The 288,358-nt window shown below is 45.9% G+C and overlaps 3 protein-coding genes across 6 annotated transcripts; 1 reads left to right on the top strand and 2 right to left on the bottom strand.

Moving 5' to 3' along the window:
• Positions 1-4,426: 4,426 nt before the first annotated feature.
• Positions 4,427-41,598, top strand: DGLUCY (D-glutamate cyclase). The gene is made up of 13 exons (XM_038750781.1): positions 4,427-4,466; positions 6,506-6,617; positions 8,865-9,018; positions 11,384-11,582; positions 15,614-15,764; positions 18,545-18,667; positions 19,903-20,100; positions 21,311-21,571; positions 22,750-22,849; positions 23,643-23,791; positions 30,203-30,322; positions 33,136-33,287; positions 40,837-41,598. Exons 1-13 carry the CDS (start codon positions 4,431-4,433, stop codon positions 41,014-41,016), a joined length of 1,935 nt encoding a protein of 644 aa, XP_038606709.1. The 5' UTR covers positions 4,427-4,430; the 3' UTR covers positions 41,017-41,598.
• A 4,196-nt stretch (positions 41,599-45,794) lies between these two features.
• Positions 45,795-88,918, bottom strand: GPR68 (G protein-coupled receptor 68). The gene is made up of 2 exons (XM_038748747.1): positions 88,675-88,918; positions 45,795-47,200 (listed from the first exon to the last, which is right to left on the bottom strand). Exon 2 carries the CDS (start codon positions 47,035-47,037, stop codon positions 45,898-45,900), a length of 1,140 nt encoding a protein of 379 aa, XP_038604675.1. The 5' UTR covers positions 47,038-47,200; positions 88,675-88,918; the 3' UTR covers positions 45,795-45,897.
• Positions 88,919-95,662: 6,744 nt separating this feature from the next.
• CCDC88C (coiled-coil domain containing 88C) lies at positions 95,663-273,192 on the bottom strand. 4 transcript variants are annotated; one of them, XR_005452540.1, is made up of 31 exons: positions 273,133-273,192; positions 270,575-270,675; positions 259,847-259,955; positions 189,836-189,905; positions 176,702-176,760; positions 175,250-175,333; positions 173,162-173,302; positions 170,696-170,880; positions 169,824-169,905; positions 168,906-169,064; positions 152,149-152,295; positions 151,280-151,424; positions 147,833-148,017; positions 142,505-142,642; positions 139,233-140,303; positions 137,816-137,943; positions 137,071-137,212; positions 135,566-135,739; positions 132,156-132,317; positions 131,241-131,518; positions 128,165-128,308; positions 126,015-126,201; positions 125,530-125,675; positions 118,352-118,441; positions 116,803-117,041; positions 109,606-109,794; positions 104,552-104,620; positions 102,535-102,603; positions 101,054-101,355; positions 99,654-99,734; positions 98,320-98,393 (listed from the first exon to the last, which is right to left on the bottom strand). XR_005452540.1 is itself a non-coding variant. In XM_038752863.1 (30 exons), the coding sequence occupies exons 1-30, from the start codon at positions 273,190-273,192 to the stop codon at positions 97,374-97,376; spliced, it is 6,075 nt and encodes a 2,024-aa protein (XP_038608791.1). In that variant the 3' UTR covers positions 95,663-97,373. The 4 variants fall into 4 exon arrangements, 3 of the variants coding, with proteins under 3 accessions (XP_038608791.1, XP_038608801.1, XP_038608808.1); XM_038752863.1 differs by lacking the exon at positions 99,654-99,734 and having other exon boundaries at positions 95,663-98,393; XM_038752880.1 differs by having other exon boundaries at positions 98,334-99,734.
• Positions 273,193-288,358: the final 15,166 nt, after the last annotated feature.

The following is a 288,358-nucleotide window of genomic DNA, read 5'->3' as shown; positions in this document are numbered from 1 at the left end:
CTGGGAAGAGAGATGTTAAAATAAATTGTTGCAAGGGGGAAGCAACTGATGATTAAACTATATACTTAAGTGCTGAGAGGGTGGGATAAGTACCTAATTAGGTAGTGAGGGCTGAGCATAGATGACACAGGCCTGTTGAAGTGGCAGAAAAGTGGGTGGGGAGATGAGAGATGAGACAGGGAGAGCCTCCTGGAGGAGATGTGATTTTAGACAGGCTTTGAAGATGGGGAGAGCAGTGATCTGCCAGATATATAAGTGAGCAAGAAGTAAGGCGAGTGACACAGTCAGGGAGGTGAACAAAGAGGCTGATGCAGAAGTCGAATCTGAAGCTGACCCTGCCCAAAGGGCAGAGGTGAAAATAGTTCCAGGCGTGGCAGGTGACCAATGCAACAGCACAAGAGACATTCTCCTATGGATGAGCTAGAAAAGGGGAATGTTGGTCACACCCATCCCCAAAGATAAATTCCCAGCATTAGTAGTGTCCTCATTGAAGGATAGCAATTCCATATACTCAGTTCTGCCAGAATGTGGGTCTTCACGCCACATCCAGGTAGACCACAAAAGTAGAATTCAGGAATGTTCGCCAACAGCACACATCTCTCTGGATCCAGCATGAGGTAGAGGAAGAAGCAGCAGTGGGGAAGCAACATGGTCTAGTAGAAAAACATGGGCTTGGGAGTCAGGAGACCTGGATTCTAAACCTGGCTCCACCACTTACTTGCTGTGTGACCTTGGGCAAGTCACTTAACTTCTCTGTGCCTCAGTAAAATGGGGATTAAGACTGTGAACCCCATGTAGGATGTGGACTGTGTCCAACCTGATTGGCATTTAGAACATTGCCTGGCACATAGAAAATGCTTATCAAATGCCATTAAAAGAAAATAAAATTTGTCTATAATTCAGTTCCCTGTCTCCAAAATGAAGATTCAATACCTGCTCTCCTTCCTACTTAGACTCTGAGCCCAGTGGAGTATCTGATTATTTTGAATCAATCTTAGCACTTAATTTGGTGCTTGGCATATAGTAAGCACCTAACAAATACTGTAACTATTGTTGCGTGCAAGTGCACAGCAGTAGACAGGGGTTGAATGTTAACAGTAGGAGTTTTTTGTAATCTAGGGTTCAGAAATAGCACCATTGCTCCATTTTAGGAGAATTGGGTGTAGTAAAAACTTTTGATTGGTTAAGATATCCCAATCTGTGAAAATATTAGTTTAACAAATACACAGTTGCATCACAGCCTTTTGCATTCATTCAAGGCTGCCCTAAACAGTCACCAATGACCACCTGGTCAGAATGGCTTTCTCTTCCCTGAAGTGAAAGGCAGAGGTGGTCAGGTGGTTATATTTAAGGGTGTCAATGCTGGGAGTTTACAATACCCTGCATAGTTTACATACAGTTCTGCAGAAACTGAAGCAGCCCAATTTGTCTGTTGGATCCACAGCACTCCGGAAAATATTTGTAATAAATTAAAACTAAATTTACTTTCAAGGCTAGGACTTAAAATGGAAAATCCTATAAAGCAATATGAAAATGTTGTTTCCTTTTTGTCATGCAGGAATGATTTTATTATGCTCATTTTAAAATTGAGTGGTTCAAATGGAAGGTGGAATTCCAAATACTTTGGTACAGAGACAGTCTCACACATAATTTATTTTATATTAGATATAGTAGCTTCCATAGCAGTTAAACACTCATAACCAGCTGGCTGTGTTATACTGCTTCACTCCTTCTTGGTATTATAGTTTAGAGTAAGTGCTTAATATATGATGATGATAAAAGCAGAAAGGCCAGCTTAAGTGGTCAGGGAAATGGGAACAGGGTGATGCCCAAAAGCAGGAGAGAAGGGGTGGACTATCAAATGCCATTTTTTAAAAAAAAAACAAACAAACTTCAGGTGGTGTTCTCCCGCAGAATTGTAGGTGGGATTATTTAGTGCTCCAGTACACAGTTTCACCACAGAGTGGGGCCAGATACTCCAGGAAAAAGAAATCTTTCTTTAGAATAATCAGCCCAGTCTTCCCAGTCATAGAACCTGGCGCAATGGAATCACATTCAGATCGTTGGCCTTTAAGAGGATGTGGCTGAGAGGAAGGTCGAAGGTGGTTTGGGGTGAGGAGGAAGAGGGCGTTGGTCCCGGAGGAAAGAGATAAAGATCTAGTTCCTTTACCTCTCTCAACCTGTCACCCCTGTGTCAGCAAACTGCTTTGTCAGAAGGCTGAGTTAATGCAAAGGCTTCAGCCCAAGCTCCCAGATTTATAGGGGAACATGCCTTGCTAAAGATAGGTCAGTGATGATAACAATAATAGTGATATTTGTTAAGCGCTTAAGCTAAGCACTCTGTAATCAGATCAAGCCATTTTTCTAATGGTATTTATTAAGGGCTTTCTACGTGACAGGCAGTGTACTAAACCCTGGAGTAGATACAAGTTAATCAGGTTGGACATAGTTGGACACAATTCCCTGTCCCACATGGAACTCACAGTCTAAGAGAGAGAGTTGGTCTTTAATTCCATTTTACAACGGAGGAAACTGAGGCTTAATAGGCTTTAACCTGTAATTAGTTCTACAACCAATAGAAATTGGAGGTGGTATAAAGGAAGGAAAAAGGTAGAATTTGGTGGCAGCTCTGGGTTCCATTGTGCAGACTTGGGGTAGAGATTTAATGTATAAACAGACCAATCTTTCACAAGAAGCATAATTTCTATGGTGTCTGTACAGCAACAGGGTGTAGTGAAGAGTGTATGGGTCTGGGATTCGTAGGACCTGAGTTCTTCTAATCTCTGTTCTGCCACGGTTTTGCTGTGTGACTTTGGGCAAGTCACTTTACTAGTCACTTAACTAGACTTTATGGGCAGGGAATGTGTCTGACATACGGTTATATTATACTCTCCCAACTACTTAGTACAGTGCTCTGCACACAGCACTCAGTAAGTATGATTGCCTGACTGACTTTACTTCTTGGTGCCTCAGTTGCTTCATTTGTAAAATGGGGAATAAATGCTACTCCCTCCTACTTAGACCATGAGCCCCAGAGACTATGTCCTACCTGACTTGCTTATAGTTACCTTACCTGTAGAACCCCCTGTCAAGGTCACATCTGGAGAGTTTCCAGTACTCTACCAGGCTTGACTACGGGAGGGAGAGTCAAGCAGGGCCTACACTTTCCATTCCAACTTGGGCAGCAGCTAGCGAGGGGAAGGCAGTCTGCTACAAGCCAAACTCACCTTTGCTGGGCAGCAGCGGCATGGGAGAGTCGAGGGTGGAGACTCAAGTTTACTGTGTGGAAGAAGGCAGTGGCAAACCACTTCCGTATTTTTACCGCAAAAACTCTATGGATACACTACCAGAACAATTGCAGATGGAGGTGGGGCCTTCTGGGAGAGATGTGTCCATAGCATCTCTATGGGTCAGAGACGACTTAACAGCATAAACCAAGACTTGTAGAACAGTGCTTGGCACATAGCAAGCATTTAACAAGTATCATAATCACGCTAATTATTATCTTGTGGCCTCAGCAGAAGGCACAGGTTAGAGGATTGTTTCCTAGTCCAAGAGGTTAGAGGATTGTTTCTTAGTCCAAGTACTGCAGAACTGCTCAGATTCCTAAAGGCTTTCTTAGTGGCCAGGCCAACATAGGGAAAAAGAAGAGATTCCTGAACCCACATGTATCTTAAGGGAGAAAACAGAAGCAATCAAATGCAAGGGAATATGCAGCTACTGAGATTTTTGGTTGCTGTTTTTGCTTAAATGACTAAGGCCTCAACCAGCCCTGCCAACAACCTGGGGATGCTGTGGAGCCAGCCGTTCTATGCTCCATTCTTTAGCAGAGAGGATCCCTTTTCCAGATGGAGAAACTGAGGCCACCTGGGATGAAAAGAAGCAGGTGTGGCAAATGAGACTAATCCAACTCCAGCGCTATTTAGTTCCAAATTGTTCTTTCAGTGCTTCTGACATACCAGTGAAGCTTGGTTGCACTTGCTACAAGCATTGTTTCTTACATAGAAATATAAAGCTCATTTTGGGCAGGGAATGTGTCTGTTTATTATTGTATTGTACTCTCCCAAGAGCATAGTACATTGCTCTGCACACATTAAGTGCTCAATAAATATGATTGAACGAATGAAGTAAATAACACATGAACAGATCTTGCATATTGCCTGAGTCTCCAGGGTCCCTGTAGACTTGTGATTAGAACACTGACTCCAGTAAACAAGTGTTAATATATCAGACAATATATGTGTAACCTTTTAACAGGATTGAGAATAAGAAATAGGAAAATATAATCATTTTTTAACTGGATTTAACTCTGAATAGAAACCTGTAGCCAGGGAAAGGTAGACTATTAACTCAGGAACCTTTATAAGGTGATCCGACAAGGGCTATACGTTTGACTCAACCCCACCTCTTTAGGACCTGTGTTAGCAGCCATGGATTTGCACTGTGAGGCAGCCCCAGAGGCTGAGGTAACCTGCTCCTTCCCTGACATGCCTTGCTCCTGAGACTGCAGAAACCCCATTTTCCCCTTTCAATTTCCTTTTATTTTCTGCCTTTTTCTGAGATAGAGTTAGGTCAGTTGGAACAGGGAAAGCAGAAAGGCTGCTCTGGGAATCTAGGAGCTTTCCCACAGTGGCAATTGTAAGACTTTCAGGATCCGTATTTGACTTACATTAACAGTTTCTGCCCTGTTTGCCCTGAGACACTCTCCCTGTCAAACAGTCCCGTGACTGTTGGATGGTCACAGGCAGCCAAAGCCATTGGCTATCAGTAAATGCAGCATGGAATTCATTTGGGTGATCAGTTTATCCAGCGATAGGTTCAAAGCAAGATTTATATCGAACAGCAAGACCAGATGGAGGAGAGGAAGTAGTAGTTCAAAGAGGAGTGGTTCGTCATGGCAGCCGAGAGAAATAGGGGAATGGGAAATACTGGGCTCAGGCAGCTCTCAACAAGGGCCAAGAAGGAAATGAGAAGAAAAATGTATTTAGGAGTTTAAGGGATTTGATCTGAAGTTGCCGGAAAGCCTGGACATGAACCAAAGGCTCCATACATTAGCTTGGCATTGTTAGTTTCTGTATTAAGTACTTACTCTCTGCCGAGTACTGGGACAAAGTGCTAGGGGAGATTCCTAATAATCAGGTCGGATATAGAATCTCTGCTTCTGTTTTCCAACGCTTGTTGATGTTTCTTTTAGGAGATTATGAGTGGGAATATTATTGGGTGGCTTGAGCTACATTTGATTCTTCTCTTTAGGCAAAGCTCTTCCAGCGTGCTGTGATTAGAAGCTCTGCCCTGGAACAGATGAATCTTGTTGTTCTAGGAGAATGCCTGTCACAATCCTAATTCTAAACTGCCTCCACCCCAGGCTTTCAGAGGGCTTGGATGATGACAAAGTGGAGTCTTTGGGGCTAATATACTTATAATCTGAGCTCCCTGTGGGACTGGAACTATGTCTCACCTGATTACCTTGTATCTTCCTCAGTGGTTAGTGCAGTGCTTGGCATATAGTGTCTAATAATTATAGTTCTGGGTGAGAACTCATAGATCCACCTAGAGGACTAGGACCAGGAAACTGGGCCTAACTGTCCCCTCAGTGATGGTGTATGGAGGGAGTGGCAGGACAGGGTGGAGCCATGGTGGCCACAGTGACAGCCTCTGCAGGGGCAGTGACCCGAAAGCTGGCTCTCGGGAGCTCAGTCAATCAATTAATAATCAATAATAATAATAATTGTGATTTTTTTAGCTCTTACTATGTGCCAAGCGTTGTACTTAGCATTGGGGTAGATACAAGATAATCAGGTTCTAGTTGGGCTCACAGTTTTAAATCCCCATTTTGTAGATGAGGGAACTAAGTCACAGAGAAATGAAGTGATTTGCCCAATTTCACACTGCAGGCAAGTAGCAGAGTCGGAATTAGAACCCAGGTCCTCTGACTCCCAGACCCAATGATCTTTCCACTAGACCACCAATGTTATTTTTTTCAGCACATACGTGCAAAGCACTGTACTAAGAGCTTGGGAGAGTTCCTAGGGAAGCCTAGCTCCTCTGACTCTCCCTTGCCTCTCCCCCTGACCTTCCACCTGAGTCTCTTTCTGGTCCACTACTCCCTGAAGTGTCCTTGAACCAACTATCTTTGGTTCAGCTTAGCCCTGCTGGCCTAGACCTGCTCAGGTGCTTGGCTTAGACCTGCTCAGGTGCCAGTGGTGCTTCCTGGTGAATCTTGTCACAGGGAATGGCATCAACTTTTTAAAAAAATTCTTCCTTGTAAGAGCAGGAATTCCTGATAACCAACCACCATCTTTATCTTGTTAGAAGATGACTGCAAGCTTAAAAAATTCCTACAGTGGTAGAGTTAGGAGTAGAAAGGATAAAATACTTCATTCAGAACCTGTGGTCTTGATTGTGAAGTTAAGGATGGGTAATCTTTTGCCCAGGTATACTTCAGGAACCAATTGTTTCTAACCTCTGTGTACATTGTTTATCTCAGTTCTCTGTCTTTTTTCAGAAGGAGGAGATGCTTTTCACAAGGCATCTAAGGTCCTTACTTCCTTCTGCTGTCAGAGGTTTGATTCGACAGAAGAAGTTCAACATTAGAAATACTTCCGGTATGGCAGAAGGTAGGTTGACACTGTTGATTACCATAAGACTTCTTTGTATCCCACAGAGAATCCCATAATCTTAATGAGTGAATAGAACTAGCGAAGATGAAGGAGAAAGTAAGGTGGGAACTGAGCCTAAGATTGAGCAAACTGACACCTTGAGATAAGGAAAGAGAATTGCAGTCCACATGACATGAAGCAGCCAGATGCAGCCACATTAAATTCTGCTTGGTGCATAGCAGCTAGGTAAAGTTCATTAGGTCAAAATAATCCTACTCATTGTGCCCACAACTAGGACCCATCCAGAACTGGGCCAGATTATGCTGAAAGTTTTTTCTCTCATTCATCTCTAATTAATATGGATCATCTCTCATGTGTGAAGAGTAAATTTTGGTCAATAATAATAATAGTAGTTGTTAAGCACTACTATGTGCCAGACACGATTATAAGCACTGTAGTGGATACAAGCAAATTGGGTTGGACACATTTTCTGTACCATGTGGGGCTTACTCTCTCAATCCCCATTTTGCAGATGAGGTAATTGAGGCACAGAGAAGTGAAATGATTTGCCCAAGGTCACACAGCAGACAAGTGGTGGATCTGAGATTAGAACCCATGCCTTCTGACTCCCGGGCCCGTGTTCTATCTACTATGCCAATGACAGATTTTTGACATTTATTTAAATTCCAGTTATTTCAGGCCACTGGGACACCAGGCAAATTGTGCACTAAAGGCCTTAAAGAGTCCTGAGAGAGCTAGTACTTGCCAGGATGTTGTTTATGTATTAGGAAGATCTAGCTTTAACAGATCTATTCCACCCTCCTTTCCCTGCCCATTCCTTACCAGATAGGTGCCTGGGTGCTCTGAGCTCTTCCATGTGAGAATGGGTTTTCTTGTCCCACAGCAGGCAACATGGCTCAGTGGAAAGAGTCAGGAGACCTAGGTTCTAGTCCTGTTTCTGACACTGTCTTGCTTAGTGACCTTGGGTAAGTCACTTAACATCTCTGGGATAGTCACTTTGTAAGCGCTTAATAACTTTAAAATAGCTATCAGGCTGCACTGAGGGCTAAAAAGAAGCAGCATGGCCTAGTGGATAAAGCATGGGCTGGGAACCAGAGGACTTGGGTTCTAATCCTAGCTTTTCCATTTGCCTACTGTGTGACCTTGGGCAAGTCACTTGACTTCTCTGAGCTTCAGTTTCCTTAACAGTAAAATGGGGATTTAATACCTGTTTTCCCACCTACTTGACTGTGAGCCCCATGTGGGCCACTCACTGGATCCCACTTGATTAACTTGTAGCTATCTCAGTGCTTAGCACAGTGCTTAACATGTAGTAGGCACTTAACAAATAGCATAAAAAAGGCATCCTGGCTCCTGGCTGCCAAAACTCCCTGAAAAAAGTATATCCGGGAAGGGCAGTAGCTCCTCTCCCCTCTACTTTTAGATGGGTCCTTCACCGGTGTCCCGCTGGAGTCAAATCAGAGTGGAGAGTCGCTTGTCTTTTCGGCTACTTCTCTGCCCGGATTCCTTTTTGCACTTACGTAGGCTGACTCTGGAACACAGATAATGGATGGGTCTAAGGCTCTTGCAATGTTTATGGGAAAAAATAAAATCATTTACAGAATACGAGAAAGTACCTGCATTTCTTGGCTCTGGGACGTTATGCTGCTTATCCATTATCCGTTAATGTGGAAACCACATTTCACGGTACACTGCAACCCTGTGGCCCCAATCTCTGTCTAATAGCAACACTTTGAGGCCTTTGTTCAGTTCCTTATCGACATTGAGAAGCCACAGATCAAAGGCTTTGATGCTCTTTTCCCCTTCTAGATACATTTCCAGAAAATATAACCAACATATTTCAAACGCATTTTAGTTTTAAAGTAGCTTTTCTAAAACCACAGTCTTAGGTTTCAGTGGGAGCCATCCCAGATAGATGGACGGAAGTGTAGTGAATACCAAGGAAGGCAATGCCACCACCTCACTTGACCTATTCTATGATCTTATTCCATCTTTGGAAGCCTAATGGTCCAATTATCTTTTGTAGTAGTGGATTGGTCAGATCCAGTTTGGGGAGAGGTCACTAGGGCAGTTTGGGTTGCAATGAAATATTCTTCTTTTTCCCCTCACATTGCATTCAAGACAGGAAGACAGTTCCCTTTAGTGCTGGTAAGAAGGGCACAGAGAGTGCCCCTACAAGTCAGGTGCTTACCTCCACTAACCCTCTGAGTTTTCTAATCATTCTTTCTGCACCTTAAAACCCAGGGCATAAACAGGCAAACGTGGTGATTCTGCACAAGTCCCTTGCTGACGACTTTGAGAAATTCTGTCGGGCAAACAGAGGGCCTTTGCCCCTGTTGTATAGGAGCCAACCAGGAGAACGGACGTGCCCTGCCTTGAGTGCTGATTCAGACATCAGGTAGGTCTTCTTTGGGCTTGCTCACGGGAGTGGTTGGCTTTCCTGGAGTCCATGATTAAGATTAAGCGGGTCCATTCAAAGGTCATAGGGATTCTGGTTTCTCCAAAGTGGTTCTGCCTGGGGAGATATGGTACTTTTAGAGCTGTTGCCAACACACTCAGGTGCTGAAGACTGTCACACTTCCATTTTGGGGGCTTGGGTGGACAGATATCACCAAGTGCATGTGCTCTATCCCAGGAGTTACAAGTCTCTATAGGTACTAACACAAACTGTCACACCTCCACCTCTGAATCCTTGCCTTCCCACCACCCCACTAAGCCCCACTTGCCCTCTCAAAACCCTCTGGCATCTCGTTTATCTCACTGCTGACCTCTCACCCACCTTCTGTCTCTTGCCTGGAGCACCCTCCCTCTTCATATTTATTAATTCAATCGTATTTATTAAGCATTTACTATGTGCAGACCACTGTACTAAGCACTTGAGAAGTACAAATCAACAACATATAGAGATGTTCCCTACCCAACAACGGGTTCACAGTCTAGAATGGGGAGACAGACAACAAAACATGTAGACAGGTGTCATATCCAACAGACAATTACTCTCCCCACCTTCAAATCCTTATTGAAGGCACATCTCCTCCAAGAGTCCTTCCCTGACAAAGCCCCCCTTTCCCTCATCTCCCACTCCTTTCTGCATTGCTTTGACTTGCTCATATTACTTACATATTTATTACATATTTATTTATTTATTTATTTACATATTTATTTATTTATTTATTACTTACATATTTATTACATATTTACAAACTTACATATTTATTACTCTATTTATTTTACTTGTACATTTCTATCCTACTTATTTTATTTTGTTGGTATGTTTGGTTCTGTTCTCTGTCTCCCCCTTTTAGACTGTGAGCCCACTGTTGGGTAGGGACTGTCTCTATGTGATGCCAATTTGTACTTCCCAAGCGCTTAGTACAGTGCTCTGCACATAGTAAGCGCTCAATAAATACGATTGATTGATTGATTGATTGCTCCCTTAAATCATCCCCCATCCCGACCCTGCAGCACTTATGTACATATCTGTAATTTTATTTATTTATGTTAATGCCTGTCCCCCCATTTAGACTGAAAGCTTGTTTTAGACAGGGAATGTGCCAGTTTTATTGTTATATTGTACTCGCCCAAGTGCTTTAAACACAGTAAGCGCTCAAGAAATACAATTGACTGACTGACTTACCTGTGTTCCAGGCTTCCCCACAGACTGTTCTCCTCAGTTCCCCCTCCTCCCTCCTTAAACTCCACTGTGGTCTGCAAACATTATGAGCAAACTTCCCACCACCCTTGACATGTTCCTGGCCACTCAATCCTGGCCATCTCCAAGATTTGACTCCCTCCCAATGACACTGACTCCGCTGCTTCTCTTTCTTGAGGGGGGCCTCCTTTTTGCCCACCCTTCCCTTCCCATAGGCATTGGGGCTTTCACCCTTTTCCCTCCCTCCTTTCCTCTCTTCTTCCTTTGACTACCACATCCTCCATCTACCAGTATCTAGTAGCAGTAATAACAGTTTTAAGAATAAAAGGGGAAATGAGACTGGGGACCAATGCTTAAGGAAAGAGTCAGAAAATGAAAACAAGGTGAAAGATAGGGACAGAGATGAATATAAAAATAAAGCTAAAAAGGCAAGAAGCAATGAGGGCTAGAAGAGGAGAGTTTAGGGCTTTGCTTTGTTCAGAGTCCAACGGTCACAGCCTCAGCTACAGTAACCACAGCTGTGGCCTTCCCAGCCATCTACGCTTTACTGCTTCCTCTCCTATCTGACGGGTTGGAACAAGGCAGGTCGGGATGGAGGGCCAAGGGTGGAGTGGTCACTGGGGACAGCCCAGTTACGGAGAGCAAGTGTAGAAAAATAACCAAACCACAAGCAGAGAAACTAGATATAATTAACAGAGGCAGCACAGCCTAGTGGAAAAAGCACAGGACTGAAGGTCAGGAGATCTGGCTCAAACCTGCCACCGGTCTGCCGCCTGTCCTGGCTCAAGTTGCTTAACCTCTCTGGGCCTTGGTTTCCTCGTTTGTAAAATGGGGACAACCAATGGTGCTTATTGAGTGCTTATTGTGTGCAAAGCATTCAACTAAGAAAACTGTACAGAAAACTAGTCACCTCTCCTTGCCATGGTGGGTAGACATACAACATAGTGGGTAGATGTGTTCCCTGTCCACAAGGAACTTACAGTCTACAAGGGGAGACAGACATTAAAATGGATTGTGAACCCAGTGTGAGATAGGGACTGTGTCATCAGAAAACGTCAGAATTTTCCACATAGGAACCTCTTGATAGATACCACTGTCATTATTCTACCAGAACTGACTGCCCGCAGTACAGGAAATATGAGTTTGGAGTCTGTACTGGCCATCTGGCGAGCCTGGAGGAATATGCCGAGCAGCTCAAAGACATGGTGACCTTCTATTTGGGCTGTAGCTTCTCATTCGAAAAGGCCATCCAGGAGGCTGGGATACCCATTAGAAATGTGGAACAGCAGTGCAACGTGAGCATGTACAAGGTAGGAAAAGAACATTTAGGTGGATGGATAGACCCCCTCTCTCCCCCCACCCGCCAGCATTTACCTTCCTTTCCCATTTAATTTTGAATACAGAATTGAGGACAGGGTTAGTTTAGACATTTTCTGCTCCTTTCAGTGATTCTGTAAAAAAGATTCAGCCCAGCGAAAGCATGGCGGCATGAAGAACCAAGGGTTTAATGGTAGTAAAATTGCCAGGCTGTTGTCTGCTGCATTTCATCTCTGCCAGGAAGGGAGGGCTGCAAGGTGGGTCGAATGCACTCTGGAATGATTGCCACCGTTGGTAACATTTGGGTAACTTTTAAATTACCAAGTTTTTAGAATTGTAAATATCCAGAGTCCCCGGGGATTTACCTTCGAGTAAGACAATTTCATTTTCTGGATATTCAGAAGACAAGGAGAGGTAAACAGTTTTCTCCTGAGAAATGACTCAGAGCAGTTATTTCCATCTGATTACACAAATAAAGAAATCCCCCAGCACACTCTCAAGAGCCTTTGATAAAAATGCTCCTATCTTGGGCTCACCCGCTGGCATCTCTGCTGTATTCATTTAGAGCCATTGCTTTGTAATTAAACATTAGAACAAGCTGCCAAGGAAGATCATAAAATCTTCATCCCTGGAAATAAAAAAAAATGGCATAGGCAGACTGTCCATCTTGCTTGAGCATTTATTTACTTGGAGGCAGAGCATTGCACCAAATGACATTTTGAGACCCCCACTTCCAGACCAATTCTGCTATTTCCAAATCAGCATCCACTAACGATGACAATAATAATAATTATGTTATTGGTTAAGACAGTTACTATGTGCCAGGCAAGGACCCCTGTAGACTGTAAGCTCATTGTGGGCAGGGAAGGTGTCTACCAACTCTGTTATATTGTACTCTCCGAAAGGCGTAGTATAGTGCCCTGCACAGAGTAACAACTCAATAAGTACGATTGATTGACCTGAACAAGAAAGTTCACAACAACAAAACTTTCGAATAGGATGCAGAGCTTTTAAATAAAACATCTTGGAAATAGTGTTTATTAAACATTTTTAATGCTAGACCTTGTGATAAGCACTAAGGTATAGGATTCCAGGTATAAAACTCCCCTTTTAGCTCTCTTTAGCAATAGCGCTATTAGCATGGTAAATAGCAGCTCTCTAGTGCGTGAGCACAAGTTGTCCTTTTGTTGAGTAGTAATAATAATAATAATGTTGGTATTTGTTAAGCGCTTACTAAGTGCCAAGCACTGTTCTAAGCGCTGGGGTAGATACAAGATAATCAGATGGTCCCACATCGGTCTCACAGTCTTCAATGAGGGAATTGAGGCCCAGAGAAGTTAAGTGACTTGCCCAAGATCACACAGCTGACAAGTGGTGGAGTCAGAATTAGAACCCATAACTTCTGACTCCCAAGCCCGTGCTCTTTCCCCTAAGCCACACTGCTTCTAAGGCTAACACTTTGGAAATTAAGCATTTATCTTTGCACACACAGAAAAATCAGTTTCATAGTTTAAAGTGTTCTGATTGATACAAATTTACATTGATATTTAATCTTGTAACAATTTGTGATTTTTATCACAACATATAGTATTTTGGTCAATATTTGGATCTTTGGGAATGCATTAATGCACTTCACAGTATTTCTTATGGGATACTATACTTCATTTAGCCCTGTTTCACCAAAATTCTATTTTAGTGAAACCAACACCAGTCACTAACTGGGTTATCGCTGTAAAAGATTATTAGATTAAGCATTGTCCTTGTCGGGGGAAGGCAGATGCAGAAATAATGAGGGCTCAGTTAAAACTAAACAATCCAAGATAACATTGTTGCTATCCTGGGAGACATCTCACTGCTCCTGACAACAATCCTTAGTTACAATCAGGGCAGCCTCTAAAAGATCCAGGTCACTTTCTAGAAGGAGTAACTGGATGGATACTGGATGGATGGTAAAGGCTGAGGTCTTACTTGTACTTTTATAGATAAGACAGGAAAACTTTAGAAAGATTAATTTAGTGTCTCCTAGATCCAGGGCCCTTAAAATGGTGCTGAAAATAATAATGATAATCATGGTATTTGTTAAGCGCTTACTATGTACCAAGCACTGTTCTAAGCACTGGTTTAGATACAAGGTAATCAAATCATCCCATGTGGGGCTCACAGTCTTAATCCCTGTTTTACAAATGAGATAACTAAGGCACAGAGAAGTTAAGTGGCTTGCCCAAGGTCACACAGCAGACAAGTGGCGGAGCTGGGACTAGAATCCACATCCTTTGGCTCCCAACCCCATGTTCTTTCCACTAAACCATGCTGCTGCTCTGTTCAATCAAGCAATGAGTGAACACTGTATTAAGCACTTAGGAGATGACAGTACAGCACCGTTAGCAGATACATTACATACCCACAAGAAGCTTACAGTCTAGAGGGGGAGAATTGGTTAACAACCAGTGAGCAGAAGCACTTTGCTTTCTGCAGGTGAGTTAGGGGGAGTGGGTTACCTTCATTTCATGTGCAGATTAAAGCCAGTTCTTCCCTCAAGTTCCCTTCACATCTAGTTCATCCCTCTGTTAATTTTATGTCAGTATTTTCCTCTGTCCTCCAAAATAGTAAATTGTCAAGACTTGGTTTGTGCTGGATCTGGGTGAAGTTTGCCACCCTGGCATGTACCAATGTACTCTCTGTCATTCAACCCACATATTCAGTCCATCGCTAAATCCTATCGGTCCCACCTTCACAATATCGCTAAAATCTGCCCTTTGCTCTCCATCCAAACTGGTACCATATTAATAAAATCACTCATCCTATCCTGCCTGGATTACTACATCAGCCTTCTTGCTGACCTCCTAGCCTTCTGTCTCTCCCCACTCCAGTCCATACTTCACTCTGCTGCCCAGATCATTTTTCTACAAAAAGGTTAAAGACCTGTCACCCTGCTCTTCTAAAAACTCCAGTGGTTGCTCATCCACCTTCACATCAAACAAAAACTCCTCACCTTTGGCTTTAAAGCACTCATTCACCTTGCCCCCTCCTACCTCACCTCACTTCTTTCCTTCTACAACTCAGCCCACACACTTCACTCCTCTAGTGCTAGCCTTCTCACTATGCCCCAGTCTTGCTTGTCTCACTTCCGACCCCAAGCCTATGTCCTGCTTCTGGCCAGGAACGCCCTCCTTCCTCAAATCTGACAGACAATGACTGTCCCCTCCTTCAATGCCTCCAAGACATCTCCTCCAAGAGGCCTTCCCAGACTATGCCCCACTTTTCCTCATCTCCCACTCCCTTCTGTGTCACCCTGACTTGCTCCCTTTGCTTCCCCTCCCCCAAGCCCTACAGCACTTATGTCTATATCTGTATTTTTATTTATTTGTATTGATGTCTATGTCCCCTTTTAGACTTCAAGCTCATTGTGGACAAGGAATGTCACTGTTTATTGTTGTGGTATACTTTACCAAGTATATAGTGCAGTGCACACAGTAAGTGCTCAATAAGTATGATTGAATGAATGAATAAATGTCAGGGTAGAGCCTCAGCACTGCTGCATGGAACCATCAGTCCCTCTCAGATGAAGGGGACACAGTTGTGCAGGGAGCTTGAGGGCCCACTCAGGTCAGAGGGAATTTTTCTGCACATACTGCTCGGCCACAGAAGTATAGGTGCTTCTGCTGCAGTGTGGCCTAATGGACAGAGCGTGGGCCTGAGATGGTCATGGTTTCTAATCCCGACTCCGCCACTTGTCTGCTCGTGACCCTGGACATGTCGCTTCACTTCCCTGTTCCTCAGTTATCGCATGTGTAATATGGGGGTTAAGACTGTGAACCCCATGTGGGGCAGGGACTGTGTCCAACCTGACTAGCTTGTATCTACCCCAGCCCTTAGAACAGTGACTGGGACACAGTAAGCGCTGAACAAATGCCATTTAAAAAAGCAAAACCTCCAACCCCAACTTCCTCTCCCCTGCTGCCCCCATCCACAGTGCAATTATACATGTATGTGAGTGCATGTTTCTCTGTATGTGTTCTTGCAGACAACTGTGCCATGCTCCGCTGTTGCCAGCTTTTGCTGTCCTCTGGTGGTGACGATGAGACCTATTCCAAAGGAAAAATTGGAGGCAGTTGTGCAGGCCACGTTTCTGATGAGAGACTCCCATGGAGAGCCTATTCACATTGGGAACCCTGGTCAGTAATCAATCAATCAGTGGTATTTATTGAGCACTTACTCTGTACAGAGCGCTGTACTGAGCACTTGGGAGGGTACAATGCAATGAAGTTGGTAGACATGATTGATCCTTGCCATCAAGAAGCTTATTGCAGTCTAGAGGGGGAGATGGATATTCAAATAAATTACAGATAGGGAAAGTAGCAGAGTATAAGTCTATGTACATAAGTGATGGGAGGCTGGGGGTGGAATGAGTATCAGAGCGCTTAAGAGGTACAGCCCCAAGTGTATAGGCAATGCAGAAGGAAGGGTAAATAGAGTAGGGAGGTGAGGGAAAACCTCTCGGAAGCGATGTGGTTTTAGGATGGCTTTGAAGTGACAGGGAGAGGGGTGGACTGTCAGATATGAAGGGGGAGGGAGTTCCAGGCCCGAGGGAGGAGGTGGGTGAGGGGTCTGTGGCGAGAGAGACAACCTCGAGGTACAATGAGTAGTTTGGTTTTAGAGGAGTGAAGTGTGATGGCTGAATTGTGGAGATTAGTGAGGTGAAGGGGGTCAGGGGGAGGACTGACCAGTTAAAAGTCATGGGTAGGAGTTTCTGTTTGATGCAAAACTGGATGGACAACCATTGGAGGTTTTTGAGGAGTGGCAAAGACGTAGGCAGACTTTTTTTTAGAAAAGCGATCTGGGCAGTAGCATGAAGTATGGACTAGAGTTGGGGGAGACTGGAGACAGGAAGATCAATGGGAAGGCTGATGCAGTACTCAAAACAGACTATGATAGTGCTTGGAGCCAGTGTGGTAGCAGTTTGGATGGAGAGGAACAGGTGGATTCTAGAGATGTTATAAAGATAGAAATATCAAGATTGGATATCAAACGGAATATATGGATTGAATGAGAGAGGTGAGTCAAGAATGATGCCAATAATGCCAAGACAGGGAAGAAGATAGTGTCTTGAATAGCGATGGGTAAGAGAGGGTTTGGGTGGGAAGAGGAGGAGTTCTATTTTGTACATATTAAGTTTGAGATGTTAGTGGGACATCCCAGCAGAGATATCCATGGCCTGGTGGATAGAGCACAGGCCTGGGAGTCTGAAGTGCCAGGGTTCTAATCCCAGCTCTGCAACTTGTCTGCTGTGTGACCTTGGGCAAGTCACTTCACTTCTCTATGCCTCAGTTCCCTCATTTGTAAAATGGGGTTTAAGACTGTGAGCCCCATATGAGACAGGGACTGTGTCCACCCCGATTTGCTTGTATTTACCTCAGCTCTTGCCCAAGTTTCATTCAATCATATTTATTGAGCACTTACTGTGTGCAGAGCACTGTACTAAGCATTTGGAAAGTACAGTACAGAAATAGAGACAATCCCTGCCAACAACAATCTCGCAGACGGGGTGGGGGGTGGGAAGGGAGACAGATTTCACTACTCAGAGTGAGAAAAAAGCATTGAAATTTCAGTCTGCCTGTTTATACTCTGATGTGCCTCTCCCCAAACACCCACCCCTGTCAGACTAATTCTGTTCCTATTCCATGGGGCAAACGTAAATAAATAGATAAACAAAGCCGAACAATGATAAGATTTGTCACAATGATCTAAGATTCAACCGTTTCCAAGAGCAGCAGCTTGAGGGAGTAGGGTTTTCTTTTTTTTTTTTTTCCAGAAAGAGCTTTTTCCCCTCATGTAAAGCTGAGTAGGTGGCTTAATGGAACGAGCATGGGCTTGGGAGCCAGAGGTCATGGGTTCTAATCCTGGCTCCTCCACTTGTCAGCTGTGTGACTTTGGGCAAGTCACTTAACCTCTCTGTGCCTCAGTTACCTCATCTGTAAAACGGGGATGAAGATTGTGAGCCCCACGTGGGACAACCTGATAACCTTGTAGCTCCCCAGCAGACAAGTGGTGGAGCTAGAGTTAGAACCCAGATCCTTGGGTTCTTCTGTATTTGCAGGGTGTTGGTTAGAGAAACACCCAGAAATGAGGTGGAACTGCAAATATCGTATGAAACCAGGGGCAAAAGCTTATCCACCAATTCCCAGCTGCCTGGACTCTCCGGGGGAGGAGGGAGAGAGCTAGCCCACCACTGATGAGGGGGGGCTCACAGCAGACAGTAGGGGTCGTGGGCGGGGCCGAGGTTCATGGAGGCAGCCATGAGCATGGGTCCAGTCAATGGCAAAGAGGCAGTGCCACAAACAAAAAAATCCACAAATGCTAAGTGACGTCTGCATGTAGAAAACCACACAGGCCCAGAATTGCCACATCTGTCACCACTGTGACATCTGCTGCATATCAACATCTCAGATAACAGATTTTCCCCTTACATGAGTGGAGAGTTATATCAGCCTCTAAGCAAATAAGTGGATTTTTTTTATATAGTTTACGCACTAAGTAATCATGAGGGAAAATTAGATCATAAGCTCCCTCTCCCTTTCATATCAGACAAAAAAGTAAAAAAAAAAGCATTGCTTGGAGGAAGTGTGGCAAGGAGACTGTCCAAGTGCCACAATTGATCTGTGAACCTGGGCAATGTTCTAACCTATAAAAGGAGACCCAGTTGTCTCATTTGACTCACACAAATACATTGTAACACACTTCCTGGCGAGCAGCTTTCTTTCCACTGTGTTTCAATGGCACCAGAGCCGAGGACTCCATTCCCTGCTTAGGACAGCAGCTACATTCTAAGACCAATTAGGTGCTGTGGGGGAAGGAGCTAGAATGGTCCCGTGCTTCCCCGCAAATAGTGCTGAGTTTCTTTTATACCTGCCCTTTTCTGTCTAATGATTGTGTTAACTGTCTCTGCTGTTTGTAGCCATGTTAGGGATCCGTGATCTTTCCCATCCTGACTACGGGGACCTGGTCGTGTCCCAGCCAGAGGACGTTCCAGTGTTCTGGGCTTGCGGGGTGACAGGCCTGGAAGCCGTCAGCAGCTGCAGTATGTATGGTCTTTCGATTTCCCATTTTCCTCATAGTTTGAGATGCAAAACCATCCTAGAGAATGAGTCGAGGCATAGAGTCCAGGGCAGGGCAGGGCTTGTACTGTGAAAAGGACAGTAGCCCAGTGGAGTAGCTGCCTTCCCTGCAGCCATCAAGCAATGCTTGCCAAAGCACTGAGCATCTCCCACCCAATTTGTTTCCTTCCCATGCAACTTTAGAGTCTATACTTAAATGTCACTTACTTTTGGCCATGTTTGATTACAGAAGTGATCCCAGGATCACCTGGGCTTGCAGTTGGTCCAAGGGCCCAGGGTAGGACCAAGAACCCTGCAGGTGATTAGTAGATACTTGCAGGCTGACTGAAGTGGGGCAGTGAGTACAGGACAAGTGTGCCCCTGTTCAAGTGTGCGAAGTAATAATAGCGTTTAATAAGCGCACACTGTGTGCAGAGCACTGAACTAGGCACTGGGAAAGAATGCACAGAGGAGAATTAGACAAAGTCTTTGGCCCTCATGGGGCTCTCAATCTGATAATATAAATTGGGGAGGTGGAGCTGGAGACAGACATCAAGAGTGATGAAACAATAAAACAACATCAAAGACCAGGACAGATATGCAAAAATACAAAGAAAAGTCAGTTGGGTGCTGTGGCTGGGGAGAATAATTTCAGGCTCCCCAATGGCTCAGAGTCCTAAGGCACCCCCATACCCATAGCTACAGCGACTGCTATAAAAGCCAGCAGTCTTCCCAAGGTTTTGTTGAGGCCTCGTGCTACAGGTGCTGTTCTCTTACCAGCCAGGGTGGTGGAGGGCAGGATGGGATGGAGTCTCCTCAGTGATGTGGAAGAGAGTCAGTGTGGGGCAGAGATGAGGAGGAGAGCTGCCATTAGAAAACTGGCTCCATTTGCTGTAACTGGTTCTTGCAGATAGAACAGCCAATTGAAATGGCTGCATAGAGAAGCAGCGTGGCTCAGTGGAAAGAGCCCGGGCTTTGGAGTCAGAGGTCATGGGTTCCAATTCTGACTCCACCAATTGTCAGCTGTGTGACTTTGGGCAAGTCACTTCACTTCTCTGGGCCTCAGTTACCTCATCTGTAAAATGGGGATGAAGACTGTGAGCCCCACATGAGACAACCTGATCACCTTGTAACCTCCCCAGCGCTTACAACAGTGTTTTGCACGTAGTAAGCGCTTAATAAATGCCATTAAAAAAATGCTGATTGCTTCCTGTTTCAGTGTCTCCACTGGCTTTTACTCATTCTCCGGGCTGTATGTTTGTGACTGACCTGAAGGATAAAGAGGTTTCAGTGAGTCCTCCCAGGGAAATTCCAGAGGTCCACTGCATTTCTCAGAACGCCTTGCACTACAGCATCGCTTCAGCATCAGCCGTATGGAAGATTAGGAAACTGGAGAGCATTATCGCCATAGATCCTGGTAAGGAAAAAACCCCAATTGACACGCCCTTCCCTACTGTGCACACACCTTACTCTGGGGCCAAGCAGAACTCTAGGACCTCACCAGGTCTCTAGCGTGGCTTAGTGGAAAGATCGTGGGGGATCAGAGGACATGGATTCTAATCCTGCCTCTGCCACTTAATGATGGCATTTATTAAGCGCTTACTATGTGCAAAACACCGTTCTAAGCGCTGGGGAGGTTACAAGGTGATCAGGTTGCCCCACGGGGGGCTCATAGTCTTAATCCCCATTTTACAGATGAGGCACTGAGGCACAGAGACGTTAAGTGACTTGCCCAAAGTCACACAGCTGACAGTTGACAGAGCCGGGACTTGAACCCCTGACCTGACTCCAAAGCCCGTGCTCTTTCTACTGAGCCATGCTGCTTCTCGCTTGTCTGCTGTGTGGCCTTGGGCAAGTCACTTAATTTCTCTGTGCCTCAGTTACCTCATCTATAAAATGGGGATTAAAAGTGTGAGCCCCACATGGGACAACCTGATTACCCTGTATCTACCCCAGCACTTAGAACAGTGCTTGGCCCATAAAAAGCGCTAAACAAATACCATAATTATTATTATTATTAGTCAAGCCAGCCCCAGGAGCAGACCAAGCCTAAATGAGCACAGAGGGAAGAGATGTGGCCAGGGCTGCCGGTTCCAGCACTCAGGCAGACTCCTCTGGCTGTCTGAGGGCCACAGGATCTTAGAGGATGATGACAACTTCTACTGCTGGATTAGGGATTGGGTCCACATCCCCCCTGGCTTTGTCCACGGTCATCCCTCACATGATCGTGACCTCTCTGGACTGCCCAGGGCTATTGGGAGCCTCCTATCCGTCAAAGATGGCCCTCAAGATTGATTTCTGACAGCAGAATGCTCCATTTCCATGCCCTTGCCCTACAGTGCCATTTTCAGGATGGTTTGGAAAGGAATGCCCACATTCCTACTTCCTGGCTCATGGTCTACCTGCTGTTGTGCAGGAATCAGTCCCGGCTCCTTGCCACCTTCATCATTTTTGCATGCTCCTCGTAGGCTCACACAGGGTTATTCCTTCCAACAAGATGACTTTAAAGATTACATTAATGGTTATAGCATAGAATATTTATTATATGGGATACTTTGGAAAAACATTGCATGGTTTGCTTTTCTCCCCTTTTAACAAAGACATTAATGAATCCCACTGAATTTTAGGAAACCGTGGGATGAAACATCTATGCTGCAGGGATGAGTTACTGAAGACCTCGCTGTCAATGTCGCATGCCCGCTCGGTGCTGATCACTACTGGATTCCCGACGCATTTCAAACATGACCCCCCGGAAGAGACAGATGGCCCTCCAGGAGCCATCGCGATGGCTGCTATCCTGCAGGCTTTGGAGAAGGAGGTGGCGCTGGTTGTTGACCAGAGGGCCCTGGACCTGCACAGGAAGATCATTGAAGATGCTGTTCAGCAAGGTCAGTTGGGGCAACACTGGGCAGAGCTGCTGCCTCTCCCTTCTCTGGCTATGGCAATTCAGTCCTCGCTTCAGTGCCCTTCCTCCCCTTCCAGCTTTTGGTTTCACACTCATGGCTGGAAAGAAGTCCTCTCAAAACCCACAGATTCTTTCCACTTGTGCCATCTTGGGGGGACTGGCCTATAGGTCACTAGCAATGTCTCCTAGGCCTCTGAAACTTTTGTGGGTGCAGAGTCAGACTTGGGGAAGATGGCTGCTTAAAATGAATGTTTCCACTCTTCCTTGTGAGAAGTAGCATGGCCTAGCGAATAGAGCACAGGCCTGGGAGTCAGCAGGACCTGGGTTCTAATCCCGGCTCCACCACTTGTCTGCTGTGTGACCTTTGGCAAGTCACTTCACTTCTCCGTGCCTCAGTGACCTCATCTGTAAAATGGGGATTAAGACTGTGAGCCCTGTGTGGAACAGGGACTGTGTTCAACCCAGTTACCTTTTATGTACCCCAGTGCTTAGTACAGTGCCTGGCACATAGCAAGCACTTAACAAACGCCTCAATTATTAATTATTATTATTATTCCTTGGGCTGCACGTGGGATGAACATCTTTGGTTTGTACCTTCTGAGCCAACAAAAGATCCTTTCATGCCTGGAGGAGCTAGTCAAAAGTTTGTAGTATTGGAAAGGGCTGGGTATGCATCTGGTGGAGGAAGAAGGTGCAAGGCCGACAGCCTTGAGCAGGGGCAGTGGAGCAGAAACACAGCCTTTCATGCTGTCTGTCTCCTCTCCCCCTCTGATGGCACCCTTCCTATCTCCAGGTTCTGGAAAGCCTGAGAATGAGAACGTACTGTGTGTTGTGTCCAATATTCTAAATGCTTGGGAAAGTACAGCACATTCCATGCCCACAACAAGCTTACAGCCTAGAGCGTAACCACAATCACATCTTTTAGGGCAGTGTTGAAAGATCAGCTCCTTAGATAATGCACCACTGGCATCTGGCATCCCTTTCTCCCCATCTTCTGGCCCTACCCACCTCTTCTTTTTCTTCCTTACTTCCTACTAGGCTTAGAAGGTAAAATAGATGCCCTCAGCATTGTGTTCCTCTGTTCTAGCCTAAAATCCTCTCCGGGTGAGCAGCTGTCACCCTTTCTGGAATGACCTGGACTTTGTGGGGTCTTTTTTTTAGGTGTACTGAAGACTCCAGTTCCACTGATGAGTTACAAGGGTGGGGATGCAGAGTCAGCCCGGATGTTTCTATGCAAAGATGGGGATTGTGGTTCTCCCAGGTAGGTCTGAGCCCCAGAAATAGGGTGCAACACATGGCAGGTGACACAGAACCCAAGGGCTGTAAGTAAAGCATAGGTGACCAGCTCTTAGCACTGAGAAGGTAGGGGCAGTGCTCAGTAAGAACCCAGACCATAACTTGGGGAGATCAGAAGGGGACCTGTTAGTGACTGCTGTCTTTCAGGGTGTTGAAGATCCCCTCAGGACTGGAAAACTAATACCCCCTCCTCATAGTCAGGAGTTTTTAACTTCTTTCACCTGGCATGAGTCATGCCCAATGTGTACCCCTTCCCAAGCAGAAAGATTCCTTGCTCTGAATTTTTTTTCACTTAATGCTGGTATTAAATACTCACTATCTACCAAGCACTGTACTAAACACTGGGGTGGATTATTAGGTCAGATACAGTCCTTGCCCTCTATGGGGCTCACGGTCTAAGCAGGAGGGAAAAGGTTTCATAGATGAGGAAATTGAGGTACAGGGAAGTTGTAACTTACCCTCAGTCATGCAACAGGCAAGTTATGGAGCTGGGAGTAGAAGCCAGGTCCCCTGATTCCCACGCCTGGGCTCTTTCCACTAGGCCACATTTTTGAAGGTGCAAAAACAATCCAGGGGTGTTAAAAAAAGTGTAGAACATTTAGCATGGTAATTTATGAATATCATTTTATAGCTATTAGCAATGTTACCTTCATCATTTATCTTACAGTTTTTGTGGGTGGATGCATGTTGGTCTGGAGATATATCTGCTTCATGTATTCTGAATGACATGTAAGTTGATTGTAGCTGTCGTCCTGCAGATTCGATCATTTGGTGGCAATAGAACGTTCAGGAAGGGCTGCCGATGGCAACTATTACAACGCAAGGAAGATAAATATTAAGCATCTGGTCGATCCTATCGATGATCTCTTTCTTGCTGCACAAGAGATTCCTGGAATCACAACATCAGGTGAGACCTGGGCTTAAAAAGTTGAACTTTATAGCAAAGACTAAATGAGTAATGTACAAGCCTCAGTGTCTATCTGACTTTGAGGAAATGTCTTAGGTGCTAGGAGAATTGGATTCATCATTTGATAGTCTTAAAGCATCAGTGTCTGAAAAATTCCAAGTGCTTTATAAGCTAATCAGCACTCTCAGAATGGCTGCCATTTGGATTCGACTACTCTGAATGGACTGGGCAATGATGGTGCAGTGCTTCGTGTTTCCCAGAAAAAGTATTACCACTTGCAGGGTGTCATAGTACATTTGCTCTTGCTTCTAAAGCTGTTTTGAAGGGGACCTGCATTTCCAGAGAAGGAAGAAAAGTCTATTTTGGTTACGCAAAATAATTGGTAATGATCAGTAAGTCAACAACATCTGTCGAGCAGTCATAGTGAGGGGAGTAGAGTACTAAAAGTTGGGGTTGTTTCAAAGAAAGAGCAAGACACAGTCTGTCTCTTCCAGGATAATGTCATCTAATACAGCATTAGACAACCATAAACTTGTCTAATCAATCAATCGTATTGTCTAATCAATCAATCGTCTAAGAAACCCCAAGTGCTCTGGTAGAGTCCCAGAAATTTTACACCAGCTCTAGGAGTAGCTGGACATTTATCTGGGGAGCAAGCTAGCAGCCATCAGAAATTAGAGTGAGCCGTGAGGAGTAGGAGGAGAGGAACCCTTACATTGTGAGTGTGTCAATGCACCCATTAACTTCAGTGCTGACCCAGGAATAAGGCCGTTTGAACACGGTCCTTCAGGCTCCAGCTTTTTTTAGTGGGGAACAGTTTAAGGGCAGAAAGTGGAGTTGTGTAGGGGGACTGAAATACAAATCCTGTACTATATGAGTGCAGGAGCCCTCAGCACTGGGGAACACTGAATGCCAAGGGGGGCACCTGGAAGGGAGCCAATAAGTGACCTTTTGCCCTGGCTAGCTGTAGGCTTCCCAGATGGTGCTGCCCTGGGCCCATCCAATCAAATGGCTAGCAAAGAAGGGAGAAGTTACTTCCTGACTTTTTCCAGCTCTTCCAGTGTCTACATAGGGGAGACTTCAGTGCTTGTTTTAAACCAACTGCTGGATTACTGTGGGTTTTGCTCCTTGATGAGTAATCTACCTTCCCTTTGGCCAGATCTTGTCAGGGTGAATGGCTTTCCTGGGGACAGCATCAGCTACATTAACTATTTTTTACCAATGAATCAATCAGTAGTATTAAAAGCCTCCTAAATGCTTAAGAAAACTATAGACATGATCCTTAAGGATTTAAAATCTAGAAAGGAGACAGATGATAAAATAAATTACAGAGAGGAGGAAGTAATGGAGCATGAAGACATGTACATAAGTGCTACAGTGAAGTATGAGTATCCAAGTGGATTTGGACAGAGGTGCTTAAGTGGAAGTTGGAGGGGAGAAAAGAGACTAATCAGGGAAGACCTCCTGAGAGAAATGAAATTTCAGAAGGGCTTTGAAGATGGGGAGAGCAGTGAGTTTACTGCTCAGTGTGAAAGGGGAGGGGGAAGAGGGTGTGAATAAGAGGTTGTTGGTGGGAGAGTGGAAAACAAGGTATAATAAGTAAGTTGGTATGAGAGAGATGAAGCATGCAGTTGAGATGTCATGGCAGGATAGAGATAAGGAGTAGGAAGAGAGCTGATTGAGTTCCTGAAAGCTGATGGTCAGGAGTTCAGCTTGAAGAGGAGGGGTAAACTGTCTAGGCTTTAGATGATAAGTTCGTTGTGAGCAAGTAACATGTCTACCAACTCTAGGTTGTACTCTCCCAAGCACTTAGTGCAGTGCCCTGCAGACAGTAAGCCCTAAAATACAATTGATTGACAACCCCCCCCCACACACATTGACGGTTGTCATAGGGTGGGGATACATGCACAGGACCATGTTATAGAAAAATGATCCAGTCACCAGAGTGAAATATGGACCAGAGAGGGGCGGGATTAGAGGCAGGGAAATCAGTGAGGAGGCTGCTTCAGTATTCAAGTTGGGATATGACAAGCTCTGGACTAGCGTGGTGATGGTGTGGATGGAGGAAGGGGTAAATTCCAGAAATGTTGTGGAGGAAGACTGGACAGGATTTGATGATGGACTTAATATGGGATTGAATGAGAGGGAGGAATCAAGGGTAATGCCAAAGTTACAGGAGGTGGTTGTGTTAACCATAATGGAAAAGTTAGTTAGACTAGCAGATTTGGGAGGGAAGATGAGGAATTCAGATTTAGACATTTTGATCTTGAGGTGCTGATGGGAAATCTATGTAGAAATTGTGCTGAAAGTAGTCTGAAATGAGAGTGCGTGAGGAAAGATATTATAGGAGTTCAGTAACAGCAAGGTAGATCTGGGAATCAGCCATGTAGCGGTGGTAGTTGAATCAATCAATCAATTGTATTTATTGAGCCCTTACTGTGAGCAGAGCACTGTACTAAGCAATTGGGAGAATACAGTGAAGCAGAGTTGGTAGACACGCTCCCTGCCCACAATGAGCTTACATCCTTTCTGGCTTCAGGTTCTGCTCTAGTGTTTGGATTGTCTGATGGAGTCAGAGACGGGAGACCTCTCCATGATGGGCATGGAGGTGGAAGTTATGTCAGGGATGGTGAGAACAGTGATTGGGTATGGTCTGGAATAACTTGCTAGCCCCATCGGGATCTCTCCCAGAAACCCTTACTGGCCCTCCTTGAAGCACCCTTATTTGTGTATGTGAGGGCATCTGTGTACAGGCATGCAAATAGAGGCCTGTTGTCCAGGGATTTCAAAGAATTTCACAATTTATTTTATTGCTCCTCATAATATGCTCTACTGGGTGGCAGTGTATTATCACCCTTGTGTTACACATTGAGAAACGAAACAGTGAGAGGTTTAGTGCTGCTTTGCAGGTCAACACCTGTGCACTCCCATGCACCTGAGTAGAAAATATCACTGGGGCAAGAGAGATAGTAAGACATTTTTCTGGAGGGTGAAATGATCTGTCCTTGTTAATGAGGCTCTTTAGTCATTTGTCCACTAACCCTCCAAAAAGAGTTTTACACTTGAATCTCACTCTATTCTCTGTCCCCTTCAGCCCTCCAGTTAGAGAGGAGGGCATGCACTTTACATGCTTAGAGAGCTCTGCCTGGATATAATGTTATCCAGGTAACTTAGATAAGCCATTTAGAACTACTCTGATTCTCAGTTTCTTCATCTATTTACAAACCCTGTAACACTGAATTAATGTCCCGGAGGCAGGTGGAGATTGATGGATAAAAGCAACCCTAGTTACACATGGCACTTTTCTTACTTGATTAAGAAATATCAGAGACATATGTTAAGATAAACTGGATAGAATTAAGGTATTATTTGTAGAGTGAAAAACACCACAAAAACAAATGTACTAGCATTTCACATCCAACAGAAGAATCTAAAAGACCCAAATTCAGAACTAGGTTTCATTTTTGTTTCTGATCTTACTGGGAGAAAAAGTTGACTGAGAAGAGAGTTCTGATTACAAAAGACCCTGGAGGAGATGGCAGCCACACAGTTAAAGATAAAATCACACTAACAATTACCAGGTAATTGCTAATTTAAAGCATCAGTCTGCAGTACATTCTCACAGATTTTTTCCATTGCAACTGTCAAGAAAACTGCAAACTGCCTTTAAAGGGCTGATGATGCTGCCATTGAAAAGCTTCTATTTGCATTGCCCTGATGTTATTACTTTTGGGAGCAGACAAATTCCTACAAGGACTGAGTGTAGATGGGGAAGAGAAGGAGACTCCAAACTGAGCCCTGAGGGCTGCTCACAGTTAGGAGGGTGAAGCAGAATCAGCAAAATACACTAAACAGGATTGGCCAGAGCAGTAGGAGAATGAGAGAACTGTGTCAGAAAAAAATCATTGTTAATGTTTCCAAGAGAAGGGAGTGGTCCACAGTGTCAGAGGCAGCCAAGATATCAAGGAGGATCAGGAAGGAATAGAGTCCATTGGGTTTGGCAAAAAGGTCAGTGACACTGACTGGAGAGAGCTGTTTCAGTGGAACGATAGCTGATGGTTCTGTGGTATCAAGAGACTTTCGTAAAGGTAGGGCAGCTGTGGGTGTGTCTGAAGGCATAGTGGATAGAGGGAAGAAGAGTGGGCATTTAGTACCATTTAGTAAACATTTCAGGGCACTATTCATTCATTCAATCGTATTTATTGAGTACTTACTGTGTGCAGAGCACTGTACTAAGTGTTTGGGAAGTACAAATCAGCAACATATAGAGACGGTCCCTAGCCAACAACAGGCTCACAGTCTAGAAGGGGGAGACAGACAATAAAACAAAACAAGTAGGTGTCAATACCATCAGAATAAATAGAATTATAGCTATATACGCATCATTAATAAAATAGAGTAATAAATATGTCCAAATATATACAAGTGCAGTGGGGAGGGGAAGAGGGTAGGGCAGAGGGAGGGAGGGGGTGGGGAGGGCGATGGGGAGGGGAGGAAGAGGAGGAGAGGAAAAAGGGGGAGCTCAATCTGGGAAGTCCTCCTGGAGGAGGTAGGGCTTGGAAGGGAGGAAGAGAGCTAGTTTGGTGGATGTGTGGAGGGAGGGCATTCCAGGCCAGAGGTAGGACGAGGGCCAGGGGTCGACGGCAAGACAGGTGAGAACGAGGCACAGTGAGGAGGATAGCGGCAGAGGAGCGGAGTGTGTGGGCTGGGCTGTAGAAGGGGAGAAGGGAGGTGAAGTAGGAAGGGGCAAGGTGATGGAGAGCCTTGAAGCTGAGAGTGAGGAGTTTTTGCTTGATTCAAAGGTTGATAGGCAACCACTGGAGATTTTTGAGGAGGGGAGTGACATGCCCAGAGTGTTTCTGTTCAAAGATAATCTGGGAAGCAGAGTGAAGTATAGACTGAAGCGGGGAGAGACAGGAGGATGGGAGATCAAAAAGGAGGCTGATGCATTAATCCATTCGGGATAGGATGAGAGATTGAACCAGCAAGGTAGTGATTTTGATGGAGAGGAAAGGGCAGATCTTGGTGATTTTGTGGAGGTGAGAACGGCAGGTTTTGGTGACAGATTGGATGTGTGGGGTAAATGAGACAGCGGAGTCGAGGATGACACCAAGGTTGCGGGCTTGTGAGATTGAAAGGTTGGTAATGCCGGTCTACAGTGACGGGAAAGTCAGGGAGAGGACAGGGTTTGGGAGGGAAGATAAGCTCAGTCTTGGACATGTTGAGTTTTAGATGGTGGGCAGACATCCAGATGGAAATGTCCTGAAGGCAGGGAGAGATTCAAGCCTGGAGGGAGGGAGAGATGTAGATTTGGGTGTCATCAGCATAGAGATGACAGTTGAAGCCGTGAGTGCGAATGAGTTCACCAAGGGAGTGAGTATAGATGGAGAACAGAAGGGGACCAAGAACCGACCCTTGAGGACCCCCTACAGTAAGGGGATGGGAGGGGGAGGAGGAGCCTGCGAAGGAGACTGAAATGATAGAAGTGCCTATAACCTGGCTAGTGGATAGACTACAGGAATTGGAGCCAGAAGGACCTGGATTCTAATCCTGGCTCCGCCACTTGTCTGCTGTGTGACTTTGGGCAATCACTTAACTCCTCTGTTGCCTCAGTTCCCTCATCTGTAAAGTAGGGATTAAGACTGAGCCTCTTGTGTGTCCAAGCTGATTAGCTTGTATCTACCCCAGCACTTGGAACAGTGCTTGACCCATAGTGAGCACTTAACACATACCATCATCATCATTTCAGCTAAGGAGTAGCTGACTTCCCAGCCAGAGCTGGCTGCCTGTTTTGTACACTAGTCTCAGTTGGGTTTTTGGGGGGCGGGGGGTGGCAGTTTAATGGTATTTGAGGGTTTTCTATGTGCCAGGCACTATATTAAGCACTAGAGTAGATATAAAATAATCATATTGGACACAGTCCACATCCCACATAGGGCTGAGTCTCAATTCCCATTTTACAGATGAGGTAACTGAGGCACAGGGAAGTTAAGTGGTTTGCTCAAGGTCACTTAGCAGATATGTGGCAGAGCCAGGATTAGAACTCAGGTCCTCTGACTCCCAGGCCCCTGCTCTTTCCACTAGACTTCACTGCTTCTCGGTTACCTTTTTAGAGAGGGGACCAGGTGGACTTCTGGGATTCTGGAGAAGCAGAACTTCTTGTGGCTTGGAAGGTAGTTCTGCTCTCACAGAAACTTCTATTTGGGGAGAAACTTTAAGCAGGCCTTTAAACTTTACAGAGAATTTAAGCTGGGACACTTGCTTTTGGACAGGGTTTGGATGTTTTACAGAGGGCAGTGTCACCTCTGAGTAAATGTCTGGACCCAAGAATCGGTAACTAGCTGTAGGCCAATTTAGGTTTGCCATCATCCTCTCCTCTAATAGTTTTTGCCTTTTTTCTTTCCAATTAAGGTATCGGAGATGGAGGGAATGAACTAGGCATGGGGAAAGTTAAAGAAGCAGTGAAGAAGCACATAAAGAATGGTGATGTCATAGCGTGCGATATTGAAGCTGATTTTGCCATTACAGCTGGTAAGAGAAAACAAAAATAAATCCTCCTCCCTCTCTGGTTTTGTGTCCTAAACCACTTCCTTGCAACTGCAGCATGTTCAGGGGGGCTTCTGTAAGAGGCCCACAGCTCACTTCCCAAATGCAGCTCTTCCTCTGAGTGGGGCTCTCAGGCCCGCTGAACCTATCCTTTGTCTGTCTAGTCAGTCCCCGGCCCTGTCTTGTCTTTAAATGCTTCACTGTTCCCTTGATTAACATCACACATCTACTTATTCAGTTCAGTGACCAAAGCAAGTATGGTTACCTCACCTACTAGGCCAGACACACCAGTGAAAATCTCCCTCTCCTGAAAAAAGGGCAGGGAGAGATGGGGATGATGGACTGGGACTGTGTCCCAAGTTCAGGAGCTTCATCATGTTGTGATTCACATGGACCTCTCCATCAGGAACCTTTAACCTTTTATCAAACTGAGCCTCTTTAAACTTACCTCTGGTCGCTTCTCAAGCAAACATACCACTAACAGAACATTGTAGGGCATTGCTGTTCTCCACTGTCCCACTTTCCCCAAATATGTTTTGAAGGAGGGATTGAGGAAGGCACTATATTTGTCATGAAAAACTGGAATCCTTCAGGTATGTGTTCTTTCTATGTCTGAGGTTGTTCTGGTGCCAGGGAGCAGTGAACTGTTCCTCTTTTGCTCATTCCAGTAGAGTAGTTAACTGAAAACTCATTCTCCCTGAGCTCCTTTGAGGGACCTTGGGGATCAAAGCCCCTTGATTTAGCTGCTTCAGAACTCATAAATTCTGCTTTAGGGTGAGGGTTCTTCTGCCCACTAGAAGGCACCATGTAAATTTGCATTGGCCCCAGGACAGAAAGGAACTAATCTGGGAATAAAGGAAGTTGGAAAATGGGCAAGAATGTCAATAAAATTGCAACCCTCTCCCACAGTTCTGCCAGCCAGAGTCATTGTTGCTGTAATGCTAGGAAGAGGGAGGAAGAATGACAAAAAGAATAATTGGATTTGACCATTCCATTAAAAAAAATCTATCTTCAAGGCTGAATTGATGTACCAGGTTGTAATCCCAATGATTTAACCATCTTATACTCTATGCTATAGACTTTTGCAGAGGGAAGAGTACCCAGGCTGGAGTAGGGGAGCTTAAAGGTGGGGTGGCCTTGGTATTGGCTGAGGGCCTCGCTCACATCAGGAAATAACACAGACTGAGACAATGAGCGTGTTTTATGTAACAGGAGCCTGGACAACGACAGAATCCCTTTCCTCTCCATCCAAACTGCTACCCTGCTCATTCAAGCTCTCATCCTATCCTGTCTGGACTACTGCGTCAGCCTTCTCTCTGATCTCCCTTCCTCGTGTCTCTCCCCACTTCAATCCGTACTTCATGCTGCTGCCCGGATCGTCTTTGTCCAGAAATGCTCTGGGCATGTTACTCCCCTCCTCAAAAATCTCCAGTGGCTACCAATCAATCTGCGCATCAGGCAGAAACTCCTCACCTTCGGCTTCAGGGCTCTCCATCACCTCGCCCCCTCCTACCTCACCTCCCTTCTCTCCTTCTATGGCCTGGCCCGCACCCTCCACTCATCTGCCGCTGATCTCCTCGCCGTGCCTCATTCTTGCCTGTCCCGCCGTCGACCCCCGGCCCACGTCATCCCCCTGGCCTGGAATGCCCTCCCTCCCCACATCCGCCAAGCTAGCTCTCTTGCTCCCTTCAAGGCCCTACTGAGAGCTCACCTCCTCCAGGAGGCCTCCCCAGACTGAGCCCCCTCCTTCCTCTCCCCCTCGTCCCCCTCTTCATCCCCCGTCCTACCTCCTTCCCTTCCCCAGAGCACCTGTATATATGTATATATGTTTGTACATATTTATTACTCTATTTATTTTACTTGTACATATCTATTCTATTTATTTTATTTTGATAATATGTTTGGTTTTGTTCTCTGTCTCCCCCTTCTAGACTGTGAGCCCACTGTTGGGTAGGGACTGTCTATATGTGTTGCCAACTTGTACTTCCCAAGTGCTTAGTACAGTTCTCTGCACACAGTAAGCACTCAATAAATGCGATTGATTGATTGATTGAATCCCTCAATCATTCCAGTCATGTAGGGCAAGTGAATCCTGATGCTTACTTACCTAGGTGCCAGCTCCAGAGGTCACTGCTCTCCTCTTTCCAGCCCAAGAGGCAACATTATTGGTTTGGATCCCATAGCTCTTTGAACTGGACACCACCACCTCACAGGGCCTAAACAGCTGAGAAGGGGCTGGCAGAGTTAAGACTCATTAAGCTCTTCCAAATTTGCTTGTTCTGTCCCATATGCCTCCCTCAAAGCCTTAACCCTTCAAAGGTAAAGGTTGGCAGTAATGGATATTCACTTAATTGTGAACTCTTCATGTAGAGAGATTCTTAGGGAAAATGGAGGGAGTTAAAAGAAGAGCCAGAGATAGTTCAAAATAGTGGAAGCAAAATGAAAGGTCCTGGAATTGATCAGTCTATAGAAGAGAAAGATGAGGGGCAGTCTAACAGGCTGTCATAGAGGGAAGTCAACTGACTGTTCTCCCTCTCTTCTGAGGAAGGGAAACAAGAGGGCCCAGGCTTAAACTGCAGTACAAGAGATGGGTATAGGGAATAACTTCCTGATGGGCAGGGTTATTCAATAAAGGGGAAGGTGGATGTAGAAACTCCTTGGGAAGTCTTTGAAGATGGGGGAGAGTTTCATCCTCCAGGGATGATATAGTTGTGGCTTCACTGACAGGGTGAACAGACTCAATCCCTAAGTCCTCATACAGTCGAGGGAGTCCTTGAGTTTGCCTGTTTTTGTGCCAGGTGTGTCCAACTGGGGAGGCTATGCAGTCGCCTGTTCCCTGTATATCCTGAACATGGACGAGATACATGAGCGCTACCTGAGGAAAGCTATCGGGCAGCCCAGTTTCTGCAAAGCTCCCGCCTGGACTCTGGCCCTGCCTTCCGTCTCAAAGGTAACCATTGGACTCTGTGTGATTCTCCCTGTGCTTGGGCTCTTGGCAGCCCACTGTCCTCCAGGTTGATGTATGGACTCCCGTGTCTGGACCTTAAAATCCAGTGACTTCCCGTGCTTGCCCCCAGCGAGCCACATGGGTCAAACAATCCTCCCAAACACTCTAGTTATTTCCTTTCCTTAAGCACTTGGACGAGCTGAGTATAAACAATTTTATGGGGTCATGTATCCCACTAGGGTTTTATTGATTTTTCAATTTGCAGCAACACTTCGCCATCCTCTCTCCAGGCAGTGTGCCAAGTGGCCGATCTAACCTTTATGAGAGCAGTGCCAACTGGGTCCAATTCTGTTCTATTAAAGATTTGGCAGGAGCAGACTTGTAAACAGTGCATTTGTACAGGGAGGAAAGGCTACCTCCATCCTCAAAAATATGCTGAAGATGGAATCTCAGAATCCAGCACTCACAAATTTGGCTGTTGGCCTTTTTTTTTCCAAAATACCAGAGACCCCACCATCCCAAATTGTCCAGAAGGAAGTCTCATTGGCAAAAAACTGAACTCTCAGCCAGAGCAAGGCTGTGGTGGGTCCAGGAAGGTTGGGGATCTGGGGGAGGAAGCTCAGTCTGCCCTCCCCACTGCCTCACCACAGTACTGCTGAGGTGAATTTTATTCCTGAAACTTTGGCTCCTGCAGCGATGAGAACAAAAGGTAGGAGAACTGTTGGAAAAGCAACAGCCGTGATGCTGCCCCTTTAGCTGCATTGTCTCTCTCATTTGTCGCTAGCCCTCCCGTCTTCATTCGCAGACTGAGAGCCCCTTGAAGGCTAGGAACTGTCCCTAATTCTCATCCATGTACTTTTTCCCAGCACTTAGCGCACAGTTGGCATTTAACATATAATGTTACTACATCTCTCGGTAGTGTGACTGCTGTCCTCTGCCTAGAAAGTAAAACAGCTCCCAGTCGACCCATGCCTCATTCACTTTCACTGAACTCATGGAGTCAAAACTGGAGAAAGGGGACCAGAGATGACCTGATTAGCTCTACCTATTCTGCTCAGTTGGTCTTGGGATTTTTTTGCAGTGAATGTCTCTATTCAATCTCATTTTAGTCCACAAGAGCTAGAACTTTCCTGTTAAAGTTGCCTTCAACCAGTTCTGTTTCCTTGGAGGAGAGGGTGGGAACCTCAATATACCACCACACCACCTTATGTGGCGCTAGTGAATGATTTCCTCCATAGGACAGGAAACTATGGTGAACCAATTTTTCTCCCTGGCTCCACTTTACTTGCCAAATTCTTAGTTTCGGGAAAGATAATCAATCATCTGCAGGGGGAGAGAGGAATACCAAGCTGGAGGGAGTGGTATTTCTCCTTATTTTGTCAGTTCCTCCTCACGTCTCTGCATTCGTTCTTCACAAGTTATAGGGCCGACCTGCTTGAGCTCCACAACCTTGGAATAAGCCGTTGTACCATAGTAAGGGGAGAGAAGGGAAGAGAGGAGGGAGGAGAGAAAACAGTTTTCTCACCCTGATCAGATTCTGCCCTGCCCCAAGCAGCATTCATGGGTAGAAGTAGATCATCTCCTAGTTGTGCTGAAGAAAATCTATTCCACAGAAATAGAGGGAAGAGGGACAGCATGGCCTAATGGAAAGAGGATAGGCCTGGGAGTCGGAGGACCTGGGTTCTAATTGTAGCTCTGCTTGTCTTCTGTGTGACTTTTGGCAAGTACTTAACTTCTCTACACCTCAGTTTCCTCAACTGTAAATAAGAATTCCATTCCAGTTTTTCCTCCTACTTAGACTGTGAGCCTCATGTGGGACAGGGACTGGATCTGACCTAATTGACTTGTACCTACCCCAGTGTTAGAATAGTTCTAGACTCTAGTCAGCACTTACATACCATAATGATTAAAAGAGAAGGAAAAGCAGTGTTGTCTAATGGATAAAGCACAGGCCTGGAAGTCAGGAGGACCCGGGTTCTAATCCCTGCTCTAGCACTTATCTGCTGTGTAACCTTGGGTAAGTCACTTTAGCTTCAGTTCCTCATCTGGAAAATGGGGAATAATACTGTGAGCCCCATGTGGGACATAAAATAATAATAATGATGCATTTATTAAGTGCTTACTATGTGTAAAGCACTGTTCTAAGCACTGGGGAGATTACAAGATGATCAGGTTGTCCCACAGGGGGCTCACAGTCTTAATCCCCATTTTACAAATGAGGTAACTGGGGCCCAGAGAAGTTAAGTGACTTGCCCAAAGTCACACAGCTGACAATTCAGCTAGACTAGAAGACTAGACTAGATGACTAGTCAGTCTTCTAGACTGTGAGCCCGCTGTTGGGTAGGGGCCGTCTCTATATGTTGCCAACTTGTACTTCCCAAGCGCTTATTACAGTGCTCTGCCCACAGTAAGCGCTCAATATGATTGAATGAATGAATGAATGAATGACGATTGGTGGAGCCGGGATTTGAACCCATGACCTCTGACTCCAAAGCCCGTGCTCTTTCTACTGAGCCATGCTGCTTGCAACCTGATTAACTTGTATCTACCCTCTTGCTAGTACAGTGCCTGGCACTTAGTGAGTGCTGAGCAAATGCCAATAAAAAAAGAGACAGACAAGCTGGAAACAAAGCTTTCAGTTCAGTTAAACACTGCAATTGATTTTCTGAGTTTTACCATCATTAGCTTAATAAAACCAAAGATGATCTTGTTCTGTTTGGATTGTCCATATGGGAGGAGCAGTGCTTTGCACATAGTAAGTGCTTAATAAATGCCATCATTATTATTATATGGGCTGTAGTCATCCTGGTTCATGCTGCATGAGGAGCCCCAGGAGAGAATTTGGGAATTCTCAAGTCTTCCTTTCCATTCTAATGGGAAGAAATGGGATTTGAGTGTGGTATGTAAGGTGTATTTTTTTCTTCTTTGACTTTATCCTCTGCTTGAAATAGGGTGAAGGAGAGCCTTCCCCCATGAGAGCTGGCATAGCCTAGAGGAAAGGTAATGGCCCCGAGAGGCTGGAGGCCTGGGTTCTACTCCTGTCTCTATTTTAGGATCTTAAAAAGATTCTTGTATCCCAAGTGGGATTAGAACTCACAACCTTGAGATCTTGAGGCAAAATCCTTAGCCCTGTTCAATAAATGACCTCCATAATTTTGTAAAGTTTTGTTTTAACTTGTCTGTTTGAGGTAATAAGGCTAATTAAGAACAGCTGAAATCCTTCCATCCTCTCACACACACTTGCACCTACATACCAACACCAAGCCTAGAACCACCAACCTCACCACACAAAGGCTGAACACTTACCTCTACTCCACTTACCTCTCCATACCACCTCTGAGAATCACTAGCACCCTGTAACCTTTCCAATTGAATAAAACTTCAAAAAACCCCCAAACTGCCACAGGTACAGACCATCTTCTAGTAAACATCTAAGCCTCCCTTGTCTCATAGGAACAATGTTATAAATGGGGGATTGGTTCTCAAACCAAAGATAGATACCTTATTTTTTTTAACGAATGTTTCCCATAATTGTGTACTCAAACACAATATATAAATATAAACACACAAGTGTCTGCAAAGTGAGTCAGAGAAGCTCCATGGTAGGGTAGCCAACTTTTACTTCATCGGAAATGAAAAGGACATGACTCCCCTCCCTGGTGATCAGGCAGCCCCAACCTGTCCGCTCCCTCTCTGCTTCCCCCTACCCTCTTTAAAAGGCTTACATGCACCTACTGCTCAGACCTAGTCCCATTAACTCTAAACCAATCCATTGCAAAACAGAAACAAGATGTACACTTGGAAATGAAAATGCTGGTCATCTTAACTTGAATCATCCTAGGACGAGGACTTCCTGTACACTTAATTTGGCAAGGGCTCCCCTTTTCAGAGCACTGCCAATCATGTGAAATACCTCCCAAACTCTGCCCTCTCCTTGACTTTCCCTGACTCCCTGACTTTCCCATCTCTGTTGACGGCATTACCATCCTTCCCGTCTCACAAGCCCGCAAACTTGGTGTCATCCTCGACTCCGCTTTCTCATTCACCCCTCACATCCAAGCCGTCACCAAAACCTGCCGGTCTCAGCTCCGCAACATTGCCAAGATCTGCCCTTTCCTCTCCATCCAAACTGCTACCCTGCTCATTCAAGCTCTCATCCTATCCCGTCTGGACTACTGAATCAGTCTTCTCTCTGATCTCCCATCCTCGTGTCTCTCCCCACTTCAATCCATACTTCATGCTGCTGCCCGGATTGTCTTTGTCCAGAAACACTCTGGGCATGTTACTCCCCTCCTCAAAAATCTCCAGTGGCTACCAATCAATCTGCACATCAGGCAGAAACTCCTCACCCTCGGCTTTAAGGCTCTCCATCACCTCGCCCCCTCCTACCTCACCTCCCTTCTCTCCTTCTACAGCCCAGCCCACACCCTCTGCTCCTCTGCCGCTAATCTCCTCACCGTGCCTCGTTCTCGCCTGTCCCACCATCGACCCCCGGCCCACGTCATCCCCCTGGCCTGGAATGCCCTCCCTCTGCCCATCCGCCAAGCTAGCTCTCTTCCTCCCTTCAAGGCCCTACTGAGAGCTCACCTCCTCCAGGAGGCCTTCCCAAACTGAGCCCCTTCCTTCCTCTCCCCCTCGTCCCCCTCTCCATCCCCCTGTCTTACCTCCTTCTCTTCCCCACAGCACCTGTATATATGTATATATGTTTGTACATATTTATTACTCTATTTTACTTGTGCATATCTATTCTATTTATTTTATTTTGTTAGTATGTTTGGTTTTGTTCTCTGTCTCCCCCTTCTAGACTGTGAGCCCACTGTTGGGTAGGGACTGTCTCTATATGTTGCCAACTTGTACTTCCCAAGTGCTTAGTACAGTGCTCTGCACACAGTATGTGCTCAATAAATACGATTGATTGAAATACCTTCCAGCTCAACCCCGAGTCAGGCAGCAATCTGAAGAGGGGCTGCTGCCCTTGGGCAGAAACTTCGGAAAGATAGGGAGACCAAGAGGAACATTAGAAAACAAAGGAAACTTTTTACCTGCACATTATCTCACACAAGCCTTTCTGTATGGAAGGCAGGCAGTGCAGGGAAGACATCAAAGAATCCTACCTGCAGCATGTTCTCCATTTGTCTTCCCTGAAAGTTATGCCATTTGTGTCCCCAAGGGGACAGAGCCACTCCTGCTGAAAATATTTCCTCAGAGAGTTTAGGGCTTTCCTTCTTTGAGAGGATTGCTTTTCACATGGAGTGTTTATAGCTAGTCACCAAATTGCCGTGCCACTGTAAGCAACACTAACAGAATGGGGCAGGCGCCAGGGTCCCCAGGAGTCCTGTTAAGGGAAACAAGCTCACTGGTAAGGAAATTATAAAAATAGGATATGACACAAATGAAAAGATGAAGGAAGACTACAGCCAGAACAAAGAGAAGAAAATGCTTTTCAACACAAAAGAGCCCCCGACAAAGGAAATTGCCTTCAAAATTTCCAAAAGCTTTGCCAAAATGCCAAGATGTCCTGGAACACCAGTTTCCCATGTGAAACCAGCCATGTTTGTGTTCCATGATTCTGAAAGCTTTTTCTGATTCTCACCTTTCCAGCTACAGCCCCTCTCTGCCTGTTTTCATTTGTGGGGGGTCTCTTGAGCAGAAGGCCGTGTCCCCAAGGAGAGAATGGGTCTCACTGTTGCCCTGCCCTGGCTCATCTAGCCAACATGCTATCCTCAATATGCTATCCAACCTAGGCTTCACAGACTCCGTCCTGTCCTGGTTCTCCTCTTATCTCTCCGGTCGTTCATTCTCAGTCTCTTTCGCAGGCTCCTCCTCCCCCTCCCATCCCCTTACTGTGGGGGTTCCCCAAGGTTCAGTTCTTGGTCCACTTCTGTTTTCGATCTACACTCACTCCCTTGGTGACCTCATTCACTCCCAAGGCTTCAACTATCGTCTCTATGCTGATGACACCCAGATCTACATCTCTGCCCCTGCTCTCTCTCCCTCCCTCCAGGCTCGCATCTCCTCCTGCCTTCAGGACATCTCCATCTGGATGTCTGCCCGCCACCGAAAACTCAACATGTCCAAGACTGAACTTCTTGTCTTCCCTCCCAAACCTTGCCCTCTCCCTGACTTTCCCATCACTGTTGACGGCACTACCATCCTTCCCATCTCACAAGTCCGCAACCTTGGTGTCATCCTCGACTCGGCTCTCTCATTCACCCCTCACATCCAAGCCGTCACCAAAACCTGCCGGTCTCAGCTCTGCAACATTGCCAAGATCCGCCCTTTCCTCTCCATCCAAACTGCTACCCTGCTCATTCAAGCTCGCATCCTATCCCATCTGTACTACTGCATCAGCCTTCTCTCTGTTCTCCCATCCTCGTGTCTCTCCCCACTTCAATCCATACTTCATGCTGCTGCCCAGATTGTCTTTGTCCAGAAATGCTCTGGGCATGTTACTCTCCTCCTCAAAAATCTCCAGTGGCTACCAATCAATCTGCGCATCAGGCAGAAACTCCTCACCCTCAGCTTCAAGGCTGTCCATCACCTCTCCCCCTCCTACCTCACCTCCCTTCTCTCCTTCTACAGCCCAGCCCGCACCCTCTGCTCCTCTGCTGCTAATCTCCTCACCGTGTCTCGTTCTCGCCTGTCCCACCGTCGACCCCCGGCCCACGTCATCCCCCTGGCCTGGAATGCCCTCCCTCTGCCCATCTGCCAAGGTAGCTCTCTTCCTCCCTTCAAGGCCCTACTGAGAGCTCACCTCCTCCAGGAGGCCTTCCCAGACTGAGCCTTCCTTCCTCTCCCCCTCGTCCCCCTCTCCATCCCCCCGTCTTACCTCCTTCACTTCCCCCAGCACCTGTATATATGTATATATGTTTGTACATATTTATTACTCTATTTATTTATTTTACTTGTACATATCTATTCTATTTATTTTATTTTGTTAATATGTTTGGTTTTGTTCTCTGTCTCCCCCTTCTAGACTGTGAGCCCACTGTTGGGTAGGGACTGTCTCTATATGTTGCCAACTTGTATTTCCCAAGCGCTTAGTACAGTGCTCTGCACACAGTAAGTGCTCAATAAATACGATTGATTGATTGACCTAGCCTGACTCCTTGTTCAGGATGACTTGCGCTGCTCAGTTAAGGCATCTAGACTATAAACTCATTGTAGGCACAGGACACGCCTACCAACTCTGTTATATTGTACTCTCCCAAGCATTTAGTACAGTGCTCTGCACACAGTAAGCACTCAGATTCCATTGATTGATTGTGGTCAGCCAGTTGACTGTTTGAGAATTTACCCTCCTAAGAAGAGCTTTCCCAGCCCAGAAGGAAGTGTTGGTGCCTCCGAGCCAATCTTGGTGACTTAGCTTTGGAATTTCCCCAAGACTGAACACGTCTTCCTCGGTCCTTTGAGAGTTGCAACTGCTTTGAAAAGTGTGCCTGCAGGATCTGTGGGGCTAACAGCATCAGTGGCGGAGAGAGAATAGGGCTGAAAACCATTTTGTCCCTTTCACTAATGAATAGTGACTCCTTCCCCCTTGCCTCCTTTTCAGGAAGAAAAGCTGCTGAATATCCTGGTCCAATATAAGGTGCGGAGCGGAGTAACAGGCAACTTGGGCCTGGAGGTGGATGGGCTTCCCTTCTACAATGCCCATTCTGAGATGATTCAGAAGCTGGTGGACACCACTACTTTGACACTCAGCCCGGGGCACCCTTCAGGCAGCATGACCTGAGCCCTCTCTCCCCTCCGCCCCCCTGGGCTGTGGCGGCTGGCTGTCAGAAGTCTTGTACCAAGGCTCATGTTGTTAGACAGGGCAGTGGTCCTAAAGCCAGTCTCAGTGCCAGCTGTGCCGGAGGAGGGGATGAAAACGGGAATTTCCAGGGAATGTCAAACTTCCCCTCAGCCTAGAACAAAGCCACCTAGTCAGTAGCATGAAGAGTGATGACTTGGCTTGTTTTCCTACCAGAGGTTCCTCCTGCAGGAAGTTTGGACAGCTTCAACATTCAATATTCTATGGGCCTGACAATTTTTGGCATCTAATTACAAGCCTTCTGTACAAGGCTTCTGATTTGATCTTACCTTCCCACTAAATCTTTTCAGGAGCTACATTTGAGAAGCTGTGGACTGATCTGAGTTACCTCCTGCCTACCCCACTGGGGGTGGGACAGGAAATAGCCAAAATTCAGGCAGTGAGAGGGAGGAAGAATAGTTGCAAGCAGGAGGTAGGGGTGGATCAGCTGCAGGTGGGGTAATCAAGAGTTAACTGACTTTATTAAGAAATTTTTAAAAGCAAATAAAAGTGTACTTACCAGAATGAACAACTGCTTGCGTTTTTGAGTGGCCTCTTGTTCCACCTCATTGGGATTACAATCCTTAGCCAAAGCAGAGGAAAGAGCCATACTATGACACACTATGACACACGGAGTCATTAGCTCTTAGGCAGAGGTTCAGGAGGAAAAAAAAACTGTAAGATGAATCTCCTTATCCTTTTTTTTGCAACATCTTGCTACATTTGGACACTCATGCGTCACTTACCCTCTGTGTCTGGAATCTTTTCCTGTGCCTTTCCACGATAGGGTAGAGGCAGAATTCAAAGCTGTGTGAGGAAAGCTGTTTGTTCATATTCTTACCTGATCCTCCTACCTCCTGATGGCAACTATTCTTCCTGGAATCACAATTCCAGACAATCTTCAATCATGGTCCTGACAAAGTGGGTGGCCAAGCAAAATGTATTAATGTGATATGCCAAGGCTGGGGAATAAACATGGAAAGGGGCCACTGCATAGAGTACATATCCAGCCTAAACAAAAACTCTGCCAGAGAAACTGGGTGTTTCCCCACCAAGACAAACAGCTTCTCCTGCAACAGAATAACTAGGCTGAAATTAAGGAAACGGGATTTAACAAGCCCCAGAATACAGGGTTGATCAGGTCATTCTTTCCTTTGGGGCATTGCCTCCTGCAAGGTAAAATGAGGCAAGGTCAGGTCTGCTCTAACAATTATCTGGATATTTCCGGTTATAAAAATATCTAAAATGTCCAGCTAATTGAAACCTAAGCCTGTCTTGGACAATACAATTAATATCCTACTTTATAGACTGTGCTTAAGGAGTATGTCCTCTTAGCTTCCCCACAATTCTGTGCTTCTCAAGCTGTTGAGGGTCTTTCTTCTCTACTTCCATGCCCTGGAGAGACTGAAAGCACAGTACCCTCAGTGGTAGCTGAGAAAGGCTTCTCTTCTCACTGAATCGTCACTTACTGTGGCTGAGACTCCCCAGGAGCGGATTCCACAAAATCAATCACGAAGACCGCCAGCCTCAACCTTCATATCCAAAGTTTATTTGCCACACAAACACGAAGACAGAACATACATTCCAGCACAGATATATTTTATGTAAAAGAGATGCTGGTACCATAATACAAAAATACAACTCTGGACCGTTTGTAATGCATGCTTCATTCAGCACAATCTTCCAGGAACACCATTATGGATAGTAAAGCCAAAAAGGGAGGGGAAAAATACTGCAAGATTGAATTTAAAAAATAAAGTTAAGGGCCAAACTGAGCATGGCACTGCTGGATTTGAAGGCATCCATAGATCTCCCCCATTTTAAGAGTGTTGCTGGAGCTTGGGAGTGATTTTGGTTTGGTGTTATTGTCCAGCAAGACAGAGAATGAGGGCAAGTTCATGGCAGGAACACCCAAGTGCAGACAGTGGATTAGTCATGTAAACATTTTAGCAGACGTTCTCCCAATAGTGCTCTTAAACAAAAGGAAGGGATTTAAAAGATTAAGAGTCCCAGGTGAAAGTCTAGCAGATGGAAAGCTGCGTGTGACGATTTAGGTCAAGAGGATAGCAGAGCATTACTACCAGAGAGTGAGGCACCGGCTTCAATGTGTTTGCACACAGAGGATGTTGTGACACCACTACATGAGCAGGGTTGTGGACCCAGTGGAAAACCTGAAGCAAAAACCTCCTAAACAGTTGTTCAGAAAGACAGAGTTGAGTTAGAAGATTAGATTATAAACAGGGGGCACTAAATACTTCCTCTACCAATGGCTGAGAGGTGGTCCACCAGACAAATGACAGACAAGTGGGTAGAACAAGAAAGAAGACATGGAAACTCAATATCAGGCAAAATTCCCAGACTGGAAATGTCTCAGTGCAAAAGGGGAAGGGGAGGAAAGGAGCCTTTAAGAACTTGAGCCAATAAAGTGCACAGAGGTGATCAATGAGAGGACAGGGCTGATTTTCCTGCCACTCCCTCCAGTGGCCCCTCCCAGAGTGTGTGACTTGCCCACCTCCTTCCAACCCCCTCCCTCCAGAGTAGGGTGGCCCTCTCCCAAGCACACACTCAGCTGAGCTCTTCATTTCCCAAATCATTATCTCAGCTCTCTTTAGCTGTTTCTGCCAGCAAAGATACTGACATTTTTCATCTGTAAACACATCCTCTGCATATGCGCAGCGCACACACGCGTGCGTGCACACACACACACACACACACACACACACACAAATCTGGTGCCAGTGATTGACAGAAATGGCATATCCTTTTTCGTTTTGCTCCAGGGAGCTAGGCCAGACACACTCTGGCTCCAACTCCACCATCCCTTGGGAACAATTCCCAGACACTTGCAGCTTGACAGTTCACTATTGGTAATTTCATCACTAGGGCACACTCACTGACCACTATACCTGAGTCACTAAAAATAAAAGTGGGATATCCCAGTCATCTGTGGGGCTCGAGATGATGGGGGAGATGGGGGATGGAGGAGATGACAGGCCTGGAATTGGTTTTCCATAAGGAAATGAACATAAGGTGGCTGACTGGCTACTCAGTCTATTTAAAATTCATTAATCAGAGGCTGGTTTAATGGTGCCACCAGCAGTAGGAAGGCATTTGTGTGCCTAGAGCAGACCCCTTAGTCTCTTTCTTCAAGTCCTGGGGTTATTGGTGTTATTGTCTAGCAAGACAGAGAATGAGGGCAAGTTCATGGCAGGAACACCCTAGTGCAGACACTGGATTCTTGTCCCTAGAAGGGAATTAAAACAATCCTTCTTTTGAGAGGGAAAAATCCCACATCCAAATGAGCCTTTCATCACCTTAACGTAAATATTGCTTTCTCTCTGGTGAATATGCTGAAGGACAAGCTGGAGTTTTACCAAAACACTGACCTTCCCAAGGCACCCATCTAATAAAAGGCATGGGCTGCCACTGGGAAGCCACGAAGCCATACTGAATCAGACACATGGAACCTCAGGGCTGCTACCCTACCGACCCACAGGCTTTTTATAGTGTTTCTCTGAGCTATCTTTCAACGTTTCAAAAAGCTTTCACATCAATGCTTGCACATTGCACATTTCACATCTTCACAAGATGCCCATTGCATCTCCTAACAGCATTCCTAGGAGGTAGGGAGAAGGAGCTATTATTGTCCCCATTTTGCCATTGAGGAAACGGAGGCACAGAGAGGTCAAGTGATGCACTCGGGGTCCCCCAGCAGATCAGAGGCACAACTAGACAGGCCTAGAACCCAGGTGTCTCTCACTCCCAGATCAAAGCCCTTTCCACATATCCACACTGCTGTTTTGAACCTGTGTCATTTTTTTGGCAGGAAAAGTGAAAAATGGTGTCATTGTCAGGATATCTCTCATAGGGAGTGGATGGTAAACAAGAATTTCGTGATAAATGTTCAGAAAGGACTCAACCTTTAAATTTGAGGTCTGAAGGCCTGAGAGAATTATGTTGATATTGAATTCTCTAACTTTGTGGTGCATACTGCAGCTAAGCGCTCTTCTGACACAACCAAATCCACCTGATGCCATCTCTGCTGCCTGATGGGTAGGGTGAGGCACAGACTCTGAACATTCAGAACTTCTGTTATTACACACACACACCCCCCATACCAAGGCTTACCTGGTAACACACTTCTTTCATGAACAAGTGATTCTTTTCACTCTTTTTCTCACACACCCCTTGTGCCAAGTCACCTTGCTCACTCACCAAGCTTACTCCTACACTCCCACCTGCCCTGGCTTTTCTTTGAAAAATCCTCAAAATAGTAATTCAATCCCTTTTCCCACCAACTTTCACAGGTTACCCCAAGATACAAACACAGGCTCAAGATGGCAGTCCACCCCCACAACACTCAGTCAGCAGCTGAAGGTCATGCACAAATCCACTGTAGCTTATTCACATGGTATCTAACTCTGCCCATCACTTCCCAGTGGGTTCTTCTAGAGCCAGTGTGATTGTACTGACTCAGCCACATGTGTCCATTACTCGCCCTGCCTGGTCCCTTGGCTTCTGTTTTCCCTGCCCTGTGGACTGAATGCCTTCTTTTATCCAGAAGGGGGATTGTCACAGTAAGAGCAGGCCAGGATGCAGAACTGAGGCAGAGAGACCCAGCCAAAGATTCTAGACTGTGAGCCCGATGTTGGGTAGGGACCGTCTCTATATGTTGCCAACCTGTACTTCCCAAGCGCTTAGTACAGTGCTCTGCACACAGTAAGCACTCAATAAATATGAATGAATGAATGAATGAATGAGAATTGGGACCAAATCTTGGCCCCAAAACACACGTTCACCCATTTTGCTCTCATCTAAAGAGTCCTAAATTGGTCCCTCTGCCTGATAACTGTCTGTCTTGGCTAAGATTCTGGCGGGAGAGTTCTCCGCACTGAGTACGGAAAAGTCCTCCCCGGTCGCATGGAGTTTCCTCAGCAGCTCTGGCTCTTCCGTTGGGGTCTTGCTTTTCCCAGAGGTGTTGGGAGTATTCAGCTGGTACAATTCCCGGGATGTCCCGGTCTTGGCACACCTGAAGAAGGCACAGCAGGAGCTCCGGAGCCTGGCAAGGTCCCGGTGGGTGTTCTCACTCACAAAGCAGTACAGCACTGGATCGGCCACGCAGTTGAAGCTGGTCAGGAGGAGAGAAAAATGGTAGATGTTGAAGATGTTGTTGGCAAACTCGCAAGTGGCCTCCCATAAGCTGCGCACCAGCAGCAAGATGTGATAGGGCAGGAAGCAGGCGAGGAAAATGACCACCGTGCTCAGGACCAGCCTCTTGATCTGACTCTTCCTGTTCTTCTGGGTGCCGTGGCTCTTGCGGACAGCCCGCAGGATGCCCCAGTAAGAGGAGAGCAGTAGGCAGATGGGGAAGAGAAAACCGACGAAAAACCGGTAATAGTTGATGTTGCGCTGCCAAGGCTGGATGGGGTAATGTTCGAAGCACACCCGGTGGTTTTCCTCATCCTTGAAGACCCTTTCGTTCACAAAGAAATAGATGCTGGTCAGCAGTTCCTTGACCCAGACCACCACACTGACCGCCGCAGCGGCTTTCACTGTCCGGAAGCGGTGGAAGCGGAAGGGGTGGGCTACGGCTAAGTACCGATCGATGGAGATGCAGCAGAGGAAGCCCACACTGATGTAGATGTTCTCATAGAGGAGGATCCCGCAGATCAAGCAAGAGAGGTCATTGTGGGACCAGTTGTCATGCTGCAGGACATACTGGAGCCAAAAGGGCAGGGAGCAGATGTACAGAAGGTCAGCCATGGTCAGGTTACATAGGTATATGCCCAGTTCATTCTTGGCCTTGATCTGCAGGTAGCCATAGTAAAGGGAGAAGCAGTTTGCTGGGAGGCCGGCCACCAACACCGTGATGTACACCACGGGAGCCAGGGTCTGGTGGATGGTATGGTCAATGATGCAGCTGGAGGAATTGTTCACTGGCATCTTCTCTGTGGAGTTCTCCATCTTCTAGGCACGTGCTACCTCCCCCTCTGAGGGGGTCAAGCGACGGGTCTTCCTTTTCAGTAACATTGTACATCCAGGATGGTGGTGCGGTCACCCAGGTCAGAGCCGGGCCCTGGCCAACAGGCTGTTATCACTGCTGCTTCCACACCGGGCAGTTCAATCTCTGAAAACCAAACAGAGGGAAAAGTATGCTAAATAAAGAATTGCCCAATAAATGTGCCAAGCTGGAGGGTTCCTTGGGCCCAGTCTGCCTGAGTCTGAGGCCTGTCTGACCTACCAGACATGTTGGGATATCACTGAGGCAACATAGGACTGAGACAAACTCTCCATCTCCATCTGGCCTGACCTGACCCACAAAGAGTGTATAGATGAAGTATAACTAGCAAGAAAGGGGCAGGGTGAACTCTACCTCAAGGAAGTGACTTTTAATATATTAAGCTTCATTAACATTTTCATTCATAATAATAACAATAATAATAATGGCATTTGTTATGCAATTACTATGTGCAAAGCACTGTTCTAAGCGCTGGGGAGGTTACAAGGTGATCAGGTTGTCCCACAGGGGGCTCACAGTCTTCATCCCCATTTTACAGATGAGTTAACTGAGGCACAGAGAAGTTAAGTGACTGGCCCAAAGTCACACAGATGACAATTTGCAGAGCCAGGATTCAAACCCATGACCTCTGACTCCAAAGCCCGTGCTTTTTCCACTGAGCCATGCTGCTTCCCAGCCACGCTGCTTCCCTGTTTCATAGAAATCCATTGAGTCCACGTGCCCGCCCCCCCCCCCAAAAAAAAAACAGGTTCTAGCCACTCTCTCTGGTCCTGCAAGAGGGGATCTGAGGACTGACTTAAACATTGGTGTGTACATCTTGCAGAGGTCCTTTTCCCCTAAAGAAAGCCTGACTTGAATATGGAACTATGTTGGCCCTGTGCTTTCCCAGCACATGCTCACTGCAGCTACTGCTGGCAATGTTGCGGAGACACTTGGGCCAGAGAAGACAGCAGCTGCCTGCTTCTATTTGTTGCTCTTGATCTCAGCCTCACCTACAGCCCTTAGTGGCTGATGTGAGCTAGGGGCTGCTTGGCCTCCACACCAGAAGAGAGTTTGAGTCACTTCAATAGGGCACCACTAATGCTACCAAGCTGTGGGGGTCCTGTCCTACTCCCCACCCCCTGGATGTTGGTAGGTAGTGGATCATCCCCCAGAAAACAGCCTAGGGTGGGGGCCTCTTCATGAGGCCTGAGAGGTGACCCTGTCTGCCCTAGAGAGGCCTCTTAGTTCTTATTTGCCTCAAGTCAACCCCAAGAGGGATTCTACCATAATAATAATAATAATAATTATCATATTCGTTAAGCACTCACTATGTGCCAAGCACTGTTCTAGGTGCTGGGGTAAACACAAGGTAATCAGGTTGGACACAGTTCCTGTCCCTCAGGGGGCTCACAGCCTTAATCCCTATTTTACAGATGAGGTAACTGAGGCACAGAAAAGTGAAGTGACTTGCCCAAGGCCACACAGCAAACAAGTGGTGGAGTCAGGATTAGAACCCATGACCTTCTGACTCCCAGAACTGTGCTCTATTCACTACTCCATGCTGCTTCTCTAAAGCAAAGAGAAAGTTTCAGGCTTTGGCAATTTTTTTTCCTTTTCTTTTTAATGTCAAGAGAGGATGGAAATCTTGTAATATGAAGGGTTCATTAGGAGCTGGGTAAGTCACACCTTTCTTCAGGCCCAGGTTTGGCCCTGTGAAAAATGAGGACAAGTTACTGGATTAATCCATCAGTCAATCAATGGTGGTGTAAATTAGAGGGAAAAGGAAGGAAGAGAGAACAAACAAGACAGAAAAATATGGCTGGAAGACAAGTCACGGGCAACAAGTCCCCCCTTCTCCTCCTCTCCCAGAAATTTATTCCAGACCCCTGTGTGGACTCAAGTAATGTATTGTAGGGTTATTCCCAGGATCCACTTTACTGGGGTACCCACCTGCGCAGTGAGCCTACAGTGGTTGTCGAGGTCACCTCCTCCTCCTGTCATCTACCTCCTAATTCGATTACATGAAATCTTTTTTCTTTGACTCTCCCTCCTGCTGTAACACCAGCACTTCTTTTGCTGGTCTTTTTCATTCTGATCCCAAATTTCTCCCCTTTCCTTAGCATCTTCCAGACATTCACTGCTCCTTCCCTTTCAGGCCGGCCTCGCCACCCAACTCTATAAGTGCCCGCCCACCATACCTCCAGCCTCTAAATCCTTCCCCACCCCAATCTGCCTGAAGATGGAAGCATTTGGCCAAATGTCTATTTCCTGAAGAGGGGGAGGGGAGAGGTTGGAAGAGAGGGACAGAGGAAAGAGCAGCCACAATTTTGCCTAGAATTCATTCAATCGTTTTTATTGAGTGCTTACTGTGTGAACATTACTGTTCTAAGCGCTTGGGAAGTACAAGTTGGCAACATATAGAGACAATCCCTACCCAACAACGGGCTCACAGTCTAGAGGCGGGAGACAGACAACAAAACAAAACATGTGGACAGGTGTCAAGCCATCAGAATAAATAGAAGTAAAGCTAGATGCACATCATTAACAAAATAAATAGAATAGTAAATATGTACAAGTAAAATAGAGTAATAAATCTATACAAACATATATGCAGGTGCTGTGGGGAGGGGAAAGAGGTAGGGTGGGGGGGGATGGGGAGGGGGAGAGGAAAGAGGGGGCTCAGTCTGGGAAGGCCTCCTGGAGGAGGTGAGCTCTCAGTAGGGCTTTGAAGGGAGGAAGAGAGCTAGCTTGGCAGATGTGCGGAGGGAGGGCATTCCAGGCCAGGGGGAGGATGTGGGCCGGGGGTCGATGGAAGGACAAGTGAGAACGAGGCACAGTGAGGAGGTTAGCGGCAGAGGAGCAGAGGGTGTGGGCTGGGCTGTAGAAGGAGAGCAGGGAGGTGAGGTAGGAGGGGACAAGGTGATGAAAAGCCTTGCAGCCGAGAGTGAGGAGTTTTTGCCTGATGCATAGGTTGACTGGTAGCCACTGGAGATTTTTGAGGAGGAGAGTAACATGCGCAGAGTGTTTCTGCACAAAGATGATCTGGGCAGCAGTGTGAAGTATTGACTGAAGTGGGGAGAGACAGGAGGATGGGAGATCAGAGAGGAGGCTGATGCAGTAATCCAGTCGGGATAGGATGAGAGATTGAACCAGCAGGGTAGCGGTTTGGATGGAGAGGAAAGGGCGGATCCTGGCGATGTTGTGGAGGTGAGACCTGCAGGTTTTGGTGACGAATTGGATGTGAGGGGTGAATGAGAAAGCAGAGTTGAGGATGACACCAAGGTTGCGGGCTTGTGAGACGGGAAGGATGGTAGTGCCGTCTACAGTGATGGGAAAGTCAGGGAGAGGGCAGGGTTTGGGAGGGAAGATAAGGAATTCAGTCTTGGACATATTGAGTTTTAGATGGTGGGCAGACATCCAGCTGGAGATGTCCTGAAGGCAGGAGGAGACACGAGCCTGAAGGGAGGGAGAGAGAGCAGGGGCAGAGATGTAGATTTGGGTGTCATCAGCGCAGAGATGATAGTTGAAGCCGTGGGAGTGAATGAGTTCACCAAGGGAGAGTAGATAGAGAACAGAAGGGGATCAAGAACTGACCCTTGAGGAAACCCTACAGTAAAGGGATGGGAGGGGGAGGAGGAGCCCACAAAGGAGACAGAACTAACGGCCAGAGAGATAAGAGGAGAACCAGGACAGAATGGAGTCTGTGAAGCCAAGGTTGGATAGCGTGTTGAGGAGAAGGGGGTGGTCTACAGTGTCGAAGGCAGCTGAGAGGTCGAGAAGGATTAGGATAGAGTAGGAGCCATTGGATTTGGCAAGCAGGAGGTCATTGGTGACCTTTGAGAGGACAGTTTCGGTGAAATGTAGGGGATGGAAGCCAGATTGGAGGGGGTCGAGGAGAGAGTTGGTGTTGAATTTGTTACCTGTTGGGTCGGGTCAGGCCGGAAGCCATTCCTGTGGGCAGCAGACATGTCTGGGAATTTGTCCAAGTATCCCACGCTGGGCAGATGGGTTAGTTCTAAATTCTCACCCTCCTCCCCAGTTTTCAGATCACTGTTCCACAGTCCTGGGGATTAAGTAGTCAGGGGGAGGGATTTCCATAACCACCGAACCTTTGGTCCCGTGAATGGTGATCCAGATCCCTGGGGATCTTTGGGCTGGAAGGTCTGCAGGAACCAGTCTAGAAATCAGGCTCCACTGCCCTTCCAGGGGAGCACCAGGATGGCCTGACCACTTCTGGAACCTGAGAAGGGCAGGGGTCAGCCAATGGCTTTTCAGCTTCCTGATTCCACTTCTCTGAAACACTCCCCTTTCTCTCCCTTTCCCCACCCCCTCAGCCTCCTAAACCCTTTTGGGAAACAAAGGAAAAGGCCTTCATTCAGATGGATTTTGAGAAGGAAATCCCCTCGGGCAGGCGGCGCTGACTCCTTAAGTGGAGGCCTGCATAAATGTATGTTATTGTTCCAGTTGGTTTTCCACCACTTTTATTTAGTTTTTCTTCCTGGGAAAAATCTTGGGAGTCAAGTTAACTCCAGCAAAGCCATATACACACACATTTGTCCACAGCCCACTCCACTAAGAGCAGGGCTAGCTGGTGGGTTTCTGAGGACCTCCCCCTCTCCCCCTTTCCTTCATATTCCCAGCACTCCTGCCTCTCACCTCCTCACATCTCTTGCAGACACCCTCGGCTGCAGGGAGAACAGGCTGTCTGAGGGGCTGCTCTCCAGTTCCCCTCAACTCTTCTACATCCAAACTAATGCCCTGGCCTGGCTCAAGCACCCCCATTAGCCCCCAGCTGTCACCCATTGGCCCTATGTCATTGCCTGACCTTACCCCTGCTTTCTAAACAATGGAGGAGTGTCAGGTGGGCAGCTCACCAGGCTGGAAAATTTTTCTAAGGCCTTTTTTTAAATGATATCTATTAAGGGCTTACTATGTCCAGGCACTGTACTGAGCACTGGGGTAGATACAAGCTAATCAGATTGGACACAGTCCTTGTCCCACATGGGGCTCACAATCAATCCCCATTCTACAGATGAGGTAACTGAGGCACAGAAAAGTTGAGTGACTTGCCCAAGGTCACACAGCAGACAAGTGGTAGAGCTGGGATTAAAACCCAGATCCTTGGACTCCCAGGCCCATGCTCTATCCAGTAGGCCACACTGCTTCTCTACTAGGCCATGCTGCTTCTCATTCCTTGGAAGAGAACTGTGAAGGATCTGAGTCATTTAACTTTTCTATGCCCTAGTTTCCATCTCTGTAAAATGGGGATTCAATATCAGTACCCTCTCTTACTTAGGCTGTGATCTCCATGTAGGACAGGGACTGTGGCTGACCTGATAACACTCCGTCTACCCCACCGCTTAGTACAGTGCTTGACAAAGAGTAAGCACGTAACAAATACCATAATTATGAAACTGCTTCTTTGTGTGTCAAGTACTGTGTTGGGCTTTTCAGGAATGTGGGAGGGAGTCTTAAGCTCTTTCAGTGAATTTCACCAATTCCCTTGGAGAACTCATTCATTCCCATGAGGATGATGCCCAGGTTTGGAGGACTGAGAGCCTCTCATCGTCCCACCCAAACCTTGTCCTCCCCTTGTCTTTCCATCCCTGAAGACAACACTACTTCTTCCCTGCCTCACAAGTCCATAACCTTGGCATTATCTTTGATTCATCTCTTTCATTCAACCTGTTATCAAATCCTGTCAGTTCACAACATTACTAAAACCCATCCTTTCCTCTCCACCCAAACTAATATGCTCATTCAAGCACTAATCATACCCCGCCTTGTCTACTGCATCAACCTCCTCATTGATCTCCTTGCCTCCTGTCTCTCTCCATTCCAGTCCTTCCTTCACTCTTCTACTTGGATCATTTTCTTAAAAAAAATTCAGTCCATGTTTCCTCACTCCTTAAAAACCTCTAGTGGTGGCCCATCCACTTTCACATCAAACAGAAACTCCATACCATTGACTTTAAAGCACTCATTCTGCTCACCCCTTTCTACCTTAACTCATTGATTTCCTATTACAACCCACCCCACACAGTTCGCTTCTCTAACACCAACCTGTACTTCACCCTTATTTGTCTCTTTGCTATCTTACCCACATCCTCTCTCTGACCTGGAATTCCCTCTCCCTTTTTATCTGACAAACCACCACTCTCCTCACCTTCAAAGCCTTATTAAAATCACATCTTCCAAAAGCTTTCCCCAACTAAGTCCTCATTTCCCCTACTCCCTCTCCTTTCTGCATCACCTACACACACTTGAGATTCACTGCACCCTCAGCCCCACAGCACTTACATACATATGTGTAATTAATTTTCATGTCTGTCTACCCCTCTAGACTGCAAAGCTCCTCATGAGCAGGTAATGTTTCTGCTAACTCTGTTGTGTTGTACGTTTCCACACACTTAGTACAGTGCTGTGCACACAGTAAGTACTCAGTACCACTGATTGACGCACCTGGGATACCTCATCCTCTCCCCTCAAGAATCCACAGGAATTATTGAGGGGTTGGGGAATAGAGTCATCTGAGCTCTGCAGTTATGGGACACTCACTGAAGCTTGAAAGTGGTGAGTTCTAAATAAAAGGAAATATTTCCTCGTGCTGCAGTGGCTATGAATATGAATATAGGATTTGTTACTTCTAGGTTGTGCAGGCTGAAAATATCTGTAGGTTCATGAGGGTTTTGGACACATTCATGGATAAGCAATTCAAAAGCAGGCTGTTAAAGGGGAAAGTTGAGGATGTTAGATGATACAATCCTCTATGGCTTTCTGAAGTCAGCCTCTAACCTTTAACACCCTCAAATGACCTCAGGTCACCATGAGATTTAAAGCCAGCCCATGCTCTCCCCACATCTTGACAAACCCAGCCCAGCAGTTGGCCCCTCATACACAAAGCAGCAGCCCCATCTAACACACCTTAGGCATGAGTCTGCCAGTCTTCTCCACCTGCCTGGCATCACCAGTTGCCTCCAGCCATTCCCAGCTCAGACCAGGCCAGTCCGAAGGACATCTTCCCAAGTTCTGTAAAGTCTGAGGGGCAGGGGCTGAGGAGACTGAAGGCATTCATGACTAAAGGATGAATAATTAGATAAAGACAGACTGTGTCCCTATAGAACTGAGGTGGTGTTTTAGTTAATTGTATTGTACTTCTCCATACCACAGTGCTTGATGTGTAGTAAGCACTTAAATAATTGTTATTATTATTATTATTATTATAAGGGATGAGAGCATTTCCCTCCCCCAATCTGCCCCCCACCCAGCTCAAATTTTTTCCCCTCACCAGTGTTGCCACCTTCAGCTCCTCCATGCACTGTTCCACAGTAGCTCCATCAGATCCAACTTGTACTTCCCAAGCACTTAGTACAGTACTCTGCACACAGTAAGCGCTCAATAAATATGGTTGGATGAATGAATGAAAACAAAGCCAAGTTGCTGTGCCTTCTAGCTCTACCTGTCCAATGTCTGTTTCTCTTTTGAAAGCTTCAAGTACTCCCTGCCCTCTACTTAGTCTGAGCCCATGATTCAATCACCTTTCATCTTTGATCTCCACAAATACCTCAGTTAATCATGGAAAATAGATTTATGGTTTATACATCGTTTGGATGCTCCTTCTGTTATGACGAACTGTGGTTCAGTGATTCCTAGACATCTGGAGCAGCAGTTCCCTTCCCCCAGCCCCCACCAGGCTCACTGTTCCTTCAGCTCCCAGATGGCCCTGTCTGCCACTTCTCCAGGCCCCCCAACCTTGGAAAGCCTGGAGAGAAAAACAAAATCCCCAGAGTGGGGAATGCAACTCACTTTCCACAGAGCAGGATAAGTTTTCTCTTCTTGGATTTTGCCTCCTATTACCAATCTCCAAACTCAAGCCCACACAACAGAAGTTTCATTTCAGTAAACATTATTATTATTATTATGGCCCTTGTTGAACACTTACTATGTACCAAGCACTATTCTAAGCACTGGGGTAGATACAAGTTAATTGGGTTGGACACAGTCCCTGTCCCACACAGTGCTCACAGTCTTAATCCCCATTTTACAGATGAAGTAACTGAGGCACAGAAATTAAGTGACTTGCCCAAGGCCACACATCAGACAACTCTTTCCACTAAGCCATGCTGCTTCTCGACAAATGGACACTTCAGTGTCATGTGGACATGAGGAAAATAATGACATGTCCAAAGACTTATTGTGGGGAAGGTTTGGGAAACAGCTCAGAGTCACTGACGGGAATGACTTTCCTCAAGCAATTTACAAGTGGTTATTGCAGGGTCTAGTGAGGAGAAAAGGAGTGGTAAGGAACAGGAAAGGCGTCAGATGAGACTGACATCACATTGTTTATACTATTGCAGGAAATCGGTTTAGCATCAATTCCCTAAATTCTCTCCCCTTCCCTTCACCGCCTCCGCCCCCGCCCCCACCACCACATACTCTCTCAAATTATATTTCCTTCTCAAAAGCAAGATGAAACTTGGGGTAAAAACCCATCGCCAAAGCCGAAGTTCCATAAGGTAAATTGGAATTATTCTAAGGCTATGTGCTAACCCTATATTGCCTAGACTCTGAGTGTAGAGCCCTTCTGGGTCTCTCCGGGTCCCAAGAAAGTGTGTGAAAAGTGGACTGTTGAGAGGTCCCCATTGCAGGTACCAGGCTCTGGACCAACTTGGATTAGACATAGGCCAGACTCCCCACGCTTTCCCATCCTTCACCTTCAGAAGTAGCTCAGACACATGGTACCCAGACATGCACACACACACACACACACACACACCCTTTAAAAGATGATTGAAATTATTATCACACTATTCCTAGGGTCACTGCCACCAGGCCTACACTAGAAAAATAACAATGGTGTAAATTTTTAAAAAAAGCACAAAGGAATCCATTCAGTCCATACTGCTCTAATACTCTCTGGACACTCATTTTCCACACCAGGAGACAAGGTTTCTCTTCTTGGATTCTGCCTCCTATTACCAGTCTTCAAACTCAAGCCCACAAAAGGGAAGTTTCATTTTAGTAAAGACAAGTGAACACTTCAGTGCCCTGAGGACATGTGGAATACCATGACATGTCCAAAGCCTTATTCTGGGAAAGGTTTGGGAAATAATTCAGAAGAGCCAAGGAAGTAAACTCAAGGGGCATCTATGCACTCAGATCATCCTGATCCACTGCCCCTCCGTCTTTTCCCAAATCTCCAAGATGCCAGTTCTCTCCACCGTATGAGTGAAGCTTACCTAGTCATTAGCAACTTACCCTGGGGACCTGTTCTGGGAACCTTCAGTCCTCTGGTAGCACTTGGTTTGAGACAAAAAGGCTTGCTTTCCCTCCACTCTTCCCACCCGTGGCTCATAATTGGACACCCTATTCTCAGGTTCAATAGTTCTGGCTCACTGCACATGAAATTAATTTTGATCCTTGCCTCGCAAGCCAGCCCCTGGCTAGGGCTTGACCAGTCCCACCTGCTCTCTGAGTCCTGATCCTCTCCTCGGGGTCTCCACCACCTTTTTGCCTCTGCTCTGAGCCTCGTCTACCATTCCGAGTCCTCGGCTGCTCACCCCAACTCTGAGTGCTGAGCAGGGGCCCCAACACTGCTGCTGCCAGACCTGTTCTCCAGAACATCTGCTTTCCCATTGGTCAAAAGCAGGCCCTGTGTACATACTTCTCTTCTCCCAGGGCCTCTTCATGTTCTCTCAGAAAGTCCTGGGAGAGTCTGTCTCCACCCCCTCGAGCCCCAGGGCCAAGCTCTCTGTGCTGGATGTGATGGTGGGAGAAGACTATGGCTCCCAACCATTTTCTCTCCCTGTTGAATAATTGATTGCTTTGCCAGTGTAGCAGTCTCAGTTTAGCCTGCAGCCCAGGGGAAAATGGAAACTTTAAAGAGCTGGGAACTTACAGAGTGCACAGGTCTTGCTTGACCAGTCGACAATGACTCTTGCTTTGCTCTTTCACTGGGGTTCCTTGCTTTGCCTGAACAGGTTTTGGAGCCTGATGAGAAAACAAACACTCAAAGTACATGTTTTGTTTTGTTTTGAGGTGAGCCACCAAGGACCTTCTTTCCCTTATTGGGCAAAAGCTTTGGGTGCTGAAGTTAGGGATTCACCCATTGAAGTACTTGTGGTTTGTGTCCTGATGAACAGATGCTGTTTTCTCTCTGTTCCCTATCTTGTTATAACAAAATGCCTTTGTTGTCACCCGTCTTCTGTGTTCGAGATCTGCTATATTTTCTTGCCGAGTCCCTGTCTTCCAGGTTTTTGGATTATTTCCCCAGACAAATTTGGAATCACTCAGGATTTTGGATTCTTTTTCCAGACAAACTCAGGGCATTCCCTCCTTAGGAGCCTCCCTCTCTGCCACATCCTTCCCTGGACAGCTCAACTTACAGAGAGCTTTCCTACCATAGCAAGCTCTAAAAACATCAACTCACCAACCTCAAACCTCCATCTCATCTCTATGTTTTCAAGCAAAAACACTGAGTCTCCCCATTCAGACACAGTTACTCACAGCCTCTGCTATCCCCAGCTTTACTTGTCTGGGCTGTGGCAAGAAGGGGGTTTCCCCACTGGCAAGCTTCTCCCTGACAATTCTTCCTGAAGCTTCAGGCCTTCAGAGAAACCGTTTGGGTAGCTGCCAGAATTCTCCCCCTGCCAAGCCTGAAAGTATATACCGAAGCCTTGGAGAGCAAGTTTAAGTAATTCAAACTCCATGCTTTCCATAGGTGGGAAGGCTGGCTTTGCAAATAGCAGCCTCACATAATTCCAAGAGGGGCACAAGATTGGTACTTTATTGCCAAAGCCCCACTCTGCTACCATGCTGACCCCAGAGCCCAACCATTGTCCCAGCTCAGGTTCTATCTTGATTGTGCCCTCTGGACACACTCTCCACTGGGAACCTGACCAGGCTGGCAGGATGTTTGCTCACATTATGCCCTCAAAAACCAGTCTGCAATTATCCCCAGACTCTCCAGGAGTGGTCAGAGGACAACTGGGCTAAAGTCGGACTGGAAACCGCCAGTGAACTCCTCCCCAGTACACCACTGCACCCAGAGTAGAAATCTGAGCCATCAAAGCAGAATTTCCCCACAAGACAAAAGGAACCTAAAAAGTTAGTCTCAGTTTTCATGTGGCAACCAATGGCAAGCTCAAATACATCTAGATCAGATACCAGCAATTCTTCCCACATCCATTCAAGACTCTTCCATCCTAAACCTACTCTTAATTTCAAGCTCCCCATCTCCCAGCTTTTTCTCCATACCAACGGCCTCCTTCCAAAATCAGACACACCTTGGAACTCCTGGCCAGCATCCCGCAGCTAAATGTTCAGGCTGTCAAACCAGCCTCGCTTCCACAGCATTCCCGCCTCTCCACTGCCCCTCCTCCAGTGGGCAGTTCACCATCATGGAGCCAACAGTCTGACAGACCCGCTGCCTTTTCTTCCACACACAAGCCTCGATCCTGTGCTTTTAAAATCCCCCAGATAGATCCTGACCACTCCCCTGTCTGCCTCCTAGTCACGGGAACTCCTCCAATCTGGTGTCAGCATGGCCCGTTGCCTCAGTAACCACTTCCCAGGAAACACCATTTGGATTACACCAGTAACTGCTCAACCCCACTCATCCCGGCACCAAAATGGAAAAAAAAAAAAAACACAGTTTCCCCACGTTCTCCACCCATCTGTTTATTCCTCAATAATGAATGAGTAACTGCAATCTGAATTTAAAGTGACCAAGCCAAAAAAAATAAGTCTTTTTTGAAGACACAAAACATATATCAAACCACACATATTTTATGGTGATGCAGGCTCATGGGAGCTGTATAAGTAGTTGGGTGTGGGGGCAGGAGGAACTTTCCCAAAAGTCTGGTACATTCCCCTTTTCCACCTAACTGAAGCCTTGCAGGAAGCCATTAACCCAGCCAGGCACAGACTATTGAGGGTGTGTAACACGGCTGGCATTAGAAAAGGCTGCAATTGTTTCACGGACCTTAGGCACGCAAGTTCACCTCAGAGTTGACATGATTTTGGTTTGGGTCCTCCTCTTCAAAGGCACATGCGGGAGGCCCCCCTCAGTCACTCGATCCTCACAGAAACACACCGAGTCCATCCGAGAAGGCTTCTTCCAGCCTGGTTAGGTCAAACCATTAACTTCTAGGCCAAGTGGGCAGAGTGAGGCCAACTGATGAGAGATATGGTGGAAATCTCTTTCCCTATAGGTTTAACATAGCCTACCTCAACACTTCTTGGCCCACAACCTCAGACAGAAAGACACAACTCACTGGAAAACCCAAATTGATGGGGCTGGCCTAATCCAAGAGGAACAGTTACAAAGGGTCAAGCAGACAATCATGGCAATATCAGGAGTTAACAAATGCCTCAGAGGAAGGCTATATTCCAGCAAGACTCCACTTCCCCAGAAGAGGTTTGATTTCAGAAATTAATTAGGAGAGGTCTCCTTCTTGAAACTTCCAGTGCCTCTACACCATCTTAATCCTCCTTGACCTCTCAGCTGCCTTTGAAACTGTGGACCACCCTCTCTCCTGGAAACATTATCCAATTTTGGCTTCAGTGACACTGTCCTCTCCTGGTTCTCCTCCCATCTCTCTGGCTGCTCCTTCTCGGTCTCTTTAGCGGGATCCTCCTCTGCCTCCCACCCCCTAAACTGTTGGAGTGCCTCAGAGCTCAGTTCTGGGTCCCCTTCTATTCTCCGTCTACACCCACTACCTTAGAGAGCACATTCACCCCCAGTGCCTTCAACTACCATCTCTTTGTGAACAATTCCCAAATCTGTGTCTCCAGGCCCAACCCCTTTCCTCCGCAGTCTCACATTTCCTCCTGCCTTCAGGACATCTCTACCTGGATGTCCGTCTGACAACTGAAACTTAACATGTCCAAAACACTACTCCTCATCTTCCCACCCAAATCCTGTTCTCCCTGTCTTTCCCATCACTGTAGACAACACCCTCATCCTCCATGTCTCACAAACCAACAACTTTGACATTATCTTCGACTCATCGCTCTCATTTTTTTTAATGGTATTTGTTAAGTGCTTACTATGTGCCAGGGTATTCTCCCCCATTCTAGACCATGAGACCATTGTTGGGTAGGGATTGTCTCTATTCATTGCCAAATTGTACTTTCCAAGCACTTAGTAGAGTGCTCTGCACACAATAGGCACTCAAATACGATTGAATGAATGAATGAAAACTAAGTACTGGGCTAGATATAAGCTAATTAGGATGACCACAGTCCCTGTCTCATATGAGGCTCACAGTGTTAATCTTCATTTTACAGATGAGGTAACTGAGGCACAGAGAAGTTAGGTGACTTGCCTAAGGTCACACAGAAGACAAGTGGTGGAGACAGGATTAAAGCACAGGTTCTTCTGACTTCCAAGCCCGTGTTTTATCTGGTAGGCCACACTGCTTCTCTGCTTCATTCAACCCACATATTCAGTGTCACCAAAACCTGTTGGCCCTTTCTTCACAACATCACTAAAATCCACCTTTTTTCCTCTATCCATGCTGCTACCATGCTGACCTAAGCACTTGACTCCTGCATCAGCCTCCTTAGCTGCCTTCCCTGCCTCTTCCCACTCCAGTCCTTACTTCACTCCGCCTGGATCGTTTTCCTAAAATAACGTTCTTTTCACATCTCCAACTCCACAACAACCTCCAGTGGTTACCCAACCATCTCTGCATCAAACAGAAACTCCTTACTGATGTAATTAAAGCACTCCATCACCTCACCCCATTCTATCTTACCTCGCTGATCTCCTACTACAACCCAGTGAGTATGTTGATGATGGAGTAGCAAAGACTGTATTCATTCATTCAATAAATACGATTGACTGAATGAATGAATACAGTCTTTGCTACTCCATCATCAACATACTCACTCAGCCTTAATCTTGCCTATCTTGCTATTGACCCCTTTCCCACGTCCTCCCTCTGGCCTGGAACTCCCTTCCCCTCATATCCAACAGACCACACCACTCTAGCAATGTGGTTTAGTGGACAGAGCATGGTACTGGGAGTCAGAAGGACCTGGGTTCTAATCCCAGCTCCACCACATCTGCTGTATGACCATAGGTAAGTCATTTAACATCTCTGAGCCTCAGTCACTTCATCTGTAAAATGGGGACTAAGTATGTGAGTCCCATGTGGGACAAGGACTGTGTCCAACCTGATTAACTTGTATCTACCCCAGTGCTTAAAACAGTGCTTGGTACATAGTAAGTGCTTAACAAGTACCATAATTATTACTTATTATTATGTTATCTTTTAAAGCCTTTTTAAAATCCCATCTCTTCCCAGAGGCAAATGCAGTTTCCATTGTGCTATAGCTGTCTCCTCTATACCAGCCCTGGCTCTCAGACACCATCAGTAGGAGTTTGGGTTCCAGCTGGATGCTGGTGTGCGGGACACACTGAAAATTCCTATTTATGGCCCAGAGGGCTGCTTTTCTCTCACCCTTGTTCAGGCCATTGCTGCTGCTGCCACCCAGTTTATAACTGCTGGAGCAAGGTAGGGAAAGTGGCTGGTGGCAGCAGTGGCAGGAGGAGTGAATGGGGTTTGTGGGAGAGGAGTGGCTGCAGTGAGTTAGGGGTGGGACACCAACAACAGGAATACAATTGGGAGGCAGTGGTAGCCTGCCTCCCAGCCAGATGGTGAGGAAAAATGGTCAGTGTCTAGGGAGGAGATAAGTTACTCCCTGCCTCCCTCACTCCCCACCTCCCAGCTCCTAACTCTCCATCATCCATAGCTGCTTTCCCTTTCCCTCGTTCCCTTCATTCCAACCCCCTGTCTGGCCCCATCTGCTCTAGGCTCTGCACCATGCTGCCTTAAGTCCCACAAAGTCTGGTCACTGTACCAGGATGCTGAGATCCTGCACAAAGCTAGGATCAGTCCAGTGGCCCTGAGCCATCACAGCAAAGATCGTCTGCTCAAACAAAATATGAGTACATGAGAGTAGAGATTCTTCAAATGCGGAATGCGGTTTTCTCCTTCCTGTACAGAATTTTCTCTTAAGTCCATGACTGACTTCTGCAACTATATTTTTGAATGAAAGCAAACACAAACCTGCCCTCCATGAATTATATAAGTCAGGTGTGACTGGTTTAAGTAAGCTGACATCATGTGCTATGGGTAAAAGAGCTTTCTCTGGCCTTGAGTGAAAATCCTCTCAGAAATCACATGAAATGATTATTTATGGGCTATCATGTATATTGAAAACAATGTTCTCAAATTTCCATTATCTAAAAAAATCATTAGATATGCTGCCTTCACAACAGCTTTATTAATCAGATCAATAATCAAACTCATTAACTACCTGCAATATATTGAGGGTTTCATGTAGAGCAAAATTATCACTTCCCTAATAATGGCCTTTGCCACCCACCCCTCCTGGTAGGTCTTTCCCCCAGTACAATTAATACACTGCCTGTCACATAGCAAGAACTTAACAACTACCATAATTATTATTACAATTGGTCTTCCTTGGACATGAGTGTAGGAGGTAGAGCGATAAGGAAGTTCTTCATTTCCAAAGCAGCCCTGGGGTCTGAGAGGGAGAGATCAAGGTGTAGAACCCAAGGGACAGAGAGTTTAAGACACTTACCCAAAGCCATAGAGGAATTTGCTGGCAGAACTGAAAATAGAACACAAAGCTTCCTGGTTGGGCTTATCCCCCTGGCTGCCGAGATCACCAGTTATCTCCCTGGTTTGCACTCTTTCTAAAAGAATCTATGACTCTGAGGCTTCCTCCCCATCACTGGGGTGGCCCTGTGAATTTTGGGGAGAGCCTCGGAAACTTCTGAAAAGATATGTGTGAGCTCAGGATTTTTAACCCATCTGCCAAGCTGGCAAGCCACCTCACTTCAGTGCCTAATTTTCCTCATCTATAATGTGGGTTTCAGTACCCATTCTCCCTCCCACAGGGAGCTCACAGTCTGATCTACTTATATTGAATTCTACCCTACTCCTTGGCACAAAGTGCTTAACATATACCATTATTTGTTATTGTTATGATTATGATTTACAAATGGGATTTACTGATATTTGCCTTAGGAATCGGGAGATAGGGGAATGGTAGCCAGGTGGGGAGCAGGCAGCAGTGATAAGAGGAAGGGGACAGTGAGGCTCTAGGGAAAGCTCAGAGACAGGGGAGGAAAAGGGAGAGGAGATAAGGTGGAGAAGCAGGAAGGAACAGGAACGACTCCACTCCCACCTTCCTGCTCTACCTAGCCTGGAACTGGCATCACAGGTGCTGAGGGTGGGGTCACGGAGCCAGGCCACTTGAGTGGGGCTTCTGCGTCAGCTCTGCCCTCTCCTCTCAGCCTCAGGAAGGGCCTGGTGGGGAGAGCAGATGGGAAAGGAGCCAGTGCAGGCTCTCAACCCTCTAACCCTGACTCCTCCACTAGGCACAGCAGGAGCCTGGGGCTCTGGGGGCAGCATCACCAACTGGGAGGAGAAGAGGGCTGAGGAGAGCAAAAGAAAGGAAGGGGGAGGAGAAAACAGCATGACCAAGTGGAAAGAGCATGGGGCCTGGAAGTCAGAGGACTTGAGTTATAATCCTGGCTCCGTCATATGTTTGCTGTTGGAGCTTGGGCAAGTCACAACTTCTCTGTGCCTCAGTTACCTCATCTGGAAAATGGGGATTAAGATGTGAGACTGCCCTCCTCTACTCCCATTCCCTTCTGCACTGCTCTAATTTGCCACTTCATTCATCCTCCCTCCCATTTCCACAGGACACATAAATATATATATATCATCATCAGTCGCATTTATTGAGTGCTTACTATGTGCAGAGCACTGTACTAAACGCTTGGGAAGTACAAATTGGCAACATATAGAGACAGTCCCTACCCAACAGTGGGCTCCCAGTCTAAAAGGGGGAGACAGAGAACAAAACCAAACATACTAACAAAATAAAATAAATAGAATAGATATGTACGAATAAAATGAATAAATAAATAGAGTAATAAATATGTACAAGCATATATACATATATACAGGTGCTGTGGGGAAGGGAAGGAGGTAAGATGGGGGGGATGGAGAGGAGGACGAGGGGGAGAGGAAGGAAGGGGCTCAGTCTGGGAAGGCCTCCTGGAAGAGGTGAGCTCTCAGCACACCTGTAATTTATTCATTTATTTATTCATATTAATGTCTGTCTCCCCCCCTAGACTGTGAGCTCGTTGTGGAGAGGAATCTGTCTATTGTTATATTATAGTCTCCCAAGCGCTTAGTACAGTGCTTTGCACACAGTATGTGCTCAATAAATACTATCGAATGAACAAATTAATGAAAGAATGTGAGCCCTATGTGGGACAGGGACTACTGTCCAACTTGATTATCTTGTATCTACCCCAGTCCTCAGTATAGTACCTGGCACTTAGTAAACATTTAACTAATACCATTAAAAAGACAAAGCAAAAGAAGAGCGAAACATAGGAAAAACAGAGGATAAAGGAATCAACACAGAGCTGGAAAATCCAGAGGTATCAATCTGCTTCTCCAAAAACCCAGTCCCATAACACCCGAATGTAGAGTAGGTATAATTTTAGAAAACTAGGAGGTTGCTCTAATAGCCCCCTTGTACATTAAGATGCTGCTGGGTCACCAGAAAAATGGAAAGATTACATCTTATTCAACCTAAACTGCTATTTCCTGCCGTTTCCAGTTAAGGCTAGTCAGATTACAACTTGAGAAATGTAGATGAGGGTTGTGGGTGGTCAAACCCAAAAATCCAAACAAAAGGCTGAGGAGGAAGGAAAGAGAGGGAAGTTAAGTGAGATGAGGGAGGGGGGTAATTGACTCTAGCGTCATTTCTCCTTTTCCGCTGGTTGATCCGTGTTATAAGGGTTGTCTTAGGATAGCCATCAAAATGATGAAATTAACAACCCCTTAAACGTACTCAGCTTAGACTGCTACAGTTTTTAATCGGTGAAATGCATAATGCTCATTACTTACTGAGCGATGAATGGGGAGGAGGGATCTCCAACATGGAAAACTTCACTGGGATGACTGGGTCTAGGCAGACAGAGTGGTTGGAGTTGGGGGGAGGGACAGGATAAAGGGGGATGAGGGCCAATGGGTAGGTGTCTCATTCCCCACTCCAAACCCATCATTCCCTCAGCCATTCCTGCAGTTCATCTGGCAGATGGGGACCATGGCAGAGACTACAGTGGACCTAGGAGCTGGTGAGAGGGAATGTTGCTGCCTCCGCCAGCATCTCCCAGGCCTTGGCAGCTGCCTCTGAAAAAGGAAAATTGAGACAGCAGGGATGGGAAGACCAAAGAGGAGGAAACACAGAAAGGGCTTGGTAGAGTTTTGCTCATTTCTGGTCACCGAGAGGCAATATCTCTCAGTGGCAGGCATGGGGAGAGGGACCCAGAAGTTACTCATTTAGCCTAAGGTTCTGCAGGCATGCACATCTTGTGCCAGGAAGTGGAAAGTTTCAGTCTGGGGACTCTAGGATTTCTGTTCTGGGGAAAGCAGAGTGGCTTAGTGGATAGAGCATGAGCCTGGGAGTCAGAAGGACCTGGGCTCTAAGCCTGGTTCTGCCTCTTGTCTGCTATGTGACCTTGATCAAGTCACTTTACTTCTCTGTGCCTCAGATACCTCATCTGTAAAATGGTGATTAAAGTGTGACCCCCATGTGGGACAGGAACTGTGTCCACCCTGAATAATCTGTATATACCCCAGCACTTATAATAGTGTTTGACACATAGTCAGCACTTAACAAGTACCATAACTATTATTATTATCATCATTATTATTATTATTTCTGAACCAGCGGACTGAAGGGGTGGGAGTGGATACCCGCTGGTCAGTGTGGTAGGGCAGAGCGGAATGTGGGCAACAGAGCACCCTCATCGTCACTCACCCTGTTGTCATTGGCCTCTGACTTGGCCAGCCCATAAACGTCTTTGGAATGGGTCTGGGCCCCTGACTGTCTGTCTGCCCAGTGGACTCAAAGCGTAGTCATCATGGATAGGTAGACTTTCAAGAATCGGAGGAAACTACCCCACCCAGGCACAGCATCCATTACTCAGTAGTGCTGCTCTCACAATGTGAAGACAAAAGTATATAAACAGCCCACTTGCCAATTTACTTCTTTGCCACATGCCATCTCTCAGCAGCCCTGAGAAGAAAGGCAGAAGAAAATCAGGGGCCTAGGTTGCCCACCAGTTCTCCAAAGTGGCTGCTTCCCCTGTAGGCCCAAATCCAGCATCCCCTAGACAACTGGCCTTGGGTTTACTTCCTGGTCTGGGTTGTGCTTACTGCCCCAGAGATGAAAGATTTGAACTGGCTCTAATAGGGACTGCTCCTGTCCCTAAGATGGGAGGAAAATGCAAAAATCACCTCTGCAGGAAGGAGAGAGTTGTTTCTCACCAAAATTTCCAGATTGCCCTAGAGAGAGCGGAAAGGTAGGCATCATGACATCTTCCTTTGACTGAAGAATTAGCTCAGGAAGACACATGCAGTCTGGCCTACATACACTAACCCTGTTCTAATGCCCTTCCCCCGTGGTCAGCACAGGGAATGCTCTGCACTCATTGAGCCCCAAATACCATTGATTGCTTGAATGACCCGTAGGCTCCCATGAAACCTTCCCTACTCGGATCACTGCAAGCCAGTTGGGTTAAGCTGCTGCCACCTCGTTTCCAAAATTCCACCTTCTCTTCTTTCACCACCATCAGTCATTCAGCAGCTTACTGGTACTCATCACTAAAAACCACGGGGGAGTCCATTTCTAGGCCAACAAACTGCCATCTCTAGTTAGCATCCCATTAAAACATATGGTCATGACCATGCCTTCTCACCAAGCTCCCCTTATGCCAAGAAATAGCCAACTTAGAAGATGGAAATCCTCTAAATTCTGAGAAGTGAGATGGAGCACAAGCAGCTTCTCTGAAAGTTTCCCATACCTTTTGCAAGCCTGGCACCATTCCAAAAAGGCTGTCTGTCACATCTCTAGCCCAGCATGCTGAAAAATTGGCCCCCTTGATTCCCTGGAACTCAGGGACTAAGAACCCAGCTCTCATGTCTTCTCTAGAGCTGCCAATCTTCTCTGTTTTAAGTTGCCACTTTCCCTCATGTGCCCAAGGATTTATTTTCCTCTGCCCCTCCCCACCGCCACCCCACCTTACTCATCACCACCTCAGGAAGATGGCCAGAGACAAGGGTGGCCCTGGTTGGGATTCCCACTTTCGGCCAATTCACTGCTTGTCAGCCCCTTCACCACAGTGTGGCTTTGGGAGGGGGAGTGAAAATCCAATCAGTTCATTTTGCTCCTGGTTGGCAGAATAATTTAAACTAGGATCTCCTGGAATCATTATATCACAAAGGAGAAAGCAGGGGGATAGGAGTAGGGGAAATGGTTTAAAGATCGAGGGTCTCCAGGGGATGAGCAGCCTCTGAGTTTAGGACCCAAGCATTGGGAGCTGCTCATGCTGCATGTGTACCCATCCACAGACAGGAATCCAAAACGACCTGGCCTCCATGCACAGAGCTAAGTCTTTGGAGGATTTTCCCAATGGCAGTTCTGCCCCAGAGCCGGTGGGGGGGGGGGGCGGAAGGGGTTTCTGCAGAATCTGTGGCTCTCCATCATTTCCACTAGGCCCACCTCTCATCAGCCTGGGCTCTGAGTGGGCTCTCTCTCAGAGCCCAATTTGAGTTGGCAGACTCTTCCATTGAAGGAGTCAGCAAGGCCCATGCATCTCACCCACTGGACCCAATGCCTTAACAAAAACCTTATATATACTCCAAGAAGGACAATATGCTATGTAAGCCTGAGGTGGGGGAAGGCTGTCCAGCCTCACAGGGTGCAGATCACACCCAACAGGAAAATGCTGGAATAAAACTAGGCCAGAACTGCCCCCAATGGGCAGTAATCCAAATGGACCAGGTGAGGGGGTTCATGCTGACTGGGCTGGATTTCCTCTTTAGAAAATGGGGGCGGCAGAAAGTCTCCATGGCCTCCTCAATCATTCTTCCCTTTCTCCTTCTGGGTTGCTACACACTCTTCCCACCTCCCTGCAAACAAAACGGGCTTGCTCCTGAGCTTCACAGCCCTGCCCTTTTTTCAACAGGCATTTCTATGGCTCCCTCAGCTCCCCCTACTCCACCCCCAACCTTTTCCTTCTGGCTGTTCTTCGCAGGGCAGCCTGTCCAGTCCCTCCTAACTCAGCGGATTACCCCATGTGACAGGTCAACTAAGCCCCAGGGGACAAGCACGCAAACGCTGCTGCATTTACAAGAGAAAGAAATCTCACCTGAGAGCTGAGACCGGTGAGGGAGCCCGGGATTCAAGAAGTAAAGTCCAGGGCTGGTAGAGCAGAGTAGTCCTGCCCACTCTGGGTCAGGGAGCCTGATCACACTCACTGCCTCAGGAGTGAGACACCATCCCCCCTCCGGCCCCCCAACCCCCAAACACACGGCAGGAGGATGTCACCCATTTCTACGGCTCAAACTGAAACTGAGCAATTCATTCATTCATTCAATCGTATTTATTGAGTGCTTACTGTGTGCTGAGCACTGTACTAAGCGCTTGGGAAGTACAAGTTGGCAACATATAGACACGGTCCCTACCCAACAACGGGCTCACAGTCTAGAAGGGGGAGAAAGACAACACAACAATACATGTGGACAGGTGTCAGGTCATCAGAATAAATAAAAGTAAAGCTAGTTGCACATTATTAACAAAATAAATAGAATAGTAAATATGTACAAGTAAAATAAATAGAGTAATAAATCTATACAAACATATACACAGGTGCTGTGGGGAGGGGAAGGAGGTGGAGGGGGGATGGGGGGGAGGAGAGAGAAAAAAGGGGGCTCAGTCAGGGAAGGCCTCCTGGAGGAGGTGAGCTCTCAGTAGGGCTTTGAAGGGAGGAAAAGAGCTAGCTTGGTGGATGTGCAGAGGGAGGGCATTCCAGGCCAGGGGGAGGATGTGGGCCAGGGGTCGACGGCGGGGCAGGCGAGAATGAGGTACAGTGAGGAGGTTAGCGGCAGAGGAGTGGAGCGTGCATGCTGGGCTGTAGAAGGAGAGAAGGGAGGTGAGATAGGAAGGCACAAGGTGATGGAGAGCCTTGAAGCCAAGAGTGAGGAGTTTTTGCTTGATGCATAGGTTGGCTGGCAGCAACTGGAGATTTTTGAGGAGGGGAGAGCAATTTGACTCTCCCCCTCTCCCCACTTTTCTTTGTCCTCTGCCCCCAAGAACCTCCCTCCCTCACCCAAGGCACAGAGGTACAAAGAAGTTGCAGGTGGCAAACAGCCAAAACCAGTTAGCTGCCCAGTGGACTCAAACCATAGTCATCATGGATAGATAGACTTTCAAGAATCGGAGGAAACTACCCCACCCAGGCATAGCATCCGTTACTCAGTAGTGGGTCCAGTTGCTCTCACAATGTGAAGACAAAAGTATATAAACAGCCCACTTGCCAAGTTACTTCTTTGCCACACGCCACCTCTCAGCAGCCCTGAGAAGAAAGGCAGAACAATGTAGAGCAGGGAGTCAAAGAACATCCTGCCTACTGAAGCGTGTCCTTAACCTTAAATCCAGGAGCCTTCAGCACGAACTCCCAGGAAGAAGGCAGCAGGCCAAAAGAACCTTACACGAGACAAATGGCAATTTGGCTGAGAATGCAATCTGAACCTGCTCCCCTAGAGAGACCCTCAAGGTAGGGTAGTGGCAGAAAGGATGGAGGGGCTATGAGTTGCAGGCCTGAAGACACCATTTTGTCCCCTGGTTAGCAAATTCTTCTCAGGCCTAATTTTAGAAGCCTGGTGCCTCAATCAATCATTGGTATCTACTGAGCAGTTGCGGTGTGCAGAGCAATCATTAAATAGTATTTATTGGGCACTTTCTGTGTGCAGTTGCAGATGGGGAAACTGAGGCCCGGAGAAGTGAAGTGGCTTGCCCAGGAACATACAGTAGACAAGTGGCAGAAGCAGAATTGGAACCCATGGCCTTCTGATTCCCAGGCCCGTGCTCTATCCACTATGCCACGCTCAATCTCCATAATCAGTCTGTCAGCACACCTTGTCGCTTCTTCCTTCACATCTCAAAAATCCACCTCTTCCTTTCCATCAAAGCTCCCACTGGTCTTACCACTTGTCATATCCCAACTTAACTTCTGCCTCAGCCTCCTCACAAACCTCTCTGCCTCTAGGCTCTCCCCTTGCCAAGCCATACTTTTCCCTGCTGCCTGATCATTTTTCTAAAATATCATCAGGAGACCTGAGTTCTATTCCCAGCTCTGCAGCTGGCCTGCTCTGTGACCTTGGGCAAATCACTTAGCCTCTCTGGAACTCAGTTTCCCTACCTGTACAATGGGAAGAAGATAAATTGTGACTCTAGTAGAATAGGGAAGAATAGAATAGAGAAGCAGCGTGGTTTAGTGGAAAGAGCCTGGGCTTGGGAGTCAGAGGTCATGGGTTCGAATCCCAGTTCTGCCAATTGTCAGCTGTGTGACTTTGGACAGGTCACTTGGCTTCTCTGTGCCTCAGTTACCTCAACTGTAAACTGGGGATTAAGACTGTGAAAATCTTGATGATCAGATTACTGCTCTCAACTCTACCCTCTCTACTCAGCTCGACTCCCTCGCTCCCCTTTCCCTTTGCCGCTCTCATACCACTAACCCACAGCCCTGGATCACTGCCACTGTCTGCCTGCTTCGCTCTTATGCTCGAGTTGCAGAACGCTGCGGGAGAAAGACTAAACACCAAGCCAACCTCGTTCACTTCAAGTTTATCCTTTCCTGCCTTAACTCTGCCCTCTCCTCTGCAGACACAACTATTTCTCCTCCCTTATTGACACCCATGCCCATCATCCCCGTCAGCTCTTCCATACATTTAACTCCCTTCTCAGGCCCCTGTTCCTCCCGGTCCTCCTTCCCTCACCCCCAATGATCTGGCCTCCTACTTCATTAATAAAATTAACTCCATCAGGTCTGAGCTCCCCAAAGCCACTTCTCCCCCTTCTCCAACCCCCCCCAGCTCTCAACCCTCTCCGCTACTCTTCCATCCTTCTCGGCAGTATCCTCAGATGAGATGTCCTCCCTCAAGTGCTACTCTGGCTACCTGTGCTTCTGACCCCATTCCCTCTCATCTTATTAAATCTCTCTCCCTGTCCCTCCTCCCCTTCTTAACTTCCATCTTCAACCCCTCACTCTCCATGGGTTCCTTCCCCTCTGCCTTCAAACATGCTCAAGTCTCCCCCATCCTAAAAAACCCTCGCTTGACCCCACCTCCCCTTCTCGTTATTGACCTATCTCCCTCCTACCATTCCTTTCCAAACTCCTTGAACGAGCCGTCTACACCTGCTGCCTCGAATTCCTCAATGCCAACTCTCTCCTCGACCCCCTCCAATCTGGCTTCCGTCCCCTACATTCCACCGAAACTGCCCTCTCAAAGGTCACCCATGACCTCCTGCTTGCCAAATCAAATGGCTCCTACTCTATCCTAATCCTCCTTGACCTCTCGGCTGCCTTCAACACTGTGGACCACCCGCTTCTCCTTGACAGGCTATCCAACCTTGGCTTCACAGAGTCTGTCCTCTCCCGGTTCTCCTCATCTCTCCGGTCGTTCATTCTCAGTCTCTTTTGCGGGCTCCTCCTCCCCCTCCCATCACCTTACTGTAGGGGTTCCTCAAGGGTCAGTTCTTGGTCCCCTTCTGTTCTCTACACTCACTCTGTTGGTGAACTCATTTGCTCCCATGGCTTCAACTATCATCTCTACACTGATAACACCCAAATCTACATTTCTGCCCCTGCTCTCTCCCCCTCCCTCCAGGCTTGCATCTCCTCCTGCCTTCAAGACATCTCCATCTGGATGTCTGCCCACCATCTAAAACTCAATATGTCCAAGACTGAACTCCTTATCTTCCCTCCCAAACCCTGCCCTCTCCCTGATTTTCCCATCACTGTTGACGGCACTACCATCCTTCCCATCTCATAAGCCCGCAACCTTGGTGTCATCCTCGACTCTGCTCTCTCGTTCTCCCCTCACATCCAATTCATCACCAAAAACTGCTGGTCTCACCTCCGCAACATCACCAAGATCCACCCTTTCCTCTCCATCCAAACCAATACCCTGCTTGTTCAATCTCTCATCCTATCCCGACTGGATTACTACATCAGCCTCCTCTCTGATCTCCCATCCTCCTGTCTTTCCCCACTTCAATCTATACTTCACGCTGCTGCCCGGATCATCTCTGTGCAGAAATGCTCTGGGCATGTTACTCCCCTCCTTAAAAATCTCCAGTGGCTATCAATCAACCTACACATCAAGCAGAAACTCCTCACCCTGGGCTTCAAGGCTGTCCATCCCCTCGCCCCCTCCTACCTCACCTCCCTTCTTTCCTTCTACAGCCCAGCCCACACCCTCCGCTCCTCTGCTGCTAACCTCCTCACTGTGCCTCATTCTCGCCTCTCCCGCCATTAACCCGCGGCCCACGTCCTCCCCCTGGCCTGGAATGCCCTCCCTCTGCACATCCACCAAGCTAGCTCTCTTCCTCCCTTCAAAGCCCTACTGAGAGCTCACCTCCTCCAGGAGGCCTTCCAAGACTGAGCCCCCTCCTTCCTCTCCCCCATCCCCCCACCCTACCTCCTTCCCCTCCCCACAGCACCTGTATATATTTGTACAGATTTATTACTCTTTTACTTGTACATATTTACTGTTCTATTTATTTTATTTTGTTAATATGTTTTGTTTTGTTTTGTTGTCTGTTTCCCCCTTCTAGACTGTGAGCCTGCTGTTGGGTAGGGTCCGTCTCTACATGTTGCCAGCTTGTACTTCCCAAGCACTTCGTACAGTGCTCTGCACACAGTAAGCGCTCAATAAATACGACAATGAATTGAATGAATTCAAGGTATTTACTGAGTGCTTTCTGTGTGCAGAGCACTGTACTAAGGGCTTGGGAGAGTACCAGACTACTCATCTCCCACTCCCTTCTGCGTCACCCTGACTTGTTCCCTTTGGTCTTCTCCTCCCAAGCCCCACAGCACTTATGTACATATCTGTAATTTTATTTGATGTCCAGCTCCCCTGCTCTAGACTGTAAGCTCATTGTGGGTAGGGAATGTCACTATTTTTGTATTGTACTTTCCCAAGTGCTTAGTACAGTGTTCTGCACACAGTAAACACTCAATAAATATGATTAAATGAATTAATACAACAGAGTTGGAAGGCACGTTCCCTGTCCACAACAAGCTTAGAGTTCACAGGGGAAGACAGATATCGATTAAATATAAACTATAGCTACTACAGAGCACTGAAGTAAGAGCTTGGAAAAGTACAATACCACAGAGTTGGTAGACATAATCTCTTCCCACAAAGATGTTATGGTCTACAGGGGATATTTCCATTTCCAGATGCCATTTCCATTACTCATCACCTGGTCTGGTCAGGGGAAGTTTTCACCACAGAGCTGTGGTCCTAAGTCCCATGGCCCTAGGTCTCCACCACCAGAATAGGGTTGCCAGATGGCTACTGTCTACCGATGACCTGGGTTGCCTTTCACTACCCAGGAGGAGCCAGAGAGGCTGGCTCAGAGCAAGGAAGGCTCAGGGCCCAGCAGAGCATGGTAGTGGGGCTGGTAAAGAGAAAGGGACCCCTACTTGACCACCTGTACAGTAGGATTTGGGGAGAAGTGTAAAGAGATGGGACAGTCAGAATCAGAGGGTCGGGGGGGAGCAGCTGGCAGAAGTTTTGCCAGCCCTCTTCTCCCTGACCCCTCTCCCTTTGATGACCCAAAGCTTTTGTTCATATGTACAAGATCTCCTCTCATGTCGTATAATAATAATAATGATAACATGGGTACTTGTTAAGCACTTACTATGTGCCAGGCACTGTAGTAAGCACTGGAGAGGATATCAGTAAATCAGGTTGGACACAGTCCCTGTCCCATGTGGGGCTCACAGCCTCAATCCCCATTTTACAGGTGAGGTAACTGAATCCCAAAGAAGTGAAGTGACTTGTCCAAAGTCACATAGCAGACAAATGGGGAAGCCAGGATTAGAACCTATTATCTTCTAACTCTCAGGCCCGTGCTCTATCCACTGTGCCATGATGCTCGTGTATATCCAGGCAAGCAAGTTTCACCTACTTTGTCACCCAGGGCTCATTGCTAGCTTTAGGGGAAGAGGGTAAAGGGAGTGGGGAGATGAGGTGGGGATGTGAGGGGTGAAGGTAAGGGTAGGGAGAGAGGGAAAGGAGGTGGGGGAAAGGAAGAGAAAGGAGGTGGGGAAGAGGGAGAGAAAGGAGAGGGAAAGAGAGAGAAAGGGGGTGGGGAGGAAGGGAAGGAAAGAAAAGGGGAGTGGAGAAAGAAGGGAGGAAGGGAGGAAAGGGAAGGAAGGGGGAAGGAGAGGAAAGGGGAGGCCATTGCAGGGAGAAGTCATGCAAATCGGAACAGACTCTCATATTCAAGCTTTGAATGAAATTATACTGGTCTGTAGAGAAATTAGTCAGTGGGCAAGTTCAATTTTAGTCTATAAAATGGAAATATTCCCTTAAGTCCTGGAAATGGGCTTCTTCAGGGGTTGGTCATTGGCTGCTCTCAGATGCAGACCACTAACCCTGACAAATGGAAACGGATGGTAAACAAGGCTGAGGAGATACAGATATTTGAGTTTGCCAAAGGTTAAAGCAGAAGGGATAAAGGGGTGGGGTGGAGGGGAGAAGGTTTGAGCCAAAACTTTACTGAGCCTGATGCCCTTCGCAACCTCCGACTGTGCTGGTCAAGTGTGCCCCAGGAGCTCCTTGGCCCTGATGTCGTGGCTATGAAGCAGAGATGACACAAGCCCATCTGGTCTTGAGGTCTAGCCCAGGTGCCTGGCTCCAAGGCAGGCAGAGTGAAGGCAAGCAAAGGTCTGCCTGCCTTTGGGACTCAGGAGGTTGGAAGCCGCGACAGCCGGACCAGCCTGGCCCAGAGCCTTCAGCAATGTGTGATGGCTGCAGGTGGCTTGTGCGCTTAAGCAGTTTCTGGAAAATGACAAGAGCAGCCAGGCCATCCCTAGGATAAGGCCAGTTGAGGCAATTGCCCCAGGCCCCATTCTTTAACAGGTCCCTTCCCTCCAGGACCAAAGACACCTGCACTGCAGCACCATACCATACTTCTGGTACTGTTCTGCTCTGTTCACCCCCTATCAGCTCGCTGGAGTCCCATCCACCTCTGGGGTGACTGGCTCCAATCCTGCAGGAAAGGTTGTGCTGCAGATGCCATGCCCCCTGGACAAAGTTCAGTTAGCCCAAGGTCACGACTTAGGCAGCCCTGAAATTGGAGCTGGTTTCCTACAGGCATTTTGGGGGCTGCTCCCCAAGGCCTCAGGCTAAGGCTGGGGGTGGGGGGAAGGTGAGTGCCCAGCTACTTGAGCTTTCTTGTGTCCGAAAGAGAGACTAGATACCCACTTGGAGCCAATTGCCTGCAGAAAGGGAGATTTTTCAGGAGGATTTATTAACATGATCTACTGAACAACTCCTGATGTTACTTCAAAGCTTACAGTGAGTTGAATCCATCAAATTCCAGAAAACAGAAACCCCTCACCACAACTGAATGCTATGAACCCAGCCTCAGGACTCTGCCAGCCTTCACCTTCCTACTGTTGCTCCTCCCCATGAGTCACTGAAGACTCTTGGGGGGGAGGTCACCCTGCCCCTCCCTGCCCCTTACTTCATTAGGGGAGCCTCAGGAAATCAGCGCAATGAGGAAAGCATGGTGAGCAGAGCACTAAATTCCCTTATGGAGGGAACTCAGGGTGGACTCTCTGGGCACCCCTGGCCCCAGAACCATCCAGAGCCCCAGAATTACAGCATTTCTACCAGTAACACATAGAGTCTGATGGCGGCGGTTGTTCTGGATGGCCATCAAGTCACCGGGCGACTAAAGAATTAGTCAGACAGCATGTGACTGCCGAAAGTTTTAATAAAGTTTTAATGGTAAGGCCGAAGACCGAATGGGGGTAGCGCACCCGGCGGGCTCATTTCCTTAAGGGAAAAGGCCCCGAAGACCGAATAGGGGGTAACACACCTGGAGGGCTCATTTCTTTAAGGGAAAAGGCCCCAAAGACGGAATAGGGGGTAACGCACCCGGTGGGCTCATTTCCTTATGGGAAAAGGCCCCGAGTGCCCGATACAATGGGCTTATATACCACTGTTGCTGATCACAGTGATTGGTAGATTTGAAAACAGTGGGGACTGGATTGGTGCAGATTTGGTACTGAGCTGGGCGGAGTCTACCTCCTTATTTGGTTTGGTTCCTGGAGCCAGCGAGTGGGCTGCAGGGTCTAAGGCCCATACCAGATATGACAACAGAACCGTGTACATTCAAACAATATCTGCAATCTGTCCATGGTGCATGAGGGGCCCCCATCAGAGTCCACTCACTCCAGTCTGCAGCCACACACCTGAATCAAACAACCCCAGAGGCACCCCCAGAGTCAGGATCTTCCCCTTTGCCTGCTCTTTTTTCCGCTCTAAGTCAGACTGCCAACATTGTCACAGCCTAGGTTGTAAGCAGTCATTTTCCCCCTCATCCCTGCTTGTATCCCGGTGGAGAGAGGCACTTCCCAGCTCCTAGCAGTTCATCCAACCCCTCCCACAGTCCATCTGGTGACTGGTCCTCCTTCAACTTCACCCGGTTCCATATCACTGGAGCAGAGATTGCAGGATTTAAAAGGCCTGTTTCCCCCGATTGTTTTAATTGGCCACCATCCACTGAAGCAATAAAACCAACAAGGAAACTCAGGAGGCAAGCCAATTCCACACACATGCTCAGGGTTTGATCAGCTCACAACCAGCTGGAGATCCCAGGCCTCCAGGAGCAGCGAGACTAGTGGGCTGCTGGATCCCAGATGTCAGGGACAGGGTGGAGGCTGCAGGTTTTTGTCTCAGAAGCACCAACCATCCCAGTACAAAAATCAAGGCCAGCAAAGGGGGCCGGACCCTTGTCTCCCCTTCACCCCCCACACCAAGCCCTCCCCCAGACCTACTTGAAACTTTGGGAAAAATTAAGTCAACTCCTCCCGAGCCCCCACTTAATTTCTCTTCTTCCAAAATATCCTCATCCCACAGTCTTTGCTCTCTAGGGCTGGACCTCCCTCCAGAGTCACCAGAGAGGATGGGAAAAGGTCGGTTGGTGGCCAAATGGGAAGTGATATTTCTGGGCCCAGGGTAGGGAGCTTGGATTGTAAGTGTGTTCATTTTGTGTTCTCTGAAAATGGCCCTCAAACTGCTTCAGAAAGCCTCTGGGGCCAAATCAAGGAGGCAACCATCCATGTCTGTTTGAATAATGGGAACTAGTGGAAATAGCATGGGGTTGGGAGTCTGGAGGCCGGGGTTTGAGTGCCGGCTCTGTCACTTGCCTCCTGGGCAAGTTGCTTACACTCTCTGTGTTTTAGTTTCATCTATAAAATGGGAATAAGGTAGCTGCTCTACTGCCTGCTAGGTTGTGAACCCTGAGTGGGGCTGGGTCTGATCTTATTGTCTCATATCTATCCCAGAATTTAGTATATATAGCTGCTCATAGTAGACATTTAATAAATACCATTTCAAAAAGGAAAATCATCTTTTAATTTTTGTTTCACAGTATTTGTTAAGTGCTTAGAATGTGCCAGGCACAGTACTAACTACTAGGGTAGATACCAGCTAATCAGGTCAGACACAGTCCATGTCCCACTTGGGGCTCACAGTCTTAATCTCCATTTTATAGATGAAGCAATTGAGGAACAGAGAAGTTAAGTAACTTGCCCAAGGACACACAGCAGACATGGCAATGCTGGAATTAAAATCCAGGTCATTCTGACTCCTGGGACCGTACTCTATCCACTAGGCTCTATCCACTTTGGAAAGGCTCTATTAATCAATCATTTATCAATCACAGAATTTACTGTGTGCAGAGCACTATATTAAACACAGTATAACAGAGTTGTTAGATACATTCCATGCTCTCAGTGAGTTACTCTACATGGAGAAATAGACATTAATATAAATAAATTATGGATATGTACATAAGAACTGTGTTTAGAACAGTGCTTGGCCCATAGTGAGCACTTAACAAATACCGTCATTATTATAAGTTCAAGGGTAAAGCAGAAGGGAGTGGGAGAAGAGGAAATGGATTAGTTTGGGAAGGCCTCTTGGAGGACTTTAGACTATAAACTTGTTGTAGGCAGGGAACGTGCCATATTGTTGATGATGATGGTATTTGTTAAGCACTTACTATGTGCCAAGCACTGTTCTAAACGCTGGGATAGATACAAGATTATCAGGTTGTCCCATGTGGGGCTCACAGTCTTAATCTCCATTTTACAGATGAGGTCACAGAGGCACAGAGAAGTTAAGTGACTTGCCCAAAGTCACACAGCTGACAAGTGGTGGAGCTGGGATTAGAACCCATGACCTATGACTCCCAAACTCAGGCTCTTTCCACTAAGCCATGCTGCTTCTCTAATAATAATGGTATTTGTTAAGTGCTTACTATGTGCCAAGCACTGTTCTAAGCACTGGGGGAGATACAAGGTAACCAGGTTGTCCCACATGGGACTCACAGTCTTCATCCCCATTTTACAGATAAGGTAACTGAGGCACAGATAAGTGAAGTGACTTGCCCAAGGCCACAGAGCAGACAAGTGGCGGAGCTGGGATTAGAACCCATGACCTCTGACTCCCAAGCCTGGGCTCTTTCCGCTAAGCCACGGGGTGCTAGTATTGTACTCTCCCAAGTGCCTAGTATGGTGCTCTGCACACAGTAAGCACTTAATACAATTGATTGAGATGTGCTTTTAATAAGGCTTTGAAGGTGGGGAGAGTGATTGACTTTTGGATATGAAAAGGGAGGGCATTCTAGGCCAGAGACAGGATGTGGGCAAGAGGTCGCTGGCAAGATAGGTGAGCTCGAGGTACAGTGAGTACACTGGCATTAGAAGATGGAAGTGTCGGGTTGAGCTGTAGTAGGAAATCAGTGAGGTAATGGTAGGAGGGGGCAAAGTAATTGAGTGCCTTCAAGTTGATGGTAAGTAGTTTCTGTCTGATGCAAAGATGGATGGGTAATCACTGGAGGTTTTTCAGTAATGCAGAAACATTTCTGTAGAACAATGATCCAGGCAGCAGAGTGAAGTAGGACTGAAGTGGCAAGAGACAGGAGGTAGGGAGGTCAACAAGGAGGCAGTTGCAGTAATCAAGATGGGATAGGATAAATGCTTGCTTTTAGACTGTGAGCCCACTGTTGGGTAGGGACTGTCTCTATATGTTGCCAACTTGTACTTCCCAAGCGCTTAGTCCAGTGCTCTGCACACAGTAAGCGCTCAATAAATACGATTGATTGATTGATTGATTGGATTAACGTGGTAGAAATTTGGATGGAGAGGAAAGGGCAGATTTCAGCAAGGTTGTGAAGGTTGAACCTACAGTATTTGGTGACAGATTCAATAAGAGGGATGAGTCGAGGATAATGCCAAGGTTATGGGCTTGTGAGACAGAGAGGATGGTAGTGCCATCAACAGTGATGGGAAAGTCAGGGAAAAGACAGGGTTTGGATGGGAAGATAAAGAGTTATATTTTGAAAATGTTAAGTTTGAGGTGTTAGTGGGACATCCAAGTAGAGATGTCCTGAAAGCAGGATGAAATATGAGACTGCAGAGGAGAAAGGTCGGGGCTGGAGACACAGGTGTGGGAATCATTCATGTAGAGCTGGTAGTTGAAGCCATGGGAACGAATGAGTTCTCCAAGGGAGTGGGTGTAAATAGAGAATAGAAGGGGTCCCAGAACTGAAACTTGAGGGACACCCATAGTTAGGGGGCGAGAGGCAGAGGAGGAGCCCTTGAAAGAGACTGAGAAAGAAGAGAAAGGAGGAGAGCCAGGAGAGGACATTGTCAGTGAAGCCGAGGGTGGATAACGTTTCCAGAAGAAGGGGGTGGTCAACATTGTCAAAGGGAGCTGAGATGTTGAGGAAGATTATGGTGGAGCAGAGACCATTGGATTTGGCAAAAAGGAGATGATTGGTGACCTTTGAGAGGGCAGTTCCTGTGGAGTGAGGGGGACAGAGTGGGTCAAGAAAGAATTGGAGGAGAGGAACGGGAGAAAGCAGGTGCAGACAATTTGCTTAAGGAAGGTGGAGAAAAATGGTAGGAGGGAGATGGGGCTGGAGGGAGCGGTGGAGTCAAGGGAGGGTTTTTTTAGTAGAGGAGACATGAGCATGTTTGAAAGCAATGGAGAAAAAGCCACTGGAGAGTGAACAGTTGAAAATGGCAGGCAGAGAGGGAAGAGGGGAGGGGGTAATTCTTTGATAAGATGCTAAGGGATGGGGTCAGAGGTACAGATATGGGGTAGTGGATTTTGAGAGACGGGAGAAGCTCTCCTCTTGAGATACTGCTGGGAAAGATGGGAGAGTTGGAGAGGACAGGGGAGATTTTAGGGAGCTCACACCTGATGGCTTCGATTTTCTCAATAAAGTGCTTAGCCAGGTCAAGAGATAGTAGGGGCAAGAGATGGGGGAGGTGGGGAGGCAGGGGGTTTATGGAGGAACTTGAACGTCTGAAACAACTAATGAGATCAATGGGCATGGGAGTCAATAAGGATGGAGAAATAACATTGCCGGCCATAGAAGAGTGCAGAGTTAAAGCAGGCAAGATATCACATCAGCCTGATATCTGGGTTTCCACCAGTAGCGCTCTGTGACGTGCATAGGAGGGAAGGAAGCACACTGTGGGTTAGTGGTATGAGATTGGTGAAGGGATAGGGGGACAAGTGAGTTGAGTTCTGTAAAGAGAGCAGTGCTAAGGGCATCATTTTAGTCACTCACCAAGCTTTTAAATGAGAAGAAAACTTCAAAAACAAGAAAGACTGAAGGGAGCAGGCTGAGGATCATTAAGGGCTAATTAAACCCTAATTCAAATAAGCTGTAAAGGAGGCAAGCTCTGAGAGGAGGAAACTCCTTCATCCATTTCTACTTTGCTCATTGTGCCTAGACCAACTCACCATCGACTCCCTTTCCATGTCCTCCCTCTGATCTTCCCATGTTCTCAGTATTCCCCAGACCATCACTGTCTCCACCTTCAAAGCCATACTAAAGTCACATCTCCTCCAAGAGGCCTTCTCTTATTAAGTCCCCATTCTCCCTACTCCTCTTCCTTAGTCCCTGTCACCTATGTACTTAGATCTGTCCCCTGTAATCATTTGATATCATGCCACCCTCTGCACTTACGTACATATTTGTAATTTATATTATTGCCTGCCTCCCCCTCTAGACTCTCAATCAAGCTTGTTGTGGGCAGGGAACAGGTAAACCAACTCTGTTGGATTATATTCTTCCAAGTGCTTAGTTCAGTGCTTTGCACAGAGTAAGGCTCAATAAATACCATTGATTGATTGATGAAAACTGCTTTAAAGGTGTTTCCCATTGATGTGCCATGGAGGGACATGGCCTACTGGAAAGAGCATGAACCTGAGAGACAGAGAACCTGGCTTCTAATTCCTGTTCCAGCATGTTCCTGCTGTGTGACATCAGGGAAGTCACTTAACTTCTCTGTGCCTTGGTTCCCTCATTTGCAAAATGGGGATTGAATCCCTGTTCTTCCTCCTATTCATTCATTCATTCATTCAGTGATACTTATTAAGCACTTATTGTGTGCAGAGCACACTACTAAGCACTTGGGAAAGTACAATAGTGTGGCTATTGCACGTGAGAAGTAGCGTGGCTCAGTGGAAAGAGCATGGGCTTTGGAGTCAGAAGTCATGGGTTCAAACCCCAGCTCCGGGAATTGTCAGCTGTGTGACTTTGGGCAAGGCACTTAACTTCTCTGTGCCTCAGTTACCTCATCTGTAAAATGGGGATTAAGACTGTGAGCCCCCCATGGGACAACCCTGATCACCTTGTAACTTCCCCAGTGCTTAGAACAGTGCTTTGCACATAGTAAGCGCTTAATAAATGCCATTATTATTATTATTATTACAATACAGCAATAAGCAGTGACCATCCCTGCCCACAATGAGCTCACTGTGAACCCCATGTGGGACATGATTATCACCTACCCCACCTTTGCCTAAGCACCTGCCCCAGTGCTTAGAACTTCACTTGGCACATAGTAAGCGTTTAACAAATACCACCCCTCCAAGAGAATGAACTTGCTGTTTACCTGAGCCAAACACTTCCCAGATCAAGGGTTCTTCGAGTGCCTGGCTCAGAGGGGTCTCTCCAAGTAGCCTGGGAAGGAGCAAAGTGCACCCAAGTCAGTCAATCAATCAATCAATCATAATGAATGCATAAATATGATTGAGCACTTACTGTGCGCTGGGCAGCAGCAGCACGGGAAAGAGTCAAAGGCAGATGATCAAGTGATCAAAACGTTGATCAAAGACAACAGCAAAGACTCAAGCTTTTACTGTGCAGAAGCAGGAAATGGTAAACCACTTCCATATCTTTACCAAGAAAACTCTACGGATGCACATACCAGAACAACCTTATAACAGAACATGGGTTGTTCTGGTGGGGATGTGTCCATGGAGTCGCTATGGGTTGGAAACGACTCAACAACATTTAAAGAAGAAGGGTGCAGGACTATACTAAGTGCTGGGAGGGTATCAACAACAATGTAACAGACATTACCTGCCCGCAATGAGCTTGCAGTCCAGAGGGGGAGACGGACATTAATAGAAATTAATTAATATATACATAAGTTTTGTGGGGCTTGGGGTGGGGCTGGTGAATAAAGGAAGTAAATCCAAGTGGAAGAGCAATGCAGAATGGAGGGGAAGAAGAGGAAAGGAAATGAGAGCTTAGTCAGAGAAGGCCTCTTAGATGAAATGTGCCTTCAAAAAGACTTTGAAGGTGGGGAGAGTAATTGTTTGTTGGATATGAAAAGGGAGGACATTTCAGGCCAGAGACAAGATGTGGGCGAGAGGTCAGTGGCGAGATAGAGGTAAAATAAATAGGTTGGCATCAGAGGAGTGAAATGTGGGGGCTGGGTTGTAGTAGGAGAGCAAGAAGGTGAGGTAGGAAGCGACAAGATGATTGAGTGCTTTAAATCCAAAGATAAGATGTTTCTGTTTGATTCATTCATTCATTCAATCATATTTATTGAGCGCTTACTGTGTGCAGAGCACTGTACTAAGCGCTTGGAAAGTACAATTTGGCAACAGATAGAGGCAATCCCTACCCAACAACGGGCTCACAGCCTATGAAAGAAACCGAGACTGAGGGACCAGAGAGAAAGGCAGGGAACCAGGAGAGGACAGGGTCAGTGAAGCCAACGTTGGATAATATTTCCAGGAGATGGGGGTGATAGTGTCAAAGGCATCTGAGAGATCGAGGAGGATTAGTATGGAATACAGGATGTTGGATTTGACAAGGAGGAGATCATTTATGACCTTTCAGAGGGTGGTTTCTTTAGAGAGAAGGGGACAGAAACCAAATTGGAGGGGATCAAGGAATGAACTGGAGGAGAGGACAGCAAGTGTAGTGAAAACTCTCTCAGGGGACTTTGGAAAAGAATTGTAGGAGGGAGATGAGGCAATGATTGGAGGGAGCCTTGGGATCAAGGGAGGGTTTTTTTAGGTTAGGGGAGACATCCACCCTTTCCTCTCCATTCAAACCGCTACCCTGCTCGTTCAAGCTCTCATCCTATCCCGTCTGGACTACTGCATCAGCCTTCTCTCTGATCTCCCATCCTCGTGTCTCTCCCCACTTCAATCCATACTTCATGCTGCTGCCCGGATTGTCTTTGTCCAGAAACGCTCTGGGCATGTTACTCCCCTCCTCAAAAATCTCCAATGGCTACCAATCAATCTGCACATCAGGCAGTAACTCCTCACCCTGGGCTTCAAGGCTCTCTATCACCTCGCCCCCTCCTACCTCACCTCCTTTCTCTCCTTCTACAGCCCAGCCAGCACCCTCCACTCCTCTGCCGCTAATTTCCTCACCGTACCTCGTTATCGCCCGTCCCGCCATCGACCCCCGGCCCATGTCATCCCCCTGGCCTGGAATGCCCTCCCTCTGCCCATCTGCCAAGCTACCTCTCTTCCTCCCTTCGAGGCCCTACTGAGAGATCACCTCCTCCAGGAGGCCTTCCCAGACTGAGCCCCTTCCTTACTCTCCCCCTCGTCCCCCTCTCCATCCCCCCATCTTACCTCCTTCCCTTCCCCACTGCACCTGTATATATGTATATATGTTTGTACATATTTATTACTCTATTTATTTATTTATTTTATTTATTTTACTTGTACATATCTATTCTATTTATTTTATTTTGTTAGTATGTTTGGTTTTGTTCTTTGTCTCCCCCTTTTAGACTGTGAGCCCACTGTTGGGTAGGGACTGTCTCTATATGTTGCCAACTTGTACTTCCCAAGCGCTTAGTACAGTGCTTTGCACACAGTAAGCGCTCAGTAAATACAATTGATTGATTGATTGAATCCCTCAATCATTCCAGTCATGTAGGGCAAGTGAATCCTGATGCTTACTTACCTAAATGCTTAGAAAGTACAATACAGCAATAGAGACAATCCCTAGCCACAAGGGCTCACACCTCACTCTGCTGCATGAATCACCTATCAACATAAACGTTCAGTTCATGTCTCCCCACTCCTCAAGGACCTCTAATGGCTACCCATCCACTTCCACATGAAATAGAAATTCCTTACCATTGGCTTTAAAACACTCAATCAGATCAGCCCATCCCCACTTACCTCACTAATCTACTACAGCCCTGCCCACACACTCCACTCCTCCAGTGCTAAGCTTACTCACTGTGCCTTGATCTCATTTATCTTGCTGCTGACCCCTTTCCCACGTACTCAGCCTCCTGGAACTCCCTCTCCCTCCATATACACCAGAACACCACTCTGTCCACCTTCAAAGTATTACTAAGGTCACATCTCCTCTGTGCTTTAAGTAGAAACTCTTTACTATAGGCTTCAAGGCTCTCCACTAGTTTTCTTCATCTTCTTCATCTTCACCTGCTACTCCTCAGTTAGCCTGCTGCTCTCCTTCAGGTATATTTTCTAACTTGTACCTTGCGCTTGATGCTTCTACTTCTGACTCCTTGCTCATAGAGAAGCGGCATGGAAAAGTAGATAGAGCACAGGCTTGGGAGTCAGAAGATCATGGGTTCTAATCCTGGGTAGTGGAAGGGTCATCAGGAAAGTTTATATGAATACTGAAGTCCCCAAGTATCATTATGGGGATGGAGAAAGAGAGAAGGAATGTGAGAAAGGAATCAAAATGGTTAGAAAAGTTGGAAGGGGCCTGGGGGTGATGGGATGGAGTGGGGGTTCCACAGGAGCCGCACTTGGCTGAGGTTGTTGGGGTGGGGGGTGATCCCAGGGGGAAAGGGCAGCATGAAGAATGGGTAGGGGTTGGATGAGAGTGAGCTGGCATGGGGGGAGGGGGTTGAGGGGTAGCACTGGGACAGGATAACAGGGATGGGGTTCGGGGGGCACAAGGAGAATGTGTGTGTGTGTCTGCAGGGGGTGGGGGCATCTCTAAAAGAAGCCCAGGAGGAAGAATGCAGATATGGCAGGAGGGGCAAGATCCAGACCTGTGTTCTCTGCTCAGAGTCACCAGCCACTGCAGTGGCTATGGTGTGACACTGGGCAGTGCCTCAGTTTCCTTCTCTGTAAAATGGGGTTAAGATACCTGTTTCTCCCTCTCCATTAGATGTGAAACTTATGTAGGATTGCATCTGATCTGCTTATATTGTACCTAACCTAGTGCTTACTACAGTCCTTGGCACAGTGAGCGCTCAACAAGTACCCCAATTATCATTAACTGCGCTTTGCCCAGAAATCAGGAAGAACCAGGGCTTTACCGCAGCTGGGCTGTTATTCCATATCCAAAAGCAACTGCAGATCCTGCCACTGGACCAGGGGAAAGGGTGACCTGGGCCAGGGCCTGACTTCTGTTCTGGCTTGTGGTTGGGCCTCAGGGGAGGACCTACCTCTGTCGGCCTTTCACCCAGCAGCACCAGAGGCGGGAGTCTAGTTCCCTGTGAGCCAGAGCCACAGAGGGAGGGCAGGGTGTGGTAGTGGTGGTGGGGAGCATGGAGGGGCCAGGGCTTGGCCAGGCCTGGGAGCTGGTGGTGGTGAGCCTGGGGAATGGGGAATGTGGGAAGCCAAACCTGGGCCCCTACTTCCCATCTGTGAGGCCCGTAGGCTTGGGCTGTTAGCCGGAGCCAATCAGAGCCTCAGGAACTAATCTTGGGGAAGAGAGACTGAGGCCCAGAAAAGAGGGAAGCTGGCAATCCTTCCTCCTGCTACCTCCTTCAGCCCTCCACGAGCAACCTGAGACTTTGCACAAAGCTCCTGGGAGGAGGGACTGGGTACCCCAGGGCACCAACTAGGGAGCCAGCTCATTGACTGGACCTGGGCTGTGGAACATGACCGAAAATCCACAGAGCCAGCCCAGTCCTGGCCAGGAGAGTCCAGAGGTGGGAGGTGAAGGCACGAGGAAACTGGTGGGGGGGTGGGAGGGGTGCTCCATTGCTCCCCACTCTCCAGGCCTCTTTTGAAATCCCAAAAACTTGTTTTGAAAATCCCAAGGATGTCTAGAAGTGGTTGTTCCAATAAATCTGATAAAAAAGACCCTAAATATCAGAACAAAAATCCACTCATGCCTTTACACAGATAGCATCGGGGTGGAGTATTTTGAAGGTCAACTTGCAGTTACAGAACCCGTGGTGACTCTATCGTTACTCATGAACAAGTAAGGGTTGGATGCCCGTGCCCCGCTCCCTGTGGTTCATCCTACTGCTTCCACCTTCTCTTTTCAGCTGAGCCAGAAGACAATCCTTCAATTCTCAGAGCTCTGAGGCTTATATAAGCCACTCTCAGATCCTAGCCCCCAGAATCAAAAATATTATCCAAATTAACCCCTGTTTGACAGATTCATATATTTCTCCTTCAGAAGAGCTGGTTGCATTTCTCAAGGATCAGGGACAACAGATTGGGGAGTCTTTCTAGCCTGGGTAACTGGACTCCTGCTTTGACTCATGCTTGGGTAACTGGAATCCTGCTTTGACTCATGCTTCCTTTGTTTGGAAAGAAGCAGCTGCAGCTCAATGCTGCAGATGGGTAATGGAGAAACTGCAGCCCTAGAGGGGTCAGGCCTAAGACTGGGCAAACTCTCTCTTTTACTTAGACTGTGAGTTCAATGCAGGACAGGAACCTGTGTCTGACCTAATTAACTTATATGTACCCCAGCACTTAGAACAGTGTTTGACACATTATAAGAGCTTAACAAATACAGTGTTCCAGCACTTAGAACAGTGCTTGGCACAGAGTAAGCGCTTAATAAGTACCATAATTATTATAAAGCAAAACAAAACACCAAGGGACAAACTAAGCCCAACGCTACTTGGTGAAAATGATATTGATATTTGTTCTGTGTGTACTACGTGCCAAATGCTGGACTAGATATAACAGCTAGATTAGAAACATACCCTGTCCTTCAGGGGGCTCCCAGATGATCTGCACCTTGCCCAGAAATCAGGAAGATCCAGGGCCGTGGAAGTCATGGGCTGTTGCTCCATATGCTTGGCACATAGTAAGTGCTTAACAAATACCATCATTATTATTATTATCTGAAAGCAACTGGAAATCCTGCCACTGGACCAAGGGAGAAGGAGGCCTGGGCCCAGACCCGAGTCCTGTTCTGACCCATGGTTGGGGCCCAGGGAAGGACTTACATCTTGGCGGAGATTTTCAACCATTAGCACCAGAGGCGGGGAGCCTGGTGGGGGTGAGGGATGTTGTGCTTACGGAGGGAGAACATTTATGGGGAGAATGTTCTCCCCATTTTACAGATAAGGAAATGGAGGCAGAGATGTGAAGTGACTCGCCCAGGGACATACAGCAGGAAAATGGTGGCACTGGGAGTAGAACTCAGGTCTCCTAATTCCCAGTTCCACTAGGCCATGCTGCTTACCTTGGAAAACTCTAAATTTCAGGCCTACCCATAGCTTGTCAATGATCATTTCTTCTTTTGGTGGTGAACAACCTTCCTAACCACTTGCTAGGTTCTCAGAGTTTCATGTTGTGCATAGGCATCATTCACACACTGAAAGTATCAAAAAAAGTAGCATGGTGAAAGGTCTTTGAGAACCAACACCTGATTCCCTGAAGAACAGTAAGTGACTGACACATTTTAACTTCACCACGTCAACTGCCATGACAGTTCCCATTTTTGGTGAGTGACTGGAGGTGCTTTTCCTTCCAACCTGAGAACAGCTCTGTGGTGCAAGTCAAAATTCCCCAGTCTATGGTGAGGGAAATGCATTTTGCTTTTTTGCCTTCTCTCCAACCTCTGCCCTCCCCCTCACCTATTTCAATTATCGCCAAGGTCCGAGAAGGGCACATTCCCTGATCTGCAAACACGGAACTCCAGAAAAACCTTAATTAAAAGGAGAAGCTCCTTCCTCAGCCCCTGCCCCCAGCCTCCACCCCTCCCCTCAGCCCCTGTGCCTCACTTTCACCACCCCCCTCCCCACCCTTGGTCCCTGCACTCTACCTCTTCCCCTCCCTTGGCCCGTAAATCCCGCCTTCACACCCCCTTGGCCCATGCACCCTGACTTTGCACCCCCTCGGCCCCTCCACCCCTCCACCTTGACGTACCACAAATCTCCTCGGGCTTCTGCAGGCTGTTGCTGTTAAGAGGCTGCAGCTGACGTTACACTGCCTTCCGTCGTGTCTGCGGGACAACAGAGATCTCCAGGCAGGCTCCGGCAAACAGCACTTGGCCGGAATGAACACCTAAACCTCATGCAATTCAGGTGAAGGTTTGGAAAACAAGAAAATCATGTTCCCAGCATCTTCCTTTTGAGGTCATATCAAACGAACACATATAGAAACTCAGGCATGATTTGATTTTCGACAATGACGCCGACCAACTAAGCTCTTTTCACCCCCACACAATCCCCAAGCTTTCAGTCAGCCTATGACTCATGCAGATTTCTCAGCCAAAAAAACCTAAAGCACGCAGGAGGGTGGCAAGCTTATAGGGAAACTAGATGTGCAAAAATCACGGTTTTGGAGGCTTGGCAGGAATCTTGTGGTGCAGGCTTCAGTGGACTTGATTCAGCCTAGAACCCAACCCTTTTTTTAAATTTCAAAATGGATTTGCTTTGCACTAATTCACTGTGCACTCTTTTCCTGGAACACCACCCTGGTGAAAAGCATAGGAGATCTGTACAATGCTGCTCAAAACCTCAAATGATTTTATCTACTGACTCCCTCAGGGTCCTGTGACCATTGCTCTCTACCATGTTTTAAGCTCAAAATAAAAAATAAGGTTGGATTCCCCTGCTTTGGAGAAAAGATACACCATGCAAATATCTTTCTTTTGTTTTGTCTCAGGGAGGGAAAGAAAAGGTTAGATGGCCAGGTTAGTAGGGAATGAGGGAAGACTAGGGAAGGTGATTTGCAGAGGGGGGTTGGAGGGTAGAGATGGAGAGGTAAGGACAAAGAAAAAGGAGGAGACAGAGAAAGGAAAAACAGGGAGGGGAAAGAGGAAAAAAGGGAGGAGGAAGAGGAAAAAGAGGGAGGGGGAGGGGAAAAAGGAGAAAAGGGGAGCGGAAAAAGGAGAGAGAGAGAAGAGAGAGAGAGAGGAGAGAAAGAAAGAGAGAGAGAGAGAGAGAGAGAGAGAGAGAGTGAGTGTGTGTGTGTGTGTGTGTGTGTGTGTATTTATAAAAACCCCTATTCTCAATTGGACAAGTGTTCCAGGTAAATGTCTTCAGGTGAGTTTCTGATCATTTTTATGGGAGTTTATCTGAATTTGATAACAAACACCTTGTACATTCACTTCACAGGCATTCCCCAAATCCAAAACCAAAAGAAAGGTATAAGGATTTTTGTTAGAAAACTAGATCCCTACACTAGGGGAGTTACGATAGAAATTCTCTGAGAGAAAACTCTTTCATCCTTTGCCAGTGAGTGGTAGGAGTATTCAACAATCTTATCTTCAGAACAAATGAGATGATGAGAAATCAGAGGATGGGGAAAAGTTATAATTGTGGTATTTGTACAGGGCCATCCCTGCCCCACACAAGGCTCACAGTCAAAAAGGGTGGAGAGAGATATTTCATCCTCATTTTACAGATGAGGAAACCAAGATTACTTGCCCAGGGTCTCAGCAGGTAAATAGCAGAGCTGGGATTAGATCCTAGGTCTCTTGATTCCAGCCCTGTGATCTTTCTATTAGGCCACTGAGCAAGCCAGGGTCACCCTCTTCCTTTTTAGAGTGTGGCCAGGTTTTGGGGCCCTGGCTCCAGTAGGGTGATAAGCGACTGCGGTTGTGGCAACATTCAACTGTGGTCAGCGTGACAACACTGGAGCTGTGAACAGAAAATGTGCCACTTTCCTCAGGGAAGGTCACAGCAGAGTTAAAATAAAACCAACTCTCCCCTACCCTCCACTCTTCCTCCCCACAAATGTCAAGCTACCACTAAACAGACAAAAATCCTGTGGGGAAACAGACTATTGTCTTGAATTCCCAGAAACCAGACCTCCCAACTCTCTCACAGACTTAAAAGCCTGCTATTTCACTGCAGCTCCATTAGCAGGTCATTAGCATTGACTTTAAACTAGCTCATCAAAACCTTAGTGGATGGGGAAAAGGCTTTAATAAGTCTAGTCAGGTCTCCTGGCATGAGCTTTTTTGGGGTACAATCCTCAAAAGAAATAAAAATAATAACGATGACATTTGTTAAGCGCTTACTATGTTCAAAGCACTGTTCTAAGCACTGGAAGTACTCTCAGTCTTCCCAGGACAGGAAATGGAAGGTTTGTTTGTTTTTGTGGGGCCGGGTTTTGGGTTAAACAGGGTTTTCCCACTTTATTTCTGGGCAGAAATTGACTCAGAGATTTGCTGAGGCATGGTGGTATGGAAGGCCATTCCAGTTCCCAAACTGCTTTTAATAATAATGGTGGATTCTCTTAATTACTTACATTGTATAAATCAGTGTTATTTATTGAATACTTAGTATGTGCAGAGCACAATACTAAGCACATAGATAGATACAAGATAATCAGGTTGGGGTCATAGTCCCTGTCCCTGATACAGGCCCGTGGTTTAAGTAGGACGGAGAACAGATATCGAATCCCCCTTTTACTGATGAGGAAACTGAGGCACAGAGAAGTTAGGTGACTTGCTTAAGGTCACACAGCAGACAGATGGTGATGCTGGGATTGGAATCCAGGTCTTTTATCTTTCCTTTTCAGCCTCAGCTGGGTGACAGGAAATGTTGTGGAGACTGCTTGAGGGCAGTAATCTCTGCCCTCATCAGTCCGTAAGTGCCCCCTTTTCCTTCCCCCAACCTACCCTTCCCTAACTTTCACCGGTGCCTTTCCCTTGGTCCCCAGGCTCTCCCAGTGGAGAAGAGGAGATGAGAAGGGGGTATGGACCTGCACCAATTAATCAATCATATTTATTGAGAATTACTGTGTGCAGAACACTGTACTAAGCACTTGGGAGTGTACAATATAATGGAGTTGGTAGATGCATTCCCTGCCCTCACCAAGCACTGGCTATTTAGCATGATTCCGTTTTGCCCTCAAGGAGAAGCCAAAGTGGATGTGCTCACTCTCATCATTACCTGATACTGTCATCAAACTTGGGTTCTTGCTTTTTGGAAACCACCCAGACCCTATTATAGTTCTCCCACTGCACTTTTCACATGCCAGCCAAAGACTCTGATCTGAGTCAGAATGACCTGGGTTCAAATCCCTGCTCCACTGCTTGCCTGCTGTGTGACCTTGGGTAAATCACTTCACTTCTCTGTGCCTCAGTTACCTCATCTGTAAAGTGGGGATTAAGATGGTGAGCCCCATCTGGGACAGTGACTGTGTCCAACCTGATTACCTTGTATCTACCCCAGTGCACTTGGAAAATGAAGTAGACATGCTTGTTGCCCTCAAGAAATTTGTATTTCTAACAATATGTTACGCCTACAAACTTATGCCCTACTCTTTGTTATTTGAATATGAAAGTAGCTGAAAAAATATATTTAATACATACCTGTATTTAAATAATAAGGGTATGAATCCATTACCAGGACAAGTTCACTCATCGTGGGTGGTTGAGCTGCTCCATGCAATACTACTTAACATCAAAGGCACACCCAGCCAGTTAACCCATGGTACCCTAGGTGATCTCAAACCAGAGCCAGATGTGGACTTTGAGGTGGACTCTGCTCTAAGATTCTCGGGGTTTGAGATGATAAAACTCCTTATCTTCCCTCCTAAACCCTGCCCTCTCCCTGACTTTCCCATCACTGTTGACGGCACTTCCATCCTTCCCGTCTCACAAGCCCGCAACCTTGGTGTCATCCTTGACTCCGCTCTCTTGTTCACCCCTCACATCCAATCCGTCACCAAAACCTGCCGGTCTCACCTCTGCAACATTGCCAAGATCCACCCTTTCCTCTCCATACAAACCACTACCCTGCTCATTCAATTGCTCATCCTATCCTGACTGGATTACTGCATCAGCCTCCTCTCTGAGCTCCCATCAAGCACTTAGTACAGTGCTGTGCACACAGTAAGCACTCAATAAATTTGATTGATTGATTGTCTCTCCCCACTTAAATCCATACTTCACGCCACTGCCCGGATCATCTTTGTGCAGAAATGCTCTGGGCATGTCACTCCCCTCCTCAAAAATCTCTAGTGGCTACCAATCAACCTATGCATCAGGCAAAAACTCCTCACCCTAGGCTTCAAGGCTATCACCTCGCCCCCACCTACCTCACCTCCCTTCTCTCCTTCTACAGCCCAGCCCGCACCCTCTGCTCCTCTGCCGCTAATCTCCTCACTATGCCTCGTTCTCGCCTGTCCCAAGTCGACCCCCGGCCCACGTCCTCCCCCTGGCCTGGAATGCCCTCCCTCCGCACATCGCCAAGCTAGCTCTCTTCCTCCCTTCAAAGCCCTACTGAGAGCTCACCTCCTCCAGGAGGCCTTCCCAGACTGAGCCCCTTCCTTCCTCTCCCCCTCCTCCCTCTCCCCATCCCCCCCACCTTACCTCCTTCCCCTACCTACAGCACCTTTATATATGTATATATGTTTATACGGATTTATTATTCTATTTATTTTATTTGTACATATTTATTCTATTTATTTTATTTTGTTAATATATTTTGTTTTGTTGTCTTTCTCCCCCTTCTAGACTGTGAGCCAGCTGTTGGGTAGGGACTGTCTCTATATGTTGCCAACTTGTACTTCCCAAGCGCTTAGTACAGTGCTCTGCACACAGTAAGCACTCAATAAATACAATTGAATGAATGAATGAATGAACTTAGTACAGTGCTCCTTACACAGTAAACACTCAATAAACATGATTGACAGACTGGTATGCAAAGCACTGCATTAAACACTTGGGAGAGCACAATACAACCACCTAGATAGACATGTTCCCTGCCTATGAGCTTACAGTCTAGACAAGGAGACAGGCAATATAAATAAATGCACATAAGTGCTGCGGGGCTGAGGGTGGGGTGAATATCAAGTACAGATCCAAGAGCATAAATGATGCATTAGGGAGAGGGAGCTGGGGAAAAGAGGGCTTAATCGGGGAAGACCTCTTGGAGGAGATGAGACCTTAATACGCCTTGAAGGTGGGGAGAGTGGTGGTCTGGCATATAAGGAGGGGGAGGGAATGCCACACCAGAGGGAGGACGTGGGTGAAAGGATCGACACTGAGACAGACAAGATGGAGGCATAATAAGCAAGTTGGCGTTAGAGGATTGAAGTGTGAAGGCTAGTCTGTAGTGAGGTAAGGTAGGTAGGGATAAACTGATTGAGTGCTTTGAAGCAGATGGCAAGGAGTTTCTGCTTCATGCAGAGCTCGATGGGCAACCACTGGAGGTTCTTTAGGTGTGGGATTATGTAGACAGTGGGTTTTTTTTAAAAAAATGATCTGGGCAGCAGAGTTAAATAAAAACTGGAGTGGGGAGAGACAGGAGACAGGGAGGTGAGCAAGGGGACAGGTGCAGTAGTCAAGGTGGGATAGGATAAGTGCTTAGGTCATCATACTGACAGTTTTCCAGCCCTGACCCTCTAGGTGGGTATGGGAAAACAATCTCTAGGTCACTGTGTTGTTTAAAAACCTTCCTTTCCACGCTCTTGAGGTAAAAACAATCATCCTTCTTCATTTGGTCTGTCGGCAGCATCACCATCATCCCAAACAGCAATGGCTGAGTGTCAACTGTGTTTCCCGTCCCAGGCACTTGGGAAACTATGGCAGAAGTGAAAGGAACAAACAGTGCCTGTCCTCTGTGTATTCTCTCAGCACTCAGTACAGTTCTCTGCACTCAGTAAACACTTAGTAAATAATATTACTACTTCTACTACTAATCAAAGAATTCACAGTCTAAGGGTCTAAGGTGGCAGTTCGGAGGTGAGAGCCGAGTGGCTGCTCTAACTTCTAGTCTACTCTAGGAAGTTATTGAAGGAACACTTGGTGGTCTGGGTGGTATTGCTGTTTAACGATCTTTTAAGAAAAAAATTCTAGCCTGAAACAATTCCACTAAGGATTTTTTCCTCTATTAGGCAAAGAGAGATTTAAAATAACTCAGCTAAAATTTAGTCTTGGGGGAAGAAGGAACAGGACTGTGCGGAGTGACAGTACAGCCTGTTTTAGGTGTCTTCGCCTCCTTCCCCCAATCTGAACCCTTCACCCCTGAGAGTTTGGCATCTGCCTACCTTGGTTTCTCTCTGCAGAGACTGGCTGCTCTTGCAGCTGTGAAAATCCATTTTAGTGACCACTCTAAACCTTGTTTTGCCAGCTAACTCTCCACTGAACATTTAAACAAGGGAATGGGAATTATTCGGCACTAATCCTGTCCTTCAGCTCTCAAGACCACCTACAATTCAACACTGCCACTACGTTCGATGCACTCCGTATCCCGACTGACACACACTGGCTGAAACACACTGGCTACAGGAGCCCCGGAATCAAACCCAGGAAAAATTCCCGTGTGGAAGTGACAGAGAATGCCACAAAGGTATGCTCCTCTAGAGGAGTGCTGCTGACTGGGGCTGTGGTCCAAAGGCCCGCTACAATACAAAGCAAAAACCATCTCCTTCTTTCACCAGCACACTCTTCTACACAAAAAAGTCTCAGTTTTAGCAGGGTAGTAGACAATCAATTATTTTAGCATTTAATACTATTTTAGTATTTACTGTGTGCACAGCACGGTACTAGGCACTTGGGAGAGTACATAATAATGGCATTTATTAAGTGCTTACTATGTGCAAAGCACTGTTCTAAGTGCTGGGGAGGTTACAAGGTGATCAGGTTGTCCCAGGGGGCTCACAGTCAATCCCCATTTTACAGATGAGGTAACTGAGGCAGAGAGAAGTTAAGTGACTTGCCCAAAGTCACACAACTGACAATTGGTGGAGCCGGGGTTTGAACCCACGACCTCTGACTCCAAAGCCTGGGCTCTTTCCACTGAACCACACTGCTTTGCAGACACGGTCCCTGCCCTCAACGAGTTTACAGTCTAGCAAGAAATGAGATTATGCTAAGCAAGTATGGTTTACAGAGGACTCTCTGCCTGTCCTCTCTTATCCGATGATTTTCTGCAGGAGGAAAAACAGGCAGCACTTCTGATTTCTTTACAATTTTATTACAATACCGTCCTTGAATTCCAGAATGTGATTGCTACATAATATTATCAAAAACACTCCTAAATGGATCTGTTTAATAGCTTAAAAATTCTTCCATCTCTGTCTCACCATATTAATCACCAACTGCAAAAGAAAAAGTCTTTAAAAAACTCTGGGGGTGTTTAGTACATCAGAGGAAAAAAAACCCACCTTAACGAACAGGAAATAAAATCCAGACACACATCTCATCCTATGTACAAAAGCAACTGACAAGACTCCTGAATGAAGGAACTTCCACCGGAACATAAATATAATTTTTTAAAAGTATATACCTTTCTCATGTGTATGTGTGTCTGCATATATATTTATATATATAAAATATATATTAAGAAAACAAAAAATTTTGGTTTCTATCCCGAAAAGTAACTCAGTGATAACAAATAGGCGTCATCTGCACTTGGAAGCCCTGGGCAGTCAGGAAGGCAAAAACACCCAAGGCATGACTAAGGTTAAAAAATCAAATGTACACAGCATTCCTTTACATCTTCATTTCTTCACTTACATGTTATCTACAAATGCCAGTGGGGGGGTGGGGAAGGGGAGAGGGGGTTGCCCCCGACTTGCCTCGCCAGACCCAACATCCATGTTCCTATAAATATTACATAAAAGGCAAAGCCCAGAGGGTCTGAGAGCCAAGAGGTGAATCCAGCAAACCTGCTGACCTTCAGCCCTGCTTGCTGCTGCTCCCACGTCAACGCACAAACTGATCCGAGAAGTGACTCCATGCTGGGGAGCTGTGAAACCTAGCTGTACAATGTAGTTTTAATATAAATTTGCTGATTCTCCATCAGCCCCTCGGTGTCTTTTCCTCTGCCTTAGCACGAGTTCCCAGGGATCTTTGGGGGCAGATTTGGGAGCTTGGAGTCGAACGCCTGCCACATCCTAGCCCTGCACTGGAGAATCCTCAAGCCCGGCCTGGCCTGGCTTTGGCCCGCGCACAGCCCGGAATTACTGTGGTATTTGGATCCAGTTGGGTCCCTGGTTCCCTTCTTGGAGGCACTGTTTTGCGACTGGTGCCACCCGCTGGGCTCCTTGGCATTGAAGTCTCAGTAGTCTATGGTTCAAGTGTATGTGCCAAATTACCACTCACTGGTGGCAGTGCCCCAGCCCCAAATCCCGGGTGGTTGGAAGCCTTGTCCAATCCCGCCTGGGTTGCACAGTGCCAGCTCTGCCCTACCCAGCCCAGCAGGCCAGGGGGGTGAGAGCCAGTTCCGGCCTGGGCCGGTGGGACTCTAGCTGACGTCCATTAACTTCTATGGGCTTCCACATCAGTCCAGACCAGTCAGTGGCAAATATGAGTTGTTCCTGTCAGTATTTTGACAGTAGGAAGAACAGGAGGAAGGGAAATGATTTATGATGGTTTCCATTAAAAGAAACGTGAGTTGCCATTCTTTTTTAACTGGCCACCAGGCAGAAGTGGACTCTGTTCAAAAGAAATAAATTACAGGAAGCAGTAGAAAAAACACGTGGTGATCCAAACTTGCTTTTTCCAGACTTGGCACAGTGGATGAAAAGAAATCACTCCCTTGATTCCAATCTCTGTCCCACCCCCATCACGGGGGGCAAAAAAAGCCACCGTAGTTCAACTAGACCAAACTGTCAGCAGTTCCAACTGACATGTGCTTATTTCCCCGATCATCCCTCTGCAGTTAGACACAGCCGTATTCGTACCACACCGTCTGCTGCTCCCCATTTGGCTCCGGAGACGCGGGGGCGCTCTTCGGGATGGTCCCTCTGCCCGATTCCTCGGGGCCAGCTGTCCCAGGAGTGGAGTCGGGAGACTTTCTCTGGCTTTTGGCAGTGTAGCCCTCCCCAGAGTTCTGGCCTTGAGACCCTTCTCCGTCAGAGAGGCCGGGCCCCACGCGGACCGGCGCGACGGTGGCCACCTCCCCAGCACGCGGAAGGGTCTTGGATCTGCCCTTAGCGGGTGTGTGGGGCATCGGGGAGAAGGCCTGCCCAGAGGGGGCACCCCCTCGCTCCTGCTGGACACTGGCAGAAATGGCAGGGGACGTGGAAGACTGCTGGAGAGCTGGCAGCCGCTCGTCTTTCGGCGGTGCCAAGGAGAAGCGTCTTGGGTCACACGGCCGGTGGCGACAGCCGAGCCCCTGAGAGGAGCCTACTGCCTTGGCAGACTGGGGCCGGTCCCTCAGGAGAGCTTGGGAGCTCCCCGGAGTGGCTGCCCTTGCAGCATGGCCACCCGCCTCTCTGCTCCCGGGAGTGTCTGACCCGGGCTTCTGCGGGGGCTCATGCCCGTATGCCTCTGGACCACTTGCACGGAGCAGGTCCGCCGAAGCGAGGCTGAATGCTCTGCTCAGGGAGGTGCCTCTGGTGGTGCCAGGGGTGCTGCCCTGAAGGGCTGGGGCAGGCTGCCTCAGCCGGCCTGGCGGCAGATTCTGAGGAGACTGAGCCAGCCTTTGAGAGCCCGGAGCATTAGATGGGGACTCGGCCTCAGGCTGCCTGGGACTCGGTTTCACATACTGCCCTGGTTTGAGGAGCCTCCCCTCGGCCGTGTGGACAGCCATTTTGACAGTCGGGGACACGAGACTGGTGGGCATCCTGGATCCCTCCTTCCTGGCAGCCTGACCCAGCTGGTTCCCAATGAGGGGCGGTGGGTCGTTGGCTCTGCTGAAGTAGCCATTCAACAGGTCATCTCCACTACTGCCATTGTCCTGGAAAAGAGGGCAGGGTCAGTCCAAGCTGCCGACAAGACTGTTCGTTGCAGACCACTGCATCCGGCAAGCTGTTAACCTGCTGAGAGCGTCCCAATGTAACAGCACACCGTGCATCCCATGGATTCAACAGAACACTTCCCTTGCCCCCAACTTCATAAACTAGTAGATTCCCACTCTCAATTGCCTGTGTTCAGCAAAAGAAATGAAAAGCTACAGATAATGTGAAAGTCCCATACTGGGCAATCATGTCAAGGTAGCCCCCTCTCAAAGCTCCTAATTAGCAGGAAACTGGTTAACTTGAGTGCCATCTACTCTGGTTTCTGCTGCCTGCTCCCCGGTGGAAAGGGCACTGAAAAAGCTAATGGGTAGGGGGCAACATCAGGAGAAACCAAGGGCCTGAATCATCCACAGGTCCACAATGGCCCAAACTCAACTGTATTCGGAACACCACCAGCCCGACATCCCAACCCCTGCTGTAACACTGCGTTAGGAGGGGCAGACACTCACTAGAAAACTTCAATTTGCAGAAATGCTCTATCAGTGGGTTGCACGGAGAGAATGTTGACATTGTGACAATTCCCTCACCATACCTCACCAGGCTAATTGTCGCCAACTGAAGCTACTATAGAGGGGTCTGTGATGGAGAGCCTGATCCCTCAGATTCCAATCAATTCAGAGCTCCATAAAGACTGTTATCAAATGGTTGTCAGAGGAGCAAATTCAAGGGTGGCAGTTTGAGTGGGGGGAAAGGCAAAGGAGTGTGTATATAGCAGTGGACAGTCCCCCAGGTCTACAAGCTTGACCTGGAGAACAGCATGAGGCGCCTCAAAGAGGAAGAGCTGAAAAATGTTGAATGCTTGTCCAAATCTGAAAAACCCACCAATCAGTAACCTCACTCAGGCTGACAATTAATCCGGCAATAACAGAAAACTTTGACCTAAGGGACATGAAGCAAATTCATGCGGAATGGCCGAGTTAAACCTTCACAAACTGGTGGTGTTAGCCCATGGCATGCTGGGAACTGTTAGTGAATGTGTCAGTTTGGAAAGAACAAGTTTCAACAGTGTGTCTTAACAGATACCCCGGCCCAGAGGAATGTTTCCATGCTTAGGTTTGCAGGGAGGCTACATAATGCTCTGTGCTGGATGGATCCCTCTCTGTTATCGAGGACCTCTGGGGTTTGGGAAATGCTGGGATTATTAAGCTCTATTTTGGCCATCCATCTCAAAGGGAATTTTTTCCAGACGAGTCCCATACCGCAACACTGCCATCCAATATTGATTCGTGCCCAAGTAGGAGAAGCAGCTTAGAAAATTAAAGCTACAAGTCATCTGGTTACTGTTCAAAGAGAAGAGGGAACATTAATGCAAATCAAAGGGAACTTGACATGTGCATTAATGAGCCTATAATAGAGGGGCAGGGGGTGGGGAAGGGGAGACCATAAGGGGAAGAAGAGGAAATTGGGTGGCGGAGAGAGAGCAGTTAGCGCAGTGATGGATACCCTGGGGATATATAGGGAAGTGACTCTCCGACCGGCCCTCCCTGTGCTCTGTCTCAGCAACTCGTCATGACTCGAAGGCCCAAGGATGGGGTCCTGCTGATCGAGGGAAGGAGGTGGGGAGTGGCGAGAGGGGAACAGCGCATCAGCTTCTAACAGAAATTGCTGCAATGAAATCATTTCAGTCTCGTTTAAGCTGGGTTGCTGCTGAAAAGGAATAAGCAATGGGGACAAAGAATGAAGAAAGAAACATGAAAAGATGATGACATGGAAATCACATTTAAACACAAGTAGGTCGAGCTGGAGGACCGAAGCTCCGGTTATGGGGGAAGCCGAGGTGGGGGGGGTCGATAGCACCAACCCAAGGGTATGAACAAGCTTGGGGGGCTTTGCCTCAGGATTTCAAGGGCACAGCATTAATCCAGGAGGACCAGCTCATGGATTCCACATAGCACCGGTTTTCCAAAATGGTTACCTTTGTCTGGGGAAGTGACAAGGTGCCACAGAGTTTCCTGATACCAATTACCCAGGTAACATTTTGGGGTAGGCTGGTTTGGGATGTACCATAAAGCCCAGTACACACAACCAACTCTCCCTCTAAAAACTGGCCAGTAATGCCAAATAGTTTGGCACTATCACCCCTGTTCCCAGACAGTGGCACCTAGAAACAGGTAGTCTAGGTCCAGCTGGGAGGTTTCTGGTAAACCAGCGCTCTGCCCAGATATCAGCATGGATGTTAAACAGAACCATCAAAACTGGAGGCTAGGGCCGACAGGGGCAAATGCCCCAGGCCTCACTCCTCCTCCCAGCACATGGGATTCTGGGAGACAGCAGGCCCCTGGGGAGAGGAGGTGATTGATCAGAATATTGGTGACAGGGGCGCAATCACTCCTGCTTCCTCACAAAGTGGTGGTGCTCTGGGATCCCAGTGGACAATGCTTGAAAGTGGGGCAAAATGTCAGTCCATGCATGGGTGATTTAAAGGCAGAATTTCTGCTCTTCCTCCTCTACCACCCTCACTCCCTCCCCTCCCTCAGCCCCCAGGGGTGTTCCTGTGGGAAAACTTCCACATGGGACTTCCAATTTCCAAACCAAACCATCTTCCTACATGCCTGTGAGAGCCTGCAGGCTCCCAGCCTGGCTACCTCCATGGACTTACATTTGATGGAGAAGCCCTGTTGCTTTCTTCCAAGAACTCTTCCAGAGTCACCATTTCACTGCCCGGAGAGGCAGAGCAGGGCCGACCATGGTGAATGTGGCCTGGGTGATTTTTGTGGGGCGGCTCATGGGGGAGCAGGGCGTTCCTGGGAAGCCCTGGCTCCTGCCGGTGGCCTGGCCCCTGACTCGCCGGGGTTGTGCGGCTGAAAGAGCTGTCCCGGGGCAAGGTAGCCGGCTCTCTGCTTGGAATCAGGTCTTCACTGCTGAAGCTCTCAGATCTGCCGTGGATCCAGTCAGAAGAGCCTGGAAATTGAAGACGAAACATACAGGAATACAGGACACGGGGGATGGGGTGGGGCCGGGGGTTTGAGGACAGAAAGGATGGAAGGTGCGGGGAAGAACCACATTAAAACTATTCAGTTTTTCTCTTTCCAATGAGTTGGCTTGGTATTCAAGCACATCAGGGCCTAAAACACTTAAGGCAAAAAGTTATCTAACTCATTCTTCAAAATCTCCACCGAAGGAGATTTTACACACTTCCTAAGCAGCTTTTCCTAGCACCTTGATCACAATGAAAAAGTTCTTTTTATCTATTCTACAACTCTGCCACATGCTACAGCAAATTCCTTTTGTTTGGTCCTCAGGGAGCCACCCTAATGAACAACAGTCCTTTACTAGAAGATTTAATTACCATCAAGTTCTCTTTTCCCTAGGCTAAATAACTGCTAGTCCTTCACTTTTCTCACAGGTCTCATTCACCAGTCCCTTAACGCTCTGGTTGTTCTTCTCGGACCTTGTAAATTTGGGAACCTCACACTAAGCTCCTGGATGGACTTGATGGTCCATTCTAGACTGTTAGCCCATTGTTGGGTTGGGACCGTCTCTGTATGTTGATGATTTGTACTTCCCAGGCGCTTAGTACAGTACTCTGCACACAGTAAGCGCTCAATAAATACAACTGAGCGAATGAATGAATGGATTAAGTGCATTCTGGGAGGATGGTTTTCAGCTCGGGCAACCAGTCAATGTATTATGTTAGTGTGTTAACTTTTATTTACCAACATTTCAGCCTTTCCGACATATTCAATTTTGGGTTCACTCTGAGCCTCAGATCATCTTCTGTTCTACTCATACCCTTCCTTCCCAGTATTCTTTCTGCACAGTTTATTTTGGCCTCCCTAAGAGCTTTACTCTGCAGTTGTTCCCTGTCGATTTTCATCTGATTTCAGACTGAGACATGATTCGCTGGTCAAGGAAACATTGAATTCCTTTCCTCGATCCTCCCCTTTCCACAAATAAATGTCACCCATAAATTTAATGAACAAAGTCAGCTGTCCATCAGGCAGACAATTGCCATAGCTAGAAGCCAGCATTAAATAATTCTGGTTCTGTGGTTCCTGAGGACACATAAGACCCAATATTAGACAATTACTAACCACTCAGAAAGCATCCCTCTACTGAGAACCGAGGATGGTAAATTACCTTTCAAGTTCAGAGGTGAGCTGCTGCTGGACGGGTTTCGACTGCTGTCCAAACTATTAGGCCTGGACACTGGAGAGAAACAGCAGTATTCACTTACAGAGCACAAGATGGGACACAGGTCATCTGAACAAGGGGGCCACATAATGAGAAAAATCGTCAAAAAAGCGATTCAGCTGTGAATAGTTATGAAGAAGTCTGTTTTGAGAGTGGAACCATCTCTGGTCCTCCACCAAGATCAATGCCCAAGATTATTAATTGTATTTATTGAGCACTTACTGTGCACAAAGCACTGTCTTAAGCACCTGGGAGAGAACAACATAATACCTAGCAGGAGAGGTTGGTAATCAATCAATGCTATTTCAGATCTTCCCGGAGCTCCATAGAAGTGGAGCAAGCGGGTCCCATGACAGAGGGAAAGGGTACGTGCAAAAAGGAGCGTTTTATAGAGGTCCTTCCCAGGGTAAAAAGAGAGAGCAAATTATTACTATTATTATGTGGTATTGGTTAAGCGCTTACTATGTTCCAAGCACTGTATAAGTGCTGGGGCAGATATAAGATAATCAGGTAGAACACAGTTCTTGTCCCACATGGGTGTCTCATCCTAAGTAGAAGGGAGGAGGATTTAATCCCTATTTTACAGATGAGGTAGCTAAGGCTGAGGGAAGTTAAGTGACTTGCCCAAGGTCACTCAGCAGATAAGTGGTAGAACAGGGATTAAAATTCAGGTCCTTTGACTCCCAGGACTGGGCTCTTTCCATTAGGTCATGCTGCTTCCCAGTCTGGTGGAAAGATTGTTCTCAGCACTCAGACCAGCAGAAGAGAGGACAGGGAGTCGGGAACTGGGGAAGGACGCTTGAGGAAGGAAGTGGAGACATTCTCTGGAGCAGAGCTTGCACACAGCCTTAGAATGAGATGAAGGCAGGGGATGGGTGAAGAGGAGAGTCTGGCCCGCAGCCCAGAGAGCATTGAGAGGAGGGTGGCTTTACAGATTGGGTGGCAAAAGGCAGGTACTTCGAAGAGGAGCATGGCACAAGCAAAGAGATTGGGCAAGCCCTGCTGTAGCTTTCATCATGCTGGGGCAAGGAGCCAAAACACATCCAGACACAAGAGTCAGGGGTGGCCAAAACTGATGGGGCAGTAAAGAGACTATCAAAGGAACATGTGGATGACAGCGACTGCTGAGGTGCTTTTTTTCCCCACTTTCCTCAGCACTTATACTGAATCAAAGGAGAAAATGCCTCTTCACATTGAAAAGAATCTCATGGAAACAGGAGGCTTCTCCTCTCCTCCCCAGCAGCCACGCTCACAAAGGTAAGCTCCTCGGAGGTGGTAACTTACTTTCTTCAGGGAGGTCGACCCCAGACTTTCCATCGCTTTTTGGGGATGAGTTTGCTGGTGGCGGCCTAGCCCAGGGAAGTATATGGGAAATAACTGGTTCTCATGAAGAGCCCCACTGAGCTACAAAGTGCACAAAAGGGGCCTGCAGAAAATCGGCCTTACATTTATACTTCTGAAGTGAAATACAACAGCCTCCTCTGCCCCTCTGGCCAGCCACTTCACCCCCACCTTCAGGGATCTCACACCAGCTTCCCACCACACCACCCGGGAGCCTCCATCCCACCCTGCCTTGCACTGCTGCCACAGGAAGGCTAGAAGGCTGTGGTGGTGGCCGCTGCTGGAGCAGTCACTGAGTTGTGGCTGGGACTAGGACTCTGAGCCATGTGGAGCCTGAAATTCTGCTTCTCTAGCCACAAAAATGCTACCACTTTTTGTTTTTGTAGAGGCCCTTGGCTTTTCTGTCACTGTAGTGTTTTACTGTTTCACCACTCTTGCTGTGTCTGTCATCAGTCCCTTCTCCCTGCTTACATTCTTACCCTTGAGCCCCCGGAGGGCCAGGGACCATGCCAAACACCCACCGGTGTATTCTTTGCCAGCGTTCAGTAGAGTGCCAGCTCTGCCCATGGTAAGCACTTAATGAATATATTACTACTCTTCTTTCCCAGTTTAATCGGCTTACCATGTTTCCTGCTGTTGTGAGCTTCGACAGCAAGGGACTGTTCACAAAGATTGTCATCTGAACTGTATCCTAAAAAATAAGGGAAAATACTTATATTCCAGTCTAACCATGCTCATCCATCCCCCTGTCTGCAGAGCTCCCCTGATTGGTAGGGGAGGAGGAGGAGAAAGGCAGGAGGGCTGTCAGGAGGCATCCAGGCAAAGGCTGCTTCCAGCCAAGGAAACCCCATCTGCACTGACCAATGAAGACTGGAATCAATCAATGGTATTTTCTGAATGCCTACTGAGGACACAGCACCATACTCAGGGCCTGGGAGAGTCCAAAAGAAGCAAAACACTTCTCCCCTGCCCACAAAAAGCTAACATTCTAACGGATCGGCCAATCTGTGTCAGAGGTCACAGAAACAACCACTCAAACCACTTGTCAGAGCAAAGCTGTGTGTATTTCTGCATAAATAATAATAACAACAACTATGGTGCTTGTTAAGCACTTTCATTCATTCATTCATTCAATCGTATTTATTGAGCACTTAATGTGTGCAGAGCACTGTACTAAGTGCTTGGGAAGTACAAGTTGGCAACACTATAGAGATGGTCCCTACCCACCAGTGGGCTCACAGTCTAGAAGGGGGAGACAGACAACAAAACAAAACATATTAACAAAATAAAATAAATAGAATAGTAAATATGTACAAGTAAAATAGAGTAATAAATCTGTACAAACATATATACAGGTGCTGTGGGGAGGGGAAGGAGGTAGGGCGGGGGAGGGGGAGGAGGGGGAAGGAAGGAGGGGACTCAGTCTGGGAAGGCCTCCTGGAGGAGGTGAGCTCTCAGTCGGGTTTTGAAGGGAGGAAGGGAGCTAGCTTGGCGGATGTGCGAAGGGAGGGCATTCCAGGCCAGGGGGAGGACGCGGGCCAGGGGTCGACGGTGGGATGGGCCGGGGGTCGACGGTGGGACAGGCGAGAACGAGGCACAGTGAGGAGGTTAGTGGCAGAGGAGCGGAGGGTGCGGGCTGGGCTGTAGAAGGAAAGAAGGGAGGTGAGGTAGGAGGGGGCGAGGTGATGGAGAGCCTTGAAGCCGAGACTGAGGAGTTTTTGCCTGATTCGTAGGTTGATTGGTAAGCCACTGGAGATTTTTGAGGAGAGGAGTAACATGCCCAAGCATTAAGTAACAAGCACTTAATATGTGCCAGGCCCTGTACTAAGCACTGGGGTGGATACAAGCAAATCGGGTTGGACACAGTCCCTGTCCCACATGGGGCTCAGTCTCAATCCCCATTTTACAGATGAGGTAACTGAGGCCCAGAGAAGTGAAGTGACTTGCCCAAGGTCAACAGCAGACTAGTGGCAGAATTGGGATTAGAACTCAGGACCTTCTGACTTCCAGACCTATTCTCTATCCACCAGGCCACAGAATTTGAAGAGCTTTCTTCAAATGGCCATTTGTTCTGCCCCAAGCAGAGTCAGCCTTTGGACACATCATAAGCCTCATCTTCTGTTTAAGCTTTATCCAGATCTTGCTCCCTTCCTGCTAGAAAAGGATCTTGACACTTTGGATATCCAAGGAAGTCTGCTCCAAAACAAAATCAGAGGATTAATGTTTGGACCAATGAATGAGTGCGTTGTACATCAAATTCAGGTACTAAGGGAGAGAAAATTTTGACTACTTAAAAGTAACAATGTGGGGGGTGGGGAGAAAGCTGTCCAAAATGGAGATTTCAGTAGTAAGATTAAATCTACATGGTGCATAATTTTCTTTGAACTCCCGTTTATCAAAACTCAGTTATTACATTCATGCTGCAGAGAGTCTAAGGAGCTGAGACAGCTCAGTTAGAATAATTACATGCTTCTGAACCTTAAAAGCTCCAGTAACTGCTAAGCCAAAATGGGGCTCCCATAACACTTTTAAGAGTTCCTGGACATACTTTATCTCAGGGTGTGTCCTGCTGCGAGCTGGACGCGAGAGAGAGTCTTCAAGCTTATTAATAGAGAAACAAAGAAGTGTCATTTCTTCCTATGAATACAAAACAGGGAAATGGAACTTAAAGCTCATGCGCCTGGAGATACTTTGCACAGGGCTGGGAGTCAGGAGACTTGGGTTCTAGATCTGGTTCCACCATTTGCCTGCTGTGTGACCTCAGGCATGACACTTAACTTCTCTGGGCCTCACCTGGAAAATGGGGATTAAATACTTTTTGCCCCTGTTACTTAGACTGTGAACCTCGTGTAGGACGGGGACTGTATCCCATCTGATCCTCTACTTCAACGTTTAGCATAGTGATTGGTACAAAGTAAGCACTTAAAATCATTATCTAAACACCTGAAATCAGATTAAGTTTACTAGCACTCAGTTAATATTAGATGTCAGATTATATCCTTAACTTATTTTATTGTGCTCAAATGTCTCCATCCCCAGTCTGTTGAGAACAGAAAGAATTACTTCTTAGGTGTACTATAATATAATGAAAAATGCAGGTAGATTTAGAGGCAGGATTTTAATCTTCAGGGAAAATGATTTGTCTCTGTTTTTTAATGTGATTAACAACAATTTCTTAATAAGAACTGGGGCAGAACAATGGTTCAACCAGCCCAGTGTTCAGCAATCACCAGTAGCAAAAAAAATGGCTTCACAATATCTGTAGAATCTGTCTCTTCCTCTCCAGCCAAACTGCTACCAATTGATCCAAGCTTCTTATATCTCTACTTGACTATTGCAACAGCCTCCTCGCTGACCTCCCTTCCACCTGTTGGTCACCACTCAAGACATACTTTGCTCTGCTGCGCAGAACATTTTCCTGAAAAAACAACATTCAGTCCAAATCTCCCCACTCAAAAACCTCCAATGGCTGCCGATCCAGCATAGCGTAGTGGATAGAGCATAAGCCTGGGAATCAGAAGGTCATGGGTTCTAGTCCCACTCCTCCACTTGTCAGCTGTGTGACCTTGGGCAAGTTGCTTCACTGGGCCTCAGATACCTCATCTGTAAAATGGGGATTGAAACTGTGATCCCCACGTGGGACAGGCACTGTGTTCAATCCTATTTGCTTCTATCCACCCCAGCGCTTAGTACAGTGCCTGGCACATAGAAAGCGCTTAAATACCGCAGTTATTATTATTGTTATTATTAAATCAAACAGAAAATCTTTACCACTGGCTTTAAGGCACTCAATCAGCTCTCCCACTCTTACCATTCTTCACCAAAGAACTGCAACGCAGACCGTACACTTCGCTCCTCCAATGCCAACCTACTTATTGCACCTCGAACTCATCTATCTTGCCTCTGACCCCTTGCCCACATCCCCTCTCTGGCCTGGGACTCCTACTGTTTCATATACGACAGACCACACTCTGCCCACCTTAAAAGCCCTCCTAAAAAATCACATTTAACTTTCCTTTTCAAAGAATGCATCTACTTTGTTCCCATAGGGCAACACTCACTAGGTTTTCCTAATAAAATCAATATCAATATCAAGAGGCTTTGCTTTACTCCCTTAAGGCGACCACATAGATCTATAAAGGATGGGGACTAGCACAAGCCCAACTACCCAAGAATCAATACTCTCTGAATGTACTTGGTTTTCTTTTTTTTTTCCTAAATGGCATTTGTTAAATGCTTACAATATGCCAGGCACTGTACTAAGCACTCAGGTAGATCAAGGTTGTCAGGTTGGACTCAGACCCTGTCCAGCATGGGTCTCACAGTCTTAAACCCCATTTTACAGAGGCACGGAGAAGTTAAGTGCCCTGCCCAAGGTCACACAGCAGACAAGCAGCAGAGCTGGAACTAGAATCCAGGTCTTTCTGATTCCCAGATCTGTGCTCTAGCCACTAGGCCATGCTGCTTCTCACGTAGTTTTCCTTTTTAACTCACTTTTGAGAGTAGTGTCTCAGGGTTTCAGAGCCCAGGGTGGTCATTTATAGCTCACTATTACAGGACTGGGGGGGACATCTGTGCTGCAGGTCAGAGCCTGGGCACAGACACCACCGTTTCACTCCATGACAAACTTGCAACTGAAAAGAGCCACTCCTTGGCCTTGAACCCCAATTATCGGTTTGGACATGGGGTTCAGGCTGAGCCTGAGATCAGAACCAGAGCTGAGAGACAGCTCTACTGCTTCAACCAGTCACATGCTGTACCCCCTGCCCAACCTGATTATTTTGAATCTACCCCAGTGTTTAGTACAGTGCTTGGCACCTAGTAAGCACTTAACAAATATACAATGTTTATTATTGTTGTTCTCATTCTCCTGGGCTGGGATCAGGGCTGTGCCCGCCCCCCGCCCAGCACAGTTCTGGGCATTGAGGGAATTAACAATAACAATAATACTAATAATAATAATAATAATAATAGCAATGATAATTGTGGCATTTGTTAAATCGGGTTAGACACTGCCCGGTCCAACTTGGAGCTCACAGGCTCAATCCCCACTTTCCAGATGAGGTAACTGAGGCCCAGAAAACTGAAGTGACTTGCCCAAGGTCAAACAGCAGACAAGTGGCAGAACTGGGATTAGAACCCATGACCTTCTGATTCCCAGGCCCATGCTCTATCCACTATGCCATGCGGCTTCTCCTAGGCTGGGGAGGTAGATGCAGCGTGTCCAGTACCTGTTTTGACAGAAATCAGAGGGCTGGGCCCCAAGATTGCTTACAGACTTAGAGGAAGTCGGCTGCTAGGAAAAAGAAAACAAAAATGTGGCTTAGTGGAAAGAACACAAGCCTTTGTGCCAGAGGACCTGGATTCTAATCCTGCCTGTCACGTGCCTGCTGTGTGACCTTGGGCAAGTCATTTCACTTCCTCTGTACCTCAGTTTCCTCACTTGTAAATTGGAGAGTCAATATCTGTTCTCCCTCCCACTTAGACCGTAAGCCCCAAGAGGGACAGGGACTGTGTCTGATCTGACTAAACCGTAACTATCCCAGTGCTTAAGGTACAGTGCTCAGCACATAGTGAGCACTTAACAAATATCATGACTTTTACTGTAATTAAAGATGGGCCTCCTTGCTTTAGCAGCTCGCCTAGAAGCCTTGGCATGCTCTAGGCCTCTCCCACCTTTGGGCCGGCTCAGGCGTCTTGCAGTGGACGTGGAAGTGGATGGGGTCACGTGGATGGCAGGGGTTGAGAAGGCCCGGGAGCTCAGTTCTGCGTGGCAGTGCTTGCCAACACCATCTGCTGAGGCTTCAAAGCTGTCGCTCCTGTTTGGGTGCGGGGAGCCTCGTTTCTGCTTCGGGTCACTGGGGCCTGGGAAGGAAATGCACAAGGAAAGTTAGGCCCTGAGGAGTTCAGCTGGGGCCGTCACTGCCCTCCGAGCCCCTGAAGCCAGGACACAGAGCTGCACAGACAAGAGCTAGGCTGGCAAGCCACACCATAGGACTACACAGGACAGCCCATTCGTGAGAGGGACACACTACTAAAGTCGACCCCGGGGGACCAGCGTAACTGTCTCCCCAGCCCTGGAGCAATCAGCTCTGAGGCTTCGTCTCTGGGAACTCATTAAAAAGGGAAAAGGGGGAAAACTCAATGGAGAGCAAACTCCAAATGGCCAACTCTAGGGAAGACCCCATGGAAATTCTTAACAAAAACTCTTCATCTTGAAAGCACCTAAAAATAATATCTCCTGAAAGATCACAAGCTATCCCAAGGAAAGAACTGGTTTTCCGGGATGCTGCATCCTACTGGTAGGTTTTCATCTTTCGCTCAGGATCTTGGGGAGGGTTTGCTGGCCATATAAAACCTTTATGGCCCATAATTCCTGATATACTAAAAGGAGTCAGAGTATACTTTCAAATCCCACAGTATTCCGAGTAACCTCAATTGTACCTTTTCAGAAATGCAAAACTACCATTAATAAAATGACTGGAAGGCACTTTGCAAAGCTAATATGCAATTTAAATGCTCAAAAGTTATAATCATGTGAATTCAAGTTTGAGCTTGTGTTTTGGGCGGTGACCTTGATGAGAAGCAAGTTTCAAGTTTTGTAAAATGAACCTGCACAGACCCTTTATTGGGCAAAAGTAAAATCGTAAACCTAATAAACGATGGAAACGAATGAACAGTTAGCATGAAGGACAGAAAAAAGGTGTTATTAGCCCAGAGACTAAAGGTGTTTTTCCAAAAAAAATAAAATAAAATAAAAAAAACCAGGCTAGGAAGGGCAATTGAGTTAAAGGGGCTATGTTGTTTCTGAAGGTCTCTCAGGATAACCTCCTTTGGCAGAGACAATTTTCCTGAAATCATCTGCCACTGTTTTTCCCCAATTTTCAGAAGGCTAGAGCCCAGTTAAGCCACTCTGTCCTGGAATCTGGACCTTTACTAATGAATCCAATTTGCGTCAACTTATTGAGCAGGTGAACAAACTCCTTGAAATGTGGTGCTGTGGAGATATGCTCAAGGACTGAGGTGCCAAGACTCAGTACAGTGTTTTGGTAGAGAGGTAGGAAAAGCATGGCAATTTACAATTTGGCTGCCTAAAAAAACCGTCTTTAAGAACCAAATTCTAAAAAAGGGTGTTTGCTACGATCAGCACATTTAGGAAGCAGAGCAACAGCTAGCCAGTCCCACTCTCGGACTGGAAGCGGTCAAAGCCTGCAACATTCAGAGACACTCAGAAGCACACCAAAGCGTCACTTACGTATTATGGGAAACACAGTCCAAGGGGTCCGGCACCCACGGGCTGTATGACGAGAACCTCCCCTAAAACTGTGCTTCCCGGGAGAAATGATCCATAGGGTAGAACAACTCATCTTCCCCTGGGAATTATGGTCCGTCCTCGTTGGAAACTGGCTTTGGTTGGGGATTAATATGCTTATGGCATTTGTATCACAGGTATGGAGTCGTGTGTACCCACAGAGATCATGCTGCCTTTGCGCTACTTGTTTTCTACTGAGACTTCGGAAACAAATGGAGACAGATGATGAAGACATATGATAGAGAGAAGGGTTTAGAAATCTCCGATTGATGAGAAAGAGAGAGATTCGTTAGGAGAGGGTGGTATGTCAGAATTAGACCAGAACCGCAGACGTTTAGAGAGAGTTGGGTGGATCGTTGGAGACTTTTCTTTGTCCTTGCTTTTGCTTCTCAAAAAGGGACTCTTTTTGCGCTGAGCTGCTAAATTATCGTCACCCGGATATCCCAAAAAGAAGAAGAAAGAAAAGACAAATTAAACCCCAAAAAACAAAAAAAAACCCCATGAAAACAAATGGTCTTACACAACTTAAGAGTTCAGCATCCCCACTAAAACCAAGCATATGGGCAGTGCTAACACCCAACTTAGGGACTTAGTTCAAACAGTCATCCATGCCTTCAACCAGTAGCCGCTTAAGGATACATCTTCAGTCACTGAACTAACCCTCATCGATAATTTCATTGCGATTTTATGGGAGCACATGATTTATACTCTTTTCACTTTCACATTTAAAATTATGAAGTAGGAAACAATCATGCCAGGATCTTTCCTCACCCTTTGGGGTAACAGTGAAGTTTCTAACAAATCTGTGCGAACAATTTCATTTAATTGGGTCATGTTTGTTATCTCAAAAGCCAAAAGGTAATAGGTACAACAAGCTCTTAATGGCTCTAAGTTCATTCCTGCTTAAACATGTTTACATCAATGTGATTTATATGCAGCTTTAGTAAAATATGGCTTTTCTTGTAAAAAGAAAGTAGTGATACATACAAGGTTCTTGTAAGAGTTTACCTCCAAAAATATTTTTCTGCATGCTGTTATGGAGAATTATAATTTTTTTACAGCAGCATCCAAAAACCCAATACCCACCAGATCCATAATTTCCTTTCTCTTTATCCCCCCCCCCCGCCCCCCCGGCCCCCGCCGCCCCGCCAACCAAAAACACACACAAAAAAACAAAGAAGAAACCAAAAACAAAACAAAATTCACCATATGGGTAATTGACAATTATTCCTTGCAACAAAATAGAAAACTCACAATGTTTCACCAAGTGATTTTAAAGGCAAATAACTCTTAACTGCCCACTAACTGCTCACCCAAGCACTCCCAAATCACCATTTGACATGGTTAAGAGAAATGGGAATTCTCTTGTTGGCACTGCATTTCTTCACTGATAGTGCCACCTGCTGGAATCATTCCATACCAGGCACTGAGGAGAGCCAATATGGTTCCACATCCTTAGAACAGAATCAGTTCCATACTTTCTCACTGTGTGCAAGGCTTTCCTCTCTGAACGAGGGCTCATTTCAGCTGATGGGTCCCAAATGCATAACAAGAAAAGAAAACCCAAGATAATGAAAACTACCTAAAGCACAAGTATTAATGTTCATGCATACCACACACTGTTAGTGATATATCAGTCAATCGTATTTATTGAGAAATTACTGTGCAGAGCACTGTAGGAAGCACTTGGGAGAGTACAATATAACAGACACATTCCCTGCCCACAGTGAACTTACGGTCTAGAGGAAGAGCTTATAGATCATACATCAGAGTTTAGCCTTAAAACAAGTAAACTAAACACTCGACTGTCAAAAGTCCTCGGCCTTAATCTGTGCGCTATCTTTGATTGAACTGTTTTAGTTCATTTGCCATCTTGCCTCACTACCTGCCTGCCACCCGGTGCAGAGGTGAATTATGTGTAATTTTTCAAATAACAGTAATAATGGTAATAATAACACTAATAGTATTTGTTAAACACCATTCATTCAATCGTATTTATTAAGCACTTACTGTGTGCAGAGCACTGTACTAAGTGCTTGGGAGGTACAAGGTGGCAACATAAAGAGACAGTCCCTACCCAACAACGGGCTCACAGTCTAGAAGGGGAAACAGACAACAAAACATGTAGACAGGTGTCAAAACCGTCAGAATAAATAGAATTATAGCTATATGCACATATAACCATACAATGTGACAGTTTCAAAAATGAACCTGGAACACTATGTGCCAAGTATTGTTCTAGATACAAGATAATCAGGTTGGACGGACACAGTCCCTGTCCCACATGGGGCTCCAGTCTGTGTAGGAAGGAAAACAGATAATGAATTCCCATTTTACAGTTAGGAAATTGAGCACGACTTGCCAGGGGTCACACAGACAGAAAGTGGCAGAGCATTCGAGAGATTTAAACTCAGGTTCTCTGACTCCTAGGCCCAGGTTCACTCAGCCATGCTGCTTTTGTTGCTTGGCACCAACATACAGTGTTTGTTAAGACCTGCCTTTACCATTTAGGAGCAGGCAGCACGCATGATGATGAAGCCTTGCATCAGGAACAATGGATGAACCCAGGTCCAACACTTCAGGACCAAACGCTTGTGCAGAGAAATTGATTATGGTGCAGTGACCTTGGACAAGTCATTTACCTTCTCTGTATTTCAGTTCCCTCATCTATAAAACAAGGAGCGCTTAGTACAGTGCTCTGCACACAGTAAGCGCTCAATAAATACAATTGAATGAATGAATGAATACCTGTTCTCACCTCCTTAGCACTTGATCCCCATGTATAACAGAAATTGGGATCCATCTGATTCTACCCCAGTCCTTAGCACAATGCTTGGCACATAGTAAGTGCTTAATACCACTTTATTATTAATTATCTCTGCCAGTCATGCCCTCTCTGAGACATGGAGTGCAATGAGCAAATAGGCAGAGCAGCAGTACACATACAAATATCATACCCATATAGCTATTCAACATACAGCGGATACTAACCATTCAAAAGGTAAAAGTAGATAACTTTATATCGAAAAACCATCTGCCAACAGTTTCAATATTTAGAAAGGTGGTTTCACAAAATCCAGAAGACTGTAAGCTTCTTGTTTGCAAGGAACATTAAGTTTCCTTTCTTCTCCCTGTCTAGACTGTAAGCTTGCTGTGGGTACGGGACACGTCTATCAACTCTGTTGTACTGTACTCTCCCAAATGCTTAGTACAGTGCTCTTCACGTGCTCAATAAATAGGATTGATTGATTTTATATTTCCCATTATGTCTAGTACATTTTTTGTTGAACAATTGGGAATTACACTAACACTTTTAAATTTACAAGTTAATTAAAAACCTTCAGCTGTACATGCTCTAGAGAAGCAGAATGGCCTAATGGATAGAGCATGGGCCTGGGAGTCAGAAAGACCTGGGTTCTAATCCTAGCTCTCTGCTTGTCTGTTGCTGTAACTTCTCTGTGCCTCACTTCCCTCATCTGCAAAATGGGGATTCAATGCCTATTCTCCTTCCTACTTAAACTGTGAGCCCTATGTGGGACATGATTATCTTTTATCTACCCTGGTGCTTAGTACTGTGTTTGACACATGGTAAGCACTTATCAAATACTATAACTGTTCTTAGGTCAGACAGAGTCCCTGTCCCTCTTCCTTCTCTTCCTCCCTTCAAGGCCCTACTGAGAACTCACCTCCTCCAGGAGGCCTTCCCAGACTGAGCCCCTTCCTTCCTCTCCCCCTCGTCCCCCTCTCCATCCCCCCATCTTACCTCCTTCCCTTCCCCACAGCACCTGTATATATGCTTGTACATATTTATTACTCTATTTATTTATTTTACCTGTACATATCTATTCTATTTATTTTATTTTGTTAGTATGTTTGGTTTTGTTCTCTGTCTCCCCTTTTTAGACTGTGAGCCCACTGTTGGGTAGGGACTGTCTCTATATGTTGCCAACTTGTACTTCCCAAGTGCTTAGTAGTACAGTGCTCTGCACACAGTAAGCGCTCAATAAATACGATTGATTGATTTATTGATTGTCCCACATGGGGAGGGAGAACAGGCACTGAATCTCCATTTGACAGATGAGGAAATTGAGGCACCAAGAAGTGAAGTGACTGGCCCAGGGTCACACAGCAGGCAGCTGGAGAATGAGGATAAGGACCTACATCCTCGGACCATGAGGCCTGTGGTCTGTCCTCTAGGCTGCCGTTCCTCAACTGTTTCAACTCCACCTGCTGGGTTTTGCCATCGGTGGTGAAGTTTCCTGGCTGAAGAAGCACCGAGGGCATTTCCTGAAGTCAACGAGCCCAAAAGGAATCCTGAAGAGCAGCTGGTTAACACGGGCTTAGACCACAGCGGCTACCAAGGCAAAGGCCTGCTGGCTCCAGGCCCTTCAAGCTCAGCATTGGCACTACCTGCAGTCTCCTTGGCCATAAACTGGTCCCAAACAGAGAAAAATCTCCACCTGCCCTCCATACTGGGGGAAACCCTTGCCTGCCCGCTCCCTCTTTAAGCTATGTGTCCCAGGCAGAACGGTGACTTGCAGGGGCAAGACATGCTCAGAGGATGTTTCTGTGTGTTGTTGTATTGTACTCTCCCAAGTACTGCTTATCATGCAGGAAGTACTCAATAAATACGATGGAATGAACGAATGAATGAGCGGCACTGCCCAAGACACAGTCCTGATAATTGATTTCTCTGCATGAATTTTTGGCCTGGAAGTCTTAGGTCCAAAGCTCATCCGAAGGGAGACTCCATCATCACCAGTGCAAATAAATAAATAATTATGATATTTATTCAGCATTCACTGTGTGTAAAGCACTGTACTAAGCACTGGGGTAGATATAAGTTAATCAGATTGGACAAGGTACCTGTCCCACTTGTGGCTTACCATCTAAGACGGACTGAGAAGGATTTAATCCCCATTTTTACAGGTGAGGTAACTGAAGCCCAGAAAATAATAATAATGATAATGATGGTACTTGTTAAGGGCTTACTATGTGTCACGCACTGTTCTAAGCACTGGGATAGATACAAGAATTTGGCTGTCCCACGTGGGGCTCACAGTCAAAATTCCCATTTTACAGATGAGGTAGCTGAGGCACAGAGAAGTTAAGTGGCTTGCCCAAGGTCACACAGCAGACAAGTGTCAGAGCCAGGATTAGAACCCATGACCTCCTGACGCCTAGGCCTGTGCTTTATCCACTACACCATGCTGCTTCTCATAGTTAAGTGACTTGCCCAAGGTCACACAGTGAACAAGAGGCAGAGTTAGGATTAGAGCCCAGGTCCTGTGAATCCCAGGCCTGTGCTCTTGCCGCTAGGCCACACTGCTCCCAATGAGTCCTGCTTCTTGTTTGTTAATAGAGCAACATCCAGAATACAGTCACCAGTTTTCATTATTAAAGACACGATGTCTTTATAGGTTACCAGGACATATACCTACCTCAGGGAGTATGCAGAGGGTGCACACACAACTTAATGTTAGTCTCATCTATTAAGTAAGCCATTTAGTCTACATCTTTTGTTATCAAGAACAAGATCCAACTAACTAACCAACTCCTACCTTTCACCAAGGGTCCATTGTGATTCTCTCTCTCTTCCGGGCAGTCTGGCCCCGAAAGGATATTATCTGGGTTCTCTGGCTGCAACCTGAGAGGTTGGGAAGCAGATGGAGAAGCGGCATCTGTGGATTCCAGCTGGCAGGGAGGACTCTCTGCTGTTGATTTTAATCGCTCTCTTGCACCCTCTTTCTTTGGTTTGATGAATTTGACTAAAGCTTTGGCTCCAATCCAGTGGTTTTTCCTAGTGCAGGTGGATTTTCAGAAGGAAGCCATTAGAAAACACACCAGCAAAGTTGCCCCTTCCTTAAGAATTTAGAAACACTTGAGAAATTCTTCTGAGAGTTTAGGTGTTAGAATGGTATTCCGGGGGCACCCAAGAGAAAGTTGCGGGCATAAGGCTGGGAATGGTGGATAATTCACATGACAAAGGTCCTCTGCAAAGGAGAGTTTCAAAGTAAAACATTACTCCAAAGAGAGATTTGCTCTCTCTATAAAGGGTACCTTTTCGCTGATTTTGACTTTCAAACACAACATTTAAAAAACATCCCCCCCCACTTCGCTAATCCCAGAAAACAGGAAAGAGTAGCAGCTTGGAAAAACCAGAAAAGGTATTTGGTTGCCCTGCTATGTGCTAGTGACATTTCAAGACCAGGACCTGCAGAGTCACTGGGTTTGAGTCTTGACTGCTGAGGTAGTCCCATGCAGTCTCAGAGTTTCCCAGACTGCCGAACTCACTGATTCTGCTCAATAGGCAGGGTCCTGGCTGCTCAGAATGGCTTAGAACAGTGCTTCACACAGTAAGCGCTAACAAATGCCATCAAAAAAAAATTGGGCATTCTAGGAGGTTCATTTTGTTAAGGCCAGAAGAACTTTCATTGGGTGGCAGTACAAAGTCGATATTCTGATTCTCTGGTTAGCCCCACAGAGGGAGGAATGCACTGACAGGATCTGAGAATCCGTCTGGCTTTCGAGACATTACCCCAAACCATCACATAATAATAAGAATAATAATAATGGTATTTGTTAAGCGGTTACTATGTGCCAAGCACTGTTCTAAGCACTGGGATAGCTATGAGATTATCAGATTATCCCACATGGGGCTCACAGTCTTAATCCCCATTTTACAGATGAGGTAACAAGCACAGAGAAGTGACTTGCCCAAGGTTGCACAGCTGACAAGTGGCAGAGCCAGGATAAGAACACATGACCTCTGACTCCCAAGCCTGGGCTCTTTCCACTAAGCCATGCTGCTTCTCTAGTCACATGAGGCTCCTGAACATCAGGATACACCTCCAATATGGGACACAGCAACAGTGGAGGTGGAGAACAAGATAGCCACTAGACAGGAGCTACATAGTGGTAGTGCTCCTAGTTGGGATGGAGGGTCTGAGGGATAACTAGCTGGGACTGAGGGGGATCTCTGTGCATTCTGACATTAAGTGGATAACATAAAAATTGAATGTAAATTAGCAGGCACCTATTGCCTTCGTACAATATGACTGTGTCCTGGGTTCAACTCCTTATTGGAAGCCAAGTAACAGATGAACTTACTTCTTTGGAGCAGGATCGTAAAATTTGTACTGATCCATTATTTTTTCTTCTAGTTTTTCCTTATGTCTCTTTAAGGAATTCAGTTTGTCTCTGTCAAAAAGAGGGAAAACAAAGACTGCTGGAAGATCAAATTGAGCTTCATCAGGCTAAACAAATAGACTCTTTCTAAGCAGAGAACCAAGGAGCGATGCATTGGGTCTAAGATGCAGAGCTAACTTGAAATGACTTATTAGAACTACCTGCCTCTAGGCACAGCTCAACTCTGGTGATTCACTTTCAAGCAATTTAGAATAAAAGGTAACAGTCAACAGGTACTTAACTGAATACCTTGGGGCACAGAGTCATGTACTAGACTCTTGAGGGCATCTATTAAAAATAAGCCACAGACCTTGCCTTTAAGAAACTTATTAGCACACCAACCACGACAGGAAGTTAGATTAGTTACCAGACTACACATTAGTCCATTCTTACATGTTAATGGGATTCCTTGGATTTAAGATTTAAATCCTAGGTGTGACTGAGTCATTAAAAAGAACAATAACGGTCAACCTAGCCAGAAAAGAAAGTTAGGCCCCTTTCTCTCCCAGAAATCACCTTCCTACAGTATCGTCCAGTGGACATATTTGCCTACTGTAGAATCCCACTCAAGAGCTCAGCATCTGAAACTCCTCCTTCTATTTTGATCATTTAGCTGATGGACTCCCAAGCCCTCTGGTTTATGGAAGCACCTTGCACAGCTCTTGAAATCCATTTCCAGTTCAAACGCAAGGGCTACTTAGAAGACTTGGGAATTCCCTACAGCACAGAGTTTATCAGAGAGCTCTCCTCCAGGTTCACTGCTTGCCGGGGTGGGAAGAGGTCTTGACAGGGATAAAATTTGGAAGGCAGAGCAAGGGGGGAGGACGTGGAAGTTGAAGGGGATGGAAATGCTGAGGACAAATAAGGAGCACTCCCCTTCCGCATCCTGGTAACCCACACTGGCACTCCTCAAGCTGTTTCCTGGCCTTGGTGCCTCATGGGGTGACTCTGCTGAGATGGACCAAAAGCGTTGATGATGATGGTATTTGTGAAGTACTTGCTATGTGTGAAACAAAATTCTAAGCATTGGAGTAAACACAAGGCAATTGGGTTGGATACAGTCCTTGTCCCTCATGGGGCTCACAGTCTTCATCCCCATTTAACAGATGAGACAAATGAGGTACAGAGAAGTTAAATGACTGGTGGAGCCAGGATTAGAACCCAGGTCCCGCTGACTCCCAGGTCTATGCTTTATCCACTATGCCACGCTGCTTCTGAAGACTCCGTGGTCACAAAAGTGAGGGGGCTTCAAAGGGGAATCCTGGATCTGAGTTGTCAAAGATCAGTTTTCTGCTAAAGTGTTTGTTTTCACAGACTGTGCATGTTGATCTTTATGGAAGATATAGGGAGCCACATTTAAAATAATCTATTTGGGCAATCATGACAAATGTGTCCTTTTCTGTTACATTGGGGGAAAATTCACTATTAAAATCAGGATACCAAGTAGATGTGCCCTAAATCCCAAATACTAAACCCTACAACAATTAGAATTTGTAAGTAACAGGAACAATAGTACCAGAAATCAGGCACTGAAAACACAAGAAGATGTCAATCAAGGCCCCACCTTCATATTCATTTCTCCTTCTGGTGCCTAAAGATTAGGTCAGCCAAAGGAGAAACGCCTTCCCCCAGTCCCTATGGTATATTGCTTCAAGGGGCAATTAAAATGCATTTGCAGAATTGAACACCCCACAGACTTGTTCATGTGCAGGCAAGTTGCTCTCTGGTCGTTGCCACACCTAAAGCCAACCTCCACCTCCTACTAATATGTAAACTAAGGCTGCTAGGTCAGGAACTGACTGTAAACAGGCCCCCCCGCACCCACCCCCCCCAACCCAAGCCCCTCTTCAAAGGGATGCAGAGGTGACAGGGTGACAGGGAGATAAGTGAGCTCTAAGAGGGCTTTGAACAAGCAAAATTCCCCCCCAACCCCACCCACCTGGAAGCGCTGTCTCCTGCAAAGGCTGACTCTGAAGAGAGGAAGGCAGAAAGAAACTGAGCGAAATAATAATAATAATAATAGTGGTATTTGTTAAGCGCTTATTGTATGCCAGGCACTGTATTAAGTGCTGGAATAGATACAAGCAAATAGGGTTGGACACAGTCTCTGTCCCACGTGGGGCTCCCAGTCTCAGTCCCCATTATACAGGTGAGGTAACTGAGGCACAGAGAAGCGAAGTGACATGCCCAAAGTCACAGAGCAGACAAGTGGCGGAGCCAGGATTAGAACCCATGACCTTCTGACTCCCAGACCCATGCTCCATCCACTATTCCATGAGTGAAAAAGGAAGAAGGGGGAGAAATATGTATGCATTTGATTTTTTTTTATTGTAAAATGTGCACTGGACTGAAATTGAGTGGATTATGGGTGCAGGATGGGCTATGAGGGGGTGGAGAGGATTAGGGATCTAGGAAGGCTGAAGTCTGGTTAGGGGCAGGAGTTCGGGGAGGGAGGCCTGTCAAAACACAGGGGTATAAGGCTGGTGGAGGTGGGGAGGTGGTGCTGGGGATGGGAAGGGAGCAGGGTCCTTGAAGACCAGGCAGAGTGAAAACCAGCAGGGGATCGGGCAAGCAGGAGAAGAGAGAAACTGGCAGAGGGGCTAGCAGGATACCAAGCTTGGGACCAAAGAGGCCTGAGGAGAGCAGGGAGTTGGTATAACCCCAGCTGGAAGAGGGGTGGGGTGGCATGGAGAGTGGGCTGGAGCACCTGGGCCTTGGACCTGGGTCATCTGACAAAGACTTTCAGCCCTGTTCCTTTGAGATGCACTCTCATAACCTCTTGCAATGCAAGAGACCTCATATGGAACAAAAGCTTAAGAACAGAAGCAAGGTCATGGCTGGGCCAGAACCACAGTCCACCCATTCCAATATCCTGCCTCAGACAGTGGTAGCAAAGAAAGGAGCTTGGAAGCCCAGTCTTGCTAGCAGGCTGGTGAGGTGGTAGACAGGAGAATCTGAAGATGTTTGTCTCCAAAGAAACGGCACTGGCATGTACTGCCAGGAGGTCCAGGGTCAGCTCGCCATCTGCCTTGCTCCCCACCACCTCCTGCTCCCTAGCTCTCTGCCAACTTCATCACTCCACTGCCCTCCTGGACCCAAGCTCAGCACCAGTCCAATTCCTGACTCCTCCCACTTGCTGGGACCCTTTGCTGGGTTTTCTTTGCTGGAGACTCAGATCTCTAGATCTCATGGGGTTTCACCTGTCCCCGAGTCTGCACCTTTGGAGAACATGCTATAGAATGGGGATTGGCCTGTCACAGACATTAGAATCTGGCTAGGACCAAGCTTGTGCTTCCAATACATGAGCCCATATGCTTTTAGTCAAAATTCTGCTCTCTTCACTGGCATGTGGGAGTATTGCATCCTAGATTACTCCTCCACAGGATGGTTGACCACTTTGGATTGTGGGGCTGGTGGTTTATTCCCTTCCAATCTGCTTGGGCTAATTCTGCATTTGTTCCTGTGGGAAGAGTCCTTCTAAGAGAATAATAATGATGGCATTTATTAAGCACTTAGTATGGGTAAATACAAGATAATCAGATCAGACACAGTCCCCATCTACACAGTCTAAGATGGAGGGAGAAAAGGTTTTTTTAGCCCCATTGTACAGATGAGAAAACTGAGGCATAAAAAGCTCAAGTGATTTGTCCAAAGTCACAAGGCAGGGAAGTTGCAGAGCAGGACTAAAACCCATGTCTCCTAAACTCCCAGTGCCAGACTCTTTTCTCTAAGTCACCCACCTCTCCAAGGGTCTGTGGGTAACAGTTCGCTCGTTGCTATCCTTCTGGGCCTCTCTTCCCACAGAAACTTGAGAGGCAGCAGAAAGGAAAGGCAAAACCATAGTCTTTTGGGTCAGATGTGCTTGGTTTATTCATTCAGTCACATTTATTGAGCGCTTACTGTGTGCAGAGCACTGTACTAAGCGCTTGGGAAGTACAAGTTTACCCAGTCGTATGGCCGACTGGACAACTCAGCGAATGTGATTGCTTCAGAAAACTTCTGAGTCTGGAAATACTCCCTCAGCCTCTATAGCCAAAGACACAGCTTTTATGCAGCTCCTGCACATACATAAATAATGCTCCTGATGAACTAGAAATTGGAGAATTAAAGAAAGGATTTGCGGGAGCAACCGCCTTATGCCTGGCCCACTGCTAAGTCTGTTGTTCTGAGCCAATGGTGTGTTAATGAAATGGTATTTCTGACTACTTGACAACCCCAGGATCAGAAGTTTAGTAATTGCCAGCAATGCAATTTGTTTTGGCACACAGACATAAGCTACGATTTCCAGAGACATAGGATTAACCACCAAGTGAGAACATGAATCCATCAAGTCAGAGCCAACAGGAAACTACTTCAAAGCCCAGGGACAAAACCGGGCTTGCCGGTTCTCTACTTCTTCCTCCACCTGAAGTAGCCCAGTCCTATTTCAGCCCCCAGGCTCCCTCCATCATAACTCTTCCTGGGAGGCACCCAGTTGTGTAATGGATAGAGCACAGGCCTGGGAGTCAGGAGGTCATGGGTTCTTATTTATCCCGGCTCTGCTGTGTTACCTTGGGCAAGTCACTACAACTCTCTGTGCTTCAGTTCCCTCATCTGTAAAATGGTACTGAGACAGTGAGCCCCACATGGGACAGGGATTGTGTCCAACCCGATTTGTTAGCATCCGCCCCAGAGCTTAATACAGTGCCTGGTACATAGTAAGGCACTTAACAAATGCCATTATTATTATTACACAACAGGCATTTGAGGCTCTGCAGCTCCAGACTGGTCCACTCCTGCATCACAGCAACTCTTAAAAGCTGGGGAGACATGCTCGCGTCTCGCAAAAAAAACCACCTTTTCTAGATTCCACTGTTCCTCCCAGTCCATCCATCAGTTTAGTATTTCCTCCTGCCTCTGGGTCACCTCTGAATGGATGTTTCACCGGCACCTCAAGCTCAACATGTTCAAAATTGAACTCGTCTTTCCTCCCAAAGCCTCTCCATCCCCTAACTTTCCCAATATGATTGACAACCCACCATCCTCCCCATCCCTCATGCTTGTAACTGTGACAGTATCCACAACGACTCCTATTCTGTCCCTTACCAAATCCTGTAGGTTTTTCTTCCACCATGCCCTGGATCCATAACCGAGTTCAAATCATATCCACTTACACTGTGCCGGCTTCTTCACTGGTCTCCCTGCTGTCAGCCTCTCCCCTCTCCAGTTCATGCTTCATTTTGCTGCTTGTAACATTTTCCTAATGTCATTCAGCATATGTCTCCCAGCTCCTCAAAACCTCAAATGGTTTCCCACCCATTCTTCTCTGCATTAAGAGGAGTTTCTGAACTTAGCTTTCAGGCATTCAACTCATTTTCCCCCCACCTTCTACTTATTCACTCTTTTCTCCCACTACACCCCAGATCTTACTCTTTACTCCTTTCAAGCTACTCATTGTGCCTACTTCCCCACACTACCACTTTCCACATGCCCTTTTCACTCTCTGGAACTCCTTCTCCTCTCCAAATTCACTCAGCCACAGCTATTCTCCCTCTTCAGAGCCCTTTTTCTGATCTGTATATTAGACTGGAAGCTCCTTGAGGGCAAGGATCATGCCTACACATGCTCCCAATCACATGGTATGGTAAGGGCTCAATGCTTACTATTGATTGATTCCTCTAGACTGTAAGCTTGTTGAGGGCAGGGATCTTTCCCTGGGGCTTAGCAGCATGCTCTGCATACAGTAAATGCTCAATAAACACCATTGATCAACTGATTGGAAAGAGAGGCTGCAGGATCAAAAGAGTGGCTCAGCCCCAACCAACAGGCTCTTTGCTGGCCTCTTCCCCTTACAGCTGGATCTCCGCTCTATCTGCTCAGACCTCTTCCTTGTTGTGAAGTCTGAGCAGTTTCCTGGTTCAGTAAGGGAAGAAATACAACAAACAGCCCAGAATGACCTGGACCCCTTCTCTGCCTACATGCTGATGCCACGGACAGCTCTCTCTCTCTCTCTTTTTTATGGTATTTGTTAAGTGCTATGTGCCAGGCACTCTTCTAAGTGCTGGGGTAGATGCAAGCTAATCTAGTTGGACACAGTCCATGTCCCATATGGGGTTTAAAGAGTCTTAATCCCCATTTTACAGATGAGGTAACTGAGGCCCAGAGAAGTGAAGACCACACAGCAGACAAATGGCAGAGCTAGGATTAAACCCAAGTCCTTCTGACTCCCAGGCCCATGATTTAACTACTAGGCTATATTGCTTAGTGGAAAGAGCACGGGCTTGGGAGTCAGAGGTCATGGGTTCTAAACCTGGCTCCACCACTTGTCAGCTGTGTGACTTTGTGCAAGTCACTTAACCTCTCTGTGCCTCTGTTACCACATCTGTAAAACGGGGATTAAGACTGTGAGCCCCATGTGGGGCAACCTGATAACCTCCTATCTACTCAGTGCTTACAACAGTGCTTGGTACATAGTAAGCATTTAATAAATATTATTAATAATATAATAATACAACAACAACAACACTAATAATAATAATAATAATAATAATAATAATAATAATAAATCATGAGCTCCAGGCCTCATCTTCAGGAGTGGGCAAGGCCTCCAGGATAGAGTCCTTGGGCTAGTGGTAGTCTGGAGGCATTGCAGCTCACGTGGTCCAGCTTCTCTTCATGCACCACACCCCTTCCACCCACTACTGTGAGGAGGGTTCTTGATGAGCTATTTGGCAGAGGCCTGGGGGGCCAGTGGTGTGCCGTTTTGCTGCTCTGGCCTGGGCAGTATTCTGGGGGATTTCCTTGAACTTTGGGACAGAAGGATGTCCCCCATCCCACTGCCCCCGGGGGTCTAGGCCAGCACCAGCGAGGGGATGGGCGCGAGCCCAGGAGGGGTGAGGCATATGCATCCTTGGAAAGTGTATGGGTGGGAGGGAAGGACAAGAGACCTGAGCAAGGTATGCAAAACCAGCATTCTTACCCCAAACATGAAATTAGGGCATTCCACTCCAACCCGGGGGCCAGGAAGGGTCCCGTCACTGGGCATGAGAAACACTGGCCTATCATATTCACCCTCCATTTCTCTGGAGCCCAGCAAGCAAACCTCTTCCCTCCCCACATACATGTACTGTTTCTGCTCCTCGTGGAACTGCTCCTTGTTCTCCATATTCTGCTCCAGGAGCATTTGGTTTTGCTGGCTCAGCATCTGGATCTGGCTCAGAAGGTGGTGGTTCTCTTCCTCCAGGTTCCCTTTGAGGCGAGCAAGGAGCTAGGACCGACCAAGCAATTGGCTGTGTTATTCTGGCCCAGGTTCTGACATGTAGGTTTAGCCCACACTGGCACCAATGTCCCGTAGGTCCTTATGATGGAACCTGGGCCCGGTGGCTAACGCACATGAGCCACTACCTCCCCCAGATGCCACCTTCCATGCTCAGATTGGAGCTAGCAGAGCCACCCCTCCCAGCCTCTGACCCCACACCAGGGAGGCCCATCCCACCCCCCAACCTCCACACTAGTCTCTGGCCCCGCCTCGGGGAGACCATCCCCTCTGGCCTCCCGCCCCATCATGTAGCCAGAAAAATAGGGATGGCCAATAAGTGCGCCTTACCTCACAGTGATTGTCCAGTTTGGTCATGGAGAGGTCCATGCTTTGGTTTTGTTCCTTCAGCTCATCGAAACGAGCCTGCCAGCGGTTCAGCTCCAGCTGCGAGTTGTTCAGAGAAGTTTTCAGGTCCTTGGTGTGGGAGTGTAGCTCCTCATACTCTCCCTTCAGCTGGATGTGCAGGCAGTTCACTCTGCAAGCAGGACAGTGGCAAAGCAAACAGACTGAGGCAGCCCAGAAGAGATCTGATGAATTCTTCCCTCCAAGTCACATCACACTGTGCTAGTATCTAACAAGCTCATGTGAAGAGCATTGAGCCCCTTTGAAGGTGGGGCAGTAAAACCTATTAGAACCACATTCCACTCAAACTAAAACCACTCTATGAAGACGTTTCCCATTGGCTTGGGCAACTCAGCAATTTAACGCCAAACATCCACTGGACAAAATTCCTCTCACCTCCATTTTGTCCATAATGAGGTCTCAAGGTAGCATCCTGTTCTTAATTGGAACCTATGGGGTTCCTGGCAGCAAGAAAATCAGGAACCTGAGGCCTAGAGACTATTCTGAATTGTTCAGGGAGAAATATAATGATTTACACTTCAAGAGAAAGTAAAATAATAACAATGATGGTATTCATTGAGTGCTTACTATGTGTCAAACACTTCTAAGCATTGGGGTAGGTAGTAGTTAAAGAGTTTGAAAATGGTCCCTGTCCCACATGGGCCTCATGGGTTAGGTAGGACTGTATTGAGCATTTGTTTGCACATGACTAATTTCTCCGTCTCTCCTATGAATCAACACCTTACCGTGGCAGGAGAGTTAGATTAGCATATTGGATCCATAATCAGGAGGACTAATTTTCTGGAGAAGAAACTAATATTAGGCGTGGCTTAGTGGAAAGAGCCCAGACTTGGGAGTCAGAGGTTGTGAGTTTTAATCTCAGCTCCACCACTTGTCAGCTGAGTGACTTTGGGCAAGTCACTTAACTTCTCTGTGCCTCAGTTACCTCAGCTGTAAAATGGGGATTAAGACTGTGAGCCCCACGTGGGACAACCTGATTATGTTGTATCTACCCAAGTGCTTAACAGTGCTTGGCACATAGTAAGCGCTTAACAAATACCATCATTATTATTATTATTATTAAAAGTCCAGGGAAAACGTGGAAGAGGCAGACCAGCAGCTAGATGGATAGAGACTATAACAACAACAGCAGAAGAACCATCAGAGAGGTAGAGGATAGGTCTTTCTGGAGAAAGTATATCCATGGAGTCGATATGAACAGATGACTTGATGGCACTTAATACTAATAATAATAATAATTTCTCAGTCCTGGTTATCGGCTGACAAGACGAAAACAGTTCTCAGAACTGGTTGCTGGGAGAAGCTAGCTTCCTCTGAGGGTTGAAATGATCACTGACCATGGGGTAAGGTACAATTTCTCTCTAATTTACACAACCCCCCATGGCATTTTCTGAACACTACAAATTTAATGACTGTGATTTTTGTTAAGTGCTTACTACGTGCAAAGCACTCTACTAAGTTCTGGAGAAAATACAAAATACTCATGTCCCACATGGGGCTCGCAATCTAAGTAGGAGGGAGAACAGGTACTGAAACTCCATTTTTCAGATGAGGGAAGGTCACACAGCAGACAAGTGGTGGAGATGGGATTAGAACCCAGGTCCTCTGACTCCCAGTCCGGGGCTCTATCCACTAGGTCTCACTGCTTCTCTAATCTCATATATCTCAAATAATCTAAATATCTCATCAATATTACCCAACTCACACACTCCTCATTTTGTCATTCAGGCTGAACTATATATGAAAGGATAAAATTAAAGGCTGGAAATTACATTCAGCTGACAGCCAGTGAAGATACTGTTACCTTTCCCAGAGGTCACACAAACCTTTGCAAATCCCCCCAAAAAGATTATTTAACAGTAAGTTGGTTCATAAAAGCTCAATCAGATTTTTAAAATATGGCCACTGGAAGCTGCCCAATCTAGTTTGAATTGCAGTTTCTGATAAAATTTGAAAACAAAAAAAGTCCTGGTTCTGATGCTACTAAACATTGGATCAGAGCAATAGCACACCCTTTGTTCAATGGGATTTCTCCATTTCCTCCCACATTCAGAATTCATTATAAAAAGCCAAACCTGTCCAATTCATCCCGTAGTTTCTGGTTTTCACCGGTAGCAATTGCATTGGTTCTCTTTTCTTGCTGCAAAGCCTCTCTCTCTGTCTTCAGAACAGTTTCTAGTTCTTCCAATTCAGACTTGTGTTTCATAACATTGTTGTGCCTGAATGAAGGAAATAAAATAAATACTGAGTTCTTTCTGGTATTTCTCTTTGCCTTTTCCTTGTATGGTAGATTTCATCCTGAAAAGAAAAGGTCTTATGTAAAAACGGGGGATTCCATAAGATATACTTTTTCAACTTAACCAGGGTTTCTAAGATGGGGGATGAGGAAAGGCAATAAAGAATAGGCAGTTACTGCTCAGGAAAACACAGTGATTCAGGTGCATAAACTGGGATGGGACCTCAAGCTCCAGCACCAGGGATAACCAGGGAGCTCCATGGAATGAAGCCTGCTGCTCCTCAGGAAGAGGAAAGTTAAAAGGCAGGTTCTCCCCTACTGGGGCTCCTATGGCAGGTGGAGGGAAACTCTGAAACAGCTGCCCTCAATGGGAGGTTTGGGGTTGGAGGATCGGTCACACACTCTTTTGCTATCTAAAGAAAGCTGTTGTGGTCAATCGTGTGTTTTTAAATCCTCCCCCCTACCTCCATATATATACATACCCTCTCTCTTCCCTCAGGGACAAAACACCTGGGGGAGATCAGACACAGTCCCTGACCTACAAGGGGCTAACAATCTATCTTATTCCCATTTTGCAGAGGAGGAAACAGGCCTCAGGAGGTTAAGTGACTTCCCTGAAGTCACATAGCAGGCCAGTGCCAGAAATGGGACTAGAACCTAAGACTCCTGACTTCCACTTCCATGCTCTTTCCACTAGACCTTTGCTCAATTATAATCCCAGTTCTGCCACTTGGCTGCTGTGTGACCCAGGGAAAGTCACATAACCTTTCTGTGGTACAGTTTCCTTATCTGTCAATTAGCAATAACATCAGCTGCCTCTTCTTACCAGACAGAGATGTAAGAATGTGATATGCGGTGGAAAAGCACTTTGGAAACACCATAAAATGCAAGTTACCTCCAGCGAAAACAATGCCACCATCAATCATTAATATGTATTAAGCATTTACCTTGGGTAGAGTTCTGAGCACTGAGGAGACTACAATGGACTACAATGGAGTGAACATACATGATCCCCTACCCTCAAGGAAGTCAGACTGTAGGCTCATTGTGGGCAGGTAACCTGACTGCTTATTGTTATACTGTATTCTCCCAAGTGCTTAGTACAGTGCTCTGCACACAGTAAGTACTCAATAGATACAACTGAATGAATCACAGAAACCAATGCCTAACCACCCTCATTTCTAGAAAAGTTTTCCTAAGGCCTAACCTAAATCCCTTAATATCATGGCATAAGGACAATTTCCCCTGCTATGCCTTTAAGAAAGATGGGGTGGCCACAGCTGGTCCCGCATCTCACCCCAACCGCCAAAAATGCTCCAGCAGGGACCCCAAGTTCACAATGAAAGAGGATCCACACATTGGCCAGCTGTACACTCACAGCCTCAGACTGGGGATTTTCCTGTAAGACGCTGGCCTCTTGCTGGGAAACGCTAATGACCAGTGCCCACCGGGACAGCAGGCCAGTGGTGAAAACTAGATAAATAGCCTCTGTGCAGTGCTGCGTGATTATTGGAGGCTAAACCTGCAGGCTGGACCAGATCCATCAGTCCAGGAAAGACAAGGTAAGCAAGGATGAGGTCTAGGCCATCGCCAATACTTCATTTAGCAAACAGCAAGGCAGCTGGCCTGTCAAACATCACTAATGGATGGGTTTTTTTTTGTCCTTCTGCATCAAACTCCAGCTACCAAACTCTTCTTCTCCAGCAGATGTCCCCATGTCAGCAGCAGCCACACACTCAGAGCTGGAAGTTTCCCTCTGCTCTAGAAAGTTTGGAGTTTCCAAGGAGGCAAAGAACAGTGATCAGGCAGAGGGAAAAGGTGGGGGGGGAGGGGGGTGGGGGGGGTGGGGTGTGTGTGTGTGTGTGTGTGTGTGTGTATGTGTTCTTGATAGTATTTGTTGAGAACTTGCTATGTGCTAAGCACTGTACTAAGCCCCGGGATAGATAAAAGCTAATTGGGTTGGACAGAGACCCTGTCCCACATGGGTTTCCCAGTCTCAAACCCCACTTTATGGATGAGGTAACTGAGGCATAGAAAAGTTAAGTGACTTGCCCAAGGTCCCACAGCAGGTAAGTCATGGAGCTGAGATTAAAACCCAGGTCCTTCTGACTCCCAGGCCTGTGCTCTATCCGCTAGGTGGAGGAAGGGAATCAATCACTCAATGGTATTTATTGAGCACTTACTGTGTACAAAGCACTGTACTAAATTATTGGGAGAGTACAATAAAACGGGTTACAGATTAGACTTTACAGATTAGGGGGGGAATGATGGGCAAAGGAGGGAGTGTAATCATTAGAGAAACTAAATGGAGTGAGCTCACAGGGTAATTTACATTTGGCAGCATGCAGGAAGGAATGACAATTTCTGGGGTCAGTAAGAGGAAGAGTATAGGGTGGGGACACAAAGCAACCACAGCTCCAAAGACCAGACACACTTCTACCAAAAGGGAGTTTACACATCAAGGTTGGTATGCTGATCTAGATACACACAGCTGGCCTGCTGCAAGGGAAATGCCTGCTGTGTGACCTTGACCAAGTCACTAAATTTCTCTGTTTCTCAGTTACCTCATCTGTAAAATGGGCATTAGATTCTCCTCCCTCCGAGTTAGACCGTGAGCCCCTGTGGAACAGGGGTGGTGTCCAACCTGATTACCTGATTATTTTGAATTACCTCAAAATGTAGTACAGTGAAGTGTTTAACAAGTGCACCCCCCCAGCAAAAAAAAGGGGGTAACCAGTTGGCAATAAGACAGCCTCACAATCTGTTCAGATGGAATGCCTCAGATAGATAACTCTTAATTATTAAAAAAAGAAGGGAATGTACTTTCATATGTTCTGCAAGTTTCAGTATTTTTGTCTTTCCCCGCAGAGGTGAAATGAGGTGAGAAGTCAAATCACACATCTTAAAATCCATACCTTTCCCCCAGTTCCTTGTGCTCCAATTCCAGATTTTTGTGCAGGGTCTTCAGGCAGCTGTGCTGGTTTATCAGCCTTTCGTATTCAGAGGACTGTCGCTCATGCAATGCGCCGAGGTGCTGGTGATCCTGAAGCAGGGACTCATAGGCTGACTTTATCTGCTCCTTTTGTTTCAGTATACTCTCATTCTCATTCTCCTTAGCTGTCTGCTGGTTCTGGAGCAAAGTGTTTTGAGCCATAAGAGAAGCACTCTGAGAGCTCAGAGTTGAATTCTCCACCTGGTTTTTGAGAATAAGAAAATTCCCCTTATACTTTGCATGTGCCTAAGGACTCACATTCACAGTTGCTCTGGGAAGGAATTGAGCATTTGCATGCCCATGCTAGCTTGCCTATACTTGTTGCTAATCACAAGCCAGGTACAGGTATATTGAAAGCACAGTGCCTCGGAATCACTCAGTTACTTCAGAAAGGAGGTGCAAGCCAGGGGAGGCTGAGGAGAGTTTTGCCAGAATCGGCTGTTTGGTTTGGGGAATTAGTGGGGGTAGGGGAAGGGAGGCTAAGAGAGGTCCAGTTTGAGCTCTGGGTTCAAATTTTGGTTCTCTCACTGAGCCCAGCAAGTCACCTCTCTGCCACCTCCTTTTGCCATTTTCTGTGGCCATTTTCAGGGATGCTGCTTTTCTGAGTTAACTTTCCACTCTCCTGTTTGAACCAATGAACCAATTCCTTAACTCTTTTCTATGTCCTGTTTCTTTTCACAATAGTGAATGTTTAACTCTAACCAAATGAAGACACCCAAATCTCTCTCTCTCATGCACACACATACACACACACACACACCCACCACCACCCATTTTCCACTCTCCAAATATCTGAAGCCAAGACTTCTGGCTCCCAAGCAGGTGCAGGTGTGCTGACCTGGAGGCTGGCTGTCTGAGTCTGCAGTGCCATGTTATGTTCTTGGAGGAAGGCACTCTGCTTCTGGAGTGTCAGGATCTGACTGTTGAAGGACACATTCTGGGTTTCCAAATGCTTGAGCTGCTCCTTAAGCAGCTGTTTCTCTGCGTTCAGGGCAGCATTCTAGAGGGGGAAGGGAGAATTCCAAGCAGAGAAAGCATCAAGTAGCAGTTAGAGTCCTAAAAATCCTACCAAAGCAGCTTGGCCTAATGGATGCAGCATGGGCCTGGGAGTCAGATGAGCTGGGTTCTAATCCCGGCTCCACTTTTTTTTTAAATGGTATTTGTTAAGCACTTACTATGCCCTAGGCACTGTACTGGGGTAGATATGGGTTAAATCAGGTTGCACACAGTCCATATCCCACATAGGACTCACGGTGTCAATCCCATTTTACAGATTAGGTAACGGATGCACAGAGAAATAAGTGACTTGCCCAAAGTAAGCAGTGGAGCCACTTGTCTGCTGTGTGACCTAAAAAGTGCTTAAGAAATATCATTAGTAATAAAAAAAATAATAAAATGACTGGCCAAAAGGAGCTTTGGCATGATTAACTTTTTAACAGCAAATACTTTTTAGACCTGTCCCAGAGCAAGTCTATGCTTCTTAGAGGATGATTTTGCTGAGTTTTTCCTCTCTTCAGAAGAGGAGACAACTCATCTTAGAAATTGTTCAAGTAACAATCTAGGGATTTACAAAAACAAAGAAGGCCATTCACTTTCCATTAGTTATTACAGAAAAATGGGGCCTCTGAATCCATGCCCCACCCTTTCGGGTAGCCAAGGCAAATAGGCTAAAGCCTCTCTCCCATTTTCCCTTGGACACCTGGGTTCTGTTTCTGTGGAGCACTCAAATCCTTGCAGCCTGGAGAGGGGAGGGTGGTGACAGCCCTCAATGCTAGTGGACCCCTCTCTGACTCGCTCCCTTCATCCTCCCAAGTCAACCTTCTCTCTTGCCTCTCCTGCCTCCCTCCCCTCACTGACATAATTCCACCAGCCTGGAACTCCCTCCCTACCCACTATGTGACACACTATATCACCTTCAAAGCCCTCCTTCCAAATTTTCTTCCCAAACTTTCCCCCATTTATTCCCACAACCCAGGTCAAATCAATCTATCAGCCACCCTGTCTTACACTTATGAAAAGCATTAAGTCCTGGTGGAAAGACCTCAGGTGAGAGATTCACAGGACCCGGGTTCTATCCCAGCTCCGCTATTTACCATTCTATTACCTTGGGCAAATCATTTCACTTCTCTGAGCTTCATTTTCCTCATCTGCAAAATGGGGATTCAAAACCTGTTCTCCTGCCTACTTAGACTGTGAGCCAGCCCCATGTGGGACTTGATTGTCGGCTACACTATCCTAGCCCTTACCATAGTGCTTGGCACATAGTAAGTGCTTAACAAATGAGACAGTTATTATGATGCAGGTATATATGTACGATTGATTGTAGAATCTATTTATTCTGATTACCCCATTTGCAATTTTGTTTTGTCTCCCCTGTTATAGTGTAACCTCCTTATGGATAGGATGTGTCTTTTCTCAAGTACTTAATACACTGCACTATGTACGGGCTCAATAAATACCATCACTGCTGCTGTTACTACTATTGCTACTGCTACTTCAAAAACAACATGGTGTAGTGGACAGATCATGGGGCTGGGGGTCAGAAGGTCATGGGTTCTAATCCCAGCTCTGCCACTGGTCTGCTGTGTGACCTTGGGCAAGTCACTTCTCTTCTCTGGGCCTCAATTACCTCATCTGTACAGTGGAGATTGAAACTGTGAGCCCCACACGGGACAGGGACTGTGTCCAACTTGATTTGCTTGTATCCACCCCAGCACTTAGAACAGTGTCTGGCACATAGTAAGCACTTAACAAATGCCATCATTATTATTATTAAAGGAATTAGATCCTGAGAGCTCCCATATTCTGTTAAGAATGAGGAGGAGATATGTCCTACCAGTCGAAAACAATTCCACCAAGTACTAGATGATGGGAAGTGGAGAGCCCCCAAGGAGTGTCAGGTGTGGACAAGAGTTGGAGAAGCAGTTGTTGGGGGTGTGCAGAATACGGTTGGTAAGATAATACGGGTCTAGAGGAGGAGCATAGAAGGGCAGGAATTAGAGCTAGAATCTGATGGCAGTGTGGAAGCAGCTGAGCTGGGGAGAGCGGTATAAAACCCAGTGAGTCTTTTGGGGCCTTTAACAGGTGCTGAGTCCGTAGCAGCGGGCCCTCTGTCAGGACTGTTAGCTGGGAAAAATGGTGACCCGGGGTCTCATTTGAGCAATTCTAAAAACAGAATTTAATCAACCCTCACTGGCAGCAAAATGTGGTACTTACGCTCGCTAGCTCCATCATCATCATCAATCATATTTATTGAGCGCTTTTACTATGTGCAGAGCACTGTACTAAGTGCTTGGGAAGTACAAATTGGCAACATATAGAGACAGTCCCTACCCAACAGTGGGCTCACAGTCTAAAAGGGGGAGACAGAGAACAAAACGAAACATACTAACAAAATAAAATAAATAGAATAGATATGTACAAATAAAATAAATAAATAAATAGAGTAAAAAAAAATATGTACAAACATATATACATATATACAGGTGCTGTGGGGAAGGGAAGGAGGTAAGATGGGGGATGGAGAGGGGGACGAGGGGGAGAGGAAGGAAGGGGCTCAGTCTGGGAAGGCCTCCTGGAGGAGGTGAGCTCTCAGTAGGGCCTTGAAGGGAGGAAGAGAGCTAGCTTGGCGGATGGGCAGAGGGAGGGCATTCCAGGCCCGGGGGATGACGTGGGCCGGGGGTTGATGGCGGCACAGGCGAGAGCGAGGTACGGTGGGGAGATCAGCGGTGGAGGAGCGGAGGGTGCAGACTGGGCTGTAGAAGGAGGAAAGGGAGGTGAGGTAGGAGGGGGCGGGGTGATGGAGAGCCTTGAAGCCCAGGGTGAGGAGTTTCTGCCTGATGCGCAGATTGATTGGTAGCCACTGGAGATTTTTGAGGAGGGGAGTGATATGCCCAGAGCATTTCTGGACAAAGATAATCCGGGCAGCAGCATGAAGTATGGATTGGAGTGGAGAGAGACACGAGGATGGGAGATCAGAGAGAAGGCTGATGCAGTAGTCCAGACGGGATAGGATGAGAGCTTGAATGAGCAGGGTAGCGGTTGGGATGGAGAGGAAAGGGAGGATCTTGGCAATGTTGTGGAGCATCCATGAGCCTCGTCCCAATTAGGGAGTCAAGGACCCAGTGGTTGCCTTTGGATTCAGAGTGCACTACTGGTTCAGAGCAGTACAAGGATTGAGGCCTTTCATGACTACACAAATTTGAGGCAGTCTATGATTTGGAAGTCCCCGAAAACCAACAGACTTACATTCCGTTCCAGCTCTATGGCTCTGTCTTTCACTTTCAGCAGCTCCAGTGTTGCTTCTCTCTGTCCCGGGGTCCAGTTCTCTTTTACCTCGTCAGGGGATAATCCCTTTTCCGAGTTCTGCAAGAGTCTCCCTTCCTCCTGACTCCGTTTGAGAATTTCGTAGTTCTCCTTCGCCTGGAAGGTTCAGAAACCAAAACAAAGTCTCAAGTGTGACTTGTAGCACAGAGTTCTGAACTCGGAAAACTTGCTGAAGAAGTGGCGTGGCCTAGTGGAAAGAGCATGTGCCTGGGTGTCAGAGGACCTGGGTTTTAATCCCAACTCCATCACTTGTCTGCTGTGTGACCTTGGTCAAGTCACTTAACTTCTCTGTGCCTGTTTCCTTACTATCAAGACTGTGAGCTCTGTTTGGGGTAGGGACTATGTCCAACATGATTATCTTGTATCATCCCTAGTGCTTAGAACAATGCTTGAAATATAGTAAAAGCATAACCAATACCACATTATCATTATCATCATTACCCTGTGGTAGTGGATCTAGAGAATCCAGGTCACAAGAGACAGCAGGCATCTTTACTCCCCTGGGGTTGGATGAAGGGATGGATGGATGCTTCCTTGTAGGGCCAAAAACACACCGTATCATTCACAGTCCTCAATTTAGGCCTTTTCTTCCTCTCCCATCAATAAAGTTACACACCTATCATCAGTCACCTCTAATACTGGGGAAGCAGAAAACTGAGTAGCCCTCTCTACTGGATATATGTGTATGGGGTTATGCACACATTTCTGGCTTTGCCATGATTCTCTAAGAGACCAAAGAAGAGATGATCAAAAACCTCTGTTCCTCTCACTGGATCATCAGGAAAATGGCCCCTGCCACTGAAAGGTACTGGGGAGGCAGTACTTTTAGTGGAAAGAGCATGGGACTGGGAGTCAGAGGACCCCTGGGTTCTAATCTTATCTAATCCAACATTTGTCTGCTGTGTGACCTTGGGCAAGTCACTTAACTTCTGTGTGCCTCAGCTTCCTCACCTGTGAAATAGGGATTAAATACTTTCCCTCCTACTTTGACTATGAGCCCCATGGGGACAAGGACTGAGTCCAACCTGATTAGAAGAGTGCTCGGCGCTTAGAACAGTGCTCAGCGCTAGAACAGTGCTTCGCACATAGTAAGCGCTTAACAAATGCCATCATTATCATTATTATTTTGTCCACCCCATCACTTACTACAGTGCTTGGCACATAGTAGGTGCTTAACAAGTGCCATTAAAAAAAAAAAAAAACAAACTAAAAAAACCCAGCATCTAGAAAGCCTTCCCAAAATTATAAGTGACTGCAAATCTCACCATGGAAATGACCTTGCGGATATCTTGTCAACAATGGGGAAGAGAAATGGATGGGGAAAGGTGGAGGAAAAGGAAGAGAGGACTGGCTGGGCTCCATTCATTCTAAAAAAAAGAAACCCAAGTCTTCTACGTCCAAGCCTGGAGTCAAAGCTTTGCACTTACCATTTTCAACTCATTTTGTAATTGATGATTCAAGCTCACAGTCTCTTCCACCTGAGCTTCTAAAAACACAATCTTGTCTTCCTTCATGCATAGTGTTGATTTTAGTGAGGATTCATTTCTGCTCTCCAGAAACTTATGTTTTCTGAAATAAGGATTCAGCTGTGTTAGATTGTGAATCAGTAGTTTCAATGGGAGAATTCTCTCCCCATTTCCCCTTCACAGCCTTCACCTGTCAGCATTTCCCTCCATCCACTTGTTTGTTTTTCTTCACCATGGTGAAGTATTTAACCTGGGTAAAATGAAGTCGGTGGCAGGGCCTCTGCTCATCCAATTAAATACGTTAGATGATGATTGAAATTAATAGCTCATGTGGTGAAAATATGCATGTTTCTATCAGCACATGATAGGCTGAATCCCCCCACTCTCTCAAAATGAGATGGACTCTCTGACAGGTAGTTTTACACAGAGCAAAACACAAAATTTTATCTGCTCTGCTCTTGGCATGTCATGTTAGAAAAACAAAGCGGGTTGGAAGGAAGAGGATCTGTCCTCATGATCGTTGACTCAGGGAGCTTTTCTGCTGCCCGGTTAATGACAGCCATAATCATTTCAATTTTAAAAATCCAATCAATCACCAGGAAATACATTGGCAGAGCATTTTCAATGGGCAACACCAAAGCACAGCGGACTGCCCAATTTGGGGAAGGGCTTCAGAGAGCACTGTTACAGAAGTTAATTTCCTCACTTGTTATCGTTACTGTTATCATCCTCCAACAGCAGTTCTTTGTCCAATCCAAACTTCTCCAGCTCCTGGCTCAGTTTGTCTAGTTCACTGGACAGTTGTTGGGTCTTTAGCTTCTCAAGGACCAAGTCCTGTAATAAGTCATAGATTAACCACATGCTGAGTATGATTACAATTATTCAGAACAGCAGAGACTAACCTCCTCAAAACCCTTTAAAAATACAGCAAAAATCCACACAAAAACACACACTCTAGCATTAGACTCAAACTCATTAACACTGTCCATTAACACTGCAGGTGAAATTTAAGTTGCCATTATCTCTGATATTACCTCCCAAAGGCAACCTAAACATTCTTTCTATTTTTTTTAATGGTATTTGTTAAGCAGTTACTATGTGCCAGATACTGTACTAAGAGCTGGGGTAGATATTAGCTAATCAGGTTGGACACATCTATTTCCCACATGGGGCTCACAGTCTTAATCCTCACTGTACAGATGAGGTAACTGAAGCTCACAGAAGTTAAGTGACTTGACCAAGGTCACACAGCAGACAAGTGGCAGTGTCAGAATTAGAACCCAGGTTCCCTGACTCCTGGGCCCAAGCTGTTTCCATAAGGTCACGCTCCTTTCCAACGCTGCTTTCAAATGGCTAGCTTCTCTATCGTCTCTCTATTTTGTGATTTATCCAGGCAAGAATAAATGGGATACTCAGCACAACACTGATCTACCGTAGTTCTACTTTTCTTTCTTAAACACACATTACCTTTGAATATATAGAACACATTATTTTGTTGAACAGCAGAAATATAATTTTCCCTCTAGATGTAAGCTTATTGTGGACAGGAAACATGTCTACCAATTCTGTTGTATTGTACTCTCCCAAGCACTTAGTATAGTGCTCTGCACACAGTAAGCTCTCAATAAATGCTATTGATTGACTGATCTTTTTAATTTAGTTGGGACCTAAATCTCATTGCCTTTTCCCACCTTCTGAATGCTCCCAGCCAGCTTCATCTCCTGGAAATGGCAATCCACTGTAAAACTACTAATCAATCATATTAATCATCCTAAGTGGATTTCTGGCACCTGGCCTCCTGCACCTAGCCTTTTAGCAGCCCCACCCACAACAGCATGAGACAGGAGCCTTGAGTGCCACTAGCCCACTATGCAACCTTGGCCAATTCACTTCATTCTCTGTATATCAGTTCCTCACCTGTAAAATGGGGGTAAGATAGACAGTGGTGAGCCTCATGTGGGACAGGGAATGAGACCAAGCTGATAGCCTTGCATGAGTCCCTACGCTTAGCACAAAATAAGCACCCAATAACTCCCATCATTAGGGTCACCATCCCTGGAGCAGGCTCTTCTGAGAGAAGTGACTGAAACAGCCCCCAGTCCTCAGGCCTTCAGCCAGCTTACCTCTCTCAGGGTGGTTAGTGTGCGTGTGTGAATGGTAACTTGCTTGACCAGGTCTTTATTGTCCTTTTCCAGCTCTTTCAGCCTGCTAGTGGAATCCCTAAAATGAGCAATTTCTTTTTCTAGTGTTTTGTTTTCCTTCTCGGCGGTGGCCAGTTTGACTGTGTTGTCATCCAAAATGGCATCCTTGAGCTCCACCTGTTGCCAGAGTCGTTTGGCTTCCTTCTCCAGCGTCTTTTTCTCTTTCTCCAGCTGGCCCACCTCCTGCTCCAGCACTTTCTTCTCCTTCTCAAATCTTTCAAGCTGCTTGTTGGTCATCTTCAGCTCCTCAAAACTTCTCTGCAGGACCTGGTTTTCTGCTTCCAATTCCCCAAGCTCTCGCTCCAGGTCCTGAGTCTTCTTGTTGCTGTTCTCCACGATTTGCTGAAGCCTCAGATTTTCTGTGCTCAGGCTCTGGTAGCTCAGCTCCAACCTGTCTGACTTCTTGCTCAAGGTTTTCAACAGTTCCACGTTTTTCCTGAGCTCTTCCTTCTCCCTCTCAAGTTCTTTGTTTTCAGCTTCTATCTGGGCCATCTTGGTACTCGTGAAACGCATAGCCTCCACCATCTTGCGCAGCTCCAAGTTTTCTTCGTCCAGCTGCCTGTTGTCATGCTCCAAGCCCTCGAGTCGTACAGAGACATTCTGCAATGTGTCTAGTGATTTCCGCAGCTTCCTATTCTCCACTTCCAGGCCCCCGTTTTCCTGCTCCAGGGCATCTACCTTCTCTGTGATGATTTTCATGGAGGTGACTTTCTTGGTCAGCTTCTCGTTTTCTCGTTCTAGCCGGTGAAGCTCCTTCTCTATTTCCTCGACCCGCTCCACTTTTTCTTTCGCTTGCTCAAAGTCCTTGAGCAGCTGCTTCTTTTCAAACTCTGCCTTACTGAGCTTGCTGCTCGTCTCAGTCACCGTTTCGTGGAGGGCTTTGTTTTCTTTCTCAATGCCTTTCACACGAGCCTCGTTGCTGACCTGGGATCGTTCTCTCAGGGACCAAACCACTTGATTGAGGTGGTCCTTCTCTTGTTCCAGGTCTTTTATCTGGGAGAAAACACACCAGAACAAGAGTGAATATCAATCAATGGCACTCATTAATAATAATAATAATAATGGCATCTGTTAAGCTCTTACTATGTGCCAAGCACTGTTCTAAGCACTGGGGGAGATACAAGGTAATCAGGTTGACCCATGTGGGGCTCACATTCTTAATCCCCATTTTACAGATGAGGAAACTGAGGCACAAAGAAGTTAAATGACTTGCCCAAAGTCACACAGCTAAGTGCCAGAACCGGGATTAGAACCCATGACCTCTGACTCCAAAGCCCAGGCTCTTTCCACTGAGCCATGATTACTGTGTGCAGAGCACTAAGAGCTTAATGAATAATGCTGCACTCAGTGCGACTTGAAAGTCACAGGTGAGCCAGGGGCACAAAACTTTGGACCTGTTTTACCAACCCGCAGGAGCAGATCTGGCTTCCTGAGCTTGGAGCCTGAGGCCAAGGAGCCAGGACTCCCCTTGGCCACCAGGCCTCTGGGGGCTACAGGAGGCCTCCTGCTGTCCAGATGAGGCCCCTCCTCTCTCCAGAGTACAGCTAGTGGAAGGTGGGCCATAGCCCACTTTTCCAAAGGTTGGGATGCGGCAGCAGTTGGTAACTCAGGAATATTTGCCTAGAGCAGTGAGGTACCCATGCTCTGGGCCCTTCAAACACACCCAGGTCTCCTAGAACCTAGAGTTGTGCTCTTGCAAGTCCTCGCATTTAGGAAAACTCTGGCTGGTGAATGGCCCTGTACCAATGCCATGTGCACACAGGTGGTTTCTGCCCATAACGTGGCAAGCTGAGCACAGATTTTCCTCTGCTTTTCCTCCCCTCCCCATTGCCCCTACTCCCTCCCTCTGTTCTACTCCCCTCCCCGCCCCACAGCACTTGTGTGTATATGTATATATTTATTATTCTATTTATTTTATTAATGATGTGTATATATCTATAATTATATTTATTTATGTTGATGCTATTGATGCCTACTTGTTTTGTTTTGTTGTCTGTCTCCCCTATTCTAGGCTGTGAGCCCATTGTTGGGTAGGGATTGTCCCTATTTGTGACCAAATTGTACTTTCCAAGTGCTTAGTACAGTGCGCTGCACACAGTAAGCACTCAATAAATATGATTTAATGAAATGGGCCCAGACTGTGGGAGAATATTCCCTATTTCATTTATTAAGGCATATGTTAAGTTGCACATAGTAAGCGCTCAATAAATACGATTGATTGATTGATTAAGCACTTGTGTGTCAAGCACTGTTCTAAGCACTGAAATAGATACAAATTAATTGGGACAGACACAGTCCCTGCCCTATAAGGGGCACACAGCCTGAGAAGGAGAACAGGCAGCGAATCCCCATTTAACAGATGAGGAAACTGAGGCACTGGGAAGATATGACCTGCTCAGAGTCACACAGGAAGTAATTGGCAGAGTCAGGATTAGAACCTAGGTCCTCTGACTCCCAGGCCCATGCTCTTTCCAACTTCCCTTTTAGCCCTTTTTTTTAAAAAAACAAATGGCATTTGTTAAACACTGACCACATGCCAGACACTGTACTAAGCGCTGGGATAAATGCAAGCTAATCAGATTTTTTTTTAATTTGGCATTTGTTAAGCATTTACTATGTGCCAGGCACTGTACTAAGCACTGGGGTAAATACAAGCTAATCAGGTCGGACCCAGTCTATGACCTACATGGGGCTCACAGTTTTAACCCCTATTTTTCAGATGAGGTAACTAAGGCGCAGAGAAGTTCATTCATTCAATCGTATTTATTGAGCGCTTACTGTGTGCAGAGTACTGTATTAAGCGCTTGAAGTTAAGTGACTTGCCTAAAGTCACACAGCAGACAAGTGGTGGTGCTGGGTCTTCTGACTCCCAGGCTTGAGTTCTTACCACTAGGCCACATTGGAAAAAAAATATGGGTAGAATTAAGTGTTACGTTAAGATGATACATTACTGTTGATACATTTATTGTTTAGTTCAACTTGCTTTCATGGTATTCTCATGACATTCTTCTGTGCTATGGGTTCCCTCCCTCTATTCAGATCTTAAGTCCCTTGGGAACTAGGAATGTACCTGATCTTATTTACTCAGGGCTTAGTACAATGCCTTGCACATAAGAAGTGCAGAATCAATGTGAGCAGTAATAGAAATAACTCCCATGTGCTTTTCAGGGGGATGAAGGAGGTGATTCACATACCTGTCTGTCCTTATCAGCTCTCACAGCCTCCATGTCACCTTGCAGGTGCTCCTTCTCTTTGATCAGTTCCTCGCTTAAGGTCTCCAAATCCTGGTTGCTCTGTTTCTCTCTTTCAAGCTGGCTTTGCAACTTTTCAATCTGCACACCAAAACAAAACCCTCAGGTCAAGAGTAACACTTCTTCAGCTCCCTTCTTCAATGCCTGCGGAATGATGCAACTGATGGCTGGAAGAGCCTGAAAATGGGTAGCCCTTCCAGTGTGTATTCCCTAGGGATGGGTAAAGCATTCTGCCCAAGGGAAAATCTCAATAAATGCCAGTGAATGAACACATCAAGATGGTGTTGGATTCTGGCTTTTTTGTACCAGGCCTGGATCTGAATCATAGCACCGTGCCTTCCACCTCACTGTATCTCAGGGCTGGAGACAGGGCATCAGTGGTTTCTACTTCAAATCTGAAGAACAACTACACATGTTAATTTGTTTTTTTCCCAGTAGAACCAAAGTAATTTGCCTATGCGCCCTATGTGTGACCGGAACTGTATCCAACTTGATTACCTTGTATCTATCGCAGTGCTTAAACAGTGCCTGGCACCTAATAAGTACTTCACAATACCACAATTATTATTATCATCATCATTGTTATTATTATTATTATTATTATTATTATTATTATTATTATTATTATTAAAGCTCTGTGCACTGCACACTTTTTGCTACCAAAGAGAGTATCCTGGTACTTCAATTTGAAAACAAACCCTACTTCCTCTTAAAGCTCAGCCTGACTCATCTCCTGCCTCAGCATAGTGTAGTTCAGGAACAGAGTTAAGTGGTGGCCAGAACGTGCTGATCCACGTTGTAGGAAGTCTCAATCAAAGCCATTCCAGTGCATTTAAAAAGATAAGCTTAGACCACACAAGGCTCAGCTCTCTTAGAAAGTGAGAGTGAAATCTGATTGTGCAGAGGTAATTTTTCATACTGGCCACTTCCCACAGACCAAGAACTGCTCTTTGCCGATTACCTCCTCTTGTTTTTTCCACACTGTTGCCCTATGACTACCCCACTAACATGCCACCTTGGAATCCTTCTTCTGCCCGAAGAAACAAGAATTGGTGTCCTGTGCAGGCAACAGGACACCTTTAGTTTGACTCTTCCCTAGAGGTCTACTCCTGTATTGTGATATTGTTAAGCACTTTCTATATGCCATGCACTGTACAAAGCACTGGGGTTGATACAGATCAGATACAGTCCCTATCCCATATAGGGTTCACAGTCCAAGTAAGAAGGAGAACAGATATTGGATCTCCATTTACAGATGAGGAACCTGAAGCACAGAGAAGTGAAGTGACTTTCCCAAGGTTATATGGCAGGCTAGGGACAGAGCCAGGATTAGAACCCAGGCCCTCTGACTCCCAGGCATATGCTCAGTCCACTAGACCACTCTGCTCCACAAGCTGGTCCCGTTCTCTAGTCTGAGACCAGGACATACTCAGAATTGACCACAGTCCAGTAAACATAAAAGAAAAAAGTCACCCATCTGCAGCCACTAGTGGTCCTGGCCCAGCAAAGTTTCCAGGTTCAGCCCTGAATCCCCAAGTCTAGAGGACTTCTTCAGTCTCTTTTAATTCTATCACTGTCAGATTTCCCCAGCCCAGGGACATGGACAACACCTGGGCTCCAGGTAGAGCTCAGGCCAAGCTGGTACAGGCCTTGTTCATCTCTTCCTCTCCCTCAGCCCTGGGCCACCCAACCCTGCAATTTTCTACATGGAGAGCACACATGAACTGCGCCTAGGGCGGAGCTTGCAGTCAGCTGACCAGCCAATCTGAGCCGTTTCTTTTCCTAGAGAGAACGAGAGCAATGCTGGCAAATGCCCAAGTGCAACACATCTACAGTTGAAAGAATACAAGCAATTGCATGCAGGGTAAGGGTATGCTGGGGGTTTGTCTTCAGCTGTTCAAATGGCACCAGTCCCCTGGTCCCAACGGCAACTATCTGCCCGACATTTTATACCCATGGCTTGCCATGAGAAATGAGCAAAAGCTGAACCTGATGTCTGTGACATACTCACAGGGTGTAAGGGATGGCAAAGAAACTCCTGTTCATGAGTTTTTTTATAGTAATGAATCTATGACTAGTATTGATTGAGCACCTCTGTGCGGAGCACTGTACTGGGCACTTGGGAGAGTTTGAGAGAATTATAGATAAAAGGCCTGCCCTTGAGGAATTTACAATATAGTGGAAGAGACAGACACTAAAATACAAGACAGAAAGGAGGAAGGAGGAGAAGGGGCATGTACATTAGTTAGTGCCTAAATAATAGGGCATGGAAGATCTATCCATAAATGCTATGGGAGGTTGTGAATATTTGGGCACAGTGTTCGACCTGATTAATTTGTATCTAACCCAGTATTTAAACAGTGCTTGACACACTATAAGCGCTTAACAAATACAGTATCATTATTAGGTAGTACAGAAGCAGCATGGTGTAGTGGAGAGAGCAAGGGGCTGGGGGTCAGAAGGACCTGGTTTTCTAATACTGGTTCTGCTGCTTGTGTGCTGTGTGTTCTTGGGCAAGTCAATTAACTTCTCTGTGCCTCAGTTGCCTCATCTGTAAAATACGGATTAAGACTGTGAGCCCCATATGGGACAGGGAGTGTGGCCAGCTTGTATCTACCCCAGCAATTAGTAAGTTTGGTGCCTGGCACGTAGTAATCACTTAAATGTCATTAAAAAAGTGCTAGAAGAAGTAGGGGAAGGGATTGTAGAAATTAACTGGGAAGACCTCCTGGAGGGGATGGGATAAGATAGGATGTGAAGGAAAGAGCTTTGGTCTGCCTAATATACAGCATACCCATGATGCCTATCAAGGTGTGTGTATTATATTGCAAGTTCTACTTAATATGAGATTCATCAGGAACGTGACCCCCATCTTACAGAAGAGATGGAGGTACTCAGAAAACTGGGTCCTCCAAAGAGGTAGATTTTCTAGATTTTCTAGCCTGTATCAGAGCCACAGAGACTATTCTCTACCCCTTAAAAGGGTATGGAGTACCTGAAGCAGAAGGCGAACGAAAAGGCAACCTTCATGAAGTTCCTTACAACCCTTAAAAACTGATAGGGACACAGTGGCACCTCAATCCATAGTCCTAAACCCAAGACTAGATTCCAAATGAGTCACATGCAGGTGGCTTGTTTAGCATGGAAATCCCCTTAAGGAGTTTAGAGTGAGCTGGCCCAGGGGCTGAAGGCTTCCTCCTTGGCTTGGGGAGTGTAGTCAGCACATTCATTACCAGAAATGAAAGTGAGCCCAGGGCACTGTGGTCTAGTGGCAATAGAGCAGAATGTGACTCTGGCCCCCACCCAATTGCCCATAAAAGGAAAAGCAAGCAAAAGCCACTAGCAGCAAGTAGGAAATCTGATCAATGATGAAATCATATATTGAAGCTGGCATCAGGAATAAATGAGGAGAAATAAATGTACACCAATAAGTAAATGAGAAAAATATTCACTTTTACCAAGAGCTCAGTGAAAGGAGAGACCAATGAAACAAGAGCAGGCAACGCAGAGGGGATAAAGAATTGGAGAAAATAGCTACTGTGGCTCTTGAAGTTCATCTGAATAACCTGAGCAAAACAGGATGGAAGAGATCTGTCAGAAACCTGCCAATTGCTGCTGCCTGGAGGGGCCTTGAGCCCAGCGTCACTCTAAAGAATGATATGCAGATCATAAGTCAGCACAGGTTTACTTTCCTGTGCACTCACCTACAGGAGGAAATTGTAGGTAAGAATGGCTGAGTTAAAGAGCAATCTAGTACTGATAGCTTTGGTGGCTGCCATGTGCTATATTATATGAGTCTTCTTCAATGCGGGCTTTGCCAAGCATGCATTTTCTGTGTTCTAACAGATGCAACTTGGCCTAGTGGATAGAGCATGAGCCTGGGAGTCAGAAGACCTTTGTTCTAATCTTGACTGCCATTTGTTTGTGGTGGGACCTTGGGTAAATTATTTCACTGCTCCGTGCCTCAGTTACCTCATCTGTAAAATGAAGATTAAGACTGAGAGCCCCATGTGGGACATGGACTGTGTCTAGCCTAATTAGCTTGTATCTACCACAGTGCCTAGTATTGTGCCTGGCACATAGTGCATAACGAATACCATAAAAACGAACAAAAAGAACTGAATATGTGATGGAAGTTAAAGAAACTGGGATTATTCAATCTGGAGAATAGAAAGTGGAGGGAAAGTTTTAGAGTTTTAACATAGAAGGGTGGTGACCAGCTTTTGCCCATTTCCATTAGGGATACAGACTGAAGCAGCAACCCAAGAGATCAAGAGAGACAGCTGGAAGAATTTCCTGATGGCATGAGTTTAAGCCTTAAAACTGGTAGGCAAGAAAGTTTAATAAGTGCTCAGTAAGTACTATTAATTGGTTGATTGCATTCCATGCTTCAGGAAAATTGTAAAAATGAGATGGAGTCTAACCCGTCTTGCCTTTCTCCTCTTTCAAGACTATAATTTCCTTCATAAAGCCTTTCTGGACAAGCATTTCCTATGTCTTATAACCCAAATTACTCCAGGTGCCCCATATATCTTAAGTACATGTACCCATGGAAATTAGACATCTGTTCCTGAAGTTTGTGATTCTAGATTTCTCATGTTCCTATGGAAAAGGCATGGCTCAGAGGACCTGGGTTCTAATCCTGGTTCTGCCACTTGCCTGTTTTGGGACTTTGGGCAAGCTGCTTAACTTCTCTGTGCCTCAGTTTCCTCATCTGTAAAATGGGGATTCAATACCTGTTCCCCCTCCCTCTTAGACCGTGAGCCCCATGTGAGGCTAGAACTGTATCCAACCTGCTTATCTTGTATTTACCTCAGGGCTTAATATAGTCCTTGATGCAGAGTATGCACTTAATACCAAAGTTATCATTATTATGACTAGTTGAAGTCTAAAAGTACATTTTTATGGTATTTGTTAAGTGCTTATTATATGCCAGACACTGTATGAAATGCTGAGGTACATACAAGGTAATCAGATTGGACACAGTCCATGTCCAACATAGAGCTCATGGTCTTAATTCTCGTTTTAAAGATGAGATAACCGAGGCACAGAGAAATGAAGCATTTTGCCAAAGGTCATACAGTAGGTGTGTGGTGGACCCAGAAGTACAACCCATGTCTTTTTGACTCCCAGGCCCATGTATTTATGCTTCTCCAGTCTCTCTTGGAGCTGGTTCTCCCTTCACAACGTTCCCCACAGCCCCGTAAGCACTAGTGCTCAATAATTCTTCTTGACTCACTGACTTGGTGAGGACAACAAGATCAGTGTTACCTTTTTGCCAAGCTGGTGATTTTCCTTTTCCAGTTCCACAAACTTCAGGTTGCTTTCCTCTACCATTAGGGAGACATCTCTCAGCTCCTCGATGGTATTCTGAAGACTCTGGTTCTCCTTTTCCAGCTTCAAAATGCGACTCGATGCACACTCGTTCAGCTCAAACACAAACGACTTCCTGGATGCTGAGACAGAACAGTCGGGATCAACGCATAATGTATCAACACATGGTCAGGCAGCTCCTTATTTTCATATCACAAAGGTGTGACAGACAGCATTGGGGGTCTTTATTTCAGTTTAACTTCTCAGCTCAAGAATTCATAAGGGTCACTAGCACTGTCAGCATGGGGTTAAAATGGGAGGAAACCATCTGCCCTGGATGGAGACCCAGGAACTCACTTGCAAATATTCTAAATGATGTCCTTGTGACTATAACAAAGCTGCAGTGAATCCCCTTGGTCACCATCCAGTCCTGCCCATGATAAAACAGCAATGATCAATGATATTTACTAAACTTGGTGACCGTGGTGTCATCCTCGACTCCGCTCTCTCATTCACCCCTCACATCCAAGCCGTCACCAAAACCTGCCGGTCTCAGCTCCGCAACATTGCCAAGATCCGCCCTTTCCTCTCCATCCAAACTGCTACCCTGCTCGTTCAAGCTCTCATCCTATCCCGTCTGTACTACTGCATCAGCCTCCTCTCTGATCTCCCATCCTCGTGTCTCTCCCCACTTCAATCCATACTTCATGCTGCTGCCCAGATTGTCTTTGTCCAGAAACGCTCTGGGCATGTTACTCCCCTCCTCAAAAATCTCCAGTGGCTACCAATCAATCTGCGCATCAGGCAGAAACTCCTCACCCTGGGCTTCAAGGCTCTCCACCACCTTGCCCCCTCCTACCTCACCTCCTTTCTCTCTTTCTACAGCCCACCCCGCACTCTCCGCTCCTCTGCCGCTAATCTCCTCACCGTGCCTCATTCTCGCCTGTCCCGCCATCGACCCCCGGCCCACGTCATCCCCCAGGCCTGGAATGCCCTCCCTCTGCCCATCCGCCAAGCTAGCTCTCTTCCTCCCTTCAAGGCCCTACTGAGAGCTCACCTCCTCCAGGAGGCCTTCCCAGACTGAGCCCCTTCCTTCCTCTCCCCTTCGTCCCCCTCTCCATCCCCCCCATTTTACCTCCTTCCCTTCCCCACAGCACCTGTATATATGTATATATGTTTGTACATATTTATTATTCTATTTATTTATTTATTTTACTTGTACATATCTATTCTATTTATTTTATTTTGTTAGTATGTTTGGTTTTGTTCTCTGTCTCCCCCTTTTTGACTGTGAGCTCACTGTTGGGTAGGGACTGTCTCTATATGTTGCCAACTTATATTTCCCAAGCGCTTAGTACAGTGCTCTGCACACAGTAAGCGCTCAATAAATATGATTGATTGATTGATTACTGTGCATAGAACACAGTACACAGCGCTTAGGGAAGTACACACATTCCCTGCCCACAAGAACTTAGTCTAGAGAGTCCCTTAGAATCTTCTGTAGTTTCACTAGACCTGTTTTTTTCCAAACTTTCACAACTAAATGGATTCGAATAAAATGACTGTCCTCCATTAAGTTTTCCATTAATTCAGAGAATACCAAATGCTCCATATATTCCCACTGGTGCTTAAGTAGAGCTATTTTACTAAGCTTTTAAGAATATTTTTCTCTATACATAGGAACCCTTACTAGAATACAAATGCCACAAAGATTCTAAAACATTCTGCATATCAAGGGCCCTAAAACACTGTAATAATAATTATTAAAAGTGGTGTTTGTTAAGCATTATGTGCCAAGCACTGTACTAAGTGCTGGGGTAGACACAAGATCATCAGATCCCACATGAGGCTTGCAGTCTAAGGAGGAGGGAGAATGGGTATTGAATCCCCATTTTCCAGGTGAGGGAACTGAGGCACAGAGTAGTGAAGTAATTTGCCCAAGGTCACCCAGCAAGTTGGTGGTGGAGCTGAGATGAGATCCCAGCTCTAACTCCCAGGCCTGTGCTCTTTCCACAAGGCCATGATGCTTCTCTGGAAATGGAAAACTTAATGGAGGACAATCAGTTCACTAGAATCCAATCATTTTGGGAGATGTAGCCATTAGCTGTGTAAGGCTGTACTAAGATGTAGTAGGGAAATTATTTTCAATGGCAATCAAGCTCTGTTCTAAACCTTGTCCTATGTACTCTGGTGTATAGGTGATAAAACAACTTCCTGGTGCACATCAACTTCTGTTTCATCAAGACCTTCAATCATCATCATTAATGGTACTTATTGAGCACCGTTGTGCAGAGCATAGTACTAAGCACTTGGGAGAATACAATACCACAGAGTTGGCAGACACATTCTCTACCCACAATGAGCTTACAGTCTAGAGGGGTAGAAAGGCAATAATCAGTTATAATCTGTAATTTATAGATATCTAAATAAGTGCTGCGGGGTTGAGGGTTGGGCAAATATCAAATATTCAAACATCATAGATCCATGTGCATACCCGACACAGAAGGGAGAGGGCCAGAGAAACGGGGGCTTAATCAGGGAAGGCCTCTTGGAGAAGATTCATTCACTCAATCGTATTTACTGAGCGCTTACTGTATGCAGAGCTTCTGAGTGTACAATACAACAATAAACAGACACATGAAATGAGTTATCTACCCTAGCAGGCTGTTTAAGAGAAACAAAGAAATGGACTAGAGAGTTTATGGATCACCCAACCAGTTGAGATGTCAATACACAGAAGACTGATTCTCTGGGAAATAATCAATCACTCAATTATTTTTTCAAAAAAGGGGATGGGTGGATGAAGGGTTGCACCTCCCAACCTAAACAGAAAGTATCCACACTATTTGACCTAAATTTTAAATCTTGATATGAATCCTGCCAAATGGTTCACATTTTTCCACCTGCTAAAATGGTTGTCTTCAGACAATAATGACCTCTCGGGAGAGCACCTGAGACAATTACTCTCCCACATGGCAAAGCCTTATTGAAAGCACATCTCCTCCAAGAGGCCTTCCCTGACTAAGCTTCCTCTTCTCCCACTCCCTTCTGCATTGCCCTGATCTGTAACCCTTTATTCTTCCCCCCACTCCCAGCCCCACAGCACTTATGTACATATCTGTTATTCATTTCTTTATATTAATGTCTTTCTCCCCGGCCCCCACTAGATTATAAGCTTGTTATGGGAAGGGAATGTGTCTATTTATTGTTGCATTGTACTCTCCCAAGTGCTTAGTACAATGCTCCACACACAATAAGTGCTCAATAAATAGGATTAAATGAATGAATGAATGAAGTAGTGAAAGGTTCAGGTCTCACCCCAGTGGACAGGATTCGGTCTGGTTTCCTTCAATGGAAACCTCAAGTATCACTGGGGTGAAAAATTGCTTCAAGATGGCTACTTACCATCTGAGAGGTCAGCATTTTTGGAAAGCTGTTCTAATTCCCAGCCCAGGTGAACCGATTCATTCATACTCTGCTTCTGAGCAATCTCCAGGACCATGTTCTCTTCTAGAAGTTCCTCAATTCGTTTCTTATCAGTGTCTCGATCCTACGGAAGGAAAGAAGAAAGGAGTGCAGGCAGAGACATGGGCAGAACGCATCATCTGGCTATCCTCTTAAACTTCTCAAGGTGCTTTGGATTGTCCAGTTCCATCTCGTACTGCCTTAGCCCAAAAGATCACAGAGGAGGAGGGAGAGCTGGTGAGCTGTCACATATAAAATGTTTATGTGACATACTGGGCTGAGACTGTAATTAACCTCAACAGGAACAAACTGGCATCTTAAAGAGGTAAGGCCTTAAGTATAATAAATGTTGCCCCACACCAATCATTCAAAAGACATAGGTCAGGTCACTACCTTAATACTAGCTAGGTACTTCACTGATAACTACACCTTGTTTTCAATTAGGAAACACCTGGCAAGAAACACCTGACTATAGCTAGTTTGAGGCAAGGACATTACCACAAATCTTCTCCATCTGACTTTCTAAAAATAGCAGAAGCAAAAGTTAAAAATGACTCTCCTAAAAGAACAGACTGAGCAGAGGCATTTAGCGTCCAATCTCTAAGAAGTTTTTGAAACGTTCCTGCAGAATGGACTGAATTGTAAAACTACTTCTCAGTTATTTTTAAAATTTCGATAGGGTTCAGAGGTGGGGTACCCTGACTAAGACTCCGTTTCCTTTTTATGCAACAGCTACGATTTCGAAAGGCAATGACGGATATTTGCAGTAACCATATCTAATTTAAAAGTGATAACAAATCTTGCTGTACCAGTTCAAGGTCATGAAGTTTGGATTTCAGCTGCAAGTTCTCTTTCTCCAGTTCATGCACTTTATCACCCCTGGCTCGTGCTGCTGTGAGCTGTTCCTCCAGCATTGCCTTGGTTTCAATTAGAATGATATTATCTTCCCGAAGCTCCTGGACAATGAAAATAAACAGAAAACCTTCAGATCAAATACCTGACTTGACAAGCTTATGTGTCCAGATCATTTTAGCTTATTGGGTCCAAACAAGTTGAATTCTGCAGCCCCATAAAATGAATCATTGAAGGTTTTGTCCACAAAGGATATTTTATTACCATCATTAGACTCTCACTGGATTACACCAAATCAATTCAGACAGATTTATGCTTCGTGAAATTGAATAGCATAAATAATGGGTATCGGGTATGAATTCTGACTATCTTCCAAGTTGATTGCTTTTTGTATTTGTACAGCCTACATGGGAAAAAATCTTCTCAAAATTACATTTCTGGGTTAAATGGCTGTGGTCCTGAGACCTCAAGATAATTATGTAGGAACAATGAAAAGGAGGGCTGAAACTCACAAAACAACCATTCACACTTCCCATACTAGAATTACTTTCTTTGCCCTTGGAACAGTTGGCCTAGGACACTCAGAGAGAGACCAGCTTAGCCTTTTCAACACCTCTCTATTTCATTCCAGTTTAAAGGGACACAGCCCCAAATTCTTCTCTATTATTATTTTTCCCTATTTACCCTCCTCTCATCAGAAGAACCACTTCCGCATTTGGCAAGAACATTATTTTTCAGAATGACTTTGTCCTTCCAAAAAGGCACTTTCCTGGAGATTTTTTGACAAGTTTCTTCCAGGTAGTATTTTTTGAGCATTTACGGTGTGCAAAGCGCTGTATTAAGCACTTGGGAAAGTACAAAGTACAATTTGGAGACGTGATCCCTGCCCACAAAGAGTTTATAAGATAGAGGGGGAACTAGACATAATAATAAATTACAGATAAGGGAAATGGCAGCGTGTAAGGATATGGACATAAGATCTGTGGAACCGAGGGTATGGTGAATATCAACTGATTAAGGGGCACAGATCTGAGTGTATAGGTGACGCAGAAGAGAGGGTGGGCAGGGAATGAGGGATTAATCAGGGAAGGCTTCTCTGAGGAGATGTGATTTAAGGAGGTACTTGAAGGCGGGAAGAGCCAAGACAGATCTCTCCCCTCTCCCCTCCTGTCATCTCCAGCATCAACAAAAAGCACAACCTTCTGGGAAGTTAGGAAGCAGGTTTAAATTCTCTTTGCTGACTGCCTGCCTTTAAAGGAGAGTAAAAAAAGATAGTTCAGTCTTCAGAAAAGAAATATCCACTTTCATTTCCCTCTTCATCCCTTCTTCAGCTATGCCTGAACCCCTCTTCCTACTACCAGACAGTAAGAAGCCATCCCAGTAGCAGCAGACTTTATTGAACACCCACTTGTGCAATGAAGCATACCAAGTCCTTAAGAAGTTCAGAAAAATGAAGACACACATTTTCTTCTCTCGAGGACATAGTATTATAATGGGGGAAACACACCTAAACTCATTTGCAAATACACCAGTCAAAAGAAATAATAATTGCTGTGTTTGTTGAGAGCTTACTATGTAGCAGGTACTGAATTAAGTGCTGGTACAGACATGAGATCAACAGGTTGGAGACATGATTGAGTCCAATCATGTATATGTGAGTTGTTAAGAATGCAAATAAGTTCGTAAGTGTTACAGGGGCTGAAGGAATGATGTGACTCAGAGTGTCAAGAAATTAACTGGGGGAAACTTGTTAAAGAATCTGGAGATCTTTACTGAGCAGCCAGTGCCTTGCACATAGTAAGTGCTTAACAAATACCATTAAAAAAAATATAGGTTATTTGAAGGGAAAACATTACCTCATGTTTTCCCCTCAGGTCAGTGATAGCACTCAGTGTAGGTGCTATCTATGAATATGAAGCTTATGGCACATCATTGATTAAGATTTGGGAAGTCCTTTATTCAACAACATACAATGAAATATGTATCTACTTAGAACAAGAAAGTAAATCGATCCATTGTAAGCCAATAATCCACATTTTGAATGGGTGCCAACCAGGTTCTAAACTGGAAGAGTAGAGCTGGGTTTTGGTTTGAGGATGATACTGTTGACAGTGAGCCTGTATCGCTAAGGGCAGATGTCTTGGAGAGACAATTTCTTGCACCGTTGGCCCATGGAAATGGAGGGGTACCTTTTCTGGACCCTTGCCATTCAGGTGAGTATTGCACAGACACCAGGGGTTCACAGGAAAGAAATGAAGTGCACTGAGAATCATAACGTCTATCTTTCTTTAAAGGCTGTGATTGTTGTGATTGTTCAAATCAATCAATTGTATTTATTGAGCTCTTACTGTGTGCAGAGCACTGTACTAAGCACTTGGGAAGTACAAGTTGGCAACATATAGAGACGGTCCCTACCCAACAGTGGGTTTACAGTCTAGAAGGGGGAGACATAGAGCAAAACAAAACATATTAATAAAATAAAATAAATACAATAGATATGTACAAGTAAAATAAATAAATAGACTAATAAATATGTACAAACATATATACATATATACAGGTGTTGTGGGGAAGGGAAGGAGGTAAGGCGGGGGGGTGGAGAGGGGGAGGAGGGGGAGGGGAAGGAGGGGGCTCAGTCTGGAACGGCCTCCTGGAGGAGGTGAGCTCTCAGTAGGGCCCTGAAGGGAGGAAGAGAGCTAACTTGGCAGATGTTGGGAGGGAGGGCATTCCATACGTTCAAATACGTTCAAGTACAAGTTGGCAACATATAGAGATGGTCCCTACACAACAGTGGGCTCATAGTCTAGAAGGGGGAGACAGAGAACAAAACAAAACATATTAACAAAATAAAATAAATAGAATAAATATGTACAAATGAGATAGAGTAATAGATACGTACAAACATATATACATATATACAGGTGCTGTGGGGAGGGGAAGGAGGTAAGGTGGGGGGGATGGGGAGGGGGATGACGGGGAGAGGAAGGAGAAGGCTCAGTCTGGAAAGGCCTCCCGGAGGAGGTGAGCTCTCAGTAGGGCTTTGAAGGGACGAAGAGAGCTAGCTTCGCGGATATGTGGAGGGAGGGCATTCCAGGCCAGGGGGATGACGTGGGCCGGGGGTCGACAGAGGGACAGGCGAGAACGAGGCACAGTGAGGAGATTAGCAGCAGAGGAATGGAGGGTGTGGGCTGGGCTGCAGAAGGAGAGAAGGGGGGTGAAGTAGGAGGGGGTGAGGTGATGGAGAGCCTTGAAGCCGAGGGTGAGGAGTTTTTGCCTGATGTGTAGGTTGATTGGTAGCCACTGGAGATTTTTGAGGAGGGGAGTAACATGCCCAGAGCGTTTCTGCACAGAGACGATCTGGGCAGCGGTGTTAAGTATGGATTGAAGTGGGGAAAGACCCTGCCTCCTGTTTCTTCTCACTCCAATCCACATTTCACTGTGCTGCTTAGATCATTTTTCTCCAAAAAAATTCAGCCCATGTTTCCCCACTCCTCAAGAACCTCCAGTGGTTGCCCACCGACCTTTGCATCAAACAGAAACTCCTTACCATTGGCTTTAAAGCACTCAATCAGCTCTCCCTCCTCACTTTGTGATTCCCTATTTAAACCTAGTCCACATACTTCACTCCTCTAATGCCAGCCTACTCACTGTAACTTAATCTCATCTATTTTGCCACTGACTCCTTCCCCACTGGCCTAGAATTCCCTCCCCCTCCATAAATACCAGACCACCACTCTCCCCACCTTCAAAGCCTTATTAAAATCACATCTTCTCCAAGAAACCTTTCCCAACTAAACCCTTATTTCCCCTACTCCCTCTAATAATAATAGTAATGATGGTATTTGTTAAGCACTTACTATGTGCCAGGCACCGTACTAAACACTGGGGTGGACACTAGAAAATTGAGTTGGACACAGTCCCTGTCCCACGTGGGGATCAAAGTCTCAATCCCCATTTTACAAATGAGGTAACCGAGGTACAGAGAAGTGAAGTGACTTGCCCCAGGTCACAATGCAGACAAGTGGCAGAGCCAGGATTAGAATCCATAACCACCTGACTCCTAGGATGGTGCTCTATTCACTACACCATGCCACTTCTCTATCTCTACCTTCTGCATCACCTATGCACTTGGATCTCCAGTCTTTAGGCACTTGATATTCACTCCACCCTTAGCCTCTCAGTACTTATGTACACACCCTAAGTTTATTTAACTGTTTCCTCTTCTAGACTGTAAGCTCCTTGTGAGCAAGGGAATGTGCCCACCAACTCTGTATATTGTCTCTGCGTTCATGAGACTGTCAATACTCAATGAGCCTGTAACATGCTTGAATGAAGAGGACAGAATGAGGCACAAAATAATAATAATTAATAATACTTATCAATAATAGTATTTGTTAAACACAAGTTTTGTGGCAAGTACTGACCTAAGCACTGGGGTAGATATAAGATGATCAGATTGGACACAGTCCCCAACCCATGTGAGCTCACAGTTTAAGCACCAAGAAGAAGAAGTATTTAATCCCCATTTTATAGTTGAGGAAACTGAGGCCCAGAGAAGTCATGTGACTTGCTCAAGGTCACTTGCAAATGACAGGGCCAGGATTAGAACCCTGGTCCTGACTCATAGGTCTGTGTATTTTTGCCCACTGGGTTCAATATCAGAATCTTTTCCTTAAAGGCCCAGTTCCAGACAGCTCAGAGGGTAATCTCAGGTCCTTGATGCTTCTTCCCCAAGACATCACACTTCGCTTAAGTTTTACTGAATTTAAATTCTTTGATGTAATGTCTTTGGAAGAATTAAATTCTCTTCTGGAGATAATTTATCTCATGTCACAGCCTTCCCCAAGAACACACCCCCATCCCTAGCTTAGTTCTTTAATAGTCTGAGAAAGTAGTTTGTTTTCTTCTGTCAAACAGTTAACACAGCAGATGTGCTAAAGGTCAACTGGAAGGTGTTAAAACTGCATTTGTTCACAGGAGACCATATGTCTGTGCCACTCAAAGAGAAGAATGGCATCAGAGATTTCCACTGTCACCCTCAAGACATGAGCTTCACAGCAAGATCTTCAGGAATCCCTGCCTTCTCTCAAAGAGTCGTTGTGGAGCTGTGTACAAAGCTGGGCAACTCACAGGAAATGCACACCAACTCTGAGCAGTGGCTCACTATGCCCAGAGCACCTCAGTAAGAGGACCAGGGCAATGGGAATCCAACAAAGAACAATGGACAAGATGATTCCTCTTTCTCTTGTTTGTTTTTCCTGGTGTTTGGTCTCCATGAGAATTCATTTTTCTGTCAGTAATATGGTGAAAAACTGGGAAATCAGTGCACGTTTGGTTCCCCCCCCGCAACTAATTTCCTAGCCATCCATCCTATTGTCCTTTGGAAGAAAAAAAACCCCAAAACACCCAGATGGTTGTTTTAAAATGAAAAGAAGAGATGAGGTCAAACCCAGAAACCCTGGATGCCATTCTGCACAAACAAATTCCTTCCACTTTCTATTACATATTCTGATGCCTTTTAAAAAAAAGATTACCTGAGTTTGAGCCATGCCTGGTTAAAGCTCCGTCTAAAGCATCAAGGGACAAACAATCCCCCAATTCACTGCCATGCCCACCAAAAATGAAAGGCTGCAATCTAACAGAAAAAATTCTCCAGATTCAAGGGCCTAACTCTTTTGGTGGACGCTGTTGATAAATTCCTGACTTGACCTGTAAGCTCCTTTTGGACAAAGAATGTGTCTACTAACTGTTGCATTGTACTCTCCTAAGAGCTTAGTCCAGTACTCAGCACACAGTAAGCGTTCAATAAACAGCACTGATTGATTACTTGGATGTCATCTTTGTGAATTGATGCTCATCAAAATTCTGATTATAAAACAACCCACCTCCCTCCCAGAAATGCTGGGTGAACAAATGAAACAATACAGTAGAAGGACCTTCAGAAAAAATGTTTGAATAATCAAAGTATATTTTAATGAATCAGTATTTTCAAGTGTTCTGCAGTAAAGCTGAGTAAATTTTTGGAGGCGAATCCTTTTCTCTGAGAAAGAGCACAGGCCTGGGAGTCAAAGGCCCTGGGTTCTAATCCCTGCCCTGCCACATATCTGTTGCATGACCTTGGTCATGGCACTTCTCTGTGCCTCATTTGTTAAAATGGGGATTAAATCCTACTCTCTCCTACTTCAACTGCGAGACCCAGGTGAGGATGGAACTGTGTCCAACCTGATTAACCTGCAACTACCCCTGCACTTAGAACAGTGTTTTGTTTTTTTAAAACGGCATTGGTTAAGCACCTCCTATGTGTCAAGCACCGTTCTAAGTGTTGGGACAGATACATGTTATCATCTTGGACACAGTCCCAGTCCCATATGGAGCTCACAGTTGAAGTATGAGAGAGTAGGTTGTAATCCCCATTTTACAAATGAGGTAACTGAGGCACAGAGAAGTTAAGTGACTTGCCCAAGGTCATGCAACAGAAATGTGGCAGAGCACTTAACATAGTACTACAATTATTATTATTATTAATAATAAGTGAGCTATCCTTTAATTAGACTATCAAATCAAATGAGTCAAATGAATTCAAGGATCTGTTTTACCAGTCCCTTGCATTTTGAATGGAAAAGTGACTGGCCTAATTATAGATTGATGAGGGATATTTTTATATTACTCCATTAATATTACCCTCTCTTTTCCATTCATTCACTCAATCATATTTATTGAGCACTTACTGTTTGCAGAGCACTCTACTAAGCGCTTGGGAAGTACAAGTTGGTAACATATACAGACAGTCCCTACCCAACAACGGGCTCACTCTGAAATAAATATTATTGTAATAAAATAGTCCTCATGCTTTTGTTTCACACCCGCTAGAATTTCCAATGCCCACACCCTCTCCATGAAATGGAGCCCCAGAGACTGAGAAAGCAAAGATTGCACTCCCTCACGACTGGACGGCAGTGAAGCAGGGTTTGTGTTTGATGGATGGCTGGGTGCCGCTGGACCTCAGCCCTGCAGTGTCAGGTGATGCCTGACCTCCAAACCCTAGTTCCCGGATTAGCTGTCACATGGGTTTACGGAGTTAGAACTATTTCTGGGCCTTACAAACATCCTGGTCGTGGCCTTCAGACAGCTCACTGGTAGGCAGAAGGCTAGGGGAGAGTCGAGGATCAGGAACCTAAAGATGTTCAGGGACTCAGTACATCTTTATCACATCTAAACCAAGTTTCACTTGTTAGATAATGGCACCTAAGCATAAAACCTCTTGAGAAATCATCTAGTTCACCTCCTTGTCATCTGGTGGGAACACACCTAAATATCACACAGACAGACAAGTAGCATGGCCAAGTGGATAGAGCACGAGCCTGGGCATAAGAAGGGCCTGGGTCCTAATACTGGCTCCTAAAAATCCACAATCCACCAAGCATGAAGCAATGAACCGAGTACTTTGCAGAGTACAATAGAAGCAAGGCATATGATCACTGTCCTCAAGGAATTTACAATCAGTTTCAATCAGTTCATTGCTTCATACTCGGTTGATTGAAAATGTGTTTATTGGTAAAAAGACTTCCAAACATTTATCCATTAGAAATCTACTTTCAAGTAGCACACACCCTAAAGCCAACTCCCTAGTACTTTGGCTGAGGATCTCTAATTCTGCAAACTGTTCTCCTCAAACCCAGGATTATTTTCTGATCTCAATTCTTAAGGACCCTCCCACACTTAGCTGTGGGAAAAGTGTGGTAGGATTAAAAAACCCCAAGTATCACAAATAGAGTCCCATTTAAATTAAGTACAGGAGAAAGAGGCACAGGTCAGTAGAAACCATTTCCCACAACTGCCTACATCAAGCCCAAACTCCGTCCAATCGGCTTCAAAGTTCTTCACCAAGTTATCCCATTTCACATATCTGCTCTCTTCAATGCTACTACTCAGCTCACTCTCTTTGTTTTTCCCAAGCCAACCTTCTCACTAAGCCTCACTCTTGGTTCTTCCACCTCCATGCCTTATGCACATTGATCCCCTTGGCCTGAAGTCAGTCTCTGGTCCCAACTCCCCGAATTTCACAGACCACAGTTTCACCCATATTCAAAGCCCTGCTTAAGCCCTCCGTCCTCCAACAAGCCTTTCCTGAATAATTTACAAACATCCTGAGCCATAGCAACCCAGCAGCCACCTCTCTCACTATATTTAGGCCCTTCCTGAGCACCTGAGGATTGGCAGTAGTGATAGCTTTTTAACACCCACTAGGCGCAGTGCACTCTACTAAGCACTTGGGGAAGAGCAATGGAGACATGATACACATTTCGTGCCCACAGTGACCTTACACTCAAACAGGGGGTTGAGATATAAAAGTATTTACATATAATAATACATATTCGCAAAATTGATTATACATATAACCATAAATGTTGAGGAAGGGAAACAATACATAAAAGTGCTGGAGTTGGCTGTCAGACAGATAAGACTAAGGAATTGGGAGTTAATCAGGGAAGGCTTGCTGGAGGAGGTAATGAGAATAATAATAAGAATAACAGTGGTATTTGTTAAGTGCTTACTACTGTGCCAAGCACTGTAGTAAGTGCAGGGTAGATACAAGATAATCAGGTCCCACATGGGGCTTACAGTCTAAGTAGAAGAAAGAGCAAGTATTGAATCCCCATTTTGTAGATGAGGGAAGTGAGGCACAGAGAAGTTAAGTGACTTGCCCAAGGTCACACAGCAGGTCACATGGTGGAGTGGGATTAGAACTCTTGTCCTCTAGCTCCCAGGCCAGTGCCCTTTCGACTAGGCCATGCTGGAGAGATTGAACATGGCGACAGCTGTGATGATTCGGATTTACAAGGGGAGGGGAACGGTTTAAGTGAGGGAGTGAAGATGGGAGAGTCAAGAGTCCAGATTAGTTAATAGGTATTTCTCCCCCTCTAGACTGAAAGCTCGATGTGGGCTGAAAGCGTGTTCATTAATTCTGTTGTATTGTACTGTCCCACGTACTTAGTACATTGCTCTGAAGCAGTGCAGCGTAGTTGAAAGAACCCAGGCCTGGAAGTCAGAGGATCGGCATTCTAATACTGGCCCTGCCAACTGCTTGCTGTGTGTCCTTGGGGAAGTCACTTAACTTCTCTGTGCCTCAGTTTCCTCAACTGTAAAATGGAGATTCAGTACCTGTTCTCCCTCCTAATTAAGACTGTGAGTCCCTATGCGGGATAGGGACTAAGTCTGACCTAATTAATATGCACCTATCCCAGAGCTTAGAACAGAACATAGTAAGAGCTTAACAAAGACCATAAAACAAATAACAAACAGTAAATACCATTAATTGGTTAAAAAGTTCCCTGTGGAGGAAGAAAGAATGATCTGGGAAGCGCCAAGGAAAGTGAGCAGTTATCTAGGTTAGGGATGTTGGTAGAGAGCTTTGAAGCCATGTGTGTAGATGTTTAATCATCTGTACTATTAGTCTGATTTGTAAATACTTTTATGTCTATCTTCCCCTCATCGTAGGCAAGAAACGTGTCCTGTGCTTCTGATATGGTTTCCTAAGCACTTAGTACAATCCATTATACCACTGCATACATTTCATGGGAAGCAGCATGGCTTAGTGGACAGAGCACAGGACTGGGAGTCAGAAGGTCATGGGTCCTAGCCCCAGCTCTGCCACTTGTCTGCTGTGTGGCCTTGGGCAAGTCACTTCACTTCTCTGTGCCTCAGTTACCTTCTCTGTAAAATGGGGATTAAGACTGTAAGCCCTATGTGGGTCAGGGACTGTGTCCAACCCAGTTTGCTTGTATCCACCCCAGTGCTTAGTACAATGTCTGGCACGTGGCAAGCGCTTAATACCATAATTATTAATTATTATTAAACAGCATGCAATAGCATTACTATTGGAGAGAAAAAGTTAACACCCATGGGAATTTCATCTGCCCATCCTTGGTGGGGAAAATCAGCTAAGGGAAAGAAAGCCACACACATCCTGCTATGTTCCTTCGATGGTCTGGTATCATCCTGGGATAACACAGTTGCCAACTCTGAGGCACATGCCCTGAATTCCCGGCTGGTGCGGCCTCTTCTATATTTGGAGCTCAGGGCTGCCGGCTGCTGCTCTCCCAGCAGCTGAGCCCAGATTGTATACATTTCATGGAGCTCAACCAAATGGCAATTTAGCTCTTAAAACTTATCCTTTTGGCTGCATGTCAGGAGACACAAATACAATCCAGCATAACTTGAATGACACGGCTTATGACAACTGAGGGCAGCGGGAATAAGATACAAGGGAGAGAGAGCCTCATCGGGTTCGTTTTATTGGCCTAAGCTCAACAAAAGAGAGAGCAAGCACAACTCTGCAGGTCCGTGGACCAAGGCAGGCCAGTCACCCCAAAGGTACTGTCCCTCCATGGAAAAGACCACAGAAACTGGGATCTAGGAGTAAGGAATGAGGAGGATTAGGACACTAAATCACAAACCCCAGGGGGCTTTGCATCCCCAGGCTAATGAAGCCATCTAGCTGTGCATCTAGCTTTAGTTCTATTTATTCTGATGACTTGACACCTGTCCACATGTTTTGTTTGGTTTTCTGTCTCCCCCTTCTATACTGTGAGCCCATTGTTGGGTAGGGATCGCCTCTATATGTTGCCAACTTGGACTTCCCAAGTGCTTAGTACAGTGCTCTGCACACAGTAAGAACTCAATAAATATGATCGAATGAATGAATGAATGAATCTGAATTGACATCCTTAAGCCTGTTTAGAGTAAAGGCAGGGTGTTTTCTCAGGAGAAGGTAGACTTCTCTTTCAGGTGTTCCCCTTTTCAGTATTAGAGATGAGGGAAGACCCTGGTTGGATGGTGAAAACTAGTTGTTTCTCGCTAGGTAAAGGACAATAACCAACAGCCTGAAGATATGCCAAGGATCATTATTTACACGCAGGGGCTCATCTAACTGAGAGCTGGAGACTTTAACATCACTCACTGACTTTGTCCTCACAAGTTTACACCCCCAGGGCATCAGAGCCAAGGATGCTAAGGAAACCTTAAAATGCACTTTGCTTGAAGAGGTAGCTCAGCAGTATGGATTTTTTTTTCCTTTTACCACTACTGGAAAGAGGTTTTATAGAGAGAAGCAGCATGGTACAGTGGATAGAGCATGGGCCTGGGAGTCAGAAGGTCATGGGCTCTGATCCCAGCTCCACCACTTGTCTGCTGTGCGACCATCATTATCACTTCACTTATCTGTGCCTCAGTTATCTCATCTGTAAAATGGGGATGGAGACTTTGAGCCCCACGTGGACAGGGACCGTGTCCAACCCAATTTGCTTGCATCCACCCCAGAACTTAGTACAATACCTGGCACATAAAAAATGCTTAACAAATACCATAGTTATTATTATTATTACTGTTTATAAAACCAGCTGGTTGTTGGTTTTATATATATGTTTTTATATATGTGCACACCCAGCTCAACAAATGTTAGCTTAATTTATAAAAAAAACCTCTCTTCAGATGCTCTTTCTCTCTGCTAGCATGGTGCTTATCTTATCTCTGTTTTAATTAGCTTGAAATCTTATTTCAATATTATTTGGCCTCTTTGCTGGGTTTTCTAATCATCGGTTTTTCAATCGACTTTTAATTCCTCATTAATTAGACGAGTGTAGTTGTGAGCTCTGAACTACACATATTGATTACTCATACTGGCCTTTTTTGCCACATTATCCAGGAGCTTTGGGGAAAGAGGGAGAAAGCACTAAATCAACCACTGGTATTCATTGAGTGCTTACTATGTGCAGAGCACCAGACTAAGCACTTGGGAGAGTTTCAAAAAACAGAGTTGGGAGATATGATTACTGCCCACAAAGAGCTGTCCAATATGGCCCCAAATTCCAAATACCACTGGGAATGTACAGTCGACTGTCCTTTGTACTCTAAGAAGACGTCACTGACAATGAAGTGTACCCATGAGCGTCTGTGTGACTAGAAAGGACAGTGGGGAACCAGAGTACTAGCTGCACTGTAAACACACATAAAGGTTGATCCTTGTTGTGCTGAAATAATATTTGTTGCTTGCAGTTCCTAGTGGTGTTTTTACTTTTGCTTCCTTGTTTCACGACTGTTATGGAGCATCAGTTCCAACAGAGCCAGTCCTCTCCCGGCTGTAGTGAGCTAAGCTGTCTAGTGACTACATGGAGTACAGGTCTAGCAGTCAAAAAGAAGTTTAGACAGCTTTATTATTATTATTATTAATGATAATAATAATAATAATAATGGTATTTGTTAAATACTTACTACGTCCCAGGCACTGTCCTAAGCGCTGGGGTAGATACAAGATAATCCAGTAGGACACAGTCGGCGCCCGACATGGGACTCCCAGTCTTAAACCCCAATTTAAAGATGAGGGAACTGAGGCACAGAGAAGTGAACTGACTTGCCCAAGGTGATACAGCGGACAGGTGGTAGAGTCAGGATTAGAACCCAGGTCCTTCTGACTCCCAGGCCTGTGCTCTATCTACTAGGCCATGCGGCTTCTCTTGACAGACCTTGAATTTGGTCTGGAGCCTGAGACGTTGAGCCACCACATTATGACAGTCTCCCACAAGACATGTTGGCTTTCTCAATATCATTTTCTACTTCCTTGTCTATTGTTGCACTGTGATTCAATGTGTGCTGCCTAGGTAACATAATTCTGTGACACAGTTCAGTTTTGTGCTGCAATATGGACTGCATGATATCAGGCTCCAGGCTAAAGTAAAAGTATTCAGAGCTGTAGTGTTGTCCAACCTTTTCTAAAGCTGCAAGACCTGGACCCTACTCAGGCACCACATCTGACTCCTTGGGCAGTTCCAAAGGCACCAATAATGGGCCCCACTACATAACCAATGGGAAGTTAGGATCACAAAACAATCAAGTTCTGAAATCTAGCCTCCTAGCACCAAAGCTCTGCTGATCTTGGCACATCCACAATAGGTGGGACATGGGAAGCAAATGAACAACAGCAGGTCAGACACACAACTGCTGTATGGAGAGTTGAAATTGGGAACGGCAGGAAACAAAGAGGAAAAGTTTAAAGGACACAGTAAAAAAACCTTAGAAAATGCTGCATCCTAGCTGAAAACTGGGTGTCAGCTGCAGAGGACGGAGTGTCAAAATATACTACTACTGAGAAAAGAGTGGCCCTTTTTGAGCCAAAACTTCATAGGAAATGGAACAAGGAGACAAAGAGAAAACATATCTAGGTGCTTCAAATCTCAAACATGGCAACACTACAAGGAACTGCACAATAAGACCATGATTGAGACTCTTGCATTTGCCTTTTCAGTCTCTCACACGGTCAGAGATGAATATCACCATCCAATGGGTCTTCTTTGAATACAAAGGAGAACTAAGTATATGTTTGGTTGTACACAGAACTTAAAAATCAGATTGACACCACAAATCCCAAATCCAGATCTGGGAAGGCCCTACTGTAGAAAACAGGGATGGGACTGGGAACCCAGGCATCCTGGGGTGTGTTCCATTGGAGCACTGCATTCCCGGCCCAGAGGGGAAGCAGGGGCTTGCCTGGCTGACGTTTTTGAGAAGATGGTCATGTAACTGACCAAACTCATCTGAAGAGAGGAGAGGGGAGTTTGTGAATTCAAAAAAATTCAAAGCTCCCTTCTCATGGAACGGTAATTGCCAGCAAACCAGAACTGAGTTTGGAACCTAGACATTTCACAACTCGGCTTCCTGAAACACCAGAGCCCAGGGAGCTTAGGTTGTTTGCGGGGCAAGATGGAGAGGGTGGCTGAATCAGCCAAGAAGCTCTCCCTGCATCCATCACTCCAGAACCCATCTCACTAATGACATAGGAATTTGAGAACAGCAAGCCAGGGTAGTACATCCCACCAAATGGCCTCATCTGCAGTTACAAGTTTAACAGTGACATAACAGGAGTCATTAGTCTTCCAACATGACGAAGAGGGGAGTTGCATTCCCTGACCTGCTTTCACTTACTCAGAATGGTTTTCCCAGCGACAAGACGCAGGGCCACTTTTTTCAAAGTGGAACCAATGCACGGCCATTAGATATTTGGTACTAGTTTTCATCCTCTTCTAACTCAGGTTACACACTCTCTCTCTTCAGAAATCCCCTCCAGGTCATTGTCAATCCTTCCCAAATCCCCAAAGGAGAGGAAAAAGCTCAGCCAGCAGTACCCCAGCCACAAACCTGCTTCAGCTGATAGCAATGAGGTCCTGGCCTGGCAGACCTATATCTTAATCCAGTCCCTCCTAGTTATTTTAACCATTTGGGTCTCAGTTACCTCATCTGTTTTAAGGGAATGTTTCTTCCCATCTTGCCTCTCACTGAGCTGTGATTCTGGAAACCAGATACCTCTCGAGGGCTCAATGTTGAATAGTTATAAGAATGGAAAGAGAAAATGCTATTCTTACCAAAGAGAACTGGGAAACCCTGTGGGTTATTTAAAAATACAGACCATCACAAGGACTAGCCAAACAGTAATAAGACATCAGCAGCAGCAGCAGCAGCAGCATGACCTAATAGAGTACATGCTCAGAGTCATAACGACCTGGGTTCTAATCCTGTTCCACCACTTGTTGGCTGTATGACCTTGGGCAAATTCCTTCACTACTTTGTGCTTCATTTACCTCATCTGTAAAATGGGAATTAAGCCTGTGAGCCCCATGTCTCATCTGATTAGTTTGAATCTACCCCAGTGCTTAGTACGGTGCCTGGCATATAGTAAGTGCCTAACAAATAGTATTTAAAAAAAGAGAGAGAGAAAATATGATTATCTCCAAGGAAAATCGGAAGAATGAACTCTGGAAAGTTAAAAAAGAAGGTAGGCTAATCCAAGACACTGAGTTATTCTTTCACGTTACATACTCGAAACCTGTTTTTAGTAGTAGTAATAATGATATTTATTAAGCCCTTACTGTGTGTGGAGCATTATACTAAGCACTGGGAAAGAGCACAGAGGTGGGCCCAGTCCCTTAAAGGGCCCAGAATTTCGGAAGTCTAGGCAATTCTGTCCTGCTATACACCAGCCACTGCATGCTGCCAATCCACTTCATGCCCTCTTTAGGCACTGCTGACTAGCTGGGCCAGAGTATGGCTGGCAGACTTGGCCAGGTGGGGATGGATAGGGTGCTGCACTTCTTGGTGCAGCCCTAAAGCAACATGGGAGGGCCTACCCTTCACATTCCTTGGCGATGACCAGCAGAGGTTTGAGCAAGCCAGACAGCAGCAGCCAAGCCCACCTAACCTGGTCCTAATGTCAGCCGAATCCCACCCCAGTAACGTCCAAATCTGATCGAACTAAAAGGAAACCTGAACCCCACTTCCTGGGCATGGAGGCTGCTCTTGTATGCTCTGTGTTTCTATGTATATATGATTTTTCTCCTGAGCTGCTAGGACTTTCAGTTGCAGAAAGTTACTGGAATATGGGGTGAGAGAGCCAGGACCCTAGAGACTCTGTATCCTCAAAGGTTTTGAAAGACTGGCTGAGTAATTCAGCATACTTCAAAGGCAAGAAGCTCAGCACTGTTTGAAGGAAAACCAGATGCTTATGAAAGGAAAGAAAGGAATTCATCTAATGTGAATGTGAATTAGAGAAGCAGTGTGGACTAGTGGAAAGAGCTCAGGCCTGAAAGTCAGAGGCCCTGAGTTTTAACCCTGGCTCTGCCACTTGTCTGCTGTGTGACCTTGGGCAAGTCACTTAACTTCTTTCAGTCTCAGTTACCTCATCTGTAAAAGGGGGTTAAGACTGTGAGACCCAGGTGGGATATGGATGGTGTCCAACCTGATTAACTTGCATCTACCCCAGCACTTAGAACAGTGTCTGGGATAAAGGATGATTAAATGATTAAATATTAAATATGATTAAAAAAAGAAGAGTGAAATGGAAAAAGAGTTGAAGTTTGGAAATGACGAAATCTAAGGCTGACACTCTGAATGGTCAACAATTTTTACTGGTATGTTTCCACTTCAAACATTTTAATTTTTTAAAAAATGTTGAGTTAAATTTAAATTACAATAAAATAAAATGGGTGTGGCTTTCCAAATTCCTTATTGGCTGCTATTAGGGTAATACATGATATGGCCATTTTTAGTCTTCTAATTGAGGTGGGAATAAAATGCACATTTAATTGACAGGCAGGGGGAATACTCAAGAATGCAGTGGCTGACGCTGTCAAGGATCCAAAGCCAAAAGAATCCTACTTCCAGAAGGCTTTGTGGTTGGAAGGTAGGGAGAGTAGATAGAGTGAAAGGAGTCATATTTGGTCAGAAGAAACTAAAGATAGAAGGTAGCCTGTGTATTGTTAGAATTGGCACCAAAATACACAGCTTCTCTAATGAGACACCTGTAGCCCAGGTCAGACGTGGGACATGAACTCAGAACGAGACTGAAGCTCACAGAAGAGTTAGCGCCTATCTCAGTTAACAACCTGCCTATTCCCCATCTACAATGCCTGGATCTACTGAAACCTGTGAGAGGGGAGGTTCTCGTCTCTCTCCCCCTCTAGACGGTAATCTCGTTGTGGGCAGAGAATATATCTGTTATATTGTTATACCGTACTCTCCCAAGCGCTTATTTCAGTGCTCTGCACATAGTAAGCATTCAATAAATAAAAATATTGATTGATTGAGTTCAGAGGATGATCCAAGCACACCTCCAATGCAGCAGCAAGAGACACCTCTGAGATGGCAGTGCCTGTGGCTTCAACCTTACCTCCATGCGAGCTTTGTAAAAATCCACATCATGCAGTTTCTCTTTACACCTGATCAGCTCAGTCTCCAGCTTCTCCACTCGGTTTGCTTTCTCCCTCAAGGAATCCAGTTCGTCACGATAGGCCCGGGCAGACCGGGCATCAGCTGCAAGGTGGACATTCTGGGCCGGCAGAGGAGGAGAGAGTTAAACCAAAATGTGTAGGGGGGATTCAGGCCAGGCATTTTGTAGTTTTCATTTTTTTTCTCCAAGAAATGGAAATCTAGAAAGGGCTTCCAAAGGCATTCCTGAGCTCTAGGCATTCTTTATTTAAATTCAAACAAAGTAACAGTTATTGAACTAATTATGCACCTTAGCAGTTCCTAGAGGGTAAGACACTGAAGGGAACAACATGAGTAGGGTGGGGACAGAGTTCTTGAAAGCTGTGGCTTGCCACACTAGTGGCACAAAAAACACCCCAGGTGAAATGTGAAAGACCTTTTCCTGATCACCGGTGGACCCTAGGTACCCACCAAAAGCAAATATACTCAAGAAAGAATTAAGGGTGCTGAGCCTTGAGGCTCAGGTCTGTTCTCACTCAACCAGAAACTCATGTTGACCCACTCCAGAATATCGTGCTTTTTATTTTCCAGTACACCTAACAACATTGGGTTTACACTTAGACATTCCTAAGTCAAGCAAAGACTGTTTCAGTTTAACAAATATACAGATTATCAAATGCAAAAACACACCCTGTTGAAATTTGCTTGATGCAGAAGAGGTGACTGTGGCTTTTATCGAATTTGATTTCAGAGGGATGAACAAATGTAAGGGCATAGGGGATTTAGGTGTTTTTTTCAGAAGCCGCTCTCTAGAGGAAGCATCCTTCATCCTCTCAACCACTTTTAAAAATGGACATACCAAATCTCTCCTTCCTCTTACCTCCTGCTTGATTTTCTGCAGTTCCAGTATTAGTTGTTCACCTTCATGCCTTGTGTCCACAAGCTGCTCCGATTTCTCTTCCCTGAGGTGTTGGGGATACATTAGGAAGACCTCAATTAGATGTGTCAATAAAAACTGGGCAAATGGTTGGCCAGTTTTTACAGAGATGTGAATTATGCCCATAGGACAAAGGGAAGAGAGGATGGGATTCTGGACACCTCTGACTATAAAATGTGCTTCAATACACAATGTAAAAGCCCTTCTAGGTCTACCTGTTGTTTTACTGATTTCACCCTTGCCAAGTGTAACAAGCTCATAGCTGTGACCTCCAGGCTGGGAATAGATTGATTTTCAATGGTAACCATGATGTGGCCACAAAGACATGGCCTCAAGCCCTTTTCCAAGGACATGAAAGTGTCGGTTTGGATTAGCAGCCAGAGGGCTTGTGGGAGAGAGCTGTGGAAAAAGCACAACCTAGGAGTCAGAAGACCTGGGTTATAATCCCAGGTCGCCACCTGCCTGCAGTGTGGCCTTAAGAAAGTCACTTAACTTCTCTAGGCCTGTTTCCTCATCTGTGAAATGGGGATTCAAATGGGGATTCCCTCTCCCTTAAGTATGAGCCTCATGTGGGACATGAACTGTAGCTGATTGCATTGTATCTACCCTACTTGCTTATTATAGTACTTGGCCCATAATAAGTGCTTAACAAATACCACAATTAATATTATCATCACCATAAATCCAACATGTGCAGAGAGGGGAGGAAAAGTCTATAAAGACTAGGAAGGGCAGATCATTTTTATGGAAGACCAATAATCCAAAGACAACAGTTGGCATTTCCTTGGGGCCTGATGGGTTCACTGGAGACTTACAGTTCCTGTCGGAGCCTCCTTAGTTTGGCCTTGGTGTCTGCCAGCTCTACAGCCAAGTGCTGCTTGTCCTCACTGGAGAGGCTGCTCGTTGGGCTGGGGGTGGAGTCTGCACTGGAGGAGACTACAGGGCTGAGCGGCTGCTGGGACTGCAGATAGTCCCTTTCTTGAGTGAGATCCACTATCAGCTAGAGAGAGAAAAAAGACAATGTCACTGACAGCAAAGCCCACAGCAATCTCTCCCCTCATCATCAACAACGGTATTTATCGAGCACTTACTATATGCACAGCCTTATACTAAGTGCTTGGGAAAACAGATTTGGCAGACACATGTTGGCAGTCACTTTGCCTGCTTACAATGAACTCACAGTCCAGAGGGGGAGGCAGCCAGTAATATAAACAATGTATCATATATAATTTGAAGAGATGCACATAAGTGCTTTGGGGTTGAGGGTGCGGTGAACATCAAATTCATTCAATCGTATTTCATTCAATCATATTTATTGAATGCTTACTGTGTGCAGAGTACTGTCAAATGTCCAAAGTCATATATCCAACTGCAGAAATGCCACAGAAGGGAGAGGGAGCTGAGGAAAAGAGGGCTTAATAAAGGAATGCCTCTTGGAGGAGAAGTGACCTTAATAAGCCTTTGAAAGTAGGGAGAGTGGTGGTTTGACATATATGGAGAGGGAGAGAGTTCCAAGTCAGAGGGAGGATGTGGGAAAGGGGTCGATGAGATATATGACATCAGGGCACAGTGAGTAAGCTGGAGCTAAAGGAGCAAAGTATGTGGACTGGGCTGTTGTAGGAGATGCCACAAATGTTGCTACAAACTACTTCATCAGATCTTAAAAAAAAATCCCAAAAAACCTAACTACAGTTTGAGAGAGAAAATGAATGACACATGTATAGACAAAAGAAGGGGTTTAAACTGGAATGTTTAAAAAGCAACTCATCCCCCAAATAAAAACTTTACATACTTTATAGTGCTCTGCCCACGGGTGCTGTCAACAACCAGAACTCAATTAGCTAGAGAAGAGTGGCCAATGGAAAGCAGGTGGAAGGGGAAAAATTGTCAATGAGTCATACTCCCAACAACTTTAGCAATTTAATTTCCAGTCATGGGAAATTGTGTTTGAAATTCTCATTCTCTGCTCAAACTTAAATAGGACAAAAGAAGAGACTCATAAGCCTAATCCAATGCAAAAATTATATCAGTTACCAAATTATTTCAAAAGCAAGACAACTCAGTACTAAAGAGGATCTCCTTCAAACCAAAGTTTTAAGATAGGGGAAAAAAATGTTTCACAGTAGACAATCAAAATCAAATTAATATTTGGCATTGAGATTCTTTTTTGAGTGGACACAAAATGCTACAGCTTAAATTTTCTCTACTCCATCAGCTTCTCAGATTTCAACATCACTCCCCCTACTCACTTTTCAGTTTTCTTCTTTGTCACTGTATTTAGCTCTCACAGGCAGCCACTCCAGATTCTCAGAAACACAAATCCACTCAGTAACCATGACACATGCACCCAAACATTCTTACAATACCTCCTCTGGCAGTCTTGAATGGCCCCACCTCCAGAACCTCTAAAAGCCACATTCACTCAAACACACACACAAGAATGCACACATATTCACATGAGGACAATACTGACACATTTCTCTTTTGGAGTAAAAAAGACTGTACTATGACTCCTTAGCTAAGATTCATCCACAGTAAACAGTCTGAATCTGTGCCCAATAATGGCACCCCACAGGTTTTCCTAATAGGGCAACAGCTCCCTCCTGGCTCTTGAGGAAATCCACCCTTGCTTTATGCAGACACTCAAAGACTCTAAATTCGGGACAGGACACAGGCCAGCCAACTTGGGGTAGAAAGAGCAGGCTGACACTTTAGATTTCCAATGATCTGTTCCATGGATTCTCAAAGCACATGACACTGAAACAGTATTTGCTTGGGATGTTGTTTTCAAGTAAACCTTTGTTTCCCAGAACTAAAAAAATAAAATAAAGCATCTTGGTTTGGGAACACATGGTGATATTTATGCTGTTATTTCATCTGGGAACATGAAATAACAACTGGAAACAACATAGACTGTGAGCCCCATGTGGGACAGGTACTGTGTCCAAACTGATTACACTGAATCTACCCTACTGTTTAAAACAGTGCTTGGCACAGAGTAAATACTTAACAAATACCATAATTATTGCTACTATTATCAGATGGAGACAAGGCCCCCTCTAAATCCCCTCTAAACTGCAAGCTCGTTGTGGTCAGGGAATCTGTCTACCAACTCTGTTACATAGTACTCTAATGCTTAGTACAGTTCTCTGCACACAGTAAGTGCTCAAAAAATACGATTGATTGATAGATTGATTGATAAGGTAACAGGGATTCAGAGGGCAGGGTGTAGTTTGTCTGTTGTGCAGTAGCACCGGCTGAGGTTCTTACTGCATCCATACCTCTGTGCACTCATCCCTCTCATCAATGAGCCTTTTAAGGTGAAACACCATGTTCCTTGAGAGGGCCTCCAGCTCCTCCGGGGCCATTTCTGGGAGCTCCAACCACTGCAGGTCGAACACATTCTCCTGGTTGTGGGTCACCTGCAAAAATACAACAGACCACAAGTTCTCAGGGTGGCCTTGGGGTTTCACAAAATGCCAGAGTTTGGTGTGGGCACGTAGACTTGGGTTAAATGTCCAAGTAGGAAAATTCTTATGATCACTCCATCAGAATGCTGGAGGCTAGACTGCCATCTGATGCAGAAACAGTGTGGCCTAGTGGAAAGAGGGCCTGGGTACTAATCCCAGCTCTGCCACATACCTCCTGTGTGATCTTGGCCAAACCACTTAACTTCTCTGGGCCTCAATTCCATCAACTGCAAAATAGAAATTCAATACCTGTTCCCCTTCCTACTTAGACGGTGAGCTCCATGTGGGACCAGGCACCTGGTAAGTGCTTACCAAATACCACTATTATTATTATTTGACCTTAAGTCTGCCCTGAAGCCCACAGGGTTTTGTTTAGGTGGCCATTACTTCTATCACTGCAGCAGTCTATAGCTTTTTCCATCTTAGCAATAGCCCAGTCCACCCTCCCTTCTGCACTGCCTACGAACTTGAATCTACATGCCTTGAACAGTTGATATTCACCCCACCTCCAGCCCCATAGCCTTATCCTCTGTCATTGCCCCATCTATAATTTATTTTAATGTCTGTCTCCTCTTCTAGACTGTAGGCTCCTAGGGGGCAGAGAACATATCTACCAACTCTGCTATATTGCACTCTCCCATGAGCTTAGTACAGTGCTCTGCACAAAGCCCTCAATAAATACAACTGATTGTAAAATGTCTACCAACTCTAACTGTATCGTACTCTCCCAAGTGCTTAGTACAAGCCTTTGCTCAAAGTACACATTCAATAAATATCACTGGTGGCTTGATTATGGCCTTTTCCATTCTCAGTACATTACCGGGTGGCACCAGAAATAGCTATTTCTCTGAAACTTGGATGTTCAGCTGAACAGTACCACTAGGACCCTGAAGACTAACTGTCTGGAGGTGAACCAGTTGGGAATCTGACAGATCAGCACATAGACATGTAGACACAGGCACAATAGTGATGGTCAGTGGCAGAGCTCGTAAGAGGACACACAAAAGTTTCATCATGTCACAAGATCAGGCAACAGCACTCGAAGGTCTTTTTCTGTTTGCACCCCAAAATGGCAGTTCATTTTCTTTCCCTTGCCACTCAAAGAAAAAGGGAAAAAAATTTCAATGAATATTCAAAAGCAGGATGACTTCACTAGATTACATTTTAGATGGCTGTAAATCAAATTCTGAGCACAAACCACTTGACAGTATCACTTTTAAAACCTTTCAATTTGAGTCTATATTAGGCAAAGAGAAGGAAATAAAAGGAAAGTTGATTATAGGATTCATTTTCCTTTTGTTTTACCTAGAGTGTAGCCTATTTTACAAACAATGATTTCTTTATTGGCTACCATACAAGATTCATAAAAATAATTCCACGTTGATACGAGAAACAGCATGGCGTAGTGGATAGAACATTGGCCTGGGAGTCAGAAGATCACGGGTTCTAATCCCAGATCTGCCACTTGTCTGCTGTGTGACCTTGGGACAGTCACTTCACTTCTCTGTGCCTCAGTTACCTCCTCTGAAAAATGAAGATTGAGACTGTGAGCCACACAGAGAACAAGACTGTTTCCAACCCTATTTGCTTGTATCTACCCTAGTGCTTAGTACAGTGCCTGGCACATAGTAAACATTCAAATGCCTTTATTATTACTTTTATTACTATACTGACTTTAAATTTAACATTAACAAGTGATGAGAGGTCAGAAAACCTATTGGTAGTTTATCCCTTAATAAAGCATTCCAGAGCAATCATTCAACCAGCAGTATTTACTGAGTGTTTACTATGTGTTGAGCACTGTAATAAGCACATGTGAGAACGCAATCCCCTCCCTCCTCCGCAAAGTTTTCAGAAGCACACACATCTTCAAATCAAAATCAGAGTAACAAACCCTACCTCTTGAATGTGTGCGACAATCCCAGCTTGGGTCTCAATATCCAGTTGCTTGATTCTTTCAATAAACTCCTCTTTTCTTTCACACTGGAAATGAGTTATACAGGTTAATGGATCAAATTCTGCTGGCAAAATTAAGAGGTGAACCTAGATAAGGAATGTTTAATAAACCACCCACTGAGATGAAAATTGCCCCTCTCTCCTTCACTGGGAAAGATCACCAACCCACCCCAGTCCCAAACAAGCTTCCTGGAAGTTAAAATGTTTGTAGGCTGGGCTAGGTAGTACTTGGGAGCTGCATGGGAAGCTGTTTAAAGCAACGGCAGCCCCACAAATGGCAGGGAGCTCCTACAACTCTGAGCTTCTTCTTAGAGTCTGGGCTGCTCTCCCCAACCCTGTGGCACATTCTTCACAGGCTCTCTTCTCCTCCCCTCCAAATCACTTCTCTGTGCCACAGTTAACTCATCTGTAAAATGGGGATTAAGACTGTGAGCCCCATGTGGGACAGGGACTGGGTCCAACCTAACTTGTATCTACTTTAGGGCTTAGAACAGTGCTTGGCACAAAGTAAGTGCTTAATACATAACACAATTATTATTATTATTGTTATTAATATTATTACTAGGGTTCCACGGGGATTGGTCACTGCTGATTTCCATAGAGTGGGCTATCTCATGGCATAGCTCATTAGGGGCACTAACTGACTACTCCCACTCTGCCCCTATCCAAAATCCCACTTCCTAACAGCTCTATTCGGAAGGCAGTTGGGGGTACTTTATTCCAACACCCCAGAGAGGACCGTTAACTAATTAAGCACAATCCCATGGTGCGTGAAGAATGTCAGGGACACATACAGGGCCAAGCACAGTACAATGCCCTCCACCTGCCAGCTCCATCCTACTGGGAGGTTGGAAATCCCCAAACACTTACAATAGCATAAGCAAGTATTCTCCTCAACCCAAAGTAAACAGAAAGAATACTGTAAGCAGGAAAGGAGCAAGGAACTTGTTCCAGGACCCAGGGATTTTAGCCACTGCCATTCAGGGCAGAAACTAAGAAGCTCTAGTCCAAAGCTGTGACACTGACTGTACCTTACATCCCGAAGGTGGGGAGAGTTAAAAAAAAAAATACACCCCCAAATGGGGTTCATTAGAAATATGCTTTAAACCTGGACGTTCCCACCTGCCAGTAGATAAGGCACAAGCAATAGTTTAGGGAGACACTGTAGGATGGGCAGCAAAGCCCATTTGCCAAGTTCACTTTCCTTATTATATGATCTGCCCCACCAGTGAATTTCTATTACACTGAAGAAATCCACAGATTAACAAATCCATCGTGGTTCCCGAAAATGTAGTTTTTTGAACTTGTGGTTAGCACCCCTGCCCCCCCCCACCCCCTCGCCCCATGCAGCTTTCCCCATGGGGTCCATGGGCCTCACAAAGGAAGTTAACCCACCTGAACAGCACAGCCCAGTACCAACAGCAGCACCTTCTTAATTTCATCCATACTCTTACCTGATCAAAGGAAAAAGCAGCCTGTTAGAATCAGTCCAAACGTATGGTACTCCAGGGTCGCAAATCTTGTTTGTTTTTCAAAAATACATTTTTCTACACTCTGTATGGAAGCACTACAGTTTAACAAAATAAGACTGCATCCCTCAGAAATGACAGATTAGGGGCATAGAATGGGATTTCAGCATAATCTTCCATCTTGACCTTATAACATTTCAGTACAAATGGTGGTAAAATGTTATTCTGGGCAATGAAAGCCACCTGGGATCAAGATAGCTTTTAGCCAAAATGTTTCACCCCACTGAACAGTTTACAGTGAATCGATCAATTACTGATATTTATTGAGTGCTTATTGTGCACAGAGCACTGTACCAAGCACTTGAGAAAGTACAACACAACAGAGTTGGTAGACATGGTCCCTTGCCCACAAAGATCTTACAGTCTATAGTGGGAGACATATAAATTACAGATAGGGGAAATAGTAAAGGATATTTACAATAATCAATTAATGGTATTTATTGAGTGTTTAAAGTGTGCAGAGCACTGTACTATGAACCTGGAAGAGTACAATATAACAGAGATGGCAGATAAGTTCCCTGCCCACATGGGTTTACAGTCTAGAGTCGGGGGACAGACATTAAAATAGATGTTATGGATATGAACATTAAGTGTTGTGGGGCTGAGGGTATCAAAGTGCTTCAGACCCCTTATGCCAAATGCTTAGTTGACACAGTGAATAAGTTCTCTCGAGTAAGTTGGGGCCTCCTTAAAGATGACAAACTAATAAATACTGTTTGAGAAGCAGGCAAAACTTCTAGATTTAATAATTTGGAAAGTATTACTGGATTTAATTTTGAAAATTGTGAATCATTTGGTGACAATGTATAGACATGGCATAGAGCCTAATACCAGAGTAGTGTGATTTCAGTATAAACCAATCTCCTACTTGGCGCTTGAATAATAACCAAATTCCAAATGAAGCCACTAGTCTGATAAATGAATGTTGATTCATCACACTGGATTACAAAGGAAAATTTCCTTTCACTTGAGGGCATTTTTTCAAGGAATACAGGGAACAGAAATCAAGTACTCCCAGTTGATATATGGAAATAAATCTTAGTAAAATTTCAGTTGCACACCCAATGGCCAGTTACACTCATATTTTTTTTGTAATCACAAGGATGGAGCTGGGTGGAGAGAGGGAGAGGAAGTCAAGATATTATTAATAAAATAAACAAATTGGCCTTGCAAACAGTTTTTTTTAAATCCTTAGCACCCTCTAGTCTCCTCTCTTCCTCCCCTTTTTAAAAATGTGGCATTTGTTAAGCGCTTACTATGTGTCGAGCACTGTTCTAAGCATTGGGGAAGATAGAACTTAATCAGGTGAGACATAGTCCCTGTCCCACATAGGGCTCACAGTCAAGTAGGAGGGAGAATAGGTACTGAATCCTCATTTTGCAGTTGAGGAAAGCAAGGCATAGAGAAGTTAATGACTTGTCCACAGTCACACAGCAGGCAAGTGGCAGAGCTGGGATTAGAACCCAGGTCCCCTAGCTCCAAGGGCTGTGCTTTATCCACCAGGCCACGTTGCTTCCCTGCTCCCTTACTCACAATCCATTAGACTGTATGCTCTTTGAAGGCAAGGATCATGTCTCCTAACACTTGTATAGTACTCTGCAGATAGTTGGCTCTCAATAAATGCCACTGACTCACTGTCTGGCAGTAAAACTGGCACCAGCCTCTCCAGGTTTGGATGCCTCTTTCCCCCTTCTAGCCAAACTCCCTTGCATTCCACTACTCCTCCTGACACTAGGCCCCCAAGAATTGAGAAGCAGCTTGGCTCAGTGGAAAGAGCCCGGGCTTGAGAGTCAAAGGTCATGGGTTCTAATCCTAACTCTGCCACTTGTCTGCTGTGTGACTTTGGGCAAGTCACTTCACTTCTCTGTGTCTCAGTTACCCTATCTAAAATGGGGAATAAGAACTGTGAGCCCCATGTGGGACAACCTGATGACCTTGAATCTACCCCAGTGCTTAGAACAGTGCTTGGCACATAGTAAGCGCTTAACAAATACCAACATTATTGTTGTTAATATTATTATTATTAATACAAACCCATCTGAAGCAAATTTACTCAGAGTTCTGCACAAGCATAAATTTCCAACAAAGCAAACAAAAAAAGAATCAGAAGGGAGAAGTGGCATATATTACATGTGTTATTAGTCTTGCTGCCTGAGTTCTTTAAAGAAGCAGCATGGCTTCGTTGAAAGAGCACAGGCTTGGGAGTCAGAGGTTGGGGGTTCTAATCCCAGATCCGCCACTGTCAGCTGTGTGACTTTGGGCAAGTCATTTAGTTTCTCTGTACCTCAGTTACCTCATCTGGAAAATGGGGATTAAGACTGTGAGCCCCACGTGGGACAACTTGATAACCTTGTGTCTACCCCAGTATTTAGAACAGTGCTTAGCACATAGTAAGTGCTTAACAGATACCATCATCATCATTATTATTATTATTTTAGGGTGTGTGTGTATGTGAGAGAGACACATACACAAACACACACACAGTGACAGTATCAATTACCATCACTCTAAATTTCACTTTTCAAGTTACTGTTACCGACACCTATCCAAGTCTTCTCTGGCGCTAATAGCTCTAAGACCAAGAAACCCTCCTGGGAGCCTCACTTGAAGAAGAAGATTTGATTAAGCTGCACATTTTACCAAGGAGCTTGGCCACTTTTATGCATCAGGAGGTTTGAAGTGACCACATCGTGTGGAAAGGGAACAAAAATAGGAAGACAAACACTCCATCTGCACACGCTGCAGGATGGGAGTGGGTCGGAAGCAGGTTGCTGAGGCAGAAGACAACAGTGGGGTGTTCTTGGAGTCCTTTCCAGCTTGTTAGAAGGCAGGGCGAGTTGGGGGTGGGAGGGGACAACAGACTTCCAGAGAGGAAACCTCAGCCAGGGCATTAGCCTGCGCTGGTCCTATGAGCCTTTGCTTCCTTTTGGAGACTAGTAAGCAAAGCCACTTGCCCAGACCCACTATTTTTTTCAACATAAAATCGGGCAAAACAGTCAGAAGGAGCTCTTACTGATGTAAATGCAAGGTTGTTAGGGAAATATGAGAGTTGACAACTTCAAAACCTCAGGGGGAATCCTGAAATCAAACATTTTAAAGGAGGCAGGGTGGGATGAGGCTGGGGAAAGAGATGAGAATCAAGGAGTAAGAGGAAGGGTTGTACTCATTTGCTCATTGTAGTGAATGGAATAACTTCCTGACACACTATATATGTACAAAAATATATGTTCTCATTTTCTCTCATTCACACTCATGCTCAGCCTCTCTCTACTTGCTACTGGGATGAATACTCACGTCTAGGAAGGTAATATATGTAACCAATTGGGATTCTCATCTCCCACCCCACACAGAGAACACACAGTGTCCTTGTAGGGTTGGGCTCACTATGATAATGTATCTGCAGGAACCAACAAGGGAGAACTGAAGTGAAATTGATTAATCCATTATGCTAACAACAATCCACAACTTCAAAGACACACTGACCTAAATTGCTAACTAGGCTGAGTTTTAACATTTTTAAACCTTGCAATCTAGAAAGGCTGATGCAACTGTCAACAATAAGTGCCCTTGGGAGAATGGCAAATAACAGTTTTTGATTTCTTTTCCCCCTGGCCAAAAGTCAGTGCTTCTCTAGATTAAGTTCGCTGTGGGCAGAGAACGCATCTACTAACTCTACTGCAGTGTACTCTCCCAAGTGCTTAGTAGAGCATTCCGCACACATAAGTGCTCAATAAATACCATTGATGGATTGATTTTATAGCTCATCTTTTGCTGTAATACATTCACAAGAGAGCACATTCCTGACTGGGCTTTGCCTGACTCTTATTAAACAGTGATTTTCCAGACCCAATCTGGGAGTGGGAGGGAAGGGTTTTAGAGAGCAAACACTTCAGCCAGCTCCCATTTTTGCTGCTCCATAATTCCTCAGAGAATGACCCAGCTTGGCCCTTAGTAGAGCACTTAGCACAGAGCTCTGCACACAGTAAGCTCTCAATATGATTGACTGACTGACCTTCCTGAAGCCCAGCAGATTCATCATCATCATCACCACCATCAATGGTATTTATTCATTCAATCGTATTTATTGAGCGCTTACTGTCTGCAGAGCACTGCAGGCAGAGAACTGTACTATGCATTTAGTACAGTACAATGAATTAGAGCTGGTAGACACTTTCCCTGCCCGCAATGAGTTTACAGTCTGGAGAGGGAGACAGACATTAATGTAAATAATTTATACCATATAATTTAAAGGTATGTCCTTAAGTACTGTGACTCAAGCAGTACAGCATTCACTCAATTGTATTTGAGCACTGTGTGCTGAGCACTATACATAGCGCTTGGGAGAGTACAATATAACAATAAACAGACACAGTGAGCTTTCTCTGTTCCCACGCCAGCTTTTACCACAGCCTGCACACTCAGATAGCTTGGAGTCGGTTCCCATTTGCCCTCTTTCCCTTTTAAAGCAGCGACACCATAGACGCCCCTGCTTGCATACAAACTTGCTCAAAGCTGTGAGAAATCCGACTTGCCTGTTTCCTTCCATCCACTCTACAGAGGCACCTAATCTCTCTCCCATTTACGCCACACCTTCTTACCCAACAGGAGCTAAATTTGGTGGCAAAACCCCATGCCTTCCTTCCTGCCCCATCCCCCTGCCCCAAACAGTCAAGACATATTTGGGGAACAATGTGGCAAGCAGGAATCCAATGCTTCTTGTCCCTAAGGAGACATCAAGAGGTTACAGCTGACCACTCCAGCAAGAGATCACCTCCTCCTTGCAATTGGCTCCAGACCAATGACCTGGAAAGTCACCGTGGAAATTGAGTTTCCAAGACAGATTCCTAGAAAAATTTGTACCATCTCCTTTCAACATCCATTTCAAACATGCCCCACAAACTCAAGAGTCTCCAAATCCAACCCCCTTTTCCCCTTATCTGTCCCAACCTCCCAATACTAGTCAGAAGGAACTTGTTCTGTTTTCATATGAACAGAATGCTCTGAAAATTACAGTCAAATTACAAAGATTCAGCTGTTGAAGGTTAACAGAGGGATGGGGGAAAGGAAGAGAGGAAAGGAAGAATGATTCAAAGTCAAAAGATGATTAAGCCAACAAAAAAGGACCTTTAACAAACAACATATCTTGACTTCTAAGACGGATGGAGCGTTGAGGTGCTCTTCTGTAGGAGGCCATGGTTGGTTTAATGTGGTTTGCTGGGAAGTTTCCCTGGGTTTGCAACCCGTCTCCAAGATGTTTAACAAACACAGTTTGGTAACTAGGCAGGGTCCATTAATAGTCATTTCATAAGCCACACATCTCAACTGCGATACCGTCCACTTCTACCCAAGCAATCACGGGCACTCTTTCACCTTATCTACTCAGACTTAGAAAGGCAAAGTGCCAGTAGACTCCTATCTTTACTATGAGGAGTATAAAAAGGAATTCCTTAAACCCAGCCAGCAGCCCAGTGCACCATGGCAGAATCCCGATTTTTCTCCTTGCAGTGAGTTTGGGTTGTTTCCCTGACCATGTCCATCTCATCAGTATGCAGGAAGAGAAATGTGATTCCTTTAAATGACAAAACGTGAATCTAATTAACACTGAACTCACCCAGAGTGGCAGGACTAGCTGGACAAAAAGGAAGTAAGTTGGGCAGAGAGAGAGGTTTTCAGGGAAGAAGAACGGAGCCCACTTCCCCAGCCTTGGAAACACAGCAACACATTTTGCAAAGAATTGTCCCGCTAACACTCTTTAAACAGTGCTTTAACTATTAGCAGTGCTAATATTGCTTTAAACAGTGCACCGGGTTCTAAAAACTTCCCCTTGGTGCCAGTGTGGACGGAAACCTTCTTGTCCACTGGGTTCTCAGGGAGATTTGTCGATTAGCTGTGAATGTCTGTGACTGTGCAGTGTATATGCAGCACAAGCAGGTTTCTATGGGCCCTGGGGATGGGCTGACCATCCTGTTGAGGACATTAAAATAGGCCTGTGTTTATTCATTGTAGCCAGGCACTGAAGGGTAGAGAGGTCAAGAAAACATGGAATGAGAAAGCCCGCACTCCAGCGCTTCTCTCCATCTTGGATCTCCTCACCATACCTCGTTCTCGCCTGTCCCGCCATCGACCCCCGGCCCACGTCATCCCCCTGGCCTGGAATGCCCTCCCTCTGCCCATCCGCCAAGGTAGCTCTCTTCCTCCCTTCAAGGCCCTGCTGAGAGCTCACCTCCTCCAGGAGGCCTTCCCAGACTGAGCCCCTTCTTTCCTCTCCCCCTCGTCCCCCTCTCCATCCCCACATCTTACCTCCTTCCCTTCCCCACAGCACCTGTATATATGGATATATGTTTGCACATATTTATTACTCTATTTATTTATTTATTTATTTTACTTGTACATATCTATTCTATTTACTTTATTTTGTTAGTATGTTTGGTTTTGATCTCTGTCTCCCCCTTTTAGACTGTGAGCCCACTGTTGGGTAGGGACTGTCTCTATATGTTGCCAACTTGTACTTCCCAAGTGCTTAGTACAGTGCTCTGCACACAGTAAGCGCTCAATAAATACGATTGATTGATTGATTAATTGATAACACATTAACATGCCAGCTCACACTCTTCACTCCTCCTCAGCTCCCTTTCTAACCCCTGGCTCATGATTCTTCCACCTCTGACCGCTTGCTCATGCTGTGCCCCTAACATGGAAATCCCTCTCCCTGTAAATCTACCAGACCACTGCTCTCCCCATTAGCCCTCCAAAATCTCACTTTCCCTAGGAAGGAATTATTTTCCCAATCAATCTGGAATACCCAAATCGGGCCACCCAACACTCACCCTTTGCATGTAGATAGGTAGGCTTATGAATATTTATTTCTCTATCTGTACATTTTATTTATTAATCTTGCACTTGAATACTCGCCTCACACCCACAGCATTTACATGCCTATCTTTATAACTTCCGGCTTTCCCAATATTCATTCATTCATTCAATCGTATTTATTGAGTGCTTACTGTGTGCAGAGCACTGTACTAAGCACTTGGGAAGTACAAGTTGGCAACATATAGAGACGGTCCCTACCCAACAATGGGCTCAATATGTAATCCAACTCTATTGTACTTTCCCATGCTTGTAGAAAAAAAGTGCTCAATAATAAAAATTGATTGCTATTTATACTACTTTTTTGATAGCATTTATTAAGCGCTTACTATGTGCAAAGCACTGTTCTAAGCACTGGGGAGGTTACAGGGTGATCAGGTTGTCCCGGGGGGGCTCACAGTCTTAATCCCCATTTTACAGATGAGGTAACTGAGGCACAGAGAAGTTAAGTGACGTGTCCAAAGTCACACAGCTGACAATTGGCAGAGCAGGTATTTGAACCCATGGCCCCTGACTCCAAAACCCATGCTCTTTCCATTGAGCCACGCTGCTTCTCTACTACTTCATGTTATACGCTTGTTCTCCCTCCTGCTTCCACTATTTATAGATACTTTTTGCCTGCCTCCCCCAAGTTAGATTGTAAACTCCCTGAAGGTGGAGAATGTGTGTCTTGCTTCTGTTGCACTCTCCCTCGTGCTTAGTACAGTGTTTGGCATTCCGTGGGCACTCAGTAAATGCCACTGACTGATGAGGGATGAAAAATTGGAAGGGAATCATTGATTGAACTTACTGAGCACTTGACTAAGCTCCATTTAGACTGCAAGCTTGTTATAGGCAGAGTACATGCCTGCTAACTTTGTTCTATCATACTCTCCCAAGCACTTAGTACAGTGCTTTATACATAGTATGCATTCAATAAATACCACTGCTTTATTGCAGAACATTGTACTAAGCGCTTGGGAGAATGCAATACAGAAAAGTTGTTAGGTACGTTCCCTGCCCCGAACAAGCTTACAGTCTAGAGGGGATGTCTCTCCTCCAGAGTCGTCTCTAGATGTTGCCAAGTTGTACTTCCCAAGCGCTTAGTCCAGTGCTCTGCACACAGTAAGTGCTCAATAAATATGATTGAATGAATGAATGAATAATATTTATTTTACTTGTACATATTTACTATTCTATTTATTTTATTTTGTTAATATGTTTTGTTTTGTTGTCCATCTCCCCCTTCTAGACTGTGAGCCCACTGTTGGGTAGGGATCGTCTCTAGATATTGCTGACTTGGACTTCCCAAGCGCTTAGTACAGTGCTCTGCACACAGTAAGCGCTCAATAAATATGACTGAATGAATGAATGGTATTTATTTTACTTGTACATATTTACTATTCTATTTAGTTTATTTTGTTAATATGCTTTGTTTTGTTGTCTGTCACCCCCTTCTAGACTGTGAGCCCGCTGTTGGGTAGGGACTGTCTCTATATGTTGCCGACTTGGACTTCCCAAGCGCTTAGTACAGTGCTCTGCACACAGTAAGCACTCAATAAATACGACTGAAGGAAGAATCTAGTTCCTGAATTGAGATGTTGTCTCCACAGCTGCCACCCCAACAGCCCAATCCTGCCAGAAGTTCATCAGTACTTTGATTCATAAGGCAATGGGGAAACCAATCGTACTTATTAAGCACGTACTGTGTGCTCAGCACTATTCTAAGCACTTGGGGTACTACATTATAACATAATTGGGAGACATGTCCCCTGCCCACAACGAGCTTAGGGTCTAGAAGACTGCAGAAGAAAGGGGAAGTTCAAAAATGTAGCTTCTGTGGCAGGGAATTAGGAGAGATGACTTTTCACTAAGCAGCCTCACCATATGTATGACAGATGAGATCCAACCTGATCAAGTTGGACATGATCCATGTCCCAAATGGGGGTTAATAAGACTGTGGGCCCCATTTTATAAATTATCTTATTAATCCCTATTTTACAGCTGCGGTAACTGAGACCCAGAGAAGTTTTAAGGCATTCCCAGCCTGACTGGCAGAGGGTCTGTAGCTTGGTCTGTGAGGGTTTCCGGATACCAGGGGAAACCCCATAGGCCCTCAGGAGCGTAAGGAAACAAAGGAAGGAAGGAAACAGAACAAAGCAAGGCCGAGCCTAAATACCTGATGATTATAAAGAGAAGCATTTGGTAGGGGCATTAACGCCCAGCAATCAAGAAGCACTGCACTTAGCCGTAAAATGCTACCGTAAAATGCTACCGAGGTGTTTATGGTCCCACTGAGCCTGGGTCCAACAGGGTAATAAACGGCACCTTCATTTCTTCATGTTTACAAGAACCGTGATGGATGACAGAGGACATTTATTTATTCCAGTTCAATTAATTTAACATAAAAAGATTCTGCATTCCTGGCTAAATCCAAGGTGGGACTTAATCTTTCACACACTGAAGCCTGGCAAACATAGACCACAACCAAATTCAGTACTAGCCTCTGCAGGAGAGACACTCCCAACTGAATTTTCTTCTTGAATCCCACTTGGCCTCCACACCTTTCATCAACTGCCCACAATAGCACTGCCCAAGCACATTCTCTCCAACATGGGCCACTCACTGGCCCAGAAAGAAAAAAGCAATGATACCACTATTTTCTGTCCTGTAGTATCTCCCAGAGATGCTATTATGTTCATCATTTATATTGCCCCATTTTAATTTGTTCATAAAAAACTCTTAAGCAGGGTGATACTCCAGCCCCATAGGACTTATATTCTATTCTCTATTCTTATACTTTATTTCTTTATTTATTTCTTATATTTATTTCTGTAATCTATTTTTAGTGTCTATCGCCTCCATAGACCATAAGCTCCCTGAAGGCAGGGATTGTGTCTACCAACTCTGTTGCACTGTACTTTCTGAAGCACCAAGTACAGTGTTCTTCACACAGGAAACGCTCAATAAATATCATTTATTGATTGATAGTTGGGCATTTTCAGTCTCTTCCATGATATTCTAAACTTCTCAAGGTCGGGATAACCAAGATAACCAGGGAGAATGGGAAGAGCATTTCAGTCCAAAAGAAAACAAATCCTAAAAGGGGACATAACTGAAGCTTACAAAACCATGAAACACTACAGATATATTGCAATATACTATCATTGTTCAACAAATTCCATAACTACAGGATGAGGTACTCCCATTGACAGCTTGAAGGTTGCAGACTCAACTTTCAGAAAAGGAAACACTTTTTCACACTACAAATGTTAAATAAATGAAATTCAAAGGGAAGCAACATGGCCTATAAGAAAGACCACAGGACTGGGAGTCAGGAAGATTCTAATCCTGGTTTAGCCACTTCTGTATGCACTCTTGAGCAAGTCATTTATCTTTGCCTCCGTTTCTTCAACTGCAAAATGAGGCTCGGTACATCTTAAATGTATCCTACTCTGCTTTAACTCTGCTCTCTCCTCTGCCTGGCCATCCTTATTAAAACAAATGCCTATTGCCCATGCAAGCAGAATCAGATTTTTAAACCCTTTCTCAAATCTCAGTCCCCAATCCCCCATCTCTTTTCCCAAATGACCTTGCCAAGAACTTTATAGTGACAAAATTTAAAGCATCAGGCATCTCTTCAGTCCCTTCCTCCTCCTGCCCCTTTTTGACTCTCCCATCTTTCCCAGCAGTATCTCAAAATATCCCCCACCTCCTCTCAAAATCTACCCCTTCCACATGTGCTTCCAAAGTGCTTAATACAGTGCTCTGCACACAATAAGAGCTCAATAAATGATTGAATGAAAGAACTCCATCCCTTGACACCTTTTCAAAACACTTGCTCCCGCTTCCTTCTCTCCTTGATGTTGATCTTCATCCAGTTGATTTCCAATGGCTCCTTCCCCACTACTTTCAAACATGCTCAGGTAATCTCTGTCCTGAAAAACCCTCACTTGTCCCCACAGCTCCTTCCAGTTACCACCCCGTCTCCCTCCTACCATTTCTCTTTAAACTCGAGTTGTCTACGCCCACTGCTTCCACTTCCTCTCCTTGACCCACCTCTAATCTAGCTTCTGTCACCTTCACTCCACTGAAACTGTCCTCTCTAAGATCAGTAATGACCTCTTTCTTGCCAAATTCAACAGCCTCTGCTCCATCCTAAACTTCCTCGACCTCTCAGCTGCCTTCAAAGTGGTGGACCACCTGCATCTCCTGGAAACATTATCCAAACTTTAGCTTCACTGATACCGTTCCCTTCTGGTTCTCCTATCTCTCTAGCTGCTACTTCTCATCACTTTTGCAGGCTCCTCCTCTGCCTCCCACTCCCAAACTACAGGACTCCCTCAGTTCTGGGCCCTCTTCTATTCTCCATCTACATCCACTCTCTTGGAGAACTCATTCAATCCCACAGCTTCAATTACCACCTCTTTGTGGATGATTCCCAAATCTCTCTCTCTAGCCCTGACCTCTCTGCTGTCTCACATTTCTTCCTGCCTTTAGGGTTTCTCTACTTGGATGTACCACCTTCACCTAAAACTTAACATATTCAAACATCTTCCCACCCAACCCCAGCCTTTCTTCTGTCTTTCCTATCAATGTAGACAACACCACTATCATCCCTGTCTCAGAAACCCATCTCCCTTGACTCACCTCTTTCAGTCAATCCACATATTCAGTCTGTCACCAAATTCTGTTAGTTCTACCTTTACATCTCTAGAATCTGTCCTTTCCTCTCCATCCAAATTACTGCCATGCTGATCCAAGCACATATATCCCACCTTGACTACTGCATCAGTCTCCTCACTAACCTTCCTGCAACCCAACTCTCCCCTCTCCAGTTCATATTTCATTCTGCTGCCTAGATCATTTATTATTATTACAATTGTTAAGCACTTACATGCCAAGCACAGTTCTAAGCTTTGGGGTAGATCAGGCCGGACACAGCCTGACTGACTGGCAGAGGGTCTGCAGCTTGGTCTGTGAGCGTTGGGGCCTGTACAGAAGTTGTTCTGTTCTGTTTCTCTCCCTAACAAAGGGCGGCCCGGCTGACCCACGTGCTGGGATCAGGAAGGAGGAGGGCAGCCGCCGCTGACAGATCCCTGATAAAGCACTCATCCCTTCCCCATGCAACCAAACCACAAATTCAAACCTGGTACTCTTTGAAAGATTCTACAGCTGAAACACCTCTGGGAAATATCTAAAAGGACAGAGCCCCAGGGTCCATGATTTTGTCTTTCTGATGAGAGGACCAATACTGGAAGAAATCCTAAAGTCTGTGGAACAAGAGACCACCAAGCCACTTGTGCCAGCTTAGTCCTGTCCTGGCATGGAGGGAATCTGCTTCTGGAGCAACTCTTACTATTTGGCAGTCAGTCAGGTAGTCACCTCATTGAGCTCCAGACCACTCGGTGCAGGAAAGTTTAAACACAAGCCAAAGCAGTATGGTGTACTGAATAGGGCACAGGCCTGGGAATTAGAAAGTCTTGGGTTCTTATCCCAGCTCCAGCACTTGTCTGCTGTGTGACTTTGGGCAAGTCACTCAACTTCTCTGTGCTTCAGTCACCTCATCTGTAAAATGGGGATTGAGACTATGAGCCCCATGTAGGACAGGAATTGTGTCTAACTCCATTACCTTGTATCCACCCCAGCACTTAGCCAGTGCCTGGCACACAGTAAGCGCTTAACAGATAATATAATTATTATTATCATTATTATTATTATTATTATTAGGGCAGACCTGCTCCTCTGTATATTTTAAATTGAGCTCTTCAGTTCCATCAAACTACATCACTACTGCATGAGTTAATTACCTCTCTCACTAAGTGAAGGGTGAACCTTCTCCCCACTGTCCACAGGACAGTTCTCTGCAAATAGTCATGAAGGAGTTGACTATTTTTTTTTCTAGAAAGAGGCTTGCTACCCTTATGCAATCCTGGTGACTAGCCAACTTCCTCTGGCAGTGTTAACAATTTATCCTCTGAAGGAAAAAACTGCTCTTGCCTCGAGATTCCCCCAGAATAAACTCATCATTTCAAATCTGACCATCACAGATCACTTTCCCTGCACTGGCTGCAATCCAGAGCCTTGATGCCTGTCTGAATCAGCTGCACAAGTTTGGGGTCTGAACAGAAAAAGGAAAGGCCACACTTACCAGATAGGGGGTCTTTGCCTATCATCAATACGTTTGGTAAATTCATCACAATCAGCTGTTGGAGGACTTCCTAAAGAGGGATGGAAAACATGGGGTTAAAAATCAGAGACAAAAAATTATCTACTCTGGTTATAATCCAGCACTCTACGCTCCACAGTTATGTGCGAGACAAATAAATTGTTGGATTCAAGCATCTCTGAATTATTTAATTTTATACTTTGCCCGGAGTTAATTTCTCCCTGTCAGGATGATGGGATGGGGGAAATTAGCCTTCTCATGGGGCTCTCTGTCAAGGCTTACTGAGAAAGATTAAGCATCAGGGACCAAGCAGGTGTTCTGTCTGCCAGGCCTGACGGTTTATGAGCCACTCCAGCCCCTGGGCATGTCGCTCCCGGTCTTGCTCACATATAAGCTTTCCCTATCATAGCATGCACCCACATCTCAGGAATTTAGACTGTGAGCCCACTGTTGGGTAGGGACTGTCTCTATGTGTTGCCAATTTGTACTTCCCAAGCACTTAGTACAGTGCTCTGCACATAGTAAGCGCTCAATAAATACGATTGATTGATTGATTGATTTACCACAATGTCTGCCTTCCAGGTTAAAGGAGAATTTAGATCTAAGACATTTAGGCCTTCAGTATTCGCCCCACCCTCAATCCTGCAACACTTATTGACATACCTATACATTATAGATTATACATTATTTATATTGTCTGTCTCCCCCTCTAGATTGTAAGCTCGTTGTGGGCAGGGAACATGTCTACCTATGTGGCCTAGTGAACGGAGAATGGGCCTGGGAGTCAGAAGGACCTGAGTCTTAATCCAAGCTCCATTACTTGGCTGTTTGTGACCTTGGGCAAGTCACTTAATTTCTCTATGCCTGTTACCTCATATGTAAAATTGGGGACTGTGAGGTCCATGTGGGACTGCATCCAACCTGGTAACCTTGCATCTCCCCCAGCATTTAAACCAGTTCTTGGCATATAGAAAGTCCTTAACATATACCATCATCATCATTATTATTATTATTACACTCATTCATTCATTCAATCGTATTTATTGAGCACTTACTGTGCGCACAGCACTGTACTAAGCACTTGGGAAGTACAAGTTGGCAACATATAGAGACAGTCCCTACCCAACAATGGGCTCACAGTCTAGAAGGGGGAGACAGACAACAAAACAAAATATGTGGACAGGTCTTAAGTCGTCAGAACAACTAGAATTAAAGCTAAAGCACTCCCAAGCACTTAGTTCAGTGCTCTGCCCACAGTGAGTGCTTAGAGAAGCAGCGTGGCTCAGTGGAAAGAGCCCGGGCTTGGGAGTCAGGGGTCATGGGTTCTAATCCTAGCTCCACCACATGTCTGCTGTGTGACCTTGGGCACGTTACTTAACTTCTCTGAGCCTCAGTTACCTCATCTGTAAAATGGGGATTAAGACTGAGGGCCCCACGTGGGACAACCTGATCACCTTGTATCCCCGAGCGCATAGAACAGTACTTTGCACATAGTAAGTGCTTAACAAATGTCATTATTATTATTATTATTATTATTATTAAATACCATTGACTGGTTGAGAACTTGGGGACCTCCCCACCCCGGCTGTGAAGTCTGGGTGAGTTGGAGTAGTCACTGGCTTTGGCCCACAGGTGCCAATGATACATGCTGTTGGAAAGGCTGGCTGCTGGGCTGTGCCACGTTGCACCTCTAGACTCTAAGCTCTAACTCATTGTACCTCTAAGTTGTGTGGTACTCTCCCATGTATTTAGAACAGTGCTCAGCGTGTTGTACTCTCCCATGGGTTTAGTTAAATACAGTGCTCAGCACACAGTAAGTGCTCAGTAAATACGATTGATTGATTAATTGATTCTCCCCCTAAGAGTGACAAGGGTAGCTCCTCGGATAGCCACCCCCTCCTCCTCTGCATCCCCAAGCTGCCACAACATCATAGGATGAGTGTGGTGGGGGAAAGGCAGAAGGTGGAGAAGGGGAGAAGCTTTTATGTGTCCACTCTGATTATCTTGGGTCAACCTCATTGTAGAGTACAGTTCTTGGCACATAATGAGCCCTTAATACCACAATGATGAGGATAACAACACATATGGTCAATCTACAGGAAATGCTGACCCACACTCCAGGACTCTTCAAGTCAGCGTAAGGTCCTCATGGGCACTTCTTTATTTTGACCTTCCCAAGTGCCTAACACAGTATTTTGCATAAAGCGGGCGCTAAATAAAGACTGTTATTACTAATTCTAGAGTCTTCCCAGGGGTGTAGGCCCAGGGAGTCCATTCCAATTCAGTCTCCCCAGGGAGCCCTAGTCCAACCCCAGGAGGTTCAACCAGGCCCAAGAGGATTATTATTATTATTATATTTGCTAAGCATTTACTATGTGCTGGGGTATATATGGAATGCCCATTTTACAAATGAGGAAACCAAATCCCAGAGAAGTTAAGTGACTTGCCCATGGTCACACACAAGAAGCAGTTGGCAGAGCCAGATTAGAACCCAGGTCCTTTGACTCCCAGGTCTGTACTCTTTCCACTAAACCATGCTGCTTCTCCAGTGATCTGGATGCTCTCAGGTGATGGGTATGTTTTGCTTTTTTAATCGCATTTGTTAAGTGCTTACTATGTGCCAAGCACTGTACTTAGTGGTGCGATAGATACAAGCTAATCAGGTGGACACAGTCCATGTCCCAAGTGGGGCTCACAGTCTTAGTCCCCATTTTACAGACAAGGGAACTGAGTCACAGAGAAGTGACTTGCTCAAAGGTCACACAGCAGATATGTGGCAGATCCAGGGTTAGAACCTCTGACTCCCAGGCCCGTGCTCTTTCCACTAGGCCATACTGCTTCCCCCAGGATTGAGTCCCATGGATGCTTCCTACCCCCAAAAGGATGGTGACTCGAAGCCTGGCCCACGTCCTCCCCCTGGCCTGGAATGCCTTCCTTCCACACATCCGCCAAGCTAGCTCTCTTCCTCCCTTCAAAGCCCTACTGAGAGCTCACCTCCTCCAGGAGGCCTTCCCAGACTGAGCCCCCTCCTTCCTCTCCCCCTACTCCCCCTCTATCCCTCCGCCTTTCCTCCTTCCCCTCCCCACAGCACCCGTATATATGTTTGTACATATTTATTACTCTATTTTACTTGTACATATTTATTCTAGTTGGTTAATATGTTTTGTTTTGTTGTCTGTTTTCCCCTTCTAGACTGTGAGCACGCTGTTGGGTAGGGACCGTCTCTATATGTTGCAAACTTGTACTTCCCAAGCGCTTAGTACAGTGCTCTGCACACAGTAAGTGCTCAATAAATACGATTGAATGAATGAATGAATGGATTCTGGTTCCCAATTTTTTCAGAATGAAAAATTTGCTTACCCAGCAGTGGATGGTGATAAAAACAATATTATCCCTTTGGTGACCTTCAGAGACCAGTCCAATGTGCACAGGGCATGATAGCCCACTCCAAGACCCTGTACATCTCTCATGGACAATTAAATCTGAATAAGGAGCTGGAATAGTTTAGCCCAAGCTCTCGGCTAGATCTAATCCACCAAGAACTAGCCGGCTGACAGTCAAACCCCTTAAAAGAAGTCTGAATCATAAATGGGAACATCAAAGATGAGTTTTCCCATAAGGAAAACTTCCCAACAGAAATTAGTTTTACTGCCTTCTGTCCTCTAAATCCCCCCTCCCCAAGCTTCCCTAAGCACTCAGATTTGCTCAATGGTTTTACAAGAACACTACTTCCTTCTGGGAGTGAGCATGGATCTTGTGACACAGAGGTAGAGGTCAGGGCAAGGCAAAATGGCATGTAGTTTTGCAAATCTCTCTGCACTACTCTGTCCATGTCTGCCTCAGTCTAATCAATAATAATAATAATTGTGGCATTTAAGCACTTACTTTTTTTTTTTACCAAGTACTGTAATAAGTGCTGGGACAGAAACAAGATAATCAGCTCAGACACAGAAGCAGTATAGCTTATTGGATAAAGCACAAGCCCGGGAGCCAGGGGACCTGGGTTCTAATCCTTGCTCTGCCGTTTGCCTGCTGTGTAACCTTGAAAAAGTGACAACTTCTCTGCGTCTCAGTTTCTTTAAGTGCAAAATGGGGATTCAATACCTTTTCTCCTTCCTACTTAGACTTTGCACCCCATGTGGAACAGGGACTGTCCAACCTGATTAGCTTATATCTATCCCAGCACTTAAAACAGTGCTCAGCCCATAGCTTAACAAATACCATAAAAAATATAAAGGAGAACAGGCACTCAATCTCCATTTTACATGTGAGGACACTGTGGAACAGAAGATCACGCAGCAGACAAGTAATAGAGCCAGGATTTGGGTAAAATCACTTAGCTTCTCCAGTCTTAGATTTTCTTATGGGCAAAGACTCCCACGGTGGGCATTACGTTATCATTATTTGTTGTGCCACCTGGCCTTGGTGCCAATATGTGACTATGTCTTGGTTGCTCAGTACATCTTCAAGAACCACGTGCAAGGACAGCAGACTGTACCCTCTTAAGAGGCCTTGTCTGGATGTGACGAGCACCACAAAGTCAGGAAACTTTTGACACGTTAAGTGACTGCTTTGTGTGGTTAAGGCACTGCCCACAAAACACGCATCATCTACAATACAAACAGGAAGCCCAGAGACTATCTGTAACTAGCGATGCCTGCAGGGAGCAGGTGTGTATCTGAATTAAGCCATTTGCTGTTTATCTGCTCTGCAATCCAATTTTACAAAACCGTTTGGCAGAAGCCTATTTCCTTTTCTACTCGACTTCTCTGAAAGCCATCCCAGAAAAAAACAGGAAAAAATCCTGCAGTCTCACAAACTGTATCTCCTAAGCCTTGGGGCAGACCTGACCTCTGAATGCCCTCAAAATACAAAGACCATCTCCAAGGAAAGATATCAGTGATGCAGATCTTGAAGGCAAAGAAGCCTATGGTTTTTTTTTCTATTTGGTAGTTTGTTGTGGTCACTACACATAGGCAGGGATGCATGGGAGAAACAATTTTCAGATTTTTAAAGGCCCAATTTCTTCCCCCCTATCTGTCTGTGTCAAATCAAATCCCAAGGCAAATTTCAACTTATGAGTACAGGCAGGTGCACACCCTGGGTGTTTGCACCAATTCTAAGCTCTGACCTTTTCCTAAAGTGTTCTGCAAGGAAGCATTTTAGACATTCAACTTTGGTATTTGGCATTTGCCATGGGCACTAAGCACCCACACCCACAATCAGATTTAGGATCCACTCGCCAGGAGCTTCCAAAATAGTTATTATTAGTGTTATTTTTATTGTTAAGGCAAAATAAAAACTTTGCTGATGTAACCAGGCCCAGATTCATTCATTCATTCAATCGTATTTATTGAGAGCTTACTGTGTGCAGAGCACTGTACTATGCGCTTGGGAAGTACAAGTTGGCAACATATAGAGATGGTCCCTACCGAATAACGGGCTCAGAGTCTACAGGGGGGAGACAAACAACAAAACAAAACATGTGGACAGGTGTCAAGTCATAAGAATAAATAGAGGTAAAGCTAGATGCACATCATTAACAAAATACATAGAATAGTAAATATGTACAAGTAAAATAAATAGAGTAATAAATCTGTACAAATATATATACAGGTGCTGTGGGGAGGGGAAGGAGGTAGGGTGGGGGGGGATGGGGAGGGGGAGAGGAAAGAGGGGGCTTAGTCTGGGAAAGCCTCATGGAGGAGGTGAGCTCTCAGATCAAGATAAAACATAAAATCCCAACTTCTGCACAGTTCCATTTTCTGGGTGATGCTTGAGTTTTAACATGGTTTAGTAAATAAGCACAAAACACTTACCAGCCCACATATAAGATTTTACCAACCTCCTCTGGACATCAGGAATAGGGAGGTAGAAAAATTAATGAAACTGGCATTCTTTACAACTTGCCTGACAAACTATTACTCACCCTGTTCATCCGACAGGTTGGAACAGTATTTGATATTCTGATTAATGTCTGTTTCCCCTTTTAGACTGTAAGGTTGTTGTGGACAGAGAATGTGTCTGTTTATTGTTATAGTGTACTTTCCCAAGCACTTAGAAAAGTGCTCTGTACAAAGTAAGTACCTATTAAATATGACTCACTGATTTTCCAAAAGAACAGTGATGGGGTACATTTTAAGAAAGGACTGACAGTCTGCCCTGGGCTCTTGTGCATAAGCAAGGGAGGCAAGTCTGTGGCAATGTGTCAAGATCGCTGAAGAGGACTGGACAGTATTTACTTCCATAACTGCAACCTAAAAACCTTTGCAAATTAAAAACAGGGAAGGGGCTTTTAAGCAGTAAATTAAGTTTAATAATAACAGGGGAGCATGAAAGAAGTAAAATGGAGGAAAGGATAGGGTAAGGAAGAGAAACGTAAAAGGGCACTTGATTGTCTTCTCCCAGGTTCTGAATACACGAGGCACTTAATGATTTGTGATAACACCCTTTTCACTACCTTCTACCTACCCCCTCCCACCCCCTCCAAACTTTTGCCTAATTGGAGAAAATTGAAAATATCAGGTTTTATCTCCCTAAACTCTCCCCTGCTACTCTCCCAGTCCTTCCCTCTTCCTGCCCCTTCTTCAACTCTCCCAGCTTTCCCAGCAGTATCTCAAGAGATCTCCTGCCTTCACTCAAAATCATCATCATCAATTGTATTTATTGAGCGCTTACTGTGTGCAGAGCACTGTACTAAGCGCTTGGGAAGTACAAATTGGCAACATATAGAGACAGTCCCTACCCAACAGTGGGCTCACAGTCTAAAAGGGGGAGACAGAGAACAAAACCAAACATACTAACAAAATAAATAGAATAGATATGTACAAGTAAATTGATCCCCTCCATCTGCACATCCAACCCCATTCCTTTGCATCTTAACAAAACACTTGCCCACTCCCTTCTTTCCTCCTTGACCGCCCTCTTGAACAGTTTACGCTCCAATGGCTTTTTCAGAAATGCCCATGTCTTCCCTATCCTAAAAAAACCCTCCCTTGACCCCATGGCTCCCTCCAGTTATCATCCCAGTTCCCTCCTACCATTCCTTTCCAAACTCTTTGAGCAAGCTGTCTACACCTGCTGTCTCAGGTTCCTCTCTGATTCTCTCCTTGACCTCCTCAAGTCTGGTTTCCACAACCTTCACTCCACCAACACTGCCCTCTTAAAAGTCAACAATGATCTCCTCCATGCCAAATCCAATGGCCTCTATTCCATCAATCCTCCTTGCTCTCTCAGCTGCCTTCAACACTGTCAACCATCCCCTCCCCTGGAAATATTATCTAATTTGATTTCACTGACACTGTCCTCTCCTGATTCTCCTCCTATCTCTCTGGCTGCTCATTCTCAGTCTTTCTCAGACTCTTCCTTTGCCACCCACCCTCAAACTTTGGGAGTCTCTTAAGGTTCAGTTCTAGATCCCCTTTTATTCTCCATCTACCCCTATTCCCTTGGAGAATTCATTCACTCCCTTGGCTTCATCTATTACCTTTATGCAGATGATTCCCAAATCTATATCTTCAGCCCTGACCTCTCTCCTTCTCTGCAGCCTCGCATTTCCTCCTGCCAAGACATCTCTACTTGGATGTCCCACTGTCACCTTAAACTTGACATGCCTATAAAACAGGACTTATCTTCCCAGCCAAACCCTGTCCTCCCACTAATTTTACCATCACTGAAGTCAGAACCACTATCCTTCCTGTCTCACAAGCCCATAACCTTGGCATCATCCCTTGACTCCTCTCTCTCATTCAACCCTCACATTAAATCTATCACTATATTCTGTTAGTTCAACCTGCACAATATCACTAAAATTCACCCTTTCCTCTCCATCCAAACTGCTACCATGTTAATCCATGTACTTATCCTATCCCACCTTGACTACTGTATCAGACTTCTTGTTTACCTCTCTGCCTCTTGTTTCTCCCCACTCCAGTCCATAATTCACTTAGCTTCTTAGATCATTTTTCTACAAAAAACACCCAGTCCATTTTTCCCCACTCCCCAAGAACCTCCAGTGGTTGCCCATCCACAGGAACTCCTTACCTCCTTAACTCCTTTAAAGCACTCGATCACCTTGCCCCCTCCTATCTCACCTCACTACTCTCCTACTACAACCCAGCACACACTCTTGGCTCCTCTAATGATAACCTACTCACTGTACCTCAATCTCATCCTTTTCATCGCCAACCTCTCACCCACGTCCTGCCTCTGGCCTGGAATGCCCTCCCTTTTCATAACCAACAGACAACCACTCTCCCCACCTTCAAAGCTTTATCGAAGGCACAACTCCTCCAACAGTTCTTCCCTAAGCCATCATTTCATTCAGTCATTCATTCAATCGTATTTATTGAGTGTTTACTGTGTGCAGAGCACTGTACTAAGCGCTTGGGCAGTACAAGTCGGCAACATATAGAGATGGTCCCTACCCAACAACAGGCTCAAGTCTAGAAGGGGGAGACAGACAACAAAACAAAACAAGTAGACAGGTGACAAAACCCACTCTCGTGTCACTGATTTGTTCCCTTTATTCACTCCTCCTTCAACCCCAAAACACTTATGTTAATATTTGTAACATTTATTTATATTGTCTGTCTCCCCCTCTAGACTGTAAGCTCACTGTGGGTAGGAAATGTGTCAGTCAATTCTGTTATTCTGTATGCTCCCAAGTCCTTAGTACAATGTGCTGCACACAGTAAGTTCTCAATAAATACAACTGATTGATTCCCTTCTCTTCCAATCATGGTGCATGCACTTTTCAATAAAGAAAGCTTTGTGGTTCAAGCTAGTATCCTTGGTTTCCTAACCCTTCCTTTCTTCCTACCCTTGGTGTGTGCCATTTTTTTTTTTAAAGTAATTCCTCCTCAAAACTCAGTGGGATGGAGAGATTATGTGGTAGAGGCAATTATGTATGCAAATGAATTCAAAAATAAGGTACAGCATGCCAAGGCCCAGCTCCACCTTGTTCCCCAAACCAAAAAAAAAAAAGAGCTAACAAATTTCTCAAAGTCCCACTTACACCAGCAGTTGGCCAGTTTTCAATCAATCGTATTTCTTGAGCACTTGTGTGCAAAGCATTGTACTAAGAGCTTAGAGTATAATATAAGGGAGTTAGTAGATATGTTACCTGCTCAGAAGGAACTTGCATTCTAGAGGTAAGAGATAAAAAGACACTCAATTTACACCAAGCAGTTTTGACTGTGCTCACACTTCAGTGACACAGGAGGAAAACTGAATTTAATCACCCTAACCCTTTCTTCTCTCAAACTGGAATGGGAGTCCCTTCCAAGAAAGCAATGGCACCAGTATAAGTTCCTAGAGAAGGTTTATCATTGATCAAGACCTGCCTAGATTGAACTTGGTGTGATTTTTAAACACCACTTTCACTTTTCATCTCCTTTCTGTCCACGGTTTAACAGCTCCTCTCGAGAGCAGGGGCCAGATTCTGGCGCTTGTGCTTCTGACCCCATTCCCTCTCATCTTATGAAATCTCTTGTTCCGTCCCTTCTCCCCTCCTTAACTTCCATCTTCAACTGCTCACTCTCCACTGGTTCCTTCCCCTCTGCCTTCGAACATGCCCACGTCTCTCTCATCCTAAATAAAACCCCTCTCCTGACCCCACCTCACCTTCTAGTTATCGCCCTATCTCCCTCCTACCATTTCTTTCCAAACTCCTTGAACGAGTCGTCTACACGCGCAGCCTCGAATTCCTCAACACCAAGTCTCTCCTCGACCCCCTCCAATCTGGCTTCCGTCCCCTAAATTCCATGGAAACTGCCCTCTCAAAGGTCACCAATGACCTCCTGCTTGCCAAATCCAACGGCTCCTACTCTATCCTAATCCTCCTCGACCTCTCAGCTGCCTTTGACACTGTGGACCACCCCCTTCTTCTCAACACGCTATCCAACCTTGGCTTCACAGACTCTGTCCTCTCCTGGTTCTCCTCTTATCTCTCTGGCCGTTCATTCTCAGTCTCTTTTGCAGGCTCCTCCTCCCCCTCCCATCCCCTTAATGTGGGGGTTCCCCAAGGTTCGGTGCTTGGTCCCCTTCTGTTCTCGATCTACACTCACTCCCTTGGTGACCTCATTTGCTCCCACGGCTTCAACTATCATCTCTATGCTGATGACACCCAAACCTACATCTCTGCCCCTGCTCTCTCTCCCTCCCTCCAGGCTCGTATCTCCTTCTGCCTTCAGGACATCTCCACCTGGATGTCTGCCCGCCATCTAAAACTCAACATGTCCAAGGCTGAACTCCTTGTCTTCCCTCCCAAACCCTGCCCTCTCCCTGACTTTCCCATCACTGTTGACGGCACTACCATCCTTTCCGTCTCACAAGCCCACAACCTTGGTGTCATCCTCGACTCCGCTCTCTCGTTCACCCCTCACATCCAAGCCGTCACCAAAACCTGCCGGTCTCACCTCCGCAATATTGCCAAGATCCGCCCTTTCCTCTCCATTCAAACTGCTACCCTGCTCGTTCAAGCTCTCATCCTATCCCATCTGGATTACTGCATCAGCCTCCTCTCCGATCTCCCATCCTCCTGTCTCTCCCCACTTCAAGCCATACTTCACACCGCTGCCCAGATCATCTTTGTCCAGAAACGCTCTGGGCATGTTACTACCCTCCTCAAAAATCTCCAGTGGCAGCCAATCAACCTATGCATCAGGCAAAAACCCCTCACCCTCGGCTCCAAGGCTGTCCATCACCTCGCCCCCTCCTACCTCACCTCCCTTCTCTCCTTCTACAGCCCAGCCCACACCCTCTGCTCCTCTGCCACTAATCTCCTCACCGTGTCTCGTTCTCACCTGTCCCACCGTCGACCCCCGGCCCACATCATCCCCCTGGCTTGGAATGTCCTCCCTCCGCACATCTGCCAAGATAGCTCTCTTCCTCCCTTCAAAGCCCTACTGAGAGCTCACCTCCTCCAGGAGGCCTTCCCAGACTGATTCCCCTCCTTCCTCTTCCCCTCCTCCCCCTCCACCTCCCCCTCGCCTTACTCCTTCCCCTCCCCACAACACCTGTATATATGTATACATGCTTGTATGTATTTATTATTATTTATTTATTTTATTTGTACATATTTATTCTATTTATTTTATTTTGTTAATATGTTTTGTTTTGTTCTCTGTCTCCCCCTTCTAGACTGTGAGCCCACTGTTGGGTAGGGACCGTCTCTATATGTTGCCAACCTGTACTTCCCAAGCGCTTAGTACAGTGCTCTGCACACAGTAAGCGCTCCATAAATATGATTGAATGAATGAATGAATGACTGCTAAACAGACAACTGTTGTTAGGGACTTACTACTGACACACAACTCTTATTCTGCATGAGGAACCAAATCAAACTCGCCATTGCAATGAACCAGTCCTTGAGGCAATCATTTGCTGAGTCACAATCCAAATGTGATTTTACACTGCTATTCGGAGCGTATGCTAAACAAAAGGCACATTTTGCACTTGTTCCCACACAGGTGCGACACAAATGATATTCAGAAGTCCCCAAACTAAACAACCCTCCATTACTAATCAGACCAACAGCTCATAGTACCGTTTGGCAGTCACTTCAATAGAAATAGCACATATCTCTAAAATGGGTAAATAAACCCATCCAGCACCATGCACTCTTTTAGCCAAAAATGGAATTAGAGAAGTCCTGAAGTGGGGAGGCATACAAAATGGTTCTTGGTCTTCTGTCTGTCAGCCAGATCTCTTGCTATTAAACTCATGGGAAACAAAAGGCACTCTATCTCCCCACCATCCTCAAACCTTCCCCTATAACACACATTCTGTCTACAACTCAAATCATTTAATCAGTCAGTCATATTTGAGTGCTTACTGTGTGCAGGGCACTGTACTAAGCGTTTGGAAGAGTGCAGTACAACAGAGTTGGTACCCACAATTCCCTGCCCACCAGGAGCTTACAGCCTAGAGGGCAAGGGTCGTAAAATAAATTACAGATATGTACAAGTGCAGTGGGGCTAAGGTTGGGGTGAATTTCAAGTGCTTAAAGTGCTTCAAGTACATAGGCAACACAGAAGATAGAGGGAGTAAGGGAAATGAAGGCTTATTCCCAAGCCAGAAAACTAACCATGACCTTTCTGCCCCTTCTTCCCTTATCAGCATTGCCCTCAGATTTCAGGGCAGATGGTATGAATGAATCCAATTCTCTTGCCAAAAAAAAAAAAGTCTGCCTGCTTGTTATGCCACAAGATCAGACACTGCCACTGGCAAAGCTAATCACTGGTAGAATGAGGTGACTGTCAAAGCATAACATTCAGGTGTGAGGGAGCAGGAGACAATAATGGTAAATAACGTACGGGTGGGGGTGAACAGTATTTCATACCTTGTAATCTTTTCAAAAGGGACTCTGACGTTTCAAAGTCCAAAATGCAAGATCAGGTCTACCACTCTACTGATCCTACAACCTGTTTCTCCACATAAGTGGTTTTACAATCCAATTCTATTCTGCAGGACTTCTTGATCAGCAGGGGAGGCCAACAGATTGGAGACAGTGTACTGATATTCCTGAGGAAGCTGCTATGTTGTTTCCCACATCAGCCACTGTCAGAGAGGTGGTGCAGCTGTGTTTACATGGGACAGGCCATGGCGAAGTTGGGAGAAAAAGCGCAACACATATCGCAAACACCAGGTAAAGCTCTCCATATTTACCCACTGCCTACTTACTGTAGAGCGTCATAAAGGTTAAAACACACCCATCAGTCACAGATCCGGACTTGATTAATTATTTTTTAAACATGAGGATTCTGAAGAAAATTACATCGCCTTCCTCTCCTCCTCACAAAGAGATTAAATTGGCTTTGGACTTTAGAGAGGGAAAGAATACTGGGGAAAAAACAAGGTCTAAAAAGCCAACCTATAATGAAACCCAACAGAACCCTATTAATCCATCAGTAGCATTTACTGAACACTTACTGTGTGTACAGCACTGTTCTAAGCACTTGGAAAGAACAATATGTTGATGTTCCCTGACCACAGTGAGCTTAGCCATAAGAGTCACATAAATTAATGGAAAAATTCTGTGGGCTCTAGGTAGTTCCCCAAGGGTAGAGGGGGGAGATGTGCATAAGGAGTTAGTTGCTTGAGTCTACTGACTCCAGTTAATGATTTTACCAGCAAAGCTAATCCTTGATTTAAAACAATAAATTAACAGGGATAGCATATGGTGCACAATCTCTCTGTTGCAGTAGAGAGACCTGATTAATGCTAATGACCCTGGCTTTACACCCTAGGCCATTAACTAAAAACAACTGGTGATCACAGTCATCAACTTTTCCTGGGGAGCTGACAGAAATCTCCATCCAATCCCAAAATGGCTCGATGTTGGCCCTCAGCTCCTGTCTGAATACGTACTAGGATTCAACCAGGACCAGACTGGTTCTGAAATCATGACTGAAAAATCCCAGCATGACTGTTGGAGAGTGGTTGGGAGAGGGATTTAAGGTGTGACAGTTCCTTGACTTCCATATGCTGTATATATGTATATATGTCTGTATATATGTATATATGCTTGTACATATTTATTACACTATTTATTTTACTTGTACATATCTATTCTATTTATTTTATTTTGTTAGTATGTTTGGTTTTGTTCTCTGTCTCCCCCTTTTAGACTGTGAGCCCACTGTTGGGTAGGGACTGTCTCTATATGTTGCCAACTTGTACTTTCCAAGCGCTTAGTACAGTGCTCTGCACACAGTAAGCGCTCAATAAATACAATTAATTGATATGCTGCTCTTCAGAGTGGTTTCTGGCTTGCTCCGAGCAAGGCAGGTGTCAGAGTCACACTGGGATTTCCCCAGTAAACAGATGAGCCATTTCATCCCTGTATTCATCCCAGCGGCTCTTGAGGGGATGGTCCACCCACAAAGGAAATGGGTGTTAGGTGACGGAACTAACTGGGTTTTGGACACCAACCTCCAGGGTCTGGGAAAAGGAAAAACCCAACTCGGTTACAGTGTCTTCCGAAGGCAAACTGCTCTGCAGGTTGAAAAACTGTAAAAGGACAGAGAGAGGCCTCCCGTTCTGCCAAATCCCTTAACCACAAACAATGCAACACAGTAGTGGGCTGCTGAGGGAGCACTGTGGTGGCCAAGGCAGGCAGGCTACCTGAAACTTTAATGGGGTTTATCTGTGAAGAATGGGAGGTTGGTTAGGAGGCAGCGTTCAAAACAGATTTGGGCAAAACTACTAGTGCAACAAAGATCCCTCTCTGTACACAATGCAGGAGAAAGTGCCCCACACACGGTTTTTCAGCCACCCACATGGACAGAAACTCCATCGGTAGTGTCACCTTTCATTGTTTCCAGCCTCACATCCAATCCAATGTAAAGAGAATAGTTAACTAGGGCATGGAGATTCCCTTTGGGATGTCTACATTGGGTTCATAGACAGGGAAGAGGGGCCATGGAAAAGTTTCCTCTTGCCTGCCTCCTGGTTGGCCCTGCAGTGGCACAGTTGGCCACCAATTCCCCTGGATGTAGGTGGCCAAGCCCTTCCCTTCCGACTTCTTGTGACCGTTCCCACCTGCCCAGGGTCTGGAGAGCCATGCCCCTCCCGGCATCATGGCTGGAAAGGAATTTGCTATTGAAATATTTAAAGAAAAAAAAACCTGGGGCACACACGATAACTAACTTGTGATGCCCGCATAGTCCCCACAGAGCCTCATGGGGGTGGCTACCTCGGCTATCCAACCTCCAGGCCTGACTTGTGGAACTCCGCTGATCACTCTAATTGAATCCCTAAATCAAGCATGAGATACTTAGGGTATTATTATATGTTGTGCGGTATCTAGTTCACGGTATGGAAAGCATAGAGAAGCAGTGTGGCTCAGTGGAAAGAGCACGAGCTTGGGACTCAGAGGTCACAGGTTCTAATCCCTGCTCTGCCACTTATCAGCTGTTGTGACTTTGGGCAAGTCACTTAACTTCTCTGTGCCTCAGTTGCCTCATCTGAAAAATGGGGATTAAGACTGTGAGCCCCATGTGGGACAACCTGATTATCTTGTCTCTCCCATTGCTTAGAACAGTGCTTGGCACATAGTAAGCACTTAACAAATACCAAAATTACTATTATTATTATTATATAGGTTTATCAACTAAAATTCTCATTAGAGAAACCTTAAATCTTTCTTAGATTTTTTTTTTCTTCGGCTACTACAGGACAAATGATGGCAGATCCAAGCAGATCATTTTCAAGGCAAAAAGACCTAGTATTTCATTCCCAAAACATCTATTCCTAGGAGCTCACTCAGGGTTTGAAACCAGGTGTCACTGAACAGACCCTTTGATCAAAATGCTATTTTGGAGATTTTGGAGAAGTTTGGAGATTGTGCACTGGCCAGGATGCAGGGAGAGACTCTAGCCTTGTATTCTGTTAGACTTCTAGTACCCTGTCATCCTCAGATTTCCAGTTCAAGAAGGCATCTATAATAACCTTGACAAATAGTAATAATAATAATAATGATTATGGTATTTGTTAAGCACTTACTATGTACCAAGTACTGCTTTAAGCGCTGGGGTAGATACAAAGTAATCAGGTTGTCCCATGAGGGGCTTACAGTCTTAACCCCCATTTTTACAGATGAGGTAACAGGCACAGAGAAGTTAAGTGGCTTGCCCAAGGTCACACAGCAGACAAGTGGCAGAGCCAGGATTAGAACCCTGGCACACAATTTCTATAATGAGGGAGGGGCATGAGCACTTACCATAATGCCAGAAACTATTTACAAGGCAAAGCCAAATAATTTCACAAAATTGCTAGTTTCATGCATTAACTGGCAAACAAATTCTTTCCTCAAGTTCTCAAGACAGCTCCAAATCACAAAAGACAATAAAGATGGAAAACCCAATGGTAAGGAGGGCAGAGAGTCCTCCCAAACCTTAACAAGTGGGGTAGCCAAGCTGAATGAATCAAAAAGCCATGAACCAAAGACATAACATGGTCAAGAGCAGCAGATCAGAGAAAATTCCTTTAACTGGAATGGTGAGTGAGAGTTCCAAGGGAAGAGGGGGGAAAGCGGTGGTAAGGAGCAAGAGATGGCTGGAGCAGGGGGGTAGGGGACGGCCACCATACCCCTCCCAAGCCCAGGTCCATATTCATTCATTCAATAGCATTTATTGAGCATTTACTGTGTGCAGAGCACTGTACTAAGCGCTTGGGAAGTACAAGTTGGCAACATATAGAGACAGTCCCTACCCAAAAGTGGGCTCACAGTCTAGAAGTGGGCCCGGGGAACTGCCCCGGCCACCAACAGCACCACCAGAAGGGCCAGAGCAGCAGCATTCTGCAACTGGTCATCATGATGATGAACTACCCCATTTTTTTGCAAATTTGTTCCACTTTCCACAGTTTTTGCTACCCAAAAACATGGGTGTGGCGATTATGTGGGATAAAGAATTAAGTCTCATAATAAGAAAGGAAAAAGAAACAGGAGACAAAATAAGGTGAAGAGAAGAAGGGGCAAAAAAAAGTATTTCAGGTGTCCCGGGCCAATTCCAAGGAGGGAGAGGGACCTTTTTCACACAGGGGTAAAGCTAGTCCACTAGCTGGGTCCATGCCATGTTTAAATTATTTTCTTTTGTTCCCACCTTCCTCTGTTTTTTAGTATACTGAAAACATAGTGGATGCCCATTTTTTAAAAGGCCCATTTCCCAGGCCCCATCAAGTGGAAAAGGAATGCCATTTCTATGATATTGCTTCATCTGTTCAGAATAATTGATCCTGACAATCATACACTGGGGCCTCAGTGGGAGGGGGAAGATGGAGGAGTGGGATTGCTGGGCCCCTCATTGACATGCCCTGTGTGTAGCAGTGGGTGGGGGTGGGGAGGCATCACTGTGAAGACAAAGCAGGAGGTGAAGGGTCGGGGACTTTTATATGGAAAAAAAAAAAAGGAAGCCTGCCTATTCCAAAACAATCATTCTGCAGCAGCTTTGAGTCAAACAGTTAAAATCCTAAACCTCACAACTACAATGGTACCTGGGCTGAAGACAAAAGCCTGGGGACAACCAGGACTCTGGACAGGGTTGCTGTGTGGGTCTGGCTGAGCTAGTGACTCCGAGCATTAGAGGCACAGCCCCAGGGGACTCACTTAAATCAGCCACAAGTAGAACAATAAAGCCACCAAGGAACCATTTTCACTTCTAGTAGCAAACACAGCGATGATGATCCACCGGTTCCTGAAATTATAAGTGGCTTTTCTTGTCCGGTGTCAGAAAAGGATTTGGAAAAAATGTCACAGTCCATTTTTAAACCTGCATTGTTTCCATGGAGTTTCAAGCTGAAGTCACCACACTGAAACAATTTGTTTTCCTGAATTTGGCTCCAAGAGAACTTCTTAGCTTAGAAAATGTTTCCCAAAACAGGGGAATTCAATGGCAGCATGTACCAAGAGGTCCTGTTTTAATCGGAAGACAACAGTAATATCAGTAACGAGTTCAATCACCCCTATTTAGAAGTGTAGGTACAGTTTTGTTTTTCTAAATGGTGTTTGTTAACCCCTTATTGGGTGGCAGGCATTGTACTAAGTGCTGGAGTAGATACAAGTTAATCAAGTTGGATATGGTCCATGACCCATGTGGGCTCACAGTCTTAATCCCCATTTTATAGATGAGATAACTGAGGCAGAGAGAAAGTAAGTGACTTGCTCAAGGTCACACAGCAGATATTCATTCATTCATTCAATTAATCGCATTTATTGAGTGCTTACTGTATGCAGAGCACTATACTAAGCACTTGGAAAGTACAATTCAGCACTAGAGACAATCCCTGCCCACAACGGGCATACAGTCCAATGTGGCACTGATGTCCGGCCCCTTTCAATCACGGTATGTATCAAGCACTTACTATGTGCTGAGCGCTATATTAAGGGCTTGGGACTGTATAATACAACCAAATTAGTAGACATGTTCCCTGCCCATACGAATTTCCCTTTGCCTCTCAACTCCATTTATCAGGATTCACAGGTTCCTCAAAATAGATTTGAACATCATGGTCACTACCTTAATAATCCTTAGCATTTTATAAGGCTTCAAAGTCACTTAAGTAACCCACCAAACTCCCTCTTTCTACCCAAGTAGAATATCAGTCAGGAGGAACGGTGCAATTTCCAGCACTGCAATCTGAATGCTGTCTGCAGCAGAAGCCCACACTCACTGACTTTCATGGTGAGAAGCATATTTTACTAATTTAACTCCTGGTTAGAATTAAAAGTCTATTGATTTACTCGTACTATGTCGCTTCAAAGACGAGGCCAATAACCCCTTATGTTTGTAATCCCATCTGGACAAATGATTCTCGACTTTTATTTAATTCAGTCTCGGGCTAGTACAAGCGGAACTTTGCTGGAGTGAGGAGCTAATGAAGTGTGCTATGTTAAGGGGCTGTCATGTAAGACTATCCACAGATTTGATCCATCTGTTCCACATAATTTCAATTAATCTGAGGAGGTCTCTGGGGCTCAAAAGCAATTTAGCCATATGCACATGCCTAGGATTAGCTGGTTACCCTAATAAAGTTATAGAGCATTCTACAATACACTGAAATTCAATGCAGCCCTTGGCAAATCAAATAAGTCCTGCTTGGCCTGATTTAGACAACCTTCACGTCCCCGGTCATGATTTCAAATGAAGTGCTGCTCCTACTCAGGTCCCCAAACACTTAATAAACTTCAGCTCAAATCGCCACTGTTTGTCCCCATGCTTATATTCATGCAAACATAACCGGCTCTTTCAAACCTTGTGATCTGACCATAAGTGGAAGAACTGTTAAGGCAAGAAGAGACTTGGGAAAAAAATAAACCCACCCGATTCCCAAAGCTAAAGGAGGGTCAAAATAGGAAAAGGTGCCCTAACTTTCACTCTGAGTCCCAGATTTAGTAACATCTTGACTGTGGACTAAAACCTATGTGCCCTGCTAGCTGGGTCTTAAGAGGTTGGCAAGGAAAATGGACAGAAAACCACCTCTGAGTTGAAAACCCTCTGCAGGTGCAGATGCTGACTTAGCTCTGCACCTTGCCACCAGAATCTAAACAGAAAAATGAACAGTACTGATTCCTTTCCGGGGAGGGAAATCAATCCATCACCAGTATTTATTGATGGTCCATTGTGGGCAACTGACCAGAGGTATTTACTGAGCACCTGACTGTGAAGCACTACACTGAGTGCTTAAGCATGTACTACAGAGAAGCCAACACTCACAATTGTCTCTGCAGGGCATTTGCTGTGGACGACACATTTCTGGAAACAATTTCTATGGGCCATCAGGGCTCAAACAATGGTTAGAAAGAATATCATCTCTGGGCACTCAAAGGGAACCAATATTCCTACATTCTTCTCCTGCATGTGGACTATTTCCATCCCTCCCAGGCAATAATAATTATAATTGTAGTACTTGTTACGCACTTACTATGTCCCAAGCACTATTCTAAGCGCTGGGGTAGATAAAAGATAATCAGTTCTCATGTGGGGTTTACAGTTTAACTAGGAGAGAAAATAGATTATTGAATTCCCATTTTGCAGATGAGGGAACTGAGGCACAGAGAAGTCAAGTGACTTGCCCAAGGTCACCCAGCAGGTATGCGACAGAGCCAGGATTAGAACTCAGGTTCTCTGACTCCCAGGACTGTGCTCTTTCCACTAAGCTGACTGAGAATTCCCACGGGTGGGAGAGACAAGGGCCATTTTAGCTGTGTAGCTGGCCTCATCCAATCTAGGAAGAGAAAGCAATGGGAGATATTGGGTGAGTGTCTGGGAGAGGTTAGGGTTGGTGGTGCCTGGAAGGCCTCTTCAATTTTCCTTTAGTGTCCTGAAATTGCTCCCAGCTCAGGCACACCCAGGTATGGGCTATTTAGAGCCAATCAGCTGTTCAGAGGAGAGGAACAGCTTCTCAAACATGCAGGCTCTGTCCCAATCTGCCACCAGCCAAAGTGCATTCATTCAGTAATATTTATAGAGTGATTTGGGGAGGGTTCTCGGGGTCACAGAGAAGGTGACAAGACAGGAGAAGCAGTGTGCATAGTGGAAAAAGTCCAGGCCTGGGAATCGGAAGGATCCAAGTTCTAATCCCAGCTCCAGGATTTATCTGTTGTGTGACCCTGGGCAAGTCACTTAACTTCTCTGTACCTCAGTTACCTCATTTGTAAAGAGGGGATTAAGTCTGTGAGCCTTATGTGGGACATGAACTGTGTTGAACCTGATTAGTTTATGTCTATCCCAGCACTTTGTACAGCACTGGGCACAAAATGAGAGCTTAACAAATACCATAAAGGAAACAAACAAAAAAGACTTAGTCATTGCACTCCTCGAGGAGCTTGCTAAACAATGGGGGAAAAGGACAACTCTAGAAATACAATTGGTTTCTCCTATAATAATGGAGGTCACATTCTTGGAGAATGTCGTGTTTGGGAAAACTTGTGTTATGGAGCATGCATCTTGTCAGATACCAGGAGCCCATGAACACTGCCTTCTTCGTGGGACAAGTGTTCCCTACGTCCTGGTGTTCTGTGCTAAACACTTGGTGAAAACACACTGACTGAAGATGTTGAACTTCCAAAGACAGAGGTATAAATCATAAAAAGGCGCAAGAGTGCAGCCAACATTTTCATGATTTACTAAAAAAAAAAAAAAAAAAAAAAAGACCTGAGGGGGCAGGCAACTTACTTCAATGTTCAGAGACAGCTGGGTTGATCTGGGAAAGCCTTGTGCCCACAAGGTGAGTCTTCAGCTAAGCCATTATGCCACAAGCCCGCAACCTTGGTGTCATCCTCGACTCTGCTCTCTCATTCACCCCTCACATCCAAGCCGTGACCAAAACCTGCCGGTCTCAGCTCCACAACATTGCCAAGATCCGCCCTTTCCTCTCCATCCATACTGCTATCCTGCTCATTCAAGCTCTCATCCTATCCCGTCTGGACTACTGCATCAGCCTTCTCTCTGATCTCCCATCCTCGTGTCTCTCTCCACTCCAATCCATACTTCATGCTGCTGCCCGGATTATCTTTGTCCAGAAACGCTCTGGGAATATCACTCCCCTCCTCAAAAATCTCCAGTGGCTACCAATCAATCTGCGCAGCAGGCAGAAACTCCTCACCCTGGGCTTCAAGGCTGTCCATCACCTCGCCCCCTCCTACCTCACCTCCCTTCTCTCCTTCTACAGCCCAGTCCGCACCCTCTGCTCCTCCACCGCTGATCTCCTCACCGTACCTCGCTCTCGCCTGTCCCGCCATCGACTCCCGGCCCACGTCATCCCCTGGGCCTGGAATGCCCTCCCTCTGCCCATCCGCCAAGCTAGCTCTCTTCCTCCCTTCAAGGCCCTGCTGAGAGCTCACCTCCTCCAGGAGGCCTTCCCAGACTGAGCCCCTTCCTTCCTCTCCCCCTCGTCCCCCTCTCCATCCCCCCATCTTACCTCCTTCCCTTCCCCACAGCACCTGTATAAGTGTATATATGTTTGTACATATTTTTTTTACTCTATTTATTTATTTATTTTATTTGTACATATCTATTCTATTTATTTTATTTTGTTAGTATGTTTGGTTTTGTTCTCTGTCTCCCCCTTTTAGACTGTGAGCCCACTGTTGGGTAGGGACTGTCTCTATATGTTGCCAATTTGTACTTCCCAAGCGCTTAGTACAGTGCTCTGCACATAGTAAGCGCTCAATAAATACGATTGATGATGATGATGATGATGATCAATGGAACTTACTGAGTGCTTACCATGTGCAGAGCACTGTAATAAGTCTTTGGGAGAGTACATAGAATGATTCCTGCTGCCTAAGAGCTTGCAAGCTAGCACACAGGAAGGGTAGGGAATGTGTCCGTGTCATATTGCACTCTCCCAAGCAACTAGTACAGTGCTTTGCACAGAGTAAGCACTCAATAAATATAACAATGAATGAATGCATAGGGCCTTAACAAAAATGCCAATGTAAACTGGGAATGGGACTTAAAAGCACTGACTCCAGGTGGTAAGAACCTGCACGTTCTACACCGAGATAAATTTGATACCTGGGGTGAATTTCCTGACTATAAGCAATGTTGAACATCATTTTGGTAAAGAGGTTGGAAAAAAAAAGATAAAATCATACTTATTGTGCATTTACTATGTGCAGAGCACTGTACTAAGCACTTGGGAGAGAGCACTATAACAGAGTTGATAGGCACGTTCCCTGTCCGCAACAAGCTTACAGTCTAGAACCGATACATTCACACTGAAATGGGACAATTTCAGAATTGTCCCTCCTGGAGACAAAAGGATGGATTTAGATTACCCCTTATAAGGCACCCAAGAGAGCCTGAAATTTCATGACATACTTGAGGGTCAGGCTTATGGCAGCACCTGGCATCTTGGCCTAAAGCTGAGAGGGCCTGTCATTCTGGTTTTCAGCCTTGTGGAAACCACGTTACTTGGGTTCAGGCATTAAAGACTTCCGGCCCCGGGTAGCAAATAAGATTCTGGCATATTCTCTGCACCCACTGTCACATCCCAGCTGTTCCCTTTGCAGTCGTACTGTTTAAGGCAAATTTTCGGTGGTGCCTTGAAATCCTCTGCCTGATTGCCTTGTGCTGCGTAGCCAGGCCCTGAACTTTCCCCAAATGAGTTCATAAATCCACAGGCAGCTTATAAAGAGGGTCTCTCTTCAGCCCCATACACAACACCCAAGAAAGTTCATTGAAAGCTGCTCCTGAAAAGTCCCATGCAGTTGGAAGTTTGAAAGCATCTACCTCCCTCATTTCACCTGCCTAATGGCTCTTCAGCCTGATTTCCCACTGCCTCCCCGTGACTGTGCTACAAGTTGGAGCAGGAACAGTTGAGCACAAGCAGAGATGCTTATCCTTCCAGCTGCAGGTAATTCCCCAACCACTATGTCCTGTTTCAGCATGAACACAGTCAGGTTTGGAGGGGAGGGGAAATCCAGCCACCCACTCCTTGATACTTGATCAGCTCATTTAGCCCCTGGCCTACAACCTCCTCTCTCCACAGCACTTACATACATGTCTTTGGACTTGGTTGCTCCCCCTAATTGTAACTGATTTTAATATCTGTCTCCCTCTTTAGACCGTGAGATCCTTATAGGCAGGGACTGTGTCTACCAACTTTGTTCTACTCTACTCTCCCAAGGACTTCATATGATGCTCTGCACACGGTAAGCGCTCAATAAAGAGAGCAGTCCCTGCAACATGGCATAGTGGATAGAGCATGGACCTGAGAGTAGGAAGGACCAGGGATCTAATCCCAACTCCGCCACTTGTCTGCTATGTGACCTCGGGCAAGTCACTTCACTTCTCTGGGCCTCAGTTCCCTCATCTGTAAAATGGGGGTTGAGATTGTGAGCCCCATGTGGGACAGGGACTGTCTCCAAACTGATTTGCTTGTACCCACCCCAGGGCTTAGCACAGTGCCTGGCACATAGTAAGCACTTAAATTCCATAATTATTATATCATCCAAGGGGTTCCGTTCTGTTCTTTACCATGACCACCACAACCTTCTTCACTGCCCTTCCCAAGAGCCAAAGAAGGAAGATGAGCCAGGAAGAGGGCAGAGTCCAGGCTGTTTCCCTGCCCAGATGTCACCCATAGTGGCTGCTCTGGATGCCCTGAGATGCCTGGGGCTCTTCTCATGAGATCACACCCATAAATCACCCTTGAGTACACCTTCTCTTCTACCCTTTTCCCTAAGTATGGGAGAATTTCTTGGCTAGGGTTTACTCTTCCACATTCCTCCCCTCTATGAAACCATAAAGAATGGACCCGGAGGCGATGGGCGCGGAAAGCCAAAGCAGGACAGAGCGGGGGTTTATGGCAGTGCCCAGCAGGCCCGGGCCAGAGCAGGGACCAGGAGGACCAGGAGGACGGCCACGCGATGTTCAGCCAACATCCACGGTCAGAGCAGAGTCCGGGAGGAAGGCACCTGTATATATGTATATATGTTTGTATGTATTTATTACTCTATTTATTTTATTTGTACATATTTATTCTATTTATTTTATTTTGTTAATATGTTTTGTTCTCTGTCTCCCCCTTCTAGACTGTGAGCCCACTGTTGGGTAGGGACCGTCTCTATATGTTGCCAACTTGTACTTCCCAAGCGCTTAGTACAGTGCTCTGCACACAGTAAGTGCTCAATAAATAGGGTTGAATGAATGAATGAATGAAGGCGCTGGTGGAGGGATGGGACCATTGAACGTAAACAACTATTCATTCCAAGCACTGCAGTGATTTTCCTCGTATTGGGGCTCATTATTGCTCTAGTCTATACTTCACGCTGATGCCCGGATCATCTTTGTGCAGAAACACTCTGGGCATGTTACTCCCCTCCTCAAAAATCTCCAGTGGCTACCAGTCAACCTACACATCAGGCAAAAACTCCTCACTCTCGGCTTCAAGGCTCTCCATCACGTCGCCCCCTCCTACCACACCTCCCTTCTTCCCTTCTCCAGCCCAGCCCGCACCCTCCGCTCCTCTGCTGCTATTCTCCTCACTGTGCCTCATTCTTGCCTGTCCCACCGTCAACCCCCAGCCCACGTGCTCCTCCTGGCCTGGATGCCCTCTCTCCACACATCCGCTAGGCTAGCTCTCTTCCTCCCTTCAAAGCCCTACTGGAAGCTCACCTCTTCCAGGAGGCCTTCCCAGACTGAGCCCCTTCCTTCCTCTCCCCCTCCCCATCCCCCTGCCCTGCCTCTTTCACCTCCCCACAGCACCTGTATATATGTTTGTGCAGATTTATTGCTCTATTTGTTTCACTTATACATATTTACTATTCTATTTATTTTATTTTGTTAATATGTTTTGTTTTGTTGTCTGTCTCCCCCTTCTAGAATGTAAGCTCGTTGTTGGGTAGGGACCGTCTCTATATGTTGCCAACCTGTTCTTCCCAAGCGCTTAGTACAGTGCTGTGCACACAGTAAGCGCTCAAATACAATTGAATGAATGAATGAATAAAGAGGGTCCCCAGCTCCCCACACAAACCCAAAAAATTCACCAAAATTCACTGTAAAACCAAGACCTTCCTTTTCTGGAAGCTTTCTTCGATTTCCTCCACGCTTCTACCAAAGCCATGACCCACTCGTTTTTGTAAATTGTGTGTGTGTGTGTGTGTGCTTGTAAATTGTGTGTGTGCATGCAGGTATATGTGTGGGCTTATAAATTTTGTTTGTGTATATGGGCATGTGTTTCATCTACTCCTAGGGCTCAACAAATGTTGGTTTAGTTGCATCTGACTTACGCTTGTTTCAGTTTTGTTTGAGCTCATATTATATCTTTCTATGCACTCCAGCACAAAGCATATCTTGCTATTCCAGACACTTGAAAAAAAAATCCTCCCCTAATTATGGAAGCCAGTTTTAATCCAACTTCAGTTTTGCCTGAGAAAGTGAGAATCTGTGGAGAAAGCTCTTCTGGATACAAAGGGCTTATTTCTATAGCAGGAAATTGGGGGATGGTGAGAACCAGGTCTCAGAGCTCCAGAAAGGTGTGGGGGAGGGGTGTTAAAAAAGGACCTGCCCATCATGACTAATATTTTAGCAGGAAATCAGAGTCTCGATGGATGTTATCTGCTCGAGGAAGCCACAAGAGTAAAGTGTCGTTAACGACGCTCAAGTACATAAAAGAGGAGGCCCGGCCTGGTAGGAAGAGAGAATTCCGGTTGAGGGAATTGGAGCTGCTCTGTGTGTTGAGGCAAAATGCTTAACCTCTCTGAATCTCAGTTCTCCACATCTATAGAGTGAGACTAATTCTACATGTGGCACGTGAGCCTGGTATAATGGCAAAAACCCATTCTTCAGAGGGAAATTGTGACCCAATCTTCAATTGTCTGCCCCAATGCCTATACTGAGATTATCTCACCTCATCATCATCATCAATGGGATTTATTGAGCACTTACTGTGTGCAGAGCACTGTACTAAACTCTTGGAAGCATTCAATACTGCATGGCCTAGTGGAAAGAGCACGGGCCTGGGAGTTTGGAGGACCTGGGTTCTAACCTCAGCTGTGCCACTTATGTGCACTTATGTGCCACTTCTAGACTGTGAGCCCACTGTTGGGTAGGGACCGTCTCTATATGTTGCCAACTTGTACTTCCCAAGTGCTTAGTACAGTGCTCTGCACACAGTAAGCACTCAATAAATACGATTGAATGAATGCTGTGTGACCTTGGGCAAGTCCCTTCACTTCTCTGTGCCTCAGTTATCTCTTCTGTAAAATGGAGATTAAGACTGTGCCCTATGTGGGACCGGGACTGTGTCTTCTGTCGTCTTGTATCTACCTCAGTGCTCAGTACATAGTAAGTGCTTAACGAATATCATCTAGAGTTGTTAGACAAGTTCCCTGTCCACATCGAGCTTACATGTTTAAAAATCGGATTTTATTCAACTTGCTTCTCTAAATCACTGAAGCCAGCTATATTTAGGGGCCTCCAAGAATGCTCAAAAGTAGCCTTTATCATGATCATAATTACTGAAGGCCTGGTGCATATTGAGCAGTGTCTTAAGCACTTGGAAGGATATGAAAGATGTCGAAAAACACATGGTCCCTGTCCTCAAGGCACTTAAAATCTAGAGGGGGAAAGCCTTGTACAGAAATCCAAAAGATCTGCCAGCCCCGCCTCCCTTTAGAGGAGAAAAAATACAGAAGAAGAAGTCAGCAGTAGTGACTACTCTGGACAGTAAAGATGAGACAAGGCAGGATTAGAGGGCAGAGGGAGCAAGGAACTTGTCTGTGTGGCTTGGGTCGCAAATACTGACTCCTTTACACAGACTTCAAAGTGCAGATCGTAAACTGCTCATCATGTTATGGGCAGAGAACATATCTGTTAATTCTGATATATTGTAAGCGCGTTATGGACAGGGACCGTGCCTAATTCTGCTGCATTGTACTTTCCCAAGAGCTTAGTACAGTGCTTTGCATACAAGTGCTCAATAAATACTATTGACTGTACTCTCCCAAGCGCTACGTATAGTGTTCTACACAGAATAAGTCCTCAGTAAATACTACTGATTAACTGACTGATCCAAAACTCGGAGTGATCTATCAATAGAACACTTGTTATTCTTACCAAATGCCATCGAGTCGTTTCCAATTCATAGCTACTCTATGGATGTATTTTCTCCAGAACGTCTGATCTTCTGCCATAATCCGTAACCTTGCTAATGGTTCTTCTGTTATCGTTTTTATGTTTTCTATCAAAACTGGTTACACTTACCCTAAAAATCAGAACACTACTGAAGAACCAATTGGGCCATAAACACAGGCCCAACACCGCTAACCTTCCCAAAAAGTGCCATGTAGTTGTTAGGTGCTGAAAAATCTTGAGAGCCACAAGCCCAGGGTTGCAAGCCACAGCCTTATAGCTCCGGTCAAATGTTACAAAAACTTTCCCGGTCTTTGGGTCGGCTGCTTTGACTAAAAGGCAAATGTGAAAGGCCAAGGAGGAAACAACGAACTTCAGATTCTCTGAGCTGTGACCTAGAGACACTCCCTGGAGTAAGCAATGCTGGGCGAAAATTCCTTTTTCTTTATGTGAAGAAAGGGTAAGTTCACCTATTTTCAAGATCTTTCTGAAGAGGGAAGAGAGATCTCTAGGATAGGAGAACAGGTCAGTTGCCCCTTAAATCTCTGACTGACTAAGAGTCGGTATAGAAGCTTGTGTTTCAGAGTGGACCATGCATCCCGCTGCCAGCTGTTTCTGCCCTGAGGAAGGTCACACTGGGGGTTGGTTCTGGGAGTCCAGGAATGGGAACACATGCGGATCTCAGGTGACACAGGAGGGTGGGAGGTGGGGGTCTGCAGACGACAATAATGAGGGTATTTATCAAGTGCTTACTATGTACCAAGCACCACACTTACAAGATAAACAGATTAGACAGGTCTCTGTCCCACACGGGGCTCTCCATCTCAAGCACTCTAAAATATCAACCTACTGTGCCCTACTAGGAAGTAGAGCCGCCCGGGGATATCAAAAGGAACCACATGTTACTGCCTGCAGCTGTGGGTGAACAGCCTCAGGGCATGCTGCCCGAAGAGGAAGAGGAGGGGCTCACCCTGTCTCAGCCTCGGGTGGCTGTAAGATCACGTGGTGCGTGGCCCAAGCCTATAGCAAAGCAGCCAGGCAGACTCTGTGAAACCCCAATGTGGCCTCCCCTGCACCCCAAACCACAGGCTCTCTTTGGAGAGGACTGGTCCCGGAGGAAGGGGAAGGTGAGAGCACTGCCCCCATTAGACTCTTCTCCGAGCTCTCCCACTTGGGACTGGGGTTCCGGCCACATGGTTCTCCCAAACCCCTTGGGTGATTCCTGTCACATCCATTCACCTGATAATCCCTGCGTATCTGGAGGCTAGGGAAATAATAATAATGATATTAATAATAATATTATTTGTTAAGCACTTCTGTGCCAGGCACTACTAAGCACTGGAGTAAACACAAATTAATTGGTTTGGACAAAGTCCCTGTCCCACATAGAGCTCACAGTCTTAATCCCCATTTTCCAAATAAAGTAACAGACACAGAGAAGTAAAGTGACTTGCCCAAGGTCCCACAGCAGACAAGTAGCAAAGTCAGGATTTGAACCCAGGTCTTTCTAAATCCCAGGCCCATGCTCTATCCACTAAGCCACAAGTACTGAGGGTGGTGCCAGCAATTTCTAGCCACACCAGGGGTCCCAGTTCCTGCAGCAGGAGAACGCAGGCAAAGGATGGAAATTTCAGAGACCACACACCACCCAAACAGTGGGAATTCCTTATCCTGTCCACCTAGACTCTGATGGCCCACTTGCAGCCCAAACTGACTCATAATTTTGAGGCCATGTGCTAAGATCACCCTAGCCTTTAAAGGTCCCAAGGGCCTGGGGGAACTACTTGAGAGTGAGTCAAAGGGCAAACGATTCAGCTCACCTCATGTGCAGCAAAGCAAGACATATAGGAGAACTCTAGTCCAATACTGTCAATGTGATTAAGATACTTTTAAAATAATAAAAATAATAATAATGATAATAACTGTGGAATTTGTTAAGCGCTTACTGTATGCTAAGCACTCTTTTAAGTGCTGGGGTAGACACAAGCTAATCAAGTTGGACACAGTCTCTGCCCCACATGGGGCTCACAGTCTAGATCTATTTTACAGATGCGGTAACTGAGGCACAGAGAAGTGAAGTGACTTGCCCAAGGTCATGCAGCAGAAATTCCCAACAGTGCTCACCTTCCCAGCAAGTGCCAAGTAGTTGTTGTGTGCTAAAAAATCTTGAGAGCCACAAGCCCAGGGTTGCAACCCACAGCCTTACAGTTCTGGTCAAATGTTACAAAAGCTTCCCCAGTCTTTGGGTCAGCTGCTTTGACTAAAAGGCAAATGTGAACAGCCAAGGAGGAAACGATGAGCTTCAGATTCTCTGAGCTGTGACCTAGAGACGTGGTAGAGCCGGGATTGGAACTTATGTTCTCTGACCCCCAGGCCTGTGCTCTTTTCACTAGGCCATGCTGCTTCTTAAAATATCCGTACAACTAAAATAAGGGATCATCCTGTTGGAGTGCTGGATTTCAGAACGGTCATTTTAGCTAGTTGGGAAAATTAAGGAATTGGGAATTTGGAAACTCATCTCAATGGGTTCAGCCAACATTTAAAGTCTACAGTGTTTTTTATTTCCAGATGGGACAGGACAGTAGGTAAGAGGGGAACATCACCAAGATTTGTTCCTCTTGGCTCCCCTATTTGAATGTGGGTCCTTTAAGGAGGCTGAATCTATTCTTTCTTTACAGGGTGCCCTTAGCCTCTATTACAGGGCTGTGCACTCAGTGGGGTATTCAATAAACCCTTGTTAATGATGAAGGATGACTGAAAACACCAAACTTCTAGCGTCTCACTAGCCACAGGATTCTGAAATAATAAATACAGGCCTCTAAAAAAGTGTGGGAAATTCCAGAACTACTCAGCCTTCAGGCAATTACTATAAATCTATGGGGTCACTGTGGGGAGAGAAAAAAAAAAAAGGGAATCAGAGTCCTGTGAAAACTGCAGGTCAGCATTCTTCACTTGGTAACGGGATAGAGGTAACCACCTCTATAATAATCACACCACGCAAGACTCGCAGTTGTATATTTCGTCACAGAGGGTGAATTTGACATTCTTTAACCAACCAGGTCCTCCCATCCACCTCCCATGATCTTAAGCTGCTCACACATAATGGCTTCCTTTCTGCACAGAGGTTATGCCACTTACACTTCCTTTTCCCTCCTCAAAATGATTCAGACTTGACCTCCCTCTCTTCCTCTCCCAGTGCTGAAATAAAAATGGACACTGTAGCCATCTATATTTCTGCAAACGGAGTCCAGGCTGCTGGTTCCCATGGTTACAAGTAAACACCACAGCTGCCAGCTTTGCTCCCCAGCTTCCTGGTACTAGCCCTGTCCCCTCCCATGCTCCTGCATGACACCACTGCTCTCCGGGGAGTCTGTTCATTGGAACCCAGAACTGCTGACTAGATAAGGCAGCTCATCTGCCCACCTCACACTCCATTGAGTCATGTGATTCTTTAACAAAAGCAGCAGCTATCAAAAATTTCTCCTCTCCCTGTTTAATCTCGGGATCTGCCCACCTTGAGCTCCCTTTGATGTGTCAAAAGTAAAGGAGAATCAGACGTAATCAGGCTAGAGGCCCCCCTCTACGGAGAAACTATAGACCCTGGGCTCCCTGAGGGGAAACCCTCTAAATTGACTTCTGTTCTGTCAGCCTGCGGCAAGAGGCATATCTGCCCCTTCGGTCATTTAGCCATGGATTTAGGAGGCAAGGGGATAGGAGCGGAGAAAGGCAGAGCTGGTTTGGGGAGCTGGGCTGGTCCCCTGAATTTTATCCTGGTGTAGAACTACACCCTTCCCCAGGGTTTAAAGGGTCAAGGTGTTGAGGACCTTGAAGATTTGAAAAGACTCATCTCTACGCTGATGACACACAGATCTACATCTCTGCCCCTGCTCTCTCCCCCTCTCTCCAGGCTCGCATCTCCTCCTGCCTTCAGGACATCTCCATCTGGATGTCTGCCCGCCACCTAAAACTCAACATGTCCAAGACTGAACTCCTTGTCTTCCCTCCCAAACCCTGCCCTCTCCCTGACTTTCCCATGTCTGTTGACGGCACTACCATCCTTCCCGTCTCACAAGCCCGCAACCTTGGTGTCATCCTCGACCCCACTCTCTCATTCACCCCTCAAATCCAAGCCGTCACCAAAACCAGCCGGTCTCAGCTCCGCAACATTGCCAAGATCTGCCCTTTCCTCTCCATCCATACCGCTACTCTGCTCGTTCAAGCTCTCATCCTATCCCATCTAGACTACTGCATCAGCCTTCTCTCTGATCTCCCATCCTCGTGTCTCTCCCCACTTCAATGTATACTTCATGCTGCTGCCCAGATTGTCTTTGTCCAGAAATGCTCTGGGCATGTTACTCCCCTCCTCAAAAATCTCCAGTGGCTACCAATCAATCTGCGCATCAGGCAGAAACTCCTCACCCTGGGCTTCAAGGCTGTCCGTCACCTTGTCCCCTCCTACCTCACCTCCCTTCTCTCGTTCTACAGCCCACCCCGCACCCTCCGCTCCTCTGCCGCTAATCTCCTCACCGTACCTCGTTCTCGCCTGTCCCGCCATCGACCCCCGGCCCACATCATCCCCCTGGCCTGGAATGCCCTCCCTCTGCCAATCCGCCAAGCTGGCTCTCTTCCTCCCTTCAAGGCCTTACTGAGAGCTCACCTACTCCAGGAGGCCTTCCCAGACTGAGCCCCTTCCTTCCTCTCCCCCTCATCCCCCCTCCATCCCCCCCATCTTACCTCCTTCCCTTCCCCACAGCACCTGTATATATGTATATATGTCTGTACATATTTATTACTCTATTTATTTATTTTACTTGTACATATCTATTCTATTTATTTTATTTTGTTAGTATGTTTGGTTTTGTTCTCTGTCTCCCCCTTTTAGACTGTGAGCCCACTGTTGGGTAGGGACTGTCTCTATATGTTGCCAACTTGTACTTTCCAAGCGCTTAGTACAGTGCTCTGCACACAGTAAGCGCTCAATAAATACGATTGATTGATTGATTGGAGATGCCTCTGAGAAAAATGTTATAGTGAGGATGTTACTCAACACCAGCAGTATGGAGGCTGAGGAGTCATGGGGACTGATTGGAGGTGGGGGGGGGGGGGGGAAGAGAGAGAGAGAGAGGAAGAGAGAGAGAGAGAGAGAGAGAGAGAGAGAGAGAGAGAGAGAGGGGAAGGAGAGAAGAGAGAGAGACGGAGCGATTGAAAGAGCGAGAAAGAGAGTGAGGAAGGAAGGAAAGAAAGAGACAGAAAGACAGACAGAAAGAGACAAAGACAGAAAGTCAGAAAGAAAGAAAGACAGACAGAAAGAGACAGAAAGAAAGGGGAGACACCTGTGTCAGGGTAGGTCAATCAGTGGTATTTATTGAGCACTGTGCTACATGCTTGGGAGAGTCAGTAGACAGTCCCTGCCCACACTACTCTGAAGTGCTTCACAAAGTGAGACCTCTTCACCCCATTTTCCTACCACTGCTCCCCCAAGCTCCTCTGGGCTACGTCACTCTGGTCCTCACTCCTGTGGTGCTTCCTCTCACCCTGACAGTTCTTCCCACACAACATCTCTCAGATCCACCCCTTCTGTTCCACCCCAATCCTATAAGCAGCTAGGCTATGGCACCAGCCTCTTCGCTCTTCTCCCTACCTCCAGCCTCTCCTCCAATCTATACTATCCTCCGCTGAGAACCCGTTGTGCTCATTCTACTAGGCCACATTGCCAGCCAGAAGACCAGGCTCTGCCCCTTGCCTGCTATAACCATGGGCAAGTCACTTGAATTCTCTGTGTCTCAGTTTCCTCATCTGTAAAATGAGGATAAAATAACTGCTTCCCCTCATTCCTGGGCTGTGAGTCCCATATGAGACAGGGACTGTGTCTGATCTGATTACATTGTATCTACCTTAATACTTAGTACAGTGCTTGGCATTACAGTAAGTACTTAAATACAGCAATTATCACCATAATCAATCAATGGTATTTATTGAGCACTTACTATATGCAGTTGGGAAAGTACAACAGAATTAGCAGACATATTCCCTGCCCATAATGAGCTTACAGTCTTGAGGGGGAGTTACAGGCTAGAGGGGAAGAAAAATCACTTGTGGCCCAGATGGAACTTAAACCCACAATCCCTAAGCCCCCATTTCCTCTTTTCCTACTCCCTTCTACAATGCCCTGACTTGCTCCCTTTATTCATCCCCCCTCCCAGCCCCATAGCTCTTATATACCTATCTGTAATTTATTTATATTGTCTGTCTCTCCCTCTAGACTGTAAGCGAGTTGTGGGCAGGGAATGTGTCTGTTTATTGTTAATTGTACTCTTCCAAGAACTTAGTACAGTGCTCTGCACTTAGTAAGCACTCAATGAATAAAAGTGACTGACTAGAGTTGCCCAGAAGTCAAAGTGAGACATTTCCTGCCCAAAGTGAGCTCACAGTCTAGAGGTGGAGAGACAAACATCAATACAGATAAATAAAATTACAGATATATACTTAAGTGCTCTGGGGCTGGTGGGAGGGACAGCAAAGGGAGCAAGTCAGGGTGACACAGAAGGGAGTGGGAGATGAGGAAAAGTGGGGCTTAGTCTGGGAAGACCTCTTGGAGGAGATATGCCTTCAATAGGGCTTTGAAGGGGAGGAAAGTGTCAAATTTGAGGAGGGTGGGCGTTCCAGGCCAGAGGCAGGGCATGGGCCAAGGGTCGGTGGCGAGACAGTAAAGAATGAGGCACAATGAGAAGGTTAGTACTAGAAGAGCAAAGTATGTGGGCTGGGTTGTAGAAGGAGAGAAGCAAGGTGAGGTAGGAGTGAGCAAGGTGATGGAGTTCTTTAAAGCCAGTGGTGAGAAGTTTTTGTTTGACAGAGGTGGATGGGCAACCACTGGAGTATTTTTTAGGAGGGGGGTGTCATGTCCTGAAAGTTTTTGTAGAAAGATGATCTGGGCAGTGAAGTATGGACTAGAGTGGGGAGAGGCAAGAGGTTGGGAGGTCAGCAAGGAGGCTGATGCAGTAATCTAGGCAGGATACGATGAGTGATTATATTAACGAGGGAGTAGTTTGGATGGAGAAGAAAGGACCGATTTTAGTGATGTTGTGAAGGTGGGACTGCCAGGATTTGGTGACAGATTGAATGTTTGGGTTGAAAGAGAGAGGGGATTCAAGGATAACACCAAGGTTATGGGCTTGTGAGATGGGAAGGATGGTGGTGCTGTCTTCGGTGATGGAAAAGTCAGGGGGAGGACAGGGTATGGGTGGGAAGACAAAGAGCTCTGTTTTGGATATGTTAAGTTTGAGATGATGGGAGGCTATCAAAGTAGAAATGTCTTGAAGGCAGGAATAGATGTGAGCATGAAGAGAGGGAGAGAGATCAAGGGAGGAGATGTAGATTGGGGTATCATCTGCAAAGAAATGGTAGAGAAGCAGTGTGGCTCAGTGGAAAGAGTACGGGCTTGGGAGTCAGAGGTCATGCCGCTTGTCAGCTGTGTAACTTTGGGCACGTCAACTTCTCTGTGCCTCAGTTACCTCATCTGGAAAATGGGGATTAAGACTGTGAGCCCCACATTGGACAACCTGATCACCTTGTATCCTCCCCAGTGCTTAGAACAGTGCTTTGCACATAGTAAGCGCTTAACAAATACCAAAATTACTATTAGCTGAAGCTATGGGAGCGAATGAGTTCTCCAAGAGAGTGAGTGTAGATGGAGAATAGAAGGGGACCCAGAGCTGAACCTTGAGGGACCCCCACGATTAGGGGGTAGGAGGCAGTAGTACTCGTGCTTTCTGTCTCCCTCCTCACTCTTCCAAGTTCGCTGGCAGTATGTTTCTTTTTAAACATCCCCTCTCCTCCTCATCATACCTTTCTGGGGTACCAAATGCCTACATGATAAAAAATAGTATGTGGCAATGAATAAATAGAAATGAGAAAACATAAAAGGCCAACCCTGCAGGCAGCAATGGTAAAAGCTTTACTTCAACTACTTAGATACAGTCTCCGAGAAAAGCCTAGGGGAGATCACCAAGCTACAAGGGAAAAAAAGTAAACTCAGCAACCCCCACCCCAGATATAAATCTTCCCTCTAAGGATCCAAAATGAATAATCATAATGACAGTGCCTCTTAATGCATCCTGTTTAATGACCCAGAGTGCCACAAAGCAACTATTGCCTTTTATTACCACTCACCAACTCTCTGGCCTCCCCTCAGGAGGAGAAGGGAGGGGAGGGGAAAGTTGGAAAGAAACAAGGAAGGACTGCAGAGAAAAGAGGAGAGAGTCTTCACCTTTGCTCTCCACCTGACTGCCACCTCATCAAGTCAATTCCCAGTGCTTCACAGTGCTGACCTCCTACAAAAATATTACCCAAGTCTCTTGAGTTAAAAATACACTGGTATTTTTCAAACTTCTTATCCTTCCCACAGTTCTGATTCCTGTTCACCAGTGCACCTTACTAGTTCAGTGCAGTGATCCGTCCGTGTTCTTCAGATATTCCTGTAAAACCTCAGGAAGAGTTGAGAGAATACAGCTGCAGCGTACAAACTTCCTCCTTCTGTTCCAGAAAGGAAAGCTCCAACCACCATTGTTACCAACATTCGTGAAAGATTAACCACTACTGCTCCCACTTGACCAGTTTCAAGAGTTCCCATCTATGACCTTTAGGTAACTAGGAGACACTTCTGACTCTCCTGGGATCTGTAAACTCATGTGGGCAGGGACCATGTCTACCAACTCTGTTATACTGGACTCTCCCAAGTGCTTAGTACGGTGCTCTACAGACAATGAGTGCTCCATAAATACGATTGACTGATTGATATGAACTTGGATTTGCATGCTTTATTCACCCCTCCCCCAGACTTATAGCACTATGTAAATATCTGTAATTTATTTATGTTAATCTGTCACCCTCTAGACTGTAAGCTCCTTATGGGCAGGGCAGGTAACATGTCTATCAATGCTGCTGTATTCTAATAATGATGGTATTTGTTAAGCACTTACTATGTGTCAAGCACTGTTCTAAGCACTGGTGTAGATACAAGCTAATCGGGTTGGACAAAGTTCAAGTCCCACCTGGGGCTCACAGTCTTAATCCCCATTTTACAGGTGAAGGTAACAGACACAGAGAAGTTAAGTGACATGCCCAAGGTCACACACAAATAGCAGAGCTGGGATTAGAACCCAGGTCCTTCTGACTTCCAGGATCATGCTTTATCTGTTTGGCCATGCTGCTTCCCTTTTGTACTCTCCCAAGCTCTTAATTCAGTACTCTGCACACAGGAAGTGCTCAATAAATACAAGTGAATGATATCAAAGCTCCAGGGAGGCACACCTTTCCTGATGGAATGGAATTTCTCATATGGGGTACAAGGGGGTTGTCAACATGGGGAGAGTCAGGTCTTCCTGTGGGGGCAGATCAGGGCTTCCTGTGGAGGTGGGTGTTGAAATCAATATGGAAAGACCACAGTTTTGCTGCTGGGAAAATGTCCAGCTATGATGTGAGCATTCAACTCATGCCAAGGATCTATAACCACCTCTGTACTAGGCTGGTTCCCCAAGGGTTAAGGACTGAGAGAACAGGGTAAGAGTAGGAGATAGAAAAAAAAGGGGGGTGGGGGTTGGGTTCTGGCTCCTCAACGGTTTTTCAAGTAACTTATTAAAATTTCTCTCCCTCCTCCTCTAAGGATACTACACTGAGGTGTCAGCTTACTTTGCCAAACCTGTTCTTGAGATTTAGAATGAGGTGAATAAATGTGACTGATGAATGGCTGGTGGGAAACTGGACACCTCTGGGAACAAAACTTCTCTGAGAGTGGAAACATCCTGGAAAAACAAAAGCACTTTGCCCTCGGATGAAAGGATTTTATTGTAGATTGTAAACTGGAACAAGGAATTGGGAGATAATAAGTAAAGTGTCAGATGAGCTAGGTCCTAGTGGAAGTTCCTGCTACACTGTGATATCTTGAAAAAGATGACTATTTCCACTGTTATCCCTTTGCTTCTAAATCAATCCACTGGTCCTCTCAATTTTCTAACAGTGCTCCTCCCAAGAGCCCCCTCTCAATTTTCTATCAGTGTCCCTCCCATGAGCCTCCTCTCAAAGAGGAGTCCTCTCACAAACCCCAGTAACAAGGGAGGGCTTTCTCAGATGACCATTATCAGGAGTTGAACTCTTCTAAGCGCTTAGTGCAGAGCTTGGCACACAGTAAGTGCTCAATAAATATGATTGAATGATTGATGAGAAGCAGCAGGGCCTAGTGGATAGAGGTTTGAGAGTCAGAAGGACCTGGGTTCTAATCCCAGCTCTTCTACTTATCTACTGTGTGAACTTGGGCAAGTCACTTCAATTCTCTGTGCCTCAGCTACCTCATCTGTAAAACTGGGATTAAGACTGAGAGCCCCATGTGGGACATGGACTGTCCAACTTGATTAGCTTGAATCTACCCCAGCACTAAGTATAGTGCCCGGTATCTAATGAGTGCTTAACATGTAACATGAAAAAAATAGACTCATAGGTGTTTTTTCTGTCAGGAGTCAGTTGCCCCAGCTGAGCTTTGTTCCATAACATGGTAAGCAGCCTGTCAAATAATGCACTTGTTAATAATAATGGCATTTGTCAAGCACTTCTTATATTCCAAAGAGCACTTCTTATCTGCCAAGTACTGTACTGAGCACTAGAACCACTGAAAACGTAGACACAAAATTCAAACCCACACAAGCAGTCGACCAACGAAACAATAGGGGGTGGTGGCAGACAATCAATATTTAACGAGCACCTCCGGCTTTGCCAGCATTCACAATGTTCCTTAGTTGCCATGGGCAGCTGGCAGTCACTCCTCCATCAAAATGATGGACAGACTGTTGGGGAGCTAGCAGAAACGCTGCCTGGTTAGAGCTTATGCTTGTGGGGGGAAGGGTCCTTCTGTTTCTTACCCTCCAGCACCACCACTTCCTTCCCCACCCCACAAACTGGCCATGGCTTCAAAAATGAACTCAGCCACCCCAAAGTTTTAAGAAAGGCTGTTTTCTGAGCCTTGAAGTAATTTTGTCTTCAGGGTCTTTCCATGCACTTTTTATCTGCAAAGCTCTTTGCAAACACTGACTGATTTGATCACCCTCCCAGCTGCCTCAGTGAAATAAACTCATCACGCCTCATTTCATAATAAAGAAATGGAGGCAAGAGGCATTAACTAGTTAGCCCCAAATCTGAGGGAGTCAATCAATCCCTAGACTGTGAGCTCGTTGTGGGCAGGGAATATGTTTGTTGTTGTATTTTACTCTCCCAAGTGTTCAGTATAGTGCTTTGCACAGAGTAAGTGCTCAATATATATGATTGAATCAACCAATCAATAGTATTTATGGAGCATCTACTGCATGCAAGCATTGAATTAAGCATTTGGGAGAGCACAACAGAATTAGACATGATCTCTGCCCTCAAGACTTTTAAGAATCAAATAAATAGGTAGACATCACAATCATTACACAAATTAGTTCAAAGGAAAGAGAAGGAAAAAAAATAAAGTGAGTTGGAAAACTATACTGCTTGATCAGAGAAAACTTCTTGGAGGAGGAGGGCTTAAAGTTGTAACAAAGGAGGGGAAGGAAGTGATGTGATGTTCCCATGCTCAGATAAACTGTTCCAGGTGTGATGAAAAGCTCAGAGGTAGGAGAGGGAGGGTAAACGCGGTGAAGGGCGAGGTAGGAGGAAGAGGGACAGGTCCCAAAAGACAAGTTTGCCTGTAGAGAAGCATCTGAATGGTTACCAGAGAACTGGGGTGCGTCTTTGCCTGGAGCTCAAAAAAGGCCAGTTCCCTCTTCTGGTGAATTTTTCAATTTTCCTTTATCAACAACATTTGGTAAGTGTCTTCTATATGGATATCCAAAGCACATTTCAGTTCAGTCCACTGTAGAACACCCAGAAATCACTTCAATTTGTTGCAAATAAAAAGGTTTGGCAGGCTTATAACTTCTTTTGAAGGAAAGTCTTTGAGAGGGTGTGAAGCAAACTGGAAGGACACCAACTTGACTTGGCTTTCAGACATGGTCCCCTCATAAAAGGAATTTTGTGAGGTGTGCACAGATGCTTTCTGGATACAAGTAATAAGAATGACGGTTTGCACTGCGCCCTTACTATGTGCCAAGCACTGAGAAAAATGAGATAATCGGATCAGACAGTCCCTGGCCCAATGTGGCACAGTCTAAGGGTGGGGAGAAGAAGTTTTTAATCCCCATTTTACAGTTGAGAAAACAGACACAGACAAGTTAAGGGACTCGCCTAAGATCACAAAACTGGCAAGTGGTGAAGCCAGAACTAGAACGCAGGTCTCCTGAATCCCATTCTGTGCTCTTTCCACCACACCATCCTGGAGTGGAGAGAGAGGGAAGAGAGGAAGAACTACTTTTTACTCCAGGGAGCAAATAATTCGTGAAGTGAACACTGAACTGAAAAAGGTTCAGGAGGAGAATATAGCAAGAGTGCTGTATTTGTAAGAAGGCAGATTGGACAGGCATTTGCTTCTCAGTGGGAAGCCAAAAGAGTTCAAACAGTTAATGAAGAGAGCTGGGCTGGAAGAATCCCCTTGGAAATGCCTACTAGAGCAATGCAGGATTACTAATCAAATCTATGAATGGCTCTCAGTACCCAACCAAAGGTTGCCATGGCAACTTGAATTTTATTGGCCCCTTACTAGAGAACTCTGTGTGAATTAAAGTTTCTTCCTTTCCCTTCATTCTGGGAGGAAACCCCTCTCCCCTGTGTTCCCTAGGAAGATAGTTTTCTCACATGACTCAGCTGAGATTAAATGTACCTGGTTTCAAGTGCAGCCTGCAAACACACAAAATTATAGGCTGTCTAGATCCCCTCCTTCATACATATTAAGCAAGTATAGCCTTTAGACTGCCTTCAATTTGCCACATGCCTGGTATGGTCGTGGTTTAACGGTTTCACCCCTTTAGGGCGTTCCATCATGCTTCTGCCAGGAAAGCTTGTCATATCACAAGCTAGGTCTCCCTCCCACCCCTCTAACAGGAGTTGAGGGTTTTTTTTTCATTTTTAAGGAAAGTTAAATGTTACCACTCAATCTTTAGATCCAGAAGAGGACTGGAAGTATGCAGCTGGAATTATCTTCCAGTTGCACCTTTCCTTGGAAAAAACAGGGGGAGACAGATCTACCAAAGGCACTGCGTGTTTACTGTGTGCAGAGCACTAAGTGCTTGGGAGAGTAATAATAATAATGGTATTTGTTAAGTGCTTACTATAATAATAATAATAATGATGATAATATTTGGTAAGCACTTACCACATGCTAAGCACTGCTCTAAGCGCTGGGGTAATCAGGTTGTCCCAAGTGGGGCTCACAGTCTTAATCGCCATTTTACAGATGAGGTAACTGAGGCCCAGAGAAATTAAGTGACTTGCCCAAAGTCACACAGCTGATAAATGGCAGTCAGGATTAGAACCCATGACCTCTGACTCCCAAGCCCATGCTCTTTCCACTAAGCCATGCTGCTTTTCTATGTGTCAAGCACTGTTCCAAGCGCTGAGGTAGATACAAGCTAATCAGGTTGGACACAATCTGTGCTTCACATGGGGATCGTAGTCTTAATCCCCATTTTAAGGAAGGTAAGTGAGGCACAGAGAAGTTAAGTGACTTGCCCAAGGTCACAAAGCAGACAAGTGGCGGAGCTGGGATTAGTATCCAGGTACTTCTGAACTCCCAGGCTCATGCTCTATCCACTAGGCCAGAGTACAGTACAATCAAGTTGGTAGACTAGATCTCTGCCCTTAAAGAGTTTACAGACTACAGGATTCGTTGTGGGCAGGGAACGTGTCTACCAAGCTGTTGCACTGTACTCTCCCAGGCATTTAGTACAGTGATCTGCACATAGTAAACACTCAATAAATATGATTGATTGATCTTTCAGACTACAGGATTTCTCTGCTTGTATGCCAAGCCCCCTTCCTGTGCCTGGCAAACATATCCATTTCTCAGCATTCCCCAAACAGAGGATAATAGTGCTGCCTTCTGTTGAAATCTGGGGTAAAGGTGAGCCCCACAGAGACTACCTCCACAACTTTTTCAAGCTCCCTGTGTGATTAGAGCACCCCCACCACCAGCCCCCAAATGTGGTTCACACCCAGCTTTAGGAGATGAGTTTGTGCCGGGTGGTGGGATTGGGGTCTAGGAAAATCAGGATCCGGGCTGGTCAGGGTGAGGTGCCTGGCTGGAGTATCCCTGTTGCTCTCTCTGGCCTTGACCATGGTTTCTGGCAACCAGCACCACTGGCCCAGGGATCTGCCATTAACAAAATGGTCAAGGGTGAGGGGCAGAGCTGGGGGTGAGGGTGCCAGTGATCTGCAGTCTGTTATGGTGGCATAGGGTGAGAGCAGCTTTTCACAGGAGATCACTGCCTTATTCACTTTCCCCCACTTGCTCTACTCCTCTTCCAGTTCCCAGGAGAAGAAAGGTGTACATTCCGGAAAGTCAGTCTCTTTTTTTTTTAATGGTACCTGTTAAGCGCTTTCTATGTGCCAAACACTGTTCTAAGCACTGGGGTAGATACAAATAAACCAGGCTGGGCACAGTCCCTGTTTCACATGGGGCTCAAAGTCTAGGCAGGAGGGAGTAAGATTTAATCCCCATTTTACAGATGATGTAGCTGAGGCACAGACAAGTTAAGTGACTTTTTCAAGGTCACACAGCAGATATATAGCAGAACCAGGATTAGAACCCAGGCCCATGCTCTTCCCACTAGACCATGATGCTCTGCCAACTTTGTGCATTCACAACTTCATCCCACTGATCGATTTTATGTTGCCATGTCAGAGTCCCAGGCTTTAAGGTGAGCAGGGGTTGGTGTAAAGGAGGCCAGGACCAGCCAACTGTCTAGCAGGCCAGGATGGCAGTTCACGTGCTTAGGCCTCTGGGCTTCAAATGCATTTTTCTGTCAAAGTAACATCTGGATGACAGGGGTTTTTCCTCTGCTCTCAAGGATCCATCCAGAACAGATGGGGTAAAAATAGATTAAGCCCTCACAATTTGGATCAGATGGGAACTTAAAGGAGTGATGCTTTTACTGGGGAACACTTCCCTCCATGCTAAAATGGAAGCACTTTTACGTCGAATGACGTGCCTGGTCCAAGTTGGCACGGTTGAGAGAGCTAGGAAAGTTGTTTCAACAAAGCAACAGGCTGTGGTGACATTTGTTAACGGTTTTCATGCTTGCTTTCATGAAATTTACTCCCAAACAACCACATGGGGCACATTCCAAACCTCCCCCCAGGCACCTCACCCAGCCGAGGCTCGGACTTTCCCAGACCCCAATCCCACTGCCCAGCCTAAAACCATCTTCCTGCCAGAGACAGAGGGTTGGGAACTTGGCTTTGGGGGCTTGCATATTCCCACATCCCTCCCAGAGTAAATACGTCTAAGTCTTCATTGTTTCAGTGATGTGCATTTTGGGCAACAAAGGAGTAGCTGGGACAGCTGCATATTCCTGACAAGTATCAATTCCCCAGGCAATAATGATGGCAATAAAGCAGCCAGAAGAGAAGCATGCAAGAGAAGACAAGGATCCCTGTCAGGGTCAAAGAGATTTTTAAGAGCTACCACCATTGTTGATGGGAAGTTCTACAAAATGCTTCTCAAAAAGTGGGCGTGCTGGATTTGGGTTTCTGGGACAGGATAGTAGATAGGTTCCAAGAACTGTAGACATCTTATGACAAATGAGCACCCTCAGGAAGTATATCAGGGCAAGGGCCCTAACACCCCCACAGGACTCTGAAAACCTGCCCTGAAATAATTTTCCTTCACACTATTGTTTGTTAACTCCTGTAATGATGGCTCACATTAAATGGAAAGCTCAGATTCAGTTCAAACGCTGGTATCTGAGAAGCAGCGGGGCCCTGGTGGGACAAGAATGAGCCTGGGAGTCAGAAGGCCTGGGTTCTAATCCCTGCCCATCACTTGTCTGCTCTGTGACCTTGTGCAAATTACTCAACTTCTACAGTGCTTCAGTTCCCTCATCTGCAAAATGAAGATCAATACCTATTTCTCCCTCTTTCTTACACTGTGAGACCCATGTGAGACCTAATTATTTTTTATCTAAAGAGCAAGCTTTGTTTATTCCAAACATCACCCAGCATAACCTCAGGATCAGCAAACTGGCTTTTAGGAGGACTTCAGGAAGGCCTCTATTGTCTCCCCAGAGGATAGGTCAACCTTGAATGACCCCTAAGGACCCCAAAAGTCAAAAGGGCCAACTAATGTCAGCCTCAATGGCTCCTCTGAGCAGACTGCAAGCTTCCTGAGGACAGGAATTGGATCTACTTTACTGTAGTTTCACAATTATTTGTAGCATGGTGTGCTGCACAGAGAAAAGCTCAATACATACCACTGATTGATGGACTTGGGGTCCAAGTCCATGATTGCCATAGTGAGAGTCAGGAGATGGAGAACCCAACACAGATCATGCCTCACCTCTTCTTGGGACCCCGCCTCAGCCCCTCAAGTGGCAGATCTCCGACCTCGAGGTTGTACATACAAGCAATAAAATGCAATTTATTCGGAATATCTGGGTTCCCCACTCGGATCCTAGCAAGTCACAATGTTGAGGTTTTTCTGTGTGCTATACAGTTAGTCAGTGACAGCACTGGGTTAAGGAGGGATAAGCTGATACCAGCATTGATCCATTTGGAGGAAATCCTGAGCTCACACCCATATATACCTAGCTGTCTCATATCCCAGGTTTTCACTTTCTGTTCTGGCTGGGATGCGGGTCTGGTTTAGGGGACATTCTTCCACCAATGTGAGCCTGCCTTGCTTCAGTGTGCCACTTTACTGGAAGAAATTGCTTGTGCTGGCATATCCTTTGGCGATTTTCTAGGATAACCAATCAATTCCATTATTCATCTTAGATTTTCTTAGTTTGAATTAGGTGTGAGAGTTTGGAAAGGGAAATGAGGAGGGGACTTCTGAAGTGTTTTATTTCAAGGTTTGTAGCAAGCCCATTTTGAAGGTGCCTGGTCAAATAAAAGGGTGGGCTTCATTTTTGCAATTTCATCAGAGTGTGTGAGTCCTAGAGGATGACTTCTCAACGCAGCCCAGAAGCGGTGCGATCTGCTGAAAAGGGCACGGGTCTGGGGTTGGAGGACCCGGTTCTCATCCCAGCTCCACCATGTGTCTACTGTGTGACCCAGGGCAAGTCATTTCCCTTCTCTGTGCCTCAGCCTCCTCACCTGTAAAATGGGATTAAACATATGCTTCCCCTTCCTCTTAGACTGTGAGCCCTATATGGGACAGGGATAGTGACCAATGAGATTATCTTGCAGCTACTCTAACCGCTTAGTATAGTATTAGAAAAGCAGTGTGGCATAGTGGATAATAATGATAATAATAATAATAATGGTATTTATTAAGCACTTACTATGTGCCAAACACTGTTCTAAGCACTGGGGTAGAAACAAGGTAATCAGGTTGTCCCATGTGGGGCTCAAAGTCTTAATCGCCATTTTACAGATGAGGTAACTGAGGCCTGGAGAAGTTAAGTGACTTACCCAAAGTCACACAGCTGATAAATTGTGGAGCCGGGACTAGAACCCATGACCTCTGACTCCCAAGCCTGTCCCTTTGGTACTATGCCACGCTGCTTCTCATAGAAGGATAGAGCATGGGACAGAGTCAGAAGGTCATAACTTCTAATCCTGGTTCTGTCACTTGTCTGCTGTGTGGCCCTGGGCAAATCACTTTACTTCTCTGAGCCTCAGTTACCTCATCTAGACTAGAATGGGGATCTAGACTGTGAGGTCCACATGGGACAAGGACTGTGTCCAGCTCGATTTGCTTATATCCACTTCCAGTACTTAGTACAGTGTCTGGCACAAAGTAGGGACTTAACAAGTCCTACAATTATTATTATTATAATGATTACATAAGTGATTAAGTACCTCAATTATCATTATTGTTGTGAAGATTTGCAAGAATGCAACTCACCCTTTCATGCAATCTGGCACCTTCAAAATGGGCTTGCTACAAACCCTGAAATAATCAAAACACTTCAGAGGTCCCTTCCTCACTTCCCCCTCCAAACTCTCACACAATTCAAAGTAAGAAAATCTACAATGAATAATGGAATTGATTGGTTATCCTAGAAAATCTCCAAAGAATATGCCAGCCCAATTCTCAAATTGTATTTCTCCATTCAGTCAGTCATATTTATTGAGTGCTTACTGTGTACAGAGCACTGTAGTAAGCGCTTAGAAAGTACAATTCAGCAATAGAGACCATCCTTTATCAGTAAACAAGAAGTCCACAACACAATTTGGGGCATCCCATTTATGACAGTCTTCAAGTGGTTCAAAGAAGAAGGAAATAATCAAGTATATGTCAACATTTCTGCCACAGATGACATTTTGGTAAATTATTCCTACAGAACATTGAATAAGGAACTCTTACTCTGCCAACAATAAAATCCAACCCATAATGTTATGAAGCATTCATTCAATGGTATTTGTTGAGCCCTTACTGTGTGCAGAACACTGTACTAAGTGCTTGGGAGAGTATAGTACAACAGAGTTGGTAGACATGTTCCCATTCACTATATACTTAGGAAATGAGGGAATCGCAGAGAGTGTCAGGTATCAAGAGAAAGAGCACACAAGAAAACCTCCAGAAGCCAGAAGTTGGGCCAGGCTTTCATCAACACCTGCAATAATATTCATCTTGCACACAGGACCGTGTCAAGACATGGAGAAAGCACCCCACCCCAACTCCTCCCTCTGTACAACCCTGCCTACCTCTCTGTGCCATAGTTTTGCCTTTAGGAGAATACAGAGAATAAAAACTTGCTCAAGAACCTCCCTCCCTCTCAGGGAACTGGTGAAAGTTAACAACCTTCGGCCTAGGAATAAATACTTTGCTGTGCTAGAAAAAAATTATTACTGCAAGTTCTAGACTGGGAGCTGCTCATAGAGTTATAATAATAATAATGCTGGTATTTGTTAAGCACTTACTATGTGCCAAGCACTGTTCTAAGCACTGGGGTAGATACAAGGTAACTGGTTTGTCCCACATGGAACTCACAGTCTTCATCCCCATTTTACAGATGAGGTAAATGAGGCACAGAGAAGTTAAGTGGATTACCCAAAACCACACAGCAAACAACTGGCAGAGCTGGGATTAGAACTCACATTGTCTGACTCCCAAGCCTGAGCTCTTTCCACTATGCCATGCTGCTTCATAATTATAATGATGCTGGATTATTTCCAGAGAATTCTAAGAGCCACTGAGCCTCAGTCTGACTTGAAAAAATCCCTGCAATCATCAATAGATTGATCAGGAAACGGGCTGTAGCTGTTTGCAGAACTCTGAGACATTAGGCTTTAATTAGATGAAAGAGCTTATATCACTGAAGAAGTGATGGGTCACGTGGCTGGGCAAATGCCCCTCCAATGGGCAAGGAGCATCAACATTACTGCACCACTGACTAGATAGCTGTCTGCCCCTATACAACAACACAACCCCATTTAGTCTTAATCGCTCGGTGGAAGGATGCAATGGGCAAAGGGTCCCTACCTTGTTCTTTTCAGGTCAGAAAACCCATGCTGGCAGATAGACAAACATTTTGAATGAAACACCAACAGCCAGTCTTACGTCTAGGAAAAAGAAATATAGCAAAATGGCTTTTTAACGTTTCCCTGCCAGAATAAGTCTGAGGAAAAACGACACACTCCACAGCCACAGGGCTCCAGTGACGAGAATCAATGCGTAGCGAGCTGATGTTCCAGTCTCCTAGCAGCTTATCTCCCTGTATAAAACTATTCATGGCCTATTCTAGTAAACATTTGTCACAAACAACGATAAAAACCAGAAAGAGAGTCACTCAGGACACAAAGACACTCAGCAGGTTCTCCCCGCAAAAGATAATTATCCATACCAAAGCTTTAGAGGGAAGAAAACCTAGGGGCATTTTTACAAAAATGAGGAAAAAACATGCATTGGGTTAAAAAAAATTAACTAAATTTCACAGTTCACTTTAAAGCTCTAAATCTCAGTCTATTTCTCCAAAGCCTCAAAGCATTTAAATAAATCATACAGACAAATAGAGTTTAGAGGTAAATTGTGGTAGTAGTAGTAGTACTAATAGTATTTAATAGTATTTAAATAGTATTCTATCCTACTTATTTTATTTTGTTGGTATGTTTGGTTCTGTTCTCTGTCTCCCCCTTTTAGACTGTGAGCCCACTGTTGGGTAGGGACTGTCTCTATGTGATGCCAATTTGTACTTCCCAAGCGCTTAGTACAGTGCTCTGCACATAGTAAGCGCTCAATAAATACGATTGATTGATTGATTGATTTAAGTAATGACTGTGTACAGAGCACTGTATCAAGCACTGGGAGGGACTACGCAGGTGGGGATGATAAATTGACATAATTTCATTCGCTAATTCTAAAGGCAGGGGGACTCCTGGGACAGTAGCCATTTAGGGTTACTACAGCACAGCTGATCAGAATAAACTGGGCACTAACCCCAACACAACCCCCCAAGTTCTAACCGTCTGTGCATCTCAGAGAGGCACCAAAAGAGCCTATCTTTTGAACACTATTTGGGTCATAGCTCCCACTCTAAATTTCTTAGTGGTCTGCCGTAGGGCACCCCAGAGTCTGGTTCAGATGTTTAAAATGGCATACCGTCTCTAATATCAGCTGTTCTACTCATCTTCTCAATTCCCAATGGCTCCTTCTAAATCTCAAAGTGGATAGGGAGGATGAGTGTTATAGCATTAAAGATAATTGAAACTGAAATTGCCCAGATACTGTGTGGGCACTCAATTAGAATGGCGTAGTGGATAGAGCACAGACCTGGAGTCAAAGGCCCTGGGTTCTAATCCCTACTCCACCACTAGTATGCTGTGTAGCCTTGGGCAAGTCACTTCATTTCTCTGGGTCTCAGTTGCCTCATCTGTAAAATGGGGATTGAAACTGTGAGCCCCATTTGGGACAGGGACTGCGTCCAATCTGATTTGCTTGTACCCACCCAGCACTTAGTACAGTGCCTGGCATACAGTAAGCACTTAAGTACTACACTTATTATTGTTATTTTTATTATTATTATTATTATTAGGTCAAAACATGCAGAAGTTGAATTCCTTCATAAAATAATATTAAATTATCTTCAAGTTTCCCAATTTGGGTGGGTAAAGGATTTTAAAAGACAAAGGGTATAAAAGAGTTAACAGGCTAATGCAGTGGGACTTTTGATTAATGAAGAATTTATAGAGCCCAATGAACCACAGAATCAATAGATACTCAGGGCACAGAAGCGTTAATTAAATGGACAGACAGCCTGTAAATCCTTTCCAGTCTATCAAGCAAACCTGTACTTCAGGTCTCATGGCTTTGTTGAACTCAAATTACATCTTCACTCAGACGACCTAAAATAGATTTAAAACGCTTTGTCTTTGCTTCCTATTTTCCTTAGGTTTGATTTTCACAGGAATCTGTGTTTGTGGAGTAACTCTGTTCTGCATTGCCCCAGCCTTTTCCTTCTGCATTCACTTATTTATACCCATTCCTAATGTTTGTTTATACATCTATTCAATTTTATATTCAATTATTTGATTGCTCTGTTTGTAAATATTTGTCTGTTCTGAAAGAATGTAAGTTCCATTTGGACTGGAATGTTTCACTTGCTTTATACCTCCTAAGCACTTATTTCAGTGCCCTGCACCCAGTGAATGCTCAATAAATGCTATCACTACCTCCACCATCACAGGGCAGAATCCAAAGGTGTTGCCTGATTAGAACTGGCTAATTGTCTCTGTGGCTGTTTGTAATGAGCAGGGAAAGGGTCTATCAACTCTGCTATATTGCACTTTCCCAAGTGCTTAGTAACAGTGCACTGCACACAGTAAGCACTCAATGAATACTGAAAATGGACTGCGGGTCACATTCATGGCAAAAGATGATGATTGACTGATGTATCACCATCATGGCTTGGCTGCCCCTGCCACCTCTTGGATTCCCCAAAGATGCTGATCCATGGTTTGCATTTAGTGCAGTGGGAATCCCCATGAGAAAGTGAAGGTGCAACAAGAAGCAAGTCTAGGAATGCCCCAAACTGCTTTCCTCCTCTTTCTAAAATCCCATAATCCTTTCCTACCTCCACACAGGGAACACTTGAGTTGGTGAGGCCTGATCAATTTCAGCCTGTTTGCAAGTTATTCAACTTATGGTATTATTTGAGAGTTTACTGTGTTCAGAGGACTGTACTAGGTGCTTGGGAAAATACAACACAGAGTTGGAGAGGCACTGTGGTCTAATGGATGGAGCACAGACCTGGGTTTCAGAAGGAACTGGGTTCTAATACCTGCTCTACCACTTCCTTTATAAATGGTATTTGTAAATGCTTACTATATGTCAGGCACTATGCTAAGCACTAGGCTAGATGCAAGCTAGACACTTGTCCCACAGCCAGTTCAGAACCTTAATTCCCATTTTACAAATGAGGTAACTTAGGCCCAGAGAAGTGAAGTGACTTGCCCAAGGTCACATGGCAGACAGGTGGTGGAGTCAGGATAAGAAATCAGGTCTTTCGGACTCACAGGCCCATGCTCTATTCACTAGGCAACTCTGATTCTCACTTGTTTCCCCGCTCAAGAACCTCCTTTGTTGCCCATCCACCTCTGCATTAAACAGAAATTCCTTACCAAAGGCTTTAAAGCACTCATTCACCTTGCCGCCCACTACCTTATCTCCCTGATTTCCTACTACAACCCAGCCCACACTCTTTGCTCCTCTAATACCAACTCAGTGTAGCTTAATCTCATCTATTTCAACACCAACCCTTTGCCTGAATTCTCTCTCTGGCCTGGAACTCACTCTCCATTCATGTTCAACGGACCACCACTCTCCTCCCGTTCAAAGCCTTCCTAAAAGTACATCTCCTTCAAGAGGACTTAATTTCCTCTTATCCCACTCCCGTCTGCATTGCCCAAGCATTTGGATTTGCACCCTTCATTCACCCCTCACTCAGTCCCCCACAGCACCTATGTACGTACCAGTAACATATCAATGTCTGTCTTCCCTCTAGAATGTAAGCTCACTGTGGTCAGGGAATGTGTCTGCCTACTCTGTTATATTGTACTCTCCCAAGCACTTAGTACTGGGCTCTGCATACAGTATGTGCTCAAATGGCTAATTGATCAGAAAATTGGGTAGGGGGGAGAATAATAAAAATGAAAGTGCTGGAGTGATGCAAATGGCATTCCTTGTGGAAAAGATGTCCAAATTTGGCATCCCACATATACAAAACTCCCTTTAAGATACTCAATTTCCCTCTTTCATTCATTCAATCGTATTTATTGAGCACTTACTGTGTGCAGAGCACTGTATTAAGCGCTTGGGAAGTACAAGTCAACAACAAATAGAGACGGTCCCTACCCACCAAAGGGCTCACAGCCTAGAAGGGGGAGACAGACAACAAACAAAACATGTAGACGGGTGTTAAAATCGTCAGAACAAATAGAATTAAAGCGATATGCACATCATTAACAAAATAGAATAGTAAATACGCACAAGTAAAATAGAGTAATAAATCTGTACAAATATATATACAAGTGCTATGGGGAGGGGAAGGAGGTTGGGCAGGGGGATGCACAAGGGCTTGACAAGCAGCACAGAGACAAATTAATTCATGTTGCTGTAGTGAGTTTTACATAAAATAATGTTTAAACCCCAAGGTTAAGTTTTGAAAAACATCAGGAAGCCCCAGTGTCATCTTGGCTAATCAGAATGGGATTTGTTAAGTGCTTACTATGTGTAAAGCATTATACTATGCACTGGTGTAGCTAGAAGTCAATCAGGTCAGATGCAGCCCCTGTCCCTCGTGGGGCTTATAGACTAAGTAGCAGGGAGACCAGGTACAGGATTCCCTTTTCGCAGATGAGGAAACAAGCCCAGAGAATTTAAGTGATTTGCCCAAGGTCACACATCAGACAAATGGCAGAGCTGGGATAAGAACTCAGATCCTCTGACTCCCAGGCCTGTGCTTTATCCACAAAGTCATGCTGCTTCCCAAATGGCTAGAAACAATTTCAAACCAATTTGCCTCATTTCTTCTCCAGTGGATTCAGCCTCACTGAAACCTGACATGGCATCTTCATCGGCAAAACCCAACCCAACTGGGAAGCCAATGAGGTTAACGGGGAAGGGTGACACCCCTTGCAGGGGAGCAAACTGAGAAGTCTTCGCTCACTGACTGGGTCCTTCACCAATCTCCTCAGCTCCAGGAGCCACAACTCAGCTTTATTCCTGATCCGGCAGGGATGGGAAAGAACTAGGGATGAAACAGAGCCAGTGGCTGGGGGGGGAGGATCTGCTCTCCTGTTTTTGGCTTGTCTGACCAGTGTGATGTAGTTACCTTCTAGTCAAAGACAACCCTGCTGATGATGAAATTTTATCCCTGAGTGTTTGAGAGATTCTCTTGCACACTTTGTCAGTGACCCTATCATTGGGCCCCTTACCATTCAGAACGAGCACTGCCCAGACATCAGTGGTTAAGTGAAGAAAGGTATGTTCCGCCTCTAGCAGAGCCACCACGAGTTGTTTTCCAGGAGTGGTGATGGCTCTCGGTGAGCCATCCACACTCTCGCACGGTTCCCCTGTGCCCAGAGGCAAAGTTTGACATCTGAACGTAAACTCACAGCCAGCAAGTGAAAAGCTGACCTGTCATTGAAGCTGATGCCAAAAGCCAAAGTTGGGATTTTCAAGGGATGCCGTGTTTTGAACGTATTGGAATTGCCTTCTTTGGTAAAGTATAAGGCTTTTAAAGCAAGTTCGTAAAATGACAGAAACACAAGGGGAGAATAACACCATCCTGGGACAACCAAAAGGCATTCCCTAAAGCTGCCAGGATCTGAATCCATTGCAAAGCCCTGCCTTCAACAAACAGGTTTCTGAACTCATTGTGTCTGTTTATTATTGTATTGTACTCTTCCAAGTGTGTGGTACAGTGCTCTGCACACAAAAAATGCTCATTAAAGACGACAATGAATGAATCAACTGAATCAAAGACAGTATTCAAAATGCTTTAAGGGGGATTCATGGGATTCCAAAATCAACACCAGTTTCGAAACAAATTCTAAAGCCTTCCCCTTGGGCACTATGCAAAGGGATTGCAACACACCCCATAGTAAATGATTTGTGGTTTCACTCTGCTGGCACAGATCAACATTTTTACCCTAGGACCCACCTAAATGAAAGAACTTCAACTTTCTGTGTAGATCTGTTTACTTCCCGTTTTCTTACTGTTTGTATCTACGCTTTTGTTCTTTTACCTCTTGCACATTTTCAGTTTGTGATTCCTAGCCCCTCTAGGATGGGGAACATATCTTTTCCGACTGTTACGTGTCCCTATGCACCTAGTGTGTTCTAAATATAGTAGGCAATCAGTAAGTGACAAATGTGATGATGATCTTGATGGGAAAGCCACAGGAGTTGAGATCTCTAAGGGTAAGGCAGAGTTCGAGATTCCACCTCCTTTTATTTCAGAGCAGTCAAGATATTTCCCAATCCTCTGCGCCTCCTTCTTCCTTTCCCTTCCCTCTCCTCCTCCCTCACATGCACCAGAGTTTTTGATATTTTAAAGTATCGCGTATATGTAAATTTTTATCGGCACACTTTCTTGTCTATTCAATGATGCACTCCGCTATTTCACCATGACACATTTGCATTCTTCTTTCTGGAGGGCTCCCGCTCTTTGTAAAGAACTTTTTTGCCTGCCCACCATTAGATGTGGCAACGACCATGTGTCTTGCTTCTGGTGTCCTCTCCAAGGGCTCACCCAGCACACTGCTTCACAAACGGTCTTGTCTTGTCTTACACTGCCGAGTCGTCTCCAACCCATAGCGACACCATGGACACATCTCTCCCAGAACGCCCCACCTCCATCTGCAATAGCTCTGGTACACTCAGTAGGAGCTCAATAAATGTCACTGCTGATGCTCAAAGCATGGCGAGAAAGGAACTGCTTCTCATCATATCCAACGACCTGTTCCACACCCTTGGTCTGAGAGGGGCCCCTTCCTCCACCCACTCCTTCCTCTGGCTGGCTGACTCACTAGGCCCCGGCTGCAGCCGGTCCCTTCCTGGGAGGCCTGCTTTGCTCAAACGCAAGAGACACAGCTAATAGTGGTCTACTTCCGCAGACTGGGCCGGGTTACCCCAACTTCAGTGGCTGTCCAGAAAAACCTAATGATTCCCTCCTGACACTTCACCCAATTAATGGAATTGACTGAGAAGTTAGTGTGGCCAGCACTGTTACCACTGCTTCTAATAATAATAACTGTGGTAGTTGTTAAATGCTTTACTATGTGCCAGGCACTGTACTAAGTGCTGGGGTAGATACAAGTAGACTGGGTTGGACACAGTCCCTGACCCACACGGGGCTCACAATCTTAATCCCCATTTTACAGATAAAGTAACTGAGGCACAGAGAAGCTAAGTGATCTGCCCAAGGTCACACAGCAGACAAGCGGAGGAGCCAAGATTATATTGATGGTATTTGTTAAGTGCTTACTATGTGCAAGGTTAGAATCTAGGTCCTCCTGACTCCCAGGCCTGTGCTCTATCCACTAGGCCATGCTGTTTCTCAGGACCTGGATTCTAATCCCGGCTCTGCCACTTTCCTTCTATGTCACCCTGGGCGAGTCACTTGGCTTCTCTGAGTTTAGGTTTCCTCATCTGTAAAATGGGGGATTAAACACCTTTTCTCCCGCTCCCGAGAGCAGCCATTAACTTTTAACTCTGCTTTAACCTTCAAATGAACTGCACTAGCACAACAGAACAATTAATTAATAATATTTGAGCAGTTCTCATCTTGCTACCTTGTCTTCAAACTCCATTATGTTCCCCCAAGCACTTAACACAGCACTCAATAAATACTATCCAACCCTTACACCCAGATTCTTAAACTAATTACAAGCTATTTAAACCCATGGACTGTTGGACTCTGAGCTGCAAGAAGTCCAAAACACTGCTCTTCTAGCCATAGTCCCTTACTGCTTTATTTTACTTCCATATTTATCGCCGTCCTCATCTTTTAAATTGTTCTTGTGTTCTCATAGTTTTATCTTTCCTTATGTGCCAGTCACCAGCCCCCCTTCCTCCTTTTTCTTGGACTGTGATCCCCTTGAGGATGAGATCCTGACTAATTTACACCCATGTATTCTTTCTCAGTGCTTAGTACATTGTGTTGCACACAGTAAGTGCCTAATAAATACTATTCCTACCACTAATACATTCAGGAAGCACTGTAAATTAATTTGCAGAACAAAAAAGCTCAAGGAAAAGACTTTTTTAAATGTCTTTTTTTCCTGTAAACCTGTAGAATGATTACTATCGTGCTACAGATACAGATTGAGAACTTTTCCAAATATTATCTTGGATTTTGGAAAAAAAAATGGGCCCCTGTTCTTTCCTGAGAACATACTGTGGTGAACAAATATGACAAATGTGGCAATCTAATAACAGACCTTTCAGCACAACCCAACTGTGGTTTCCAAACAGGCCATGTATGGTAGTTATAGGGAACTAGGGGTCCAAGTTGCCCAAAATAATCATAATGGGGAAAGTTAATTTCTCTGTGGTTCTTGTCTCTCAAAACTGCTGACATGGCCCATCTTGCAAAGAGAAAGTGAAATCTTAAGCCTCTGGATTGCTTGCTTACAGCAGAGTGGAAAAATTGTTCCCCTCATTCCAAGTCTAATGGAGACTTAAATAAAAGGAGGTAAGGAAGAAATGTCATGGGCACTGCTGAGACCCAGCAACCAATGCAGTGCCAGAAGGCAAGGGTGAACATTCCAGTTTGGTGGCCAGTAAATTCTGGGACTGGGGAAAGGCAAAGTGGAAGAAAACGCATGGACAGCCATGGCCACCATTCAGCAGTGAACTATGGAAAGCATGGAACTGCCCAAAGTCTAGTAGTGCTGTCTAGAAATGAGGAGAACCAGAGGGGTGCTTTGGTTACCAAGGCTAAAACTCCCAAATCCATATTCCCAGCCAGCCATTTGGGGAGTTCACTTGAAACTTGCAAGAAGAGTTCTTGAATGTCTGTGGGTGCAGCCCCCCTAAACAGAGTAATTCTGAGAAGCAGCATGGCCAAGTGGAAAGAGCACGGGCCTGGGAATCAGGTAAACTAGGTTCACATCCAAGCTCTGCCACTTGCCTGGTCAGTGATCTGGGACAAGTCGCTTAACTTCTCTATGCCCTCAAGTTTCTACATCTGTAAAATGGGGATCAAATACTTGTTCTCCCTCTGCCTAACACTGTGAGCCCCATCTGGGACACAGACTGTGTCCAATCTATCATGTATCTACACTTGCATTTAATTCAGTGCTGGGCATGTAGAATATGTTGAGCAAGTACCACAGACATTATTAAAGAGACTACTGAGTCAAAAGAACTAATTATTCACAGACTAATGTCCAGTGTATGGATTATTCTGCCCAGGTCTTGGGACTCTGAAGTGAAAATGAAATGTAGCAAGGAAAACTGCTGTGTCAAAGTCCTGTCAAATCCTCTTTGCCAGAAGTTCGGGACTGAACTCACAGGTGGGTCCCTAAAACAGGATTAAGTAGGTAAGGGTAACCCCCTCTTCTCTTTCTTTCTTGTTTAAATGGCTTGGGGACTTGGGTCAGCTTCAGGGATGTTCCAGGAGCCTCAAGTCAATGCCAGTGTGGATCTGAACCCCTCCTGGCAGCCAGAGGTGGGAGCCAGGAGGGGATCACCAGATGACTCGCTATGTGATATACTGAATCCTCTTGTTGCCACCTCACATATTCGCTGTTTCTCCACCTCCCTTCATTCTCTCTATACTGCTACTACTACTACTACTAATTATAATAATGATGGCATTTATTAAGCACTTACTATGTGCAAAGCACTGTTCTAAGCACTGGGGAGGTTACAAGGTGATCAGGTTGTCCCACAGGGGGCTCACAGTCTTAATCCCCACTTTACAGATGAGGTAACTGAGGCACAGAAAAGTTAAGTGACCTGCCCAAAGTCACAGAGCTGACAATTGGCAGAGCTGGGATTTGAATCCACGACCTCTGACTCCAAAGCCCGTGCTCTTTCCACTGAGCCACACTGCTTACTTTAGGGAGTAGGTGGGGCAAGGGGAAGAGATGACATTCAAGACACTCAATCTTCCTATTTGTTAAGAGCTCGAAAAAGGTTTAGTTGGGGGAGAAAGGTAATAATAATAATAGTGGAATTAGTTAAGAGCTTACCATGGTCCAAGCACATGAAAAAACACAAGATAATTAGGTTGGACAGTTGCAGTTCCTCATGATGCTCACAGTTTAAGGGGAAGGTTAAGCTATACACTGAAAATGAGATTTGGACATTCCCTTTTGATGTGCTTTCCCTCCTAGGACCCATTACTCTAAATAGTCATTGGCAATATGAGAATTTCAAAGGAATCATTTAGTATGAGGAGCAGTAGTGCCACAGAGCTGCTTAACCCAGTAAAGCGTCTCCTTAATTCATACCTCCAGAGGCTCCTTACAAGGGGCTTAAAAACCTAAAATGTGCTTTGAAATTCAGATATAAAAATGTCCTTTCCACCAAAGCAGCTTAGCAAGGACCTGCTCTGCCAGACTTCACTAGGAGAATGCGAATAGGGATCAAAATGACCCTCTGCCCCACAATAATAATTATAATAAAAATGGCATTTTTTTAACTGTTTACTATGTGCCAAGCACTAGTCTACGCACTGGGATAGATAAAAGAAACAGTCCCTTTTCATGTGGGGCTCACAGCCCAAGTAGGAGAGAGAACAGGTATTAAAACCCTCATTTTCCAGCTGAGGAAACTGAGTTGCAGAGAAGTAAAATAATTTGCCCAAGGTGAAACAGCAGGCAAGTGGTAGAGCCAGGATTAGAGCCCAGGTCCAATGACTCCCAGGCTTGTGCTCTTTCCATTAAGCCATACTGCTTCTCCCTGTACTGATAACATTTCCTCATTCTTCATGTGAATGAACTTTTCAAGGCAAAATAATTCTAAGGAATGACATGTAAGATAGAAATGATTCAGGTTGGGTCATCTCAAGATTAAACACCTGGATACGTGTGTTTCACTGGCCCAAGGGAGCCATTTCCAACACCTGCTAGTGGAATATTTGTTGATTTAGTCACTGATCATAGGATGATTTTTTGATCATTCAGTTTGTGCTACATATGTATATGAAATCACTGGAATTAAACCTTATGCTGAATGTCCTTCCCATCTTGAAACTGTACCAGCTAACCAGAGCCCCGCAAAGATATGGGCCCTGCCTCTGGGTCTCAGCCAATCAATGGTATTTATTACCAACCACCTAGGAGCACAGCACTATGTGCAAAGTGATCAGGAGAGAGCAGTAGAGGCACCGCCTATGCCCCCTGACCTCAGAGAGCTCACAATCTAATGTCCTTGAGCTTGTCTGAGGGTTGACAAGTCCAGATTCAGGCCATCCCCGCCTGCTCTCCTCCCCTCAGTTTTAAACCACCTTCAGATTAAGGGTGACAGGGCAAGGGAGCCCCTAACAGTATCAGCACTCCACAAGGGACCCTGAACCTATGACTGGGCTGGGTTTGAGGACACGGGCCAGAGCCCACACTCCTCGAGCTGAAGGCCAAAACTCTTTGGCCTGTGCTAGGTTCTAGGTCAACTCACAGAGTGGTGATTTGGGACATCAAAGGGCCAAACCATAGCAAACATTGTGAAGGGAGCATAGGTCCTTAGGTTCTCACGCAGGGACACTGCTGGGTGAAGTGTGAGACAGAGGTCATTAAACATCAACCCCTGAAGCCTTCCAGGTTCAAACCCCTGCACCTGGACAAATACCAACTCTGCTAATTGCTTGTCTCTCCCCTATGCCCAGCTCCTCTCACTTTCAATTAGCTCTGCTCTTCTGTTTCCTGCCGGAATAGGTGCCAGGAAACCCTAGTTTCAGAGGGGCTGAAGCAATCTAGAGTTCCTCTTTCTGGGGTAGAGGAAAGGTATGAGGCTTTACTAACGCCTGGGGCTGCCTTAGGAAGGATGCTATCCAAGGGCATAGGAAGTCTCTTACAGGAACAAGTTAGTGCATTTTCTATGGTATTTGTTAAGTGCTTACTATGTGCCAGGCATGGTACTAAGTGCTGGGGTAGATTCATCGTTAAAATCTGTCCCTTTCTCTCCAAACTACTACCACATTAATCCAAGCATTTGTCCTATCTCACCTTGATTACTGTATCAGCCTCCCAGCTCCCTACGTCTCCTCACTCTGCTGCCACGATTACTTTTCTACAGAAACGTTCAGTCCATGTTTCCCTACTCCTCAAGAACCTCCAGTGGCTGTCCAACCGTCTTCGAATCAAACAGAAACGCTTTACCATAGGCTTTAAAGCACTCAATCACCTTGCCTTCTCCTATCTCACCTCATTACTCTCCTAGTACAACCCAGCCCACACAATTTGCTCCTCTAATGCTAACCTTTTCACTGTACCTCGATCTCATCTATCTCAAAGCCAACCTCTCACCCACGTCCTGCCTCTGGCCTGCAATGCCCTCCCCCTTCACATCTGACAGACAATTACTCTCTTCCCCTTCAATTAGGCACATCTCCAAAAGGCCTTCCCGGACTAAGCCCTTCTTTCCTCTTCTCCCACTCCCTCTGGACTGCCTTGACTTGCTCCCTTTATTCATTCCCTCTCCCAGCCCCACAGCACTTACGTACATATCTGTAATTTTACTTATTTAGACTAATGTCTGTCAGCTCGTGGGCGGAGAATATGCCTGTTATACTGTACCTTCCCAAGTACTTAGTACAGTGCTCTGCACACAGTAAGTGCTTAATAAATACAATTGACTGACTACTAGATAGGTTAGACATAGTCCATGTCCCACCTGGAGCTCACAATCTAAATCCCCATTTTACATATGAGGAAATTGAGGCACAGAGTAGTGAAGTGATTTTGCCCCAGGTCACTCAGGAGACAAATGGCAGAGCCAGGATCAAAACCCAGGTCCTCTGATTCCCAGGTAAGTGCTCTTTCATTCATTCAATTGTATTTATTGAGTGCTTACTTTGTGCAGAGCACTGTATTATGGGAGAGTACAATATAACAACAGACACATTCCCTGCCCACAACGAGCTAACAGCCTAGATAATAATAATAATGATAATGATGGTATTTGTTAAGCGCTTACAGAGCCGGGATTAGAACCCATGACCTCTGACTCCCAAGCCCGTGCTCTTTCCACTGAGCCATGTAAATGGGTAGACAGACATCAGTATAAATAAATACATTACAGATATGTACATAAGTGCTATGGGGCTGAGAGGGAGGATGAATTAAAGGGTGCAAGTCAGGGTGAAACAGAAGGGGGTGGGTGGGAGAAGAGGAAACGAGGGCATAGTCAGGGAAGACCTCTCAGAGGAGATGTGCCTACTAGGCCATTCTGCTTCATGCATTCTGGTTAAACTGTAGAATGTTGTCTAATGTGGACAACTGCACATCAGTTGGCCATTCCAATTTGATTTCAAAAGTATACGGTCAGGTTGGTCAGGTTGGATGTCAGAGATGCATTTCTTATAGAACCTGTGTTCAACTGTTTGCTCAGTGACCAAATGGCTCATTTGCTTTTCAATGTGTCTTCCTAGCATTTCTGTTCTCTTTAGAAAAAAAAGTGGGGAATGAATTCCAACATCCTTAAAATACCAGTCAGTTTTGGTGGGTTTAATGGCCAAGGGGCAAGATTGATGGAAGCAGGAAAACTCAGTAAAGCTGCATCAGGCAGTGATCGATCCCAAAAAGACATTCCTAATACAGGATATTTCACTCCACATGGACAGGCAAAATTCAATAAAGAACCAACTTTTATTCTTTCCCCTCAAACTCTAAGGAAGGAATTTTGAAGGGGGAAGGAATCCTTCTATTCCTAGCAGCTATCTCTATAAAGCATTGGGTGAATCTTACTGCTCATAAGAAGGTATAGGATGGCAAAGTCTAAAAGGCAGGACTATTTCTGGCCTGAAGGAATTCCCCGGAGGAGCTGACCTACTCATTCAGTCTCTGAGCCAGATGATGGCAAGAGACCCTCTCCGAGTCAGATGTGGCCCACAGCATCATAGACTCTGGCCAGAGGCTCCCCAAATAGCTAGCAACTGGAAGTGATTGGTTCATTACTAATCTGAGTCACATTAGAACCCACAGTCTGACTATAAAGCACGATGGTGGGGGGGGGGGGGGGATGAGGTGGGAGGAGAGAGAGAAATGAGGTGGGTAGAAGGAGAAATGCTGGGGGTGGAGGAGGAGAGACAGGGGGGCAGGGAGAGAAACGAGGGGGAAAGAGAGGGAGAAAAGAGGGTGGGGGAGCGAGGGAGACTTCCGATCCCCAGACCCCATCCAATTTTCTCAACTCATCCTGCCCCTCAGCCTCCATACCCAAACTACCCACCCTTGATGACCAAATAGACACTCTCAACACCACCCTCTCTACTGAACTCAGCTCACTCGTTCCCCTATCCCTTCATTGATCTCACACCACTAACCCACAGCCCTGGATCACCTTCATAGTCCACCTCCTTCGTTCTTATGCAACACTTGTGAGTTGCAGAGCGCTGCTGGAGGAAATCTAAATATCAGGCTGTCTTTGTCCACTTTAAGTTTATCCTTGCATGCTTTAACTCTACCCTCTCATTCATTTAATCGTATTTATTGAGCGCTTATTGTGTGCAAAGCACTGTACTAAGCGGTTGGGAGAGTACAATGTAACAAAACTATTTCTCTACTCTTATTAACACCCATGTCCATCACCCTCGCCAGTTGTTCCAGACATTTAACTCGCTCCTCAGGCCCCTGTCCCCCTGCCTTCTCCATCCCTTGCCTCTACTGACCTGGCCTCCTACTTTATTAAGAATATTGACACCATCAGGTGTGAGCTCCCTAAAATCCCCCACGCCCCTCCTCAGTCCCCTCCCCCTTCCAGCTTCCTATTTGATTCTCCCCTCTTTCCCAGCAGTATCTCTAGAAGAAATCTCCTGCCTCCTACCAAAAGCCAGCCCCTCCACATGCACAAGACCCCATTCCTTTGTACCCTATCAAAACTCTCACCCCCTCCCTTTCTCTCTCCCTAACAGCCATCTTTAACCATTCACTCTCCAACAGCTTCTTCCCCACTGCTTTCAAACATGCCCAAAAAACCCTCCCTTGACCCCACGGATCCATCTCCCTCCTATAATTCTTCTCCAAACTCCTTGAGCGAGTTGCCTACACCCACTGTCTCAAATCCCTAACCTTCAATTTTCTCCTTGATCCTCTCCAATCTGACTTCCATCCCACTCACTCCACAGAAACCGCCCTGTTAAAGGTCACCAATGATCTCTTTCTATCCAAATCCAACGGCCCTTACTCCACCCTAATCCTCCTTGACCTCTCAGTTGCCTTCAACACTGATGACCACCCCCATCTTTTGGGAATGTTGTCCAACCTTGGCTTCACTGACTCTGTCCTCTCCTGGTTCTCCTCCTATCTCTCTGTCACTTCATTCTCAGTCTCCTTTGCCAGCTCCTTCTCCGCCTCCCACCCCCTAACTGTGGAAGGTCTCTCTGGGTCCCCTTCTATTATCCATCTACACCCATCTTTCATGGCTTCAACTACCACCTCTATGCAGATGATACCCAAACTTACATTTCAGCCCTGATCTCTCGTCCTCTTTCCAGTCTCACATCTCCTCCAGCCTTAAAGACATCTCTACTTGGATGTCCTCCATTCACTTCAAACTTAACATGCTCAAAACAGAGCTCCTTGTCCTCCCACCCAAGTCCTGCCTTTCCCCTGACTTTCCCATCACTGTAGACAGCACCACCATCCCTCCTGTCTCATATGCCCGTAACCTTGGCGTAATCCTTAACTCCTCTCTGTCATTCAACCCACATATTCAATCCATTACCAAATCCTGTCGGTCCCACCTTGACAACATCACTAAAATCTGCCATTTCCACTACATCCAAACTGCTACCACGCTAATGCACTGACCCTATTCCGCTTGGATTACTGCATCAGCCCCCTTGCCGACCTCCCAGCCTCCTGTCTCTCCCCACTCCAGTCAATACTTTATTCTGCTGCCCGGGTCGTTGTTTTATAAAAACATTTAGGACACATCACCCCGCTACTCAAAAAAATAAACTACAGTGGTTACCCATCCACCTTCAAATCAAGCAAAAACTCCTCACCATTGGCTTTGAGGCACTCCATCACCTTGCCCCCTCCTACCTCACCTCCTTTCTCCTCTTCTACTACCCAGCTCACACACTTCACTCCCCTAGTACTAACCTTCTCACTGTGCCTCGATCTCACTTGTCTCCTGGACCCCTAGCCCACATTCTGCCTCTGGCCTGGAGCGCCAGACAATTAATCTAATCCAACAGACAATTACTCTCCACCCACCCCCTTCAAAGCATTATTGACGGCACATCTCCTCCAAGAGGCCTTCCCAGACTAAGCCCCGCTTTTCCTCATCTCCCACTCCCTTCTTTATCACCCTGACTTGCTTCCTTTGCTCTTCTCCTCTCCCAGCCCCACAGCACTTATGTACATATCTGTAATTTTATTTATTTGTATTGATGTCTGTCTCTCCACCTCTGGACCATAAGCTTGTTGTGGGCAGGGAATGTCACTGTTTACTGTTGTACTTTTCCAAGCTATTAGTTCAGTGCTCTGCACATAGTTAAGCACTCAATAAATATGACAATGAGAAATGGGGGGTGGAGAGGGAGAAACGATGGTGGGAAGTGACAAACGATGAGGTGAGGAAGAGGGAGAAATGAGTGGGAGAAAAGAGAAGCTGGGAGGGGAGAGGGAGAAATGGGGTGGGAAGGAGAGTACTGTGCTAAGCGCTTAACAGTGTTCTGCACACAGTAAGTGCTCAATAAATATGATTGAATGAAAGAAAAGGAGAGGAAAATGAGAAACAAAGGGAGAGAGGGAAATGAGAAACCAGAGGGAGAGGGAAATGGCAAACACATGCACACAAGCAAGCAGAGAAAGGCAAGTGGGGAAAAAAAGCCAGAGGGAAAAAAATTCCGATCAGATGCTGTCTGGGGCCCATTTGAAACAACTTAAAGCCAGTGGGTCTTATCACTTAAAGGGGTATTATTCCTTTCTAAAGCACCGTCTTGAAGGTTCTACGCTGAACTTTAAACGGAAGGCAAACATTCAAAAAGAAAGCCAGCTGTCTTCCTGTTTGTCAAGAGCATTGGCAAACAAACTGCTCCAAGACTAGGACAAGGGACAACTCTTGACAAATTACCTTAATAGTCCCAGACTGAATGGCCTCAGCTGCACAGATAAAGCTACCAGTGGCTTAAGCCACCTTGGTTTTTCTAATTGCACTTTAATAATTGGTTTGGAAGAAATTCTCAAATAAGATGGCCTGATACTGCTCAGTTTCAGACATGAAAATTTTCATATGCAAGTGGCAAAACAACCATAAGGGCTATGTCCATCTGAAAGATAGAAGCACTTTACCCTTGAGAAAAACAAAACAGATACACTACAATAGTTAAAAATTTCACCTCAAAATAATGAGCACACACTGAATGCTTAATAAATATAACTAAAGGTAGCCACTGTTCATCTCTCCTGACCCAGCATAAAAAAGGCACTTTTATCTGCTCTCAACAACTGGCACAGGACTTGAAAGTTTAGATACTTTTTTTTTTTTATCTCTGAGGTCAGTCATGCTTCACTCTACGAATTCTAATTTTAAAACTCCTTACTTTGCATGACTCTCAGATATGAGTTTCCAATAACATTTTCTGAGGGTCAGCAGAGAGGAAAAGGTTCATGCATTGTTTCTGCTGGGTGGTTAGAGGTGATTAAAACTGATGAGTCTAGAATATGTGTTTTAATGTAACTTTTAGATTTAAGAAAATTTGGGGAGCCACTGTGGTCTGGACATATAGCTCAAGATTGAATCAAGAAATCCAAGTTTGATTGCAAGTTTGTACCACCAGCTTACTCTCCAAGTCTGCACCATTATCTTCATGGCTTAGTGGAAAGAGCACAGACCTGAGAGTTTAATTACCTGGGTTCAGGTGACTGCTGTCACAACTTGGGAAAGTCATTTAACTTCTCTGTGTCTCAGTTTCCTCAACTGTAAAATGGGGATGAAATACCTGTTGTCTCTCCTACTTTGACTCTGAGCCCTTTTTGGGACAGTGGCTGTGTCCAACCTGATTAGTTTGTATCTAACCCAGTGCTTTGAACAGTTCTTGACACATAGTAAGTGTTTAACAAATAATAAAATAATAATAATAATAATAACAATAACAGTACTGACTCCTTCTTACTCATTGCCCACTACAGATTATAGGCTAAAGAGGAGCCCCAGAGGAAACACTCTTTGTCCGCCTTCAAGGGACTTACTTTAAAATACCAGCCAGGAAACATTTTGGAAAGACTCATGAGACTCAGATGAAATGCTCATTAAAACAATTTTTGTTTCCTTTCTCTTAGGCCAACAGTAAGCAACTTGGACCAAACAAGTTTGTATGGAACCTGAAAGGAACCAAACAACAGTATTTTGGGGCACCTACTATAAAATACTCCATGCCTGGAAGAGGCGGCCGGCCGGCCCTGACCAGTCCTTGCCCGGAGAACCTTGGCATCACCCCAGGGCAAGGGGGTCTCCCCTTCCTTCCGGGCCCCTTGCCCCCAACGGCTTTCCTCAGTCCGTGCCAAGGGGCACCTCCTATTTCTAGACTGTGAGCCCGCTGTTGGGTAGGGACCATCTCTATATGTTGACAACTTGGACTTCCCAAGTGCTTAGTACAGTGCTCTGCACACAGTAAGTGCTCAATAAATGTGATTGAATAAATTTAGAATTCCATTTATTTGTATACACGAGCTCCCTTCAAAGCCCTACTGAGAGCTCACCTCCTCCAGGAGGCCTTCCCAGACTGAGCCCCCTCCTTCCTCTCCCCATCCCCCCTGCTCCCTTCCCCTCCCCACAGCACCTGTATATCTGTTTGTACAGATTTATTACTCTATTTTACTTGTACATATTTATTATTCTATTTATTTTACTTTGTTAATATGTTTTGTTGTCTGTCTCCCCATTCTAGACTGTGAGCCCGCTGTTGGGTAGGGACCATCTCTATATGTTGCCAACTTGTACTTCCCAAGTGCTTAGTACAGTGCTCTGCACATAGTAAGCACTCAAATACGATTGAATGAATGAATGAATGAATGCAATAGAACTAGTAGACATTATTCTTGCTCTCCAACAGCTTATAATCTAGTCAGGGAGACAAACATTACAGTAACTTACAGGTAGGTGGAAGTAATAATAATAATAGCATTTATTAAGCGCTTATTATGTACAAAGCACTGTTCTAAGCGCTGGGGAGGTTACAAGGTGATCAGTTTGTCCCTCGGTGGGCTCACAGTCAATCCCTATTTTACAGATGAGGTCACTGAGGCACAGAAAAGTGAAGTGACTTGCCCAAAGTCACATAGCTGACAAGTGGTGGAGCTGGGATTTGAACCCATGACCTCTGACTCCAAAGCCTGTGCTCTTTCCCCTGAGCTGTGCTGCTTCTCTAGAAAATAAAGACATGTATGTATATGCTAAGGCTGTATTTAAGGGTTTAGGAGGTGCAGAAGTGCTAATCGATCAATCATATTTACTGAGCACTTACTGTGTGCAGAGCACTGTACTAAGCACTTGGGACAGTACAATACAGCAGTGTTGTTAGATGAGATCCCTAGCCACAACAAGCTTACAGTTTAGAGGGCAATACAGACATTAATACATGTGGCACTTGTGGGGGATAGAGGTGGGGACATTAGAAATTAAATCACGCATTGACTGGAGATACAAGTTCAATCAATGATATTTATTGAGCACTGACTATGCTGAGCGCTGCGCTAGGTGCTTGGGAAAGTACAACACTATAGAGTTGGTAGACATGCTCCCTGCCCAGAGGACTTTGAAGATGGGGGTGTGGTGGTCTGCTGGATATGAAGGGAGAGGGAGCTCTGAGCAGGGGAAGAAGTGAGCAAAAGAGGTTAATGATGAGAGAGAGAAGAGAACAAGGGGTTAGCTTGAGAAAAACAATCTGCGAGCTGGGGAATAGTGGGAGAAGAGGGTGTATAAGTTGGTGGGGGCGGGGAGAGAGACAGCGTGCAAGAGCACTATTCCTGCTCAGAGAAGAATGAGCAACAAGTGGATGTCTTTGAGGCATGGGGAGATGTGTGCAGAACGATGGTTTAGCCAAAGGATCCAGGAAGTAAAGTGGAGACTGAGCCCCCTCCTTCCTCTCCCCCTCCCCATCCCCCCCGCCTTACCTCCTTCCCCTCCCCACAGCACCAGTATATATGTATATATGTTTGTACGTATTTATTACTCTATTTATTTTACTTGTACATATTTATTCTATTTATTTTATTTTGTTAATTTGTTTTGTTTTGTTGTCTGTCTCCCCCTTCTAGACTGTGAGCCCGCTGTTGGGTAGGGACCATCTCTATATGTTGCCAGCTTGTACTTCCCAAGCGCTTTGTGCAGTGCTCTGCATACAGTAAGTGCTCAATAAATACGATTGAATGAATGAATGAAATATGGGCTGGAGAGGAGACACTGGAGGCTGGGAGATCAACAAAGAGACTGGTGAGACCTGACTTCTCAAATGCCTAGAGAAGCAGCATGGCTTAGTGGAAAGACCTTTGGGCTTGGGAGTCAGAGGACCTGGGTTCTAATCCCGACTCACCCAAAGTCACATAGCAGACAAGTGGCAAAGTCACTTCACTTCTCTGTCTCAGTTACCTCATTTGTACAATGGGAATTAAGGCTGAGAGCTCAATGTGGGACAGGGACTGTAACTGACCCAATTATCTTCTATCTACTCCAGGGTTTAGTACAATGCCTGGCACATAGTAATCCCTTAACAAATACCACAATTATTATTACTACTATTAGCATAGTAGCTGTGTGGATATAGAGGAAAGGATGAATCTTGGAAATGTTATGGAGGAAGGACTGACAAGATTTGGTGACAGAATGAATATAGGGATGGAAGGAAAAGGAGGAGCCAAGAGATGGGAAGGATAGTAGTGATGTCAACTGTGGTGAGAAAGTTAGGTGGAGGAGATGATTTGGGAGAGGGGATGAGGAGTTCAGTTTTGGACACGTTGAACTTGGGGTGCCCAAAGAACAATCAGATAGAGTGGGCTGAACATCATTAATATCAATGGTATTTATTAAGTTTTTACAATGTGCAGAGCACTGTATTAAGTACTTGGGAATGCTAGAAGAGGCAGATGGGATTATATATGACTTGTTGGGGATAGGGGGGAGTCGCTCCAGGTCACAGACAGAGCCGGCAAGGTTGGGGGTGCCCTGGTGTCACAGGAGCCTGGCAAGGAGGGTCGGGGACAACAGACTAAACAGTGAGTACCTGCTCTCTCCCACCCAGACACCAACAGAGCCTGGAACTATCCCTGTCCTGTAGCACATCCGGAAACAGAAGTCATCCTGAACCCATCATTTAGAAGCCTGTGCCCACCAACGCTCCCCAAAGAGGACCTGCTAATGCATTGCTTCTCTGCCTTGTTTTTGCTGACACAGGGGCATTTAGCAATGGTTTTCATAAAACGTTCCTGAAACATGACCACCGTATCAAGAATGCTTTCAAGAAAATAAAATCAACACCACACGAGAGGAAACAAGTGGGGATGGGCGAAAAGCAAGCTACATATAACAAGCTGCTTGAGAACACGATTCAACTCTGCTGCAAGAATGACTGTTGGGAGCGGCCCACTGCCAGAGGGAGTTACCTACCTGGGAAACACCACCGAACTCCCTCCCTCCTTTCCTCCCCACCCCCAACCACTGGCGTGATTCGAGGGAGGGGCCCGGCCCAGACACGAGGTTTAAACTTGGCTGCATGGAAAAGCCAGCAAACTCAGCGGTGTAAGAGCAACCATTATGGGGGCCGGCACTATCGGTCGACCCTCCCAACCCCCACCAGCCAAGGTTCCCCTCACAGACATTCCTGTTCCTTCCCCACGCCCGCCAGCTCCCTAATTAGCAGATGGCTCCTCCTTCTAGGCCTTTAGTCCTGCTGACACGGCTGTAATTGAGGCGATCACGCTATTTCAGAGATGCCTGCCAGGGCCCCCCAAGCATCCTGGGAGCGGCATTCTTTGAGGGCTCCGGGGATGCCGTCTGAGACTTCTGGATAGCCCCCTCAGCGGCTGGAGGTGGCACCGGAACCCTAGGCTGTCCCTCTGCATCTGAGTCCGGCCGCAGGGTGCAGGGCACATGCTGGGGGAGGGTGTTGATGGCACTAGGGACTTGCCTCCTCCTCCACTGCCTGCCTCAAGCCTGTGCCTGCCCCTGCCATAATAAGGTAGAGGGCACCGTTTATTCACAAAGCATGGGGCGGGTTCAGAATGGCCCCAAAGGCAGCAAGGCTGCCGAAAAGAGCTCAGGCCTGGGTGTCAGGGGACCTGTTTTCTAATCTTGGCCCTGCCACTTGCCTGCTGTGTGACCTTGGGCAATAATAATAAATAACAATAATAATAATAGTAGTATTTGTTACGTGCTTATTATGTACCAGGCACTGTACAAGGCCCTGGAGTGGATACAAGCAAAAGTGTTGGACACAGTCCCTGTCCCACACAGGGCTCACAGTCACAGTTCCCCATTTTACAGATGAGGGAACTGAGGGAAAGAGAAGTTAAGGGACTTCTAGACCGTAAGCTCATTGGGCAGGGAATGTCACTGTTTATTGTTGTACTTTCCCAAGCACTTAATACAATACTCTTCTAGACTGTGAGCTCACTTCTAGCCTGTGAGCCCATTGTTGGGTAGGGACCATCTCTATATGTTGCCAACTTGTACTTCCCAAGTGCTTAGTCCAGTGCTCTGCACACAGTAAGTGCTCATTAAATATGATTGAATGAAATGAATGAATACTCTGCACACAGTAAGTGCTCGATAAATACAATTGAATGACAATGACTTGCCCAGAAGCACTGCGGACAAGGTGGGGAGCCGGGATTAGAACCCACATTCTTCTGACTCCCAGGCTCGTGATCTATCCACTAGACCACACTGCTGAAAGTCATTCAGCTTCTCAGAACCTCAGTTTTTTCATCTATAAAATGGGGACTCAACACTTTCTCTACCTCTCCCTTAGACAACGAGCCCCATGTGAGACAGGGACTGAATCCAACCTGATAATCTTGATTCTCTACTCCAGGGCTTACTACAGTGCTTGGCACATAGCGAGCACTTAAATACCACAATTATTATTAGTCCAAAGGCACCTCTGTTCTGAGCCTCTCAGAGACAGTTTCAAGACTCTTCCTCAATCCTCTGGCTGCTCCAGACACAATGCAATCAAAGCAAAGTGGAGGCCTGAACCCCAAATCATGTGTTGTCATCAGGGAAAAATCAAGCCCCTTCCCACGGTTCACAGGTAGATCTCGCTGCCAGGAGCAATTGTTGGGGCATTTGGTGAGGGTCCCAGGTGGTGGGATCCTGCTCAGGACCCCAAGCCCTGGCTCCTTCTTACTGGTAGTGTGACTCGGGGGAAATGCAAAAAGGCACATGGACAAAAGCTGTTGTTACTGGCACAGCAGAAATTGGAAAACCAAAAGTCTGTGTTTAAAGGAAAACTAGCACTTTATCACTTCGCTTTCAGCCAGCATGGCTGGCGTGCTCAAATCAGTACTTGGAAGAGCGGCACTGGCAAGTGGAAGCCAGCAAATACACTTACGTGAACACCATTTCCTCTCCATTTCCTGTGTTGTTCAGGTTCCCTAATGACACAATTCATTATACCTCAAAACAGAGCAGTCAGAGACTTTTTTGGGGAGAGACAGAGGGAGACACACCTACCTGGTAGTAAGTCTTGATGCTTCTGACCAAAATGGTGAGATTTTGAATTCGAAGGTTTGCATCATTGTTGACGTGCTTGTTAATGCGCTGGTTTGTTGGTCTTGGGTCTCTAATAAATAATAATGATAAGTAAATGCTTTTTTTTCCTTCTTAACCATAGCATCAACATTTTTGTAACAGAAACTACCTCCTTTTAAGAAAGAATATTTAGTTAAACTGATGGTCTTGTCCAATGCTTTGTTAACTGGAGGCTAAAGGAGAATCATATTTAAACCATTAGACATCAGAGAAGCAACACAGCCTAACGGAAAGAGCACTGGACCAGAAGTTAAAGAACCTGGGTTCTAATTCTGGCTCCACCACTTGCCTGCTGTGTATCCCAGGCCAAGTTACTTGGACTATTCCATAAAATGGGGAGCAAATATCAGTTCTCCCTCCCCTTGGACTGTGAGTACCATGTGAGACAGGCCTGTGTCTGATCTAATGGCATCTAGTTCTGGTAACGGTGTCCTTGACACATAGTAAATGCTTGAATACAGACACTATTATCAGGACACAATAAAGTTAGTGTTGCACTTCAAGTAGTGTATAGTAAAGTAACTGAAAAGGCTTCTAGTTTGAACAGGAGGAAATAAAAATGAGAAGGATACTTTTACAGGCATTCCGTGGCCTCCTCAGTTCTCCATCACTGTGAATAGTTTCCGTTTGAGGGGTCTATTTTGAGGAGGCGCAGATATCTCACTCCATGCGCATCCCTCATCTCCACAAGCTTGACACACCCCAATCTGCATATTGGGGCACACGGTGCTTGTCCCGTTTGAGATCGGTCAGGGATAGAAGAGTTTACAAACTTACATGGATAAAGGGCAAGGCTCATTTGCTTATCCTTCTTTCTGACCCAGATAAACCCAGGCCCCAGGGGAGTGGAAGTTGGAAAACCAAACGGTTATTTTGACTTAACAGTGCACAAAGAGTATTAGAGATTTCTTTTATGTCAAAAAGATGAATGCTTTGAACTCTGCAGACTCAGACATGGTACAAATAATTCTAGAGTTCCCTGTTAATAAAAAGAAGATGTCTTGGTCTGTTATTCTAAGACATTTTTGAGATATGATTTTTAATAGATGGACCTATATTTATGGACAGCTTGCAACTATGTTATAATCATTTCAAGAAGTGCTTTCTGCTCTCTGGGGGAAGGATGCCATAAAGAGGCTCATTGCTATTATTTTTGTTAAGATCTTACTACGCAACAAGGACTGTTCTAAGTGCCAAGGTAGATATTAGGAACAGTTTCAAACTGATTTTTGGTATTCATTTACACTCTCGATGTTCATATAGGGTTTTTTTTTTCATATAGACTGGCATCCACATTATGGTCTTATTCCTAGTGCTCTGGGCCCGGGGGTGGTGGTGGTGGTGGGGGCTCCCCCTCCTAGACTGTGAGTCCGCTGTTGGGTAGGGACCATCTCTTTATGTTGCCAACTTGTATATCCCAAGCGCTTAGTACAGTGCTCTGCACACAGTAAGCGCTCAATAAATACGATTGAATGAATGAATGAATGACTAGCGGGAAGGCCTGGGGTCCAGCTTGTGATGAATTCTGCCCACGGCTCTCTGGGGCTCGGGTGGTGATGGAGCCCAGAGAGCTTTGGGAAGAGTGGATATGGTGACTTGGTGCTTCTCTAGGAGGAGCTGGGGAGCTTGGGGGTGAAATGAGCATGGGAAGGGGTGAAGGAAGGGAAATGCTACATCGGCTGTCGAGCTGTTCCATTTCCCTAATGGAACAACAAGTGTGGAGAGGGCAGAGAGCACTTTTTTATCCCATGTCATTCCTTGCCTCCCCTAGGTGTCCCAGTCTCAGCCTCCCCTTTGTGGTGCCTCAGTTTCCTGTTCTCCCTCCCACTCAGACTGTGAGCCCTGTGTGGGACAGGGACTGGGGCAGAACTGAAGATCTATCCCAGCAATTAGTACATAGTAAGTGCTTAAGAAATACCCAGGGGAACAAGAACCTGGTGTATTTTTGATAAGTACATAGCCAGGCACTGTACTAAGCGCTGGAGTAGCTACAAGGTAATCAGGTTGGACATAGTCCATGTCTCACATGGGACTCACAGTATTAAGCCCCATTTTACAGATGAGGTAACTGAAGGCCAGAGAAATTCCCAAAGCCACATAGCAGACAAGTGCTGGGTTCTAATCCCAGGTCCTCTGTTTCCTAGGATCCTTGCTCTATCCAGTAGGCTGTGCTACTTCTCTGTTTGTGGTCCCTGGCCCAGACTGCAGGAGCACAAAGAGCAAGGGCAGAACAGACACTCTATTCCTTCCTCTTTGGGCTTGGCCCAATCCCACAGGTGTGAGCCACACGGGCAATTGTTTACGGAGGGAAACAAAATTTTGCCGCCGCCATACACAAAGTGCAGAAAGCAGGCAGCTTCCTCTAGCCTGGAATGGCCTCTCCATCCATATATGCTGGACCACCACTCTCTCCACCTTCAAAGCATTATTAAGGTCACATCTCCGGCCTTTCCCGATTAAGTCCTCTTTTCCCCAGCTCCCTCTCCCTTCCTGGTCGTCCATGAACATGGATCTGTAACCTTCGGCCATTTCATATTTGCCCTACCCACAACTGCACAGCTCTTATGTACATATCTTTAAATTTATATTATAAATTATTCATTTATAGTAATGTCTGTCTCCCCCTCTTAACTGTAAGCTTGTTATGGGCAGGGAATATGTCTAAGTCTATTCTACCATACTCTCTCAAGCACTTAGTATAATGCTCTGTACCTAGCAAGCACTCAATAAATACCACTGATTGAGATTAGTGAGAGTGAGGGACCCCATCTGCAAACAGATGTGACCACCAGATGCTGAGGTAGCTGCACACGTGGCCCCAACAGTGTTTGAGAAATGCTGCTCTAGTAGCAGTCGGCTGAGCGATAAAGCCAAATCCCAAGACCCGTGGTCAAAAGCAGCATGGCGTAGTCATGGGTTCTAATCCCGGCTTGGCCACTTGTCTGCTGTGTGACCTTGGGCAAGTCACTTCACTTCTCTGGGCCTCAGTTACCTCGTCTGTAAAATGAGGATTGAGACTGTGAGCCCCACATGGGACAGGGACTGTGTCCAACCTGATTTGCTTGTATCAACCCCAGTGCTTAGTACAGTGCCTGGCACAAAGTTAAGCACTTAATACCATTATTATCATTATTATTATTATTAAAACGGAATGGGGAAGACCACGGACAACTGGAATCCGCCTGCTTTAATCATGCCTCCTCCACTAAACCAGTAAATAGCTAAGTGGACTGGCTTTGCATTGCCTCTCCTGTCATTTTTCCCTGTCCATCTTTTGGACATTAGCTGGGTGAGAGAAAGGAAAGGGAGAGGCTAGGACCTAGGCCAACATACATGTAGCTGTGCATGGGGATGAGGGTGATAAGCAAGGTCAGCAACAACACCTGCCGAAAAGCCATCAGCATGGCTGCACCTGCTATAACCTCCTATTGGTACCAGGACCCAGGAAAGGCTGAATCAAAGAAAGCCCTCTTTCTGCAGTCCCCCTTCGGATTTTAATGAATAGCACAACTAGTATCAATGATCACATTAAAGGCAAAATGAACAGGCAGCCTATTACAGTCTACATCTGGAGTTTCACTATGAATCCCTCAAATTAATATATTTCAAAGAGAAAAAAGAATAAGCATGCCAGACTATCCTTGAATAAGAACAGAATTTTTAGTACTGAATATTAAAACTTTACCTGAAAGACCAAATGAGAATTAAGACCTTACAAGAAGATACAGTTTAAAATTAGAATCTATCCAACCCTCTGATGGATATTAAGGGGCCCACAAGGTATATATTTAAAAAACCCCAAAGGTTTTGAAAGATCCAACCTCACCCTATTGCCTATTCTACAAAATAACTGCATGAGAGTTGTGTAAACCACGGTGTACCTTTTGTACACCTAGAGTTTCTTCCCAACCACAAAATCTTTCTTATTGTTCCTTTACATACACCTGGACCTTGGCCAGGTCATTTAATTTTACATGCTTCCTTCGGACTCATTATTGAAAAACTAAAGGTTAAACATTCAGTGGAAATGATATAAGGGTGGGAGGAGGGGAAAAGTATTAATTTTTAACTAGTACAGTGGGGTTGAAAAGCTATTTCACTTTTAAGAAATAAGAATCCATTTAAAAAGAAAACCGCAAAAATTAACTTAAGGATTCCCGCCTCCTCCCCAAAAACTGCAGCAAATGTATTTATGAAATAGAAAACAGTTGGAGCACATTAAACCACATCACCAGGAACTTTGGGAATCAATCAGTGGTACTTATTAAGCACTTAAGTGTGCAGAGGTTTGAACTAAGCATTTGGGAGAGTACAATATCACAGAGTTGGTAGACATGTTTACAGCCCACAACGAGCCTACAATCTTCTTGAGAAGTGCTTAGTGCAGAGCTCTGTGCATAGTAAACGCTCAGTAAATCTCACCGATTGAAGCAGTAGAGGATTCACTGTTTTTTTTAAGCAGGTAGATGATGGATTCCACTTGAGGAACTTGAGACAAATACAGAGGGAAACTGAAAATTCTGATGCGTCACTGTTCACTTCATGGCAAGGACACTACTGTACTACAGGCTGTAGGCAGAAACCCAATTCTCTGTCACTTTAAAGCTTGACTGGATGCACCAATCATCAGCGCTTTTGTTCTTGAGCTGCTCTGGGAAGCAATTCACCAGTTGACAATGCCCTATGAAGGGAATGCAATACTTAGCTTAGGACTAGTAGGTCTAATTACCATGACATTGGAACTCCTCCTCTTCTTTAGATCACACAAGTAAATACAGGTCATTGAAAATGTTCCTATTGGAATCCAAGCAACATTTTTTTTTAAGTGGATAGACACCTGAATCTCTCTGCCTTATAGAATCCTACATCTGACTTCCACATCACCATGACAAAATGCCCTAGACACTGATGTCCATTGTGTTCGGAGAAAATGCTGTCATCAGAAACACATCACATTTATGCTCCACAGTAGCCATTTCCACTTGCACTAATATTCTGGATCTTTGCAACACTTCACTTTGTAAAGGATGTTTGTGGTCCTCCAAACATTATTTTCATCTTGCTTAAGCCTTTCTTGGAAAAGGAAAAACAGACACAGAGAGGCTTAGTGAAGAGCCCGTAGTTCCCTGCTGATTACAAATTACTGGGAGAGACAGCTCTGCCTCCTGCATCATCACTCCCCTCCCCACCCACCCAATACAAAGCCCAACATGGAAGGAACGAAGCACCTTTATTTCTGTCCTAAATACACTTGGTTGGAAAATTGGGAGAAACCCTTCCTTGGTTTAGATGCTGGTCATTCAACATCTTTTATGGCATTTGTTAAGCATTCACTATGTGCCAGGCACTGTACTAAGTGCCTGGAGTATCACTGGAGTAGATACAAGTTAATCGGGTTGGACACGGTCCCTGTCCCACATGGGACTCACAGTCTTAATCCCCATTTTACAGATGAGGTAACTGAGGTCCAGAGAAGTGAAGTGACTTGTCCAAGGTCACACAGCAGACAAGTGGCAGAGCCAGGACTGGAACCCAGGTCCTTTTGACTTCCATGCCCCTACTTTATCCATTATGGCATGCTGCTTCTAACTTTTTAATGAGTCAGTCCCCAGCACTCAATACCATGAGGGGGTCGTGGTAACTATGTTGCTTAGAAGACATCCTTTGTGAGTTACTTGCAGCCCCAAATCCTTGCAGTAGGCTCACAAAGGGCATTTTTTCTCAAGACGGTTTGGAAAAAGGCAGAAATTTCAGATTTCTGGTCTAACTCAAAACTTTTCACCTCTTCCCAGGGCCAAATATTTTAACCCCTCTGACTCGATTTCTGCAAATGCAAAATGGGATCACGACACTCTTAAAGAGGCACTCAAAGATAATTTTTAAAAGCACAATGAAAATGTCAGCCAATAGAATTTGAGTGCCCACAGTTAGGAGTCAGTCCCATGAATAGCAGGACAGTTCTTCATCTTAAGAAACATAAAACTGTAACAGAAATACATAAATATAGAAAAGGTTCTTAGAGGCAACTCAAAACATTAGTTCCAACTTTTCAGGTATTTTAGTAAATATTTGAATGTAAAACACAACAAAAACTAGAATATAGTTAAGATCTCATTACCTTGCACCTAACCCTGTGCTAGCCCAGTTCTTGGCACACAGTAAGCACTTAAATACCATCTTCATCATTATTATTTTCATTACTAATAAGATACTGCTGTCCCTGTTGGGTTACAAGAAGCAGTACAGTCTAGTGTGGAAAAAGCACAGGCCTGGGAGCCAGAGGGCCTGTGTTCTAATCTCAGCTTTGCCACTTGCCTGCTGCATGATCTTGGGCAAGTCACACTTCTTTGGGCCTAAGTTTCCTCAACTGTAAAATGAGGATTCAATAGCTGCTCTCCCTCCTACTTAGACTCTGAACCCAATGAGGGACAGAGAGTGTGTTCGACAACTTTTATCTACACCAGTGCTTAAAAGAGTGCTTGGTATACAGTAAGCACATAATAATAACAACAATAATGCCCCTGTAATCAGCATCTTCATATTGTGGGTACTAGATGCTAAATAATGATTGGCTCATGGATTCCATGCCATTTCATAATGGGACGATGTACAGAAATGTAGAATATAGCAATTTGGAAAATAAAAATTCCAGCACTGGATTAGTAGCATCATATGCTGAAAAGTGCATCTTGAAACATTTCTCACTTTAAATACCAAAATCCCAGTAATCTTGTCAAACCCCATCCCTGTCCTTTTTTTAAAAAAAAAATAGCATTTGTTAAGCACTAAGGGTATGCCAGACACTGTAGAAAGTGCTGGGGTAGATACGAGCTAATCAGGTTGGACACAATCCCTGTCCCATGCAGTTCACAATATTCATCCCCATTTTACAGATGAGGGAATTGAGGCACAGAAAAGTGAAACACTTGCCCAAGGTCACACAACAGACAAATGACTTGGCCGGAATTAGATCCGACTCCCAGGCCCGTGCTTCATCCACTAGGCCACGCTGCTTCTCAATTCACAATTCCTTCACAATTCTGCTCAAAGTGTCAACTCCTCTCTGAATATTTCCAGGACCCCCTCCGCCCCACCCCTCACCCACCTTGGAGCATCTCAGCCCGGCCAGCTCTCCAACCCTCACCTTCTCCACACGCTGCTGACCCGCCACCATAGACTCCTGCCTTCTACACCTCTGCCAGTTTGGCCGTTTTATCCTGGATCAATCAATCAATCGTATTTATTGAGCGCTTACTGTGTGCAGAGCACTGTACTAAGCGCTTGGGAAGTACAAGTTGGCAACATATAAAGACAGTCCCTACCCAACAGTGGGCTCACAGTCTAAAAGGGTCCCCTGTTAACCCCCCTGCCACCCCATTAGACTGCAAATTCTTCAAGAACAAGGACCTGCCCAACACTTTCCTTTGTAATTCCTCAGAGTTGCCAGGACCAGTGATGAACGATTCCAATCTTATTAGAGGCAGTACAACAGACAGCCTCCCCCGGCCCACGGTGTTGTGCCCTACAACACATTATCCTTGCCAAAATACTCACTCTTCTTTTAGAAGCATTTAAAGAGATTTTCCAGAGTGACTTTCCTACTTAGAGAAGGGTAGAGAGGTAGTAGATTTGGTCCAAATGTTAACAGGCCTGGCTCCCCTCTCTCCTTCCATGTGGAAGTTGCCTCGGTAGGAACACTGAGGGACACCACCCAATCACCAGATCTGCCAATGAAGGTTTTGCCGCTTAAAGGCCTAATGGTATTTTGTAAAAATTTGTACCCCTCCAGTGTCGTTTTTAGGCCTGAACCCTCATACACACCACAGAAGAGCCTTCTTTTACTATAGTAAAACCACAACAGATTTCTCGTGACTAAGTCAGCTTCCAGATGGTATGTAAATGTTATGCCATGCTACTGTATTATCTGAGTTAGAATAACTCCATCAACAAAAATAGAACTCAAATTCCCTTGGAAGCTGTAGAACCTATGAGAAAAAAGTTCATTGGACCCAATAAGGTAGGGCAGAAGTATGTTACTGAGGAGTTTGAAATTTTAAAGACTCAGTGTACATGTGAGAATAATAATTATGGTACTTGTTAAGCACTTACTATGAGCAAATCACTGTTCTAAGCCTTGGGGTAGAAACAAGTTAATCAGGTTGGACACAGTCCCTGGCCCACACTGGGCTCACAGTCTTAATCCCCATTTTACATACTAAGGCCCAGAGAAGTAGAGTGATTTACCCAAGGTCACACAGCAGACATGTGGCAGAGCAGAATTAGAACCTAGGTCCTTCAGACTGACAAAGCATACTGCTCAGCATAGAATAACTATTAAAAAAATGACCCAACACTAGGTACTGGAAAGCAGCGTGACCTAGTGCAAAGAGCACGGACTTGGGACTCAGAGGAACTGGGTTCTAATTCTGGTTCCAACACTTGTCTGCTGTGTGACCTTGTGCAAGTCACTTAACTTCTCTGCACCTCAATTACTTCAATGGCAAAATGGGAATTAAGACCGTGAGCCCCATTTCAAACATGGACTGTGTCTAACCTGATTAGCTTGTATCTAGGCCAGCACTTAGTACAGTGCCTGACACAAAGTGCTTAACAAATACCATAAAAAAAATTAAACAACAGATATTTGTTTTAGGAGACCTTCGGCAGAGCACACACCTGGCCTCAAGTCTGGGAAATTGAGTTGGTCTCTTCAAAACAACACAACGTCTTTTCTGTACTAAAAAAAAAAGGGGGGGGGGGGGAGGCACTCAGGTTCTGATTTACAAGCAAGAAGTTACTGCCTCATGAATTCCAAAGGTCAATTAGGATCACTGGGTACAGATACCAGCTCTTCTATTACCATGAACATAAACACTGTGCTCCTGCTTTTCTAAAACAGCCTCCAGCCCTCATTGATCCTAACAGAATCCAATACATTTGTGGGCATTAAGGACTATATAAGGGCTGTCAAAGTTAACTATATAAAATATTCCCAGAAGGAATCATTTTCTTATGGGTACACCGAGAAGCAGGGCCAAAGTTATCTATCTATATGAAATAAAGGCAAGGGATCTACTTCCTTGTTTTAAAAGTGAAGTTTCTGTGAGTTTATATAAAGGGTACCTACAACTGAACTTAATGCACAGACAACCATCATAAATATTCATCTAGGGGAAAAAAAGGACACTAGGTTCTTCTCTATCCAATCAATCGTATTTATAGAGTGTTTACTGTGTGAAGAGTACTGTACTAAGTACTTGGGAGAATACAACATACTTGGGAAGCAGCATGGCCTAATGGATAGAGCACAGACCTGGAAGTCAAAAGCACCTGGGTTCTAATTCGGACTCTGCCAGTTGTCTGCTCTGTGACCTTGGGCAAGTAACTTCACTTCTCTGTGCCTCAGTTACCTCATCTATAAAAGAGGGGTTAAACACACACACACACACACACACACACACACACACACACACACTCACACTCCACCCCCACCCCCACCCCGACCTGCGGAGCCCTCTAAAGAGGAACCTGTTGAACTTTCCCTAGTTCCCAAACAACATTCCCTAGTCAAACTCACATGATGGCAGAACCGAGCATACGTTCTTGTTCTTAAGAGACTGTATAATATGTTAAAATATCCTTGATTATTTCTTTACTTCCTGGACACAGTATCAGATCATCATTTCCAACCAAGTTAATACTCCAGTTGCTTTCCACTCTTTGCTAGCCAATTTGGCCTGATAAGATGTTTCAGGGCGTAAGTGTAAGCTTTCAGTTTCAAAATGAGAATTTATAATGTTACTTTTTCTAAAGCATGCGCAATGAATTCTAAAACATCTAAATAAGGGCTTGTTAAATGCTTTTCAATAATGATGAGTTAATCTAAGCATACATGACACTGAAGTAGAGAGCACTTGACAATGTGTTATCTAAAGAGTGCAGTGAAAAAAGTAATTACAAAATAACAGTCAAATAAGGAGACTCTTGAATAAATTCAGCAAAAGGAAAGGATGTGGTCAGAGGGTCATGAAAGCAGTAACTTTTACAGACACGTTAATAGTACAGAATTTAGTTTTGGACCTTTTAAGAGGACCTCTAAAACGTCAGTGGGTGAAGTTACTATATTCCTAATTGCACCTGTCACAGCCAACTGAAAAGTAGCCCAGAGGAGGAGAGTAAAGGGGCGGGGGGGAGGAGAGGGAGGGTGACGGCGGAGAGAGGGGGTAAAAAAACACCACAAGCTTCAAGATCAGTACGAAACCTTATATCCACTCATGGATGCTTCAACTCTTAACACTTCCTGTAACCAGATACACTACATTAAAGTTTTGTTTGCAAGAACTGAAAAAGGGACTTTTGCATTACATTGAGCAAAGCACCATCGAGTACATCAAATGCACTTGAAGTGACTGGCTTCCAACATTTTAGTGACAGCTATTCATACCCCTCTTTCCCTGCAAAAAAGAATCTATAAAATGTGGGGCCCAGGTCTGCACCCTTTCAGCCCCACTACCTCAAGAAGGACCCTCTATCTGTTTTTAAAAAGTCACATATATACCCATCATGAATACACAATATATCTGTAATTGGTTGACTTAAATTTCCACCCACCCACAAGTAACTTAACTCTTCCAAAAAAAGGCAACTTACATTTGCAACATGATTTTGTTTAAAAAGATGCCATCCGCTAGATCCATGTACATAGTCAATTTGTCTTCGTTAGCACTTCCAAATGGTCCAAACGTTTTCACCTGTTGAAGAGATTGACAGTTCCCCCAGCATCAAAACCTGGTCTCCAGAAGTGAAACCTGACCTGAAATGGCTCAAGAGATTCCAAAGGGGTGAAAAGTCTTTCTTACACACCCAAGTCACCGCCCCTCCCCACCCCCCAACACATACTCCTGTTCCTAAAGTCCCAGCTGTTACAGTTTGGGGACCCTAACTTTTTTTTGACTCTCACCTCCCCTTGACTGTTCCAGCTGGAAAAAAAAAAAATAAAACTCCTCCTCGATTTTTTTGGATTGAATTTTAGAACAGGTCCTCTTTCCAGCCGCAGCCCCCATCTCAATTTAACAGTCTCGGTGTCCCTGGGCCGGTCCTCAATTAAGGCCTCCACCCCCACCCATCCCTTTCCTTCCCTCCCAGCCTTAACCAGTGGGCTCCCCGGCCCCTGAGGACCCCAGGCCTGGCTTCTTGGAGGGGGAAGGGAGGTGTTGGGGAAAGGGCCTCCACACACACATACCCCAAATCTCTGCAGAAGTTGGGTCCACCCACCGTGGGCCAGGCACAGCTGAGGCCGGGGAGGTCACACGTGGGGATGGACACACGTGGGGTGAGGAGTCCGGCAGGCCCGGATCCCACATTGGTGGGAGGGGGAGACAGGTGTGGGGACACGAGATGGGGCTCATTCAATCGTATTTATAGCTATAATTCTATTTATTCTAATGGTATTGACACCTGTCTGTTTTGTTGCCTGTCTCCCCCTTCTAGACTGTGAGCCCGTTTTTGGGTAGGGACCGTCTCTATACGTTGCCAATTTGTACTTCCCAAGCGCTTAGTACAGTGCTCTGCACACGGTAGGCGCTCAATAAATACGATTGAATGAATGAATGTCGTATTTATTGTGCTTTTACTGTGTGCTGAGCACTGTACTAACCGCTTGGAAAATACAATTCAGCAAAAGAGACAATCCCTGCCCAACGACGGGTTCACAGTCTAGAGGAGGGGAGGCAGGCATCACAGCAAGTCAACGAACATCAATATAAATAGAATTAGAGATATACACATCATTAATAAAATAAATAGAATAGACGTGCACGTACATATATATACGCAGGTGCTGTAGGGCGGGGGGAGGAGGGGGTAGAGCAGAGGGAGGGAGTGGGGGCGATGAGGAGGGGAGAAGGGAGTGGGCTGCAGTTTGGCCTGCCCAGAGGCAACCACTTGTGGCCCCCCGGGATTCATTCAATCGTATTTATCGAGCGCTTACTGTGCGCAGAGCATTGTGCTAGGCGCTTGGGCACCGTACTAAGGGGCTGGCTGGCCGCGAACGATTCGGACGTTTGGCCCGTCGGTCGGCCGGTGGCGGCCGGGGAAGCGAGGGCAGGGCCGGGGGGCGAGGGTGGTCAGCGGTCCCACCAGGGTGATCCAGGGAGCCGGGCGGGGAGGTGGCGTGCCCGCAGCGCCTGACCCATCGCCCACCTGCCGGGGGCGGGGAGGGGCGGGGGGGAAGCCACCCCGGCAGGGACCGGCCACGAGGCACCCACGGGGCATCGAGGGGGCCCAGCCGGGGCATCACACGGGGCACCCACGGGAGGCATCCGGGGCACCCAAAGGGCACAGTCGGGGCATCCATGGGATCCAGCCGGGGTAACCCACGGGGCACCCACCGGAGCCAACTGGGGCATCCACGGGATCCAGCAGGGGAACCCACGGGAGCAATCCGGGGCACCCAAAGGGCACAGTCGGGGCATCCACGGGATCCAGCCGGGGCACCCACGGGGCACAGTCGGGGTACCCACGGGATCCAGCCGGGGAACCCACGGGAGCCATCCGGGGCACCCACGGGGCACAGTCGGGGCATCCACGGGATCCAGCAGGGGAACCCACGGGGCATCCACGAGGTCCAGCAGGGGAACCCACGGGAGCCATCCGGGGTACCCAAAGGGGCATCTACGGGATCCAGCCGGGGCACCCACGGGGCACAGTCGGGGCATCCGACGGGATCCAGCAGGGGAACCCACGGGAGCCATCCGGGGTACCCAAAGGGCACAGTCGGGGCATCCACGGGATCCAGCAGGGGAACCCACGGGAGCCATCCGGTGTACCCAGAGGGCACAGTCGGGGCACCCACGGGATCCAGCAGGGGAACCCACGGGAGCCATCCGGTGTACCCAAAGGGCACAGTCGGGGCATCCACGGGATCCAGCAGGGGAACCCACAGGAGCCATCCGGGGTACCCAAAGGGCACAGTCGGGGCACCCACGGGAGGCATCCGGGGAAACCACGGGATCCAGCAGGGGACCCCACGGGGCACCCACGGGAGCCACCCGGGGTACCCAAAGGGCACAGTCGGGACATCCACGGGATCCAGCCGGGGCACCCACGGGGCACCCACGGGACCCAGCCGGGGCACCCACGGGGCATCGACGTGGCCCAGCGGGGCCCCCCACTCTCTCCCCGGCCCGCCCCCCGGTCCCTCGGCTCACCCAGGTGACGAGCGGGCTCTGCAGGAAGAGCTCCATCAGCTCGGAGATGGTCACGTCCATGCCGCCCCCGGCCCCGGCCCCGGCCGCCCGGGCACAAAGCGGCTGCCGCGGGGGAGGGCCGGGGGACGCGGAGCGGGAGGAGGAGAGGGAGGAGGAGCGGGAGCAGGGGGGAGGAGCCCGGGAGACAAAGGCGGGGCGGGAGCCCCCGTTGGGCTCCCCCCAAGGGCGGCTCTCCGGGGGGGAACAAGGCGGGACCCGCCCGCCCCCGCTCCCCGCAGCAGCCCGAGCCCGAAGGCGGACGATTGGACTTTCCCAGCGCTCAGCACAGCGCTCTGCACGCGGAGCGCGCTCCCTCAACGCGACTGCGTTGGACTTTCCAAGCACGCGGAGCGCGCTCAATCGACACGACTCTCCCTCTCCCCCTCCCCCGCCTTACCTCCTTCCCTTCCCCACAGCACCTGTATATATGTCTATATGTTTGTACAGATTTATTACTCTATTTTACTTGTACATATCTATTCTATTGATTTTATTTTGTTAGTATGTTTGGTTTTGCTCTCTGTCTCCCCTTTTAGACTGTGAGCCCAATGTTGGGTAGGGGCTGTCTCTGTATGTTGCCAATTTGTACTTCCCAAGCGCCTAGTACAGTGCTCTGCATCATCATCATCAATCGTATTTATTGAGCGCTTACTGTGTGCAGAGCACTGTACTAAGCGCTTGGGAAGTACAAGTTGGCAACATATAGAGACAGTCCCTACCCAACAGTGGGCTCACAGTCTAGAAGGGGGAGACAGAGAACAAAACCAACCATACTAACAAAATAAAATCAATAGAATAGATATGCACAAGTAAAATAGAGTAATAAATATGTACAAACATATATACATATATACAGGTGCTGTGGGGAAGAGAAGGAGGTAAGACAGGGGGATGGAGAGGGGGACAAGGGGGAGAGGAAGGAAGGGGCTCAGTCTGGGAAGGCCTCCTGGAGGAGGTGAGCTCTCAGTAGGGCCTTGAAGGGAGGAAGAGAGCTAGCTTGGCGGATGGGCAGAGGGAGGGCATTCCAGGCCCGGGGGATGACGTGGGCCGGGGGTCGATGGCGGGACAGGCGAGAGCGAGGTACAGTGAGGAGATCAGCGGTGGAGGAGCGGAGGGTGCAGGCTGGGCTGTAGAAAGAGAGAAGGGAGGTGAGGTAGGAGGGGGCGAGGTGATGGACAGCCTTGAAGCCCAGGGTGAGGAGTTTCTGCCTGATGCACAGATTGATTGGTAGCCACTGGAGATTTTTGAGGAGGGGAGTAACATGCCCAGAGCGTTTCTGGACAAAGACAATCCGGGCAGCGGCGTGAAGTATGGATTGAAGTGGGGAGAGACACCAGAATGGGAGATCAGAGAGGAGGCTGATACAGTAGTCCAGACAGGGTAGGATGAGAGCTTGAACGAGCAGGGTAGCGGTTTGGATGGAGAGGAAAGGGCGGATCTTGGCAATGTTGTGGAGCTGAGACCGGCAGGTTTTGGTCACGGCTTGGATGTGAGGGGTGAATGAGAGAGCGGAGTCGAGGATGACACCAAGTTTGCGGGCTTGTGAGACGGGAAGGATGGTAGTGCCGTCAACAGAGATGGGAAAGACAGGGAGAGGGCAAGGTTTGGGAGGGAAGACAAGGAGTTCAGTCTTCGACATGTTGAGCTTTAGGTGGCGGGCAGACATCCAAATGGAGATGTCCTGAAGGCAGGAGGAGATGCGAGCCTGGAGGGAGGGGGAGAGAGCAGGGGCAGAGATGTAGATCTGGGTGTCATCAGCGTAGTAAGCGCTCAATAAATATGATTGATTGATTGATTGACTGCATTGGACTTTCCAAGTGCTCAGCATTTCATTCATTCAATCGTTTTAGACTGTGAGCCCACTGTTGGGTAGGAACTGTCTCTATATGTTGCCAATTTGTACTTCCCAAGCGCTTAGTACAGTGCTCTGCACATAGTAAGCACTCAATAAATACGATTGATGATGATGATGATGATTTGAGCGCCTGCTGTGTGCAGAGCACTGTACTAAGCGCTTGGGAAGTTGGCAACGTCTAGAGACGGTCCCTACGCAACAGCGGGCTCACAGTCTAGAAGGGGGAGCCGGAGAACAAAACAACACATATTAACAAAATAAAATAAATAGTGCAGCGCTGTGCACGCGGAGCGCGCTCAATCAACGCGACTGCATTGGACTTTCCAAGCGCTCAGCATTTCATTCATTCAATCGTATTTATTGACCGCCTGTGTGCAGAGCACTGTACTAAGCGCTTGGGAAGTACAAGTTGGCAACAGCTAGAGACGGTCCCTACCCAACGGCGGGTTACAGTCTTGAAGGGGGAGCCAGAGAACAAAACAACACATATTAACAAAATAAAATAAATAGTACAGCGCTGTGCACGCGGAGCGCGCTCAATCAACACGACTGCATTGGACTTTCCAAGCGCTCAGCATTTCATTCATTCAATCGTATTTATTGAGCGCCTACTGTGTGCAGAGCACTGTACTAAGCGCTTGGGAAGTACAAGTTGGCAACATCTAGAGACGGTCCCTACGCAACAGCGGGCTCACAGTCTAGAAGGGGGAGCTGGAGAACAAAACAACACATATTAACAAAATAAAATAAATAGTACAGTGCTCTGCATGCGGAGCGCACTCAATCAACACGACTGCCTTGGACTTTCCAATTGCTCAGCACAGCGCTCTGCACGCGGAGTGCGCTCAATCAACGCGACTGCATTGGACTTTCCAAGTGCTCAGCATTTCATTCATTCAATCGTATTTGAGCGCCTACTGTGTGCACAGCACTGTACTAAGCGCTTGGGAAGTACAAGTTGGCAACATACTTACAAGTTGGCAACTAACATACAAGTTCCCGGGGAGGAGTTGGGGCTGGTTTATTGGTCATTCATCCATCCAGTTGTATTTATGGAGTGCTTGCTGTGTGCAGAGCACTGGACTAAGTAAGCACTTGGCTTTCCCTCTGGCTTTAACTTCACCCCCCTGCAGAGAATCTGTGTAGTGGGAAGACATTCGTTAATCCTATTTATTGAGCGCTATGTGCGGAGCACTGGACTAAGCGCTTGGCTTTCCCTCTGGCTTTAACCTCACCCCCCTGCAGAGAATCTGCGTAGTGGGAAGAAAGCAGCGTGGCTCAGTGGAAAGAGCACGGGCTTTGGAGTCAGAGGTCATGGGTTCGAATCCCGGCTCCGCCACATGTCTGCTGTGTGACCTTGGGCAAGTCACTTAACTTCTCTGAGCCTCAGTTACCTGATCTGTAAAATGGGGATTAAGACTGTGAGCCTCACGTGGGACAACCTGATCACTTTGAATCCCCCCAAGCACTTAGAACAGTGCTTTGCACATAGTAAGCGCTTAACAAATGCCAACATTATTATTATTATAGATTCGTTCAGCCATTCAATCCCATTTATTTAGCGCTGACTGTGTGCGGAGCACTAGACTAAGCGTTTGGCTTTCCCTCTGGTTTTAACCTCACCCCCCCTGCAGAGAATCTGCATAGTGGGAAGAGATTCGGTCAGCCATTCAATCCCATTTATTGAGCGCTGACTGTGTGCGGAGCACTGGACTAAGCACTTGGCTTTCCCTCTGGCTTTAACCTCACCCCCCTGCAGAGAATCTGCGTAGTGGGAAGATCTTCGTTCATCCATTCAATCCTATTTATTGAGCGCTTACTTTGTGCAGAGCATTGTACTAAGCGCTTGGCTGCCCCTCTGGCTTTAACCTCACCCCCCTGCAGAGAATCTGGGTAGTGGGAAGAGATTTGTTCAGCCATTCAATCCTATTAAGTGCTTACTGTGTGCAAAGCACTGAACTCAGGGCCTTCGTCATAAGGACGGTATTTGTTAAGCGCTTACTATTGGCGGGCGCTGGACTGAGCGCTTAATAATAATAATGGTATTCGTTAAGTGCTTACTACGTGCCAAGCACTGTCCGAAGCGCTAGTAGATACAAGGTTATTAGATTGTCCCCTGTGGTGCTCACAGTCTTAATCCCCCTTTTACAGATGGGGTAATTGAGGCACAAAGAAGTGAAGTGACTTGTCTAAAGTCACAAGTCTGACAAGTGGCAGAGCCGGGATTAGAACCCACGACCTTTGACTCAACCATGCTGCTTCTCAGGTTGGACACGGCCCCTGTCCCACGTGGGGCTCCCAGTCTCCATCCCCATTTTTACAGATGACGGAACTTACACTCAGAGAAATGACTTGTCCAAGGTCCCACAACAGACATGTGGCGGAGGTAGGACTGGAACCCAGGTCCTTCTGACTCACAGGCCTGTGCTATAGCCACTAGGCCAGGCTGCTTCCTCTCTGGCCTGGGCGCGGCCGGGAAATGAGAAGCATCGTGGCTTACTGGAAAGAGCACGGGTTTGGGAGTCAGAGGATGTGGAGTCTATTCCCACCACCTGTCTGCTGTGTGACCTTGGGCAAGCCACTTAACTTCTCTGTGCCTCAGTTACCTCATCTGTAAAATGGGGATTAAGACTGGGAGCACCATGTGGGACCACCTGATTACCTTGTATATACCTCAGCACTTAGAACAGAGATTGGCACATAGTAAGCACTTAACAAATATCATCACTATTCATTATTACTATGTCACACGGAGTGTGGCTGGAGCCAGGAAGCAAACCTGCAGTTTAGCCCCCAGGCTTGGGCTGGGCCAAGGAAGAGTGCAGAAGCAAGAGGGCAGAAAGCAAAGTCACCCACGCTGAACAGCGGCCCATGGACTCCACTAGGGCAGCCACCCCCTCTGCCCCCCCCACCCCCCGCCACGAAGCCCCTTGCCCTCGGGCACCCCTGGTCCTGGAACAGGCCGGGAGCTTCCTCGTGGTCTCCTGGGGTGACCCTCTGGGGTTCTGGGGCTGGGGGACAGGGCCCTTCTCCCCGCCTAATCCCACATCAAGCCAAGGATGACCACCCCAGCTTCCCATCCACCTGTCCCCTACCTCAGCTCTGCCTTGTTTTAATGGCATTTGTTAAGCAGTCTACTGCTATAGACTGTGAGCCCACTGTTGGGTAGGGATTGTCTCTGTTACCGAATTGTACTTTCCAAGGGCTTGGTACAGTGCTCTTCACACAGTAAGCACTCAATAAATACAATCAAATGAATGAGTGAGCACTGGGATAGATACACACTAGTCAGGTCAGACAATCCCTGTCCCACGCAGGACTCAGTCTTAATCGCCATTTTACAGATGAGGGAAATGAGGCCCGGAGAAGTCAAGTGACTTGCCCAAGGTCACATAGCAGACAAGTAACAGATCAGGATTAGAACTCAGGGCCCTCTGATTCCCAGGTCCGTGCTCTATCCAGTAGGTCACATTACCTCTCAGCCAGTGGGGTGCCCAGGACCCAGAGTGGAGGAGGAGACCATCCTGCCCACTGTTCTCCTGTCCATTGCCTTCTGTGTTGGCCCAACAGTGACTCGTGCCATAGCTCATGGCCAGCCTGCAAAGGGTCCTCCTTGGAAACTCACAGGAGTTTGAGGGCTCAATACAGGAATTGTCCTTCCACCCCCAGGGAAATGGGAAGTAATGTCGGAGGCCTGGCCAGCTAAAGCATCCTTGCCCAGTCTTCAAATGGATTCACACAGTGTCCCCCCAACACCAAGGCCCAGACTCTTCATTCCTTCACAACTTCCCAATGGCATCATGCCTTCTCCCATCTTCTTGAGAACCTTCTCCCCATTCCTGTGTAGAAAGAGAGGTCCCATTGGAGGGATGTGAGCTCAGTCAATCAAGAAATTGTATTTGAGAGCTTACTGTGTGGAGAACACTGTACTAAGCGCTTGGGAGTCCATAGAAATGTTCCCTGCCCACAACGAGGTGCAATAATGGGAACTGGGAAAACAACAGGGGGCCTTGTGCTTTGCCTCCTCTTGATGGCACAGTTCTCCATGCTCAATCTCTCACAACCTGATTAACGCCGAGATACAGGATAAAATAAGGCTCCCTTTCCGTTTCTTGTCATGGGGAACACAGTCCACGCCAACAAAATGGGTAATTCACACTGGCTATCCAAAAAATACATATATCTCAAGTATTCAGTTTCATCAGTTGTCATGTCAGGATTACAAAAAGAGTTAAGGAGTGAAGTTGGTTCCCTAGCATTGCAGGTCTGCTCACCTCAACAATGCTGTGTTGGGTGGGACAAGTGAGGAAAATGAACAGCAGAGGACACGCAAAGAAGCTGTATTTTGGTGAGCTCAAAGTGGGAAACCTGAAAATATTGAGGACAGAGGAAACGTTTTAAGGATACAAGTCAAGCAAAACCCGATGAGGCTGCAACTCTGCTGAACACTGGGAGGCAATTGAAGTACGAAGATAATGGCACACTGCAAGTCAGAGAGGAACAGCCTTTTTTGAGAAGAGACTTTGAATTAGAGGAACAAGGAGCAAAAGCAAATGTAGCATCTGATGCTTTCCTGTTATACAAACATGACCAGCACATGGGACAACTTTTGTGTGGGACACAAGGTGGCCAGGAATGCGGGTTCCACATTGGCCTTTTGTCACACAAGTACCTATTGGTGAATTTCACATATTCTTCAAGTACAGGGAACAACATCATATATATCCAAATATCCCATGCAACTGTTCTCCCCGCTTCTGTTGCCCCTGACAACCTTGCCAGCTACTCTGTAGCCAAATTGAAAGCATTAGACATGATGCTCCCCAAGTTCTCTCCTCCACCTGACTTCCTCATCAAGCATGGCCTAGTGGAAAGAGCACAGACCTGAGAGTCAAAGGACCTGAGCTCTAATCCTGGCTCCGCCACTTGCCTGCTGCATGACATCGGGCATATCATGGATTGATTGGTAACTCTGCAGACATTTTGGAGGGGTAAACTTTAGGAATATGGCTGTATGAAAAATAGGTAACGAAATGCGTGGAAACAAAGGAACTCATATTGCATAGCTATGGAGCCAAGTGAAGAATAGGCGATCCAACCAAAACACTCCTTTTTTCCTAAGTAATTTTTCCTCCTATCCAAATGAACATGTATATTTCTTCTTTTGATCTTCTGTTTTGATTAAGCATGAATAAATGACAGAAGGAAAAGTAATGGCTCAGCTAATGCCCAGTGAATTGATCTAATCAATTTTCTACCTTTTGAATATTGACAATATTCACACATAATGAACATGTGTGCCCAAAAAGGCTCTACCATTTAAAATTAAATACAAGAAGACTTCCCTAACTAACCTCTCACCAAACCACCCTATTCTCCTTCCCTTCTGTGTCATCCAGGCTCTTAAGTCTATGTCCCCTAATACTCCATTCCCACCTCCAAGCATTGACATCCATATCCTTTCACTCTGCTGCTAACCCCTTTTGTAATTTATTTTGACATCTGTCTCCCCTATTGGCCTGTAAGTTCCTTGTGGGCAGGAAACATCTAACAACTTTATTGCTTTTCCCTCCCAAGTGCTTAGTACAATGCTCTGCACACAGTAAAATACTCGATGAATACCATTTAGTTTTCACATGAAGAGAATTTTCCTGGACTTCTAGCGTACGTCAACCAAACTTGTTTGCAGTCTTTGTACTGCTGTGAAAACTGCAAAATCATTTTTTTGCCAATTTATTTGGACACTGTGTGGACTACAGTCTTCTAGACTGTAAACTCGTTGAGACGGCAGAGAATGTCTTATATTGTTATATTGTACCCTCCCAAGCACTCGGTACAGTGTTCTGCCCACAGTAAGCGCTCAATCGATTTTGATGTGTATGGAGCTTGTCATGGGCAGGGAATGTGTCTACCAACTCTGTTATATTGTACTCTCCCAAACACTTAGAACAGTGCTCTGCACACAGTAGGCGCTCAATAAATTCAATTGATTGAATGGGACCTAAATGCTTTGCCCACCTTCTACACTGTGAGCCCGTTGTTGGGTAGGGACCGTCTCACTATGTTGCCGATTTGTACTTCCCAAGCGCTTAGTACAATGCTCTGCACACAGTAAGCGCTCAATAAATACAACTGAATGAATTTGAATTTTTTTTAATATAACGGGCATTAAAAGGTAACGAGTCCCCTCTAGTGGCCACACACTGGCATGACAAGGAAAATTCTACTCAAGCATAGTGTAAACGAAACACTCTCTCAATTTTAGCACGTTTGCAGTATAAATCTCTCCTGGGTAAACTGAATATGCATTGTTTTTAAGAGTTCACGTTGGGGAGACAAGGCAAAATGACGCATAACAGGACTAACAGAGCTTTGCATCTCGTCTCAGGTTAAATGTTTTAATGAATGAATTTGGTATGATAATTTCCTGGTCCCCTCATCTTTGTACAAGATGTTGCTTCTTCAGGATGAATATCATCAACGTCACGATTCCTCCCATGCTCTGTGCTGTTTTTCTTTTCTTACTCTGCTTTACCTTACTTTTCCTGTGCAACTCTTGCCATCTGTCAACAACTATGTCATTACTGGAGTGGTCCTTTCTAAGGAGGGACTGTCAGTTACGATCAGAATTAAACATTATTGGATGGAACATAGGGGGAAGTGGTCAAAAGCAGCTTCCTAGGAGAGCACACTGATCTAGAGTGTAGTTGTCCCCAAATTTTGGAGGCACACTCAATGGTACTTCCCAAGCGCTTAGTACAGTGCTCTGCACATAGTAAGCGCTCAACAAATACGATTGATGATGATGATGGTACTTATTGAGCAATTTGTGCACAGCACCACATTAAGCACTTGGGAAAATGCAACAGAGTGGATGGATATGATCCCTGTCCACAAGTGGCTTACAGTCAACAGAGGGAGTCAAACAAAGTAGCCTAGGGGTAGGGGGCACAAAATATAAGAATATATGCATAAGTATTGTGGGGCTGGGGTGGGCAACAAAGTGCTTAAGAGATACACAGCCAAGTGCATAGTTGACAGAGAGGGGAGGGCAGATAGGGGAAATGAAAGGCTTAGTCGGGGAAGACCTCCTAGAGATGTGATTTTGAGAGAGAGAGTTTTGAAAGTGAAGAGAGTGGTGGGCTGTTGGATATGATGCGGGTGTAAACTCCAAGTCCAAGGAAGAACATAAACAGGGGGTCGTTGGAGGGTAGATGAGACTGAGGTGCAGAAATTGCTAGAAGACAGATGGACACTTTGGGACGTGGGTGCAGGTGGATGTCACTTGACACTCAGTGATTCTGAAGTTACATATGCTTCACCAATTGTAACGGGGCAGCCACTTCCGTATTGCAAACTAGCTGGGGGTGAACCAACAGCACTCCTGGACAAGCCTTATTCCCAAGTTTAGGAGGCCCAAACTCTGGATTCTGTGCTAATACTCTGAAGTGGAGGTGGAATTGATTTTCTGATGATGATGGCATTTGTTAAGTGCTTAACTACATGCCAGGCACTGTTCTAAGCGCTGGGGTAATCAGGTTGTCCCACATGGGGCTCACAGTCTTAATCCCCATTTTACAGATGAGGGAACTGAGGCACAGAGAAGCTACGTGACTTGCCCAAAGTCACACAGCTGACAAGTGGCGGAGCCGGGATTAGAACCCACGACCTCTAACAACCATGCCCGTGCTCTTTCCACTAAACCACATTGCTTCTCTTATTCTAAGCACTGGGCTAGTTACAAGATAATCAGGTTGGACACAGTTCATTTCCCACATGGGGCTTACAGTTTTAATCCCCATTTTACAGACAAGATAACAGAGGCACAAAAAGTTAAGTGACTTGCCCAAGGTCACACAGTGGACAAATGACAGAGCCTGGATTAGAACACAGGTCCTCCCGAGTCCCAGGCCATATTTTTACCATTCCCCCTAAAAGCAATTATAAAAGCCTGACTAGAGCCACACCCACCTTTCCAGAGAAGAGAGGGGCTCACATATGGCCCTGTCCTGTTTTAAATAACAACAACAATAATAATAATGGCATTTATTAAGCATTTACTATGTTCAAAGCACTGTTCTAAGCGCTGGGGAGGTTACAAGGTGATTAGGTTGTTCCATGGGGGGCTCACAGTCTTGATCCCCATTTTACAGATGAGGTAACTGAGGCCCAGAGAATCTCAGCTGCCTTCAACACTTCAACACAGCCCCCTTCTCCTCAACACGCTATCCAACCTTGGCTTCACAGACTCCGTTCTCTCCTGGTTCTCCTCATCTCTCCGGTCGTTCATTCTCAGTCTCTTTTGCATGCTCCTCCTTCCCCTCCCATCCGCTTACTGTAGGGGTTCCTCAAGGTTCAGTTCTTGGTCCCCTTCTGTTCTCGATCTACACTCACTCCCTTGGTGACCTCATTCGCTCCCACGGCTTCAACTATCATCTCTATGCTGATGACACCCAAATCTACATCTCTGCCCCTGCTCTCTCTCCCTCCCTCCAGGCTCGCATCTCCTAATGCCTTCAGGACATCTCCATCTGGATGTCTGCCCACCACCTAAAACTCAACATGTCCAAGACTGAACTCCTTGTTTTCCCTCCCAAACCCTGCCCTCTCCCTGACTTTCCCATCACTGTTGATGGCACTACCATCCTTCCCGTCTCACAAGCCCGCAACCTTGGTGTCATCCTCAACTCTGCTCTCTCGTTTACCCCTCACATCCAAGCCATGACCAAAACCTACCAGTCTCAGCTCTGCAACATTGCCAAGATCCGCCCTTTCCTCTCTATCCAAACTGCTACCCTGCTCGTTCAAGCTCTCATCTTATCCCATCTGGATTACTGTATCAGCCTTCTCTCCGATCTCCCATTCTCCTGTCTCTCCCCTCTTCAATCCATATTTCACGCCACTGCCCGGATTGTTTCTGTGCAGAAACGCTCTGGGCATGTTAGTCCTCTCCTCAAAAATCTCCAGTGGCTACCAATCTACGCATCAGGCAAAAACTCTTCACCCTTGGCTTCAAGGCTGTCCATCACCTCGCTCCCTCCTACCTCACCTCCCTTCTCTCCTTCTATATCCCAGCCCGCACCCTCCGCTCCTCTGCCGCTTATCTCCTCACCGTGCCTCGTTCTCACCTGTCCCGTCGTCGACCCCCGGCCCACGTCATCCCCCGGGCCTGGAATGCCCTCCCTCCGCACAACCACCAAGCTAGCTCTCTTCCTCCCTTCAAGGCCCTACTGAGAGCTCACCTCCTCCAGGAGGCCTTCCCAGACTGAGCCCCCTCCTTCCTCTCCCCCGCCTTACCTCCTTCCCCTCCCCACAGCACCTATATGTATATATGTTTGTATGTATTTATTACTCTATTTTATTTGTACATATTTATTCTATTTTGTTAATATGTTTTGTTGTCTGTCTCCCCCTTCTAGATTGTGAGCCCACTGTTGGGTAGGGAGCGTCTTTATATGTTGCCAACTTGTACTTCCCAAGCGCTTAGTACGGTGCTCTGCACATAGTAAGTGCTCAATACGATTGAATGAATGAAGTGACTAGCCCAAAGTCTCACAGCTGACAATTGGCAGAGGCGGGGTTTGAACCCATGACCTCTGACTCCAAAGCCCAGGCTCTTTCCACTGAGGCACCCTGCTTCTCTAAGCAATCTATGTACCTGGCGGTTGAGTAAGGGAGCCAAATCTACCAGCCATAAGCACCTGTAGCTGTAGTTCAGGGCCACTGACCTGAAAGAGGCTGGAGTTCACTGGTCACCTCATGTGTCCTGCAGCCCAGGGGTTACACCCAACCTCGTCCATATGTTCTGATGAGCCGAAGGCATCATGGGGATAGAATGACGTATGAGGCAGCAAGTATTATACAGCACAAATTCCTAAGTAGAGGAAAGGTAAGATCTGTGGGTGATGAGGAAAAAAGAAACTGATACAATCATCCATGGAGTAGATTTTTCCATTCTAGTTGCAGGAATTCAAACACATTGTGCCAGTTATTAGGATTCACTGGGTTCTCTAGTGGCCAGGACTGCACAAAGGGGCAATTTTTGAAAGGTTTCTGGCAGAAAATTTTCTTCATTCAAGGCAAATTTAACAAGCACTGCACAGGCAGAAATAATGGCTTTTGAGGCATACTCCACATTGCCTCAACAGGATATCACAAGGTTCTGATTTTGCAGTGTTTCAGTATAGTATTACCTCAAGTCAAATGTCACAGACAAATCCGAGTCATAACACTTTGACCTCTACTAGGCCCCATCTGCCATCAACCTTGGGAACAAAACATGAACCAGATAGAGCCTCAAACAAGGCACTTTTGAAGATGGTGGGGGGCTATTTGGATTACTGCCCAGCACTCTCCGCTGTGTCCACAGGAAAAAAGGGAAGAACAACCAGGAAACGAGAAATAGCACAAGCTGATAAGGAAAGGTGCAGCCAAGACCCTCTCTGCCAGACACCCCTTTGCCTATTTGGTCGAATACTCTTGTCCGTAGGGACAACGGGGTACTCTGAAGCACAGTCTGATGTACAACCTTAACCATCCCTCGACTCACCTGGAATGGCTAAACTCATGGAGAAGAGGTCCACATTCTTCTTGGCTATTATTTTTGACTTGCACATACCCGAGGAGCTTCTCCAGTGGAGATAGGTAATGAGAGACGATTAGGAAGACGGGGATTCAAGCGCTCGTAATGTCCTGAACATGGGAGGTACTCAATAAAATGCAGATGGATAGGAAGAGGAAAAGATAAAGTGACCGGTAAAAGAGACCCAGCATAGAGAACCAGAAAGAACACAGGCCTGGATGTCAGATGATCTAGGTTCTAATCCCAGCTTCACCACCTGTCTGCTGTGTGATCATGGGCAAGTTACTTCTCTGTGCCTCAGTTCTCCTGTTCTCCCTCCTACTTAGACTGTGAGCCCCATGTGGGTCAGGGACTATGTCCAACTTAATTCACTTGTATCTACACCAGCACTTAGAACATTCATTCAATCATATTTACTGAGTGCTTACTGTGTGCAGAGCACTGTACTAAGCGCTTGGGAAGTACAAGTTGGCAACATATAGAGACTGTCCCTACCCAACAGCGGGCTCACAGTCTAGAAGGGGGAGACAGACAACAAAACATATTAACAAAATAAAGAGAATAGTAAATATGTACAAGTAAAATAGAGTAATAAATCTGTACAGACATATATACAGGTGCCGTGGGGAGAGGAAGGAGGGGGAGAGGAAGGAGGGGGAGAGGAAGGAGGGGGAGAGGAAGGAGGGGGAGAGGAAGGAGGGGGAGAGGAAGGAGGGGGAGAGGAAGGAGGGGGAGAGGAAGGAGGGGGAGAGGAAGGAGGGGGAGAGGAAGGAGGGGGAGAGGAAGGAGGGGGAGAGGAAGGAGGGGGCTCAGTCTGGGAAGGCCTCCTGAAGGAGGTGAGCTCTCAGTAGGGCTTCGAAGGGAGGAAGAGAGCTAGCTTGGCGGATGTACGGAGGGAGGGCATTCCAGGCCAGGGGGAGGACAAGGGTCAGGGGTCGATGGCGGGACAGGTGAGAACGAGGCACGGTGAGGAGGTTAGCGGCAGAGGTGCGGAGGGTGCGGGCTGGGCTGGAGAAGGAAAGAAGGGAGGTGAGGTAGGAGGGGGCGAGATGATGGAGAGCTTTGAAGCCGAGAGTGAGGCGTTATTGCCTGAAGCATAGGTTGATTGGTAGCCACTGGAGATTTTTGAGGAGGGGAGTAACAAGCTCAGAGCATTTCTGCACAAAAATGATCCGGGCAGCAGCGTTAAGTATAGATTGAAGTGGGGAGAGACAGGAGGATGGGAGATCAGAGAGGAGGCTGATGCAGCAATTCAGTCGGGATAGGATGAGAGATTGAACCAGCAGGGTAGCGGTTTGGATGGAGAGGAAAGGGCGTATCTTGGCGATGTTGCGCGGGTTTTGGTGATGGATTGGATGTGAGGGGTGAAAGAGAAAGCAGAGTCGAGGATGACACCAAGGTTGCGGGCTTGTGAGACAGGCTCGTGAGAACAGATATCATAAAAGGAAAAAAAAAAGTAGTGAGGAAAGATGTGGTATAAGAGATGATGGAGAAAATTCAGGGACAGGAAGAACAACCACCCAGGCGAAATGGGTTATTTTGCTAGTGGGCTCTAAAGTCAATTCTTCAGTCCAGATGATCAGGTGGGTTTTTGGATTCTATTGCGAAGGTTGGGGTGGGCAGATCAAGTAGGGCAGGTGCCCTGTTTCTAACAGAAAATCTAATTCCTTCAACAAAAATTAGTTGAAAACCTAAAAGTGGGTGGGCCCTAGACAGGTTAGCCTAGTGGAGAGAGCATGGTGCTGGGAGCCTGTTTACTTGGGTTCTGAGTCTGGCTCCGCCATTTGAGTGCTGTGTGACCCTGGGCAAGTCAACTTCTCTGTGCCTGCTTCCTCAACTGCAAAATGGGGATTCAATGCCCACTTTCCCCTCCTACTTAGACTATGAGCCCCCTATGAGGCAAGGACTCTATCTGGCCTGATGAGCTTGTTAACTACCCCAGCTCTTAGAATAGTGCCTGATGCACAGTGAGAACTTAAAAATTACCATTAAAAAAAATGCATATTGGACAGGAGAATCCTCTGGCTCAGAACCCCAATGAGCGCTAATGCACTTCTCAGTTCTGAAAAGGCACCTTCAGTGGTTTTGGAAAAAGAGAGGGATTTTCTCATGTCTTCCAAAATATTTGCAAATCATATTGTTCTTTTTAAAAAATAGCTGGGTAGTCAACTTAGAATACTTGCTCAGAATACTTTTACACTTTAAAAATAATCTTAGGAAGATGAAGAATTTTGATGAATAATTTGAGGCATAAAGGGGAAAAAAAGAAGCACATTAACAAGCTCAAACCTGGAATTTTTAAACTATGTGCTTCAGGCCTCTTTTCCAATCACCAGTATCATCCATAATGCACAAGCGAATGCGTTCAGGGCCAGAGGAAGGTGGGTATATCGGGGGCACCCTCTTATGCTTTGCCCAAATAAAACACTGCAATTTTAGAGAATGACAATTCGCACAAGTAGGTGAGGGAAGAGCTGGTCACTCTCTTGTTTGAAAGCCACACACAGCCCCACTGACAATGTCTGTCACAGACACTGCACCACCTCAGCACCAACTCTGGGGACCTGAAAGCTCCTGTACCCAATCTGTCCCACAACAAAGGGATTCTAGCCCAGATCTTAAGAGGAGCCTAAATGGGCCTGAGCTCACTTCTGGTTGAGATGGGGCTGCCACACGGGTTCTCCTGGGAGGCTGAGCCTTGAGGCAACAGAACACCAGGGTTTATATGTAATTCCCATGGGGACCACCAA

The sequence above is a fragment of the Tachyglossus aculeatus genome, chromosome 1 (genome assembly GCF_015852505.1).
Source record: "Tachyglossus aculeatus isolate mTacAcu1 chromosome 1, mTacAcu1.pri, whole genome shotgun sequence".
In the NCBI taxonomy this organism is placed as follows: Eukaryota; Metazoa; Chordata; class Mammalia; order Monotremata; family Tachyglossidae; genus Tachyglossus; species Tachyglossus aculeatus.
The sequence above is the reverse complement of the archived record's forward strand: the minus strand, read 5'-3'. Positions and strand labels throughout refer to the sequence as shown.

Bases quoted from the DNA above. Each gene is read 5' to 3' on its own strand.
- DGLUCY (XM_038750781.1), top strand. From the start codon at position 4,431: ATGGATTTGCACTGTGAGGCAGCCCCAGAGGCTGAG. The intron at 11,583-15,613 runs GTAGGAAAAGAA...GTGTTCTTGCAG, and splicing joins GCAACGTGAGCATGTACAAG to ACAACTGTGCCATGCTCCGC. The intron at 23,792-30,202 runs GTGAGACCTGGG...TTTCCAATTAAG, and splicing joins TCCTGGAATCACAACATCAG to GTATCGGAGATGGAGGGAAT.
- GPR68 (XM_038748747.1), bottom strand. From the start codon at position 47,037: ATGGAGAACTCCACAGAGAAGATGCCAGTGAACAATTCCTCCAGCTGC.
- CCDC88C (XM_038752863.1), bottom strand. From the start codon at position 273,192: ATGGACGTGACCATCTCCGAGCTGATGGAGCTCTTCCTGCAGAGCCCG. The intron at 128,309-131,240 runs GTATGGATTTTA...TCCTTCATTCAG, and splicing joins CACAAGGAACTGGGGGAAAG to GCACAACAATGTTATGAAAC. The intron at 117,042-118,351 runs GTAAGTTCATCT...CACCTGCACTAG, and splicing joins TACGATCCTGCTCCAAAGAA to GAAAAACCACTGGATTGGAG.